This window comes from Engraulis encrasicolus, unplaced genomic scaffold (genome assembly GCF_034702125.1).
Source record: "Engraulis encrasicolus isolate BLACKSEA-1 unplaced genomic scaffold, IST_EnEncr_1.0 scaffold_45_np1212, whole genome shotgun sequence".
Classification (NCBI taxonomy): Eukaryota; Metazoa; Chordata; class Actinopteri; order Clupeiformes; family Engraulidae; genus Engraulis; species Engraulis encrasicolus.
The window spans coordinates 352305-557304 of NW_026945764.1; the positions used below are offsets into that span (position 1 = coordinate 352305).

General features: G+C 40.6%; 1 protein-coding gene, 1 long non-coding RNA gene and 1 pseudogene across 2 annotated transcripts; all 3 read right to left on the reverse strand.

Moving 5' to 3' along the window:
* Window positions 1-8551: 8551 nt before the first annotated feature.
* Window positions 8552-23905, reverse strand: LOC134444113 (NLR family CARD domain-containing protein 3-like). The gene is made up of 6 exons (XM_063193566.1): window positions 23852-23905; window positions 23517-23712; window positions 21567-23367; window positions 21247-21420; window positions 12753-12923; window positions 8552-8747 (listed from the first exon to the last, which is right to left on the reverse strand). The coding sequence occupies exons 1-6, from the start codon at window positions 23903-23905 to the stop codon at window positions 8552-8554; spliced, it is 2592 nt and encodes an 863-aa protein (XP_063049636.1).
* A 23973-nt stretch (window positions 23906-47878) lies between these two features.
* On the reverse strand, window positions 47879-163912 carry LOC134444114 (protein NLRC5-like; annotated as a pseudogene).
* Window positions 137725-139547, reverse strand: LOC134444107 (uncharacterized). The gene is made up of 3 exons (XR_010033873.1): window positions 139448-139547; window positions 137903-137992; window positions 137725-137797 (listed from the first exon to the last, which is right to left on the reverse strand). It is a non-coding gene; the product is annotated as an uncharacterized LOC134444107 (long non-coding RNA).
* Window positions 163913-205000: the final 41088 nt, after the last annotated feature.

Below are 205000 nucleotides of genomic sequence, written 5' to 3' on the forward strand. Positions count from 1 at the left end.
TGTCATGAATGCATAATGAGTGCATAATCACACTCTTCACTTCACGCCACTTCTGGAATGAAGCAAAACTCTGCTGACGTTTAACCATAGTTACACACACATGCTATGTATGCAGCTTGACACACACCGTGTACCGCAGACGTGGGCAAACTCTGGCCCGGGGGCCACATGCGGCCCGCTCAGCCATTTCATGTGGCCCTGAGAGCTTTTCCAAGAAAAAAAAACAGACTCATATGCTCACTCTTAAATGGGCTACCTAAAACAATGTTCTTGGAAACCTTACAGTAACCTTAAGTCTAGGAATGGCATAACTGACAATGGTGTAATTATGTTGGCGTACACCATTTCTCATTATTGCCTACGACATACGGCCCTTTGGTCAACTTTCTAAACCCAATGCGAATCCAAAACAATTCCCACCTCTGTAGCGCCTTAATGCAGGCTGTGCCTCCAGTAGCACGCTGTAATAGTCATTGAAAAGTTCATTACCATACAGCAGTAGGCCTACTACACTACTATGACATAAAACAGGGCCTTTAGTAATGCACTACGACTTGGTCATTGCCATTCTGGTAACAACGACTTTATGTTTATTTTATTTTGTATTTTATTATTATCATTTTTACCTTATGTTTTATCTTAATGTTTTAAATGTTCTTTGACTCCCATTTATTTCCTTCTTTCTTCCCTGTAGAATACAGAGAGGGGATGGATCTCATCTACATGTGGGATATAGAGAGGGGATGGAACTCATCTACATGTGGGATATAGAGAGGGGATGGAACTCATCTACATGTGGGATATAGAGAGGGGATGGAACTCATCTACATGTGGGATATAGAGAGGGAATGGAACTCATGTGGGACCCAGAGAGGGAATGGGGTGAGGGCTCTCTATCAGCCACATTGGAGTTGGGTACACCACTCCATGTGTACATGTGCTCTATGGGCAGGTCCACTCACAGCTTTTGCTGGGCCCGGGACAAAGTTATTTGAAGGGCCCCCTCACCTAATGCATGTAATGCAATGAGGACACCCCCCCCCCCCCATGCCTTCCTGGTTGTGTAGCCTTTGTGTTGGAGTATATTCAACTTGTATGTGTACGTGTTGGTTTATGTAATCTAACCTAATGTGTCTCTGTGTTGGAGAATACTCTATCTGTGTATGCGTTACTAATATAATCTAATCTAATATGTCTTGGTGTTGGAGCAAACACTACTGTACTGTATGTGTCTCTGTGTGTGTATTTGATGGGAAAGCAACTGGAGGGGCATGAGAGCAGAGTTCATGTATACAGTACACGAGGGACTGTGTGTGTGTGTGCGTGCGTGCGTGTGTGTGTGTGTGTGTGTGTGTGTGTTGTATTGTTCGTCATACAATGGCTCAACAGAAGAGAAGATCCATCATTGCAGGTGGTCCCAGCGACAGACACACACACACACACACGCAGGCACGCACACACACACGCACGCACGCACACACACACGCAGGCACGCACACACACACACACACACACAACTCTCTGTGCATATACACAATACAGATCATACAGTTAATAAAGCACAAGAATTTACATTTTGCTTGTGGATCTAACAAGGATATACTGTACTAACAAGCATCTAAACTTACAGTACGGCTTGACAATGCAGGACCACGGGACCAAAACAGGACCAAGAGATGACAGGAGGTTCTCTTACTGAAATGTATTGAAATCAACAATTGAACTAAAGTTAAAACGTGCGCGTGTGCGTCGTCACACAGTTTATAAATACATCAAATTAAGTGAAGAAGGAAAAATTTAATTATATCGTTGTATGTAGCCTAAATGTTTCAATAAAAGAGACAGACAGACTAAATGATGACTGTAACAGAAGCATACTGTACATAGGCTACACAATCACAACCCACCTGCACATACAGAGGAAGCGTTCGCAGGGAAGCATATGTTGCTGCAGTCAACATCATGACCGATGTGTGGGAAGCTAATGTTCCTCCAATCAGCATCATGACCGATGTGGAAAGCTAATGTTCCTCCAATCAGCATCATGACCGATGTGTGGAAAGCTAATGTTCCTCCAATCAGCATCATGACCGATGTGTGGAAAGCTAATGTTCCTCCAACCAGCATCATGACCGATGTGTAGAAAGCCGCTATAGAGTGATATTCGATCTCTGACTTTTAGGTAGGGTGACCAGACATTTGTAGTCTGAAACCGGGACACTTTGTGTGTGACTTGGCGGGCGGGTCTGGGGGGCTTCCCCCAGAAAATGTTGTATTTTTTAGATGCAATTTCCTGCATTCAAAGCAATTTTAGAGGTCAGAATGACAAATTGCAACTAACTCCTTCGACTTTCTATACAAGCGCTGCCTGCCATTAATTGTGGCAGGTAGACTTTAGGTAATCAGGTAATCTTTTCCATATATTTACCCTGATAGACATGGCGTAATGTAGTGGGTGGCCAAAACCGGGACATATTTGTGTCCCGAGAGAGTTTGCTCGGGACATGGGACACACAACTCCAAACCGGGACTGTCCCGGTCAAACCGGGACGTCTGGTCACCCTACTTTTAGGGAGTGAGGATTTTGAAGTGCCAGTGAAAGAGTCTGTAGTTTGGTATGTTGCTCTCACATATTTATGCTTTCTGTGCAGGCCTGTAAATAAAAGCCATATTTTTTTTGACTGTGATAATGTTTCCTATAACGCTTACCTCCAAGTGAGATAATTCTCTCTCTCTCTCTCTCTCTCTCTCTCTCTCACACACACACACACACACACACAAACAACTTCTAACCAGAATGCATTAAATGACAAAGTGCCCATTCTCATGCAGCATGTCTCTCATATGACTTGTGTGGTGAGAGAAGGCCCCCTGCTGGAGATGGACTGTAATGACTGATTAGAGATCAAGCAGCATTGCCTACCTTGTGACAATATCTTCGCATGCACGCACATACAGATAGAGTGAGAGAGAGAGAGAGAGAGAGAGAGAGAGAGAGAGAGAGAGAGAGAGAGAGAGAGAGAAAGCGAGAGATAGAGAGAGAGAGAGAGATGAAAGATGGGAAAGATGAGAGAGAGAGATATGAGAGAGAGAGAGAGAGAGAGAGAGAGATGGGGGGGCAGAGGGGTGTGACAGCCATGTCTGACAGAAAATCCTGGGAAAATCTGTCAGATCACCGGCGCTAGGCATACAGGCAGACAAGGCAGTCACCTAAGATGACAAAAGTCTCAGGGGCCCCAGAAATGCCCACATCACATTGGCCAGAACTTACTAGAGAATTCCAATTCAACACAACAATTCAACACAAAAGTCCTTATATCCTCTATAGTTTCATTGTAATAAAAGTTCTCATTTTGAGTATTACAATAAAGCAGTTTTTGTAAGATGTGCGTGTCTGTTTTCCCACCCTCTTCATACAGTATGTCTGATGGGTAAAATATTAGCATTAAAAGTTTAAAAAAAATATAATAGACTAATGCCCCCCTCAGCTGTCTTTGTAACTCCCCAACACCCCCGGGGGGCAGTAGGCTCTGTTTGCACTATTGTAATGCCAATAACGGAATACCACATATATCAACAAGCATGTTGTGTTTAATAATGTTTTAATGATATTTACACTCCATATTTAAACACAACACAGTCTGTGCCAGGGCCAGTTATAAGCATAGGCCGGCTAGGCGGTCTCCTAGAGCGCAATGTGAAGAAAGAGCGCCGAAATGGCGCTCTCCGATGCATAATTTTGCGATATGGAGGTTTTTTTTATGAAGTCGCAATCAACAAAGCGTGGCGAAAGCGCTCCTCACGGCAAAGCGCCCCTCAGCCAATAGTAATATCGCTTTCAACTGTCTCTGGGAAGTCTGTGAACCAATAAACAGACAGTCCTAAGAAAGGGGGCGGGACATGTGACAGCGTGCGATCTATTTTGAATTTGGAGACTCATTCGAGAGACAGAGGGCAAGCGTGAACAGCAATGCTGCTCTGCTGGGTGGAGAATTGTTATGTTCTCATTAAACCAGTCATTGCATGATGCAGGAGTTGCAGAGGGTGTTTTGGAAGTATGTGATTTAATCAGCAACCGTTTGTGATAATGTAAAGCCTAATAGTTATGAGGCTACTGTTTGGAATTAGAGGGAAAAAGAGCTTTGCTTTTGATCTGAGAAATCGCTAGTTAGCATGCTAACTTTAGCCAAGTATGCCAAGCAATGAAATCCAGTAAAGTAGCTGTTAGTAGCCTACTCACTAACACCCACCTGACATCATAATACTTGCTTAGGTTGACCAGCAATGTAAAGTAAGACTGGTGCCGTGTTTAAAACAAGTTTAGCTGCCATATCTCCTTCCATCCACTTGAATGAATTACCTGCTTGTTGTAAGCTTAAAAAAAATGTTTCCAGACCAGAATGACATATAGGCCTACATTAATCATGTAATAGAACCATGCACAGCATGTTTTCATGCTGAGTGATGTAGGCCTAGTATTGCAGACAAGTGAGGCTATTTACTATATTTTGTATATTATGAAATTCAAAAACGTGACAGCTTTTCTCCCTTTCTCTCACCCTGTCCCTCCAGTTCAAACACATAGATAGCCCCCTTCTCATTCTCCTACTCACAAATGCACCACTATTTCCAGTACAGAAATGAAATTGGTTTGGAATCATAGACAGCACAAATGTGTAGCTTATTAAAATTGTTATGCTGCCATGCTTTGTGATGCTGTAGGTAGTGTAGATAGGCTATCAATGCAGACCTCCTTGGTAGGCCTATTGTCTACACATGCATTTGACATGCAAATGTACTGTACCACTCTCCTGGCATTTCAATTCCATTTTACAATTCAAACACATTGATAACCTCCCTCTCATCTGGGGTTGGGGGCACCACCACCATTACATCCAAGACACCACACAGTGAAGGTACTTTCATGCGACTCAATCTGATGTGTTGGTCGGCTGTCCAAAAGAACCAGAAATCCATTTGATGCAAAACAGTTATTGTTCTTGATACTATTTAGTTAAGCTTAGGCTACTACCGGTATTACTCTTGTGTTCTGTAAGGTATAAAAAAGGCGCCAGAACTCAAACTCGCCTAGGGCGCCAAATAAGCCAGAACCGGCCCTGGTCTGTGCTTACAGCAAAGTCATCTACAATCTGGATACACGACCACTAAAACTCTTCTCATAATAGACATTCACACAGATGTTACACATATTAAAATCGTATTTGTTGTAATGTAATTATAAATGCTCTGCATACATTACAATGAATACAGTATAAAGGAGACATACACAATAAGGATATAAGAGCAATAAAAACTAGATTGCATTTCCTCGCAGAAAATGCTGGAGTATGCTTGCCCGTCTTGCATTCGTTGCCCTTCATGCATGCCTTGCCTTTCATGCATGATTTGCCCTTAATGCACATGCTGCCCTCCATGCAAACACAACATACAGTTAACCATCTAAATATGAACTAACTTCCTGTTTGGCATTCCCCCTATTGGCAAAAACACATTTTCGCTAACTGTAGCGCCCCCCAGTGGCCTTATTGCACCGAATTCGGTACGTAGCCTCTGGGTGTACTGGAGATCATGTATGAGAAATTTCGTTAAGATCTGTCAAGGCGTTGCAGAGATTTGAGCTAACTTCCTGTTTGGATGGTGTGTTTACCTTTGTTGTCAACTTTGATTGTCTGCTGTTCGCCGATTCTTTTAGCTATTGCTCTGTAAATTTCAGCATAGGTGCAAAATAGTCCAATGGTGGTCTGATAAAAATTGTAGGACAAAGAGACAATAATTTTGGGCGGAGCCTCATTTTAATTGATTTTTCAATATGTCAAAATGGCGGAAAATTCATGATTGTAAATATGACATCATAGTATGCATTAAATTCGGCTTGACCCAAGGATTTCAGCAATACCAAGCGTTTGATGAATTAAAGTAAATACGGGCTAATATCGTCAAAAACACATTTTTGCTTATTGTAGCGCCCCCTAGTGGCGCATTTACAAGAAAATCGTTACGTGTCCTCTGAAGATAGTGTTGATTATGTGTATGAAATTGGGTTGTGATACAAGTAGCCGTTGCCGAGATATGAGCTCACTTCCTGTTTGGCGTCTTCGCCGCCAACTTTGATTGGCTCCTGTTTGAAGACGGTTTGATCAATTGTTCCAGGACCTTTAGGGCAGATGTATCTCAGTCCAAAGATGCCCTCCTGGAATTTTCGTGACGATCAGTCAAAAATTGTGGTCGGGGCGTCATTTTTATTGATTTTTACAAAATTCAAAATGGCTGAAAATGACGTCATAGATTGGATTCGGCTTGGCCCAAGGATTCCAGGGATGCCAAGTTTTCGAAATTCTGACCAATGGTTCAAAAGTTACAGCATGTTACAATTTGAAATTTTGACCTGATGGTGGCGCTACAGAGTTCGAGCTACCCCCGTGAAAAATACAAGTCCTGGTCGTCTGACCGAGCCGAACGTTTCGGTCTTTGAACGGATTTTCTATCTTGAGCGGTTCTTCAAAACGAACCCTTCGTAGAAGAAAGAAGAAAATTAACTAGATTGCATTTCCTCACAGAAAATGCTGGAGTATGCTTGCCCTCCATGCATTCGGTGCCCCTCATGCATGCGTTGCCCTTTATGCATGTTGCCCTTCGTGGAGGTTGCCCTTCATGCATTGCTCTTCATCCATGTTCAGCACACACGCACGCACGCACGCACACACACACACACAATCTAACACAAACACCCCATAACAGAAAAGTGAAAAACATGTTTTTTTGGTGTACCACCCCCTGGACACCATATTGTACACTTGCATATCTTTGTTGTGCACCCTTTGGGCTAAGGTAATAGCACCAAATAGCTTTTAATTACTTGGCTGAAGTTCCTGGGCCAATACATTGAGGCCATTGGCCCATAGTGTAAATGGGGCTGGTATTGACCTAAAACAATTTCGCTAATTGTGGCGCCCCCCAGGGGCCAATTTTCACAAAAATTGGTATGTAGCCTTTGGCTATAGTGAAGATAATGTGTACTCATTTTTGTTGTGATACTAGTAGGCGTTGCCGAGATATGAGCTAACTTCCTGTTTGGCGTCTTCGCCGCTAAATTTGATTGGCTCCTGTTGAAAGACGGTTCAAGAAATCAGTCCGTAACTTTCAGGGTAGCTGTATCTCAGTCTGAACATGATCTGATAAAATTTTCGAAACACTCTCACAAAAAATGTGGGAGGGGCGTCATTTTTATTGATTTTTACAACATTCAAAATTGCGGGAAAACTTTCCAAGGTCCAAAATTTTGTCAAAGGGTGCGTTGGATTCGGCTTGGTCCAAGGATAATGTGAATACCATTTTGGTTGTAATACATATGGGCGTTGCCGAAATATAAGCTAACTTCCTGTTTTGCCTCTTCAATATGGCCAAAACACAGTTTCGTCAATTGTGGCGCCCCCCAGTGGCCAATTATCCTCCAATTTGTCATTTGAACTCTAGGGGTGATGTCAGTCATGTGTATCCAATTAAGTTGTGATCTGACATGTCGTTTCCGAGATATGAGCTAACTTCCTGTTTGGCGGCTTCAATATGAGCTATTAACACATTTTCACTAATTGTGGCGCCCCCCAGTGTCCAATTTGCACAAAAATCGGTATGTAGCCTCTGGCTATAAGGCAGATATTGTGTATCAAGTTTCGTTGTGATACGAGAAGGCGTTCTTGAGATATGAGCTTACTTCCTGTTTGGCGTCTTCGCCGCATAATTCGATTGGCTCCTGTTCAAAGATGGTTCAATCAGTCGTTCCGCAACTTTCGGAGTAGATGTATCTCAGTCTGGCAATCCCGTGTGTAAAATTTCGGGACGATCCGACAAAAATTGTGGGCGGGGAACCATTTTTATTGATTTTTACAAAATTCAAAATGGCGGGAAAACTATCCAGGCGGAAAATGACGTCATAGGGTGCGTTGGATTCGTCTTGGCCCAAGGATTCCAGGGATACCAAGTTTTTGAAATTTGGACCTACGGTTCAAAAGTTACCGTTTTCCTGTTGGTGGCGCTAGAGAGTTCGAGGTACCCCCGTGAAAAATACAAAATCTGTGCGTCTGACCGAGCCGAACGTTTCGGTCTTTGAACGGATTTTCTATCTTGAGCGGTTCTTCAAAACGAATGGTTCGTAGACGGAATAATAAAATTAAAAATAAAAAGAAACGGTACAATAACAATAGTATGCTTGCCGCATGGCAAGCATACTAATAAGCCGTAAACGGGGGAATAACAATAGTATGCTTGCCGCATGGCAAGCATACTAATAAATAAAGTAGCATTTGAGTGAAAAGGGCTGTTCAGAGGGCTGAGTCTTGATATGGGATGTTAGAACTAAAATTAGGGATGGGACTGGAGTGGACACGCACGCACGCACGCACGCACGCACGCACGCACACACACACACACACACACACACACACACACACACACACACACACACACACACACACAATGCAGTGCACACCACCTCCACCATCTCCACATCCACTCCTGTCACATTCGCTAAACGCTACACTGTTTCTGTTCGGTAGTATATCTTTAGTTTACAGCCTGGTTTGCTGAGTAGAGCTCTGATCTGCTGCACGCCTGAGTCTCCTAGATTATTACCCCACAGACTCAGCCATGTCAGGTGTGATGAGGGGTTTGATGATAGAGCTGAGACCAGAGCAGCACAGCCCTCTGCTTTTATACTGCAGTTACCAAGCCTGGGGGGAGAGAGAGAGAGAGAGAGAGAGAGAGAGAGAGAGAGAGAGAGAGAGAGAGAGAGAGAGAGAGAAGAGAGAGAGATGGGCGGGGAGGGGGGGGGGGGTGTAGATAGAGAGATGGGGGGGGCAGAGAGGGGGGGGGCGAGGACTGAGTAATGCAGAAGAGCAATTGCTCATCACACACACACACACACACACACACACACACACACACACACACACACACACACACACACGCATACTCCTGCTGCAGTTTACAAAGTGGATGTGTCACAGCCCTCATACACACACACACAGATACAGACACAGACACAGACACACGCACACGCACACACACATAGACACACACACTCACACACACACACATGGGCATACCCCTGCTGCATTTTACAAAGTGGATGTGTCACAGCCCTCATACACACACAGACACACACAGACACAGAAACATACACAAACACACACACACACACACACACAGACACACACAGACACAGAAACATACACAAACACACACACACACACACACACCAGAATCCTCATTAGCTTCAACACACACTGTCACACGTGTCCAGTGTAATATAAAGACCCCCCTCTCATACACATTTCACGTCCAAGCAGATATTGGCGCACACACACACATCTCTGGCCGTACTCAACAAGTGGATGTCTCACACACACACACACACGCACACACACACACACACACACGCACACACACACACACACACACACACACACACACACACACACACACACACACACACACACACACACACACACACACACGTGCTGCATCACACCCTCTTTGTCTCTTTACTCACCACAGTGTCTGTAGTTATATCCCCGAAACGCGGAGCGTCGGGGATGTAATGGTTTTGCGTGCACCGCCGCCGCCGCCGCCGCCGCCGCGTCCGCGTCCGCCGCCGCCGCGTCACGTTTTTCGTGTTAACGCGATAACTTTTGAACGGATGTTTGGATTTGTCCCAGATTTGGTGTGTTAATGCTCTAGGGCAGGTTCATGAACTGATTCGAGTTTGGAGGTCAACACTTTCAAGATGGCTGAATTCAAGATGGCCGAATTTTTGTGTGGCCCATAACTTCTGACTGGGTGGATGGATTTCTCCCAGATTTGGGGCCTGATTTATAACGGGTGTGTACGCACAAAAGACTGCGCACGCCAAGTTCACCGCAAGATTTGGTATTTATAGAAAAAGAACTTGGCGGTAAACATGCGCAGCTCCACGCAAAGTTTGACCCATGCGTAGGCACTAAACAAAAGACCAAACGCGGAAAGCGCGACCTCGGGAGGTAGCTGGAAGAACGACCCGAAATTGGTTGAAGAAAAAAAAATCAAAGGTCACCTGTCACGATAGCCACAAAACATTAGTTAATCCAGTTCGCAACGAAAACGCGGTTGTTTGTTGTTTGGTAATGGTGGAAAATAATAAGTAGCTCTACCTGGCCTATCCATAGCCACATGCATGTTTTGTAAGGAAGTAATAGACGCTTCCAATTGTACGTTTAGGGTAGGCCTACATTACATTTGGAAATACCCTACATTGTATTAACAATAACCACGGACCTTTCCAGTATCAGGCTATGATCGTATCGGTAGGCTATAAAGTGTTCAGTCTGCAAGGAATTACGTCAACATTTAAGCCAGTTGCAGAATCATCTGCTCTAGTCCCAAGTGCATCTGTAATGGTTGATTTTCTCAGACATACAGGCAAGCGCAAGTGCCTGGACAGCTTCGTTTCTCTTGTTGCATGTCATTTCTTTTCCATGCGGTTATTCGTCATCGAAGAAGCAGAGATGTGCATTTGACAGCTGGCCTTATACACTGATAATGCACGTTTATAATACACACATTTAATAAATACAGACTAGAAAATGTCCATATGTCATGCTGTCTGTGGATATGTCGATCCACAGTTGGGGCGTCGCTTTGAGCTGAAAGCAGACAGCTGCGCGCAGTGACCAACGGCAATTGTTGAAAAAAGTTTAAACCCGGTGCATATGAGGTGCGATGAAACACCGAATAGATTTTCTACCGGTGAATTTCACATGGGGACATGCCATGTGAGATGTTTCCTTGACGCAGCTATTTTTCCCTTTGCTCACAACTCAATTAATAGGCCTACTACATGTCCATGACTTGGCAGGTTCATGTCCATGCCATCCTTATTTTATTTATTTTTTACTTCTGGTATGGCATGATTTTTGCGAACATAACCATCCACATGCTGCAATTCGAGGGATTATTTTTGTACGACTTCCCAAACTTAACCGCTCCACTTTGCCCAACGTTCTCTAGGCCTATCTAATAAAACTGCTTGCTCCACATGTGGTAAATGGGCTATCTCGTCTGCTTTCCACACGCCGTCCACAGATATAAATATTCATTTTGGGCGTTTCACTGAATATTCATAGATAATTATGGGTGTGTCCACAGGTGCGCACATTTGCCGCAACTTCAGAGTCAGTTGGGATTTATAAAGGGAAATCGACGTGGAACGTGCGTGCGCCATGCTTTATAAATCTGAATATTTTCTTGCGCACGCACATCCTGAGTTTCGTGCGTGCGCCATCTTTTGGCGCATTTCTTCCGCAAAGTTTTATAAATGAGGCCCCTGGTTTGTGTTAATGCTCTAGGGCAGGTTCATGAACTGATTCGAGTTTGGAGGTCAACACTTTCAAGATGGCTGAATTCAAGATGGCCGAATTTTTGTCTGGCCCATAACTTCTGACCGGGTGGATGGATTTCTCCCAGATTTGGTGTGTTAATGCTCTAGGGCAGGTTCATGAACTGATTCAAGTTTGGAGGTCAACACTTTCAAGATGGCTGAATTCAAGATGGCCGAATTTTTGTCTGGCCCATAACTTCTGACCGGGTGGATGGATTTCTCCCAGATTTGGTGTGTTCATGCTCTAGGGCAGGTTCATGAACTGATTCGAGTTTGGAGGTCAACACTTTCAAGATGGCTGAATTCAAGATGGCCGATTTTTTGTCTGGCCCATAACTTCTGACTGGGTGGATGGATTTCTCCCAGATTTGGTGTGTTCATGCTCTAGGGCAGGTTCATGAACTGATTCGAGTTTGGAGGTCAACACTTTCAAGATGGCTGAATTCAAGATGGCCGAATTTTTGTCTGGCCCATAACTTCTGACTGGGTGGATGGATTTCTCCCAGATTTGGTGTGTTAATGCTCTAGGGTAGGTTCATGAACTTATTCGAGTTTGGAGGCCAACACTTTCAAGATGGCTGAATTCAAGATGGCCGAATTTTTGTTTGACTCATAACTTTTGACCAGTCGGATGGATTTGTCCCAGATTTGGTGTGTTAATGCTCTAGGGTAGGTTCATTAACTGATTTGAGTTTGGAGCTCAACAGTTTCAAAATGGCGGCATTTTTATTTGGCCATTAACTTCTGACTGGGTGGATTGATTTGCCCTGTACTACCTTATTTTAACAGTTCAACATTTCAGTGAATCTACCATATTAGGTACAGTGTAACAATATTTGATACCATGTAATACTAGTGTAATACCAGTGTAACAATATGCAATACCAGGTACAGTGTAATAACCAGTGTACAATATTTAATACCATGTAATACTAGTGTAATACCAGTGTAACAATATGCAATACCAAGTAATACCACTTACACAAAAATACATGATGTAGTACAAAATTGGTACATGGTGTTACACTGATATTATATTGTTACAATGGTTATTACACTGTACCTAATGTGGTATATTCACTGTAAACCATTAAAACAGTGTTACCATTTGCCCCATTTTTTTTCTTCATTTTCACAATAGTCATTTGGTTTTAAGCCTATGCACGTCATTGATCTATGCATAGATATTAAATATATTTCTTTAATATTTTGTATTTATCATATACGTTTATGAAAAGGTGGACGGGAGTGGTAGGAATGATGGGGGACTGGAAGCGTTGCGTTTCGGGGATATACCTTAAGCAGTCGAAGGCGACTGCACAGGCAGTCTAGTTTACAGTCTGGATTCCTGAGTAGAGTAGAGATCTGCTTCACACCAGAGTCTCCTAGTTTATTACTATACAGAAACAGCTCTGTCAGGTGTGATGGGTTTGATGATAGAGCTGAGACCAGCGCAGCACAGCCCTCTGCTGTTATACTGCAGGACTGAAGCCTGGAGAGAGAGAGAGAGAGAGAGAGAGAGAGAGAGAAGAGAGAGAGAGAGAGAGAGAGAGAGAGAGAGAGAGAGAGAGAGAGAGAAGAGAGAGAGAGAGAGAGAGTAATGTGCAGTCTGGAATCCACAAACAGACACACACATGCACGCGCGCACACACACACACACACACACACACACACACACACACACACACACACACACACACACACACACACACACACACACACACACACACACACACAAACACACACACCTGGGCATACTCCTACAGTTTACAAAGTGGATGTGTCACAGCCCTCACACATATAGACCATAGACCCTGGGGTCCCCAAACATTTTTCTCTGGTAATCACATTATTTTTTCCTGACTGTGATCAGGGGCTGGGATCAATCATGTGGGATTTATACTATGCCACTGCCTGTTATAACCATAATCTCTAGAACAAAATAGTTCATCATTACAAGTGATTTGCAAAAGAAGTGAGTGCTTCACATGTTGTTCAATTTGAAATACCACCGGTATTGCTTTTCATTTCTGATAATCATGTAAAAATAGCAAGGAAAGGTTAGACAAATATGGTGATTGACAGTTTACAAGTGATACAATAGAAATGGTAGGCCTGTTTATAGTGAGATGAGAAACTATCAAGACAAGAAACGTCTGGTTATTCACACTAGGGTTATTGAAAACTAAACTGTAGGAAGGCCTTTTGATGAACAAAAAAATATTTAAAAAATATATTTTTTATCTTTTTTTCCCTGTCAGGATTGCTTCTTCGGGCCAGTTCAAATGGTGAGATGCAGAGAAGTGGAGGGCCGGTCGAAGGGGCATGGCAGGCCGCATCCGGCCGCCGGGCCTTAGTTTGGGGACCCCTGGCCTAGAGCATAGACCCTAACCCAATTTAAACCCTAACCTGTCATTATTGCATAGACCCTAACCCAACTTAAACCCTAACCCTAACCTGTCATTATTGCATAGACCCTAAACCAACTTAAACCCTAACCCTAACCCTAATTATTGCATAGTCCAAACCCCATCCCTAACCCTAACCTGTCATTATTGCGTAGTCCAAACCCCATCCCTAACCCTACCCTGTCATTATTATAGTCCAAACCCCATCCCTAACCTGTCATTATTGCATAGTTCAAACGTCATCTCTAACCCTAACCCTGTCGTTATTGCATAGTCCAAACCCATCCCTAACCCTAACCTGTCATTATTGCATAGTCCAAACCCCATCCCTAACCCTAACCTGTCATTATTGCATAGACCAAACCCCATCCCTAACCCTAATCCAAACGTGATAATAGTGCCATCAATTGTAAACCCTTGTTGCCAGTGCCTTAAAGGCCTTATGGCCATTCAAGAAAGATGACTTATAAAGCAAAAAACCTAACCTGTCATTATTGCATAGACCAAACCCCATCCCTAACCCTAACCTGTCATTATTGCATAGACCAAACCCCATCCCTAACCCTAACCTGTCATTATTGCATAGTCCAAACCCCATCCCTAACCCTAACCTAAGAACACAGGAGCCGGGGAGGATAGGGGGCCAGCTACCATAACAAATAGGCTGAGTGCTTACTGTACACCAAGGCCAACTACCATGCCAAATACATGCTGTACACCAAGGCCAACTTCTATGCCAAATACATGCTGTACACCAAGGCCAGCTACCATGCCAAATACATGATTGGCTACCATGCCAAATACATGCTTTACTGTACAATGTACACCAAGGCCAGATACCATGCCAAACACATGCTGTACACCAAGGCCAACTACCATGCCAAATACATGCTGTTCACCAAGGCCAGATACCATGCCAAATACATGCTGTACACCAAGGCCAGTTACCATGCCAAATACATGCTGTTCACCAAGGCCAGCTACCATGCCAAATACATGTTGTACACCAAGGCCAGCTATCATGCCAAACACATGCATACTGTACACTTACAACAGCTACCATGCCAAATACACTGTGTGCAGAATTATTGGGCAAACAAGTTTTTTGACAATATCGTCCATTTTATTCATATTGTCCGCCACCACCCTTTATGGATATGAGCACCTATTGGATTTAAGCATTCCAGGTCATGCATATTGGTATAATAAGAGACTGTGTGATCAAATGAGTCCAATTCCCTGTATCAGGGCAAAATTAGTGTGCATATACTGAATATTAGGCAACTTTGTTTTCCTCTGGAAAAATGAGCCACAAAAGAGATCTAACAAACTCTGAAAAGACTATAAACAATTTTGAAGTCTTCTAGAGGGGTGTGTGGCTGTCTTGAAATATTGGTCACATCCATCTAATGCACCGTTACAAGCCATCAGTGTCACATGACGTGCTCACAAAGTAACTGCCAGATTGAGAAGAATTGAAGATGAAACTATCACAAAACTATTACCCTGCAGTGCCGTTATATTCCAGAACTGAAACCTACATCAAGTGTCCACAGGAACATTGTATTCAGCACTCAGAGACATGGTCAAGGTAAAACAGGCTGAAACCTGAAGACCACTCAACAAGAAACGTAAGTCAAGACTGGTAGGCGAGTACATTTAGGGTTTAACCCCAAAAAAATTGATACAAAAGGTTTTTGTATGGATTCTATTACTATTGGACCTGCTAAATGACATACTAAAAATCTAGTAAAATCTGACTTTGGGAAATGAGTTTTTTTCAACATGGCTGCCATAGGCTTATTATAAGGGTCAAGAGACACTCCAGGTGAATAGGCCAAAAAATTTAGCTTGCCGATATCACCATGAAACTTAATCCGGTGATTACTCACATATTTGTGAGAAAAAAATGTATTGCAAGTTTTCTGAAATGTTATGTTTTAATATGGTAATTGGACTATATCTAATTAAATATGCATTAAATTTCAAAATGCAAAACCTCAAAATCTGAAAAAGCCAAGCTCAAAATTACTCTTTTATTTTGTTTCTAGTAAGCCAGAAGGTATCTTCAGAAGAGATTATGGACATCTCTTTTTGTTTCGTAGTAAATCTAAAAATCTTTGTGCAGACACACCAGCTAGCATTTTTTTCCCAAAACATGATTATTTATTTATTTATTATTATTTATGATTATTTATTTATTTATATATTAACATTATTATTATCTTAGATAAATAATTGAGTTTTATGTGTCTCAAGTTCTTCCAGACATTCTTTGAGTCTGGTGGTATCATTCTTAGCATGTATCAAGGGCAATGCCGGGGTGGCCATTATAACTATCGGGACATTTCCCGGCCCAAAATTTGGGTGTGGCCCGTTGGACCATGAGGAAATATTTTTAAATTCAGTATTTTTCTCACTTGGGTTATTCTAAATGCAATGATCACTTGTAGTCTGCATATAGTCACCATGACAGCGCAGCCACCGGCAGCACCACAGCAGATTATTAAGGTGCAACCATCTAGGCGCCAAAGAGTCCCTGGGCGAAATGCGCGAAGAAAGGTGCAGTTTATGTAAATCTGCGTAAATCTGCATCCCTTTCTACTACCTCTACCACAACAGAAGTCAGCAAAAATGAGGAGTCAGAAAGGAACAGGACATTGTATGGGTTATAATTCAAGTCATCTTTACTTTCTTAAAATAATATTTTAAGTTCGTGGCAATTGGCGTTATTTGGAAGCGACTTGAGAGCCCAGACATGGCGCGAGCAGTGGAGAACCGCCGTGGCGTGTGCTTAACCCGATTTGTATTCTTGAATAACAGCAAATGAGCGATTAAAAGGGGAAAGAGAGCGAGCGAGAGAGAGAGACGAAATGATGAAGCAAAACGCAGGTGGGATAAAATAAAGCAAAGGTGAAGTGACAGCTCATGCCATTACTCCCTCCCAAGCATTGCATGGAAATGCCTCGCGATAAACAATCTGAATGGTTTGTAATGGACATTTTGAAAGCTTCAGTTAGTTTGCAAACTTCGGAGGTAATTAGGATGTTACTTGACGCAACTCACAATCAGCTCGGAAATGTTGGGTTTACAGAGAAAGAGGTCCACGCTTTCTTGCAGTCCAAAACTAAAAACCAATGTGCGTATACCTTGGAGCCATGACGCGTCGACAAGTTTGGAATCAATAATGGCCACATTTAGTAGTATGACAGCAGCGCACAGGTGAATAGTCTCAATAAGAAGTCCAGTAACACAAGTAATAGGATGAGGATCAACGACAATCTTGGCATGCGTGTTTGCAAATGAAATGTGAACATAACGTTTGGTGATGTGACAGTTGCGACTAGAATGTGAGAGGGGGGATAAATTGATATATCTCAGCGGGCGTTACTACTAACTTCACGGCTCTGTGTGCGTCCAAAAATATGCTCAATCAAGGCTACAAGTGCAGGGTGGCTTCTTGCTGCTATCGGTCTTTTGTAGGCAACCCGACATCGAACAGCTTTGCGCATCAAAGGTGTGTCGTCATTTCTTTTTTTTCCAAGTCAACAGTAATGTTGTCAACTGTTCTTGGCAACGAAGCAATGATTTGGATAGGCCTTCTGTTCATATTACTGTAAAAGTAGCATTCATTAAAATGGCCATATTATGGGTAGCCTATTTTAAAAGAAATACAATTTAATAAGAATGAAAAAAACATGTATTGGGGATATCAATTGTCATTGAATCTGAAATTAATTTTGCTTCCCTGAACAACAAGACTGGTTTAGACAAGACATAGAATACACGTGGGCCTAACACCACAGGACTATTGCACATTAGTACCATGCATGTGGAGAATCAGACAAACAGAACATGGAGCCTGACTCCACAGTAAACCACACTCACATCCACAGATACATGCAAGTTGTTGAGAACTTTTTGTGATGGCAAATGCAGTTTGATTGGTCAAATAACTCGTGTCATAGCTTAGGCCTATTTGTTTCTATTTGAATTAGCCTACACTTTGTGAAGTTAAAGTTTTCTGTTAACTTGACAACATACTCTACTTTACCATGAGTCCAATAAAATGCATTGTGAGCGATTTTCCATATCAAAGTGGCCTAGATGTGAATTAAAATCCCGGCCTGATTACAGGGCCCACTCCGGGCCTGATCAAGGGCAAGGTCAGCTGTCCTCAAATCATAGCCTCTCCACAGAGGTGTCCTAAGGGCTGGTGCTGGGACTCCTATTTGCCATGTACACCACATCACTGGGCCATGTTATCTGTTCTCACAGCTTCTCATACTACTGTTACACCGATGAAGCACAGTTACTTTGTGCCAGATGACTCCACGGTCACACACATCTCCGCTTGCCTCTCTGAACTATCCACAAGTATGAAGGAATGCAACCTTCAGTTGAGCCTCGCCCAAATGCACTGCTGGTGATCCCAGCCAAAGATTTAGGTTGCCATGATATCGAGCTCAATATGGATTCTGCTACTGTTGCCTCAAATAAGGCCACAAGAAATCTAGGTGTCATTGTTAATGACCATCTATCATTCTCTGACCACATAGCCTCAGTTTCCCAGTCATGTCCTCTTTCTCATGCCCTAATTGAATACAAGGCCCTGACCCTTGCCTATGACGCTACAACAGGCCCTACTCTGGCTTACCTGAAAGCTATGCTAAAGCCCTATGTCCTTTCAGGACATTGTCTGTCTCCAGTACCAACCGTTTCACCTTGCCCTCTACTTACACATGTAGTGGCTCCTGTCTATTCAGTTCAGCTGCTGAAAGACCCAAAATACCTAGTGACACCATGATTCATCACTGATGATGTGCCCTGACAAAACAGCACATGGATATTATCATAGGAGTAGTGTCTTTATCCACCCAAACAGCACTCCAAACAAACAGATCCTGAAAACATGTTAGTTCATGCCAATGTAATTATCATGTAGTAACCTTTATTTTTAAAAACTTTGATCTTGAAAATGACACCTTTCCGGAAGTCAGATTTTCCTAGATTTTTAGTATGTTATTAAGGACACTTAGAGGTAACAAAATCAGTTGAAAAACCTTTTGTATCAATTTTTTTGGGGTTAGGTCTTTTTTTTGCATAGATGCACTCGCCTATGGGTCAAGAAATGTCTTTAGACAGTTTTTTTCAATGGTTTTATGAACTAGTGAAAGTGACTGTTAATGGACCAGGGCCTCGTTTCCGAAAGGGCCTTAAGTACTACTTAACGCTACGTGCTACTTAAGTTCACACGTAACACCATCGTAGAGCTCACGGAGCGTTTCCCAAAGCCAACTTAGTAAAGAACCATCGCAGGTTGACACGTAACTCTAAGAGAAATCCATGAGTGTTCTGGAGTAGTCTTAACGCGCTAAGATTGATCGTAACGGCATGGCACAGTGGAGACACCCACAGGATATGAAGGGAAAAGAGGAAACTTGCGCATAAGATTGGTGTTTTAAGACGCGAGTGGCATGGCACAGTGGAGACACCCACAGGAAAAGAGGAAACTTGCGCTTCAAGTTGATGTTTTAAGACGGGAGTGTAAATATCATGGCACCACAGTTGACACTGTAACGAAAATAAGAAGGTAACATTAATTGTGTAAGTGTATAAAATAAAAGCAATGTGTTTGGAAAATATTTTACAGGCAGTAAAATAGTTCAGCTGTGTTTGATAAATCAGGGCATTATTAAACTGTGATCAATCATAATTTGTGTGGGTAAATAGGGGGCTTCGGCGACCAGAGACAAGAGTGGTGATGTCGGAAGGGAAGGCCACTACCGAAACATAAAAAAAAGAAAAACGGTCAGCGAGTCGTTGCGCCCTCTTTCATTTTCAAGTACCCTAAGAAAAGACACGATAGTTGTAGATGTAGGCTAAGGGTAAACTATGACATAAAAAAGGCAGCGATTGGGATTCGTGTAGATTTTTTGTTTTAATAACAGCAGACTGCCGTGCAAAATGTCCCCCACAGTTGTTAAAGCCTTGAGTGCAAGGTACTTTGCACGCCGCTCCCCAAATGCGCATCCCAATTTGGAACTCCTAGGCCTATTTGTCTTCTTAAATATTAAGCACGGTAGCCAACTGCACGCGCTTTGTCTGGTTTAACGGCGTATCTCATGGTTTTGCATGCTTTCATTGTGTGTGTGTGTGCATTTTATTTCATTTGCCAACAATATCTCCTGTCGATAGTTGTAAACTGCTACAAATGTAGTCCCACCCTTATAGAAAACAACTTTTGATACTGACACACGCCTTACATTTTGTAAATGGTTTAGAAGCATGACGGCGCAGTTCACTCTGAGGACACTTCAGCACCACATATGTGGACAGCGATCCTTAAGAGCGACGCTACGAATGATCTTAGAGGCTGTGCACGCGCGTTCATGTACGAGTGTCTTTGGGAAACAGTCGTAGGAAATCTAAGAACATTCGTAGGATCACTGGTTAACGACACACGTAAGGCTAAGAACCATCGTTATTGGGAAACGAGGCCCAGGTTGATGAGCCTATGGCTAGATCAGTAATGTGCACACTCAGATCAGTTCCTCAGATCAAGTGCCAGCAGATTTCTGCATAAATACCATTGTCTTCCTAAAAGATGCAATTTTCTCCCTCTAAAAGATCCAGTCATGGGTTCATCCACCCTGTCTGTCAAGAGTCACTTTCCCAAGTCCATGATACTTTTGAAAATGCTGTCCCCAGGTATTTTTGACCCAGTCTTGACTTAATTAACTTGTTGAATGGTTTTCTGGTGTCATCCCTTCTTACCTTGGCCATGTCTCTGAGCGCTCAATACCCTGTTCTTCTGGACACTCTGTGTTGGTTTCTGTTCAGGAATATGATAGGACTGCAGGGTAATAATTTTGTTGTAGTTTCACGTTAAATTCTTCTCAATGTTTGGCAGTGACATTTCTTAAGAGACTGATGACTTTGTAACGGTGCATCTGATAGTTATAATATGTTCCTAATATAGTAGTGGTGTGCATTGGCACTGCCCTCACGATTCGATTCGATTACGATTCGGGAGGTAGCGATTTGATTCAATTCTACGATGCATTGCAATGCATTACATTTCTACTGAAAGCAAAGCAAATGTTTCATCAGTCATGATGAGGCAATACAAGTAGTCACATTTTATTGGCTGTTTTCTGTATCAGTCTTGCAGTTTTCAATGCTTTGAAGTTCTTTTATTTAATTTAACATTCATTTGCTCCCGAAATATCAACGGAAGTAATTGAAACGTAAAAAAATTGGAAAAAAGAAAAAAAGATTCTGGAACTTGTCGCATTTAATTGAATTGTCCATGCTCCGCATTGCCAAATCGATTATTGTTGACACCACTATACTACAGTGGCCGGTGAGTGTGTATATTATAATGAAAATGTGTTTGGCATTTACCTCAGAGTTCCAAGAACACAGTTTGGGCTCTGCAGTCCATCACACAGCTTCTTGACTCCAGCATCACCAATATGGTTGCCACTGAAATCCAAATATCTGAGCTTTGATGATTCTTTGCAGAGGATGGATGCTAGTGTTGTACAGCTCTCCTCAGTGAGCCCACAGCTATCAACCCTGAAGGAGAAACCAACAATCAATGACTATAAGTTCTTGTCTCAAGAATATTGTTGCTGTGAGCTCCAACAATAAGTTTGTTTTTTTGTTTGTTTTTTAAAGTGAAATACAATACATAGCCAATATTGTGTCACCAATAAACTTACAGTGTCGTGTGTGATTCCTCCACTACTGGCTTCAGCCTCAGGAGAGCTTCATCAGATCTGATGAACTTCTTCAAGTCAAACACATCCAGATTCTGGTCTGATGTCAGCAGCACAAACACTAGAGCTGACCACTGGCCAGGTGAGAGTTTGGCCTTTGAAAGTTTTCCTGCACTAAGGAAGCTCTGGATCTGCTCCACTAAGGAGTGGTCATTGAGTTCATTCAGACAGTGGAAGAGGTTGATCATCTTTTCTGATGAAGGGGCCTCCCTGATTTTGTCCTTAATGTACTTGATTGTTTTATCATTGCCAGCAAGGCCAAGAACTGTCCTGATCTTGTCCATAAAGCCTCCTTGTCTTCTACTCACCAAACCATGCAGGAGAGTCTGATTTGACTCCAGGGAGAGGCCCAGAAGGAATCGAAGGAAGAGGTCAAAGCGTCCATCGTCATGGGCCAAAGCTTTGTCCACAGAACTCTTATGCAAGATGATCATGGACTCTGCTTTTTGATGGGCATGTTGTGTGGATATTATGTCATTACCTTCATTCGCCATCATCAGAAATGCATACAGAGCGGCAAGATACTCCTGGATACTGAGATGCACAAAGCAGAACACTGTTCCTAGAAAGATGCCTGATTCTTCTCGGAAAATCTGGGTGCACATCCCAGAGTACACTGCAGCTTCTTTGACATCAAGACAACACTCTCTGAGGTCTTCTTCATAAAAGATCAGGTTGCCCTTTTCTAACTGTTGATAGGCAAGCCTGCCAAGATTTAGGATTAGCTTTTGATTCCATTGTGGGTCAAGATCATTCACACTGTCAAATTTAATGCTTCTCTGTTTAGTTTGGAAAAGGAGAAAATATGTGTACATCTCTGTCAAAGTCTTTGGTATTTGTTTGTGTCCTGTGGAATAAATCATCTGAAGAACCATTGCAACAATCCAGCAGAACACAGGTATGTGGCACATGATGTGGAGGCTCCTGGATGATTTAATGTGTGAAATGATTTTGCCTGCACACCTTTCATCACTGATCCTCTTCCTGAAGTACTCTTCCTTTTGGGAGTCATTGAACCCTTGCACTTCTGTCACCAGGTCAACACACTCAGCAGGGATTGTGCCGGCTGCTGCTGGTCGAGAGGTTATCCACAGTAGAGCAGAGGGGAACAGATTACCCTTGATGAGATTTGTCAAGATGCCATCCAATGATTTGACAGCTCTCATGTCAGTCAAACTCTCATTACACTGAAAGTCAAGTTGAAGTCGACACTCATCCAGACCATCAAGGACAAACAGCACTTTATACTTTTTCTTGCAGACAAATTTGAATTCCTTTAGCTCTGGAAAGAAGTGATGAAGAACATCCATTAAAGAGTACTCGTTTTCTTTCATGATGTTGAGCTCCCGAAAGCACAGTGGGAGGATGAAATTGATCTCTTGGTTGTCCTTTCCTTCAGCCCAGTCCAGGACGTACTTTTGCACAGATATAGTTTTGCCAATGCCAGCCACCCCCTTTGTGAGAACTCTTCTGATTGGTTTGTCATGAATTGATGAAGGCTTGAAGATGTCAACACATTTGATTGGTCTGTCCTGTCCAGCTGGTTTCTTGGATCTGTACTCAATCTGCCTGACCTCATGCTCCTCATTGACTTTCCCACTTTCTCCCTCAGTGATGTAGAGATCTGTGTAGATTTTCTCCAGCAGAACAGAACTTCCCTGTTTGGCTATCCCTTCGAACACACTCTGGTACTTGTTCTTGAGATTTCTTTTTAAATCCTTCTGACAACCCACATTCATCTCATCTATTGTAAAAACAAACAAAGAACACACAAAGAATGAAGTATTTCAAACTAGAAAAAAGAATACAAAAGGACATTCAATAAATAAAGAAATAACAATTCATTTGACCTCTCTGTAATGCAATCGCCAGAAAAGACAAAATCATTCTTACTGTCATTCAGTTCATCGGCAAGGTCCTGGTGCTCCATCTTACAGAGGAAGTGCAGTGCCATCTGGAGAACTCCTTCTCTGGCATCACTCTCTTCCTCTGATTTCATCTCATTGCTTTCTTGGTAGTCTGGACTAAGAATCTGCTTCAATCTCAGCAGCTCCTTCTTTAAAAAGAGGATGATCTTCTCCTCGAGCACCTAAATTGCATATGGCATTTCAGATGTATTTACTCTTATGATCATGTTATAGGTCTTTCATTGAACAATCTTGCTGCATTTCAGATCAGTAAAGTCAAAGTCGTTCTGCCAAAGAGTGATTGAGCATCAATGACCTGACTGTGTGACCTGGTTCTGTAACCTGAACAACTTTCCGTTCCCAACATTGCAACATGTCTCTTTACTCTTCCCAGCCTGATAGTTGTCTGGGTTTCGTCCCAGGGAATAACAATCATCAAATTGCACAGTAAGTAAGGGTTAACGTTCGGCGAGAAGGTCGCTACCGTGGAATAGCAGCACGACAGAGAGAATCTTTAGACCCCGACGCGGAGCGGAGGGGTCTTGTTCTCTCTGAAGTGCTGCTATTCCACAAAGCGACCGACTCGCCGAAAGTTAACCCGCTTATTATATGGATATACTTAAATGATTCACACATGGCGGGGACATTTCTTTAGACCTATTTAATGTTAAGATTGTTGCTGCGCAAAACAAAACAGTGCCGTTGTGGAACACCGCTAGGCAACAGCTAGGTAGCCAGGACAACAGGTGTTGTCTATCACAGCAGCTGATTAGAGTGACAAAAGACCGGACCCCCTGCGGAGTGATATGAAACATTCGCTTTAGCCACTGACTTGTATACAAGCCAGTGGCTTTAGCAGTGAACGTCTTATTGCCATTGACAGCGGTAGCCAGGACAACGGGTGCTGTCTATCACAGCAGCTGATTAGAGTCTTGTTGAAAAGTCGCTTTAGCAGTGAAAAGTCTTGTTGCCATTGACAGCGGTATGTTATAGACCAACCCGTCCGTTATCGAAAAATAACAGACGTCCGAACGTTGGGGAGCCCCGTTGAAATGAATGGAGCATTCGACAGATGACGTCACAACCATATAATAACTACAGAATAATTAACCTTTGGACAAGTTAATACCTCGCATTCCACATTATTATTAGCCTAGAAATCTAGACGCCCCTAGTGGCCCGGCACAGCTTTGCTGTAGGGGTTTTTGGCGCGGCCAGGCTACATTATTATGCGAATTACATTCCCCCAAATAATCAATATGTATGACAGTCATCATAATTTTCAAGTCATCAGCCATTACAGTACAATTAAAACGTCTTTGAAAGAACCTTCCAATGATAACAGTATTTTTTAAAATAATAAAAAAAATTAAAATGCCCAAAATGCTCCGTTCCAAATTAATACGCTAAACAGTTTTGCAGTGTTGTAATCCAAATTTCTTTCTTTTTTCCCCATTTACATCAATACCGTTGGCATTTGGTACCTTCTAAATTACTTTTCAATGTTCACAACTTGGTTATAAGCTGTAACAGGAATGCTGCATTTAACATTGAAGTCAGTGGCAGGGCATTGCGTGGGAGTTATGGAAGCCCAGATATCCTTGCTGCATCAAGGATATGTGGGCTTCCATGCCATTGAATTCATCTGCGTAATAATGTGGAATGCGGTGTAAATGCTAAGTACATATCATAGCAATATTTCAAATTATGGAGAAGTTTTCTCAGACTAAACAGTGTGCCCATATTTTCTGATATTTCAAATTAACACATCCATTCCTGTAATAGTCAGCACGTATCTTTTGTTATATTGTTCCATACAAACCACTGTTGATTAAGTTTTAAGTTCAGTTGGTCAATGCAATTTTGAAAACATTAGCATGAATATTGAATAAAAACCTGTATACGAGTTTACTACCCAGAATTCCTTACCTCAAAAATATGAGGTAAATCCTGCTGCTTGTCCTGACCACTGGTGTCTTGTTTACAGCTCCTCTCTTGCTCTCTGGTGATAAAGGATGAAATACAAGCTGTTAAAATTGTAACCTGCCGCACAACTGTCACACTGTGATCTCTTTCACCATCACTATGACAAATTAACAATGGTATTTGTTTTTTTTTTTACCAAGACTTGAGAATTTGAACATCAGCTTTTTTACGCTACACTCACTTCATCTGAAATACAGTAAGGTATAAGATTCCCAGTGTTGCCTGTAAATGGGAAGTGACCTGGGTAATGGGGATGATTGGAAAGATGGCTGTAGAGTTAGTTATATCTGTCTCTATAATACTATGTATCTCATATCACCCCTGTTATTTTACATCAAATTGGCAAGTCATTCTCATTTTTAGTTCACACCAGACATATCACTAGATTGTGATGGCGTATTCAGACGCAGTCATGCACAACACAATAATTCTGCTTAGGAAATTCAAACCAGAATGCATGGAAATAGCAAAGTGTTCATGCACTTTGTGTCACAATCGAGTCCATGGTCTGGGGTCTTACACACTAGGGTGGTAAAGCGTTGCGGAACGGCCACGATTTTTACCGCCGTCTGTGAAAATACTTTGACACATATCTGTCCTTACACACCAACCGGCGGTAGTCGGGCGTCAGCGGCGCAGGAGCCGGCTCCGTGCAGCATTTGGAAAATAAAACTCGAGCGTATTTTTCACGCCGGCGACCGCCGGTGTCTCATTCAAATGAATGCCAAAGTAGCACGCTAGCTTTGGCTGTGCGGGGGTTTTGAACAGGACTGGCCGCGCACGCCGACGCTGAGAGACAGAGAGAAACACACTGGCCGAAACTAAGCAGAAAGACTGAGTTCGTTCCGCGGCCGTTCCGCGGCCGTTCCGTTCGGCTTTGGTATGTTTGACCCCTCAGCCTACAGCCAATTATGCCAGTTGTATTCCAACAAACTGCATGCATCCATTGGTCAAGTAATATGTCATCCTCTTTCTACCCCTCCCCGCTGTCAGAGTGGTTACCTACTTTCAGGGTTGTACCCGAACGCGTTCGCGTTCATATTTTGAGGGAACGTGAACTGAACGTAGAGTATTTACAAGATGAACGAACTATGAACGCGTTCATTCTGGAGCCCGTGAACGACACGTTCATTCCATAGTTACCAGATTTCATTAATATTCCTGCAGAAACCGCGACTAAACACAGTGTCAGAGAGTCTAGGAGTAGGCCTCGGTCTTACCCATTCTCTCTGACATCGTTTCAGACTGTCTTTCGTCTCGTGCAAAGAGGCAGGACCAAGCAAACAGCAGGCATACTTAAAATCAGAGCGGCCAGCAACCAACCAGCAGTGTTATAGGCTACAGCGAGTTTTCTGACTTCCCGGTGACTTTTTACATAAACGCTTCTAACGACCGTCTTCTGGGCGTTTGGAATAAGTGTGGAGTGCTCTCACTTCACTATTTAAGTTAAAATGTGCCACGCAGCAGCACCAACAACAAGAGAAAGCTGTCTGCTGGCACGTTGCAGGATGGCAAATTTTGGGTATGAGACAGAGAACAACAGTGCTGGAAAATGTTACAGAATCCACACGCCCATGTTATGCCCAGTCTAATGATAAACCACTCCTCTTAATGCAAAACAAAAATGCAGTAGCCTAATATTCAACAACTAATTAAATATAGGCTTTGTCAATTACACTATTATATATGCTAACTTGGAGGTAGGCTTGTGTTGCCAGACTCAGGCTGAAATTACAGGAGAGCGTACATCTCAATCATTTAACTCAAGGGGAGGTCTAAAATAAACTAATTTCCATAACTGATGCGGTTCCGAAATTCTGATAAATGGTGCATGATAAGATATTCATGCATTTTGTAGAAATAAAAAACAAATTACTGTCCCTGACTATTATGTGTTTTACAAACCCTTGGTCAGAAGGAGGCTCTGCTTCTTTGAAGTCAGGTGGGTGGACCTTGGACCAGTCACTCCTCATGGACACACAGCTCTGTGTAGGAGACCCTGGTCTCTTCTCCATGGTACTAAGAGACAGATGGAACAAGGACAGACTCACAGTTCGGTATGCTGGTGGGCTCACAAACACAAACATCATTGACTGTCACACACTGTCCATTTCTCAATGTCAAGTGTTTTAGCCTTGCTAGGACGAGTAACGCCCAGTTTTCGGGGGTTTCATATCATCACAACTCGCTTTTTTAGGTGTGAGAAAGCCATGCATGTTTAAGCACAATATAGTATGGCATGTTGTTGTAAGATGTGAATAGCTTCAAATAACTCAACACAACTTGGTCATTGTTTGTTCTCATTGAGTTTCACAGCTTTTGGCTACGTAAAATGTGAGAACTCTGATGAATTGATATCAACATTCTCGTAGTTTTGTTGTGCTTTTCAAATATCCCCACAAGATACAGTGAGTCCAATATGTATTTGATCCCTTGCTGATTTTGTTGGTTTGCCTACTAAAAAATACATAATCAGTCAATAAATGTTATGATAATATGTATTCTAATATGGAGAGACAGAATATCAAAAAGAAAATCCAGAAATTAACTGAAGAGAATATATATTAATTTATTTCCATTTCATCGAGCAAAATAAGTATTTGATCCCCTGCCAACTGATTACAGTTCCGGGCCCACAGACCAGATGGGCACTTCCAATCAACTTGTCATCTGAATTAAAGACACCTGTACATACTAACATGCATAAAAGACACATTGAATCAGCAGAATCAGTCCATAGTATGAGTGAATCAGTCACACTCCAACCTCACCAGCATGGGAAAGACCAAAGAGTGGTCAAATGATATCAGGGACACGATTTTAGACCTGAACAAAGATTAAATGGGCTGCAAAGCCACAAGAAAGAGACTGAGTATTAATGACCCAGCTGTTGATGCATTTCTTACAAAATGTGAGGAATACAAATGACTATCCATCAGCCTGTCTGGGGTTCTATACAAGATTTGACCTTTTGTAGGGATTTGATAATCATGAGAACAGAAAGAAATCACCCTAGAGCTGTACAGGATGAACTAGGCAATGACATCAAAGCTACTGGGACCAAAATCACTGAGAAAACTACTGGTAGCACTTAATGCCACAGAGGTTTAAAATCCTGTAGTGCACACATGGTACCTCTACTTCAGAAGGAACCTGTGCAGTCCCACTTGAGGTTTGCCGACGGACATCAGACTGGTTTAGGATATGATAAGGAGGTGCTGTAGTCAGATGAAACCAAAATCAAGCTGTTTGGCATTATCACAATTCAATGTGTTTTGAGAAAGAGTACTGCTGTCTACGATCCCAAGAACACCCTCCTCACCATCATGCATGAAAGTGGTATCATTATGGTTTGAGGGTGTTTGTCTGGCCAAGGCACAGGACAACTTCACAACGTCAACGAATGGATGGAGGGAGACATGTAATGTGCAATCCCGAGTGCAAACGCCCGTCCCTCCACCACTACACTGAAGGGTGGGCCATTTTTGGATCTCCCAACATGACAATAATACACAACATACAGTCAAAGCAACGAAGGAGTGGCTCAATAAGAAGCATATTAAAGTCGTGAAGTGGCCTAGACAGTCTCCAAATATTAACCCTATGGAGAGAACTGAACCTCCCATTTGCCAAGCTACAGCCACAAACTATTAATGTTTTAGAGATAATGTGCAAAGAAAAATGGGCAAAAATATTTTCTACTATATGCACAGACATTGTCATCAACTAAAAGAAACATCTGACCTCAGTGCTAGACAACCAGGACTTTGCCACAAAGCACTTTATCTTCTTTAGCTAGAGGGGTCAAATACTTATTTGCCTAAATTAAATACAAATAAATTAAAATATATTATTTTAAGTTATTCTCTGGAATTTCTTTTTGATATTCTGTCTCTCCATGTTTGAATACATATTATCATAAAATTCTAGACTGATCATGTCTTTATTAGTGAGCAAACCAGCAAAATCAGCAAGGGATCAAATACAAACCCCAACTCCGATGAAGTTGGGACGTTTGGTAAACAGTGAATAAAATCAAAATGCTATCATTTTCAAAACATTCAATCTATTCATTAGATGGAGAATAGTGAAAAGACAACATATTAAGTGTTAAAACTGAGAAAAGATATTGTTTTGGGGGACATATGTACTCATTTCTAATTTGATAAATCCAACACGTCTCAAAAGAGTTGGGACGGGGACAATAAATGGCAGCAAATGTCGAGGAAGACTAAAAACAAAACAAAAGACAACACTTAACAGTTAAATACATTAACCGATGAGATGATTTTATATAAAAAACAGTGTTAATTCCTATCTTGGACATGATTTCACCAGCTTAAATGGTGGGTGTATTCCTTGTCATGTTTTGCAATGTTTTCCTTTCTGTAGTGCTTACAGTGTGACAGGTCTTGACCAAAAACCCACCATTTTATCACCTGCTGGTCCTTATGATGGAGCCAAACTGTTAAAACATAGTAGAGAATGCAATTTGACCTTACTATGTGGCAGTAATCGAAGATCTCCCTTCAAAATATAATGCATGAGTGGCTTTTCATGCTGTTTAAAACCCATTTATACCATTCAGCACTGTATTTAACTCTACAGATGAGTGAGAACATCTTAACCAATGCACTACTGCACCCGCATGCCATCATGGAGGCTGACTTTTGAAGCTAGCACTAACACAAGTTGGATGGTCCATTTTTACTGTAGCACAGGATGTGCAATGCTCTATTATTGTCAAAAAGAATGGACTTCTACAACTTCTGCTGACTTCTGTAAGCAAAGGACAGTTTCCCATGTCTTCTGGGTCTATTTCAAGTGAGCTCAGGTGCTTAGGAGAATGTTACACCCCTGTATCATTTTCATGCATTAAGCATTCTTAATATGGTAAATTTTCAATAGCTCTAGCACTCCAGGAATTAGAGTGAGACTACAGCCAATATATATTTCATGATGTCATGAACCTGTACAATGATTTTATTAACAAAAATATGTCTTATATACACTCAATCGTGGTAAATCAAAGGGAATTCAAAAATGTATGTAATAACTACGGTAATTATTCCCTTTGCATCTTTAATTCTGAGTGACTCAGCCTCTCTGTGATGATCTTATACCTGGACACCTATATTGTCCGTCAGTACAATTCATTTTGAAATGTTCTTCTTTGTTGTTTTATCTTATTTGGATGTTTACTAAATTTCACTGATCCCCGTCCCAACTCTTTTGAGACGTGTTGGATTTATCAAATTAGAAATGAGTACATATGTCCCCCAATACAATATTTTTTCTCGGTTTTAACACTTAATATGTTGTCTTTTCACTATTCTCCATCTAATGAATAGATTGAATGTTTTGAAAATGATAGCATTTAGATTTTATTCACTGTTTACCAAACGTCCCAACTTCATCGGAGTTGGGGTTTGTACATATTGGACTCACTGTAAATACAGCCAAGTCAGGTGTGTAACCCTTGGACCTGTCACTTCTCATGGACACACAGCTCCCTGTAGGAGACCCTGGTCTCTTCTCCATGACACTGAAGGACAAAATGAACATGAACACACTGTATGCTGGTAGGGTCACAAACAAACAGAAATCACCCATATTGACTTTCACAGTTTGTCCTGTTAGAAGTACATTTACTTGAAGGAGGTGCTTGACAAACCTTGTTTCAGGGGGAGGTGGTGCCTCTTTGAAGTTGGGTGGTTCGTCCTTTGACCAGTCACTCCTCATAGACACACAGCTCTGTGTAGGAGACCCTGGTCTCTTGTCCATCTGACTAAAGGACAAAAGTAACACAGGCAACCTCACAGTATGCTGGTAGGCTCACAAACACCAACATTGTCACAGACTGTTCTGGTAGAAGTACTTGAAGGAGGTGCTTGACAAACCTTGTTTCAGGGGAAGGGGCTGCCTCTTTGAAGTTGGGCGGGTCACCCTTTGACCTGTCACTCCTCATAGACACACAGCTCTGTGTAGGAGACCCTGGTCTCTTGTCCATGGCACTAAGGCATGTTGGTAGGTCCACAAACAAATACACAAGTCAGTCACATCCACTATTAACCACTTGAAGTAAATTTGCTTAAAAAACAATTGAAGTATGCTTGAGACAACAAAAAGTCACATGAAAAAAAGTATTTTTAGGCCTTGATTTTGTCCTCGGCACTGTAGCCTCTTTGCGCAGATGGGCCCACTCAATTATAGCTGAAAAGACTAGAGCTGGGCAATATGACGATATATGTCGTTATCGTGATACATTTTTTTTAATATCGTGCCCTTTCCCCTCTATCTTTTATATCGTGATAAACTAATTTTATGAATTTTAAACTATTTAATATCCTTTAATTACATTTCATGTCACTATACAGTACATGCTCCAAGTTCATATAAATATAAAAATAAGACAAGTGGTTTTGCAACACGACAAAATAAAGAGAATAATTGAAAACATACATAATTGTGCTATATCGTGATATATACAGTGGTGCTCATATGTTTACATACCCCAGCAGAATAAACGCTTTCTCTGCGATTTCTCACAAAATATGAAGGATTACACAAAACCTTTTTTTCACTCATGGCTAGTGACTGGCTTAAGATATTTATTAGCAATATTCTGTGTTTACTCTTTCAAAAGCATGATCACAACCCAAACTACCCAAATGACCCTGTTCAAAAGTTTACATACCCTAGTTTCTGATGCTGAATATGGCCCTGTTTAACATCAGGGACCGCTCTAAATTGTTTGTGGTAGTTGTGGATAAGGCTCTTAATGTTCTCAGATGACAAAACAGCACATTCTTCCTGGCAGAATGGTTGCTTCCTATAATATCTTTGGGTGTCTTGCTGGAACCTCACATTTGAGGTTTCCCCTGAGTGGCTCAATGATGTTGAGATCAGGAGAGTGAGATGGTCGCTCAAAAACCTTCATTTTATTCTTTCTGAAGCTAATGACGGGTTGATTTGGCTTTCTGTGTCGAAATATTGTCATGTTGGCACCGTTGGAATTTCAATTCAGAAATGCAATATGAGGAGTTTGGTTGGAATCAAGCCAATGGGCAAGGGAATCATTGCATTGCAATGATCATTGCAAGGGAAATTGTTCAGGAGGCATAGGACAACCAAAAAATAACTTCAGGTGAAATATAGGACAACATAAAAAAATGTTGGCACTTGAGGAAAGATGGGCTGTTGGGGGTTGCCAGGAGAAAGCCATGTTATTTTGCATATGATACACCAAATAGCACAGTGAGAAGCATCAAAATGCCTGTGACAAAGTCATTTGGAAAAATGAGATCAATATGGAGCTTTTTTAGGCCACTATTAACAGTACCATTTGGAGAACAGTCAATGGAGCCTATGATGAAAGTTACACCATACCCTTCTGTGAAACATGGTCATGGACCACTGATTTCATGGGGACATTTGAGTTACAAATGCATTATACTTTTGATCCATACTCGCAGAATGATGAATACATTGCCCTGTGAAAAATACTGGAGGAAACTTGACACACATCAGCCTTGAAACTGCACATGGTCCATTGTTTGGACATGCCAACATGACAATATTTCAACACAGAAAGCCAAATCAACCCGTCACTAGCTTCACAAAAGAATAAAATGAAGTTTTTGAGCGACCGTCTCACTCTCCTGATCTCAACATCATTGAGCCATTCAGGGGAAACCTCAAATGTGAGGTTCCAGCAAGACACCCAAAAATATTATAGGAAACAACCATTCTGCCAGGAAGAATGTGCTGTTCTGTCATCTGAGAACATTAAGAGCCTTATCCACAACTACCACAAACAATTTAGAGCGGTCCCTGATGTTAAACAGGGCCATATTCAGCATTAGCAACTAGGGTATGTAAACTTTTGAACAGGGTCATTTGGGTAGTTTGGGTTGTGATCATGCTTTTGAAAGAGTAAACACGGAATATTGCTCATACATATCTTAAGCCAGTCACTAGCAATGAGTGAAAAAAAAGGTTTTGTGCAATCCTTCATATTTTGTGAGAAATCGCGTAGAAAGCGTTTATTCTGCTGGGGTATGTAAATATATGAGCACAACTGTATATCATTATCGTGATATAAAGTAATTCATATCACGATATAGGGTTTTTTCCATATCGCCCAGCCCTAAAAAAGACATGAACTATGTTGGGGCAGCCGTGGCCTAATGGTTAGGAAAGTGGACTTCGGATCAGAAGGTTGGAAGTTCAAAATCAAATCCTACCCTTACCTCTCCCTACAACCTCCCATCCATGGCTGAAGTACCCTTGAGCAAGGCACCGAAGCATACATTGCTACATGGACTGTAACCAATACCCTGTAAGATAACTGTAAGTAACTTTGGATACAAGTGTCAGCTACAAGTGCAATGTAGTAATAACAACATTGCTATGGCATTACCGAGAGCCTTAAATAACAGATTCAAACTTGGTCATTACCATTTTGGTGACAGTGGTCAATATTTTAAGCAGACTGGTAGATTTACGCTAACATCAAGGACAAGGGCCTTAGACAGAGGGAGCATGAACAGACTCCCAAGTGATGATACACAGGAAAACCTCTGAGCAATTTTATTGGGCAACAACATGTATGGACTGGTAATCTGGCTTTCAGGGCATTTTCTAGGTGGGCCAACAGTCCTCAGGGGCCGATGCTGTTGTTGTTGTTGTTGTTGTTGTTTTCCATTAGAGACTGGCCCACCATTTAGAGGGGGCAGCCCATTGGTCCATCTTTAATATAAACAAAGGACTGAGCCAATCATATTAAAGCAAAAAATAGGGACTGTGTGTGGGGCTGGTCTACGCCAAACAAAAAGCCAATCTGTCCTTCGGTCCCAAGGCAAGGTAAGGCTATTTTATATGTATGGCGCATTTCACACATGTGTAAGCCACAGTGTGAAAGCCCATTGGTAAACTCCAACTCCCATAGTCATTGTGACACAGCACTCCACAGCACACAAGTATTCACTGCACAAAACTATGCCTTACCCGTGCAAGGGGGGATCCCTCAATGGCGCCCCTAGGGAGCAGTGCGGCGGGGTACCTCAGTCATGGAGGAGGATGGGGGAGAGCACTGGTTGATTACTCCCCCCACCAACCTGGCGGGTCGGGAGTCGAACCGGCAACCTTTGGGCTGACACTCTAACCGCTTACACATGACTGCAATTCAATGTGCTTTACAAAAAGGATAGATACAATAAAATGAAGGTGAAAAAGTGGATCGCACTCGGGTTCTTCTTTTCTTCTTTTTTATTTGTTTATTTACCTAGCAGCAGAAGTGTAGACAAACGTTTCGGCTGTTGCCTTCGTCGGCAACAGCCGAAACGTTTGTCTACACGTCTGCTGCTATGTAAATAAAAAAATAAAAAAGAAGAAAAGAAGAACCCGAGTGCGATCCACTTTTTCACCTTCAAAGTTATTCAACTGGAGACACACCACACGGAAGAGCGCGGTGTATGAACTACTACTAGATAAAATAAAATAAAATGAAATAAAATAAAAATAAAAATAAAATCACAAGGCAGAACCAGCCAGGGCCTCGTTTCCGAAAGTGCCTTAAGTGCTACTTAACGCTACGTGCTATAAGTTCACATGTATCACCATCGTAGAGTTCACGGAGCGTTTCCTAAAGCCACCTTAGTTAAGAACGATTGACACGTAAATCTAAGAGAAATCCATGAGTGGTCTGAAGTAGTCGTAACACGCTAAGATTGATCGTAGCGGCATGGCACAGTGGAGACACCCACAGGATATGAAGGGAAAAGAGGAAACCTGCGCTTGAGATTGCTGTTTTAAGACGCGAGCGGCATGGCACAGTGGAGACACCCATAGGAAAAGAGGAAACTTGCGCTTCAAGTTGATGTTTTAAGACGGGAGTGTAAATATCATGGCACCACAGTTGACACTGCAACAAAAATAAGAAGGTAACATTAATTGTGGATGTGTATAAAATAAAAGCAATGTGTTTGGAAATATTTTACAGGCAGTAAAATAGTTCGGCTGTGTTTGATAAACCTGGGCATAATTAACTTGTGATCAATCATAATTTGTGTGGGTGCTTCATGAACAAGAACAAGGCAAAATGAATAAGGGGCCTCGGCAAATAGAGACAAGAGTGTTGATGTCGGAAGGCCACTTCCGAAACTTTATTTATTTTTATATGGTCAGCAAGTCACTGCACCCTCTTTAATTTTCAAGTAGCCTAAGAAAGGGAAGGCAACGCAGAAAATGCATGATAGTTGTAGGCGAAGGGTAAGCTAGGCCCTATGACAAAAAAAGGCAGTGATGGGGATTCGTGTAGATTTTTTGTTTTAATAACAGCAGACTGCCGTGCAAAAGTTTCCTCACAGTTGTGAAAGCCTTGAGCGCGCAGTACTTTGCGCGCCGCTCGCCACATGTGCCAAGTTCTGCTCTCCCTATTCCGATTCTAGGCTAAGCAATAACAAAAAGGCAGAGGGGATGTGTCCATTTTGATGGACATTGTTTATCATAACAGCAGGCTGACGTGCTCGACAAGCCTTGAACGCCTTGAGGTTGTAACTTTGCGCATCCCAATTTGGAACTCCAACTAGGCCTACTTGTCTTCTTAAATAGCCAACTGCACACGCTTTATCTGCCTCTTAACGGCGTAGCTCATGGTTATTGCAGTCAGTTGGGAGTTTTGCATGATTTCATTGTTTGTGTGCATTTTATTTCATTTGCCAACAATAACTCCTGTCAATAGTTGCAAACTGCTACAAATGTAGTCCACCTCATAGAGAGCAACTTTTGACCCTTACACACGCCTTACTTTTTGTGAATGGTTTAGCAGCAGATGACGGCGCAGTTCACTCCGAGGACACTTCAGCACCACATGCATGGACAGCGATCCTTAAGAGCGACACTACAATCTTATGTGCACGTGCTGTGCACGCGCGTTCATGTACGAGTGTCTTTGGGAAACAAACCTAGAAAATCTGAGAACATTCGTAAAATCACTGGTTAACGTCACACTTAAGGCTACGAACCATCGTTATCCGGAAACGAGGCCCAGTCCAGTCCAGTCCAGTCCAGCTCTGGTGACAAAATTAGTTTTAAGGGCTCTGATGACATGATTGAGTAAATTACTTCTTGTTCCAAGTTGTTCCATGGTTAAAGTGTTGAAGTGATACACTGTCCAACATAAAATCTAACAGTATCATTTCCCAAAAGTATTTGTGTGTATCATTATCTAGTGTATCATAACATTCAGTGTCACACACACACACACACACACACAGACGCGCGCACAGGGCCGCTGCTAAGCATAACCCCCCCCTCCTTGTAAATAAATAATAATAATAATAATAATAATAATAATAATAATAACAATAGTAATAATAGTAATAACCTACTAATAATAATTCAATAGGCTGTTTTCTGTTTCCTAATCACTGTCCCGATTCAGCCGATGGTTATTTGAGTCAAGTAAGTGAACGCGACCACTTTCATGGTCCGCTGTCAGAGAACCCTGAATTTTTTCCAGAGCAACCCGAATGAGTGTCGTGGGAAACACTTCTCATAAAAAAATGAAAATGAGCGCACGCACACACACACACACACACACACAGAGAGAGAGAGAGAGAGAGAGAGAGAGAGAGAGAGAGAGAGAGAGAGAGAGAGAGAAGTGGCATGATCCCCACATTTAACATGATACCCACTGTATTATAGAACTACATTTTGTTTTCAAAATTAAGAATCAAATTCACCAGGTATGACCAACGTAGACTATTGCTGGATCTCAAATGGTGCACTTGTGCACTTCAGTGTTTATGTTTCAGTGCATATGGCGTAGGGCGTTAGTTAGGTAAGGCTACACACTAAAACATAGTGCCCGAAGTGCACAAGTGCGCCTCCATTTGAGCATGATTTACAGCTGTCCATGAGAAACAACAAAGAGTTCAGAAGAGTCAACAAAATATGGCCGATATTCCATCATCACGTGAGTAGCCAAGCGTAGGCCTGTCTGTCACCCTCCAAACAGATCCTCAAGATGTTTATGAAATGACCCCTGCCTTAAAGCTATATGTAAATAATCCAAATGTCCACACAAGGATTCCTCAAAGGATTATTATATTATAAATGATTTCAGAGGGAACACAAACAAATACAGCTTACTTCTTGTAGCTTAACTTTTCTAACTGCCAGTTATTGACATGCACACTGGCTGTACTCGCGCAGTGGCCATAACCTCTTAAAGGTACAGAACACCATTACTGTTCACTATTATAATCACATTATGACACTATAGCCTAGTGCCCAAAACAATAGTTATGTGCTGTGATTTAGGACTAGGCAACAGTTGGATTTTAAAGACGACAGTTATAGGCTAGCCTACTTAAAATGTAGCATAGCCAAGCCATTCTTATTTGATGAGTGTTGAGAAAACCAACAGAGATTGTCATCCGATTTTTAAAAAAGGTTTTCCCCCTCTATCTAGGCCTACTCCATGACCTCGTGAAAAAAACGCATTTTTGTAGCCTACATTGATCACATTTATTGTTATTTGTAATAGGCCTGGCAGATTTAGACCAATATGATATTGTTTGACATTTGAAATGACTGACGGCAAGGACCGATGCATGCGCATAATTTCACTTGGCTATGGACACAGCCGACACTTGGGCTACCAAATCTGCAAAATCGGCGATGTTACATCGCACTTGTTCCAAAAGAAAAAAACACTTATAGACCATAAGCAGGCCTGCCAAAACTTATAGCCACTAATAGGACGATTTTTACTTTTCAAACGCGCGTCGAGAACACCTGCGCAAATTGGGGGAAAGGGATCTCGCACATGCAGTGACTAAAAAGCAGTAGGCCTAACACCGCATAATCATACAGTCTCTGGAATAACAACAGAGATTTCTCATGGACCTACTTACCAAATATGCTCTATTCAGATGCACGTATTGCAAAAATACTTGATTCTTCTTTTCAGACCGCACTGCATTGCTTCCGCAAAGGCTGTCGTTAATACTTTCGATTTTGTACAGTTCCTGTTCGAACTTGAACACGATGACATCGGCATCCTGGTTTGACTGCAACAGGTAAAGGAGCGTCTGTTTTATGAAACTTTATTTGCAATTATGGACGCTTTTCACCCCTTTTTTTATTTTGCACAATCATAATCTAGGTCTGTAAGTTCCCCACTAGGATAGGTCTATATAAAATAATAACACAGACAGTAGTATTGTTCGGAGATGCAGTATTTTACAGGCTAATAATGCAGTTCTTAACAAAAGGGGAAATGTTTAGCTTTTTTGTTTGTTTTGGTGTACTAAGTTCTTCCATTTATGCAATTATTTATTCTTTTCTTTAACCGCTAGGTCATAAGGAATCGTTTGTGTCATTAGTTTGGCAGACTGTCATAGCCCCGACCTAGGCCCTATAACAGGGCTATTCAATTAACCCTATCGCGCCGGATGCATCATATATGTCTCATCAAATTCAAAGCCCTCTCCACGCTGACACACAAAAAAATCGATCTGAAAAACATCCTGCGTGTCATTTCCAAACGTCCTGCAGTACACGGAAACCGCCACAAGAGAGCAGCGGTCGACAACAAGTTGACCACAGCTCGGCGAAAAACAGGAAAATGGGGTAGAAGCGGTTTCCCTGACCGAGGCTGAGATTTCGTCAAATTGCATAAGGTTTGTGTACAAATTTCCGAAATATAACTCTACATCCTTTAATTTGAACACTTGCTTTGTGCAATTAAGCAAGGAAGAGTTTATATTTTTACACCGTGTTGGAGAGAGATCGTGCTAAAACTGATGAGACATATAAGCACCATCCGGCGGTGGCAGGAAGTCAGCCATCAATGCATTTGCTCCATAGGGAAACTTACAAAGCATATCACGACGATCGTTTAACAAAACACACAAGTTGTTTTACTTCAAGACAAAGATATTGCCTTAAGAAACAGGTTTTACTTGCAATTTTGAAAATGCAATGCAAAATGTTGAAATTATGATCTCGTAAAAAATGCATTGAAGTGAATGGAGAAATGGTCCAATTGTAGTAATGGACCCATATATTCAAATTACACATCAAAAATGAACAATGATCTATATTACACTCATAAATAGGTTGTTGAGCATTCGATCAGCTATGTTTTTACATAGATTTAAAAAAATTACCCAACCAGGCTGTGGGAAATGTAAAATATGGTCCTGCTAAAACAAGGATAGGCTTTAAAAAATGGCAGGATCTCACTAAATATTTAAAGATAATCCTCAAATTAAATTGTCTGACAACTTTTTTAAATTAAAAAAAAGTTGTAAATGCATTAAAAGTCATTTTTCAATGGTCATGAAATTGGAATTTTCATTCATTAAAAGCCTGATGCATCATATATGATGCATTAAATATCTCAGCGACCTTAACAAAATTTTGAATTTTTTTTTTACATTTCTTATAAGGGACCAATATTGAAGCAAATTCCAAAAAATTAGAATTTTCTCTCATTGCTTTCATGGTTCAGGTTTCATAGGGTTAAATGTCACTGAGGGCCAGTTTTTCAAATTCCTCCCAATAAAGGGGCAGAACATGGCCTATGTATTTAGGATTGCCAACTGCCAACCACATGCAGCACGATGTCCATATGAGGGTGCAAAATAAGCAGATAGCTTTCCAGACAAAACAGATATTAACTTCTCTATTTAGCAGCCTTATGATGGTCTATCATGACTGTTTCAAATATCACTCTCATGTGCATAGGAGAAATATCCCTAACCTGAAGTCTTAACGGACACTGATTGTAAGCTATTTGATTTCATTTTGTTCTGACCTCGTGGGGGGCTAGAATCTTGCCCTCCAAGGGCTGCATCTGGCCCTAGGGCCGCCATTTGAATGGCCCTTCCCTTTGATTATTTATAGGCCTACCTCATATAGGCCTAACAAAAGGTTATCATGTTATGTGATTTCTAGGCCAACTGGCTTTATTCTTTGTTTGCGTTTTGTATTAGCTATTTAACCCTTGGCGTGTGTCGGTTCATTCAACAGTTTAAGAGAAACAAAATGCTGTGGATTTCTCAAATGTATGAAATGTATGAAATGTATGAAACATTAATGTTTCTACATAGTTTTATGAAGTAGTATCTATATGAGTAGGCCTACTTGTACTTCAACTGTGTATTTCTATATGATATGTTATAGATATAGGCCTACTTCACTGTCTTTTCAGAGCAATGTACGGTTGCCCTTGTGTTGCCCTGTGTTGCCTTGTGTTGCCCTCTGTGGTGCACTTATGACACCTAGAGGTAAATTATAAATACTGCAACATATACTCGCTCGTGCACACACACACACACAGACACAGACACAGACACAGACACAGACACAGACACAGACACAGACACACACACACACAAACACACACACACAAACACACAAACACACAGACACAGACACACACACACACACACACACACACACAGACACACACACAGACACACACACACACACACACACAAACACTCACACGCGCCCACACACGCACACACCCACACACCCACACACACACACACACACACACACACACACACACACACACATACACACACACACACACACACACGCACACACACACACGCACACACACACACACACACAGACACACACACACACACAGACACACACACAGACACACACACACACACAGACACACACACACACACACACACACACGCGCAGGGCTGGACTGGGATCTGAAAAGGGCCCGGGCACTTTTTGACGCCTGAGGGCCCGACACCGATGCCTATCGGTATTTATGACATCGTATATAATATAGCCTATTAAAAATCTCACACGAAAAAATGCTTCATCACTACTCACAATAACCTTCTTGGGGAGATGGTCACAGTGTACCCTCATGTTCCCTTCATCCTGCATGTGAAGTTCTGAGTATGTTTGAGGGTAGGAGATAGAGAGAGGACAACTCTATTTTCGTGATTATTTTCCTGGCCAGTGAATCTCAATATAAAAGTATTCATACCATTTCCCTTAAGAATCAAAAACTGAAAACAGGTCCTACAGACACAAACACCTTAACATTGATAAGCAAAGCCATATTTCTCTCTCTCACACACACACACACACACACACACACACACACACACACACACACACACACACACACACACACACACACACACACACACACACACACACACACACACACACACACACACACACACACACACACACACACACACACACACACACCACCCCTCCCCTTTCCCAACGCACACCAAACCTTTCTGGTTTAGTTGTTGTCTGGGCATAAACTGTATGCAGCTTGACACTGATCAAAAGAGCCTAAGACTGTCATTATATCAGTGGGGTTTTTCTTCCCTACACTCGTCATTTTTTTTATTTTCTTCCAACAGAGGTTGATGACGTTACGTACAACAGGCATACGCATTGAAGCGTCCAAACCGCGTCGCCTCACACGTCAAGATATTAAAACATCCATCCAATGATTAAATGCTTTCCAGAATAAGACAATTACACCCCCACATGAGCCAAAAAGGCCAGATCTCCCCAACCCCTACAGCCTAATAAATATTGCACAGCAACCCTTAACACAATAGCATAAATTACAGGACACGGCAAGCGCACAAAGGAACACTGCACACGTTGGCTAGACTACACTTTTAAACCGCACGGCAAACAAGGGGCTACAGTAGGCTAGGGTGATCCGCGCACTGGACGGGCCCAATAGTGTGGAGTGAACAGAAAAGACAAACGAAACAAAACAATAAACACAGACTGAAAATAAAAGACAGAGAACTCTCACTTTCTCCTGGACACACATTTAAACATCAAAGCAAATGAAAAACGTCATGCACACGCACACACACAAACACTAATTCTTTACGGCAACTACAGGGCGAAGCAGCAGCCCGCGGACAGCTAGTGAGGCAAGATTTTTCAAGATGGCCGCCTCATTAAAGGTGAAAAAAGCTGTTTTTTTCTTAGAATGCCAATTAATCAAGAAATCAAGACACACACACACACACACACACACACACACACACACACACACACACACACACACACACACACACACACACACACACACACACACACACACACACACAAACATGCACACACATGTTGCTGCTGCTTCATGCCTGTTATTTGAATTACTTTACTGGAAAACTAGCTACCAACTAGTGGTAAATATTGCATATTACAATTGCTTACTTTGTATTTATTATTATTTCACAATGCTACTATCACCATGTCAGAATCGTCACAATAGGACAACTGAAAATGCACAATAATACCTTTTCTTAATACATGTTCTATGTCTGTCTGCTGTTGCCCAGTATTGCACTTTATATGTATGTAAGGATATTGTATGGTATGGTACTCAAGGTGTATAGTATGTGTACTGTCTATGTCTAATTGTCTATGTCCACACCAAGTCTATGTCTATGTCTGCATTGGGAAAGTAAGAAACACAATTTCAGTTCTTTGTATGACCAGTGCATGTAAAGAAATTGACAATAAAACCGACTTGACTTGACTACTAAAACAGACTGGAAGAAGTGCTGCCTCTGTCAGAAAGAGGAGTTGAAGTCTCCCCCTACCCATTACAGCTGTAGTTCTGATGGCTATTCCATGCTAGCCACAAACATACCACAATTTCAAGAGATCAACCTGCTGCCTATCAGGTTAGATATATAAAGATTGGGTGGAGGAGGTGGCATTGCAGTGTTGCAGTCAGCAATTTTGCAATTCTCCAGGATGCAGGATTAGAGATGATGTGGATCGAATTCGGCCATGGTCATTCCATCAGGTGGCTGCCAATTAATGACATGGTGTTGAATCTTGGGCCAGAGAAATCCAAAAGCATGATGTCCTTCCATTCTTTCACTGGCTGTGATGTTGTATCAGCTTTCCATAGCAAAGGCAAGAAAACAGCATGGCAAACATGGGACGTCTGCCCTGAAGTGACTGCCCTGACCGGATGTTATGTCTTCAAAAAGCTCAGTTCATACCCAGCAGTAATTGAAGATACTGACCTGAACCTTCTTGAGAGGTTTTTCATCAATATGTATGACAAGAACAGCACTGCAGACAAGGTTGATGAAGTCAGACTGGACTTGTTTGCTCGGAAACAAAGATCCTATGATGCCATTCCACCGACAAGTGCATCCCTTGTCCAGCATGTTAAACGGTCCGCCTTCCAAACTGCCTATATATGGGGCCAGGCTACTGTGTGCAAAATGCAAATTGAAAGCCCTGCCAACTGGGGGTGGCAAAAAGATGGTGAGGCCTGGAAAGTTCTCTGGTCAAAGCTTCCTGCAATTGCGGAGGGTTGCCATCAACTGACAAAATATGGATGCAAGACTATGCTATTGCTTTGGCCTGAACTGTACACAGTTATGTTCCTGCAAATGTGAGGACTAAAAAGAACTAATCCAACATGTGAATCTGAGAGTTTTCCTACCCGAACAACAAACATGTAATCATTATAAGCCTACTTCTGTTTTTGTAATATTTAGAATCATTCAGTGAGCGATATTTATTTACATGTAATTATGAAAATACTTACTATATTTTAGTTTTTTTGAGTGTATCATTGAATTGTCCATGCTCAACATAATATATTTCCATACATAGATATTCAAAATATGATCAGTCAATCAAAATATACATAAAAGCCATTTTAAAGCAGTTCAATTGGTGGCCATCTTGGAAAATGGCCGCCATTTTGTTTTTTCACCTGGATAGCGACCTTTTCTAAAAGGGTAGGGTCTGAAGCACCTCTGAACCAAATTTGATGCTTGTATCACCAAGTGAAAGATTGTTTGAGGTATTTGCTGCACTAAGCCCCAAGTGGAGACCCACGGCACCTGCGCAAAGTTACCATAGGGTACATATTATAAGCATGTTCATTTCATAATTAATCATCATTGGTTAAAAAGGGAAAGTGTGACGGCCTACCAAGACTGAGGGGCACGTTCACGCACGGGCAGGAGGGGAAGTCATTCACGAGACCCACACAATTTCCTAATAAAGGCAAGGCAAGGCAAGGCAAGTTTATTTATATAGCGCATTTCATACACAGGTGCAACTCAATGTGCTTCACAAAGTTAACAAATGTAAATGAAAGGAAAACAGGGAAATGAATTAGAGTCAAAAAACATTTAAGACATTAAGATAAAACATAAGGTAAAAATAATAATAAAATAAAACATAAATAAACATAAAACCTTGAAAAACAATTCTTATTTTACTAATTTACTTCTCTTATTTTACCGTCTTTTCATTCAATAATTTAAGAAAGCATCTGAGAACAGCTTTGTCTTGAGTCTAGATTTAAAGCTATCAATAGTGGGTGCATTTTTTACGTCATCTGGAAGCTGGTTCCAAAGCTTTGAAGCATAGAAGCTAAAGGCTGCCTCTCCACATTTTGTTTTGACTTTTGGAATCACCAGCAAATTCTTCTCCGTTGACCTTAGTGACCTGGCCGGTGCATACAGCTGAAACATATCCAGTAGATATGTGGGTCCCATTCCATTTAATGATTTAAATACAAGTAGCATTGCCTTAAAATCAATTCTGTAGCTTACTGGGAGCCAATGCAGCTTAAAATTGGAGTAATGTGGTCAAACTTCCTTGTCTTTGTAAGAACCCTTGCAGCTGCATTTTGTACCAGTTGAAGCTGTTTAATGGTCTTATTTGGGAGGCCAGTAAACAGACTGTTACAGTAATCGACTTTACTAGAAATGAAGGCATGTATTAGCTTCTCCAGATCATGTTTAGACATCAGGCCCCTAAATTTAGAGATGTTTTTTATGTGATAAAATGCAGACTTATAAATACAGATAAAGTGATGAATGACAACCAGTGAGTTACACATGCATGGTTAATATGCGATGTGGAATAAAGGGACAAGTGATCAGACCTACCATGACAAAGGACAGGGGATAGCCAGCGCTTGAAAGGACGCACAACCACAACGTATTTTACGAGTCACACCACGGTGACCAATGCGCACCACGCGCAAATTGCCATATTAAATGAGAAGTCCACTTTTTTGAACATTAAGGCCATTTTCTGAGTGGTCTGCAATGTTTTAGAGTCCCCCTCACCTTACCCCTCTGAGGTCTAAGGCTTTTCAGAGGCTTTTAGGCTGCTTGCACCACCCTAACATTTTCAAGTATTTTCATTTCATATATATATTTGGGACCTGGAAGGTCTGAGGTTTCTAATGGTGTGACTTATATGTTTCAATGACAAAAACTCACAGAGTTACAGATTTGTTTTTGGAGACACATTGCCCTCTGAAGGGCACTCGGACCTCAGAGGGTTAAGGCGAAGTGCCAAGTCCTATGGTTGACTAAAGCTGGCAAACAACCAGGGCCTCGTTTCCGAAAGGGCCTTAAGTACAACTTAACGCTACGTGCTACTTAAGTTCACACGTAGAGCTCACGGAGCGTTTTCCAAAACCAACTTAGCAAAGAACCATCGCAGGTTGACACGTAACTCTAAGAGAAATCCAAGAGTGATCTGGAATAGTCTTAACGCGCTAAGATTGATCGTAACGGCAGGATATGAACAACAGGATATGAAGGGAAAAGAAGAAACTTTGCGCATAAGATTGCTGTTTTAAGACGCGAGTGTCATGGCACAGTGGAGACACCCATAGGATAAGAGGAAACTTGCGCTTCAAGTTGATGTTTTAAGACGGGAGTGTAAATATCATGGCACCACAGTTGACACTGTAACGAAAATAAGAAGGTAACATTAATTGTGTAAGTGTATAAAATAAAAGCAATGTGTTTGGAAAATATTTTACCGGCAGTAAAATAGTTCAGCTGTGTTTGATAAATCAGGGCATTATTAAACTCAATCATAATTTGTGTGGGTGCTTCGTGAACAAGAACAAGGCATCCACATGAAAAATCAATAGGGGGCTTCGGCGACCAGAGACAAGAGTGGTGATGTCGGAAGGTCACTACCGAAACATTAAAAAAAAAAAAAAAAAACGGTCAGCGAGTCGTTGCGCCCTCTTTCATTTTCAAGTAGGCCTACCCTAAGAAAGGGAAGGCGACGCAGAAAAGACACGATAGTTGTAGGCTAAGGGTAAACTATGACATAAAAAGGCAGCGATGGGGATTCGTGTAGATTTTTTGTTTTAATAACAGCAGACTGCCGTGCAAAATGTTCCTCACAGTTAAAGCCTTGAGTGCGCTGTACTTTGCGCGTCGCTCCCCAAATGCGCATCCCAATTTGGAACTCCTAGGCCTAGCCTACGTGTCTTCTTAAATATTAAGCACGGTAGCCAACTGCACGCGCTTTGTCTGGACGGCGTAGTTCATGGTTTTGCATGATTTCATTGTGTGTGTGTGCATTTTATTTCATTTGCCAACAATAACTCCTGTCGATAGTTGCAAACTGCTACAAATGTAGTCCCACCATTAGCCTAAAGAAAACAACTTTTGATACTGACACACACGCCTTACATTTTGTAAATGGTTTAGCAGCATGACGGCGCAGTTCACTCCGAGGACACTTCAGCACCACATATGTGGACAGCGATCCTTAAGAGCGACGCTACGAATGATCTTAGAGGCTGTGCACGCGCGTTCATGTACGAGTGTCTTTGGGAAACAGTCGTAGGAAATCTAAGAACATTCGTAGGATAACGACACACGTAAGGCTAAGAACCATCGTTATCGGGAAACGAGGCCCATCTTAACTAAAACCGCCACAAGCCGTGACATGCCTCCTGCCTCCAGCAACAGGTGCTAACTTTTAAAACAGAGCACAATGGGCAATTGGTGCCGGACATTCACCTGACGTCAACGCCCCCAGTTAAAGTTTAAAGCTGCAGTATCCATTATGTTACATCAGTTCTGGGAACTTAGGCCTAGGCTATATTGTCAATGTCATTTCAATGAAATGGCTACAGATCTCAGTCTGGGCTCTTTCAGTTAAAGATTTTAAAGGAATTACATGTTTTGCCCCTCTTCCAAACTGACACCCAGACAAAAACATTAACAGGAGTCATAGACATGTTCAAATAGAACCGAAAACAGTTGCAGAGACTGTTTCCTATTTGATCAAGTAGGCAGACATGGAGAAAGACAGCCATTGTGCCAGTTCAAAATTACATTGAAAAATACTTAGGACTTTTACTTAAGTATATTTTTGGTGTACTACTTTTACTTTCAATTGAGTTTTTTTTTCGCAGGGTACTGTTGAGAAATTGAAGTAGTTGGAATCCCTTTTGTGAATTGTTTAATGGGGTGACGCTGAATTATTATTAAACAGTTGTGATTTGTCTGAATACTAACACTCTCAAATGACAGGCTTGTGTGCCTCATGCTCTAAAACCACAAAGGAGGAAGTGCGAGCAAGAGCCACAGGCAGCCATGTCACTACAAGTCTCAGAGCTGTCTGAGACAGTGAAACCAAAATGGGGGCCAGGCAGAAACATCACTAAGAGCCACGTCACAAAGAGCCACGTCACAAAGAAACGTCACAGGGGCCTTGGCTGCCAGCGTGAATTGACAGCCTGATCTCCAAAAAATCCATGCTCCTGGACACGAAATCCGTGTCCAGGAGCACGGATTTTGCCAAAATGCCGTGCTCCTGGACACGGAATTGTTTTCCGTGCTCCTGGACACGGAATTGTTTTCCGTGATGGGCACACGGAAGTGCTTTCTATAGGCTATTACCACAGCACTGTGTTAACTCTATCATTAGAAAATACATACCAAATGCTAATCCTAAACAAAATAATGCTATAGCAATTTAAGTTGTGCCCTGACCAAAACATTCCCTAACCTCAACCTGTCATTAAAGACATATTTTTGATAAATGCCTTTTCGAGTTGGTTGATAGGCTATCGAACTCATATAATGAATGAAAGAAAACTAGCTGTGCCCAGACCAAAACAATCCCTAACCCTAACCTGTCAGTAAGAAATGTTTTTTTTTAGACAAAATATTTGAAATTAGAAAAATCCTGAGAAAACACAAGACTGTGGAAATAGCCTATAGAAAGCACTTCAAGCAATTCCGTGTCCAGGAGCACGGAAAACAATTCCGTGTCCAGGAGCACGGAATTTTGGCAAAATCCGTGCTCCTGGACACAGATTTTGTGTCCTTACCATCCGTGTCCAGGAGCACGGAATTTTTGGAGATCATGTTGGAACTGAGGACAAGCTGAACTCACTGTACTGGGCTCTCTGGTAACCCTCTAGAACAGTGTTTCTCATCCTTTTTTTAGTTGAGGCACCCTTTTAATTCATGAAAAATTTCAAGGCACCCCAAACCAAAATTGTCTTTATTGTGCGTAAATGGCAGGTGAAAGATTCCACTGACTAAGCATTGATTTATTAATTTAGATAAATATGTACTATATTACATAATTGATTTATCAGCCACGTTTCCGCGGCACCCCTGTGGGAGGCCTGCTTTACCCTGGTTGAGAAACACTGCTCTAGAATACCAGCAAAGATGACAAAGCCACAAGTCACGTCCCGACCACAAACCAACCACAAGAGCCCATTGGTAGGCCCGACATTACTTCACCTCCGTCTGGGTTGGACCTCCACCACAGCGCCAAGAGCTGAGAAACACACACACACACAGAGGAAGCTGCAGCTCACATGTGAGAAGAGATCTGTATCTCTTTATTTCAGAAAATAGGGCATTGTCCGTTTTTAGCTTACTGTGAAGGTTTGTAGGAGACCTTTCTCTCTCTCCAGGTCTAGACTCTGTAACCTTATAATTTACGTAAGGGATAATTGACGACACGGTGTGCGTATAACAGGAAAAATAATGCACACCAGGTGGTGATGCGGCCACGACGCGAAGCGGAGTGGCCGTTACACCTCGGTGTGCATTATTTTTCCTGTTATACGCACACCGTGAAGTCAATTATCCCGCTTATACCACGGTTGCCACACTGTCTGAAATTTATTTGAGGCATTATTTCGATGCTTTAATGGCTAAAACAAAGGTTTTCTGTAGAACTAATTCCTTCCGCCACAAGAAGCTTCTTTTCATAACTTTCTGGCGAACTGCCGTTGCTAATTCTAAATTGAAGGTTGCTACGGCCAAGACACCGTTGATAGTTCTATCGCATTCGGTTGTCAAGTCAAGAGCCAGTCATTAATTCTATCGCATTTGGTTGACAAGTCAGTCGCCTCAAATGTTCTACCCATTCGATATATGGGCGCGTCTGACTTGCCCACTAGACCATGCTACAGTTGGCATGATTCCTACACATGTACAGATCTCAATAGATTAAAAAAATACCCCGCGCATCTTGGCGACATTCTAACTGCCTCACCTCGCCATTAACTTCATCAAAACAGGCACCTCGTCAATGTGCTCTCCTCCCATAGGAAACTCCCCTTGATTTATTTTCCACTGCGTTCCCATAGTTCTCACAAGTTACGCTACTCTCTCAACTGATAAACGCTACAACCGCAGGAAACATCTCCTCTCGTGGGGAAGAAACGCCCACGTGAAACGGGCGTCCCTTTGCGCAGGGAATCTCTCTCTCTCTCTCTCTCTCTCTCTCTCTCTCTCTCTCTCTCTCTCTCTCTCTCTCTCTCTCTCTCTCTCACACACAAAGTTGAGTGATGGTCAGTTGGGAGAAATAAACATGTTTCAAATTTGATTAGGCCTACTAAGATTTGCTCCAGATTCACTATACATTGCTGGTGTTTCCAGACGCGCGGTGCCACATGTGTCACTTCAGCGCGTAATGCTTGCAACTTTTTTGTGTGTAATTTATGAACGTGCGTGCCTTGGCGCATTGATACACTGGAGTTATGCGGTCAGAAAAGTGACCTAATAGTGGGACTACTTCAGGTGTGCATATATAGACAGTTAATCAATACCAAATTTAGCGCGTCACAATGGGAGATTCCAGACTGCCGTGGTATAATCTTTAATAAAAGACATACCTATTATGCCTCTCACCAGTGCTGGGAGTAACGGCGTTAGAGTATATCGCGTTAGGCTACTAACGGAGCCTCATTTTCAGTAACGGAATACTTACTTAATTACTTTATCCATAACTGTAACGCCGTTATTAATTTTATGAATTGCAGCCATGGCCGTAGCCAGCCATGTGAATTAGGCGAGGTCCATGATGCGCGCGGAGCACGCGCCAAAATTGTATTATTAATATAAAATATAAATTAAAAATGTATTCATAAAATAAATAAATATAGGCTACACAGGCCTATATATAGGACCCTCCTCTATGAATGTATAGGCCTAATGTGAAATAGTAAATATGTAGACATGTATAATAATAAATATGTTGTAGTTTTCAGCCAACTCAGCCTATTCCCTTTGAATGGCTATGCTTTGGTATCATGCCTCTTTTATTATAAACAGCATCCTCCCAGTAAAGCCCTTTGTAAGGAAACTAAAGCTTGACCCTGAAGTTGCACAATAAGCTATATCCTCAGATGGCAAGTTGCTCAGCCATTCATATTTTTCTCCCAATGAAATTACACTTCAGCTGTTTTCCTCCAAAGATACAGGGATAGCTCTGTAGTGCAAACCACCTATTTTGGAGTAAACTTTTTTCTTCCTAGAGTCGCATCAAACGTTTTGTTTTTATTTACTTGTTATAGTTCTTCACAAGCGCAGAGGACAAAAGTATTTCAACGAGAAAGAAAAGTAGCCTATCCTCCGCGCTCCTGAGCCATCTGATGCGTCACGGCTATGCAGACACAGTAGTCACGGGAGCCTCTTCAGGTGTGGATATTTTACTGCGATTGACTCTGACGAAGACGTGGCAACGTCGATAGTCTTGGCACTTGTCCAAATTAACAGGAAAATATCCACACCTGAAGATGTTCCGGTGACCTCCTCTGTCAGTGTTTATCACATATGCTTTCCAATTTACAATCAATTAGCCTACCTTCACAGATATCCTGCTTTTACCTTTATGCAGCAGCTGATGCAGCAGCCGGCCTTCTTAAAATAATGACTCAAATGGCTTTTTAAGACACCATAGCCTACTTGTTACGCATGAGCTTTATGTAGGCTATACAACGGTTGGCTTTCTGTCAGCGGAGATCTCATCAAGCGCGGGCTTTCTGAAAGCGGAGATCTCACCAAGCGCGTGCTTAATGGGCGCGTTCGTGACGGCACATTACTGCGCAGGCTGCACACACACACTTTGCCATTTCAATGTATGTTTCCAACCAGAAAGCATGGTAATTTTGCGTTTCGCAATGCGCTGTCACGAACGCGACCAAACACTTGCGATGTCGGCTGAGTTGCGTTCTCTCCCACGAGTCGCACCTCTTGCGATATTAATCAATCTTGTTTACTCTCAAAAACAGAACACAAAGGCAAAACTAGAACACATAGGCCTAGCACATGGATGTTAACCACAGTTTGCAAAGGACGCTTCCCAAAGGTTTATAGATGTTTTTGTGTGTTTCAGTTGGTCATATTTGCCGTTAAAATAATAATAATAAAAAAACCTCTGGCGATAGGCGAGGTCCGGACCTCGGTAGCCTCAAATGTAACTACGGCCATGATTGCAGCGCCAGTGTGCACTGGCTGCTGACAAAATCAAAGAGCAAATGGCAACGCCGCATAAATACCAAGCCGGCTTTTAGTATGCTCACATTTGCCCTTTGCATGCATGAGAACAAAATAGCTGAACGTGTCGGCTATCTTGATCCAAGCGTGTAAACACAAGTCATTCACAGACTTCACAGGAAGCGCATAGAGAATAGAAGAGACAACGGCAGTAAAGCCGCGAGGTTGCATGTTCGAAAGGTGAATACCGGAATCATTTCACGTATCATGTCTGTAACGAGCAAGTAATTTCACTAAGCACCTCTCAACATCGCATGGTAGCACGCCCCGTGCAGGTAGTTTCAGCTTTATCGAAGAGGGAGACAGAGACAAGCCAAACCTGATTTCTCAGGACACGAGTGAACTCAACAAAATAATCGCCAGGTATGTGGTTGAAAACACGTTTCCCCTATCAACTGTGGGGTCGGAGTTGTTAAGGGCTCTTGTTGCAAAAAAAAAATCCATCTCGTGGAAGAGAAATGAGCACATCCCTAAAAATGTTGTGAACTGGATTAACATTCACCATTGATAATAGGTCATGAAGATATTTGATAGCATTTTAAGCAAAAATAATATCACAGCCAAAATATCACAGATCAAGGATGAATATCCCATTTAACTCTTTCTTTGACATTATAAGCAAAAAAAAAAAAAAAAAAGTAACGCAAAAAATACTTTTCCTATAATGAAGTTACACAGTTACTAACACAATTACTTTTTTGGAGAAGTAATTGGTACTTGTAATTAGTTAGGCCTACTTATTCAAAGTAACATTCCCAGCACTGCCTATCACTATATAATAGGCTACTGAACATACCTCATATGCTAAGCCATACCGAAAATACCTAGTATGCTAACGATTAAGACATAGGCCTACTGAACATAGCCTACCTGGTGTGCATACATAAACTAAAGACATACCGAACATAACTGGTGTGCTAATTAAACCAAGACATACCGAACATACCTGGAGTGCTTATTACGGTGTAGGGAAAGACTTAACAACTTCTCCACTACATAGGCACGAGATGAGCGTGGTTTACTCCCCAAATAACAGTAGGGCTCCATCAGAGACAGGAGACGATGCGCCTTAGGCACAGTTCCCAAAAAGGTTCCAAATAGTAGATGAAAATGTGACCCTTATAATATGGCTCTGTTCTGTTGCTGCCTATCAGCATGATAAAATCCAAAATCAATCCCAGGCCCTAAGGCAGGCCTATGGATTAATACCGGCTAACAGCCAAGGACATTACGTGGTTGCCCCTCTGTTTGGTAACGGGATATTCAAATAGGTTTCTACACTGATATATCAGTGTGTGAATTCCGAAAAATGACTCGCACCTGGGCACAGCAGCGATTCTTTGTTGTAGTAAATAGCGACGCAGATCCTGGGGCAATCCGGCGTGGTGCCTGGGGGTCTGGGTGGCGGTCTTTCAGCGGCCGTATACCCAGCTCCTTCAGCACCGCCTGCTGGCCTGGTTGATGCACATAAGGACCCCCCACCAAGTGTGTCTCTGACCATGGCGGGAGGTGAAACTAGAATCAGGCAGTCACAGAAAACCAGGAGAGGGAAAACCCCCTGGAACGAAAATAAATAATTCTGGGTACAGGAGTGCTGCATGTATATCCCGATTCTCCAGACAAGGTGGTAAACACGTCAAAAGAGCAACAATTTGGGAAAGTACTTCTCCTCCCATTTGCCCTGCTGCGTGAGGGTGGTTCAATGTCCAGCTTGATAATCGCTCCCATTTTTGGGGTAGAGTAAGTTTAGAACGGGCTATTTGTAATGAAGAAGCTAATACAGGCAGATTCGTACCCTCTTGCCTACTGCTCCAAGGCCCAAATGGGCTCCAAAATTCTTATAATAACGTACTAATATGGCCACTCCCACACCAACTAACACAGAAAAAGGAAACTGAAAGAAAAATCTAAAACCCTCGCAGACCAGCAAACGCAGGAGGAAAACAAACAATGGTGGTGTGTAGACGGTGCCCCTCCAAGGCCCCCAATGCCCTGTAAATAATGGGCCAATGCAACCCAAGAAGGAAGAAAAAAGTTAAGAGAGGAAGCCTCAGAGTGGGACTGGAAGTACGCTCCAGAATAGGAGAAAATACAAAGATGGAAGAAAACACGATCTAAGCAATGTACTTGACAGTTAAAAATACTGCGAAAAAATAAATAAATAATATAATAAATAAATAAGAGATAAAATAAAACAAACTCGATACGAATATGCAATTGTTGAGATGGTAATACTAATGAAAAGATAATACAAGAGCATGAACAGTGTCAAGTAAAGTCCATCTGTTTCCTGACAGTACACAATCACAAGAGAGCAGAAAATGCCCTGACAGATAGGTGGGTTAGGCGTATGACGGAGTCCATTAATCTGAGTCGTAAACTTCCTCAATCGAATGAATGAGCGTAACCTTATTATATTCTTATTGCTATTTGCATGCTATTTCACATTATAATTTAGTTAGGCCTGTGATCAAACCAGCCCCGACTGCCTGATCGAACCTGCCCCGGCACAATTTCTCAGTGACAATTACATTACTTATTACTCGAAACAAGGGATCGTTTGTTGACATTATATGCATGAATCATATAGAGGAGACATGACTCTTTCAGTTAATCACCATTTGACAGCTGTAAAGCTTTGTAAAGGCAGAGAGAATTAAAGAATTTAAAGAAATAAATGAGAATGAAAATTGATCGAACCAGCCCCGGTCTCCCCTATACTCAAACTCAGTTACTAACTGAACGTGAAAGTCATTGAGTGTCTGTCTCTGATTAGCGTAACTGCCTCGATTCCTCTTTTTTGAGCAGAGCTTAACGTAAGCCTACATTCATTCTCTCCATTGTCTTTTGTTAGGGTTGTGTGTGAGAATATACACGAACCAGGTTTGAGCATGCATCTTATTCTACAGGAGACGCAGCTAGCCAGACATCAATAACACTGCAAGGTGTCATAGTAGAATGCAATTTCACTGATCTGAACAGACGCAACAGTTGGTTTTACTTCAATTCTTCTAATACATGGTATGATTATTATGAGTAAAAATACAATAAAAAGTAGAATTATAATAAGTAATTACAATACAGCTTGATAATTTAATAAAGGCATGTCGTTTTACCATGGTTTCTTTGAAAGATCACCTTGAATGCAAATATAGAAATGTTCAATTGGCTAATGATTAAATAATCATAAAAATATCACTAAACTTGTTAAAAACCTAATCTGTTGAACATATTACTGGCAAAAAAGGTCAAACAACATGTCACATTCAACATTTAACCTAATTTGGCTATTTTCAGTTCAATTCCATATTCCTTTCATGTTTCTGAAAAATTACATAGACTCCCATTGTAGTGCCATATAATGGAAGTCAATGGAATCCATTGATTGAACCTGCCCCGACATTAGTGATCCAACCTACCCCGCCCAATTGAGGCGCAGATGTTTTTTTTCACAAAAGCTGTTACCCTGCTAGAATCAATCCTCTGAGGATCTCAAACTTTATTTAGATTTATAGCTGAGTCCCTTAACAATAAATCAAAATGTGTTTCATCCTTATCTTTAGCTGACACTGTTCTGGGATGTGTTGAGTGGAATGCGTAAAATCTAGGAAATTAAATTAAAAGTTTCTCTCACCTGAGGAGTTAATGCCTTTCAGAGCTCCAATGTAGGTTGACTTATTCTTGTCCAAATGTGCATCATTTTGGTGTTGGAATTATGTCTCAGCACCCCATAGTGTAGTGGTAATCAACACTGATCCTACCTGCCCCTGATCCAACCAGCCCCGGTCTCCCCTACGTATCTACGAATTATAACTCACCAGATATGGACCCGTGGCACATTTATGTCACAACACAAAAAACACTAGAACATGAACAATGAAAAGCAATAAATCCGCCAAAAACAGGATGTAAAGTGTTTGCCTGAAACAATGTGATAACAGCGGAAGGGAGTCGCAGAAGAGACTATAGCAAAGTCACTAAAAAATGAGTGTTTAACCACCCCAGAAAAAGGGAGAAACGCAGCACTAAATGAAAACCCACAACTAATGAAATTCTTACACAAAGACCAAGTAGGCCTACATGGCAGTGTGGAATAACTCACAAGAATGCCTCAACAGAGAAAGAAGCGATCACGTTGTGGGTGTGCTGAAGGGGGAAGGGCATGACCAGCTCCGCTGCCAGGCATGCATTGCATCTAAAACTGAAGGAAGCCTAAACTACCTTGGTAGGCCTATGGATGGACTTCCCGTTTGCAAACATTAGACAACATTATAAACATTATTTACTGTAGATCCCTTCCAATAACTGTAAAAAGGAACCTGGGAACTTTTGTCTCTTAAGGTAAATTATGGTTAGAAATGTTTCGGTGTTGGGGTGCGCTCTTCCCCGACCTGGGACAAGGGGTGTGCTTTGTTGTTGGACCTGGAGTACTGTTCCTTTAAAAAGGGAGTAGACTGTTCTTATGCAATACCTCAAAAATACCTCAAAATCTTATAAAATAAAATAATATATGCTGCAGGTGAGGACCTAAAAAAACACCTAGGAAATTAACAAATCAAAAGCCACGACATCCGTGTCAATCCCCCAAGGAATTATAAGCAGAACTATGCCTCACCAGAACGTTACGGGTTACTTAAAATAGGAACCATTTGAGCCCGGTTCTTTACTCTGTGTTAATTAACATTAGGCCTATATTATATGATTATATTATAAGGAAGCGATATTACAAAATCTTAGATAAATACATGTTTTTTTTACTTTCCATCCTATGAAATAGCAAGTCTGAGATATTATGGACAATACCTCATATATCTCAAATAAAATCTGGATAGTCCAGGTTTGGAGCAGAATCTTGCCTTGGACCCCGTTTCCACGGCCAATCCCCTATATAGCTAATGTTTCCTTACCATAAAAGTCATACCCCTCTCTACATAAATATCTAATAATTTGTCTTGTCATTGTGGTTTGTTATATAACAAAACACAATGACAAGACGAATGATTAAAAGTATACAGTGCTGCCCTGTCTTTAACACATCTCCTTCAGTTAAGGAATTGTTTCAAAACAACTGTAGTAGCAGCTACTGTACTGGACCTGCTCTTCTGTCAGTCTGGTACAGGATTGCTGGTATGGATCCTGTAAGCAGGAAACCACAAAGCAGTGGAACTGACGAAGACAATAAAGATGTTATGAAAAAGCAGAATTTGAAACAGTTCAACAGATGCAGCTGCGATCTGAAAAACCACAAGAAGGGACTAACTTGATTTGACCTAAAGAGCCCCCTGAGTCTCTGGAAAAGGTGGTGGAGTTAAGTGCAAATAACAGAATAAAGGCATAAGATATCTCAAGAGCAACATAGACACCCACTCCTCTACGACACAAGAAGAATAAGCAGCACTGCTCATTGAAACTGGGTTGCCTATTGCCAAATTTGATCTTTTCATGAAAGTTTAACTAAGTAATATTTCCTAGTATGGCCTAAGTACAGGCATTCTTGCAGCTAAAAAAATATATTTTGGAAGATCCCCCTTTTCATATTTGAAAAGTGCAATTTTAACTGAAAAAAAGAACCTGAGAATTTCTGCCTCTTAGGGTGATTTGCGCTTAGAAATGTTTCGGTGTTGGGGTGCTCTCTTCCTCGGCCTGGGACAAGGGGTGTGCTTTGCTGTTGGAACTGGAGTACTGTTCCTTTAAAAAGGGAGTAGACTGTTCTTATGCAATACCTCAAAAATACCTCAAAAATCTTATAAAATAAAATAATGTATACTCCAGGTGACGACCTACTGTAGAAAAACACCTAGAAAATTAACAAATTAAAAGCCACGACATCCGTGTCAATCCCCCAAGGAATTATAGGCAGAACTATGCCTCACCAGAACGTTACGGGTTACTTAAAATAGGAACCATTTGAGCCCGGTTCTTTACTCTGTGTTAATTAACATTAGGCCTATATTATATGATTATATTATAAGGAAGCAATATTACAAAATCTTAGATAAACACATGTTTTTTTTTACTTTCCATCCTATGAAAGAGGAAGTCTGAATTATTATGGACAATACCTCATATATCTCAAATAAAATCTGGATAGTCCAGGTTTGGAGCAGAATCTTGCCTTGGACCCCGTTTCCACGGCCAATCCCCTATATAGCTAATGTTTCCTTACCATAAAAGTCATACCCCTCTCTACATGAATATTTAATAATTTGTCTTGTCATTGTGGTTTGTTATATAACAAAACACAATGACAAGACGAATGATTAAAAGTATACAGTGCTGCCCTGTCTTTAATACATCTCCTTCTGTTAAGGAATTGTTTCAAAGCAACTGTAGTAGCAGCTACTTAGACAGGTCATCAGCTGGGAAAATTAGGCCTTTCGTCCTACCGCACTTTTCTCTGTGGATTACTGACCAGGAGCCCTATTGGAAGAAATTAAAACATGGGGCCACGTCAATTTTTGCTCAGAATTCAGTATGGCCGCCATTTTCCAAAATGACTTGTTTTCATGCATTATTACATTGTACTATATGGTGATATTCATGAACGATTAACTACTTTCAGCACTATTCTGTCCTTTTTCCTTACATACATGTTTACAAAGGTTGACTAAACTAAAAGAAATGTAAATTAAGTTGGCCACCTTGCAATATCCAAAGGAAAGTGCTGAAAATAATGATTGAAATGCACATACAGAGTCTATGGCTGAGAAAATTAGGCCTATGTCAGGGTTTTCACAGTGGATTACAGACCAGAAGGCCTATTGAAAAAGATTCAAAAGCTGGTTTCCATCTCAAATGTGCTCCAAAATTCAAAATGTTCTCTGTTTTACAGAATGGCAGACTTTCAACATTTTTCTCAATACTGTAAGACCATAATTATCAATAAAGATAACCTATTTTCAGTGAAATTCTGTCCTACCTCCTATCTACAGACGTGAGTACAAAGGTTGGCAACAGAAAGATGTAAATTTCCTATAGACAATATCCTAAGGATTGTTGTCAGAAAATGATTGAATTACACATACACAGTTGACTGCTGAAAAAAGGCTATTGATCTGCCAAACTTTTCACATTAGATTTCTGACAAAAAGTTTTTCAGGCCTACATTTTTTTGCATAGAGCAAGGGTGAGCGTGCGTGCGTATCCCCCGCTCATCTTTCCCCTGCTCTACAGTGTCTTTCCCCCACACACTATTCTGCCTCCTCCACCCCTTCACACACTATTCTGCCCCCCACCCCCTCACTCATCCTTCCCATGCTACTCTGCCCCTCCACCCCTCACTCACCCCCCACTATTCTGCCCCCCACGCTCACCCCCCTGACTCATTCTCCCCCCACCCCCCCACAAAATACTCGCCCACCCCCCATCCAATGTGAAAAGTTTGACAGGTCAACCCCCCCCCCGACTCAACTTACCACCCCCCCCGCACACACACACACACATTATTCTGCCCCCCCGAACCCCCCCACTATTCCCCCCCACTATTCCCCCCCACCACCTCACTCATCCCCCACACAATATTCTGCCCCCCCATCTCCTAATTCAACCCCGACTCATTCCCCCCCAACCCCACTCTGCCCCCTACCCCCGCTCCTCCACATTGTTCGGTCCCCCCTACCCCCCCACCTTAATGGCACATTGCACCAGTAAAGTGAAGTGTGAAGGTTCAATTAGCAGGGTAAGAGCACAGTTTTGCTCAAAATTTTGCAATGCACACAACATTGTGGGTGACATGTCAGAGTTCAAAAATTCTGACCGAGACAGCAAGTCTTTGTGATGTATCAACTCCAACTACATCAACTCGGTCACCCGGACCTGTCGAATCCAGATGTCCAAAGTACGGAATATCAGACCTGTGCTGACACAATATTCTACACAGCGACTGGTCCAGGCCACGGTCCTGTGGCGCGTTGACTACTGCAACTCACTCATGACAGGTCTACCTGCTTGTGCGATAAAGCCTCTGCAGATGATCCAGAATGCGGCGGCACGGTTGATATTCAATCAACCCAAAAGGACCCATGTTACTCCTCTATTTATTGAGTTGCACTGATTACCGATCGCCGCCCGGATCAAGCACAAGGCATTGACCCTTGCCTACAAAACCATCACAGGAACGGCCCCAGCTTATCTGAAGGACCTACTAACGCCTTATGTTACTGGAAGAGATCTGCGCTCATCCAGCACAAGCCGTCTGGCTCTGCCATCCAGTCGCTCTAGGTACTCCCAGTCAAGATTGTTCTCCGTTGTGGTTCCCAAGTGGTGGAACAGTCTCCCAGAGGCAGCAAGACTAAGCACCTCTCTTGCAGCCTTCAAGAAACAACTTAAGACATTCCTCTTTCGAGAGAATCTACTAGACTAATGATTGAACTGGCCTTGCCCCAGGGCAGAATCCTGACATTATGTTTAGTTTAGTTTAGTTTGTGAGTGTGTGTTTGTGTGTGTGTGTTCTCATTATTTCCTCTTTATTATAAAAAAAAAAAAAAAAAAACTAACCCCTCTTTGTAATTGCACTTGTTGTTCTGTATATCTCCTGTGCACTTTGTATTGCTTGTGATGTTGGCTTGATTATGTCCTCTTCTGAAAGTCGCTTTGGTTATAAAGCGTCTGCCAAATGCAATGTAATGTAATGTAATGTAATGTAAAGTATCAAGAGCCACAGTATCCAAGTTAATGTCTGCATACCACCAAGAAGAATGAACCACATCCAACAGGATTAACTGTGAATGCAAGAGGAACTAAATGACACTAAAATGACAGGTGTCTCAGTTATTTTGTCCACCCCCTATATTCATGCCTTTTTCTAGACAACCTTTATACTCACGTCTGTAAGGAGATAGGACAATTTAACTGAAAAAATAGGTCATCTTTATTGGTAATTATGGCCTTACAGTATTGAGAAAAATGTGTGAAAGTCTGCCATTCTGAAAAACAGAGAACATTTTGAATTTTGGAGCACATTTGAGATGGCAACCAGCTGTTGAATCTTTTTCAATAGGCCTTCTGGTCTGTAATCCACTGTGAAAACCCTGACATAGGCCTAATTTTCTCAGCCATAGACTCTGTATGTGCATTTCAATCATTATTTTCAGCACTTTCCTTTGGATATTGCAAGGTGGCCAACTTTATTTTCATTTCTTTTAGTTTAGTCAACCTTTGTAAACATGTATGTAAGGAAATAGGACAGAATAGTGCTGAAAGTAGTTAATCGTTCATGAATATCACCTTATAGTACAATGTAATAATGCATGAAAACAAGTCATTTTGGAAAATGGCGGCCATATTGAATTCTGAGCAAAAATTGACGTGGCCCCATGTTTTAATTTCTTCCAATAGGGCTTCTGGTCAGTAATCCACAGAGAGAAGTGCGGTAGGACGAAAGGTCTAATTTTACCAGCTGATGGCCTGTCTAACTGTAATGGTAGGACCTGCTCTTCTGTCAGTCTGGTACAGGATTGCTGGTATGGATCCTGTAAGCAGGAAACCACAAAGCAGTGGAACTGACGAAGACAATAAAGATGTTATGAAAAAGCAGAATTTGAAACAGTTCAACAGATGCAGCTGCGATCTGAAAAACCACAAGAAGGGACTAACTTGATTTGACCTAAAGGGCCCCCTGAGTCTCTGGAAAAGGTGATGGAGTTAAGTGAGTGCAAATGACAGAATAAAGGCATAAGATATCTCAAGAGCAACATAGACACCCACTCCTCTACGACACAACAAGAATAAGCATATGCTGCTCATTGAAACTGGGGTGCCTATTGACAAATTTGATCTTTTCATTAAAGTTTTCTAAGTAATAAAGTAATATTTTCTAGTATGGCCTAAGTAAAGTCATTCTTGCAGCTTAAAAAAATATATTTCTGGACATTCAAAATGGCGGACCATCCCCCTTTTCTTGTTTGAAAAGTGCCATTTTCCCAGACATAATGGATACTTAGATTTTGATGGTGGTGGTAAGTATTCATGAAAAAGGTAACATTAGTGAATGGGTACATGAATTCTGGAAATAGACTACAAATCTTACACCTTTTAATTATGTTATGTAAGGGATGGTGTGGAGCAATCAAGGGAAATGTTTGTCATTGGTTAAGTGACTGATGTTTGTTAATTGAAGGATGTATACCCAACCCATTGTTGCGGGTGGGCAGCTGTAGTAAGCAGCTGTTCTTGAGCTGGCTTGAAATCCAAATTTTCTGCTGAATCAGAGTAGAGCATTGAGCTCACTATTGCCATTAAATATTTGTGTTTTCAGTGTTTTACTTTGCCAGTAAGTGTGTCAGCTTATGTTCAGTTGCCCTCATGCAAGTTTATCTTTATATTTGGGGAAATTAAATCGCTACATATTTTTGATACATCTTGGAGGTCTGAAGCAACTTCATCCTTCAACCTCTGAACCCCAACCGTTTAAGCCATCCTTGACGAGTGAGACCAATGCGCTCTATCACAACGTTGTCGTTTCCGAGATGTGAATAGCTTCAAATAATTCAACACAACTTGGTCATTGTTTGTGCCCATTGTGTTTCACAGCTTTTGGCTAAGGACATTTTCTGCACTGTGATGAATTGATATCAACATTCTCATAGTTTTGTTGTGCTTATCATCCCCACTTCAGAAATACAGCCAACTTATCATATTTACAGTTTAAACTCACTTGCAAACAACTGTTCAGAGGCCAAAACGGAACTGCTATGACATTCACTTCCAAGCTTTCAAGCATGTTCCATTCATAATCGTTTGAGATGCTTGTCAAGATTTGAGCCTCGTCTTGCGAGTGTACGACTTCAAGGCTCAAACACTACCAAGGCAAGCACACTAGACTTTGAGGATCACTCACCATTTCCCAAGGTCAAGTGTTCTAGCCTTGGTAGTGCGTGAAACGCCTAGTGATTGGATACTCCCTGGAGTTCACCAAAGAGTATCCAATCACTGGGCGATTCAGGAACTACCAAGGCTAGAACACTTGACATTGGGAAATAATCACTGAATGTAGTGGTAAAATTACATTTACTTGAAGAAGCTGCTTGACAAACCTTATTTCAGGGGGAGGGACTGCCTCCTTGAAGTTGGGTGGGTTGTCCTTTGACCTGTCACTCCTCATGGACACACAGCTCTCTGTAGGAGACCCTGGTCTCTTCTCCATGGCACTAAGGAAAGCATGTTGATGTGTTCACAAATAAATATGCAGGTTAGTCACATCATCTGTCACTCACTACACATTCAGCTCTGTCAGCCGAAATTTTGATTACATTACATTACACTAAGCTGATACTTTTGTAAAAAGTAGCTTACAGTTACATTTACAGTTACAGTTAAAGTCCCTGGAGCAGTATGTGAAGTCAAGTCAAAGTTTATTTGTAATGCACTTTTAACACAACAGAAGCAGCTGACCAAAGTGCTAACAGGAAGGCCTAAATAAAAAAGACTTGAAACAGCATGAAGCAACACAGACAAAAGACTTGGAGACACCCATAAAACATTTATATTTTCTATTGAGAAAATAAAGCTAAAAGAAATGTTGGAAAAAATCCATCCACCCATTCAGAAGTTATGGGCCAAACAATTCAGCCATCTTGAAAGTGTTGTAGCTCTGCATTTTGGGGATATACTAAATGACTGACATACATGCTATTTTAAGCTGGCTAAGGAACACTGCGTATGATATAATTTAGAAAATCAACATGGGTCTTAGTGGGATTTGAACACACAACCTCCATATCTCTAATCCAGCACATTTGCCGTTGATACTAAATGACATACGTGGTATTTTAAGTTGGCTAAGGAACACTGCATATGATATAACTTTGAAAATCAACATGGGTCAGAGTGGGATTCGAACTCACAAACTCCATATCTGTAATCCAGCACTTTTGCCATTGATACTAAATGACATACATGGTATTTGAAGTTGGCTAAGGAACACTGCATATGACATAATTTTGAAAATCAACATGGGTCCGAGTGAGACTTGAACTCCCAACCTCCATATCTCTAATCCAGCAATATTACCATGGAGCCAAGCAACTGCCTGCCAAAAGCATTCCAGCTAGACAATATCAGATTGTACTGAAGAGCTGAACAATAGACTTCTAGAACTGTTGTGCAGCTGTTCGTTAAGAATAGAATGTTGAGAGAAAGTGACAGTTGAGATGGAACCCTTTATTGGCAGCAACTGTTGTGATTGTCTGTATAGCAGTTGGTATGGTGCTCTAAGGCAGACTGCAGAATCAATAATAGTTTCTAGGTCTTAAAAAAAGCTAAAAGGAATTGGCACATGTCCTGTGCACAGATTGAAGTCATGAATGTGATCTCTCTAACAGTCTTTGAATGAAGTTTATAGGTTAAACGGTTCAGTCACAAATGGACCTCTTGTGGGACATGCGCTGACCTCTTGTAAAAGGCACTTCAAGACTCAATGGGAAAAGCAATGGGGCCAGCCCTGTCGTTTTTACACACCTGCCATTTAAAAAGTAATGGGAGGTCGGACATAAAACTTTCACAGTTTGGGGACATCTCATAGAGCTCGCTAACAACGCATCAACTAATCTTCTAGGTGAAAGTGTTGATGTTTTATGACCGAAAAAGCCTCCTACACTCTGATCTGTAGAGTGGCGTAACCTTGGTTCATGAAGGCTCTACCATTGTTTTCAATGGGGACCCAAACTTGCACGAAATTGCTAAAAACGGGAAAACGACAAGAGACACGGACACGCTATAGCACAACAAACGGTCGTTTTAGTGTTTGAATGGTGTCTCTATCTAGAAAGGCCTAGGAGGAGATACATTATCTATTTTTACTGCCCTGCACAAGAGAAGCAACTAAACAGGACTTGCTCTACAAGTCCGCTTAATAATAATATTAAACAGTACTTAGAGATTACTAGAATCGGCCTTGCTGTGCAAGCCCGCTTAATAATAAACGGACTTGAAGATTACTAGAATCTGGCCTATTCTACTCTACCCTACTTCTACAAGGTGCTCTCTTTCTAGCAACAGGAACAAACTCACCAAAATCACACACAGCATCCAAAATTACACACACAGCATCCAAAACCCTACCTAACTGACCTCAGGCTTTGCACATTCAATAAGCAGAGATCACACTCACACTCTTCACCCACACTTCACACCGCTTCCATCCACCCACAGTTGTACATGAGTTTACATGTATTTGTTTAATATCTAAATGTTCAATCGTGATGATATCACCATGCATGCATTGTATACTGAATGTCTTCATGTTGGCTGTGACAAGTTGTGATGGTGGTGAAAACGAATTTCCCTTGGGGAGCAATAAAGGCGATCCATCAATCTGTAAGTGCAATGCTTCACAGTGTTCACAGGAGGGGTTGGCCTCCAGAAATTGTCATCCGATGTTAAATGTTTTGCCCTGTGACACCTCTATGGGAAAAAAACAACGATTGTCGATTGTTTGATTCGTTGGAATATACTCAGATGTAGGCCCAATAACTACGATATTGTTCGATGAATATTTTGTTCTGAAATGCTCATGACGGTCATAGGACAATTATATGTACACGCTGCAGACACCCCAAGTCCCACTAAATCAGCAACATCTCATTTGTTCCTAAAGAAACAACATATACACGTATCCTAATATTGGCCTGACCAAACTCACCAAGGCAGGCTAATATCTTAACACAATTTTACATCTTAAATTTGTGTCAGGACACTTGCTCAGATTAAGGCATCTGCGGAAAGAGATATATAGTAGGCCTATTGACTTGATTAAGCCTTCAGGAGCCAAATTTGATACGGGCCACCATAATATGTTTTGTTTTTTGGTCTTTTTGACTTTATTTATTATATTACAGTAGGAGAGAGACAGGAAATGAGTGGTGAGAGAGAGATGGGGACGCCTTGACGCGATCCCCACACATCTGCTAAAAAACATACTTGGTTGCTTAGCAGCACCTTTACTGCAAATTGTTAACACCTCTATGCTTACAGGCATTTTTCCAAGCTCATTCAAAACAGCCATGGTAAAGCCACTCCTAAAAAAGACAAATTTAGATCAGAATTCTTTAAACAACTACAGACCTATATCAAACCTCCCCTTTATAAGCAAGGTACTAGAAAAAGTTGTATTTAAACAGCTTAATTAACATCTGGCTGGGAATGATATCTTGGAAAAATTCCAATCAGGCTTTAGAGCCAACCATAGCACCGAAACAGCACTAACCAAAATAATAAGTGATCTTAGGCTCAGCACTGCCGCAAACAAAGTTTCAGCACTTATCCTCCTCGACCTCAGTGCCGCCTTTGACACGATAGACCACAACATACTAATTGACCGCCTTGAATCTTGGGTAGGCTTGTCCGGTCACGTCTTAGAGTGGTTCAAAACATATATTACAGGAAGGCAGTTTTTTGTCACCATCGGAGAACACGTCTCCAACAAGTATGATGTGCCTTTTGGAGTTGCTCAGGGTAGTTGCTTGGGCCCTCTCCTCTTCTCTCTCTATATGTTGCCCCTGGGCTCCATCATCAGAGAGCACAATGTTGATTTTCATAGCTATGCCGATGACACTCAACTATATATCTCTGTCGAGCCTAGCCAAACCACTGCCATTCATGCCTTGACTAAATGCATGTCTGCCATCACAGATTGGATGAACAGTAACTTCCTAAAATTAAATGAGGATAAAACTGAAGTGTTGCTCATTGGGCCTAAGGAAAAACGTGCAAAACTCCACTCAAGCCTAGGTGACCTAAGCATGCACATTAAAGATAAGGTTACTAGCTTTGAGCCTCACATCAACAAGATAACAAAATCTGCTTTTTTCCATCTTAGAAATGTCAACAAAGTGCGCGGCTTGGCCCCCCGACAAGACGCTGAGAAACTTATTCATGCCTTTGTCACCAGTAGGATAGACTACTGCAATGCTCTCTTCTCTGGTCTCCCAAAAAAATTAATTGACAAATTGCAACTCATTCAAAATTCTGTGGCAAGAATCCTAACAAGAACCAGAATGAGAGAGCACATCTCTCCTGTCTTGGCAGACCTGCACTGGTTACCTGTCTCACACAGAATCGACTTTAAGATTCTGCTCACAGTATTTAAAGCATTAAATGGACTTGCCCCTAGTTATATCTCAGACATGCTCTCTTTTTATGCCCCTGCTCGAGCTCTCAGGTCCACTGATGCCAAGCTGCTAAGGACCCCCACCCCCCCGCAGAAGAAGATCGGCGACGCCGCATTTGCCTGCTATGTGCCCAAGAGATGGAACGCCCTCCCCATCGAGATCCGATCAGCCACCTCCGTCGACTCCTTCAAGAAGCAGCTGAAGACCCACCTCTTCATCCTTGCCAACTCCTAGCTGCCAAGGCGTCATAGTGTCCCAGCTGCCGCAGCGCCCTTACTGTCCCCTAGGTGGCCGCTGGTCTCTGCCTGAGGTTTCTTCCTGACTATAGGGGGTCTTTTTTTCTCAGACTTCACTGAGCTTTTTTTCCCCCTTACAAACTATGAATCAAGCGAAAGGGAGTTTTTCCTCACCCCTGATGCCACCAGGGGCCGCACCTGAGCGCCCAATCTCTGTGTGACTATCTATGACTTATGATAGGCCCAGCCACTATGGACCTTACACATCTAAGAATCCTGGTCCTATCCTACGTTGACCTTATGACTCTACATTCTCTGTCTATCTCTTCTTCCTCTGCCTTCCTGCTTTTTCTGCCTCTCCTCTATACCTCTCCTTTTAAATCTATCTCTAACAATGTTTTTTTTTCCATTTGTTAAGCACTTTGAGTTACATGCCTTGTATGACACAGTGCTATACAAATACAATTATTATTATTTATTATTATTATTAAGGGCCCCGGCGCAGCAGCCCAGTGCCCCACCATTAGAGCCACAGGAGGCCCGGACGGACACCCGTCAACCCAAGTTTTTATTTCCCCTTGATATATTCTTGTCTTTTAAATCTCATCTGGGCCCTATTGACTTACTGATTTATTTATTTATTTATTGTTTTAACCCACCTTCTTTTTTTTAACCCTCTTATTTATTGACACTCTTGTGTGATTTTCATTCATTTATATAGGTCTATTTGTTCTTATTGATACTGACTTCAGTACATTTTTCAGTCTTGTCGTATCCACTAAAACTTGTGTTTTTTGTGTGTTTTATGGATGTCTTTTGTCAATTGCTGCTTTATGTTGTTTCAAGTCTTTTTTTTTAACTTAGGCCCTTCTGTTAGCACTTTGGTCAGCTGTTTTTGTTGTGTTAAAAGTGCATTACAAATAAACTTTGACTTGACTTGACTTGAATGTTTTAAAAGAGAAATTGTAATTGTAGCACAGAGGCTTGGGCGATTTCTGTCCACAGAAAATGGAAGAAGCCAAGAGAATTGTTTGTCAGTTATTGAACTGTTAAAATAATTATAAACTTTGCTAACGTATTATCATTAATTTAACATGTGCTTAAGCGTACTAGATCATGTGTTATTTTGCAACTTGCTGAGTCTGACGAAGTGATTTTTCAGTCTTGTGATACTTACTTCTCCTTTTTGTCTGACTGACCAGAGAGAAGTGAAATTCTTTTTGTCTCCTAATAAAAGCTAACGGGGCCTTGCAGCCAGGGAGTAACACAACTTACACAAGGGTGACACAAAATGCTGTGTTGTTAGACATTATGTATTTAAATGTTCTGATTCAGAACAGTTGAATTCTTTACATGGATACACCGTTGATACATTTTGTAAAATGTACTCTAGCAATTAGTAGGATAATCTTAAACAAAAAACATTAAGCAAGCTCTTCTCTCTCTTTGAACAATAGTTAAAATGAAACGTTTCCGGAAGTATTTGTTAAGAAAATCACTGCCCTTATTGTTTGATTTATCTAAAATACTCAAATGTACAGATCATGATACTTCTTTGTCAACCATTGACCTTTACAATGAACATATAAACGACTAAGCATGCAAACTGTGCATAAATAAAATAAGTATCTGCATCATTATTCTCTGAGAAACAACTTTAAAAACCGAATCACACTTACCAAGTAGAGCTATATACATCAAATTCAGATGATGTTCTATTATATAAACCCTTTCTCCTCACTGCATTGCTTCCACCGTCGATGAAAGCCTCTTACTTTTGGTTTTTATCCTTCCTGATTTGAGCTTCGAGTTACTGTGATGATGCAATTTTTGTTTGGGGCGTGTACTAATGTGTATGGATGTACGTCACCACATTATTCTCTGAGTAACAACTTTGGAAATGGTATCAGACTTAGCAATTAGAGCTATCTCAAATTCAGATGTGGACTGTGTAAACCCTTGCAGCTCACTGAATTGCTTCCACCGTTGATGAAAGCCTCTTACTTTCCACTATATCAAATTCATTCCTCTGACTGGAAATGTTATCTTGTTAGCATTTTAAGATTGGGGGGGGGGGTGGGGGGGGTGGGGTGGGTGGGGTATTTATGTCCAGTCATAAGTGCAGTGGATCCTTGTCTGCCCACATTGCAATGTAGCCTGTCATATTTATTCTAAAGCTGGTAACAACCTAAAAATACAAGGTTTGTGATACAAAATGTCATGTTTGGGTACATTATGCAATGTGTTTTAGGTTTTGACTGTAAAGCACAACCATTTTGAAAAGTCTAAATGCCTGAAAATTTAACTGAAGTTGTGCATGATATTCTTGATCATAAACATTGAGAAATGTCATGAAATATTGTGGCAGTGGTGATTGTATGCAATTGCGCAAAACATTGAAAAAGTGATTTTTTTTTTGGCTGATGTATGGAACATGTAGACATGGTACTGCAAAGAGTGTGGAACTTGGTGGCAAAACTGTAAATGTATCTCATGCGAGTTGGCAAAGACAAATAGCACCACATGGCCACTAGGTGGCAGACAGACCCTAAAGGCAGAGAGTGTTTATGGGTAGTACGAGAGAGGAATCTCGCAACTTTTTCCGGGTGGTACTGTCCACTAAGTGGCGCCATCCAGACAGCGCAGAGGAGCGCCAAGGAGCGCAGAGGCTGTTAAAATGAATGGGGTCCCATGGAGCTCAACCACGATGCTGCCATTGCTTTGGGAGAGAATTGGTATCATCGTTTCATCTTATTTTTCCAAAAGGCAGGATAGATTATCCTTTCAAACAGCACTTAGTTTGAATGTTTAAACTCGCTGGATCTTTGTAAAATACGTCTTTATTGTCAATATGACGTCACGAGTGGCTTCACACACTGCGTTTGGATTGGTCGGCCGGCTGCTTTGCTGTGATCACGACGGCCGTAAAGCAATTTTGTTAGCAAGATGCTAGTGGAGCCTGACTCATAAATGCCAAAGCTGTAGGAAATCAGAAGGGCATAACTCCCAGGTTATTGTACATTTCATTGAAATCCACATTGGTTTCTCAGAACTTACAGTAATATTGTCAAGTTTCAGCCGACAGTGAGCACAATTGTCAGTTATTAGCGCCAGCCTTATGAGCTCTGCTGTCTCGACAGCGCTCCCTAGGTGAACTGCAGGCACAGGTTGGAGGGCGAGATTCAACACTGTATGTAAACCCACTGTGCTATAGGCCTCTGAGGTGAGGACAAGGCCATACATAAACAGAGTACACAGTACACACAGTGAGCTAATAGACATAGTGTACACAAATAGATGCATACAGTACACACAGTGAGCTAATAGACATAGTGTACACAAATAGATGCATACAGTACACACAGTGGACCCGATTGACATGTTTACTCAAATAGATGCATACAGTACACACAGTGGGCCTGATTGGCATGTTGTACACAAATAGATGCATACAGTACACATAGTGGGACCGATTTACATAATGTAAACAAATACAGGCATACAGTACACGTCTACGTAATCAGACAGATGTTTGCGAGGTTAGTGAAGGCAAAGATGTGACATCTCCATTTAGTAGTACACGTATGTATGAACACAGCTCCACAATTACACTCAGTCGTTTTACTTGCCATGGCCTTGTTGTCAATATAGGCCTAAACTATGTGTAGGAAAAAAAGATCCACTTGCAATTCATCCATCAGTTGTCAAACATTGTAATGTAGCTGTACCTGATACTTAGACGCTGCACTGGCTCTTTATGACATGTTGAGATGTGAGGGAGGGCAATAGAGAAGTAACCTGAAGCTCACTGGACTCAACACAACACAAACTAGTGTTCATGACATGTCATGGCATTTTGAACAGGCCTAGATGGGTCTTCAATGCACTTTTGAATTTGGAAACATTTGACTCCTGGGTGCATTTGACATGGACGAGAGTTCCATATAAGGTACAGTAGACCCAGTTTCAATAGGCCTAGTGTTGTGCAGTTTGTGATGGAAAATATATTTTTTAACGGCTCCTAATCGTGAATAATGGGAACAGAATCACATCTGGGGAGCCAGATCCTTTCCTTTTTTCCTGTTTGTTTTCAGCATGTGATTTTCATGTGATACTTCACATCTCTACCTTAGACAGTTAGAAGGAAGAGGATGGTCAGTTGTTGTTTGGACTAAACGAGCGAAATGTGGCGTTTTAGATGCTGTCTCCTTTTGACAGGACAATATGGGATGAGGGCAAGAAGTGAGTAGGAGAGATAGATGAGGAAGGATTGGGAAATGAACTCCGGTCAGAATCAAACCCGGATCTCTGGCATAATAGTCAATGCCTCAACAATTTGAGCTGGTTACACCCAGGGCCAAATGTTATATTTTTAAACAAAATACTGTATATTTAAAAGAGCCACTAGTGGCTGCTGCCTTCAATTCATCAGCTCTATAAGAGGAGGCAAATCAGTTTTAAGTCAGCTGAAGTGTTTGTAATAAACAAAGAGGCTAACATAGATAGGGTTCTTTCCAATATCCCAACTCCCGTCCTCACCTAGTGCTCGTGAGCTTAATTCAATATCTCGCAAAAGCGCAATTGAAATACACATACATACACTGTGTGTGTTCATACAGGGGTTGGACAAAATAACGGAAACACCTGTCATTTTAGTGTGGGAAGTTTCATAGCTGAAGTCGACCAACCCGTTGGCCAATCTTCATTAATTGCACATTGCACCAGTAAGGTTAAGTGTGTAAGTTAAATTAGTGGGGTAAGAGCAGTCTTGCTCAAACTTTTGCAATGCACACAACATTACGGGTGACATATCAGAGTTCAAAAAGGAGAAATTATTGGTGCACGTGTAACTGTTGCATCTTTGACCGAGACAGCAAGTCTTTGTGATTTATTAGGAGCCACGGTATCCAAGGTAATGTCTGCATACCGTCAGGAAGGATGAACCACATCCAACAGGATTAACTTTGTATGCAAAAAGAAGCTGTCTGAATTCTCTGAAAGGGATGTTTGGGTGCTAACCCGGGCTGTATCCAAAAAACAAAAAGCTGGGTAACAGTTTTAGAAAGGCTCTGAGCTTTGGTAATCCCTAGAAATAGGACAAAGTCCCTCCCATTGACTTTTATTCTGATTTTCAGCCTGGGACATTTGTCACAGAAAAGCTTGATCCTGAAAATCGCGAGCTTGCCTTTTTCGGACCCAAAAATGAATGGGAGTCAATGGGGGCTCTGGAGTCTCGGTGGCAGGGCATGTTTTGACACCTTTCCTGTGTACCCCTCAGGGGTCCGTTTCTCAAAAGTGTCTTTGCTTTCGTCGTTAGCGAAGTCCTTTGTACGAGCGACTCAACTCTGTCAACCATTAAATCCACCAAGGGAATGGTAAGACGGTCTTAAGACGGTTAGCAACAACAATAATCGAGAAACGGACCCCTGCCAAGTAGACTAAAATGTTGTAGTAAACAATGCAAATGTGAACAGTGTGCGTGAGTTTTCTTTTCTTTAACGTTGGTGACCCAGGGGTTTCACTCCGATGCACCTGACCAAAGGAGGTGTTCTACAGTAGAATTCTACACTATCCAAACCACTCTGCCCATTCAAGTCAACGGGGGTGGCAGGGAACCTGGTGGCAGTGCACGTTTTGACACGTTTTCAGTGGATATCAAGTGGCTCCTTTGAGTTTCCCAAAGACCTGACCCAAGTTTTATGTTGTGTTTCCTCAGGAGAATTGCTTTCACAGTGGGTTACATTATTTATTTAGATTCACATTCAGTTTCTCCATTTTTATAGTCTAAGTATCGTAGTATTTTATCCTAAGTATTCTTGTGACAATACATTAGATTGCTCTCATGACTATTGACATACCCCAGAGTCTTAGCTTTCTAACAAGACCATGCATGTTAGTTTACGACAAACCGAGGAAGAGCTGTAAATCCTGGAGCTGATGCAGTGCAACAGATGCCAAAAAAATGTATACAATTGTACTGACTGTTATGTGGTTAATTAAAGAATGGGCATATGAGATTACAATACTTTAATTGCCAAATTTTGCTGGTACAACATAAATGGTAAGATATACAGCTGCAATTACAAAAAACGTCAAGTGAAACACAGGCAGGAACATTGTGGGCATGTGAAGGGAGCAATATAGTGTACATTGTTTCTGTCACTCACAATCAGCGGCAGCACTACAGCAACAAATGTCTTGTGGGTGCCAGTGATACCAACAACTCCCACAAAATAAGAACTTAAAGCAAAAAAAAAAAAACAACTTCACATTAACAATGAATATTCATGCTCACTCAGTGTAAATGTAGGTGCCAAAGCAGATGTACCATGTTATGTTTACAGATGCCAATTTGCAAAAACTGCACAAAAAGGTGCTTGCCTAGGGCACCAAACTGACTAGAACCGGTCCTGCACACAACGATCATAGTCTTTAATATATACATTTAATTCAGCACAAATATCACATATTCAGTTCATCCATGTACAGTAACACAGATGCTTTGGATTTAATCAATGCCAACAGGAAATTAGAGCACAAAAAACATTCCTTTAAAATAATACTACTGTAATATCCATTATAGAGAGAAAAGCCAGTCTCCAGGTTCTCCATGTGTCTATTAACAATATTTACAGTATTTGCATGCAGTATTCAGTTAAATGAATAGCGTTCACAAACATCTAACAACTAAAATGGATTGGTCACAGAGAAAAATAATGTCCAGTAGCTAAGTACACGCACCAAAAAATTGAAAAGCATGATTACAGAATGACAATAATGACATACAAATGAGGCATCTGTAACATAAAACCAATCTTCTTTTATTACTTGAATAACTAAAATGTCCCCCTGTTTTCCTGAATAGCTAAACATATCTACAGCATGCCCTGAATCTAATTCTAAACTGGCTTCTGAAGACACGGTAGAAGTCATGAATGGAAACAACAAAAATAATTGTGGAAGGAAGAAATTGTGATGAAAAGTTTGATCATCAACCATGTGAGCTTTAAGACACTCTGCATGTAAAATCAGCTTGAGACCTGTCTGATCACACTCACAAATACCACTTTTCTCTGTGACATTCTCATCACACACACTGCACCCACACGGCTCAGTGAAGGCACTCTCACCCAGCTCACTCTGTGTAATGGATGCCAACTAGCATAGTTTGGTGGTATAACATTACTGAACCTCCCTCCCGAAGCCTCATACAGTAGCCGTAGCACTGAGGTATCAGCCTGGTCCTTCAGCTATGAGATATTGTGCTATCGGGAGCGTGTCTATGTTCCCACAGCCCATTGGTCCCACAGCCCATTGGTCCCACATCACTAAGATTTTAAACAATATTTTTAGGCCTATTGGTTCTCTTGGTTTATGTGGGAACATGGAGTTGTAGAGCATAGGGCTTATATTTGAATAAGTTTGTAAAACTGTGGGAACATGGAGCAGCAGGAATAAGCTGGGACCATTTGGGCTGTGGGACCAATGGGCCGTGGGACCAATGGGCTGTGGGAACATAGAGCTGACCCCGTGCTATCCCTCCCATGCCCGAACTGGAGCGTTGACTGGTACAGTGGGTTGTGGGCTCAAGCCCCATGAGGCAAACTTGCACAGTTACATCAGCACACATCCCCTCCCAGTCACTTCCAGCTACATAACCTGTCTCAGTTTTACACTTCACCTCTCTCTGGTCACACACTGCTACCACCCTCTGTTGCACTCTCTTCCACTTCTTGGTAACACATACTGACATTATTTCCTTTTCGTTTTTTGCTGACCCCTTGACATCTGGGGAGATTGGCAGGCACCCGCGCCCCTACCAGCACCCCTATGGGAAGTAGCATCACTGCCACCAGCAGTTGCATGAGAACCACCACGAGTATATAGTGCGCCATCAACATCACTACCAGTAGGGACAGTATCAGTACCACTACCAGCAGTGGGGGTAGTTTTATCACCACCGCCACCCATAACATGACTACCAACAGCAGTGTCGACATGAACTCCACCAGCAGCAGTGTCGACATTAACTCCACCACCAGCAGCAGTGTAGCGAGGACCATCAACATCACTACCAGCGTCGACATTAACTCCACCACCAGCAGCAGTGTAGCGAGGACCATCAACATCACTACCAGTGTCGACATGAACTCCACCACCAGCAGCAGGGTAGCGAGGACCATCAACATCACTACCAGTGTCGACATGAACTCCACCAGCAGCAGCAGCAGGCTGCTGGGTAACTTCACCACCCTCAGAGTGCACAGGACCGTCTACATTACTACCAGCAGTGTGCATACTACCACTTTTAGCCTCTTCATCCCTTGGTGTGCTGTGCTGTGCTTGGGGGTCAGACTTCCCACCTCTGCTGAAGAAACTTTTTTTCGGTGCATCATATCTGTAAGAGAAGAAAACATAGGACCATGTGGATGTTAACCATCATGTGCTCTTTCACGTGAGAGAGAGAGAGAGAGAGAGAGAGAGAGAGAGAGAGAGAGAGAGAGAGAGAGAGAGAGAGAGAGAGAGAGAGAGAGATATTCAGATAGGATTTCCACACACTGTTTTTTCTATTATGGGAAAATGTCTCTACTCACTCTATTTTTGTTTTTCCCATCAGATTAGAGATATGATTCACTCCTGAGTCTCCTAAATTGTTTCCCCTCAGATCCAGATATTCCAAATGTAATGGGTTTGATGTCAGAGCTGTTGTCAGGGCAACACAGCCCTTATCTTTTATACTGCATGTGTTCAGCCTGTGGGGAGCAAAACACACATTGAATAAATATTACAGTCCAATTAACAGTCTAATGACATTCCTTTGTTTCCTATAGGATAATGTTGACACAAGATGCAGCTATGCTAACGTCATAGCTGCACCTAAGGTACTATACATGCAGGTTTCTTAAGAAAATTTAAAAATCAATTGTTTTGTTCAATATATAAATACCTACCTCACTGTCTGTAGTTTGCATGCTTCCTTCTTGAGTAGATGAGAAATCTGCTCTGCTCCCAAGTCTCCTAGATCATTATTACTCAGGTCCAGTTTTATCAGGTGTGAAGGGTTTGTAGTCAGAGCCTGGACTAAAGATGCACAGCCATCTTTCTTTATATGGTTGTCATTTAGCCTGTAAAGAGAGGAAGACAAATGAGGTTACAGTTAAAGTGCTCAATTAGCTCTGTAGCACAGGCATACTGTACATCTGCTCACATTCATCCATTCACACTACAAACATTATTTGTCATACAATTTCAGGAAAATTACCATTAAAATGTTGGTTTGGAAATGTTCAAATTTGAGAGTTCAGGGAATGAACTGAAAAGTTCCTATGTACTTTACGTTTAACATAGAGTAGCAATTTCCCTCTAAGGAAGTAATGGCACATTTACCACATAGAAAACATGATGAGCCAGCATCTTCAATGAAATGGTGTTAATCTAATTTACCACCACACTTAACTACCTGTCACAAACACACCAAGCATGAGTTTGTATTCTTCCATTCGTATTGGAAATGAGCACATTACACATTGAACATTGATTAGTTGCACAAGTGTCATACATTAGTTTCATGGATATCACCCAACATCACAAGACCCAATATCTTTGGGAGTGCTCTAAATGCTCAAGGCTACCACAGCGTGTATTTTTTTTGCTGATTAGTGTACATTCATGAAGCGAGATAAATTGACACAAAATGCAGCTATCCTATTATCATAGCTGCACCTATGGTACTATACATGCAGAGTTCTTAAGAAAAAAAAAAGCTATTGTTTGTCCAATATATAAATACCTACATCACTGTCTGTAGTTTGCATGCTTCCTTCTTCAGTAGATTAGAAATCTGCTCTACTCCCGAGTCTCCTAGATCATTATTACTCAGGTCCAGTTTTATCAGGTGTGAAGGGTTTTTTATAAGAGCCTCGACTAAAGATGCACAGCCATCTTTCTTTATATGGTTGTTATTGAGCCTGTAAAGAGAGGAAGGCAAATTAGGTGGTTACAGTTGAAGTGCTCTGTAGCACAGGCATACTGTACATCTGCACACATGCATCAATTCAAACTACAAACATTGTTTGTCATACAATTTCAGGAAAATTACCATTACAATGTTGGTTTGAAAATTTTCAAATTTGAGAGTTCATGGAATGAACTGAAAAGTTCCTATGTAGTTTACATTTAACATAAAGTCGCAATTTCCCTTTAAGGAAGAAATGGCACATTTACCACATAGAAAACATGATGAGACAACGTCTTCAATGAAATGGCGTTATTCTAATTTACCAGTTGACCTTATTTACCTTTCACAAACACACCAAGCACGGATTTATATTTTTCCATTCATATTGGAAATGAGCACATTACACATTGAACATTGATTAGTTGCACAAGGCGCAATGTGGGTTGTCTGACAGTCTGCTCTGAGCAAATCAAGAGGAAAACATATTCAACAAAGCAGAACAATGGAAAAGAAAGCATTTGTCCAGACAATGACGATTACAACATTAAGAGGACTAAGGCAGACTTTTCAAACTTATAGGAAAATAAGTTGTTTGAACTGGAGCAATCCTGAAGATATTCGACTTGGTGATACTGGGTGATATCCATACGCCATATGCAAGTGTAGTTTTTAATTCATTAATTATGATACAGTTGCACTAATAATGTGTAGTGAATGGTTTTGGCTTGACACGTACGTGCCGTGAATTCTTGTGATTGTCCTGAAGGCCAATACTTACAGTAGGACATCAATGAGCCACAACACAAAATTTCCATTTAAGAAATTATGAAAAGTTCATCATCATGAGATCATAGAAGCATGCACACATGAAGTCGTAGAAGGGATTTCCTCTTGAAGTTTCACCCTTGCTTTTCCTTTCACTAATGGTTGTTAAACACAGACACCCCCCACCCCACAGATTTACTTCTTTAAATCTACTACAGTGTTGCCGTTTCTTAAGTAAATGCAGGCACTAAATGTGTTATTTTCAGTGTATCAATGTGTCAATTATGATGCAGTGTAGTAAACGTTTTTGGTAACACTTTATTTTAGGGATACATCTATTAGCACTAATACATACAATATTAATGTCTGTGTAAGTAATGTGTAAGGCGTGTACTAAGCAAAATCAGACAGTTGTTAGACATTTATTCGCAAATGTCTTGTTCATGCCCAATTAGGGATTTGCAGAATACAATGTTGCAGAATACAATGTGTATAAGCTACCGACACACTGTGTGAACGAACCCTGAACAGTGTGAAAACAGATGTGGAAAAAGGGTCCCTATTCTAAAGTGAAGGATTGCTCAGCCCTGATGGCTTAGGGCCCTCACACTACCGAGGTCCCCCTCATTGCCTAGGGCCCTCATACCAACTAGGCCCTCACTACCTAGACGGCCCCCGCCAATCCCCGATCAACAAAGTGTAAGTAAGATGTCAATATTCTAATCAGAGCAGTTCTCTATTATTCTCTCGTTCACATTAAAGCAAGTGGGGTAATAGGAGCCTTTATATTGCAAGGATCGAACGTACACTTGTCAATGACGATGGGTTGGTGAGATGTAATTTTTTTCATGTACCACTGAGTTTTAATTGTAAAAAAACCCAAATAAATGCAGAACATTAGAATAATAGTTTTGAAGTGAAACTAGACTATTATTGTGTGATAATTAATGTAATGTTTGAGAACATTAGCTCCAAGAAGTGCAATGCATGATGGGTACGCAATCTAGGCCAACAGACAACCTACCCGGCTCTGAGTCTACCTACGTCCTTAGCTCCTCCCCTCACTCGTGCAATTTAGTTGTTATCCAAACAATTTGCCATGTACGTAACAACAGAAATATTATCATTGCTGCATTGGCCATGCATTGCATTTCTGACAAAGGGCGTACCCATCATGCACTGCACTTCTTGGAGCTAAGTTTAGTTTAGTTTAGTTTAGTTTAGTTTATTTGATAGGGACAGATACATAACATGTAGGTTGCATAACAACCAAAACAGCAAGCATCATAGCATTTATAGCCAAAAGCTAATTTCCAATGCTCGTCCCTAGAAGGGCTTTTAAAACAATACAATAGCAGCAATAACAAAATAAAACAGTATTATCATAAGAACAGCCTATACACTCATTCAGTCCAATCATTCATTTTTGAAACTTTCAATCATACTTAAAATTGGTGTATAATCTTCCATCCATCTCATGCATTCACTAAACATCAGTCACATTTCCTACCAATCCTACATCTGTCCTGTACTTACTGTTATGTATTTTTACACATTGTCACCCACACAATACATACACACACACACACACACACACACACACACACACACACACACACACACACACACACACACACACACACACACACACACACACACACACACACACACACACACACACACACACACAAAATCACCCCCCCTCCCCCCCACTCACACATAACATATCAATTGCCCCCCCCCCTCACTCTCACACACACATGCACGCACCAATTCCCCCCCTCCCCCCCAAGAATCTGCAATCTCTACCCAATAAGCACACTCACACATGACTACATACCTGGTTGCTTTTTAGGAACTCCTTCAGCTGAGTTTTAAACTGCTCATGATTGTGAATAGCCTTGATATCAGATGGCAAGCTATTCCATTGATTAGTTCCTTTAATCAGGAATGAAGACTGGCCAAGGACCGTTTTGCGGTGTGGTACCCTGCAGTTGCCCAATACAGCGTTCCTGGTGGACCTCCCAGCAACCTGTATAGGTTGGATGTTATCACAAAGCAACTGAGGGGCTTTACCATGCAGACACTTATGAACTAGGATGACATTAGATAAGGCTATGTAGTTATGAAAGCTTAGCATGTTCAGGTCCCGCTGGACGTTACAGTGATGTGTTCTTATGGACCGCTTACCTAGGATTTTTAATGCTCGATTGTAGAGTCTCTCCAGAGGTTTAACTGCTGTGAGACTTGCCTGTGACCATGCTGTAGTACAATATCCTATGTGGGAGAGTTTCTCAAACATTCACTTATTTATCACAAAGGGATAGCTTCATTTCGCTTCCAAACTATTACTCATCGTTATATTCTGCATTTATTGTAGAATTAAAACTAATTGGTGTATGAAAAAATGACATCTCACCACCCCACCGTCATTGAGAAGTTTACGTCCAATCCTTGCTATATAATGCTTCCTGTTACTCATTAAAACATTGAGTAGGAGAAATTAGAATTATATTTCAACATTAGCTGATGCAGATTAGGATAAGTTTTTACACTTTGCTTCCCAAGGGGGGCTGGGTAGAGTGGGGGCCCTAGGTAGTGTGGGGGCCCTAAGCCATGTGGGCTGAGCAATGCCTCACTTTAGAATAGGGACCCTTATTCCACATCTGTTTTCACACTGTTCAGGGTTTGTTCACACAGTGTACCAGGAGCTTATACACATTGTATTCTGGCCCTTACTGCTTACTCATAAATAGAAATCTAGGCCTACTAGGTCCTTACTAAGGTTGTATTGGTAATAAATCCCTTATTGTGCATGAACAAGACATTTGCGAATAAATGTCTAACAACTGTCTGATTTTGCTTAGTACATGCCTTACAAGTTACTTACACAGGCATTAATATTGTATGTATTAGTGCTAATAGATGTATCCCTAAAATAAAGTGTTACCACGTTTTTCATTTGAAATATCCAGATATGGGGATTTTTTTTTGTTGCAAGTTTCCTGAAGGCCAGTTCTCATAGGGCCGAGTACCAATCAGAAGTTTTCGGTTTCAGTTCCGGTTCCAGAACCTTTGTTTCGATGCTGGTTCCTGACGGTGCCATTTTCGGTTCCTATTTTATAAACACTCGGGATGATGAAAATAAAAAAATAAAAAACATAACCGACCACAGAGCCTCCCTCATTATCCGGTTCAAGTCTCCGTGAAGTTCAAACATGGTTTTAAATCGAGAACCATATGATCTACAATCTAAACCCAACCCTATCCATTTCGTGCTGCATGTCTTTGTCTCCGGTGAAAGATGTTCTCCCAGCGATGGGAAGCTACATGAGAAATCAGACTAATGTGCGATATCTGAATCTCTGCCTCACAGAACTGGTAGCTAAAACAAGAGTCAGTAATACTCTGTTCTATCCCATTCGCTCCCCTTCACGGCACAGGAGGGACACGGCAAGAAAAAACAAGTCAGGTGCATTGCAATAACAATTCGCCCGGCTACAATGTAATTCTAAAACAGCTGTAACTTTTCACATGGCTTTGTCCATTTACACTTATAGCAGCAGCGTTGGTCCATAAATTATGCCCACGGCTGTCAGTTACCCTGACGAGCCTGCCACACCCCCTCAGTCATTCCATGAGCTCAGAGCCGTATGGCTCTGAAACAGCTAGAGGGTCTTGCTTATCAAACTACCTACCTACTATCAAACGACTATCAAAACAACAAGGAGACATAGCCTACGCGCTTCTTTTAAAACATGTGCTGCGGGGGGGTTTTGGTCTCGCGCTCGGGCTATCAGTGTTACTGTCTGACCTGTCACTGCTGTCCTATCGACTGTAGGGATTTGGCCTGTTGAAAATTTTCAGATTTTTGGATTAAAATCAGGGAATATTGCCGTTTTTTGTAGCTTGAAGTTGACAGGTAGGCCTAGCCTATGCTGTTCTGGCAAAAGGTTATTTTAAACACTGGAAGCTTGTTACGCAAGCAGTGAAGCACTGGGTGCGCACCATTACAATTATACAGTACATTCCTTCCAAAAAAATGTCAGAATGTCCCAAAAATCAGTTCTTTGCACTGTCTGTAATTAGGTCTGTATCAAACGAAATACTGTTTGATGCAGATGATGAAGTGAGAGTCTGAAACGTGCAATTCAATTTTTGGGAGCATCAAGCAGATTTGAGAACCTTTACTTTACCTTTATCCAGATATGGGGACTTTTTTTTTTTTGCAAGTTTCCTGAAGGCCAGTTCTCATGACGTCATTGGTCCACGACAGGGCTGCTGTTCATTCGTTCAGCTTAGTAAGACTAATACAATATTTTGCCAAAATAACCCAAATGATTCAAAGCAAAATATTCATGACAAGCTAATATTGCTTAAGTGTCATACATTAGTTTCATGGATAGCACCCAACATCACAAGACCCAATATATTTGGGGGTGCTCTAAATGCTCTAGGCTACTTAATAATAAATAAACCCAGGTTTCCTGCAATTGGTGACTGATAACTCTGGTGCTGTAACAACTGAGCTGCAAGTGTGCTGTGTGCTGCTCCCACAACTGAGAGCAAGACAGCATGGTGGAGAGAGAGAGAGAGAGAGAGAGAGAGAGAGAGAGAGAGAGAGAGAGAGAGAGAGAGAGAGAGAGAGAGAGGGAAAGAGAGAGGGAGAGATAGCATCCTCTCTTGATGCAGAAATTAAAAAATGAGACGAACCCTAATTGACCTTATGGCCCTGCCGAGGCTCAAGTGGTAGGGCACTGCACTGCTATGCTGGCTACCTGGGTTTGATTCCAGCCTGTGTCAATTGCAGATCCTTTCCCATTGCTCTCTCTCATTTCCGGTACTGTCCTAATAAGCAAAAAGCCCCCAACAAATACTATCTAAAAAAAATTAGCGACCTCATGAAATCAAGTCAGGAGCAATTGGTCAGTCTGAGCAATTCAATTTGAGTGTGCTACGTTCTCAGAATGTGCTATTGGCTTGCACACAGCATGAGACTATCACTCCGGCGCATCCCTTGGTGAGTGTCTGTGGAGGTTCAAGGTTTGTTTAACAAAAAAAAAAATCAAGAACATAAAGGGACAGCCCATACAGAACAAAATGGTTCAGAACCAGTGGCGTAACTATAGCAGGTGCAGCAGGTGCAGTCGCACCAGGGCCCGCGAACGGGCCCTCCGAAATGGTTCGCGGGCGCCTCCTGTATATTCGTTGATTGCGAGTCAAGAATGGATACGCAATGCAACCATTGTATTCTCATTACTTGTCCAGGCACTATTTATAGACCATGGCACACTCCCACAAGACAGTGGGAATTTAGCAGCCATCAAATCAATTGCAAATGGGCCCTTTTAGTTACTATATTGCTACAGGTCATTACATGGGCAGTCAAATTATTCAGACAAATGTTTCAAATAGCAATAAAGGTAACACATGAACGCTATATTTGTGCATTTTATTTTTTACATTGCAGCCAGGAATTGTGGGATATATATTTTCATACACTATCATTGGCTGTATGTAAACAGGGAGCGCGAGTCGCCAGTGGTAACGTTCTGTTTGGAATTACCACATGATTGATTCCCTTACCAATTCAAATTAAGTGCATGCTGGTCAGTCGAACGTGGCCTTTTGTCCTCATCTCATCTAATGCCTATGTTGTAGTAGTATGCGTTGTTGGCTTTCTTGAAGGCGGAATATAGGCTAAAATGAGTTTAGTCACTTCATTCGCCAACAATAGAGATGACTACTGGCTAGCAAGAACATCCTATGGATATTAGACCTCCTTGGATATTATCTAATATTTCGAAGATGCTACGAAGAAGCTAAGAGCAGGTTTCCCTATAATAATGTCCGCCGTGACATTACCGGTATATTGATTTCATATCACTCATCTTCTTCAGGTATTCTCCAATTGTTGTCACATTTATAGTCCAGGGTCTGGCTAAACAAAAGAGGCACATTTTTAACGGTGTCCATTCTAGTTTGTAATCTGTGACAGCGGTATTGCTGTAGTTATTCCCAGCGTTATAACTTAGTTGTGTGTTCTCCAATTGACAACTAGCGTAAGCAATGGGTGTTAAATACTGGAAGAATCGCTCACAAGGTGATACAAGCATGAAACTAGGCACAAGTGTTCATTAGGACATGCTTATCAATGTCAGGGGTGGAGGCACTCAGAATTCCATGTTGCCTAGCAACGGTTGCTAGGTAAAGCACTTTCCCTAGCAACCAGTATCAATTATGCCATTTCTGATTGATTTTGTGGTATGAAGGCATCTGTGTCCTGAGACATTGTCCTAAAATCACTGTAGCAATGCTTCAAGAAGTTATATGGCACATATGTACCATAATGACCCCTTATGTCATTTTATCCACCCAAAATCATTGTCATTGTGCTATCTTTATATACATGTACCAAATACTGCCAACTGACCAGGCAAAAAAAAAAATCAGGAAGAAAGAATGCATACAGTATAGTACATGATACATACGTGCTGTGTTGAGAAGTGTCATCTGACAGTGATCCTCATGCTTACCCCAGTATTATTCATTATTATATCCAAAACTAAATGGACTAATATATTTAGGATGACTGTAAAATTCTTTCAACCTAAAGGGCCTAATTATATGTCAAGTTAAAGATAAGTTACATTCAAAACAACAGATATTATTTGGAATGCAAAGACATGTGTTTCTCTATATACTGGTCAGGTTAATAATATCACACCCCTATACTGAGTGTATATTGTATTTACAAAGTTAAAAGTACCAAACCTTTCATTTCTATATAACACTAGGCTATAATATTTCTACTATCGATTACTATCGACTATAGCTAGACAGAATTTAAACATTTTCAATTGGCAGAATTTCACTGCCAAAGGCATTGTTTTCTTACAGTCAGCTTTGTGTAGTCAGTGCATTTGAGATGCGCATAAACACATAGTCTTGACATCTGCTCTATCAAGAACACTTCAGCAACTCTGGACAATTTGCACTGGTTTTAGGCAAATTTGACCAAAGAACCTTCCACCATGCTGAGCCAGTCCATCCCCACTCAGCCAGAGAGGACAACTGCTGATACAACACTACATGCCTGCATAGCAATAGCCAACTGCCCTCTTGATATGCTGTGGCAGGATAGCCTTGGTGAGTGGGAGTCATTGGATCGCAACTGTTTAGAGAAGCCTTCTTGAGATAGAATCACAGAACTCACACCTTGACCATCTCTTAGGGAGGTGTGACATTAACAACTGTAGATATATATATATGAATCCTCACTATACCCTACCTCAAGACCTGAAGATGATACTTAAGCATTATGAATGTGTATTCCCTATATGTTTGTCTAGTAATTGATACAATAAAGATGTTTGTGTCACAAGTCTTATTTTCTCTCGCTGACCCATGGGCACCGGAGGAGGTGCGACAGGCAGCAATGCCCAGCAGGTATTAACAGCTACCTGTACAATCCTGATGAGGAGTGAAATGTTCCTTGAGCATTGTTCAAGAGTAACCCAGTCATAGATGAAGGTGTTTAAAGACCACACACATTCTTCCCAAAACCCTCACCATTTTGCCAGATTCACAAACATCAGCTATGGCAAAAGACTGAAATTGGTTTCCATAGTGTTCACAGTCTGAGTTCCACAGCTAATAGTCTGAATGTATTGTGAGTAAGTTTGCATGCATGATGAGATATGCTTATGCTATATGCTTATGCTATAATTACAGTAATATCAATGGTACACCACACTGACCGCTCAGCACCACATAGACTAGCCTAGTTTGAAATGAATATTCTTCCCCAAAGCTGTCACTAAAGTGAACTTACACTTACTGGAATGTATTCATCTACAGTATAAAGGACTGTGCACCTCGTAGGGAAGCTCAAATCTCAGTATACTTTGTATAATGACAATAAAGGCTTTCTGTTCTATTCTATTCTATTCCATTCTATTCTATTCTATTCTATTCTATTCTATTCTATTCTATTCTATTCTATTCTATTCTATTCTATTCTATTCTATTCTATTCTATTCTATTCTATTCTAATACCATTGCTCTCAATGCGACACCACACAGGATGCCCAGAACCAGAATATGAACTTGTTATATTTCCAAGTAGCAGAATTTCAATGGGCCCCAACCTGGCCACCACATGGTCAAAACTGTCCTGATGTAGAGGAACCAACTTGGATTGCTTTCCTTTCAGCTTTCCTCTCTTAAACTAGCTGTGCTGACTTGCTAACAGCATCTCCACTCCATGTTGCTTTTATCATCTACCGTTTCTCCTGTTAGCATAATATAAGTTAAGTTCTTCTGTTAGCTTGGCTATGTTACGAAGTGGACTCGAGTCGTCAGCTAGGGGAGGGGAGAAATACATCTAAATAAGTGGGCGATTCTGTGTGCGTGTGTAGAGCTCTATCTGTGTATGTTTTACTGGTGGGCTGTCACCAATGTGTTGTCATGGTTGTCTTGGATGTTGTGTTTCCATTCATGCACCGTCTCCATCTTTTCCCATGTTTATGGTAGCCGGGACCGTCTTCCATAACCAGCATTGCATATTGTGCCGTTATTTGATGATGCCAAAGGACGCAAAACTACTTTGCAATGGCACCTTGTGTATGTGGGGTAGTGGAAGGTTGAAATCATTATGAAGGCATATCCTGTTGATTGTGCTATCTATCTTTTAAGTCCTTAGTGTTATTTTTTATGAAGTTTAAAGTAAACTGGGGTGCTTAAGATCAGCAGGGTTGTCTCCCTTGTCTGTGTAGCCTGATGTCAGCAGGCACCATGCGCTCGCAAGCACACACGCACATACTGCTACTGTCTCCAGTCCCCTGCCCCTGTCTCAACCGGTCTCTAGACACATTCCGAAAGCCTTTCTTTGCGTTTGTCCTGTTTTTTTTGGGACAGATAACTTAAATACTCTATGATGTAAATGTGCACATCGTTGCAGCATTCACTATGCTATTGCAATTGCAAAGAATATAGCCCCCCCTTTCACCGGTAATGGCAAGATAAATTATCCTAAATAAAATTAGGACAACCTCCGAGGGGCCCGTGCTGGATACTCGCACCGGGGCCCGTGACCGAGTTGTTACGCCACTGTTCAGATCGTATACAAATTATTGATATAAAATATAAACAATATTTCATAAATAATTTACTCCTAAAAATGGCCCCTTTTGGTGTTATTATGTGAACAAAACATTATATGAAGCATATAAGGAAAGTAATTGTATCATACCCATTATCTGTAAATGCTGTGTAAAATTTGTACTTTGTTCATACTAGTTTCAACTAATAATTCTATATGAGAAAAGGGCCTACTTTCAGGATTAAATTGACCAAAAAATGAACATCTGTTTTTGCTGTCCTATACAAATCTTGAAAAAAACAACTTGTGTATGATTTTTCAATACAATACAATTTACAATATCCTTTCCATATGGGAGACAACTACTTGAAGGCTGGTGCAAGTCTGCTCCAGTCTGTGTGATGTGTAGTCACCCTTGTGTTTCCACACAAAACGTTATTAACAATATCTGCATGTTTCATGATTCTCATTCAGCAATTGACTTCTTTATTCAGCAATATTGCCACAGAATGTACTGTCCAACAGAATAATTACACAGTCATCTTGCTACGTATATGTAACATACTGTATTACTTACAGAAGTTCTTGTAGTTTACAGTCTTGATGACTGAGTAGATCAGTCATGGATTTCACTTCATCGTCTCCTAGATATGTTTTAATTTTCAGCATAGATGTTGTCCATGATGGCATCCATGATGGTGTCTCTATTTGAACATAGTCCAGGTCCAGCTCTCTCAGGTGTGAGGGGTTTGATGACAGGGCCCGGACAATAGTATTAAAGTCATCTTTCTTTATTTTAGTGTTACTGAGCCTGAAGTGAGACAAAGGCACATTAGATGGTTGCTGGTTGCAGAACACAATCAATGCAAAACAAATACACACGCACACACACACACACACACACACACACACACACACACACACACACACACACACACACACACACACACACACACACACACACACACACACAAACATACACGCACACACACACACACACACACAGACTATTGTATTCAATAATTTTGAGATATGTCAACAGCAAGATTCATCAGTGATCATACAGAACTCTCTAAGACAGTGTTTCCCAACTTTTTTTGTGCCAAGGCACACTTTTTCCCATGGAAAAATCTTGCGGCACACCACCAACCAAAAATGATGAAATAATGAAAACAAATTATTCTCTGATAAGAATGACTATATTGTTAATATAGGCGGCTACAAAGTGTCTTGAATAGCAATCAAATAAACACAAAACTGTATTTTTTTAGTCATATTTTATATTTCCTCTTTCAAATAAAAAGTGCACTTAATGTTCACTTCTTAACCCTATCCAGACCAGGCTTTTCTGGCATTCCTGGGACCGGGGGGGGCGGGCTCTTTTGACACCCCCCCCCCTCATAACTTAGGAATCGAATGGCGTATGACCACCAAACTTGGAGGGGATGATCTTCAGCCAAAGAACTATGAATGACATCAGTTTGGTGTCATTATTGGATATTATGACATCATTATGATGTCATTTCCTGATTTTATTGCCCAAAATGTCACCTTAATGTATTTTCCATCTAACTTGGGTAATGCACATCAATTTTGGTTATTATGTGCATCAGACCACTTCAAATGTTCATAAGGGTGTCTGATGCTAATGAAAATTTAAAAAAAATATGGAAAGTGATGATGATGAGACTTAGATCAGTGATTTTTGGTCAGGCGTACCTGTCAGAAAACCGTTGCCATGGCAACAACAAAAATGATAAACCTAATCTTTTGGCATCACATTGTAGCCAACTTCATTTTAGGAAAAGTCACAAAGTTTCGTAGTCATAGCTTTAGTCATTCAGGAGTTATACGACATCAAAGTTGGTGCGGGCACTTTTAGCCCCCCCCCCCCGGTCTGAATAGGGTTAAAGAAGCTATAAACTTCAAAGTAGGCCTACAATTTACAAATTGTTATTCTGTCCAAAAGCATTCTATTAGCAGCAATACAGATAATAATGCTTATTCTGACAGTAGCAACATTTGGGAAATATTTCACTGAAGATGCATACAAATATCAATCTCTGTATATTTTACTCACTTAATCTTAATGTGAAACCTATGCGTCTTTCACCTTTGGCTAAGGCCCGCCCTAAAATGCTGTTTGACCACAATCACAGCGCTGCAAAAGGACGAGGTCGGTCAGAAGAAGTCGGACAGTTTGACAGCGCTCCATGAGCTCAAAGCGGAAATCTCATGTTTTCAAATGCAAGATATTATGGTCAATCATGCCACCACCTCACTCGTTTAACTTTTCAGTAAGTTTGTAAGTAAAACACAAATCTGTTTCAGGGTAGGATTTTGGTTTTCTGACCTAATTAATGAAGAAACAGCGCTAGCAAAGTTAACTATCAGTCACGCCAGGAGGATTGTTTTAGCAGCTGATGGACGTTTTTTGTTGGGGCTACTGAATATACATCAATGCAATTCGCCTGCTGCCACCTAGTGATAAGGAATTATTTCATGCTTAGGACGCCAGTCAACAGCAGACACTAGGCTACTAGAAAATGACATAGGCATTATTTGCTGATAATAACGATGAATTCACACACAAAAAAAATCCCCAAGAATTTTCCACAGCACACCTGACGATCTCTCACGGCACACTAGTGTGCCGCGGCACAGTGGTTGGGAAACACTGCTCTATGCAGCAGATCATCCAGGTCACATCATGCAAACAGGTCGTCTAGAACTAGCCTGGTTTTACCACATTAATCACTTCTCCCGTCCCACCTGTGTCACCTTTCTGGTCTACACTCAGATAACTTTGGCTAAGTTAATATGATAAAGCAACCCAATCTGTCTGTGAATATAACAAAGTGCTAATAATGTAAATCATCATACACTGGTAATTGTGTTGATTTATAAATTATAAATGGCCATTGAATTGTCCTACACCACTTGTACATCATAAATCTGGGAAAAAAAACCCATCAAATCACTGACTTCAGCCTCTTGAATCTGCAGTGACAATCCTCCAGTAGAGCACTGATTTGCTTCATTCTTGAGTCGTCCAGTTTAAATTTCTTCTCACTGAGGTCCAGCTCTGTCAAGAGTAAGGGGTTTCTACCCAGAACTTGTTTCAGATGCTCATAGGCTTGATCTGCTTCATCACTCTTCAACAACCTACATAGAGGGGTAGAGAAGTGTGCCAGAAGTGTCAGCATTCCAAAACATTTCCCAGAAGGTCAAATAGACAGTACACGTACACCGGTACAAATATTAGTGCAAAATATATGATATATCAATACAATATATTAGGCAGTTCAATAACAAACAAATATTTATGGCCCCTTCATACATTATTGAAACTAAAATATTGTCATTTTCCAAATGTTGTTCACTATATACTCACATCAGTTTGCATTCTGTACATACTCACATCAGTTTGCATTCTGTATGACATGCTGAAGTGAGGAGCTCCACTCCAGAGTCTCCAGGGTCATTTCCTGTCAGGTCCAGCTCCTCCAGGTGTGAGGGGTTCGATTTGAGAGCTGCAGCCAGAGCACCATATCCTTTTCCTGTTACCCCACAGTCTGACAGGCTGTAGAAAGAGAATTACACATTTTGCAAAGAGATCCTATTACCACTAAACAGGAACATGTTCAAATAATATTATATGATCATTATACCACTGCAGTTTGGAATCTCCCATTGTGATGCGCTAAATGGTGTGTTGACTAACTGTCAATAGACGCACACCTATGAAGTAGTCCCACTATTAGGTCACTTTTCTGACCGCATAACTCTAGTGTATCAATGCGCAAAGGCACGTTCATACATGTTGCACAACAAATTTGCAAGCATTACGTGTAATTGACACGTCACATCGCACGTCTGGAAACACCAGCCATGGATAGTGAATGTGGTGCAAATCATAGTACAAAGGCCTAATCAAATTTGAAACATGTTTAGTTCTCCCTGCTGACCATCACTCTGTCAACTTTGTGCGAGAGAGAGAGAGAGAGAGTGTGAGAGAGAGAGAGAGAGAGAGAGAGAGAGAGAGAGATTTCCTGTTGATTTTTCCCCGTTTATTAAAAAAAATAAATTCACCCACTTCACGTTTGCGTTTCTTCCCCACATGAGGAGAGTAGTTTTCTGTGGTGTAGCGTTTATCAGTTGGGAGAGTAGCCTAATTTATATGAAAAGTAAGGGATGTTTTCGGACCAATAACTAAGGGAACACAGTGGAAAATAAATCAAAGGGTTTCCCATGGGAGGAGAGCAGATTGATGAGGTGCCTGTTTGGATGAAGTTAATGGCGAGGCATTTAGAATTTCGGCAAGATGCGCAGGGTGTGCTTATAACAGGAAAAATAATGCACACAGAGGTGTAACGGCATCACCACCTAAGTGTGCATTATTTATAGGCACACCGTTTCGTCAATTCTCCCTTACTTATATCATGTATTGCACTGTCAAAATCAGAGTATCCTGACAACTCTTAAGTTTAAGATTCTAATTGTTCAACCACTACGGTAATTGTACAGAAGTGTTATCTAACTACGCACTGTAATGGTCATGGTTATTACATGCTGTCTAATCTGATCATCTCCATTCTCTTTCCCCTCAGGATATTGTTTCTGTGTGTAGCCTTTGGGTATTGTAAAATAATTATATCTATTCAAGCACCATCAAATTATTGTGATCACAAACACACTGCTCTCAAACATATAGATCGATAAAATATTCTGTTAATGGAAATGGTGTTTATTAATGTTGTGATTTATCCAATTAATGAAGAAATCAAGTCTACTGTAGGGAGGTAATTACATTCCACCTTCTTTCTACAACAAGACCCTGACAGCTTCAGTCATGGTGACCCTGGTGTTGAGTTTCAGAAAGATTTTAAGTTCCCTACATTACCACTATTTACCAGCTGCACCAGAGAGTGGAGTATCTCTTTAGCAAAGTGATCCTACCATACGTTCTCCTATTATTGATGAAGGCTACAAAGGACGCATTATACAAACACTTATCAAAACAAATCACATCACTAACTTGATTTTCTTGAATCTGCAGTGTGAATCTTTCAGTAAAGCACAGATATGCTCCACCCCAGAGTCTCCCAATTCCGGTTTCAAGTTAAAGTTCAACTCTGTCAGGAATAAGGGGTTTTCATGTAATAGTTCAGTCAGATATGCGCAGGCGTCTTCTGCTGCTTGACTGTTCAAAAACCTGCAGACAGAGGGAGACAATAATATTTATGTCAAGCACATTCCTTAACATTTTACAGGAGGGCAGATGGACATGTAGGACAGGTAATACTATCACACAGCAGTGTCAAACCTTTGTATACATTTATTTCTGGCGTTTTAAACAAAACAAAGCAATTTCATTTTATATTTGCTTAACAAACCCGACTCACCTCAGTTTGAATGTATTATTAACTGCTGAGGTAACATTCTTCACTCCAGAGTCTCCAGGGTCATTTCCTCTCAGGTCCAGCTCCTCCAGGTGTGAAGGGTTTGATTTGAGAGCTGCAGCCAGAGCAGCATATCCTGTCCCAGTTATACCACAGTGTGACAACCTGGGGTGGGGGGGTCATTGTTGTCATGATTTTTCATCTATGTACTGTAATCATTAGTACTGAATTGCAAAATGCCAATGACAATATCTTGCAAAAGAGACATTATGAACTAGTTGCTTCAATCCAGAGGATTTAATGACCACCAGGGTCACATGCTATATGAAACAAATATCTCAAATAAGAAATTACTAACTTGAGTGTCTTGAATCTGCAGTATGACTCCTCCAGTAGAGCACAGACCTGCTTTACTCCTTCATTCCCAGGTATCTTCCTGCTCAGGTCCAACTCTGTCAGTTGTAAAGGGTTTCTACCCAGGACATCAGTCAGATAGCCAAATGCCATGTCTGCTGCCTCAGTCTTTAACAACCTAAACAGAAATGTTGTAAAATGATGATGTATTCTGCATGTACAAGGTCCTTTCAATATAGGTCCTTTCCAACATACTGTGTTTCACAGAAGGATGATACAAACTCTGACACAAAATAGCATCTTATACAAACCAAACCACCATGAACCATTGCCCAAATTATACTGCCCATATGTGTTTTTCAATTAAAAAAACATACTTGCAGCTTGTGGCCATTTTAATCCATCTTAACTCTCTAACCTCAGTTTGCACGTCTTATTTTTCAGTGCTGAAATGAGTAGCTCCACTTCAGATTCTCTGGGATCATTTCCTCTTAGGTTTAGTTCCATCAGTGTTGAAGGGTTTGATTCCAGGGCTTTGGCCAAATCAGCAAATCCTTCTCCAGTTATGCCACAGTCTGACAGACTACAGAGAGAAGAGTGCATTGTTTATTTTTTTACTCAATTAATATAATTACTAGAAGTAAATCTTTACTTGTGGAAAGCCAACTGGTCCACTTCAAAAAGGATTAGGCCAAGAAAGACTGGAGCACTCAGATACTTTTAAGTTATTTTATTGTGGTCCAAGCATAATGAATGACGTTTCAATCACTGACCAGAAAATAAAGACATTATTCCCTCCATCTTATACTAACATTGGTTAGTAGTGAGGGGTGGGATAAAAGCAATTAGCAGGTAAGGGGAATCTTGAAATTCAGTCAGATCAGTGATGTCAGTATGGCTTGACTCTGAAGAAGGCACGCACTACGTCGAAACGTCAGTCATTATGTTTTTCACCACAATAAAATATCTAAAAGTATCCGAGTACTCCAGTCATCCCTGGCCTAGTCTTTCTGAAGTGGAGCAGTTTGCTTTACATTGTCTACCATCCTGGACTGCAGCACCAAGAAGGTTGGAGCCCAAGTGACTTCCCTTTCCTAAATCTTTGCTTTATTTTGATGTTTTTAAATACTTTATTGTGTGAAACAATGTATTCATTTAGCTATTTCTGTTGTTACATCTCACAGATATCATACACATTTTCCCCTTTTTATATTTCTGACCCTGTGTGTGGAAACATAATAATAATAAAAAGAAACACATGCATGTAGCCTATGTCTCACCCTATGTGTAGAAAATAATAACAGTAATTTAAAAAAGCACAATAACAGAAAAAAACACAAGAACTTTAAGTCACTGTCAACCAAAGAAATGATACAAGAGAATGATTCATAGTATTCTGCAATATACAGTATCTTGGTTCCAACCATATTTTCCAAGTTGTTATTGTACTTGTATATATTTATGCCTCAAGCAGCATGTACTACATGTACACTTCTTTACCACACTTCTGTTCCTAAAGATAAGTTAAATAATAAATGAATAAATAAACAAATAGTGAAAGTTATTGATTAAATAAATACATAGTTTAAAAAGAAGGATGATTCAATAATACAAAAAATACACATGAAGAAAACCCCTTGCTGTTGGTTTCCATACCTATTCTTATATTGACTTTGTTAACCCCCCCCCCCCCCCCCCCCCCCCCCCCCCCCCCCCCATGCACACCCACACTTACCCGCACACTTCATCACCCCATTCCCCAATGGCTTCACTCAACTTTCCCAAATACATCATGTTTATTTAACAGGCAAAGTTCAATCTTTGCTTACTCTAGTGTCTGTAGTTTGCAGTTTTCATTACTGAGGAGATGAGAGATCTCCTTCACTGCAGAGTTACATAGTTCATTTCCACTTAGCTTCAGATGAATTAGGTGTGAGGGGTTGGATGTCAGAGCTCTAGTTAAAGCAACACAGGCTTCTCCTGTCACTTTGCTCTTAATAAACCTGTAGGGAAACATCAAGTGAGATATTTTAGCTTTTCTATTAACACATTGAGTACCAAGCATGTAAAAGTACGCACCTATTTGCCGCTCATGCGTTGCATACCACATGATAAAGATACATTTTTGTGTTTAAAGATTACATTTTGAATCTACACCCATCAATGCATAATACACTCACTGGCCACTTCATTAGGAACACAGCTCTAGTGCTGGGTCGGACCCCCCTTTTGCTTTCAGAACTGCCTGCAACAATACTCCGGTAGGCTGTGGCATTCCAACAAAGATAAATTGGTACTAACTGGTCCAAATTGTGCTAAGAAATATCCACATGCCATTATACCTCCAGCCAATGTTGATATAAGTCAGGGCTGACCCATGTTTTTTGACGTCAAAGTCTGACCATTCCACCTGAGTGTTGCAGTAGATATCCAGACTCAAAAGACCAGGCAACATTTTTCTGATCTTCTAGTGTCGTTTATGGTGATCCTGGACAAATTGTTGCCTCGTTTTCCTGTTCTTAGCTGATAGGAGTTGCACCAAATGTGTTTTTCTACTTCTGCTTTGCCTCAAGATTTGATGTGCTGTGTAATCAGAGATGATTCTATTGTGCATGTCTTGGTTGTAATGAGTGGTTATTTGACTCAATGTTGCCTTTGTATCAGCTCAAACCAGTCTGGCCATTCTCCTCTGAACTCTGTCATCAACAAGGCATTTTTGCCAACAGAATCGCTGCTCACCGTATTTTTGTTCTTTTCCGGACCATTCTTTGTAAACCCCGAAAGATGATTGTGTGTGAATATCCAAGTAGATCAGTCTTTCCTGAAATACTCAAATCAAGCCCTTTCGGTACCAACAGCCATGCCATGTTCAAAGTAATTTAAATAGCCTTTCTGCTATTGCATGGAATGCCTTGAATGCATTGTGTTGCCACTTGCCACCATTTGATTAGCTGATCAGAAATGTACCTCAAGGAACAGTTGTAACTGGTGTTCCTAATAAAGTGGCCGGTGAGTGGGTATAGGCTGTGCGATTTTGGGATGCCTATGATGAATACAAGTGACACAAATTGTAGTCAAAAGCTTGTGTCATGATTTGGACATCTGATTTTACTCACAACACTGATGTCTTGGCGCCAACCCAAGAACCTACACCAACCCGTAACCTGCATTGACCTTGCGTAATGATCACCCTGTATTGACTATTAATGTTTTAACCCTTTAATGCATAAACCATTGGACTCACACTAATGCATAACATGGGTCTAAATAGACCCGCATTCATTTCCAATGTATTTCTGAGCATTAATCATGTATTCTCTCACACAACTTCTAAAACCAATACATTTTATCCCATAATTCTTCTAAAAGTAATTACATAGGTGGTCCTTAATTCAAAAAAGTATTTTTTTTTAAATGTTCTTATATTTTTATTTTACAAATAAACATGAATTTGGAATTAAATCACTAATTTCTAGACGTGGACCGAAAATGGCCCGCATTCATTTCTAATGGAAGTCTAAATCTTTCACTATAATAACTTCCAAAATTAATGTATTTTAATAGCTAAAGGAGTCAAAGTTGTGATTTAGGCTGTTTTTAATGCACAAAATGGGTGTTATTTTTTGTATCTTATATAAATAAACACACAAATAATTTCCCCCATTATTGCAGACATAGCCTAAGTCTGAAGTGTTTCACGTTAGAAACTAAAATATATTTAAAAGGATTCCAGTCAGGAACAAATACTGTTTTTGACCACTGTTGACCACTGCTGACCTATTGGATTTAAGCATTCCAAGTCATGCATATTTGTGTAATAAGAGACAGTGTGATCGGAGGAGCCCAATAGCCTATATCAGGGCATAATTAATGTGCATAATTATTAGGCAACTTTGCTTTCCTATGGGAAAATATGCCACAAAAGACATCTAACAAACTCCAAAAATACTATAAACAATTTTGATGTCTTCCAGAGGGGTGTGGCTGTCTTGAAATATTGGTCACATCCGTCTAAAGTACTGTTACAAAGCCATCAGTGTCACATGACATGAGCTCACAAAGTCACTACCAGATTTTGAAGAATACAAAACTATTACCTGCAGTGCTGTTATATTCCAGAACTGAAACCTACATTGAGTGTCCACAAGAACATTGTATTCAGCACTCAGAGACATGGCCAAGGTAAAACAGGCTGAAACCTGAAGACCACTCAACAAGAAACTTAAGTCAAGACTGGGTCAAGAAATGTCTTTAGACAGTTTTTTTTCAATGGTTTTATGAACTAGTGAAGGTGACTGTTAATGGACCAGGTAGATGAGTCTATGGCTAGATCAGCAATGTGCACACTTACATGAGTTCCTGAGTTCCACTCAAATGCCAGCAAAGTACAGCATAAATACCATGGTCTTCAAAAGATGCAAATGCCTTCCTCTCAATGATCCAGCCATGGGCTCATCCACCCTGTCTGTCAAGAGTCACTTTCCCAAGGCCTAACTTTGAAAACTCTGTCCCCATTTTTGACCCAGTCTTGACTTAATTATCTTGTCTAGTGTCATCCCTTCTTACCTTGGCCATATCTATGAGTGCTCAATGCCCTGTTCTTCTGGACACTTGGTGTAGGTTTCTGTTGTGTTGTGTTGGCAGTGACATTTCTTACGAGACTGATGACTTTGTAATGATGCATTTCATAATTCTGTGGTAAAGTGACCCAACGTCTTGCCAATTTCACGACAGCCACATCCCTCTAGAAGACTTCAAAATTGTTAATCGACTTTTCAGAGTTTTTTAGATCTATTTTGTGGCCCATTTTCCAAGAAGACAACAAAGTTGCCTAATAATTATGCACACCTGATATAAGGTGTTGGGCACCTTCGACCACAGCCCCATATTTTTATACAAATATGCATGGCCTGGAATGCTTAAATCCGATAGATTTTCAAGTTCATATAGATTCCTGTTGGAAAATAAGCATAAAAAAGACAATATGGTCAAAAAAACATGTTTGCCTAATAATTCTGTATATAAAAAATGAATGCGCATCATTTTTGACCGATGTGTGTAAATATCATATAATTGTATAAAAAGATGTCTATTTCAAAGAATAACCATAAAGTATTTGAATTAAGTATTAATGTTGGGAGTTAATACTCCATAAATGACAAAAAGTTGAATTTTTAGTAAAAGAATCAAAATCCTTTCTCAAATTGGCTAAGAGACATTACGCTTGTGATGAAATTACATAGGAAATGAATGCGGGTCTATTTAGACCCATGTGTCTAAATATCATATAGTTATATAAAATGACTTCTATATCAAAGAATAACCATCAAGTATTTAAAATAAGTATTTATGTTGGGAGTTAATACTCCATAAATGATAAAAAGTTGGACTTTTAGTAAAAGAATCAAAATCCTTTTTCAATATGGCTAAGAGACATTAAGCTTGTGATGAAATTACATAGGAAATGAATGCGGGTCTATTTAGACCCATGTGTCTAAATATCATATAGTTATATAAAATGACTTCTATATCAAAGAATAACCATCAAGAATTTAAAATAAGTATTGATGTTGGGAGTTAATACTCCATAAATGATAAAAAGTTGGACTTTTAGTAAAAGAATCAAAATCCTTTTTCAATATGGCTAAGAGACATTAAGCTTGTGATGAAATTACATAGGAAATGAATGCGGGTCTATTTAGACCCATGTTATGCGTTAAAGGGGTAGTAACCAAAAAAGTGTTTTCACGCAAAAAGTTATGATGCATAAAAATAAATTAAGTCATCTAAGGGACAAAAACAAGTCAATTGAGGAATTCATGGAGTGCTGAGTAAGAAAATTGTATCCTTACAAAGATATAGAAATTTTAAACTCAGCCGGGTCTATTTAGACCCATGTTATGCGTTAAAGGGTTAACACAGGAATGGAATTTTATCACAGCCTTCGATCAGAGCTTGAAGTCCAACAATGTATTTTATTCCTAAAATTTTACACAAGATTTAAAGCCACATTTTAAGCCAGTGTTACAATTGTTTCAAATACAGCCCATACCCTTATTTATACTTTTAGATGAAATGAAATGGGTTCAAATCGGAATGTCACAAAACTAATGACCACATTTCCCAGATGCAATTTTATTTACATTCATAGCATTAAGAATGACTTTACACCCTATTGTTTTCAAAAGCAGATAAAACTACAATATATTTGAAATCTATGGATAAGATGCAATTGGCACTAAAATTACTAAAATCACCCGATGACATTTTGTGCAACTGGGCCCTTATTTATTGTGTAAAAGCTGTTTTCTACTCAACCATGACAGTTTTGGAGTTCTCACAAAGATATGGGGTTTGGTGATGTTGGGTGATATCCATTAAATAGCATCCACACAGACACAGAAAAGTAAATACAGGCACCAAATATGTTTTAATGTATTAATTTTGATACGGTAGCACTAATAAAGCGTAGTGAATGTTTTTGGTTTTATACACACTTGCTGTGTGGGAAATCATGTTTCCTGAAGACTGGTCCTCATGATGGCATTGATCCACAATGATGCTGCCATTCATTCATTCAGCTCGCCAGCTTAGACTTGCATATAATGTTGAAGTAACATATTAACATATCTTGTAACTGTATGTATCTCCCCACATGAATAATGTTTCAAGCATATCACCCAATATCTTTGGGAGTGCTTCAAATGATGCAAAACCACCATAGGTGAGTAGAACACAGTGTTTTTAAACTATAAATAATGGCTTGCTTGCAGAAAACATTCTTATCCTTTAAGATGTCTGGGAATGATTCTTCATCTTAACCCATTGACACCTAAGGAACCTGCAAAAAAGGCTGCTGAATGCCTGAGCCCTTTTTAAGAAAAGCTGCCCTCAGACTATAAAAAACGAAATATATCAGCTTCTGAAGCACACAAAAATATGCACTAAGTTGCATTTAAACACTAAGATCCTCATCTTTCAATCGAATGTGTATATTCATCTCAAACAAACAGAGATTTTTTAAAAAGTTGTCTCAAATCTCATGAGCCTGAATGTTGCGTAATGCAACTCCAGGCACCAGGGCCAATGTTGCGCAACGCAACATCAGGCATCAATGGGTTAAAGATGGACTGTGTAATATTTGAAGTACTTTATTTCCACAACTCATGCGACCCATTCACAAATGTTACCTTTATCATGAATACTCACACCACCATCAAATTCTAAGTATTCATTATGACTGGGAAAATTGCACTTTTCATACATGAAATTGGGGATATTCTCCATTCTGAATTTCCATACAGATCTTTTTTTTAGCTGTAACATTTACTGTACTTGGTCATACTTGTAAATATCAGCTCATTTAGAATATATTAACGAAAAGATCAAATTTGGCAATAAATAGCACATTTTCAGTGAACAGCATAGTTGCAATACCCACTCTGGCCACCATCCTAAACATTGCACCAACAAACCTCTTCTTAACAGTTTTCCCATGTAATTTTTCATCATAATGGTGAATCACATTAAATAAACAAATAAAATGACTGACTTGAGCGTTCGCGGTCTGCAGTGTGAATCCTCCAGTAGAGCACAGAGCTGCTTCACTCCAAAGTCTCCTGGTATCTTCCCAGTCAGGTCCAGCTCTGTCAGGAGTAAGGGGTTTCCACCCAGAACTGAAGTCAGATACTCACAGGCTCTCTCTGCTTCATCAGACAGTAACCTACATAAGGAGGAGAGAGAACAGCAACAACAACAGAATATTTATCATCTTTACCGCTACTCCAAAAGAGTACAAAATGGAGGAAAAATATGATGACACATGAAGCTGTTTAGTGAAAGTATACTGTTTACAATACATTGACTTCTCAATCTAACTTCACTCTTTCACCTCAGTTTGCATTTTTGATCTGTAAATACTGATGTAAGGAGCTCCACTCCAGAGTGTCCAGGGTCGTTTCCTCTCAGGTCCAGCTCCTTCAGGTGTGAGGGGTTTGATTTGAGAGCTGAGGCCAGAGCAGCATATCCTTCTCCTGTTATACCACAGTCTGATAGCCTGAAGAGAAAAAAGAGTTTATTAATGGTTTGATACAAAAGTAGCATTTGGAGTGCGTGCACATTCAAATAAATAGGTGCTTGATTAAACGTGATCAAGTAAAGAAACTTCCACACACTGTTGTTGCTCCTGGTTTCCAGGTTTGTCTGACACAGCAGCAGTGTGTGGATCTTTTTTCTTTCTTCATTATTCTAATATATTTAATCAGAAAAAGATAATATTCAGATACAACATTGCAACTGATGTGTCTTGTAATGCCTGATGTCTACCTAATACAAAAAAGAATATCCAAGTAAAGATATTTAAACATATCAGTATGTTTCAGAAGCACACGAATGATTGTTTTTCAGCTCTATATCTACATATTGATGTATCCTAGATATGTCTAAACCTTAACACCGGTACATTTTCTTACAATGCACATTTAACTGCACATCTAATGCAGATCTGACCAACTTCAATTCAAATCAGAAATGGCAGCTGATACTGCATAGACAAGGAGTGTGTTACAATATGCGGCCTTGCCTCCTCCACTAGTGCTTGTCTCCTCGTCCCGCCTCCTGGCCCCTCCTCCGTGGAGAAAACTATAAAGTTTCCCAGCTGTCAGCCTAGCCACAACAACTTTTGAGGGACTATTTTTCATTCACCATCCCAATTGCAAATGAGAAAAAGACTCTACAATTGAGCTTTTGCAAGATATTGAAATATAATGCTGTTGTCAGTGATGTTATCATGACATATTACTTCCTGGTACGAGGAGACAAGCACAAGTGGAGGAGGCAAGGTCGCATATTGTAACACACTCAAGTTGTTCCCAGTTGTAACTTGCCCCCTCCTAGCCCTTTCTGCTAGGGGTGCGTGGGTAATACCAGGAAGCCATGAACAGTGTACATGAACGCTGCTTTTCGCTTGTGCCTAAACCTGATACTGCCTTGAAAATCATCATCTGACAGAAAATACCCTGTAAAGCACTATCTTGATATGAACACAAAATAGCAAAAAAAAATTTGAAGATGACATTATTTGCATCAAACAAATTGGAACTCTTTCACCATGGTGAGCTTGAACGTTGAATTGGCTTGGTAGAAGCACAGCCGGCTACAAGTTCAGATTATTTATTTAGTAATAACAAACAAATTGGATCACTAACTTGAGTTTCTTGACTCTGCAGTGTGAATCTCCCAGTAGAGCACAGAACTGTTTCACTCCTGCATCTCCTGGATTCTTCTCCGTCAGGTCCAGCTCAGTGAGGAGTAAGGGGTTTTTACCCAGAAGTCCATTCAGATACTCAAAGGCTTTCTGTGCATCACTATTCAGGAACCTGGGGGGGGGGGGGGGGGGGGTCAATGATGTTTGCATCAATGGTGGGAATACAATACAATATAAAATGTCCTTATTTCCATAGTATGAGATAACATTTTGATGCCTCAATCCAACTTCGTTCTTTCACCTCAGCTTGCATTTTTTATCTGTAAATACTGAAGTGAGGAGCTCCACTCCAGAGTCTCCAGGATCGTTTCCAATCAGGTCCAGCTCCTCCAGGTGTGAGGGGTTTGATTTGAGAGCTGCAGCAAGAGCAGCATATCCTTCTTCTGTTACACCACAGTCAGATAGCCTGAAGAGAAAGATGTGTGTTGCTGATGTTTATTTGTGTAAATGTACGTGCCATTAGAAAGAAACACAACTGAATACATATCCTGTATTTTAATGTCATTTCTACCTTTTTAAGGTACCTCATCTAATGTACGTATAATAACTGTGCTTTTACCAACTCCAACTAGTAGCAACTCGAGAATCAACTTAATCAACTTTTTTTTTGTAAAATACAGTGTCCTAATCATGGTGATGCACAGCATTACATGTCCTCTCCCAGCATGTGGCTGTAGTCAACAGTGGGACTCTTTTCCACGGGTAAACATATACAAGGAAAGGTATACCCATTCATGTACAAATGTCATAGTCAACATTATCAACTACTTTAATCATTGCAACCCTAAAGATGAGACATTATTTTCACAGATCAGTCATTTCTTTAGCACCGCATTTCTTCGTAATAACTGTTGTTTTTTTAAATGTGGGCTTTGGATGGACCTTTACTGCAATGATAGTTTACAAAACAGTAGACAAACACAAATACAATTTAAATCACGAACGTGAGTTTCTTGATTCTGCAGTGTGAATCCTCCAGTAGAGCACAAAAATCCTTAACGTCTGGGTCTCCTTGTATCTTTTTCCTCAGGTCCAGCTCTGTGAGAAGTAGTGGGTTTTTTCGTAAGAGCCTCTCCAGATACAGATATGCGCTCTCTGCAGCATCACTCTTCAAAAACCTATAGAAAGAAAATAATTATGTCCAGGCTATGCCTCATTATTTCAGAAAAAGGTAAAACAAACCTAAATGGCTCACCTCAGTTTGCATTTCTGATTGGTCAGTGCTGAAGTGAGAAGCTTTACTCCAGAGTCTCCAGGGTCGTTTCCTCTCAGGTCCAACTCCTCCAGGAGTGATGGGTTTGATTTGAGCGCTGAGGCCAGAGCAGCATATCCTTCTCCTGTTATGTTAGAGTATGAAAGCCTGGAAAGAGTGTACATCATTATTCTTAAATATCTAAGTTAATGTGTGTGGCAGCCGTGGTGAAATGGTTAGGACGTTAGCCCTGTAGATCACAGGGTTGCAAGTTTAATACCCAGCCCCCTCCCTACATGGCTGAAGTGCTCTTGAGCAAGGCACGTATCTCCACACTGCTCCAGGGACTATAGTTACTTTGGATAAAAGTGTCAGCTAAGTGTAATGCCATGTAATGTAAAGTACCTAGCCCTGTGCAGAAACAAGTACAAGATGCAAAATGCTTTATTGTCTGATACTCTGATATTTTCTACAAATCTCATGAGCAATTGAATGTTAAAAAAGGCAAAAATACACGAAAGTAAAACAAAATACTTTGATAAAAAAGACAGATTAGAAAGAAGTTGATTTACCCCAATGACCTGAGGGAAGAAGCTTATAATGGTGTGGCACACATAAACCTGTATCTGTGGCCAGATGGTAGTAAGGTGAAGTGTGTGACTCGGGTCGTGTTAAACATATACGTATAGTACACTTACCCCTCATTACACAACGCTAGTTATAAATGGATGCTGGCTGGGTCAGTTTTTATGATGCGCTGAGCAGACATGAATGCATTTCCTGTATGTCAGTGCAATTAATGTCTTTTTCTATACTCTGGAGCCAACAGTCTTATGACATGGCTGCACATCAAATCTTAACACCAATACAGTAGCTGTCTGACCTGTGTCATTGGTAGCAGTCTAACAGATTAATCGCTATTAGTGCATTATTTCACTTACATGAGTTTCTTGAATCTGCAGTGTGAATCTCTCAGTAGAGCACAGAACTGTTTCACTCCTGAGTCTCCTGGTTTCTTCTCACTCAGGTCCAGCTCTGTTAGGAGTAAGGGATTTCCACCCAGAACTTCATGAAGATAATCATAGGCTTTCTGTGCTTCATCGCTCTTCAAAAACCTGTAGAGAAGAGAGGAAATTACATATTTGATGTATAATATGAAGGTAGAATATCTTTATAACGCCGCCTGTATTATATTTGATACGTAAACGTAAAACCTGTTGGCTGTAATTGTACGGGGCTGGAAAACATGTTAATTTCTACAAGGGGGCAGCAGTCAACAACAATCTCACAGTAGCTCGTTTAAAAATGGCTGAACAGGAAGGGAGACTTTCTCCATGAGTGGAGAAGAAAGATCATCAAATCTGGTGTACACATTCCCTAAATTATGTTGTGTACACTTTGATTTGAAGATTTACTTTGTAATTAATCAGGGATGAGTTAACATTTTTGCACCATGTTGCAGATAGATGATGTTTAAAATGATGTATTCTGTTCAAGATTGCCCGCACATGAATACTCTCTGTATGGGGGCTGCCAGAAGCTAATAGCATAGGTGGCTACATCTCACGTATGGCTTGGCTAGGCTACACTGAAGCGGCGTACACACACAAAGCTAGCTTTTCGCTTGCTCGCCTACTCGCCACTCTTTCATGGAATGTTCGCTGAAAGTTCCCGCGGCTTTAGCTGCCAATGAACAGGCGAGAAGTACCGAACTCTGCATTCCAAATGGTTACTCGCTTACTCGTCTCGCTCGAAGATAAAATATTTTCAACTCGGGATCCGCCCACATCGCATCGCTTGTACAGTACTCACCTACTCACCAGCGAGGCTCGCTGGAACACGTCGCCATTCTATTGACTTCATTCTCTGAGCAAGTAACTAGTAGCGACGTGTGTGTATGGCCCTTAAGTATCAGATTATTGGGATTTTATGTCATGGTTGGGCTAGGCTATATTACTTTTTCGAGATGTTCCTCCTTCTGCGTGTGTGCAAAAGCGTAGGCTTACTGTGCTGCTGGGGCAGAGTCAGAGTGAGCTTCGAAGTGTGACGTTCTGGATATGGATGTAAATGATGCTTTCGATTGGCCGAGGTAGGACAGAGGAGGAGGTGTCAGATCAGAATAAAAGCACCACACAACAGAGGAGCTAAATGTCTGTACCAATTTCTTATCATTAAACTAACTGGTCCCCATTTAAACTTGTGACATTCGGAAACGGTGCCTGTTTCACAAAAACCTCAATATTCTCTGTTTCTTGCGGATTTCGGTAGATACCCTCCTTGGTTTAACTTGGGTTTGCTTGGCAATAAAAGCTTGTAGAGACACACAGTTTTCACCCAATAAGAACAAGCCATAATATGTTTCAGTGGCCCCATCGCATAATATGCCGTGACTCTACAAAAAAAAGTCCAAAAAAAGTATTTAGAGCATCTGTATTCTACGACATAATTCCATAAGCACTGCCAGTATTCAATGTGTTAATTGGCAGTTCTGTGATTAATCACCTCAAGATGATTTGGCCATTTTAAAGGGACACCGTGTGAGATTGTGTAAAATACCTTTAGTTGTTTATTTCCAGATTTCATGCTACCCATTCACCAATGTTACCTTTTTCATGAATACTTACCACCACCATCAAATTCTAAGTATTCATTATAACTGTGAAAATTGCACTTTTCATACATGAAAAGGGGGATCTTCTCCATGGTCCGCCATTTTATCAATGAGCAGCATAGTTACAGTACCTTTTTGACCATTTCCTGCACAGTGTCCCTTTAACTAAGTGTATCAGGTGAGACTGTCACTGTTAAAACAAGATTGTCCCTTGATGGCTTCCATAGCCGGTGATGTCATAGAACTCAGCTTGCCGCTGATTGGCTAGCCAGTTAGTGGTGGCTAGGGCATCAGTTTTATAAAAACAGCCACAATGGGTAGACTCGCTGGAACTCTCCCGGGATTTGTTTGTGTTTTGCGCTGTGCGTGTGTGATTGCTGGGTAGGCTGAGGTCCGACTGTTTTCAGCCTACTGCATGTCCCCTCTGTGAAGGTTTAAGGTATGTGTGTGTAAACAGTGTATGTGTGTAAACATTCTAGGTGCCATATGTCTCATCTGCACATCTAAACTTGTATATTCACTACTGTTTTATTGTTGATCGCCAGGGTAGCCAGGTGATCCCCCTTGGCACACGGAGTCTGTTGTGCGCCGTATCCACTTGTGCTGAGATGGTGCCATCGAGGGTCATAGGCACTTTTCGCCGCTGTTTAGCCCATAGTGATTTTAGCATTCTGTTTGTTGTTTTGTTTTTGTTTTGTCCGACCGCCTACTCTCAGTGTTTTGTTTCTGTTGCAGACTGGTTCATGCTGGCAGGGCAGGCCCCAGTGGTAGAGAGCTCTAGTATGAATTACTGTTTGTAGCCTAGTTGTGTGAATGTGTGAACGTGAATTCTCACCTGTGTAGTGGGTAACCATACTGATTGAATCACTTGCTTAGTGTGGGTAGCCAAACTGTTTGAATCACTTGCTTAGCTAGTACGCCTATGTGTGTGTATGTGCCATGTGTGCTGTGTGCTCCAACATAGGCCATTTGTTTCTGAGCACAAGAGGTGGCCACACATAGAGCTTTATCCTTAACTGGCAGCCCGCCCTGTTGGCCTGGCATTTGGCACCATGTCTAGTAGGCTGCCTCTCTGGTCTGTCTTTTATTTTATGTTGGCGGTCTGATATTGAATGTGTGTTGTATTAATAAAGAAAAGGAATTTTATTTTTGCTCAAGAAATCCACGTCTCTGTCCCAGTCTGTCTTGCGTTATCCTTAAATCCATATATATTTCTAGGGGCGGAATTTAGTGGCGTAGTTGTGTAATTGCAGGTATTCCAACTTTATTCTTTTGGGTCATCCCCTAAAGGTCCACTTGGTTACATAAGTGTTACTAATAATTTATAAGTGATTTATAGTCGCCTGTTACTCTTAAGTGTTACCAGTCCATGTTATGGATAAAGAGTAGAGATGTTGTGTATGTACACAATCTCCTAGAAAGGTGTTTCACCAATTGCACAGTTACCAACAGGACCAAATATGGGTGGCATTCGGAATGCAAAGATAGGTGCAAATTCAAATTCTATCAATATGGTCTTACCTGCAGCAGGCTATATGCCATAGCTGCATGTGTGAGGCTTTGGACACCAAGGTTATCTAAATTGATCGAAGTGATAATAGTGGTCATGTGTAAGGAGTACCAAGTTTGATACTTGTATCACAATTTGCACAATTATTTGTTATCTTCTCAAGTAAGTGGCAATTGTGGAGACTGAGTGGTCATCTTGAATTTCAAACTAATTTACATTTACAACAGAGTGACCCCATAGGTCACATTTTAGGTGTATTCTCCATTTATTTGATTGACTGAAAAGTCTACCTACACAAAATGAAGGCTGCGCTTGCCGTTTTCCAGCGATGTTGTAAATTGCTCTACTTGTCCACCAAAGCAGCTATGATATCTACATGCAAGTGGGTGTTAATGAGAAGTGAGTAACAGCCACTCTAATAGTTCTAGTAACAACATTGCTTAGCTTATTTAGTTTGTGTTAGCATGCTAACTAGCGATTTCTTAGATCAGAAACAAAGCTATTTCTCTTCATAACTACTTGGCTTTCCATAATCACAAACGGTTGCTGATTAAAGCACATAGTTCCAAAACACCCTCAGCAACTCCAGCATCATGCAATGGCTGGTTTAATGATTGAATTCCTCATGTATATCCACCATTAGGATGAAACAACTCCCCTCCCCTGCCCAGCTGTGAGTGCACTGACACAGAAGGTGCGATCGAGTTCACGTCAACGCATACATGTGCATGTAGACAGCAATGCACCCTGGATGAATATGCTGCATGACGGTTAGATTTCCTGTCAAACTTCGAAATTTCGTCGATGTTGCGTTGACGAGGTGACATGTCACATGGTGTCAAACTATCGCGGGATGCATGCCACTGCAGTCAGATCTTACAACCTCTGCAGTTGCTTATCCCCTTCAACGCTCGTCGGCGGACTGCCTCCGAGGTCACGCGCCCATGAACTGGTTGGTCAACAACTCACTCACGTGTGTATATGGGTCTTGTCTCACACCTCTACACAAGTTTGCACAGGTCCCCACTTCAGCTCCTCCTCACTGCCTGTCCCCCCACTCCTCACACGTGGTGTGTTAGTAGAGCAAACCGGTGCGAGCTCATCGTCTCGTTCATATTTGTGGCCGACTGTAAATGCGCTGTATTTAATAACACCCACATCGTAACAACAAGTTCTCGCTCACATGCCTTTCGCAACATCGACGCTCGCAACAAAATCGTACGCGCCTAGAGATTCCCATCTTGAGTCCTTGCCAAAATGCTGCCGCCCGCCCTCTCTCAGCACTGTCTGCTTATTGGTTGACAGACTTATCCTCCACCCAGAGACAGTTGACAACAATATTACTATTGGCTGAAATTTCTTTGTGCTGTGAACGTGCGAGCAGTGCGCAAGTCTACAGGTGCGCAGCTTAGATGGAACATTGGATTTCCCCCTATAAAATCGCAATTTTCATTTTTTATTATAGTCGCGGCCAAAATCGCGATTTTTATTAAAATTCTATTAATTGTACAGCCCTAATCAATTGTATCAGTTGCCCATTCATATCTGTTGGGCAGTCATCTTAGGAAATGGGGAGTCATCTTGAATTTCAAGTGGCCTGCATACCTTTTTTAAATGGTAATGTTGTATCTGTAGAAATATAAAGACGCATTCTGTGCCAATTTTGGTGCAAACTAAACGATTGTTTCACTAAGCTACCTCCCACCAGTGCTGGGAATAACATTAGCATTAGAACATAACGGCGTTACTAACAGAGCTACATTATGGGTAAAGGAATAATTACTTCATTATTCTATCCATAACTGTATCGATGTTGCACTACTGTTGCACCAGATTGCCCCAGATGCTGACAAAATCTAGACGCAAATAGCAACACTGTGCCACATAACAAGGCGGCTTTTAATATGGTCATTCACCCTTTGCATGCAGGACAACAAAATCGCTGATCATGATTACTAAAAAGTTAGGTGGGTGGAGTGTATATTGATTGATTGATTGATTGCTTTATTACAGACTGACTCTCTTACAGTAAACACTTATACCAGTGCTTCCAATACTGGGATGTGCAGCGAGTGTCACTGTATGAAATGTTTATCATTGCCACAACCAGCCCCGCCGACAGGGGGGGACAAAAGGGCTTTTTGTCCCGGGCCCTGGACTAGGGGGGCCCATAACTGGGCCCCCATGACGTTGGGATTAATTATTATATGGTCACTTCAAAAATGTGTTGATTTAGGGATTAAAGGTGCTTTATTTGCATTCAAACAATGACTTATACATGTTTGCCTTCATTGCCCATGAAAAAACGGCCAATAACCCCCTATCACCCCTATTCCAAAATGGTTTGGTCTTTCTAGAAAAAAAGACGACATCATTCGATAAGTGGTCAGTGCGCGAGCCAATTAGTCAACAACATGCACAAGTCAGGAGCGCTGAAAAGGAAAGAAAGGCGAAAAAGAGATGAAGAAGCCAAAAGCCTGAGGGGTTCTCTACATAAATATTTCAGAAAAGACTCGGGTGATGCAGCAGGCACCAGTAAAAGCAGCTGTGCAGCAGATCCAGGTAAGACACGGGGCAACTTTTTCCAGTCCCGTCGTCAAGTAGCCTAACTGACACAGGAGGCCGTGAGCAAGACACACGGAGATCAATCAGACAGAGAGGGGGCACTGAATAATTTGATTACAACGGCTTAATTATACTGTGTTGCTTACGCCTATATCTAATAGAATCTATGAATATGCGCATTAGCCTACTCCGCAAATCAAATGTTTCAGGCAGGGACGCGCACATGGATGAGCACAATAGAAAACGGACATTGTATTATTTCCTAACCAGAACAGCAGCTTAATAACATTGTGCTTCAAATCTGACTGTCAGTTAAGAATAAAATGCATATGAGCCCACACAATCATAGAGATTATAATAGGCTACTATTATAATCTCTGGTTGTGTGGGATAATGCCTCGGGCGCACGTTTGCCAGGAGAAGGACAACCAACTTTTTAAACAGCGCTATGCAACGCTATTGCTAAATCTCCGCTTAGCACAGATGCTAACAAATTATCAACCTGTTAACTTTGTGAGGAGAAATACAGTGTAGATTCGTTGTGCATAGTTTTCTGTAAATTGACATATTCCTGTGTTAGGGTACTCCTGCTGTGGGAGGCTTTGATGAGGGAGGGAGCACAGCAGAACACTCTGTGTGTTCCTGTTCACTTGCTCTCTGTCACGTCACTTGAGGTCAGTTTGGCAAACGGTGACTCCTTCTCAGTCATAGCCTAGTTTTGATGTGCAAGCCTTCAAATTGCCAAATTACACTCAGGCTACACTTCTGTTATTAATAGGAATGAGAATCCTATCTATGTTGTTTCTTTAAAAATGGATAGAACAATGTTATGTTTTCAGAATGGTAAAATTGTTTAGGTTTTTATTGGCGGGGTGGGGGTGGGGGGGGGGGGGGGGTGGGGGGATGTGTCGGTCGCGGTGGAAGGGGGGCCCAATCAGAGATTTTTGTCCCGGGCCCAGCCAAAGCTGTCAGCGGCCCTGGCCACAACATTATGGTTTTTAGAGTCATTCAGCCTACAGATGAATCTATACATTATATTTCTCAATAATGCAGACAGTGTATTGACTCCATGGCTCACACACAACTCACTTGCACTAGTCCATCTAGGTCTTCTTAGAAGTATCCTCAAAGTATGGTGTTTTTGTAAACAAAAGTATAAATTCTAGCTGTTTTCCAACAGCAATGTCAGCTGACTATCCACCCGACATCAACACGGCACAATTGATGGCCCGACACTAGAGTTCTCAACGGGTTGGGTCAGCCCGACAAACCCGACGGGACCCTTGGGTTCGGGCCGGGTTCGGGTCGAAAATATAAGCATATGGCTCGGGTCGGTTCGGTCCGCGGGCTCAATCTTTTCTGCCCATTGAAAAAAAATATATATCAGTTCTGCTGTTTACCGTGAATCATGGCGAATTTCCCCTTGATGGGTCAGTAAAGCTAGACCTATCTATCTAAATATATGTAGGCCTGCGTAACGAAGGTCTGGCAGGCTGCTGCATGCAACGTTGCGCGCAGTGCTTAATTTGTAAATCACAAGGTACCGGAACGCAAAACAAACATGACATCACAGCGATGATGAGTTGGACAGAGGTCCCGGAACGCACAGAAAAACTACATTGGCTACAATTACGCAAACGAATAAAAACGGGAAAAAAAAATCTTAGATGCAATTTTAACGATATTGAGTCCCATGTCAGCTCATGGAACCATACTTTTGTTTCTTAATAAGGGACGGTTGGCAATCCAATGGCTATTTTAAACAACAGCCATAGCCTATTAAATGCTGTAATGACAACAACCAATATTTTTAGTTTGATCGCTAACTTTATGCTTAGTAGTCTCAGCAAATGCAGTGCATGCAAATTATGTTTTCCCCGTGAGGTGAAACGAAACCGAAGCGGTCTTCTACTACATATGGAAAGGACAATGGCTTTCCAATTAGGCTATCCTTTCCCCGTATTCACACAGCGTTGGCATATGCGTATTAAACGTTAAATCCACGCTTTGTTGGCGACTTTGTTGCATATAATTTGGCTAATCCGCATGTGCTGTTGCGATATGCCACTTCACTATTTAAATGGCTCGTGCACCGATGGTAAGCGAGCGGCAGCGAAGACGGCGATTTTTCCGGTAGACTTGGCTTTTCACACTGACTGTCTGCTCACGCTGCAGTCTGGTTGAAAATCCCCCTAGCCAATGTTTTATTTGGAGCGTGTAGGCCCTGTTTGAATGAAATATCACCTTGTCTTTGCTGCTTTCGTGCTCAAATTGACTTGTAAGCAACTGTCGGGTCTTGGGAGGGAAGGAAACGCCGCACACACATGCGGAGCGCTCGCCAGCCGAGGAAGATCTCATCCTCTCACCTATCTGTCTTTTTTGCTACATGGCTGATCAATGCACCAACCGTAGCCCAGGTGCCACTAGAAATTAGTATGTCCAAAACCTTGTATGCCGACCAAAATTTTATGAAACTGTTAAACAATGTTTGGCACAGCCAGGCTTTCCATGTCATCCGCGCATATGAACAAACAAGGAGGGAGGGGCAACTTCACGTAGCCTACATTTAATCAGGCTAGGGATGGAAATATAGTAAGCCTACATTTAGAAGTCAAAACAAAAGGTGGATAGATTGTTTTTGCCGTGAAGCATGAGGCGGTTATTGAAATCGCGCTGTGGATGATTCTGCTTAAATAGCAAGAACGTAAGTTTCCCCATTTCATATTATGTTTCTATTGTGGAAAATATCTTTTCACTAGGTTTTTAAGTGGGTTATGCAATTTACTGCACATAAGTGCCCTGAAAGACCCACCACAACCCGTCATTCTCCATAGGATAACGTGCGGAAACTCGACCCCCGACTTCGGGCCTCGGGCCGGGTTCAGTTAGATAATTCCAAGTGATGTGTCGGGTAACATCGGGCTCGGACTTTAAAAGCCACGGGCTGGGTAGGGTCGGGTTGACATTTTCAGGCCCGTTGAGAACTCTACCCGACACATTTCAATAAGCTTATTTTTTGTCCATTTTCAAGTGAAAACGCACGGTCAATCGTGTTAATCTTAATTGAATGTATAATTCCCCCAATAACTCACTAGAATTGTAGAATTCGCATTTTGAGACCTAAAACCTAGTTTTACGCACTTGCCAATACAAGAATTTTACAGACATTTTCTTGATCTGATATTGCGTTACAGCCAGTTACATGGAGAGGTCAAACCTGTATTGGAGGGAATCTGTGGGTTTTTTACCTTTACTTTTACTTTTAATACCACTGTTCCACCTAGATAACCACCTATGCTAGATCAAGAAAATCTTGCTTGTATTGCAGTATCAATTAAGATCGACTTGACTGACTGGGCGTTTTTACTTGAAAATTGTTGAATCGTGTGTGGCCTATGAGTTTTGGTGTGTTGGCGTTGCTATTTTTTAAATAATTGTTTTTACTTGTTATATATTTTCATTTCTTTGTTAAGCACAGTTTTGATGCCCTCTGTGAAAATGTACGAGATTCTGCAAATAGCCATGAAAATAAAGACAATTAATTAAATGAGAAGGTGTGTCCACCCTTTTGACCAGTACTGTATGTGGTTGAAAACGTGTTGCCCCTATCCACTGTGTAGTCGTTTACGGCTCTTGTTGCAAAAAATCCATCTCGTGGAAGAGAAAAGAGCACACGTCTTTGCCGAAAAACTTTGTGAACTGCATTAACATTCACCATTGATAATAGGATATGAAGATCTTTGATAGTAGCACCTTAGGCTCTTACTGCAACCGGGGTCCCCGGCGACCCTATTCACTTGCTGAAAGTGCTTAACTACATCATAACTACATTTCTATTACATTACAGAGAGCCATAGTGCTGAGCTAAGGGGCTAAGCAAAAATAACAGCCAAAATGACATCACAGAACAAGGATGAATACCCCGCTTAACTGTTCTTTTGTTTCTTTGACATTGTTAAGCAAGAAAACAAACAAAAAGTAATGCAATAAATTCTGTTCCTAGTAACTTCTTTTCTAGTTAAATGACACAGTTACTAATGCAATTACTTTTTTGGAGAAGTACCTAGTAATTGAAATTAGTTACAACTAACGTTCCTAGCACTGCTACTGCTACTTACCTCAATTTGCATTTCTGATCCTGATTCTGATTCAATGCTTTAATGAGGAGTTGCACTCCAGAGTCTCCGGGGTAATTTCCTCTCAGGTCCAGCTCCTCCAGCTGTGAGAGGTTTGATTCGAGAGCTGTGGCCAGAGCCACATATCCTTCTCCTGTTACACCACAATCTGACAAGCTGGGGAATAAAGAATTGTGTTTTTTAATTCTAGCTGTCAGTATTGTAATTGTGACTGAGTGTTATAGCTGCAGGCCTGGACTGGGAGAACAAAACGGCCCGGGCATTTTTTGGCTCAGACCGGCCCCACATACCGGTAATTAGCGGAGCACCATTAAAATGACGTAACTAATGTCTTCTGACGGGAAAAAATCCTCTCTTTCAGGTACCAAAAAACCCCACCATACGTGCAGTGACTTCACGTTCAATTGTTTATTTAAAATGAATCTATGATTGGTCATGTAAGCTGGCAGAAAACCTGGAAGTTGAGAGAAGAGAGCCCCTAGCAGCTGGAGATGAACTGGCCTTATCTGCACTTATCCAATCAACTCCTTGGACACACACAAAGAGAGGCACATACCTATTCTAATGTTAGGCATATAGACCTTCACTATTGGGTTTGGAGCATCTTGCTTCAGAAGTAGTTCACTTATGCCTCAACAGTCTGGCTTGACTAGACAAGAACAGAGGGATACATTATTAACTACAAATAATACAATACTTAATCTCAATATCCAAATTTATATTTATTGGTAATCAGGTGTAAAGAAATCCTGCCCACTGTCCATTCCACCAACACACTTTTTCTGAAGAAGGTCGGATGACCGAAATGTTGAATTAAAGTTTGTTGGTGGAATGGACGGTGTGCAGGATTTCTTTACACTTGAATCACAACCCCACCAGCCCAACCACAGAGGTGTGCAACAGCATCTTCTTGAAATATTTTATTGGTAGTAACAATAATGTGCTTAGTGGCTACTCACTGGCTACTCTACAGAATCACCAACAGCACCATTCCACCACAAAGACAGCAATTATCACATGCCAGTGAATATTTTGGCCTTAAAATTGAGCAGAATTTACAGGAGGAATAAAATTAAGTCTCTAATTAACCATAAAGTTAAACATTAATCTCCATGTAGCCTATCAAAACAAATCTATATATTTATCACATGGACTATAGCCTAGAGCATAGGCATATACTTACAAATCTCCATTGGTACACATTCAACTTGGAAAAGGAAAACCAAATGAATGAAATACAGTGCACTTTCTCTGAGACTTTGTCTTCCTCAGGATATAAAAGCACACCTCTGCTTCTATATATCATTGTTGTCGTAATATGCAACTGAATATCATGCATACCATTGGAAAGAGGAGAATGTAAGCTTTCAAATGGTACCCCACATGTCCCAGTTCACAGCCATTATTTCTATACAAACATGCATCAAAGAGTGTGTGGGGGAAAAAACGATGTTTTGTTGAACCGCTATTTGCGATTTCATGGACACGCTACGCGTTTTTTGCAGGGCTATAGTCTATTATATCTGAGGGGACACCTGGGCTGGCATATCATATTTCTGGCAAATGCCACCCCCTGCCACCCCTTAGAACCACCCTGGCAGAGGGCCGTCAACATGACATCGTGGGCCACCGTTCTCTTTTGTAAAGAAAAAAAAAATCATTTTTATTATTATTGGGAAAATGCCCGGTATGCCAGATGACCAGTCCAGCCCTGTATAGTTGTATTAACACTGCTAAGGTTGTTGTGGGGATATATATTGGAGTTTAAGAGAATCACATAGAGCAGAAAATGATAAAATACAGAACATATTTTATATACAACACTTCATAACAATGGTACACGCGCACACACACACACACACACACACACACACACACACACACACACACACACACACACACACACACACACACACACACACACACACACACACACACACACACACACACACACACACACACACACACACACTCCCCACCAAACTCGTCCAGCAGGAGCTGATTCTCGCTTCTCTGTGCAGCCATAGCTTGATTTACTTTTAATTATGTATTCATTATTATTATTGTTATTATTATTTTCAAATGTACCAATATTAACACAATTTCTAAATGTTTCTTTATGCTTTGTTTATAGTCAGTTCTATATGTAGTAAATATTGATAGAGCTTCTTCCAGTACCATATGTACTTTTCAAAGTTATGTATAGCCTACCGTTAACAAGAATGAATAAACAGAACTACAAAACAAACATAGCCTCATATTGCCATAGTACTCCACCACAATGTCACTACACAGGGCCTTTAGTAATACATGATGACTTAGTCATTGCCATACTGATAACAGCTAACTTATAACAGGGGAAGTGTTTTACTGGCATACAGGTATGTAATTTGAATGTCATTCTATTAAAAAAATCATGACATACTTCAGCTTTTTCAACTGGAAACGTGTACTTGAAGTTGATGTCAGATCCTCTTCTGAGTCTTCTGGATTACTCTTCACTTCTGAGTCTTTGGAGATGCTATTCACGCACAGGATTTAAAGGAAAGTCTATTATAACAGCTGATTAAATTATAATTAACAAAATTGTTGTGGTAATTGTGATACATAACTCACTCAGAATTGTCCACTTTATTGTTCAGTAAGTCTGAAATGTGCTTCACCCCAGAGTTCAGTAGTCTATTCCCACTAAGGTCCAATTCCATCAGGTGTGAGGGGTTTGATGTTAGAGCTTTAGTTAGAGCAATGCAGTGCTTTTCTGTTACACTGCAGTTACTCAGGCTGCAGAGAGTGGGAGGTAAAGGTGATACACATGTTTTAGTAAAGAATTGTTTTCAAAATTTTGCCACAGCTTAACCTGAATGTTGCACCAAAATACACAAGTTCATATTATTGGGCTCAAAACTACTGAACATTTTACTTGTGATACCATACTGGGTATAGACAACACAATTCCCATTGAAGTTCATACATGTATCTAAACAATATTAACAATATTAACAACCATACTGCTTAGACAATTACAACACTAACCAGAGTCTCTTTAGTCTGCAGTGTGAGTCCCCCAGTAGAGCACAGACCTGCGCCACTCCTGAGGCCCCAGTTCTCCACTTACTCAGGTCCAACTCAGTGAGGAGTAAGGGATTTTCATTCAGAACTTCCGTCAGGTACTTACATGCCTCCTCTGCTTCAACACTCTTTAACAACCTACAGAGAAAGGAGATGGTTCAAGAGTTTCTGCCCAACAGTGTCTTCACAGACATACATGCCACTATTTCCATTAAATTAATCTAAATAATACAAGCTAATTTCCATGGCAAACTTGGTAATACTAACTTTACTCTCACCTCAGTTTGCAGTTTTGATCTTTCAGTGCTGAACTAAGTCGCTTTACACCAGAGTCTCCAGGGTCGTTTCCCCTCAGGTCCAGCTCCTTCAGGTGTGTGGGATTTTGTTCAAGAGCTGAGGCCAGAGTAGCATATCCCTCTCCTGTTATACCACAGTCTGACAATCTGGAGAGAAGGCAGATAGATCACTACCATTTTCCTTCTGAACAGAGAACATGTGAACTGCAAGTCACTCATTGTTTTGACATTATTGTTTTGTCATGGAGAGGGCTCTTGTTTCCATGAAGGAATAACGAGTACGGCAGTTTTGAAAAGTAACATTTTCAACAATATTTCAATAAGAAATAGACTAATGTGTAGCGCTTCATTCAAGCCTAGGTGACTTACGCATGCACATTAAAGATAAAATAACTAGCCTAGGAGCGGTCCTCAACTCTGATTTGAGCTTTGAGTCTCACATTAACAGGATAATAAAATGTGCTTTTTTCCATCATAGAAACATTCTTAAGAATCTTAACAAGGACCAGAAGGAGAGAGCACTCCTGTCTTGGCAGGTTTTCACTGGATGCCTGTCTCCTATAGAATGAACTTTAAGATTCTGCTGACAGTATTTAACGCATCAAAAGGACTTGCCCCCAATTAAATCTCTGACATGCCCTCTTTGTATGCCCCTGCTCGAGCTCTCAGATCCACTGATGCCAAGCTGCTAAGGATTGTTTATCACTTATCCTTGGCCTAACTCTAGTGGACCTTTTACCTCTATAATCTCTACTTATGTCCTCTTTAAACTTATTTCATTTTCTCTACATGTACTGACTTACCTATCTACTTATTTTCTCTATTCCTTCTAGTGTTCTTGCAATTCTTTCTTGTTTCTGTCTCTCTTTTCTACTTAACGTTTTATTTTCATTTTGAAAATTGATGTTTATCCATTTGTTAAGCACTTGGGCTGCATGCCTTGTATGATATTGTGCTGTACTTATTATGGGTTATTAGGGCCCAAGCAGCGAAGTGCAAGGGCCACGCGGACACTTACGCCACTTGGTACACCAATCGGAGATAGCCACCGCTACTCAGACGCCGAATATTAACCCCTGATGGAACAGGGGGATGAGGCCACGCCCCCAAACGCGTTTAGATGCGGGGTCAACATATACTTTCAGTTAGAGACTCGGGAGATTTTTTAAACTGTGTATCTCACAAAGGCACATAATAAAGTCCATACAATGATATGGCCACGCCCAATAGGACATTTAGGGGCGTGGCCAACATCTACTTTGAGCTACAGACTCGGGAGTTTTTTTAAGTTGTGTATCTCACTAAGGCGCACAATAAAGTCCATACAACGATATGGCCACGCCCAACAGGAAGTGAGATATTTTGACTTTTTTGGCATTTTAAAACAGGAAGTTGGCCACCATTTCAGTTTGCAGTGTTTTGCCGTTTGCGGCTTTACTTATTATTATTATTATTTATTTTTTTTATTATTATTATTTTTTTTTATTATTATTATTATTATTATTGTTATTATTTGTATTATTATTATTAAGGATATGGATTTCTGGAATCATGTCCTGTGGTCTGATGACAATAACATAAACACATTTGTTTTAGATGGTGTCTAGCCTGTCATGTGGTGGTAAACAAATAAGCGTTACAAAGAAGTGTGACGTGCTTACAGTAAAGCATGGTAGTGGGATTGACATGGTTTGGGGTTGCCTGAAGGCCATCAACATTAGCAGGATGAATTTCACCAATAGAAACATGCACTGTGATAACTCAAGCAGATCATGATCCTCTGTATGGAATTTTAACATACAACTCGCTTTTGCAGCACCATCATTTCCCAGGAATGGTAAAATACAGTATATCACGAAAGTGAATACACCCCTCACAGTTTTGCAGATTTTTGAGTATATCTTTTCATAGGAAAGCATTACAGAAATGTAACTTTGACACAATAATTAGTGACCTTTTAACAACATATTTAACCGCTTAAATTTCTTGTTCACTCAGAAAAAAAAAATACAGCCATTAATGTTTGAACATGTACTCACAAAAGTGAGTACACCCCAGATTAAAATCCGGTAGAGAAGGGGCTATGTTGGCTCGAATCGTCTCGAAATGAAACGAAATGACAAGGGAGGTCATCAGTGTGTGTTTCAACCTTTCTTTGCATTGAACTTTTAAATTTTGAGTCTGCATCTGGTTTAAATAGATTGGTGTGAGATTTGAATGCAATCCTATGGAGAATATCATGATCTGCTTCAGTAGTCACAGTGCATGTTGACATGCATGTTTCTTTTAGGTGTATTTCAGATTGCCAATGTTGACAGCATTCATGCATCCCCAAACCATGTTAGTCCCACTACCATGCTTGGCTTATGAGAGGATACACCTTTTTTTTAAAACTCACTTGTTTACCACCACACATGCTTGACACCATCTAAAGCAAATTTGTTTATCTTGGTCTCTTCAGATCACACAACATGGTTCCAGTGATCCATATCCTTGGTCTGTTCATCTCTCTTGAGACCAAGATAAGCACATTTGCTTTAGATGGTGTCACGCATGTGTGGTGGTAAACAAGTGAGTTTTACAAAAAAGGTGTATCCTCTCATAAGCCAAGCATGGTAGTGGGACTGACATGGTTTGGGGATGCATGAATGCTGTCAACATTGGCAATCTGAAATACACCTAAAAGAAACATAAATGTTAACATGCACTGTGACTACTGAAGCAGATCATGATATTCTCCATAGGATTGCATTCAAATCTCACACCAATCTATTTAAGCCAGATGCAGACTCAAAATTTAAAAGTTCAATGCAAAGAAAGGTTGAAACACACACTGATGACCTCCCTTGTCATCCCTTTTCATTTCGTTTCATTTCGAGACGATTCGAGCCAACATAGCCCCTTCTCTACCGGATTTTAATCTGGGGTGTACTCACTTTTGTGAGTACATGTTCAAACATTAATGGCTGTATTTGTTTCTGAGTGAACAAGAAATTTAAGCGGTTAAATATGTTGTTAAAAGGTCACTAATCATTGTGTCAAAGTTATATTTCTGTAATGCTTTCCTATGAAAAGATATACTCAAAAATCTGCAAAACTGTGAGGGGTGTATTCACTTTCGTGATATACTGTATATTTCATTTACATTATTTTTTTCTGCTTTAAGCTCAACAGATGCTGTATTAAACCTACTCTACGCAAATTTCGGAAATAATATGTGCTTATTGAAATAATGTTAAAAATGTTGACATATTTTTTGTTTTACTGGTAATCAAATGTAAAACATACAGTATATCACGAAAGTGAATACACTCCTCACAGTTTTGCAGATTTTTGAGTATATCTTTTCACAGGAAAGCATTACAGAAATGTCACTTTGACACAATGATTAGTGACCTTTTAACAACATATTTAACCGCTTAAATTTCTTGTTCACTCAGAAAAAAACTAAATACAGCCATTAATGTTTGAACATGTACTCACAAAAGTGAGTACACCCCAGATTAAAATCCGGTAGAGAAGGGGCCGATTTGGCTCGAATCGTCTCGAAATGAAAAGGGATGACAAGGGAGGTCATCAGTGTGCGTTTCAACCTTTCTTTGCATTGAACTTTTACATTTTGAGTCTGCATCTGGCTTAAATAGATTGGTGTGAGATTTGAATGCAATCCTATGGAGAATATCATGATCTGCTTCAGTAGTCACAGTGCATGTTGACATGTATGTTTCTTTTAGGTGTATTTCAGATTGCCAATGTTGACAGCATTCATGCATCCTCAAACCATGTCAGTCCCACTACCATGCTTGGCTTATGAGAGGATACACCTTTTTTGTAAAACTCACTTGTTTGCCACCACACATGCTTGACACCATCTAAAGCAAATTTGTTTATCTTGGTCTCAAGAGAGATGAACAGACCAAGGATATGGATCACTGGAACCATGTCATGTGATCTGAAGAGACCAAGATAAACAAATTTGCTTTAGATTGTGTCAAGCATGTGTGGTGGTAAACAAGTGAGTTTTACAAAAAAGGTGTATCCTCTCATAAGCCAAGCATGATAGTGGGACTGACATGGTTTGGGGATGCATGAATGCTGTCAACATTGGCAATCTGAAATACACCTAAAAGAAACATGCATGTCAACATGCACTGTGACTACTGAAGCAGATCATGATATTCTCCATAGGATTGCATTCAAATCTCACACCAATCTATTTAAGCCAGATGCAGACTCAAAATTTAAAAGTTCAATGCAAAGAAAGGTTGAAACGCACACTGATGACCTCCCTTTGTAGCGGACCACCCCTCTGACTTGGCCAGTCAGGGGACTGCGCTACCTTTTCACTACACTTCCCAGCGAACACCACGGCGCTCCGAGTCATGCGGGGAGTGGCCTCTTGTTAAATAGCCCAAGTTCAAGCTCAATGGCGTGTGAGACTGTTCTGCAATTACAGCGCGTGCAGACAAGCAGAGCGAGAGAGAAGAAGAGGAAAAGTGTGCGCCGTGAAGAGAAGTTTCGCACAACCGTCGCACGTTTCCAGTTCCATTCCTTGTGCCGGATGAACGGAGTAAAAGTCAAGTTATGAAGAGGATTCTCGTGTGCTGTTCGGCAAGGTGAAACCCACGCAGACCTGGGCGACTCCGACAACGCTGGAGTCGTTGTTCTCGTGCACCTGTGTCGGCGTGCAGACCTGGAGGCATCCTCAGATCACATTCGCTGTCAGGAAGAATCCTGGATCAGGACGAACAGAACACTTGAACATAACGGACGGTAAACCTTCATCTTTGTGCACCTGGCTCTTCCTCCACTCTCAAACTCGTTGCTGCTCTTACAGCTCTCATCCCAGCCATCTCTCCACACACACACACGCACACGCACACGCACACCCAACACGCACATAATTATGGACCTTTACAGACTATATTTATGTTTGTGTTTATTATTTTCGAAACCTTGAATGCCTTGTTTGAATTATGAACTCGTGATCACTTTAAGGAACAAAAAGAGAATTCTTGTGTTGACTGATTTATTTGTGTTTGGTAAATATTTTGTATTAAATGCTGACGTGGCATTCCTTAACTTTAACTTTGGTAGTTTGTTAAACTACCTGGCGCCTGAACCAGACATTTAAAATACATTTTTCATATTCACCCTCAGTAGGCTAGGGGGCGTCACGTTACAGAATGGCGCCTGAACAGGGACTGAACTAAATTGACAGACTCTGATGTGATCATGATTCATGCATGGACAATTCACTTGAGCATTGAATATTTCGTCTTGCTGAATACAAACTGTTTTCATGTGGAGCTGAGTAATTGTCTATTTCTGTGGCTTCAATTAACCATGGACTATTGAAACTGAACTGAAGTGTTGCATTGCATTGAATGGACAATTATATTGAAAAGGACTGAACTTGGACTGCTTTCAGTGGCTTATATAGCCTAAGTGGGTTTAAAACAATTTCTAAGAAAAATAATCACTGAAAAAATGGCACATTGACAAAAAAAGGGGCCTTGGAGAAAAAAAATGTCTCTTTAAAGAAAATGCATAGTGATTTTGTAACCTGTTAAAAATATTGGATGTGCTTAAATGTGAACAAAACAGTTATGTTGATGGTGCATTGAGTTAATGATTTGGGAGATTATTCATATGCATTATTGCTGTAATTCCCATTCGTTTGTATACACTCACAACAGCACATATCTACAACTGATTCACATACACACACATCCTTGCTTTGACCTGCTTGGCACTACAGCCACTATGTCCATCAACGTTCTCTCTGTTCCACCACGGAACGCCCTTTTCATACCAATCCAACCTCCTCTCCCTCTGGTCTGTTTTGGACTATCGAGCACCAGAACCCGAGTAGAGTGGGACATGGATTTTAATGCAACACAAAAGAACATTGAAACATTAGGAAATAACATAAAAACAGAACTCTCTGCAATGCTGGATAACATGCGAACATTCTTTGTGGATTTTAAGCAGCAACTGCGACAGCTGACTGAAATTCGGGGCTGGGTGGATCAGCTCAGACATGACCTCCAGGTTCATCATGTCAACCTGCAGGGTGACCACCAGGTGGCCTCGGGACTCAGCGAATCCCCAGGTAGAGCACCTGCAACTTGCTGTGCTCCAGAAGCATCTCCAGCTGCAGGTCGAGGTGGTGCTTGTCTCTTCACCTCTGTGCAACCGGAGTCGGACATGCAGCCTACTTCTCCAGTTCGCCTCCCAGTCTCCATGTCTACAGTGCATGCAGAGCAGCAGAGGTGCCCTGTGATCCAGCGCATCCTGCACTCCATCGGCGAAGGCTGTGAAGACACAAGCCGGAAGTATGCTGTGTCTGCAGGTGTGGTGTATAGGAAGACCCAATCTGGTCAGTACAGACTTTACATTCCCTCTACACTGGTGGAAGCTGTCCTGCGTGCTTACACACAACCCGAGCACCAGGGGCTGTTTAAGACTTTCTATCGTTTGCACAGTGCTGTTTTTTGGCCTAACCTGTGGAGTTCATTAAAGAGCTTCATGAGGGCCTCTCCAAAGACTGACACTGGAAGTAGAGGACAGCCTTCAACTGCAGCTCCATGTGAACCTGCTGTTACAGACTGTGGTGCAGTTCAGGACATTAATGTTTGCAATCCAACAGCAGCCTTAGTCCAGAGTTCTGACAAAGCAGAAGAACTGTATTCACTTTCTGTATTTAAAATGTTTCACACACTTGTTCCTCATACCAGGACCAGTAGCAGTGATGACGGACCCTTCTCCACTGACTCTTCAGAAGATGAGGCTGACATTATGTGCTACCCTGGGTGGTGAGTTTCATCCAACCTACGGTTGTCTTTCCAAGGGGGGGAGAGTGTAGCGGACCGCCCCTCTGACTTGGCCAGTCAGGGGACTGCGCTACCTTTTCTTCACTACACTTCCCAGCGAACACCACGGCGCTCCGAGTCATGCGGGGAGTGGCCTCTTGTTAAATAGCCCAAGTTCAAGCTCAATGGCGGGTGAGACTGTTCTGCAATTACAGCGCGTGCAGAGAAGCAGAGCGAGAGAGAAGAAGAGGAAAAGTGTGCGCCGTGAAGAGAAGTTTCGCACAACCGTCGCACGTTTCCAGTTCCATTCCTTGTGCCGGATGAACGGAGTAAAAGTCAAGTTATGAAGAGGATTCTCGTGTGCTGTTCGGCAAGGTGAAACCCACGCAGACCTGGGCGACTCCGACAACGCTGGAGTCGTTGTTCTCGTGCACCTGTGTCGGCGTGCAGACCTGGAGGCATCCTCAGATCACATTCGCTGTCAGGAAGAATCCTGGATCAGGACGAACAGAACACTTGAACATAACGGACGGTAAACCTTCATCTTTGTGCACCTGGCTCTTCCTCCACTCTCAAACTCGTTGCTGCTCTTACAGCTCTCATCCCAGCCATCTCTCCACACACACACACACACACGCCCAACACGCACATAATTATGGACATTTACGGACTACATTTATGTTTGCGTTTATTATTTTGAAACCTTGAATGCCTTGTTTTGACTTATGAACTCGTGATCACTAAAAGAAAAGAAAAGAGAATTCTTGTGTTGAACTGATTTATTTGTGTTTGGTAAATATTTTGTATTAAATGCTGACGTGGCATTCCTTAACTTTAACTTTGGTAGTTTGTTAAACTACCTGGCGCCTGAACCAGACATTTAAAATACATTTTTCATATTCACCCTCAGTAGGCTAGGGGGCGTCACGTTACACCTTGTCATCCCTTTTCATTTCGTTTCATTTTGAGACGATTCGAGCCAACATAGCCCCTTCTCTACCAGATTTTAATCTGGGGTGTACTCACTTTTGTGAGTACATGTTCAAACATTAATGGCTGTATTTTGTTTTTTTCTGAGTGAACAAGAAATTTAAGTGGTTAAATATGTTGTTAAAAGGTCACTAATCATTGTGTCAAAGTGAAATTTCTGTAATGCTTTCCTATGAAAAGATAAACTCAAAAATCTGCAAAACTGTGAGGGGTGTATTCACTTTCGTGATATACTGTACACACATGCTAGCACACACCCCACACACACACTGTGTTGCAAAAGCACATTATCTGCACAGCACAACAATTTAACAACAATTTCATTTCTGTCTTGACATCTGGACCCTCAAAACAGTGATAACAGTAAACACTTTTTTCCCCTTTTTTCCTTTTTTTTTAAGGATGAAAGTGAAAGTTTACAAACTCATTGTAGTGCGAATTCATATGGATGTTTACCAAATGTAGCGTACATCATCTGAGACTAAAGATGGTGAATCACATTACATGAACAAATAAAATGACTGACTTGAGTGACTGCGGTCTGCAGTGTGAATCCTCCAGCAGAGCACATATCTGATTCACTCCAAAGTCCCCTTGGATTTTTCCACTCAGATCCAGTTCTGTGGGGAGTAAGGGGTTTTCCCCCAGAACTGAACTCAGATATGTATAAGCTTCCTGTGCAGCATCACTCTTCAACAACCTGCAAAGAGAAACAAGAGAACAACACTTAATATTTAGTATCTTTATCAGGATTCAACAAGAGTACAAAGAGTCATGACAAATATGAGACTGCAATGCGACACATGCATTCAACTCCTGTTCTATCATAAAATGTTTAGCAAAGTAATAGAATACAGAAACTATTCATTGAAAGGTAGGCTACTGTTTAGAGTACAATGACTCCTCAATCCATTTTCATTCTTTCACCTCAGGTTGCATTTTTGATTTGTAAATACAGCAGTAAGGAGCTTCACTCCAGAGTCTCCAGGGTCATTTCCTCTCAGGTCCAGCTCCTCCAGGTGTGAAGGGTTTGATTTGAGAGCTGCAGCAAGAGCAGCATATCCTTCTCCTGTTACACCACAGTCAGATAGCCTGAAGAGAAAGATTGCTGATGTTTATTTTTGTTAATTCACATGCCACTATAAAGGTTTGTCTGACAAAGCAACAGTGCAGGGCTCTTTCTTTCTCGTCATTATTCTGATACATTTAATCAGAGAATAAGAATATTCAGATACAACATTTTCACTGATGTATCTGCTAATGTCTGATGTCAACTAAACACTAAAAATATAAATAAAGATATTGAAACGTATCAGCAGGTTTCAGAGGCATGTGAAATATAGTTTTTCAGCTCTACATTTACATAATGATGTATCTTAGATGTGTCTAAACCTTAACACTGGTTTATTATTTTATCATCGAAACGCGGAGCGTAGGGGATGTAATGGTTTTGCGTATGCCGCCGCGTAAGGTCTTTCGTGTTGACGCAATAACTTTTGAACAGATGGTTGGATTCGTCCCAGATTCGGTGAGTTAATGATCTAGGGTAGGTTCATAAACTGATTAGATGTTGGAAGCCAACACTTTCAAGATGGCAGAATTTTCATTTGGCCCATAACTTCTGACTGGGTGGATTGGTTCACTATTACAGTGGATCCACCACATTAGGCACAGTGTAATAACCAGTGTAACAATATTTAATACCATGTAATACTAGTGTAACAATGTGTAATACCATGTAATACAGTTACACACAAATACATGATTTAAGTACAAAATTGGTACATGATGTTACAGTACACTATTGGATATTGTTACACTGTTTATTACACTGTACCTAAGGTGGTAGATCCACTGTAATAGTGAACCATTAAAATTAAGTGTTACCATTTGCCCCATTTGTTGCCTCTTTTTCACAACAGTCATTTGGTTTTAAGCCTATGCACATCACTGACTATTAAAGAGATATTACATATATTTCTCTTACATTTCGTATTTAACATTTAAGTTTATAAATAGGTGGAATGATGGGGACTGGAAGTGACACGTTTGGAGAATATACCTTTAGCAGTCGGAGGCATTTGGAGTGTGCGCACATTCAAATAAATAGGTGCTTGATTAAACGTGATCAAGGACAGAAACATCCACACACTGTTTTTGCTCCTGGTTTCCAGGTTTGTCTGACACAGCAGCAGTGTGTGGATATTTCTTCTTTTTTCATTATTCTAATACTAGGCGAGTGCATTTATGACTTAACCCCAAAAAAATTCTAACAAAAGGTTTCTCAGTGGTTTACAGTAATATCAGATGTACTTAACAACATACTAAAAATCTGCCAAAATCTGACTTCAGGAAAGGCCTCATTTTCAAGATGGCCGCCGCCGGGCCCTGAAATTGACTCGGGCTTTAAAATTGCATTGAAATGACCAGGAATAGTGGTGTTTGATGCATGTTTCAACCTTGTAATGTTGTAATTAGACTATGTCCTTGATATATATATGGTTATTAGTGCAGTTTGCTGTTAAAAAATCAATTTACAACTGTATGGTACTGTAATATTAGACAAATTTGGCCTAGCGGTTAGGCATAATAGTGCTAACCTCTTCTTTGTGTGCATTTTTTTCAATTATGATTATGTTTTACATTAATATTCATGTTGTGCATGTGCATGTTTTAAAATGTCTTTGTTTATTTCATTTTGACAGTAATGATCAATGGTAAAAAGCAAGGAATCCATACATAGGATTGAAAATTTCACTTTTCACTGCCTCCCGTGTAGACAAGACATGACAAACATTAAAAGTGCATGACATTATAACATCTATGTGCACAGGCAAAACCAAAAATACACTTTAACTTATCTTAACCTATCCTAAGTACACAGCCACAACACACAAAACATTACAGTAACTATAAATAAATGAATCAAATTACACATATGCGTACAGTAGTCAGATCAGGTACCTGTAAAAAATAAGAGATTGTGAGCACAAGACAGTTTATTATGTTCAAACAAAAGGGTAGTTCCTCGCGCTTCTGCTTTATCATCTGGTGCATCGACGGGAGAGAGGCAGGAAATCTTCACTTGAAGGACAACACCGGAGCAGCACAGATGTATTTCTTTGTGTTTTTTATTCAAGTGCACAACATGACTAACGTTTCGATGGTTAGACCATCTTCATCAGAGTCCATGAGTGGAATGGAGAGAAGAGCCTAATTTTGTTTACAGTTTATTATGTATTTGTTTAGCACAACAGGTATACATAGTACAGTTGTATGTGGGAAAAGTCTTTTCTGGGGGGTCTGAGAGCAATTGTTCTTTGGAAAGATGCAGATTTTTCCGGCAGCCTGTTGGGTGCAGAGAAGAACTCAGCATCCTTACAGTCTGTTTGAGACTCTGGTGGTGCTAGAAGAGAAGCTTGTTGAGTGGCTTGCATCACTATTGTGATCACTTTGTGGGTGGTGTATCCAAACCCATTCAATATGGTTGTGACGAAGGGGAATAGAGTTGTCCAGCCGAGAATCGAAACTGGACCTTCTGGGGTACCAAACTGGGGCTCTGACCGCTAGACCAAGGAGCCAGGCTCCTGAGTGTGACTATCAGAACACACCCACAGCCCTAGTGATGCTCACTCCATCACACTGCCTTCCCCTTCAGGAAGCGTACTCGTGCACTTCACACACTTCATGGTGTCCCTCACGCAACTGCCCGTCATAATTCCCCCATCCAGTGTGCCCCATCATCAGTGCTTCACCCATCACTGGGGTCCCTCACCACGGGGTTACCAATCCTGGGTGTCCCTCACTTGGAATTACGGCTCACACACAATGCGTACGCTTCTGATGGCATCACACCATCCCACTTCTGACACCATTTGTAGCGAAGGGGAGTAGAGTTGCCCAGCCTAGAACAAAACCCAGACCTTCTGGGCTTGTAAACTGGGGCCCTGACCCCCAAAGAGCCAATCTCGTTGGTGTGACAGTCAGAACACACCCACAACCCTAGTGATGGTCACTCCATCACAATAGTAGCCAAGCTAAACCATACACTGTGCCACCAATGCAAAAAAGTGGGATCAAGTACAGTTTCCTAAATGGGCGAGAATTCCCTTTTAACTCCATTCATTCTCCTTGTCTCCTAAAGGGGCATGATACAGGTACACAAATGTGGTCTTAGAAATGTGGTCATGATGGCAAAGCACTTGCCTCGATTGTTCAGGAAGTTGAGACACTTCTTGACATGCAGTGTTGGTCCAGAATAGGTCATCATTGATGTCCAAACCGAGCCAGGCCGTGCCCTTCTGATGACACAACACCTTCAGTGTTGCTTCTAGTCAGGCCAGGAGGAATACTCTTATATACTAATATTTCTGAGCTTCGGAAAAAATGGGCACTCCTCCCACTTTGTTAGAAAGCATGCAACCATTAGCAAACCAAGGGGGTGGGTCGACCATGCCGTTTGGAAAATGTTGATTGTTGTGCTCTTGGTCAGACCAAGTCTTGAAGACATTTGAAAGTCAATGATAATCAGGCCAAACCCACATCTCATCTTTGTGCTGCTCAAATGGTGCTGCCTCTTTCCTGTAGTGTGCCTTGTCCCTCTTGATCGTCTGTGAACTTAACAAGATTGGAGTGGTACTGTAGGTTGACGTCCAGTCATTTATTAGCAGGGTGAAAAGCAGAAGGCTGAGCATGATTGTGCAAGCTGTGACTCCTGCCCTGCCTGTATCCCAGGGCAAGCAAGGGGCATGGACCAGGTGGGAGTACTGCATCCAAAGGGTAATTTATTGGTTGGACATCTTGCAAGGCCACTCCACTTGCGCCGTTTGGATAGCTACAGCAGCAGCAGCTCCTTTTACTTTGTGATCTCTGGCTCCATCAACTCTAAAACCAGCCGGGCCTTCTCTTGCTTGTATCCAAGTCCTACAGACTTAACTGGAAGATGAAGCAGATTCTTGCCAAAGAGTTATACATGCATTGGTAGCATCATAGCTTGAGTGCACTGGGAGAATGACATAACTAGCAATTCAAGGTACTTCATAATGATGGCCACAGGTCACATTCATTTCAGCAGGATGGGGAATTCTCGGGCATCATGTTTAGCCAGCTACTATGATTTAGCCTGTTACTATGATGCTGCACAATATTTCAAGATCAAGTCAATCTGGTCAAACTGCTCATATCTGTGCTATTTCAGCGCTGCCCAAATTTTGGAAACTCAATGCACTTTGCTTGACACACACCATTAAGAATATGGCTCACACTTCAGCTTGGCCAGAGTCACGATGGAAGTCATGGATGAATTTCCTGTTTAATGTTTATTATATTTGAATTAAAAAAATAACACATTTTGTTCCAAATTCAAATTCTTCAGCACGAGTCCAGAGTTTAATATTATTGGGATCAGTATGATGTGGATAATTCTAAGTTAATTCCCAAAATATTATTTTAATTTACTTGGTCAAAACAAACATGAACCACCACTTTTCCTGGTCATTTCAAGGTCTATATAAGATCACCGGGCCAACATACAGTATAAATAAATATATATAATAAATAAATAAAATGTAAAAACATACATATATTTAAAGTAAAGTGAAAATAATCACAAACAAAGGGGATAGCAGTACTTAGCTTACATACAGTATGCCAGAGCAGATTTGGCTAATATCACAGTAGGCTGCCATCAATCAAAACAAAATCAAAATGCATTTATAACCATTCATAATATCAGGGAAATATTCAAACAACATTACATGGTGAAAAAAAAACCATATCAAACACCTCTATTCCTGGTCATTTCAATGTCATTTTATGTCCACATTCATCTCTTGTCTATCCATACAGGAAGCAGTGAAAAGTTAAATTTTGAATCCTTCGTATGGATTCCTTGCTTTTTACCATTGATCATTACTGTCAAAATAAAATAAACAAATACATTTTAAAACATGCACATGCAACACATGTATATTAATGTAAAACATAATCATAATTGGGAAAAAAAACCTAAAATGCACAAAAGGAAGAGGTTAGCGGTATTTAGCCTAACCGCTAGGCCAAATTTGTGTAATATTACAATACCATACAGTTGGAAATTGATTTTTTAACAGCAAACTGCACTAATAACCATATATATATCACGAACATAGTCTAATGACAACATTACAAGGTTGAAACATGCATCAAACACCACTATTCCTGGTCATTTCAATGCAATTTTAAGGCCAGAGTCAATTTAAGGGCCCGGCGGCGGCCATCTTGAAAATGAGGCCTTTCCTGAAGTCAGATTTTGGCAGATTTTTAGTATGTTGTTAAGTACATCTGATAGTACTGTAAACCACTGAGAAACCTTTTGTTAGAATTTTTTTGGGGTTAGGTGTATTTTTCTCATAAATGCACTCGCCTATACATTTAATCAGAAAACGATAATATTCAGATACAACATTGCAACTGATGTGTCTAGTAATGCCTGATGTCTACCTAATACAAAAAAAAAATCCAAGAAAAGATATTTAAACATATCAGTATGTTTCAGAAGCACATGAATGATTCTTTTTCAGCTCTACATCTACATATTGATGTATCCTAGATATGTCTAAACCTTAACACAGGGAAACATTTTATTACAATGCACATTTAACTGCACATCTTATGCATATCTGATCAACTTCAATTCAAACCAGAAATGGCAGCTGATACTGCTCAGGTGGTCTGGTGGTAGCTACCGCTAAGCATAGACAAGGAGTGTGTTACAATATGCGGCCTTGCCTCCTCCACTAGTGCTTGTCTCCTCGTCCCGCCTCCTGGCCCCTCCTCCGTAGAGAAAACTATAAAGTTTCCCAGCTGTCAGCCTAGCCACAACAACTTTTGAGGGACTATTTTTCATTCACCATCCCAATTGCAAAAGAGAAAAAGACTCTACAATTGAGCTTTTGCAAGATATTGAAATATAATGCTGTTGTCTGATGTTATCATGACATATTACTTCCTGGTACGAGGAGACAAGCACAAGTGGAGGAAGCAAGGTCGCATATTGTAACGCATTCAAGTTGTCCCCAGTTGTAACTTGCCCCCTCCTAGCCCTTTTTGCTAGGGGTGCGTGGGTAATATTAGGAAGCCATGAACAGTGTACATGAACGCTGCTTTTCGCCTGTGCCTAGACCTGATACTGCCTTGAAAATCATCATCTGACAGAATATACCCTGTAAAGCACTAACTTGATATAAACACAAATTAGCAAAAGAGGTAGGCTACATTTTTTGAAGATGAGATTATTTGCATCAAACAAATTGAAACTTTTTCACCATGGTGTACTTGAAAGTTGAATTGGCTTGTAAGAAGCACAGCTGACTACAAGTTTATTTATTTACTAATCATAAACATATTAAATCACTAACTTGAGTTTCTTGACTCTGCAGTGTGAATCCCCCAGTAGAGCACAGAATTTCTTCACTCCTGAGTCTCCTGGTTTCTTCTCACTCAGGTCCAGGTCTGTCAGAAGTAAGGGGTTTTTACCCAGAAGTCCATTCAGATACTCAAATGCTTTCTCTGCATTATTCCCCAGGAACCTACGGGGGTGGGGGTGGGGGTGGGGGGTGGAGGGGCAATGATGTTTGCATCAACGGTCTCTACCAAATACAATATAAAATGTCCTTATTTCCATCGTATGAGATAACATTTTGATGCCTCAATCCAACTTCGTTCTTTCACCTCAGGCTGCATTTTTTATCTGTAAATACTGAAGTGAGGAGCTCCACTCCGGAGTCTCCAGGATCGTTTCCTCTCAGGTCCAGCTCCTCCAGGTGTGAGGGGTTTGATTTGAGAGCTGAGGCCAGAGCAGCATATCCTTCTCCTGTTACACCACAGTCAGATAGCCTGAAGAGAAAGATGTGTATTGCTGATGTTTTTTTGTGTTAATGTACGTGCCATTAGAAAGAAACACATCTGAATAATACATATCCTGTATTTCAATGTCATTTCTACCTTTTTAACGTACATCATCTAATGTACGTATAATAACTGTGCTTTTACCAACTCCAACTAGTAGCAACTCGAGAATCAACTTAATCAACTTTTTTTTTGTAAAATACAGTGTCCTAATCATGGTGATGTACAGCATTACATGTCCTCTCCCACCATGTGGCTGTAGTCAACAGTGGGACTCTTTTCCACGGGTAAACATATACAAGGAAAGGCATAACCCATTTGCAAATGTCATAGTCAACCTTATCAACTACTGTAATCAATGCAGCCCTAAAGATGAGACAATATTTTCACAGATCAGTCATTTATTTAGCGCAGCATTTCTTCGTAATAACTGCTGTGTTTTTAAAATGTGGGCTTTGGATGGACCTTTACTGCAATGATAGTTTACAAAACAATAGAGAAACACAAATACAATTTAAATCACAAACGTGAGCTTCTTGATTCTGCAGTGTGAATCCTCCAGTAGAGCACAGAAATCCTTAACGTCTGGGTCTCCTTGTATCTTTTTCCTCAGGTCCAGCTCTGTGAGAAGTAGTGGATTTTTTTGTAAGAGCCTCTCCAGATACAGATATGCGCTCTCTGCAGCATCACTCTTCAAAAACCTATAGAAAGAAAATAATTATGTCCAGACTATGCCCCATTATTTCAGAAAAAGGTAAAACAAACCTAAATGGCTCACCTCAGTCTGCATTTCTGATTAGTCAGTGCTGAAGTGAGGAGCTTTACTCCAGAGTCTCCAGGGTCGTTTCCTCTCAGGTCCAGCTCCTCCAGGTGTGAAGGGTTTGATTTGAGAGCTGAGGCCAGAGCAGCATATCCTTCTCCTGTTATGTTAGAGTACGAAAGCCTGGAAAGAGTGTACGTCATTATTCTTAAATATCTAAGTTAATGTGTGTGGCAGCCGTGGTGAAATGGTTAGGACGTTAGCCCTGTAGATCACAGGGTTGCAAGTTTAATCCCCAGCCCCCTCCCTACATGGCTGATGTGCACTTGAGCAAGGCACGTATCCCCACACTGCTCCAGGGACTGTAACCAACACCCTGTAATTATCTGTAAGTCTCTTTGGATAAAAGTGTCAGCTAAGTGTAATGCCATGTAATGTAAAGTACTTAACCCTGTGCAGAAACAAGTACAAGATGCAACATGTTTTATTGTCTGATACTCTGATATTATCTACAAATTTCATGAGCAATTGATTTTGTTGTGCTCAAAAAATGTAAGAAATGTTAAAAAAGGCAAAAATACAGGAAAGTGAAAAAATATATTTTCGTTAAAAAAACAGATTAGAAAGAGGTTGAATTACCCCAATGACCTGAGGGAAGAAGCTTATTGTGCTGGTGTGGGCACACATAAACCTGTATCTGTGGCCAGATGGTAGTAAGGTGAAGTGTGACTCGGGTCGTGTATGCGTATAGTACACTTACCCCTCATTACCCAACGTTAGTTATAAATGGATGCTGGCTGGGTCAGTTTTTATGATGCGCTGAGCAGACATGAATGCATTTCCTGTATGTCAGTGCAATTCATGTCTTTTTCTATACTCTGGAGCCAACAGTCTTATGGCATGGCTGCACATCAAATCTTAACACCAATACAGTAGCTGTCTGACCTGTGTCATTGGTAGCAGTCTAACAGATGAATCGCTATTTGTGCATTATTTCACTTACATGAGTTTCTTGAATCTGCAGTGTGAATCACTCAGTAGAGCACAGAACTGCTTCACTCCTGAGTCTCCTGGTTTCTTCTCACTCAGGTCCAGCTCTGTTAGGAGTAAGGGATTTCCACCCAGAACTTCACAAAGATAATCATAGGCTGTCTGTGCTTCATCGCTCTTCAAAAACCTGTAAAGAAGAGAGGAAATTACATATTTCATCATAACTAAAACCCCTTCCTGTCACCATATTACCCCTGCACTCCAACATCTCCACTGGCTCCCTATCAAATTTAGAATTCACTTTAAAATACTTCTCCACACCTTCAAGGCTATCCACAATCTTGCCCCTCCTTATTTATCTAATCTTATTCACATTGCTATTCCCTCCCGCCCCCTCCGTTCCTCTTCCTCCATTCTCCTCTCTGTCCCTTCTGCACATCTCAGCACCATGGGGAACAGAGCTTTCAGTTGCTCTGCTCCTCAGCTCTGGAATGTGCTTCCCCCTGACATCCGCAATACCCCTGTTCAAATCCAGACCTAAAACTCATCTATTTCTGCAAACCTACTCAAACTCAACAACGACAAAATAGAGATCATTGCAGTGTACCCCCCATCCCAGGCCAAGGAGGTTGCTGATCTGTCCCTGGATGTGGATGGCTATACCATCAGGCCATCCTCAGAGGTGCGAAACCTAGGTGTCGTCCTTGACCCTTCCCTCTCATTCCAGTCTCACATCAAAAACATCACCAAATCTGCCTTCTTCCATCTCAAGAACATCTCCAGACTCCGGCCCTCACTCTCTGACTCTGTGACCGAAACACTTATCCATGCTTTCATTACTTCCCGCCTGGACTACTGCAATGGGGTACTGTATGGCCTACCCAAGAAAGCCACAGCACGAAAAGGGGGATTTGTGACAATGAGCTCGTCCCAAATCGCCCACGGACTTGCCTAACTTTCGTCTGATTTTGAGCGCTGAGAGAATGCGAAATTAACAGTTTTGGTGTCACGTAAATCGCCCGGAAGCGAATCAGAGCCGTGGAGAGGTCTCACAGCAGGGTGTTAATGGCCCAACGATTAACATGAAAGGCAATGACAGCCAGCCCGGAACGCGGACTAGCCTTGCTCTTATTGGACGAAAAAGACACGTGACTCAAAGTAAAAGAGCTGCGCTGTTGGTTAGCATGGTCGGCAGCTACGACCTTCTATTGGTCACGTTGGATTAATTTATGCATACCGTAGGCCTATACGGTAGGTCCGTATAATTATGCAAAAATTATTATTACTAATATACCTAGGTTGATTTTACTTTGTGTATTCACATCATTATGTTCACATCATTATAGACTGCACTGTGATGGGGCTTCAGCATGCATGATGTGAATTTATTGCTAAAATGAAAATGAATGAAATGAAAATGATTTTTTTAAATGCTTTTAATATCACACCAAACAATGTACACACACTTAGACAGGAACCGTGCATTTCATAAATATACATAATTTAAAACTACATACATACCCTGCAAACAATATACTCTAGGCTATATGCAGTGATGTATAGGCTACAGTAGCCTACTCAGGTCACAAATGTACAACTCAGAAACAAACACGCATCTCTCTCCCAAGCGGCGTTTCCGATTGTCTCCCACGTCCTAACACTGGCCGTCAGAGCAATGAAGAAATCTTAATACTCAACAGCACTCAAATTTTGCCTAGTAGAACAGGTGAGGTCAGGCATAAACGCGTTGTCCTGACCGTCTGTTAAGACAATGCGATGCGACACAGAAAAGACGGGCGGCTCTCCGTGCATAGTGACTAAAAGTTAGCATCAACTTTGAAAAAGGGTCAAGTCACCATCAGAAGAAAACGGCCGTCTTGTAAAACATGTGTTTGAGTGAAACGGTAGACGGTAGGGACTTTGCGAGGCTATTTATTTAATGCCTACATATAACGTGACCCAAAATGTCTCTAAGCTGCACGTTGCAATATAGCCAAGTATTCGAGAAAACCTGATGCAGCCAGAGTCCAACAACTTCAGTGCACCAGAAGTGAATTCGCCTTCTAGTTGGGTGCGTGCGTCACGTGTATTTAATAGAATATATGCGCATGTACAATACAGCTACCTTATTACCTGGAATATTTTTGAGGGCTGATATTACAAAAAGCTAGTAGGTAATTTTACTTTTCTTTTCTCTACCTACCATTCAACCATGAGTGGTTGGCTCTGTCCACCCACCAGTTTGAACTAAATAACTAAGATTTTTTTGTATTTTATTTTTTATTTTATTTTTTTTTGGGGGGGGGGGGGTGAAAGGGGAAAATAAGTTCAAAAATGTAAATAATAATAATTAAAAAAAACGGATTTCATAGGCCCCTACGACAGGTTAGGTTTGGGAAGGGCACAATTCATAAAACTCAGAAACATACAATGCTTTTTCAAAAAAAGGGTTCTATGTTCCCCGCTGCATCCAAGTAGACTGCTGCCACATTGCTAAGAGCAGGTTGTTATTACACCTCTGACAGGTTAGGTTAGGCATTTCACCCTGCCAAGACACTGGACCTTCTATGATCAGGGCGTCCTCGTCATACTGCAGCAGGCACCCTGTTGTTTCTACAGCTCCTAGAAGAGAGACAAATAAATTAAATACTTCGCCATGCATCTCATATTGACATAGCTAATGTATCAATGAGCAAGTCATATTGGTCACAAAGAAGTTAATCTTACATTCTTTCAGTCTTCTATGGCAAGACTGCTCCTCATAAGAGCTGTTAGGCCTTCAAGTGACTCGTCTTCGCCATATTATGAGACAGCAGCCTGTGAAAACATGGTAAACAGAATAACCCATTAACCTTGGGTCCTAATATAATACATGGACATAAACTAGCCTACATTATTTAGACAATGTCAGTAGACCTCCACGTGAAACAATAAGAAAAAGTGACCATGCATAATTTCAATTTCTTGAAGAGGCCAGCTACACTTATTTGTGCAACAAGTGCTGTTTTGAGGACCCATACGTTTTAAGGACATGCTGCCTACTGTTGCAAATGCCAGGGTATTTCACATTGATTTCGGGGTGGCGTGCTCTATGCCAGTGTTTCCCAACCTTTTTTTGTCTTAAGTACCCCCTAAGCCTTTTCTCATACCACAAGTACCCCCTGACTCATGCTTTATATCCCAATGTGACTATGCTCCATACATGTTTTCATTTTTCCAAGTACCCCCTGCAGGGTGCTCGCGTACCCCTAGTGGTACACGTACCCCTGGTTGGGAAAGACTGCTCTATGCAACACTTATTTGTGCAACAAGTGCTGTTTTGAGGGCCCATACTTTTTAAGGACAGGTTGCCTACTGTTGCAAATGCCAGGGTATTTCACATTGATTTCCAAACTATTTATTTCCTAACTACAGGGACGTTAGTCGATACATAGTAATGACGCTACGACCAAGCTACTAGGGAATGTAATTAAACTAGTCGCTTCGCTACTGCCCAGCACTGAAAACCAACATACCCAGACGGCACACCAATCTTGCCAACGTCGCCTAGATGCATTTTTGCCGCTGTAAAATACATTGGCAAGACGTCCAAGCATTAGTTCATCAGCGAAATGCCGGGCAGACGTGAAAAATGAGCAGTGCCCAGCAACTAGTTGATGAGCTAACGCAATAGCATGCTAACGGTAGCCTTTGTCAATCTTAAGCGCTGGGAGATGGTCACTCCCATGTAAGATCACTCCCGGACGTGTAGTCCCAGGTGACCCTATCAATCCCAGGCGTTCTATCCCACCCGATTACATTTCTCGTATTATCATACACTACCACATACAAGCAATTTAGGGTTAGGTTTAGGATTAAGGTAAGGGTTAGGTTTAGGGTACGTAACAAAAAACTAACATCAAAAAGATAACTAGCTCGGTGGGCTCGATAGTCTGGCTAGTGGGAGCGAACCGACTGGGGATCGAACCGCGCTGGGAGCGACAAACTGGGAATCATCTTTAGGCAGGGGAAAGGCAATTGAGAACGAGCAATGTCAAACAACTTACCATCAACAAGTATACTTAACATATTCACCGTTTCACTACTGCATTTTGTCATTACGATGCTCGCAAGTTATCAGAATTGAGTAGCGTACAGCAGCAACAAGAGTAGTCACATTCATTGAGGGGACTTGTGCTACAACTTAGCAATGGCGGATCTGTGTTCAGAGGAGCTATTCAATTGCTCTTGAGTACTGAAACTTTAAACCACAGTTGAGTAAAATTTACTTACATGTATGTGAAGCCCATTTTCCGTTGGTATGTGAGGAACTTTCCCCCATGTCGCCAAGAAACTTGTAACAGTGAAACCACACAGACAGCGCGTGGTTCTGTTCAGATAGGTCTGTGTAGTGATGGGGAACTTGAAGCGAGGCTTCGAAGCCTGCTTCGAGCAAAAGTGGGCGTAACATATGAAGCCTTGCTTCGAGGCTTGTGTCCGCAACGTAAAAACCACGTGACAATGCCAGATGAGGCTTCACATTTTGCGATGCGCGTCGAGGTTTCATTGCGCGCCGCTACCCAAACGAGCTTTCTGCGCCTCAGAGCACTTCTCAAGTTTTCAAGATTTGTTGTTGAGACTGGATATGTAGGCTAGTGGCTTTGATTTGGTTCCACTCTGCAATAAATTCAGCTCATGCCGTAGATTGACCCAAATGTCAAAATGATCTATGCACCTCCAATTCCCTTTTGAAGTAGTTTTTATAAAGTGAGACGCTTCCGAAGACGAGGTGGGAAATTGTTTTAGTTCTACCGCTAAGCAACCATAAACGAGACAGCAGTTCTGTCAGCAATTATTAATACTTAACTAGGCCTACAGCTAAATAAGAGAACAGACCTATTTTATTTATTATAGGTTTTGTGCGGGTTTTAACAGTCTTTACAAGTTGATTCATGTTGACTAGGCCTACAACAAGGAAACTCTGCTAAGTTGTGCAGAGTCAAGCGGCTAGCGCAGTGGTTAAAGTGTCCGAGCTGGGTTTTCAGGATCATCAGATCAAATCCCTGTAGTAGTGACATGATGATAATCCAACTAGTTCTTGCTTTCGCAGGGTAGCTTTCTAATAAACTTGACCAAGTAAACCATGACATCATTCTGCCAGGCGACTGAGTGCTACCTTTATAATTGTGAGTTCGAATATAAGTAGTGGATAGCTGATATTTGTTGGTATCCCTTGAATTACATTTAATTCATATAGAATTATAGTAGGCTAATATTTCTTTCTGGTTATTTTAATTGGCTGCTTATTGTGTTGCGTTTATGGCCGATCACTCCCAGTTGCGCGCCGACCTCCACACAATGATGCTCTCTCACTTCCACGATAACACAGGGTCAGCGTTAACCTTGATTTTAGTGTCCCACAATCACGAGTAATTAATTCCATACACACACACCATCACATTTATTGAAACAGAACGGATACAAATAAGACGCGAGAAATCAAATCCAATGCCTGCGGTGTCAATTCATTGCACACCAGATGGCGCCAGTGAGAACTGAGGCTTCGAGAAAGGCTTCGAAAGCTCGAACCTTTTTGCATGAAAGCCTCATTGGTTCAGGAAGCCTCATTTCGCCATCACTAGGTCTGTGTTGTTGACCGCGGTAGATGGCTTCTTTGTGGCTTGTGTGTGGAATTCGCATTGTGCGAATTAGTTGTACTGCCACCTAAAGGCTTGGTGTAGAACTAATTTAACCAGAGACAGTCTGTTTTGAACTTCCTTGAACAATCCTTGCTTTAGTTCAGAATAATTTAAAAACCAGAGTGGCCAAGCACATTGATGTTTTTCCTCAAAAGCAGGGGTGAGGAACCTTTTTAATTCAAAGGGTCACTTCAAAATGTAGGCTATGTCCAAGAAAGATCATTCAGATGTTTCTATTCTGATTTCTATTCGGTTCATTTAAATGTTTATAGCACCGATCGAATTGTTCGATCAACTTCATTTCTGAGCTTATAGTATCATAATAAAATGTACTGACAGCAGAGCTGTGGCTAGAAGAAAGGTTTAATGCAGGGGTGGGGAACCTTTTTCATTCGAAGGGCCACTTCAAATTCCTACCATGGTCATAAAATCCTCCGGGGGCCGTACTATGAACACAAATCAGGATTTCCCCATGAAATTTAGGCATATATAGACACCTTTAGGCCTATATAGACATATAGACACCTTTAAAGGTAGACACATTTAAAACAGTCCCCACCTTTTCTAGGTCCCCTGAATATAGGCCTAACTTAATTGCATTGGAAATGTAATTTCTAAGATTCCTTTAGGCCTGCAAAATATGTCATAGGCCTATTTCATGTGAAGTTGCAAAACATTATAATGATATCAGGGGCCGGATAAAACGGCCTCAAGGGCCCTCGAGACATAGGTTCACTACCCCTGGTTTAATGGTTAGTGATTCTGAAAAACACCACTGGGCAGCGTGAACAAACATACATACAGACACACACACACACACACACACACACACACACACACACACACACACACACACACACACACACACACACACACACACACACACACACACACACACACACACACACACATTTTAGTAAAAGGCCAAAAAATGCCCTAGGGCCCCCAACAATCCCGTTGCCTAGGGACCCCAAAATCCTAGAAACAGGCCTGCCGACCCCCCACTCCCTCCCACCCACCTGACCTCACCCCACCCCACCCCACTTGAAATTCACTGTAGCAGCTCCCGACCTGATCACTGGCATTTACATATTAAAGGCTCTCCTAAGAAGGGGATGGGAGGGGGGCATGGGGGAGCCGCAAATGCTGTGGCTTGAGGTATGAGGCAGTTTAAGGTGCAAAACTCATCCACATATTCCTCTTTTCATGCAGTGAGCCTTGGAACGACTACAGTACGTTCAAAATTCAGCAGCCAGAATTATGTCTCGCACGAAGCGGTGGCAACACATCACTCCCACACTCAGACAGCTTCACTGGCTCCCAGTGAAGTCCCGCATTCAGTATAAAATTCTCCTGCTGACATACAAATCACTTCACTCTCTTGCTCCTCAGTATCTCTCTGAACTCCTCCAACCCCACTCCCAGTCCAGGTCTCTGCGGTCTTCTGAAAAGGACAATCTCATCATCCCCCGAGCCAGACTCCGTACTGTTGGTGACAGAGCTTTTTGTGTTGCTGCCCCCACGCTCTGGAACAGTCTACCTCCCAACATACGCCAGGCCCCCACACTGGCTACGTTCAAGAAGCACCTGAAATCACATCTATTCACAGAGGCATATGGACTTTAACTTCACTGGCCCATCCTCTGCCCCTTCAACCTCAACCACCCACCCCCCCCGCGCCCCCACCCACCCAATGTAAAGCGACCTTGGGCTCCTTGAAAGGCGGTATAGAAAACCAAGTCATTATTATTATTATTATTATTATTATTATTATTATTATTATTACCATTATTATTATTATTATTATTTCAGTTAGCCTATTCTTTATGACTATTTAACTCTATTTTGTTTTATTTTGTTTTTTTATTTATTTTCTATATATCTATATTTTGTTTACAATCTGTTTATCTGTCTTGTTTTATTTTGCCTCTCTCTGTACAGTGTCCTTGAGTTTTTTGAAAGGCGCTTTTAAATAAAATGCATTCTTATTATTATTATATTTGATGTATAATATGAAGGTAGAATATCTTTATAACGCCGCCTGTATTATATTTCATGAGTAAACTTCCGAGACCTCTCCCCACTGACATGAAATAAAAAAATTCTCAAAAAAATGTTGTACTGTAAAAATGTTGTCTGTAATTGTACTGGGCTGGAAAACATGCTAATTTCTACAAGGGGGCAGCAGTCAACAACAATCTCACAGTAGCTGAACAGGAAGGGAGACTTTCTCCATGAGTGGAGAAGAAAGATCATCAAATCTGGTGTACACATTTCCTAAATATTGTTGTGTACACTTTGATTTGAACATTTACTTTGTGTAATTAATCAGGGATGAGTTAAAGGGGTATGCCACTATTTTGGGGCTTAATACAGTTAAAATTGTTGGCTGGGGTTTATAAAGGTGGTAAAGTGTCTTATTTTTCATGTTAAGCGTTGTCTTGCTTTAAGACAAGTTAAAAGAGGGAATATGTCGTTAAGCTAGTGAAAGTCAATGGATCCGTGTAGCATTGTAGCATGCTACACGGATCCATTGACTTTCACTAGCTTAGCGACATGCTCCCTCTTTTAACTTGTCTTAAAGCAAGACAACGGTTTTCGTGGACACACACAAAATGGCAAATTTCATGTATAATGGAAAGGACAGTGGTGTTTCTGACAGTTTTGTCATATTGTGATGATTACTGTGAATCAACATTTGCAATCGTCTTGGGCAAAACAAGTTTCTTTACATGCTAATATGAAGACTGAATCTGACATTTGGAAAACAGGACGGCATGAAAACGCCCCAAACCAGTATTAAATATTCATTCTTGCTGAGGGAAATAATGCTATGTCTACACTTTCTGTATTATATGAAAGATAAATGTTTTCTAATGTCCAAAACATCATTGGATGCAGTTAATAGTTAGTGGAATTGACAAATAAAATCCACGGACTTAAAAGTGTAGGCGAATTAGAGAATCACTCCTACACAAAATGAAGGCTGCGCTTGCCGTTTTCCAGCGGTGTTGTAAATTGCTCTACTTGTCCACCAAAGCAGCTATGATATCTACATGCAAGTGGGTGTTAATGAAAAGTGAGTAACAGCCACTCTAATAGTGGTAGTAACATCATTGCTTAGCTTATTTAGTTTGTGTTAGCATGCTAACTAGCGATTTCTTAGATCAGAATTCCATAATCACAAACGGTTGCTGATTAAAGCACATAGTTCCAAAACACGCTCAGCAACTCCAGCATCATGCAATGGCTGGTTTCATATGATTGAATTCCTCATGTATATCCACCATTAGGATGAAACAATTCCCCTCCTCTGTCCAGCTGTGAGTGCACTGACACAGAGATTCCCATCTTGAGTCCTTGCCAAAATGCTGCCGCCCACCCCCTCTCAGCACTGTCTGCTTATTGGTTCACAGACTTATCCTCCGACCAGAGACAGTTGACAACAATATTACTATTGGCCGAAATTTCTTTGTGCTGTGAACTACGAGCAGTGCACAAGTCTACAGGTGCGCAGCTTATATGGAACTTTGGATTTCCCCCCATAAAATCGCAATTTTCATTTTTTTAAATCACGATTTTTATTAAAATTCTATTAATTGTACAGCCCTAATCAATTGTATCAGTTGCCTATTCATATCTGTTGGGCAGTCATCTTAGGAAAAGGGGAGTCATCTTGAATTTCAAGCGGCCTGCATACCTTTTTAAAATAGTAATGTTGTATCTGTAGAAATATAAAGACATTGGTAAACGAATAATTACTTCATTATTCTATCCATAACTGTATCGATGTTGCACGACTCGGGAAGTAACGTGACCCGTTACAATTTGATGAATTGCACCAGATTGCCCCGGATGCTGACAAAATCTAGACGCAAATAGCAACACAGTGCCACATAAATCTGTAACAAGACGGCTTTTAATATGGTCATTCACCCTCTGTATGCATGACAACAAAATCGCTGATCATGATTACTAAAACGTTAGGTGGGTGGAGTGTATAGTGTTTTTGTGAACAAAAATATAAATTATATTTATTAATTTTCCAACAGCAATGTCAGCTGTCTATCCACCCGACGTCAACACAGCACAAATGATGGCCCCACACATTTCAATAACCTTATTTTTTGTCATTTTCAAGTACAAACGCCTGGTCAATCGTGTTAATCTTAATTGAATGTTTAAGTCCACCACTAACTCAATAGAATTGTAGAACTAGCATTTTGAGACCTAAAACCTAGTTTCATGCACTTGCCAATACAAGCATTTTACAGACATTTTCTTGATCTGATATTGTGTTACAGCCAGTTACTTGGAGAGGTCAAACCTGTATTGGAGGGAATCTGTGGGTTTTTCACCTTTACTTTTACTTTTAATACTACTGTTCCACCTAGATAACCACCTAAGCTAGACCAACTCACCCATCTTGCTTGTATTGCATTATCAATTAAGATCGACTTGACTGACTGGGTGTTTTTACTTGAAAATTGTTGAAATGTGTGGGGCCTATGAGTTTTGGTGTGTTGACGTTGCTATTTTTTAAATAATTGTTTTTATTTGTTATATATTTTCATTTCTTTGTTAAGCACAGTGTTGATGCCCTCAGTGAAAATGTACAACATTCTGCAAATAGCCATGAAAATAAAGAGAATTAATTAAATGAGAAGGTGTGTCCACACTTTTGACCAGTACAGTATGTGGTTGAAAACGTGTTGCCCCTATCCACTGTGTAGTCGTTTACGGCTCTTGTTGCAAAAAATCCATCTCGTGGAAGAGAAAAGAGCACACGTTTTTGCCGAAAAACTTTGTGAACTGCATTAACATTCACCATTTATAATAGGTCATGAAGATCTTTATAGTAGCACCTTAAACAAAAATAACAGCCAAAATGACATCACAGAACAAGGATGAATACCCCGCTTGAAGTGGCGGCTAGTCAAACAAATATTTAGTCGCCAAGTGGCTGATATTGGGGAGAGTTGCTCGACTCGCTAGATTTGCAATAAGCTCCAGGATGCATCACTTTCGGTTTTGTTGGCTTTATTTACTTATCTTCTTCTTCAGGGTTAAAAGGGTTCACAGTATTTCATCCATCTGTAAAATCCACAAAATAGCAAGCCAGTTGTGCAAAGGTGCTGGAAAGTGCCAAAGCGCTGTGCAACTGAAGCTATAAAGTGCAAGGTGTTATATTGTAAGGCATAATCAATACGGTCGGCAAAAGTAGGCCATCCCCAAATCACCCACTTTCCTACTAACTTCTCTGCCATATACCCAGCGCCAGGTGATATACTAAAACTAATCACCACGTGACCCAATCATGCACGTCACCACCCAAACCTGTCAATCACAGTCAAAAAGGTAAAATCTGTCCGCAACACTGCTTAACTGTTCTTTTGTGTCTTTGACATTTTTAAGCAAGAAAACAGACAAAAAGAAATGCAATAAATTATGTTCCTGGTAACTTCTTTTCTAGTTAAATGACGCAGTTACTAACGCAATTACTTTTTTGGAGAAGTACCTAGTAATTGTAATTAATTACAACTAACGTTCCTATCACTGCTACTGCTACTTACCTCAGTTTGCATTTCTGATTCTGATTCCGATTCAGTGCTTTAATGAGGAGTTGCACTCCAGAGTCTCCGGGGTGATTTCCTCTCAGGTCCAGCTCCTCCAGGTGTGAGAGGTTTGATTCGAGAGCTGTGGCAAGGGCAGCATATCCATCACCTGTTATACCACAGTCTGCCAAGCTGAAGAATGAAGAATTGTGTTTTTAAATGCTAGCTGTGCCGGAGTATTTTAATTGAGTCTTGTAGTTGTATTAAAACATTGATGCCTGATGGTGCATTGCGCGTTGAACACATTCTAATGAAAGATGAGGGTCTTAGTGTTTAAATGCAACTCAGTGCATATTTTATGTGCTTCAGAGGCTGAGATATAAAGTTTTTTATAGGTTGAGGACAGCTTTTCTTAAAAAGGGCTCAGACATTAAGCCCCCTTTTTTGCAGGTGCCTTAGGCATCAATGGTTTAACTAAGGTTATGGGAATATTGTAGTTAAAGTAAAACACATAGAGCAAAAAATGAAGAAATACAGCAAGCATGTTAACCCTTTATAGCAATGGTACATTGTAAAGGTATGAAAACAGTTATCTCATTTATAAACACACACACACACACACACACACACACACACACACACACACACACACACACACACACACACACACACACACACACACACACACACACACACACACACACTACAAATGAATTAGGAATACTAGGCCAACACAGTAGGCACAGCACAGCCATAGCAGTCCTGGTAGTGTGCCTCCAAAGAGTAAAAGAGATGAAACCACAGGATGTAGAAGGGTCCAGCAGGCATATTCCCACCAGACTCATCCAGCAGGAGCTGATTCTCGCTTCTCTTTGCAGCCATAGCTTGATTTATTTTTGATTATGTATTCATCATTATTATTGTTATTATTAATTTCAAATGTACCAATATTAACATAATTTCCAAATGTTTCTTTATGTTTTGTTTATAGTCTATACTGTATTTCTATATAGGTCTATATGTAGTGAATATCGATAAAGCTTTAAAATGTACCATTATTAATTGTTACGAATGTGTTTCCTCTTCTTGTACCGTATGTACTTTTCAAAATGGAGAAGTTATGTATAGCCTACCGTTAACAAGAATAGATCACATTTGCACACATACAGTATGTAGCATATTTTGTAGCCAGTTACAGTCAACAAAACATACGTATCCTCTTATTGCCATAGTACTCCACCACAATGTCACTACACAGGGTCTTTAGTAATACATTCTGACTTAGTCATTGCCATACAGATAACAGCTAACTTATAACAGGGGTAGTGTTTTACTGGCATATATAACATAAAATCATATCATATCATAAAAAAATCATAACATACTTCAGCTTTTTTAACTGGAAACGTGTACTTGAATTTGTTGTCAGATCCTCTTCTGAGTCTTCTGGATTACTGTTCACTTCTGAGTCTTCGGAGATGCTATTCACGCACAGGATTTAAAGGAAAGTCTATTATAACAGCTGATTAAGTCATAATTAAGAAAATTGTTGTGGTAATTGTGATACATAACTCACTCAGAATTGTCCACTTTATTGTTCAGTAAGTCTGAAATGTGCTTCACCCCCGAGTCCCCTAGGCTATTTTCACTAAGGTCCAGTTCCATCAGGTGTGAGGGGTTTGATATTAGCGCTGTAGTTAGAGCAATGCAGTGCTTTTCTGTTACACTGCAGTTACTCAGGCTGCAGAGAGCGGGAGGTAAAGGTGATTTAGGTTTTAGTAAAGAATTGTTTTCAACATTTTGCCACAGCTTAACCTGAATGTTGCACCAAACTACAGGTTCATATTATTGGGCTCAAAACTACTGAACATTTTACTTGTGGTACCATACTGGGTATAGACAACAAAAAGGACTTTCCCATAGAAGATCATATATGTATTTTATTTCATATCTACAGATAAACAACAATGTTAGCAATATTAACAACCACACTGCTTGGACAATTACAACACTAACCAGAGTCTCTTTAGTCTGAAGTGCGAGTCCTCCAGTAGAGCACAGACATGCTCCACGCCTGAGGCCCCAGTACTCCTCTTACTCAGGTCCAGCTCAGTGAGGAGTAAGGGGTCTTCACCCAGAGCTGAAGTCAGGTACTTACAGGCATCCTCTGCTTCAACACTCTTCAACAACCTACAGAGAAAGGAGATGGTTCAAGAGTTTCTGCCCAACAGACATAAATGTCAATATTTCCATAACAATACATTGAATAATATCAGCTAATTGTCATGGCAAACATGGTAATACTAGGTTGCCTCTTTAATCTAACTTTACTCTCACCTCAGTTTGCAGTTTTGATCTTTCAGAACTGAACTAAGTCGCTTTACACCAGAGTCTCCAGGGTCGTTTCCCCTCAGGTCCAGCTCCTTCAGGTGAGTGGGATTTTGTTCAAGAGCTGAGGCCAGAGCAGCATATCCATTTTCTGTTATACCACAGTCTGACAATCTGGAGAGAAGGCAGATACATCACTAGCATGTTTTAAACGCTTTTAGATACAGTGCACAGTCACAACAATATTTCAATAAGCACATACAGTAAGTTATTTAGAAAAGTGACATATTTTTCTCAAAAAAATAGTGGTGATGCAAATGTGAGTACAGCCCCATGTTAAACTCCCATAGAGAGGATCATGCACATTTCTTTTTACAACAACATATTATTGGCACCAGCTAGAGCCAGTTTGTTTATCATGGTCTCATCAGAGACTAACATGCTAAGGATATGGATTGCTGGAATGATGTCCTGTGGTCTGATGACAATAACATAAACACATTTGTTTTAGATGGTGTCTAGCCTGTCATGTGGTGGTTAACAAGTAAGCATTACAAAGAAGTGTGTCGTGCTTACAGTCAAGCATGGTAGTGGGACTGACATGGTTTGGGGCTGCATGAAGGGCCCCAACATTAGGAAGATGAATTTCACCAATAGAAACATGCATGACACAACATGTACTGTGAAAACTCAAGCAGATCACGATCCTCTGTATGGAATTTTAACATACAACTCACAACATATCAACTCCCTTTTGCACCCCCATAATTTCCCAACAATGGTCTATGTCATTACTAACTTTTTCTGTTTTAAACGCAACAGATGCTGTATTAAACCTATGCTACGTACATTTTGGAAATAAGAGGTATTATCATTGAAATAATGTTGAAAATACTCATAATTGGTGTACTCATAATTGGTATGCAATGTACAGCTAACAATGACAGCTGGCACTTCTTAACTACTGATGTTGAAGGAAGTGTTTATAAAATTACCTCAGAGTCTCAAGTTTGCAAGTTTGCGTCAGTCTGGAGGCAAGAACCTCCACCCCTGAGTCTTTAATGGCATTGCCACTCAGATCCAGCACCTTCAAAGAGGAAGAGCTAAGGACATCTGCTATAATCGAATAGCTCTCGTGTGTCAGGTTGCACTTGTCCAGCCTATGACGTAAAGATAAGACATATGCTTGTATAAGTTATCTGTAGGATCCCTTGTAAAGCTGCTTTCTAATGGGGTTTTCACACTTGGTCCCTTTCAGTCATTTAGGTGAACCTGTGACTCAGCATTTTCTGTGCATGTGTGAATGCTTCGAAATGTACCCAGACCCCTTGGAAGTAAACCGCACTGAGACCTTTATTTACGTGGTCTCAGTACGGTTCACTTATGAGTTCTGACACTACACTAGGTGTAATCACTTAAGGAAGGATCAAAAAGTGGACTGACACACCATAAAAGCCTAACAGGACCAGAAAGATCAGCCGGTCCAATAAAAGAGGACTAGGTGTGAAAATGTCCTTAAATTCATTCCCCCGGTTTATGTTTGTCCTAGACTATAGACTACAGATAATGTACAACATTGATCTCTAGTTAGACTTTGTTGAACTGTAATAGACATTACAAGGTTGTCTGAAATGCTGTTTGATATATTACAAAAGTACAGACATACAATAAAGCCTTATAATATACAGTATACTGCTGGCTATATACCGTAAAGCCTTATAATATACAGTATACTGCCGTAAATTCTCTCATGTGGAAGATTGAGATGTAGATACATAGATTACTTTTTTTAAAATCTAGACTATTCTCACTGTAATTTTTAAATTAATCTAGATTAATCTAACCCAATTTTGACAATAGATTAATGGCGGTATTGTCTTTATTGCCTGATAAGAGTCACACATTATCGCAGCACATTAACACAGATAACGGCCCACCACTAATTATTTGAGTACTTTTTCCATATATTTTATCAGTCTGTCAATATTATTGTGAACCCTGGGTGATCAATAACATGGCAGCTTATACTCACAAAGCTTTTGTGGCCGTTTTCACCACAGGCAGGAGTCTCTTTAGACATTCATCTGACCTTTGAAACTTCTTAAGGTCAAAGTCTTCCATCACCTTATCTGATGTCAGCAGCACAAATACCAGCGCTGACCACTGAGCAGGGGAAAGCTTAGTACTGGAGAGGCTGCCAGACTTCAGTTGTTTTTGGATGTCATCCACCAGAGACTTGTCATTCAACTCATTAAGACAGTAGAAGAGATTAATTGATCTCTCTGCTGAAAGGTTCTCTTTTAACTTGCCTTTGATGTATTTTATTATTTCATCTCTGCTTTGAGAAGTTTTCTCATTGTATGTCAGTAAGCCATGTAAGAGTTTCTGATTGTCTTCCAGTGAGAGACCCAGTAGGAAGCGGAGAAAAAGATCCAAATGTCCAATAGAACTTTTCAAAGTCTTGTCCACTGCATTCTTCAACATTTCAGTCATGTTGCCCTCTGTCTTTGGAGATATGTCCTGATCAGCAAAAACATTAATTTTGTTTTTGCACATGCAGATGTGTGCATATAAAGCTGCCATGAACTCCTGAATGCTGAGATGTACAAAGCTAAATGCTGTGCCAACGAGTATGCCAGAGTCCTTCTTGAAGATCTGAGTGCACATACCAGAGTAGACAGACGCATCATCTACACTAATGCCACTCGTTGTAAGATCACTGTCAGAGAAGATCAGATTGTTGTCCATCAAGTTGTGAAAAGCCAGTTTTCCTAAGGCCTGTGTGGTGTCATCCCACTTGGTGTCAACACTTGCTTTCTCAAAATCAAACTTCTCAGTCTTGCGTTTTGTCTGAAAGATCAAGAAGTATGAGTACATTTGTGTCAGTGTCTTCAGTATGTGTTCTTCAGTTGACTTTGAAGATTCTGCTACATCCATTTGCGTCATCTTTTGCTCTTCCGTTGTCTTTCTGTTGTCTGCATCTGCGTACCTCAGAATTTCTTCAAACACCATGGCACAGATCCAGCAAAAGACTGGAATGTGGCACATGATGTAGAGGCTTCTCGATTCTTTGATGTATCTTATAACCTTTTCAGCCAGTGTCTGGTCTTCAATTTTCTTCTCAAAGTACTTCTTCTTCTGGTCTTCGTTAAACCCTCGTACCTCTGACACCAAGTCTATACATTCAGCAGGAATATGATTGGCAGCGGCTGGTCTGGAGGTTATCCATATGAGAGCAGATGGAAGCAGATTGCCTTTGATCAGATTTGTCAGAAGGACATCTATTGAGGTTTGTGTGGTTAGGTCAGACCAGATCTCGTTTTTCTTGAATTTAAGAGGATGTCTGCATTCATCCAGTCCATCAAAGATGAACAGGACTTTGTAGTCCTTGTTTTTGGTGAACATCAATCCTTTTGTCTCAGGGAAAAACTGGTGAAGGATCTCCATGAAACTGTATTTTTCTTTCTTCAAATTCAGCTCTCTGAAAGGAAGTGGAAAGATCAATTCAATGTCTTGGTTCTCTTTTCCACTTGTCCAATCCAAGATAAACTTCTGCACAGAAATTGATTTTCCAATGCCTGCAACTCCCTTGGTAAGCACCATTCTAATGGGTCTGTCTTCTTCAGACTTAAAAATATTTTTGCAGTCAATAGGTTTCTCTTCTGCCTCTTGAGCCCGAGTCGCTTTCTCCATACAGCCAACTTCGTGTTCTTTATTGATTGCACTATTTCCTCCCTCTGTGATGTACAGGTCTGTGTAAATCTTGTCAAGGAGTTCAGATTTCCCCTGCTCTGTTATGCCCTGTAACACACGTCCATACCTCTTTTTCAGGTTGAATTTTAGCTTTTTCTGGCACAGTTCAATGGGACCTGTTAAATATACCAAAAAAACTTTTTCCAATCAATATATACAGTAGTAGGACTGCTGAACTGTAAAGCAAACATGCTAAACATTTTTTTTACATTTCTCCAGAGAGTCTGCCAGGTCTTTCTGGTTCATCCTCCGAAGGAAATGCACTGTAATGTTGAGAGCCCCCTCTCTGGCATTGTAGTTGTCATCTTCTCCCCTGTCATAGTATGCTGTGTTGTCGTTCCTCAGGAGTTTCTTAAATCTCTCCAGCTCATGCTTCATGAATGCCATCACTTTCTTCTCCAAGTCCTTTAACCAAACATTACAAACGGCAAGCACATGAACAATTTTACTTCAATCATTAAGTCTACAGTATTAGATTCAACACAGCACTGCCACCAGAGGAAATCTCATGATGGCATATTTTAGAGTTTATGAAAATTGCCAAGATTATATCGAATATGATAAGGTTTTGTCTCACCGAGAGGATGTCCTTTAGGATGTTGGTCTTATCATTCACACAGCTGTGTTTCTTCGTCGGCTTTCTGGAGAAAACCGAAAAATACTAGTTGACATTTTTTGGAAATGTTAAAGGAACAGACCACCCTTTTTTGATTTTCACATATTTGCAGTATTTCCCAGCATTGTTTATGAATGTGCATATCATTTTCTTCTCTGTGTTTTCAGTACTTAGATTTATTGGATCAGAATTATTAGCATAGCTTAGCATAATCACTGAAAGTAACTGGTATCTTTAGCATCAAGCCACAAGTGATCACTGGACCGAATTAAATTGCTGTTTTACACTCTGGTGAATGTTACATTCATTTTAAAGTGGTTTAGAAGTACATTTGATGGTGTTTTATTTTGTACCATAGACTTGCATTACTATGCCTAATTTGGGTATACTGTCAAACGGGGCAATGCAAACACATAGACGAAAATTATATGCACGTTCATGAATAATGCTTGGAGATACTGCAATTATGTGAAAATCAAAAAAGGGTGGTCTGTTCCTTTAATAGGTCAACGAAAACTCAATACTTTCACCAGTGTCCATTGTCCACCTGAATCCAAATCAAAAGAAGCTGAAAATACCAGCCTACCTTTCAACAGGCTACATTTCACCTTTAACACATTGAATCCCATCCGAGTAAAATTACATTTTCTACTTCCATGAGTTGACTCCGAAATGGTAAAAATATGTTTTTTTTCAGTGTTATTACAGCAAAGCGTCAAATCATGCACTTCCTGACCAGGCCACGTCAAGGCTCATGGTCTGAGCTGTCTTGCAGTATTTTGCTACTTGTGTACATACAGATTGATGGGTATATTGCTGGTATCAAAATGTAAGTGTGACAATGGAAGATTGGAGCGAAAAATATCACAACACGTGATAGCAGCAGCAGCAGCAGCAAGCCTTGGGTGAGCGTGTCTACTTTTTTATCTATACAAAAAGATGAATACCCGCCAGGAGACATTACTGTAGTAATAAGTACTTCAGGCTGTAAACATTAGAACTTTTATCCATTCAAATACTTAACTTGGAACCGACTGAGCTTCTTATTGGGGCACGAAAATACATTTAGATCCTCAATTTGAATTCGGAGAGTCAAACAGAGCATATTTAACAAGAAACGCGTTATCTCAGTTACTGTATCTCGGCTGTTTTTAGTCCCTTGCTTAGCATGTACTACATTTGGAACGGAAGCACATAGAAACAGAGGGTTTTCACCTATTAGTCCAGGACCAGCCCTGTAGACCCGTTCGCAATTTCGAGTTGGGGGCATTTCTCACTGGAATTGAGTTAGTGGGTTCCTAGACATTAAAAATCACGGAGGTGCTCGTCCACCATAGTGCCAGATTTTTCACAATATGGAAAACTGGGATTCCCAGACTTGATATAAGCCATGTTGTTGGTCTCCACCTCACAGATTATTTACAATGCCCTGTAGTCAACAGGCTTAATTCCAAGGACAGGTATATACTAATATATCCTTATTTTGACCCAGGTTTAAATATCTTCTTGCATTGTGTACATTTGTGAAAATTAACAGTTAGTATCAATTAGTATCGTCAGACCGCATAGAAAAATATGTCTAAGGTCACGTGTTCTATCACCTCTCTGAGCCTCAAACCCAACAAAAAAGTATTTAAGAATAAGTTGTGTTGAGCTTCACACATGTTTGTCTATGTAGTAAACAGGGATTAAAGTTTTTTTAAAAATCCTGAGCCTAAACTTTTTGGTGCGTCCATGCGACCCTATACGATGCACGGTGAAACGAGAATTTCATTGTTTTTAAGCTTAGTATTTACACTAATGTTTATCTTATTTATCTTATTCTTATGTGGGTGCCATGTCAGGGTCAAAATGATGAATGACTTGAATGACTTTTGGAACTCGAATAGGGCCTACCAAAGAGACCAAAAGGGTGTCAATAGCGCTAATCATTATTACATAATTACATACTTATTATGCATAATAATGTAGTTACATAGGCTAGTTCATCACAAAAGCATTAGAAAAGTATGTGTAGAAGAATGTGAGCAACAAAGATGGAAATACCATGACATGTTAGATACATAACAGAGGTAAAAGCATAATCTTTGGTTACTTAGGCCTAAGTGTTTATTGCTGCCTTAAAAAAAAAGAAAATGCAAATGCCTGGACATGGCTGAATAATAATGCAAAAATACTTTTAGTTTTAACGAATTACATATGCAAATCAACTTCATTCATTAATGTCATTTTGGTGGCTACTATGGACTATGTTGTCTGTGTCTGATAGATGGGTTCTAGGTTTCTCAGCTGTACAGTCAGTCTGAATAGAGCCATGGATAGCGCTAGCTCTAGGTCAGAATTTCTCAGAAAAAAGACTGCCTTGCTTCATCATCAAGCTAAAGTTGTTGTCCATCACCAGAGAGAGCAGTGATATGGTTAGCCTTCAATCAATGACTAGAATTCCACTGAAAGCTAAAGCCCATTAACAGATTGTTAAAAGCCATCAACAAGCCATTATGTGACATATCTTATTATTTAACGATCTCACAATCATCATGAAAACGGCACCTTGAGATGTGAATGTAGACTATAATCATGTCAATGACAGGAATTATACACCCAACAACCAAACCTGTATTATACTGCAGCTAGTGGGATGAAACTAGCTGCTGTCTGCATGCAGACCGCCATCTTGCTAGACGCTATTTGAGTCACTGTAAGTTGAACACAGCGCCAATGTCAATACTTTTACATTGTTTTTTTCCATCTGAGATAATATCAGTTACAGTATTTCTTAATTGGTTTTGTACATTTCTCGAATTTCTCTTGCTCTCTTGGAAATATTGTAATTTTGCGTGGAACGTAATTATAAAGGGCACATGAGGCATAGAGTAATGTAATGCAGTGCAGTGCTTATTGTTGTATTGCATGCTTGTTTCCTCTTTCCTTTCTACTGCTTTTGATTAGAGAGAGTCAATATTTACCTGTGAGCAGTTCACCAATTCAGATCACATTTATAGACACAAATCCAATGGAAATTATACAGTGCTTAACTCATTATGGCAGTTTGGTAAATCATTTTGCATGTCAAGACTTATACTATGGCAAACGCCATTACACGCTGAAGAAGGGCTCTGCCCGAAACGTTCGTGGGCGAATAAAAAAAGAAGAAATCTGAGGAGTGCTGTCCTTCGCTTCATTTATTCATTCAAGTTTTTGTGGGATTCAGCACCCAGTTAAGAATTGTTAAGTAGCCTATTTAGGCGATAGTGTGAGCGCGTCTTCTCCACTTTTTGAAGTCTATATACTATGACATAGGGCCTAACTGTTTTGGGGTTTGAGGTAGTTTTGTGTATTCAGTGACAATGCTTTTTGAGTGATATGACAAAAGCAATTGCTAATGTACAAAAAAGCTGAGAATTGTACACAACCATCTGCATGATGATGAAAGCATTTGCTAAATGCTGAAAACTATGAGAAACGTATTTTGCCATGTGCACAGATAACAGCAGGAAGTCACAATTGAACAAGACGTTTTGAGAATGATTATTCTGTTGTGAGAAATGTACAAAACCAATCGAGAAATACTGTAATATGTAGATGGTGTTTATAAGTAACCCGACTCCTCTTAGCTAAAACATTAGCATAAAAGTTCGGTAGAAGTAACGCACAGTGTTCCGTACAGCGCCACCTCGCAGAATGGTGTTTCTGCAATCAAAACAATGCCATTCGATGTGATGGCAACCATCACACGTATTGAATGGCTCCTGTGAAAGAGGAGGTTGTCGTCTTCAAAATAAGACCACATCGACTTACAGTGGAACATTGTGGTTAATGTATGGGTTGATTATTTGTGCTAAGTGCCGGTTAGCCATGAGCGGCTAGCTTCCGTCGGCCTGAACAAATAAGTAACAGTATTCCGTACATCTGATTTACCTTAAAATGCCGCAATAGCAATGGTTTTCATGCAATTATAATGTTGGTGTGTTTGTTTGTTGTCAAACTATCCCTTCAAAACAGAGTTTGAATGACTACAACACGGTAAAGATAACTTTGAAAGCAACATGCATGCTAGCCGGAAGTAGCTTTTTGCAACCTTGTTGCAACAAGCTACATTGCAGCCAAGAACGGCACTTCCACACGCGGTTGCTATGTTATTTTTACCGTGTTATATTCACTTAAACTCTTCATGGAAGGAATAACAATTAGTTTAGCACTTCACAAACACATACACATTAGATCGGGCATGAAAACCGTTGGTAGTGCACCGTTTTAATGTAATGAAGTTGTACGGAGTTACTTATTTGGTCAGATGTGTTCGGAATACTGTTACTTTGATTTAATCAACCAACCCATACATTAACCACCGCAAGTCTAGTTGGTCTTATTTTGAAGACAACCTCCTCTTTGAAATGAGCTATACAATAGGTGTGATGGTTGTCATCACACTGAAAAGTTTGTTTTAATCGCGAAAACGGCATTCTGTGAGGTGGCGGCGTACAGAACACCGTGCGTTGCTTCTAGTTAGTGCGCTAACAAAACTCAGCATGAGTGTGGCATCTGCAACATGCTGAAGTGAAACTAAGCTTAAATTCTAACCAATAACAAAGTATTCTCTTACTCTTGGCGTTCTCAGAGGTAGTTGTAGATTGAAACACATCTTCCTATAACCTCTTCCAACAACCCCAGAAAGTAATCTGGTGATTGATTCATGAATCACGGTATCCAGCCATTATTTTGAATGGAACTACCGGTAGCATAATGCACAGGCAGTGGTTGACATTAGGAGATGAGACACAGATAAACGTTCCGCTCGCCCGCTCCACACTCCGGGAGATGCTGTGACAGCTCTGGGTTAAGTTTTAAGTTGGGTTCAGAAATTATGAAAAGACACAGAGGGATCGAACGTCTGTGGAAAAAACAGAACCTTGTGTGTTGTTGACAGCTAATTATTAGCACTGAGCAGAGAAGCTCCATCAACACTGTAGTGCTTATCGACATTCTGTATGTCCAAACACAATGTCCAGTTTCATTTATGTTTTTGACGACAACGGCATCACCAATCCATAGCATGCAGTTTAGTTATCTTTACACATATTTCTGCTCATAGAGCAGTAAACGGTGCAAGGTGCCTTGCCATGTAGAGCGAGTTGTTGACACTGCTCTGTGACCGCGGCATGAGAGCAGCGAGTCGGCGACTGCGAGTAAACCGGCTGTGGTGGTCCGACTCGAGCAAGATAGCCTACTGAAGTAGCACGCTTTCCGAGTGCACTCCTTTGCTACCAAACGCAGGAGGAATTTCGGTTGTCTTTTTTTTTTTATTTACCGTCAATTCATTTTCGAGTATTTTTTTTTTTTTTTAACCCACGGTCAATCGCTGCAAGCTGGAAATCCGGCCGGAGGCCAGAGAACTTTCATCCCTGAGTAAATGACAAAATAATTGATGAATCAAAACAAAATGCTTCCTTGGCACATTTTTCCATGCTTCCTCTCATTGGAGTAGTCAATGTCGGGCATACAGTGTGCGAGTTTGGACCAATTTAGCCACAATTTGTCAGTTGCACAACTTTTCAGGAATCGGGCCAATTTCTGGCTCAATCAGAGGTCAATCGTAAGTCTTCTACCGTGTAGTGTACACGGGGTAGCAACGATTTCACTCCATGACCAGCTTACGATCAACAATCATATGGTCGTAAGCAGGGCTCTAAATTAACACACGCCAACCCGCCAAACACGGGTGAAAATTCATTTTGGCTAGTAGAAAAAAATACCTACCCGCCAATTTGGCCAGTAGCGCCCGAGTACAGTAAATTATGAACGGTAAACCGCTGCTATGACGAACGTGCGCACGTTAAGTATGCAGAGCCCTTAAGGCGAGATTTCCTACATTACCCATGGACACTAGCGTCACGACGTAGCCTCCCACCGTGGGCTTTCCAGTGCAGCAAGCGGCAACTCCATGCTGTTGCGCGCGCCAGCATTGAAAACATTTCAGACGACCAGCCTTCTGTCAGCTACGCTCACACTATTCTGACAGGCAGCTCTCCTCCTATGCTCTCGTCGATTTCGCTACAACCTTTTTAACGCCACTACTGCTATTACTACTAGGCTGAACCTTGCTGTAACAGGCTGCCTTTTTGAAGCAGCGAGGCCCTGACCGTTTCAATAACATTACTAACGCAGAGTAGCCTATGCCTATGTTTTGTGCGAGTGATGAGAATGTGGCGGTGGTTAGAGCAAAGTTCTGTGTGTTGGTGAATGCTAGTAGTAATTGTAACCGTAATAATAGTGACGTTAAAAAAGGAGTGGTTGTGGAACGAAATAGCGACAAGGGCAGAGGAGGAGAGCTGACTGTCAGAGTAGTGTGAGCGTAGCTGTCAGTTCAGTTGTCTTCTGAAATGTTCCGAGTCCTGGCGCAACTAAGTTGGAAAGCCCACGCCATCGGAAAGAAAAAAGAAAAAAAGGAACTAATGACGAAGCTGGAAGTAACAAAGGAAGCGAATATTCCTGTGATATTATTTACTTTAAGTTAAACTAGGCTTCTGTCATTTTGTTGCGCATGGTAGAGAAGAGCTCCTCCTCTCTCCTCTCTTTTTCCTCTCCTTTCTTCTCCTTCCTTGGAGTGTGCGTATGTGAGGTTTTGGAGAGTTTGGCTGTGTGCTTGGTTACTGTATGTTAAAGGTCTGTTATGTGAGTGGCTTGTGTGATGTGATTCAGCTGTTTTCAGAGGAATTGAACAAAAACTAATCAAATTCATTAGGCCTAAGTAATGAAAGTAAAAAATAAAGCAGAAGTTAAAAAATAATGAAAAAATATATAGCCTATAATAGGCCTATGCTTATTATGTAGGCATAGGCCTATAGTATGCAGGCCTATATATATCTGTGTTGTAGAAATTGTTGAACAAAATTACCATGATTTAAAAAAAAATAACTAGCCTAACGCATAGTTTATTTTGGCGAGATTAAAAAAAAAATGGCTAGTTGAACTTCTGTTTGGCTGGTAAGAAAAAATGTCCACTAGCCAAATTGGCTGGTGGTGGAAAAAGTTAATTTAGAGCCCTGGTCGTAAGATAATCAAAACTGTTTTAAATACTAGTCACCCCTGATGTGTCAATCGCACAGTTGAAGCAGTGCTACGACCAATTTGACACTACATTTCACATTACTCATGCACAAAATCGCCAGGACAGTGTGATTCGCTCCACCTCAAGTGCGCATCTAACTTGGGAGTTTTTTGTCATCTGCAGTTCCTAAAAAACAAGTCTGTCATGTCGTACTGATTTTGCATTCCAAGTGTTAGAGGAATCTAACAGCATCCATGTTAGTCGTGGGGCTGAGTCTGAGATTGGAAGCGATGAGGAGATCTCAGGGGTACAAGCTGACAATCTATAAATTGGGCTATAAACTGGGCTTACACTGTGCGACTTGTGCCCCGATTTGGCACTCGCACGACTTTTTGAGAGTCGGGCAGATTTCTTGCTCAATCGCAGGTCAATCGTGAGTCTCGCATCGTGCAGTGTACATGGGATAACGACAAGCGATTTCGCCTCACGATCGTGCAATCTCAGGGTCGCAAGAAAATCAAAACGGTTTGACATTCTGGTCGTGGCTCGTGCGTAAATTGGCTCAAGGCGCCAGGGCCAATGTTACTCAACGCAACATCAGGCATCAATGGGTTAACTATGATTCAACAATGGTTTGACTATGATTTGCCCATCAGTGTTTCCCACAGAAATTTTGGAAACTACGGGGGCAGCCGTTTTTTTTTTTTCTTTCAGGCATGCTTTTTTTTTGGGGGGGAGGGGGGTATTCACGCGGCGTAAATGGGCAGTCATGGGTGAGCGGTTAGGGCGTCAGACTTGCATCCCAGAGGTTGCCGGTTCGACTCCCAATCAACCAGTGCTCTCCCCCATCCTCCTCCATGACTGAGGTACCCTGAGCATGGTACCGTCCCACCGCACTGCTCCCCATGGGGCGCCACTGAGAGCTGCCCCCTTGCACGGGTGAGGCATAAATGCAATTTCGTTGTGTGCAGTGTTCACTTGTGTGCTGTGGAGTGCTGTGTCACAATGACAATGGGAGTTGGAGTTTCCCAATGGGCTTTCACTTTTCACTAAGCATGCAAAACGGTGAAACAATGAGTAAAGAATGACATTGGCGCATGCGCAAACTATAGGCCAACATTTCAGCCATTTATGTTTTGAGAAATTACATAAGATTTTACCCAGGACATGTACACTAAAGTAGTACATTGTCATTTATATAAAAATGCAGTACAGTGAATAATTTCTGTTTGCAACACACTTTTCATTCGTCCCTTATGCAGTGGTGTATGCAATGAAAAAAAACAAAAACAAAATAGTAGCACAGATAAGAAGGAGCACTGTGAAATTGTTAACGCACAGACAAAAAGGGTCCAAGATAGTAGGCTAAGCCTTTTCCCCCACACACGCCTGCGTACACATTCTACATGAGGAGTGCTGGTCACAGGGCCAGTTTTTCAAAATTCCTCCTAGTACAAGGGCTGAACAACATTTACAAATTTATGTCTATATTCACATTCATTACAGATTCATTTTTATATGCAGCCCGATGTCTCCTCTGCTGAGTCAATGAAGGCCTGTCGCCTAACTCATTATCATACAACTGTAAAACAAAGTCTGGGGAGTGGCAGTAAACTCATCCCAGCCAGAGCCGGCGCGCCCAATACGCTCACTACGCTCTCAGCGTACGGCCTCGCGCGACCCCTTACGTCACTGACGTTGACAGCAAAAAAAAAAAAAAAAAAATTTAAACGCGAACTGATTTCATTGTTTATTAGTGATTCCGTCACACAAAACGTGAAACGTCCAACATTAACGACATTTTCCCTGCGGATCCCCTGCGGATCTCCTGCGGGGATTAACGTTTTACTGTTGTTTTAAAAGGTAGAAGCTGTTGAGAACCACAAGCTGAGTAGCGTTTCGTTTAGCTTCTGCAATTAGTTCAACTGAATCAACAGGTAGCCTAGGCTAGAGAGAATGTGAGAGGACAGGGTGGTGTTGTCAAAGTTTTACTGTTGTTTCGAAAGGTGTACTAGTTGAATCATAATCTGACGAGCCGTTCGTTTAGCCGATGAAACGTCAGTGCAGTCGAAGCAACGAAGGAGGGAGTGTGTGAGAGAAGCGGTGCCCTTTCTGTGTGTGTGTGGTGTGTGTGTGTGAGTTTGCGCGCGCGCTGTTGTATGCGTGGCTGCCTCTCGATTGTTTAGAAACAAATATCAACATACACAGACATTGATTTTGGTTTTGACAGGCGCTTAAGATTTTTGATAAGACGTCCGTGCAGTCTAAGCAATGGAGGAGGAGGGAGTGAGAGAGAGAAGGAGTGCCGTGCGTGTGTGTGTGTGTGTGTGTGTGTGTGTGTGTGTGTGTGTGTGTGTGTGTGTGTGTGTGTGTGTGTGTGTGTGTGTGTGTGTGTGGGTGATAACAATAGCAAGGGGGCGCGGCTTGCTTGGATAGACTAATAAATCCAGACCTTTGGTGAATGACTGAAACTTGTGACGAAGGTGAATCCCAATAAATAGTGAACACAACATTATTCACAATAATGTGTGATAACATTCATAATAACACATGTTATATAGCTAAATAATTTATTTTACATATGAGTTTCTTATCATAGGCCTATTCATTTATTTTTTAAAAAACGTTTTAGACCAGATTACTAAAGGCAAGCTACTAGGGGGCAGGCTACACAATTTGATGGAGCTAAATTAATTGAAGCCTTAGTTATATTTTACCGGTGCTTAAGTTTCTGACCAGCTCAGACTCCAGTCAGTCAGCCAGTGGAGGGCCAGCACAATGTTCAGGTAGTACACAGATGAGCCAGGTACACCTGCAGCTGATGAGGTAGTCGCATGTTCAGTACAGCCACCGTTGTCTACATGTTCACAATCTGTTATGACATTATTGATGTTTTTGTCTCAAGAGCGCACTTTATGGGGGCCTCTTGCCATATTTTTGCCTAGGGCCCCATGGAGGTCAGAACTGGCTCTGATCCCAGCTGTCTCTTCTCTGAAGATTTTTAATTGCTCCCAAACCCAAGTTAAGTACAACAACTTGATTAGACTGTTTTCCCTCTGTTTTTCATGCACTCATGGTTTTCTCTATTAGGATGTATTTACTCCAGGAGGAAAATGCAAAGGAAATCATCTTTCAAATCGTTTAAAAAAAACGGAAATCGTTAAAATATATATATATATTTTTTTAAACATTTTCAGAAACTATGGCGGCCAAATTTAAGCTATGGCGGTGCGCCATAGTTTCCTCAATGTATGGGAAACACTGCCCATAGTTTAACTATGGATGTAACCATGGTTTAACTATAGATTTTCCATCATTTCACTATGCAAAACTTACCATGGTTTTACTATGACAACTATCCATTGTTAATAGTTATTCATTACATTACAGTGAGCTGACGTTTTTTTTTTTTTAATCGGAAGCGACTTACAGGCTATTGGTTACAGTCCCTGGATCAATGTTAGGTGCCTTGCTCAAGGGCAATTCAGCCATGGATGGAGGTCTATGGAAAGGTGAGGGCAGGATTCGAAACTGTGATCTAGAGTCCAACTCCCTAGCCATTACACCACGGTTTTTGTGTTTTCTTGGGTAACTAAGAAGACCATGGTTCGTGACTATGGTTTAACCATGCACCTCTTCACCCCACCATGCTTTTTAAAACCATGGTTTTAAAAAAGGGCTTTTTGGGTGGGCGACCATGGTTAAAATAAAATGCGGTTTGGGCGGAACCATGGTTTATGGCAAAGAGTATACTAGGGTTATACCATAAGTTAAACCATAGTCACAAACCATGGTTGTCATGTTTACACTAAAAACCATGATTAACTATAAACCCTAGTAAATCTATGGTAAACCATGATTAGTTTTCATAGTAAAACCATGGTTAATCTTTGTAAGGGCTACTACTACGACTACTACGGCTACTACTATGACAGCTACTACTAGAACTATGGTTGGTTGATAGTACTTAGAATCACCATGAAATGTGGGAGTAAAACCATGGTTATTGCTTTACAACCATGACCGATTTTCGTAAGGGTAGAGTAATCATGAACATACCATGGTAGAACCATGTTACTAGGCCTACATTTACATCACAAAGTGCATATACATGCAGTTCAGTATCCCGAATATGATCGGGATATTAAGTATCCCGAATTTGCGTTTGAGCATATAAACACTTCAGTATCCCGAATAAGCCCTTATTCGGGATACTGAGAAATCGGGATATGCTAGGTGGAGTATTCCGAAAGAAGCCGGGATACTGACGCATGTAAACACCTTATCCGGAATACAGGGGCTTCCCACAGAACGTTGCTGCTGGTATCCAAGCTACACGCATTTGAAGAGAATTCTATAACGGCCAAGAATGTAGACTGGGATATAACGTTCTGTGCTCATATAAACACCTTATCCCGAATATGATCTTAACCGGGATATGCCTCATATTCGGAATACTGAACTGCATGTATACGCACTCACAGTAATACTATAGTAAGCCATAGTACAATTATGGTAGATTCAGAGTACTTAGAGTAATCATGACATACCATGGTAGAACTATGATAATCATAATAATACCATAATAAACCATGGTCCATTTTCGTAAGGGATAATTTCTGAAGTGTTTTAGAGCGGCTGGCTGGGCCAGCTGCACTTTCATCCAGTTTTACCGGCTTGATGTGACCACTATGCCTCTGGGACACAGGGTTCTGGTATCAGCTATCACAGGCTCGGGTACTGGGAACACTAGCCATGCAGGGGACCTTCTGTGAACGTCCGACTCAAGTGGTTGGTCAGCATGCAATCCGGATGTGATTGCATCGTCCCACAGAGATGGTGAACGAGTCTTACAAATAAGAACATTAGGACATGTACATTATACAGTACAGGCCAAAGGTATGGACTCACCTTCTCATTTATAAATTGTCTTTATTTCCCTGTATTTTCATTGTGTATTTTCTTGCAGGGCATCAAAACTGTGCATGAACACATGGAGAATTACGTACTTACCAAAAAATATCATTCTAGCTGTTGTCCAACAGCAATGACAGCGGTCTATCCACCTGACGTCGACACAGCACAACTGATGGCCCAACACATTTCAATAAGCTTATTTTTGTCTATTTTAAACTAAAAAGGCCCAGGCAGTCATGCCAATCCTAATTGAACATTAAAGTCCTCCAATAACTCACTAGAATTGTGGAACTGGGATTTTGAGACCTAAAACCTAGTTTTAAACCCTTGCCAATACAAGCATTTTACAGACATTTTCTTGATATGATAGAGTCACAGCCAGTTACTTGGAGAGGTCAAACCTGTGTTGGAGGGAATCTCTGGCAGGGTTTTTCACTTTTACTTTTTCTTTTTGTATCACTGTTTCACCTAGATAACCAGCTATACTGACCAAGTGACCCATTATCAGATCAAGAAAATCTTGTATTGCTTGTGTAAATTAAAATTGACTCGAATGACTGGGTATTTTCACTTGAAAATAGACAGAAAAATAAGCTTGTTGAAACATGTGGGGCCCTCAGTTTTGCTGTGTTGATTTTTTAAATGATTGTTTTATTTTTTATACATTTTCATTTTTTTTGGTAAGCAACAAATTATACATGTGTTCATGCACAGAAATAATGCCCTCTCTGAAAATGTATTATGTTCTTTAAAAAGCCACAAAAATGAAGAGAATCAATTAAATGAGAAGGTGAGTCCATACTTTTGGCCTGTACTGTATGTCCCTGGTTTTTAGAGTGAGATGAGTGAGCCATCCCTCTACTTTACCTGAATCACCACAGCCGAAGAAAGCGTATCCATTAAGTTAGTGTTTGCGCCTTCAGTGCCACGTTATATAGCCTCCAGGCGATCTTGCCCTCAGCGCAAATTCCACCTTTCAGGGTTGATTTTACTAAAATCTTCGTCAGGTCGACAGCCAATCAGCTTTACTACCACAGAGATGGTTCACTCATCTCAGTCTTAGAACCGGGGACATAAACATGTCCTATTAAGCGGGCTTGCGGAGCAAGGACCATGCAGAGCATGGCCCTTGCAGAGCAAGGCCCGATTATAGTAATCTCTAAGTCCTGTTTTTTATTATCGTTCTTGTGCAGGGCAGCAGTAAAATAGAAAATGGATCTCCTCCTAGGCCTTTCGAGATAGAGACACCGTTCAAACACTAAAACGACCGGCTCGGCTTGGAGATCGCGTATAGTTATAGGCTTCTCCGTGTCTCTTGTCGTTTTCCCGTTTTTGGCGATTTAGTGAAAGCCTGGGTCCCCATTCAAAACCTTCATGAACGACAGTTCCGCCACTCTAGAGATTAGAGTGTAGGAGGCTTTTTCGGTCATACAACATCAACCTTTAACCTAGAAGTTAGTTTGAGCGTTGTAGCGAGCTCTATGGGATGTCTCTAAATTGTGAAAGTTCATCTCCCAAACTTCCCAATATTTTTAAATGGGCAGGGTTTGTAAACAAAACAGGCCTGGGTCTAGAGAATCCCAGTCTTTCGAAAAGTGAATTTTTAAAGAGAATCAGCGCATGCCCACCCGAGGTCATTGTGCAGGAAAAAGTAATAAACTTCATTCAACGACGTTAGAGAGATCACAAGCATGACTCCGATCTGTGAAAAGGAACGGCCAACTCCTTTTAGTTTTTTGACACGAGTTGTAAAGCAAAAAACTCATTCTCATTTTCTTCCCAGTTTAGCAGGCTCAATAATAACTGGCTTTCAGTCAATCACAACAGGTGCGCCAGTGAAGGGTTCCATTTTTTTCAACGGTCCTGTCTCAAGATTCATATTCGTTAACGAGCAGGTGCGAAAACATTCTAGAAGTCATTTGTTCAGCCTGCAATGCAATGTAAAGATAGTCTGCTGGATTCGGCATGAACAATTAGGCTTGGCTTAGTGGTAATTGCATTGCAGCTGCATTAGAGATATGGAGGTTGAGGGTCAACTCCCACCCAAAGCCATGTTGATTTTCTAAATTATATCATATGCAGCGTTCCTTGGCGGGTCGACTTAAATGCCCATGTAATCAATTAGTAGGGCTGGCAAATGTGCTGAATTACCAGAATATTGAGGTTGGGGTTCGAAACCCCAGTCAAAGCCATGTGATTTCAAATTATATCATATGGCAGTGTTCCTTGGCCAAACTTAAAATGCCAGTTGTCTTTTATTTAGTATGCATGGCAAAAGTGCTGGATTACAGTATGGAGGTTGGGGTTCGAAATCCCAGTCAAAGCCCTGTGATTTGCAAAATAAAATGCAGTGTTCCTTGGCAACTTAAATGCCATGTATGTCATTAGTATTGAATGGCAAATGTGGCTGAATTAGGGATATGGGGGTGGAGGTTCGAACCCCAGTCGAAGCCCTGTTGCTTTTCAAAATGAGATCTATGCAGTGTCCTTAGCCAACTCAAATCATCAGTATTTGTATGTAATTTAATATCAATGGAAGGGGTTGGATTACAGATCTGGAGGTTTGAGTTCTACTCCGCTCCAAGCCATGTGATTGTTCAAATTGCGTGTTCCTAGCCAACTTTAAAACATGTATGTATTTAGTATACCCCAAAACGCAGGGGGCTTCAAACAACTTTCCAAGATGGCTGACATCCACGGATGGCCTGAATTGTTTGGCCCATAAAACTTTGACTGGGTGGATCGGAGTTTTCAAGATTCTTTTAGCTTGTTTTCTAATAGTATTTGTTTCATCTCTGCCCCAAAAGGCAAGCCGGCTTCCAGCATTTTCTGTGAGAATGATTTTAGTGTTTGTCCCATTCCACCCATGCCTGACAAATGACACAAATCTTTCCCCTAGATTGGGCTACTGATTCATAGATGTTTTGAGTTTATATCTTATGTTTTGAAGATAATATTAACTGTAATGTGGTACTCTGTAGGCGGAGATTGATTTTTACATGTTCAAGCTGAATTGATTTTTACATATTCAAGCTCAATTATCTCCTATACTGTAACAGGAATGTTCATGCTGACACTTTAATAGACATCCCATAACTGTGAGCTTTCAGTTGATACCAAGTGTTTGTCCGTGGCCGCCTTTATGGTTGCTGAGATTATCACAATTTTCTGTCTATTCTGTCTTTCTATTACACAAAATAACGGAATTTCTTCGTAAAATAGCTCATAAAAGTCAATCAAAAACGCGTCAGCTTATACCCTGACATGTCTGGACTTTTCAGAATTGCCTCCCAGACTATTGTGTGGAAATGGCCAAAATACCTTGTCTGAAGGGATGATGGATCCTGGTTCATCATCTTCTGAGGCACATTTCTCCGTATCGGTGACGCTGGTCCTTTTTCCATTATTCTACAAATGAGCAAAAAGCACTCATGTAACACAACTACCTGTCAGGGTCACAATTTCATCATTCTCTTTCCATGTAATGTGGAAAGGTAAAAATCACTCCTCCAAATCAGATCCTTTATACACCATGCATAGTGCATATTGTGTGCAGGCTATGTTGTTTGTTGATTTCATTCTTTATCGACATGAAATGCATGTTTCCAGTCAGTGTGTGTACATTGTGTGGTGTGATATTAAAAGCGCTTTTTAAGAAAGCTTTCTTTTTCATTTCCTCACTAAATCAGCATCATTTATGGTATAGCTAGTCACAGTGCAGCTGATAAGAATGACATGAGTATACAAAGTAAAAAAACATCCTATGGTAATAATAACCATAATTGCATAACGATATGGATCCCTATGGTATGCATAAATGAACATAGACGTAGGTGACCAATAGCGGAGACCTTTTACTTTGAATCACGTGCCTTTTTTGTCCAGTAAGACTGAGGCCAGTCAGAGGTCCTGGCACGCTCTCACTGCTTTTCATATGCTAATCACTGGGCCATTGAACTCATTCGGGATGAAGCAGTTCTGCCCACGCTAAGCAGTGTGCATGCCCACAGCATCCCGCGTGAAGCATCCTGGTTAGAATTTCTGTCCAGGACGCGGCATATGACTTCGGCGCCGCATTAATCGCGGTAACAGATTTTCTGCTGAGCAGCGAGGCAGTCACTTCAGAGCAACTGCGCTGACATGGGACCTCCTCTGTGATGTGAGAAATCTGCCCTGATTGGTGTTCATCTAGCTCCTATGATTCACGTGTGTGTTGTTGAACGTGCTTGCCTAATTTCTACATACTGAAATGCACTTCATGCTCAAATGCCCAATACATCCATATGGTCGTACAACCCACTTTTGACAATAAGTCAAGTCAAGTCAAGTCTTTACATGTGATGGTCATACAAGGAATTGAAATTACGTTTCTTACTTTCCAATGCAGACATAGACATAGACTTTAGGTAAAGACATAAACAGTTAGACATCACAGCTGCGGCAGAAATTGAGAGACCACCTTGAAATTAGCAGTTTCATTCTATGAACTACTGACAACATTTCCAACTGTTTAAACTTAGGAAGTTCAGATATCAATGTTTTGTGGAATGACCCTGGATTTTCATCACAGCTTTCATGCAGGTTGCTAAACACACAACGATGGCCTATATGCCCTGCCATAGGCTCGGTACGTCTCTGCTGTCTTGGAAGTATGATGTTATTTTGTATGTGTAGTAAATAAAATAAAAAACATGCAAACGATCCTGGCGTCAGATAATATTTAAATGGTCCACCTTTGCCATTTCTTAAAGGAATGTATCATGTTGATGATTAGTTAATAAAAACCCTGATAATCTGCATACTAATCCAACACTATTCCACTCGGCTACCTGTTGAGTCTCTAATCGTAAAATTTGACGGTCTAAAAGAAAATGTGCTGTCTGGCATATATTCTTTCAAAAGGGACACTATTCACACACATGAGGTAAGACACAGGTCACCAAGAACACCATGGGGATTTGTAACTCCTCCACTTCGAGGAATGAAACAAATGCAGCATACTATGCCGCCACCATGTTTCTTCTATGGCTCAAAAGCTCAAAAGACAAGCCCACTTATGGACTGTCTTATAGCTTTGAGCCGTAGAGGTAAACATTGTGGAAGTGTGAATTTAACAAGAACTGTTTCTGGCAGAAAAACGCTTTAGTTAAAGGCATTTTCCTGCCAGATACAGTTGCGCTTGTTAAACTCACTAAAACAGGACAGCAGGTGTTGCTTACCATTAATGTTGCTGTGAGGAGGCCCTTGGCTGGTGAAGTTAGGTGGCTCAGGTTTGGATCTGTCTGTTTTTGCTGGACACACAACTCTCTGTAGGGACCTGGTCTTATCTCCCATGCCACTAAGCAAACACAGAAAAACATGTGGAGAAACTGCAGTTCCGAGTATGGATTTGGATCTTGGAGTATTCAGTCAGTGAAATGTTGCAATTCCGCTGCGATTTAAAGGGTAAACTCTCCAATCAAAATAGGAGTGAATGAAATAAATATGAAAAAAAGAGACGGTCCGCACACTTGGTGTGCTCCAGGTTTATTAACCACAACGTTCGACATGCAGTCTGGTTTCGTCAGGTGTAGTATATTATGAAAATTAATATGTCAACTCTAGATGCCAGCTGGGCTCATAGGGCTCGCCATTCTCATTGCTAGCTTGAGGTAAATTTGCACTGCCATACTCAGGAAAATGTTGCAAGTAATGAGAAAGGTCATTTCACTACCCGGAAAGGGGTAAAACAAAGCTATTTGGAAAAAGGGACAGAGCATTTACCTGTAAATCTAACTTATTTTCAAAATCAATGTGAATGTGAATATAAATCTACAGATTGTATCTAAATGGAATTTTAGGTAAAATGGTAAATTCCAAATTTTGGGGTCGAACATTAAGTATGTGAGCAGATTCATAATGGAAAAATGAAATCCACTGGGGGAACGGATGCATTATGAACTTCCAGGCTTTGAGGGAGAGCAAAATACTTGTCTTTTTCTGTAAAGGGTGATTTCATGTACTTACTTTTGGAATCCCCTGTGACAGTACAAGTTAGACTAAAATCAGTTGCCACTTTCCACTTTAACCATACGTTGCTGTGAGGAGGTGTGGCTCTTTGAGTTAAAGTGGCTCAGTTTGGATCTGTCTGTCCTTGCTGGACATAAACTCGCTGTAGGGGACCTGGTCCCCTCTCCATGCCACTAAGCAACACAGGAACAATGTGGAGCAACGACAGTTTCGAGTGAGTGAAACTACTGGGCCACTTCAGTCATAAAGTTGCAAACGTATGGGGTGATTCTTGCTTGGCAAGTCAAGTTAATACATCTACTTTACCAAAGAGCAGTGAGTGAGATGCCAACTCCATGCAACTAATGCACAGACAATATGTGGAGAAAAACTTTTTTCACAGTTAGAGTATGGATTTTGGATCTGGGAGTATCAGTTCAGTGAATGTTGCAACTTCCGCGCGGATTACGAGGGTTAAACTCTCAAGCAAAATATGGAGCACTGCTGGATGGCTATAGGGGCATACCGGGAAATGCACCCGGTGGACCTGACGTGTATTTAATTACTTTTTCTTCAGGCCAAACCAGTAAAACACGTTAGCAGGCCCTCTGTCTTCATGCCGGGCACTCTGTAACATGCACTTTGTCCAAGTCCAAAGAGATTCTGATACTTCGATCAATACTTAATGAAGTAGATTCTAATATTACACTTTCGGGAAACTAGTGCCAGGCTGTTTTATTCTGGGGGTATATGTAGCGTTAACTGGACTATGTTATAGTCATTTTTCAAAAAGTCAAATTCCTACAGAAAGTTGAATAGGGACACAGAGTTTGGGCAATTTATGTAAAACAATAGCTCCCGTTTTATTTGGTGTTATTATGAACTGTTATTTTGGGAAGAATTTGCAAACAAAAACGGTGTGTGGCATATTTTAGATTAAGGACGCAGTTTTATTTCCTACTTTCTGCCTTTCCGTTGCTGGGTTTAAGTTAAAAGCGGTTTCTGCCGAATACAGTTGCTTGTTAAACTACTAAAACATTTGACAGACCGGTGTTGCTTACTACCGTTGCTCGTGAGTCAGGCTATGGCTGGGTTGAACTTAGGTGGCTCAGGTTTGGATCTGTGTCCTTGCGTAACACCAAACTCTCTGTAGGTGACCTGGTGTCCTCTCCATGCCACTAAGCAACAAGACAACAATGTGGAGGAAATACGTTCAGAGTATGGATTTTGGATCTTGGAGATTCAGTCAGTGAAATGTTCAAATTCCGCTGCGGATTTAAGAGGGTTAAAACCTTCACTCAAAATATAGATGTGTATGAATAAATATGTCAACTCTAGCGGGAGCTGGTCTCAACGGGCTCCATGTCCCGAAATTGCTAGCTTGGAGGTAAAAATTGACACTGTAATTCAGGGAAATGGTTGAAAGAATGAGAAAGGTAAAACACATCATTTCACTCAAGGGGGGGGGGGGGGGTTGGGGGGGGGGGGGCTGTTCCCTTCCCTCTCCCTTTCTTTCTTCTTGGGGTGGGGGGGGGGGGGGGGGGGGGGGAAAGGGGTAAACAAAGCTTATTGAAAAATGAGCAGTAGCACTTTAAAGGTAAAACTAAATTATTTTCCAATCACATGTAAAACTTGAATATGCATCTAAAGATGTAGATACATGGAATTTCAATTGTAAATGGTAAATTCCCATTTTGGGTCGAAATTAAGTATTGAGGCAAGATTCCTAAGAGAATGAAAGCCACTGGAGTACATAGCATTATGAACTCTACATGCTATGAGGAGAGCACACTAACTTATCTTTTTTTCTGTAATGGGTGATCATGTACTAATTGTGGACTACCATGACAGTACAAGTTATGACTAAAATCAAGTTGCCAACTTCACTTTAACATACGTTGCTCGTGAGGAGGCTCCTTGGCTCTTTGAAGTTCGGTGGGTCAGGTTTGGATCTGTCGTCCTTGTTGACACACACTCTCTGTCGGTGACCGGCTCTTCTCTCCATGCCACTAAGCACCACAGACAACAATGTGGAGAAAACTGCAGGTCGGCGTGAGGAAACTAACTTGACCACTGTACAATCAATAAATGTTGCGAATCTGGGGTGAATTTCTTGCTTGGGCAAGTCCATTTAATAAATATACTTTACCAAGAGCAGTGAACAGTGAGACTCACTAGGCAAGCCACTCAACCTTAATCGCCAGGTAACACTACATGTTTTTGAGCTAATACAGAATTGTCCAAGTTTTAACAAATAAAAGAATAATGAGTTTTCGAGGTAAAAACCAAACCAATTTTTGTGAATCTTGTTTTTTATTGAACATATACAATATTAGACAGAAAAACATTTCCTTATCATGAAAAATTGATAAGGGACACTGCCTTATTGTGATTATAAATATATTTTATTTTAAATGCACTAAAACAGGACCAGGCAGGGTTGCTTAAACATACCGTGCTCGTAAGGAGCTCTGGCGGGTTGACGTTAGTGGCTCAGGTTTGGATCTGTCTGGCTGCTGACACACAACTCTCTGTAGGTGACCCTGTGGTCCTCTCATGCACTAAGCAACACAGGCAAACATGTGGAGGAAACTGCAGTTCAGAGTATGGTTTTGGATCTTGGAGTTTCAGTCAGTGGACATGTTGCAATCCGTGGCGTATTTTAAGAGGGTTAAACTCTCAATCAAAATATGAGTGTAATGAAATTAACTATGTCAACTCTAAGCTGACAGCTGGTCTCCTAGGGCTCCCTGTCAATTGCTAGGCTTGGAGGTAAAATTTGCATTGCCATACTCAGGGAATGATTTGAAAGTACATGAGAAAGGAAAAAACAACAACCATTAGTCACTCAAGGAAAGGCTAAACAAAGTTATTTGACAAATGGAGAGTAAGCACTTTAAAATTTGTAAAACCTAAAATGTATTTCAAATCACATGTGAAATGTTGAATATGAATCTAAAGATTGTATCTAACAGGATTTTAATGTAAATGGTAAATTTCCGCGTAATTTTGGGTCGAAATTAAGTATGAGGCACGATTCGGTAATGAAACTGAAAGATCACTGGAAGTACCGGAAGACATATGAAACTCCTACAGCTGAGGAGGCAAAATAACTTATCTTTTTTCTGTATTGGGTTATTTCATGTACTACTTTTGGAATCATGACAGGACAAGATGACTAAAATCAAGTTGCCAATTTCCACTTTAACATACGTTGCTCGTTTGGGAGGACTGTGGCTCTTGAAGTTAGGGCGCTCAGGTTGGATCTGTCGTCTTGCTGAGAATAACTCTCTGTAGGTGACCCTGTCCCATCCAGCCACTAAAGGCAACAACCAGAGCAACAATGTGGAGAAACTACAGTTGAGTGAGTGAAATACTGGACCCACTGTACAGTCAAAAATGTTGCAAATTTTAAATGTTGAATTTCTTGCTTGGGCCAAGTTCAATTTAATAATATACTTTACCAAGAGAAGGAGTGAGAGTGCCAATCCATGCCACTAAGCAAAAGACAACAATGTGTAGAAACTACAATTCAGAGTATGGATTTTTGGATCTTGCGAGTATCAGTCAGTGGCCAGTTGCAATTCCGTGCGGATTTAAAGGGTTAAACTCTCAATCCAAAATATGAGCACTGCGGAACTGCCATAGGGCCTTACGGCAAATGCCCCCCCCCGGTGGCCTGGTGTATTTATTACTTTTTTATCAGGCCAAAAACCCCGTACAAAACGTTAAGCAGGTGGGGGGGACACCACTCTGTCTTCCCTGCAGGCCACTTTCAGTAACATTCACGTTGTCCAAGTACAAAGAAGAGGTTCTGATACTTCAATACAACGGTTCAAAGGAGTAGATTCTTATTATATACCCTTAACTAGTGGCAGGCAGTTTTATTCTGGTGGGTACATGTATGCGTATACTGGACTATGTATAGTCATTTTTCAAAAAGTAAAATTCCTACAAGAAAGTTAAAATATGACAGAGGTGCAATTTAAGTAAAAAACAATATGATCCAGTTTTATTTGGTGTATTTATTGAACATGTTTATGAAGAATTTGCAAACAAAAACGGTGTGGTGCATGATGGTAGATGTAAGGACGCACCCCTTTTATTTCCTACTTTCTGCCGCTCAGTTGCAGTGTTTAAGTTAAAGCGTTTTCTGCCAGAATACAGTTGCTTGTGTTAAATTCACTAAAACAGGGCCAGGCAGCTGGCGCTTAACATACCGTTGCTCATGGGGAGGCTCCGCCTCTTTGAAGTCAGGTGGTTCAGGTTTGGATCTGTCTGTCCTTGCTGACACACAGCTCTCTGTAGGTGACCCTGATCTCAGCTCCATGCCACTAAGCAACAGACAACAATGTGGAGAAACTACAATTCAGAGTATGAAGTATTGGATCTTGGAGTATTCAGTCAGTGAAATGTTGCAATTCCGCTGCGGATTTAAGAGGGTTAAACTCTCAATCAAAATATGAGTGTAATGAAATAAATATGTCAACTCTAGCTGCCAGCTGGTCTCATAGGACTCCATGTCAATTGCTATCTTAAAGGTAAAATTTGCACTGCCATACTTGAAAGTACATGAGAAAGGTAAAACGCAATCATTTCACTCAAGGAAAGCTTATTTGAAAAATGGGACAGTAGCACTTTAAATGTAAATCTAAATTATTTTCAAATCAAATGTGAAATGTTGAATATAAATCTAAAGATTGTATCTAAAATGGAATTTTAATGTAAATGGTAAATTCCAATTTTGGGGTGAAATTAAGTATTGAGGCAAGATTCATAATGGAAATGAAAGATCAATGGAGTACCGAAATGCATTACGAACTCTACAGGCTTTGAGGAGAGCAAAATAACTTGTCTTTTTTCTGTAATGGGTGATTTCATGTACTACTTCTGGAATCCCATGACAGTACAAGTTATGACTGAAATCAAGTTGGCAACTTCCACTTTAACATACCGTTGCTCGTGAGGAGGCTCTGGCTCTTTGAAGTCAGGTGGCTCAGGTTTGGATCTGTCTGTCCTTGCTGACACACAACTCTCTGTAGGTGACCCTGATCTCCTCTCCATGCCACTAAGCAACACAGACAACAATGTGGAGAAACTGCAGTTCAGAGTGAGTGAAACTACTTGACCACTGTACAGTCAATAAATGTTGCAAATCTGGGGTGAATTTCTTGCTTGGGCAAGTCCATTTAATAAATATACTTTACCAAGAGCAGTGAGTGAGACTTACCTAGGCAAGTCCACAAAGTAATTAGCCAATACAACAATACATTAGTTTTGCAGCTAATACAGAATTGCCCAATGTTTTTTTTTGTTTTTTTTTAAATAATGAGTTTTGAAGGTAAAACCAACCATTTCTATGAATCATTGTTTTTTAATTGAACGTATACATACATTTAGACATGAAACATTTGATTGTCATGAACACATGATAGTAACACTTCATTATTATGATTATAAATATAATTATATTTTAAATTCACTAAAACAGGACCAGGCAGCTGGCGCTTAACATACCGTTGCTCGTGAGGAGGCTCTGGCTCTTTGAAGTCAGGTGGCTCAGGTTTGGATCTGTCTGTCCTTGCTGACACACAACTCTCTGTAGGTGACCCTGATCTCCTCTCCATGCCACTAAGCAACACAGACAACAATGTGGAGAAACTGCAGTTCAGAGTATGGATTTTTGGATCATGGAGCTTTATATATTCAGTCATTGAAACTACTAGAAAGCTGTTAATAGAGGTTGCAATTCAGCTGTGGATTTAAGAGGGTTAAACTCTCAATCGAAATATGAAAGTGTAACAAATATGTCAACTCTAATAGCAAAATGTTAATTTTCAATCGAAATGTTAATGAATATAAAAGTTGAATATCAATTTACGATGTCATTGATTTTTTACGCAAAATGCAATTTCTACTGTTAATACGCGGACCATGACCGGATCCAAATCTGACTTTGGTAGTTTTTTGCTGCTAAGATCAGTAGAGGTCCGAAAATTTGAATTTTGCTCAATATATCCCTAAGCCTACATATGAACTGAAAAAGGTATATATTTAGATTTAATATATAGGTTTATATTACATTAGATGACATTAACCCTCTGAGGTCTAAGGCCTTTCAGAGGCTTTTAGGCTGCTTGCACCACCCTGACATTTTCAAGTATTTTCAACTAACAGTAAGCATCCATACAACAGTGGAATATATGGTTGTATTCTGAAAAGCCTGACAAGAAATAATCTGAAAGAAAATTGGATGTCATACAAACATGTTTTATTTAAATTGAGTATAAACACAACTGTACAAAAAAACAGGTTTCAGAGGTCTTCAAAAAGTGCAAGAAAACACACAATAAATATATCTAGCCAAGACTTTTGAAGTTTGAATCTTGTAAACAAATGTGTTGGCTACATAAAAGTAAAAAGGGCATTTAGAAATGTTTTGTTGTTTTCATACAAAATGCAAAAAAGAAAGACTATGCCACTGCCACTGCCTGTCTCATTTGAATACTAATGAGATAGGTGTGAAAAACCTCTAATGGCCCACACCCCCCTGTCAATCTCCATGTGCTCTGATAGCACACCCAACTGTCACTCTCTTTGTCCTGTGGCAGGACACTGTGTTTTGCCTAGCTGAAAGGGGCGTGTTGTCACCTCTGAATAGCCACTCAAGCACCGGTACTTTACATGTGAATAGCTATAGGTGTGGCTGCTACAGGCAGAGAGTACAGAATATGCAAAGATTTATTTTCACTTTCTTTAAATTGGGCCAGCTATATAATTTATTTAATATATATATATAAATATTTGTCTGAGGTTTCTAATGGTGTGACTTATATGTTTCAATGACAAAAACTCACAGAGTTACAGATTTGTTTTTGGAGACATGTCAAATTGCCCTCTGAAGGGCATTCAGTCCTCTGTGTGTTAAACATGTACATTTACATAGTAGTAGTGCTCTACCATTTCAACAGCAAACATCAGCCAAGGAGGTTGGGCTTAAGATACCTTGTGCCAGGTGGAGGCCCTGACCCTTTCAACCTTAGTGTCTCATCCTCAGATTGGTCACTCCTCATGGACACACAGCTGTCAGTAGGAGACCCTGGTCTCTCCTCTGTGCCACTAAGGAACAGATAGAAAAACAATTACAAACCAAGATGAAGAATGTAAGATGTTTGGATTGGCTATAGTTTTGGTTACATTCAGTCCATTGCACTACTAAATATCTGCAAATGGTCAATATAAATGTTGAAGATAAGCATTAAATCCACACCAACAAGAAAATATATGTGAACCTTTTGGGGTTACTTGGATTTCTGTGTGAGTTATTTATGAAAAAGTGAATTTTGGGGTAAACTTTAACATTTTCTACATTGCTTAACATGAGATTGTATTGAGTCAAAGTTACTTGTGAGATTGACCCAACTGGGACTCTTGGTTGACAGGGGAACTCATCCTGAGGAGCCCGCACTGACCCTTTCCTCCACCAGATGGCAGCACCTCACCTCATTACCTGATCAGGAGACACACATAGGAAATACCATAGTCAGTAGAGTGTACGTGTATATCCAAGAGAATAGCAAAGCTGGGATGTAATTACTTTCTACTGTATCTAAAAATAAAAAAAACAGTCTGCATATTAGCACGTTTTGTGTGCAACACTCTACCTTTCCAGGACTTTTACCCTGTGTGTGTGTGTGTGTGTGTGTGTGTGTGTGTGTGTGTGTGTGTGTGTGTGTGTGTGTGTGTGTGTGTGTGTGTGTGTGTGTGTGTGTGTGTGTGTGTGTGTGTGTGTGTGTGTGTGTGTGTGTGTGTGTGTGTGTGTGTGTGTGTGTGTTTGTGTGTGTGTGTGTGTGTGTGTGTGTGTAAGGCTGGAAGATTGTAAGGCTGTAAGGCTGATAGTTATATTAGGTCTTTTGTACTTTTTGTGTTTGTTTATTTTTGTTTATGTATGACACCTTAATTTCCTTTGGGATTGATGAAAGTAGGCTACTCAACTCTACTGTACTATACCCTACTCTCTAAGAATATTGTGAATATCTTTTAAGCATATTGCACCGCATATCAAAATATATCAAAACGTTCAGCAGACAGATTAAAAACCATCTTATTGCTTTCTACAGTTTGTGCTATTTTAGTCCATGTCCTTTTCCCTTGAACTGTGTCATATTCCCCCACACATAGCAGAATACTGCCTCAACATGTATCCTTCCTTTCACCAGATGTAATAGATAAATATATAAATACATAAATAAATAAAAGCAATAAAGGATATTAGTAGCAACATTTAGATAATAGACAAATACATCTAGGCACAGTGTACAGTTGCAACACTGACAGTATAGGCCTATTGTCCAACACATGGTAAGAAAGATGAAGGATAAAATAATATGATACCTAAAAAAGTATTGAAAAACAATTTAGGTAGGCCTACATGAGGTGCTAAAACTAAAAGCATTGGCTTCAAGGAAAGAAAAGCTAAAAACTAAGAGGCAAAAACTAACAAATAAAATTAGGCTATGTTTTTAGCCTAGATTTAAAAGTGGTGATAGAGGAAGCGAGTCTGACGTCTGGCGGCATATCATTCCAAAGCCACTTATTTACAAGACGGGACCGGGGAGTATGGACGGGACCTTGGTGAATGGATCTGAGGAACCTAGGTGCGGAATGGTGGTGCAGAATTAAAAAAAAAAAAAAAAAAGGCCTGGCCATGCAAAGACTTAAAAACTAAAATAAGTATTTTCAATTCGATTCTAAAATGTATGGGGAGCTAATGTTGAGAGGAAAGGACAGGTATGATGTGATCATGCTTCCTAGGCTACCAGTTAAAAGTCTAGCATCTGCATGCTGAACCAGATTTAAACACTATCTGCGATTAGTAGAGGCAGGACGTTACAAGGACATGGTATGATGGTTTCTAAATCCTGCAATGTTGGCTTAAGGTGGGTGAGGACTGAGTTGGTGTATAGCTGTTTTTAATGACTGAGTTGACATAATGACATAATACTAGTAAGTGTGAGTTCTGTCCTGTCTTAAAGTTCAACTCGCACCGTCATTTCATTAATAGGCTATGTTCACTATTGTTATTGTTATTGTTATTGAATGTGTTATGTTTTTTTTTTTTTTTCTCAGACCTCACTGAGCTTTTTTCCCCCCCTACAAACTATGATTCAAGCGAAAGGGAGTTTTTCCTCACCCCTGATGCCACCAGGGGCCGCACCTGAGCGCCCAATATCTGTGTGACTATCTATGACAGGGGTGCTTAACTGGCGGACCCAGGTCCGGATGCGGACCCATACGCAATGTCATCCGGACCAAGACAAAATCCATCTGTATTTAATATGAGATTTCGCTGCCATGTGATCTCTAGGTGTATTTCTGCGAAACCAATATGACAAATAAAAGTAGGCCCATCATCACTATGACAACTCAGTGAGTGAGCAAGAGGCCTGTGCGGCCAGCGAGTGAGGCTATTTTCTGCATCGGTCCGTAGCGACTTTTTTGGACCCTGGAAACATACGAGTGGCGAGTGGACCTTTTCAGTTTCTAGTTGAGCACCCCTGATCTATGACTTATGCTAGGCCCAGCCACTATAGACCTTACGCATCTAAGAATCCTGGTCCTAACCTACGTTGACCTTATGACTCTACAATCTCTATCTATCTCTTCTTCCTCTGCCTTCCTGCTATTTCTGCCTCTCCTCTATTCCTCTCCTTTTAAATCCATCTCTAACAATTATGTTTTTTTCCCATTTGTTAAGCACTTTGAGTTACATGCCTTGTATGACACAGTGCTATACAAATACAATTATTATTATTATTATTATTATTATTATTATTATTATTATTATTATTATTATTATTATTATGTGTCGGTTTTGTTTAAAAAATGTTTTGGTTGCTTTGTTTCAAGTCATCTTTGTAGGCTGGTAGGCTTGTGGACAAACGGCAGGGTTGTCTTTCTCATGGATATTATATCTGTGGCATGGAAATGAGGTGTCTCTGTTTGGCTCCCTCCTCCTGCTCTGTTTGTATCTGAGAGTAGGCCTAGCAACCAGCTGATAGCTATGCTAAGCTAGGTTTCATGCCACCAACCAGGAGCGATTAAAAGTGTTTTTTATTGGAAGTTGATCTTTAAAGGATAGACCTCTGGGTAACACTTTACTTAAAGCCTATATCTATAGCGCATTATAAGCGCATTTATAACAAATTATAATGCACAATATAATTACTTACAACGTATTATGACTACACTCATAATGCTTCATGATGCATTACATTGACAGTTATGAATAATCATGAATTTAGCTTATAATGCTTTATAAATCCAAGGGTGCCATGAGTGCTCATGACTGGCTCTAAACTACAGGCTGCCTGATGGGGCTTATAGTACATTATGACCCCTCTATGCACAGACCTGGATGATAAACTGTCATAAGGGCTCATAAGATGCTATAATGTTCCATGTGAGATCATAAGTCGTCAATGTGTGCTCTAAGTAAAGTAAAGTTCATATGGAGGCATCTATAATGCACTGTATTATATGATGCCCATCTATGATGCATCATAATGCACTGTAAGCCCCATCAGGCAGTCTGTAGTTTATATCCAGTCACGAGGACTCATAACACCCTTGCATTCATAAAGCATTATAAGCTAGATTCATGGTTATTAATTACTGTTACTGTAACATAAAACATCATGAAACATCATGGGTGTAGTCGTAATGCATTGTAAGTAGAGATGTACAGGATCCAAGATCCGGTTCTGGATCCGGCAGGATAATAGGGTTTTTCAGACTATCCGGATCCGGCAGGATCTTAAGCAGTGTATCCGACAGTTACCTATAAAAAACAGGATCTGGGGCATCTCTACTTTTTACATAGCCTAGGCATTTCAGTCAGTCTTTCACAACCCCAATCACTGCATGGAGTGAAAGCCCTTTGGAAGCGGCTGTTGAAGGCAGTGTGGCAGTAAGCCAATGAGTCCTAAAAATAGTTTACGCCAACGTAATAAAAAGGGCCCATGTGTGCGAGTTGGCTATGTGTTTCAACCCTTTCGTAGGATCCGGTATCCGGTTACGGATCCGGCAGGATCTTAAAACTGAAGAAATAATGTTTGTTTCTTAGACAGAGGTCGGTAACACTTTCTATGAAGCCCATATCTATAGTGCATTATGAGCGCATTTATAACAAATTATAATGCACATTATAATTACTTACAATTAGAGATGCACCGCTTAAGGCACCGTCATAATTGTGATGCCACATAGGCCTACTCTGTGTGGAACAGCACTAAGAATGTGTTTTTTCCCCACAGAAGATTGAATTGACCAGTCGTTAGGGCCAATCTGAACTAATAAGTAGACTTATTAAGACTATAAGACTTATATATTAAGTAGGCCTTAGTAAGTAAGTAAGTAATTAGTAGTAGTAATAATAATAATAATAATAATAATAATAATAATAATAATAATAATAATAATAATAATAATAATAACAATAATAAATAATAATAATAATAATAGGCTACAAGATACCCAAGGACACTTGTGGTATGACAATAACAAAACATAACTAGTCCAAGTAATACATGTTTAAAAGCATAGCAGCAAGTCAAGGTAATGGTTAAAAGCCACTGTCGCATCAGACTAGGTCTGCTGCTGATTTTATTTTAGGTTCACGCGCAGCGCAGCTGATCCTGAGTTTTGATGGCATATTTATATTGAGCATTTTTGCACATTACATATGCACTTTACACAATGCACTGCTCTTTTACTGCTTACTAATTTGTCATTTTCTCTTTCTGCTATATCTCCCTTCAGGTTTTTTTTTACCTGTCTAGCAAATGGACTAAAAGCACTAAAGACCTGCTCTGTTTCCTCATGATTGTGATGAACTTGTGCTTTGAACTCTAAATAAAAAGAAAAAAAAGGAAAAAGGAGAAACTAAAACGGAACAAAGTTGTCCTGTCCATGCTTGAGTGAATTCTAGTGCCTTCAGGTCCACCAGTGTGTCCTTTTCAAGTTTGGGGAAAATGCACAGAGGATAAACCAAACAAACAAACCAAACAGAACTGAAAAACAAACAAACAAAAATCAAAACTAAACCGACAACTTGACAATCATACAGGCCAATCATACAGGACAACAACAAGGCAAAATAAAACTATTGTACAAATAAATGGAACAATAAAATAAAGAATAAGGGAAGGCAAGGTTGGGAAAACAAGGGTGAAAAGGTGTGTTTTCAGCATAGATTTGAAGGTGGATAGGGAGGTGCATTGGTGGAGTGGGAGCGGGGGGGAGTTCCAAAGTTTGGGGCCAGCCACACTAAATGACCTGTCATTGTGCAAAGGTGTGCAGTGGGGATGTTGAGGAGGTGTGTCTGTAGAGTGTATACTGCGTGTGGACTGATAAGGGGAGAGGAGATTGCTGAGATTGTGCTAAGTTGTAATGCGCCTTAAAGACTGAACAGGAAGCCAGTGTAGTTAATGAATGACAGGTGTGATGTGTTGATGCAGAGTTCTGGATTTGTTGTATTCTGTTAATTGATTTGTCTGGGAGACCAGTGAGGAGGGCATTGCAGTGACACAACTGCAAGACGTGATACAACTGCACTAAACTGCCTATTTATGTGGTATTCCACCATGCCCTGGGTGATGCCCTCATAATGTGTGTAGTGTACTCTCACACACGACTGTGGAGTCCCTCAGTCACCATGTCTGTGCCTGTCATCTGGAATTAAATGCCACCAAACCAGAAAGTCAACAGCCTTTGTTCTCCATCTAGTCAGTCTTTAGCAGCCATGTTACCAAGACACCATTTTGTCAGAGCTTCAAGCTACCAACATACAAAGTTGAGCTTTGTCCAAGGTCTTTGATCGTGAAGTTTCTTCACAGTTTTATGACACCGCTATCCTCATGCACATACCACATGCCCGCTGTGTGGAGCCAGCCTGATATATGAGGCTATTAACCAGAACAATAAAACTAGCTCACCATATAATCACAGTCTGTCAAGAGCAGGGATGTCAGAGTGCAGGTAATTCAGGAAAACTTTGCAGACCACTAATATCTATAGTAATTTCAGGGGAAGAAAGGAGTCACCGGAGCATCTTCAGATGTGGAAAATAACTTGTTTTATTGGGCAAGCGCCAAGACTAACGTTTCGACGTTCACACGTCTTCTTCAGAGTCAATATGGCAAACCTGGGTAGGTGGTGCTTCAAAAAAACTTTCAGAAGCACCTGACAGGTGCGTGCGGGGGCGGTGACTGCAATCACCCAAGGGTGCCAATGACAGAGGCTGCACTCCAAAAACAAAAAACAAAGATAAAGAAACAAATTCAAAATCAAAATTAAGCCAAACACAAGAAAAGAAAAATGGGGGGAAAGGATGTACATACATATTGCACCAAAATAATATCCCAAAGAAAAATCACATCATGTTAATTCATCAACACCCAACGGGTGCGTCATACAATGACTCAATTATCTCGGGAGGGGGCAGTCTTGGCGCTTGCCCAATAAAACAAGTTATTTTCCACATCTGAAGATGCTCTGGTGACTCCTTTCTTCCCCTGCATTTACCAAGTCCTTTCCCGAGACGCACCAGATTGTGAAGTGCAGGAGCGCGGATGATATCTCTCTTTGCTATCTATAGTAATTTATTAGTAAAATCTTCACTTTAACCATTTTGGAGCAGCCATGGCCTAATGGTTTGGGAAGTGGTCAAAGGGTTGCAGGTTTGACTCTCACCCTCACCTCTACACCTCCTCTACGTCCCACTCCTCCATCCATATATTTAGTGCCCCTAACCACACATAGCTCCAGGGACTGTAACCCATACCCTGTAAATAACTGTTAGTCACTTTGTATAAAAGCATCAGCTTAGTGTAGTGTAATATAATGTAATGTCACCACATCCCAATGTAGTTCGGACAATTAGTCCTGCTGGGGAAGTGCTGTCAATCTGATGCAGTTGAAGGAAAGGATTGTGCACATCCCAGGGAAAGGTGCAGGACGAAGGCCAACTGTAGTTTTCAGAGTGAGAAGTCCGCTACTTAAAATCCTTTTTGTTGTATTTTATTATTTCTCTCTGAAGAAGACTGTTGAGGTCTAAACGTTATCCTGCCATGAAATAATAAAATACAACAAAAAGGATTCTAAGTGTGTGGACTTCTCACTCTGTCAATCTGATGCAAACAGATTTTATTTAATTAAAGATGCACTGTGTTGAATGTGGCCAGAATGGGTACTGCAACTATTCTGCTCATTGAAATTGGGCAGCCTATTGTCAATTTTTGATCTTTTCATGAATACTGACTAATAAACTAATATTTACTATTATGACCAAAGTACAGCAAGTTCTGCAGCTAAATAATGTCTATTTCTGGAAAATCAAAAAGGCAAACCATGGAGAAGGTCCCCTTTTTCATGTATGAAAAGTGTCATTTTCCCAGACCAGTCATATTGAATACTTCGAATTTTATGGTGGTGGTAAATATTTGTTAAAAAAGGTAATATTTGTGAGTGGCCAGCATGAATTCTTGAAATGAACAAGTAAAATGTTCACACGGTACACCTTTAATGTGCAAAAAAATAGTTATTATTTGTAATAAACATGTTGTTGCTGATATTTCATCACTCTCAAGTTAGATTCATTTGTAGGTGATTACATGGAAGTAAGGGAGTTTGTATTGTCTGCAGAACATTTTTCGCAACATTACTAACAGCACCTTGACAGAGAGTTTACATGGTTCATTTGTAGGCCAAGGTAAAAAGATAACGTGTGGTTGAAGGAGAGGATTGTACACACCACAGGGAAAGGTGCAGGATGAAGGTCAACTGTAGTTTCCAGAGTGAGAAGTCCACACAATTAGAATCCTTTTTGTTGTGCTTTATTTTTTCATGGCAGGATAACGTTTCTCGACCTCAACAGTCTTCTTCAGATTCTCCACCGCTGAGGTCAAAACGTTATCCTGGCATGAAAAAATAAAACACAGCAAAAAGGATTCTAAGTGTGCGGACTCCTCACTCTGAAAAAGATAACGTGTACCAGATTGTATCTAAAATCTGAATTCCATCTACAACGGCTGGGCTAGACTTACAAGAAATAACAATGGTAAAAGTAAAATAGAACAACAGAAATGCACAGATTCAGGCAGAAGAGAAGTGCAGTTCCCTAGGCCTGAAATAGGCCACTGCATACAATATCAACAGCACATGACTTCACATGAGGTCTACAATGACCCCTTCAGATCACTACAGTGTGTATCTGCATACAATATCCTATCAACATGAGAATAAGAATTTACTCTGCTGTAAAGTACACACCACATTCACACTGTAAGCAGTGAAAATACACAGCACTTTACCATATCAGAACGTATCTCCCGACAGGACTAACAGCACCCCTACAGGGACTTTGTACAGGGTTCGTTCCTAGTGTAAGAAGATCACTTGTAACAGATTGTATCTAAAAGATAATTTCCCTCTACAACCACTTGGCTGACAATACATTAAAGGGATGAAAAGAAAGAACAACAGAAATGCACACAAAGTCAGTGAGAATTCAGGCAGAATAACTTTTCAAGCAACTCTGCCATGCAGCCCACTATCAGTGCTCTGCCCTTCAGATCACATACTCTACATACAATATGCCAGTGCCAGTAAATTAACTGGAACAAACAATTTGATGGAACAAGGTGACAGGGCTTTAAAATACACTATTCCATCTTCCAACTTACTTAGATACACAAGATATTATTTTGATATTTAAGATACTATACATTATCAGCAGCACTCCTCAAAGTTGCCGTGTTACCAATAATTCTTGAATACATGTAAGAAATGGGAAACTGTATTGTTCGCAGGTCAGAACATATCAGAACATATTTCCCGACTAACACCACCCTGAAAGGTAGGCCTACAAGGTTCATTCCCAGGGTAAGAAGATAACGTGTTCCAGACTTTATCTAAAAGATAATTTCCATCTACAACCCCTTGGCTGACAACACATAAAAGGGATGAAAAAAGAACAACAGAAATGCACACAAAGTCAGTGAGAATTCAGGCAGAAAAACATTTTCAAGCAACTCTGCCATGCAGCCCACTATCAGTGCTGTGCCCTTCAGATCACATACTCTACATACAATATCCTATCAACATGAGAAGGAGAGTTAGCTCTGCTGTAAAACACACATCACATTTATAAGCGGTGCAAGCACACAGCACTTTGATACACTTACATGACACACTTACAGATAAAATCAGTCTACAGAGATGTCTTGGTTCACTCTTCAACATAAACTAAACATTAATACCCATATACCTACATTTCTTAGGTATTCAAACTTATAGTCCTACCCCAAACTACAATCAGCTTAAAATCACTTAAAGTATGCCTTATGGCTTTCTGTATGTCTCTGTGCAAAACTCAGACAAGATAGACCAGTTTTCATTCATTTATCAAACACTGTAGATGTTAAGTCAGCCATACCTGAAAATGCTGCATTGGCTTCTTATGGCAAGTTTAGATGTGAGAGGACAACCAAGAAATAACCTGAAGCTCACTAGACCCCTCCTACGAACAACAACCACGCAAAGGACGCCAGAGATAATCTCCCATGTGAGAAGCACACCCTGTGACCTGTAATATGGGTTTGGGGTTAATGTTTTACCACACTGTATTCCACAACAGTACTATGAACTAGAAAAGTTTACGCTGTAGTATTCAATATTGCAAAAATGTCCAGATGACATACACATTTTAGTGTATGACATACACAACAGGTTTTCAGGTACCAATAAATTAACTCTGGTTGGCATTGTGTTTTTAAGTACAACTGACATCCCGACACAATGTCTTTGAGTTCGTAAATTGGAACTCTATCTGGCATATCACTGGTTATATGTCATGACAACAGCTGAGGCAACCATGGAGTAGTGGTTAAACAGCTGGTCTTTCACCTCGAAGGTTGCAAGTTCAATCCCCAACATGGAGATCATCTTACCTATTTTCATACTTCCTGGAACATGGTATGAAAATGTTCAGATTGCCACCAGACCCATGACTCCAGCTTTAATTAGCAATATTTTTCACATTTAATTTCGAGCAAAATTACAAAAGAAAAATGCTTAGGTAAAGCAAGACAATGTTTGAGCTGCTGTGGTCTGGATAGGGGAATGGCCACAAGATCAGAGGATTGCAGGTTTGAATCCTGTATTACCAATAAAAAAACACTCAAGTAGATATTCATTGTTTATTTTTCGCGAAAATGTGAAAGTTACAAATTCTTTAAATCATGTCAATTGGAACTATATCTGACATATGAGACTATGGATGTCAGCATGTTGTGTTTGAGCAGTCATGGACTAATAGTTAAGCAGGTGGCCTTGAAACATGATGGTTTCAAGTTCAATTCCCAGCACTGGATGTTAATTTAAAAAATCACATTCAAACATTATTGTTTTGGTATGATGTCACTTGGCCGGATTTGAAGTGGAAAGTATGTGTGAACACATTTGACTGTTAATTATGAGTAAGTCCAATACTTTCTAACAAACATCACAACGTGCAGTTGAGTGGTGTATGGGGTAGTCCTCTGCATGTAGCCATATTGGCATGTCCTTATCTTGAGATTGAGAGTTTGAATCATAAGGCTGGGTCACTCACGTTTTTGGTTGTTTAAGTTGGTTTTTTTTTGTTTTTTTTTGTTTTACTTTACTTTTACTTTACTTTACTTTATTTCTTCAGGACATTGCACATCAATGAACATATACATACATGTACATATATGTAAATATGCCAGATTGTAGCCCAAGGGCTAATTTCCATCTGGTGTCCAAAATAGGCAGGCTAGATGTTTACAAGCAATAGAATTTAAAATAAAACCGACTGTTAGTAACAAAAGTAATAAAACCCACTACAGAAGCAAAAGGCATGCATGTAAATAAAAGGAAAAGAGAAAAGAAAAAGGTCCCAAAATAGGGCCATGTGTTATGTGAGTGTGTGTGTGTGTGTGTGTGTGTGTGTGTGTGTGTGTGTGTGTGTGTGTGTGTGTGTGTGTGTGTGTGTGTGTGTGTGTGTGTGTGTGTGTGTGTGTGTGTGTGTGTGTGTGTGTGTGTGTGTGTGTGTGTGTGTGTGTGTGTGTGTGTGTGTGCGTGTACACTGTGTAGAGGCTCAGACCATCAGTGTGAACATGTTTGTTGGGCTCGAAGCCACTTTTTATACTACATCTTAAAGGTGTCTAAAGAGGGACATTCCCTTATATGCAGTGGAATAGAGTTCCATAATGTGCCGCATTTAGACATTGACATTGTAAACGAGAAACATCAAATCCTCTCATATAAACAGTTAAAAGACAGGTATGGGGAGGTATGTACAACTCAACAATACAATCAGTTGACTTCTTCTCTATCATCAAGGTGGAAGCAAAAAAATAAAACGAGCAGTGACAGTAATTTAGTGTGTAGACCAAATATAAAGCAGAACAAATGGCTAAATCAAACAAAAATAAACAAGGAAATATATAAGTTTTATTTACATACAGATAAATTGGTTGAGATCCCATGTAATATTTTTGATAGCTGGGAAAAAATGATTGATTCTCCTCTCTTATGGAAGCAAATCTTCAATAATTTGTATGAAATATCATTAGATATAAAAATACGTTTTTTTCAATACAAATTAATTTTTAAATACTTAAACACCAAGAAAATGCTTTACATTTGGGGTATAGAAACAAATCCATTGTGTCGCTTCTGTTTAGAAGAAGAGGAAACTCCAGAACACTTATTTTGGTATTGTCCTTTAACTGTTACACTTTGGTTTGAAATAGAACGTTGGCTGTTAAAATACAACATCAGTCTATGCTTGGATCTCCCTACAGTGCTCCTGGGCGATGTGGCAAATGAAATCCAAGCAATACAAATTATAATTATTTTGTTGGGTAAAGAATTTATACATAAACCGATGGATTATAAAAAGTTGAAATTAAGAGTCTTTAAAAATTATGTCAGATATTATTGTAAAATAGAGTGTATAATGGCTTGTGAAACAGGTAAAACAATGCATGCAGATAGGTGGTCTAAGACAAAACATGGAGAAGGATGGCTTTAGGTACCTTCCTTCTTTTTTTATTTTTTTTCTTCCTTTCTTCTTTTTTTCCCTTTCTGTTTAGTTCATAAATGTCTAAGGTATCATTTCTAAGCATATCAGCGCAAAAGTAAATTATAATTCCTTCCTGGGATGGGGGCAGGGGTTTTGGGGGGAAGGGGGGGGAGGGGGGTTGTAGTAGTGTTGCTTAATTAATATATAGTTTGACGTGTTGGGGGACACTTATGTTTGGTTTGTTTTTTTTTTTTGTTTTTTTTCCTGTCTTTATCCTTTTATTATCCTTTATTGTATATTACATTTTGCTTTTAAAAGAAAAAAATGAAGAGAAATTAAAAAAAAAAAAAAAAAGGAAGAAAATATAGGTCCCCCATAAGGGGGGGTGGTGGATGGGTTTAGAAAAAAAAAAAAAATGTGCCGCATTTAGTAGTGACTGAAAGAGGTTTGAAAGGAATCTCTCTACATCTTTATTGACCACTGCTCGAGTTACTCGTGTTTGACAATATTTTATAAAATCTTGTAAACAAGGTGGCGCCAAAGTTTTATAAAAAAGTCAGCTATAGGAGAATTTACAGAAATTGTCAAAACTCAATAGGTTGTACTTATCTAAAATGTTACAATGGTGGTATGAAAGAGTTTTTTTTTATCTAAAATTTTAAGTGCTTTTTTAAATAAACTCTCCAATGGTTTGAGAGTAGTGGATCCCACCATGTTCCAGCTAGTAATGCAATAGCCTAGGTGAGAAAATATCATTGCATGCAAGTATGTTAGAGCAGTACTATTTGACATAGCACCTCTTATGTGCCTGAAGTTGTAGAGATTAAATTTTATTTTTTTGTTATCATTTTAATATGTTTTTTAAAGAAAGATTGGAGTCTAGAATGACTCTTAGATATTTAAAATCTGTGACCACTTCTAGCTGTTCACTACCAAGAGTGACCCCAGGCTGAGACAGTCCAGGGGAAGGTTGCTTAGAAAAATACAAACAAACCGTTTTCTTTGCATTCAGAATAAGAGATGATTTCTCTAGCCATGTTCGTATGTGTGTAAGAGCTGTAGAGAGTCGTGCTGCTTCAACAGGGGTTTTAGCTTGGGTCAAGATGACTGTGTCGTCAGCATAGAGCTGAATATTAACATGTGGACCATTTTGGTCCGACACCATTTTATACCACCAGAGTCTCAAGCCACCACCTGAAGTTCCCATTTGAGCTCTGTCCCAGACAGTACTGGACTGTAAAGGAGTTCTTTATAGTTTTATGGCACCTCTATTATGATGGAGACAGGCTACCACAAGCCTGATAACATGAGGTTAGTGTGAACACTAAAAGTAGCTAAACACACTCACAACAAGGCCACAATGATGTTACTGGCATCAAAGTACATACACTATGTACATACACATAGTCACTATGTGACTAAACAGCAAAAAGGCTTTTTCAATATATCGCCCTATAGTCCCTCACTACAAGTCCCTCACGCAGGTGAGAGGCCTACATTATGTCATTGCTGTTGTTATCACTGCTGATCACACTGTTCATATATGATGAAAACTGGCAGCACTTCAAAACATTTAAAACTTTGCAAATAATTCAAACATGACATGATGATTCATCACATTAGTAAAATGGCATGAATACAGTAATTGTTATAATCATCCTCTTATGCACCTTGAAAACATGACGGCCACGTTTCAGTCAGCAGTAAATTCAAAATATATATTCAAGGTCGTTGAGTCTATGTGCCGAGTGGACATTTACGTAGGCCGGGCTTGCAACACGACACGCAGATAAAACAATAACACAGAACAATTTCTGTACAACATAATATAGTGCATTCAAATAGACAACATTTGACAGTTACAATTCCGGAGCCACACACAATATCAACAACACAACATTTAACGGAGCCCTGGCTTGCAACAACAACACATTTAGATGACAATCACTCAGTGAACCCAATACACTCATACTGAAAACATATGACAATGAAAATGCTACTGATTTCAACCTGCTGTAAATTGATCCTCACACGGCAAGCGGATAACAAAATAATACACAGAGCGATTTCTGTACAAAACCATACACTCATACTAGAACAATATGACAATTAAGAAATACAGTTGGTTGTGCAGTGGCACTGTAAGGGCCCTAAGAATTCAAAACCACGTGCCAAAAGTTATCGTGCAAAAGCATTTCAAAATCTAACCTCCACTCCTTTTAAAAAACACAAGGCGAGTAGTGGAGGTGAGATAATGAGATATAAATGCCTGTTCCATTCGCGGGAACTCAGCTCAGCGTTTTGGTGCACAGCAACAGGTATTGAAATAATAAACATGAGATGTTTTGTTAAAAATGGAGTGTGTTGCCTAGACAATTCCTGAGATTAAAAACTGATTTAAAATGCTGATCATTGTCTCTTAATTCCCACAGTAAGAAACACATTGTTTTTGCTGACTTTTAAAAGCGCTTCTCCGCTGCTCTGTACAGTAACAACGTGACATTCATATCATTGGAAATATGTGGATCTCAGCTGTCCGTCAGCATATGACACTTGCATGCGTAGCAGGTGTAATTGCTCAAGTTGCGAGACTGGCTAGGGGCACCCCTCAGATTGGCGGAGCGGGCCGTCACTCCATGATTTAAGGGCAGGTGAGCGTGCGTAATTTCCGCTCTTCGCCCGGGGTGCCTGTGTTTGTTTGAAGGCGCGTGCCGTGAGCTGACTGCTGTGTCTGCGTTTGGATGTTTGTGCGTGAACTTGGTGAGTAAAGTCATCCTACGAGTAGATGATTTGTGAATTTGTTAGTCCGGTGTGTATGTATTTCATCCGCGCCCTCTTGTTGTAGTGGTGTCTCCATGGTCGGTTCCGGTTGTCTGGTATGTGTTGGCGCTGTGAGCTGGATGAGCTGCGCTTCCCCCTCCCCGTGTCTGATTGAATGCCATTCTACTGGTAGGTGCGTCTTCACGTCAAGTGAAGTGTCATGTGACTCTTGGATGTCTAATCATGTGTAAATAACAGTAGCCTAATTTTAGTCGTATGCTCTTGTCTGCAGGTGACGTGGTCCTGCCAGGCCGCGCGCCCGTGCCATAGGTCCTAGGCTGCTGTTTTGTTTAATGTGTGCTACTACTGGAACATCTCGAGGTCGCTTCAGTCGTCCTCACGTCAGAGCAGCTTTCAGCAAATTGCTGCTTCACGAACTGAACGAGTGTGCATGTTTGAGGATCGCCTACCTGTTCCACTTGTGACCCAGTTTATCCCACCTGCATTGCGCGTGTATTAAGGCATAGGCCTATACCAAATTACTTTGTTTATTTTCCTTTGTTTGTTGAACCATTTACCCTGCATGGAATGAGTTTGAATTGCATGGAGTGTTCCTCTTTATAATTCGAGTGCTGAGTCTTTTGATTGCAGTGTCATTGCATGCTTTTGTCTTTTTATTTCTATTTTTATTTTCGTATTGGAATTGCCTGACTGCACAGCATTTCATGTATGTATGGGACAAGAGGACAGGGTGTGAATATGGTCAAGTGCATTGTTTTAATTGAAACGGAATCCTTTTGAAAATATTGTGATACGAGAAAATAAATCATATTTGTAACTCACGTTTCCTGCCTTCTGAGTGTACGAACCTGTGTTGCCCTAGTTACTAAGTTCTCAATATTCTGGAGGTGCAATTCCCCAGTGGCGTAGTCGTGCAGCTACAACTTAATTCTGGTGTTTATGAAGTTTGATTAGTAAACATCTTAACTTCCACTCTGCTACACATGCATGCTGATGAATGAACAAGGAAATCAATCTTCATGAAAAACTGGAGACTTAATATTCTGTCGCAGACATGGGCATGCAATGCCAATCCAGGACGTAGCCTCTTACTGCAGATGGGGTCGCCGGCGACCCTATTCACTTGCTGAAAATGCTTAACTACATCATAACAACATTGCTATGGCATTACAGAGAGCCATAGTGCTGCGCTAAGAGGTTAAACATGCAGCTGATGGGGTGTAACAGAGACCAGAAGCGAAATGCCAAAGGCATGCTCTGATATGTAGACCTACCTTTAGCTGTAATGAGATTCAGGACATATTTTGTGTCTTACAAAAACAGATAGGACAACCTGTAGCCTACCTCAATACGAAGGTTGATGGTGGCTTTGTATGTCGGACATCAGTGCCGAAAAGTTTAATAGGCTCAGGGCTCTCAAGTCTCACTCTTTGAGAGTGTGACACACTCATCTGAGCGAGTTCACACTCTCACACTCCACACATGGTATTTCACACTCTGAAGTTTTGATAACTTATCCAATCGGCGCACATTAATTCATCCAACCACAGACGCGTCAGAAATAGGTAACAGCGCTTCTGTGTTCAGACTAGTTACCACGCTATTCAGCCAATCAGAAAATAGATTGTTCAGTTGTCGGGCAGATTAGAGCAGTGGATCAGAGTTTCATCCAATAGCGCGCGCAGCAGAGTTCAGAGAGAACTGTAAAATTTACGAATTGCAAGTAGGCGAACTGGAGACGCAGGAGCCAGGACCATTAGGTGATAACTTCATACAGGTGAAAATATGAGACTTGTATTAGTTAGGCTACTGTTTTTACTCCTTATACCAATATTTCCAGCCCATGTAGCCTTGACAGGGACGTTAAAAGAGAGCAACAACGCTAGCTAGGCTATAACCCCAGCTGATTGTTTGATGATCATCCCTCCCAAACATGATTGAACGTGGAGACAAGAGGAGTGACAGGTGGTCAAATATTAGACAGACTGATGAGAATGGAGGAATGCAGAGGTAGTGGTAGAAGAGAGGGCAAGTAGGCTAAAGAAGTCAGGGGCAACCAATAGTGCTGGAGATATCATGGTATTGAATGAAAAAGGGTATTATTTGGGTCTGATGCCTAAAAAAAGTGATTGGACTGTTTTCATTTGGGCTGATAATGTCAATGCACAATAAAGAACATATGCCTACAGGTAGCCTATTTTAGGCTATCCCCCCACAATGAACATTGTCTAAAATCATCCCCCTCAATGAAAATGGTCAAAAATCACCTCCCTATAAAATATACATCCCTTCTTCACATTGTGTTAACCCTCTGAGGTCTAAGGCCTTTCAGAGGCTTTTAGGCTGCTTGCACCACCCTGACATTTTCAAGTATTTTCAGCTAACAGTAAGCATCTATGCAAAAGTGGAATATATGGTTGTATTGTGAAAAGCGTGACAAGAAATATTCTGGAAAAAATTTGATGTCATACAAACATGTTTTATTTAAATTGAGTATAAACACAACTGTACAAAAAAACAGGGTTCAGACGTCTTCAAAAGGTTCAAGAAAACACACAATAAATATATCTAGCCAAGACTTTTGAAGTTTGAATCTTGTAAACAAATGTGTTGGCAGCATAAAAGTGAAAAGGGCATTTAGAAATGTTTTGTTGTTTTCATACAAAATGCAAAAAAGAATGACTATGTCACTGCCACTGCCTGTCTCATTTGAATACTAATGAGATAGGTGTGAAAAACCTCTAATGGCCCACACCCCCCTGTCAATCCCCATGTGCTCTGATAGCCCCAACCCCCCTGTCACTCTACGTCTGCTGTGTTTACCCTACCTGAAAGGGGCGTGTTGTCACCTCTGAATAGCCACTCAAGCACTGGTACTTTACATGTGAATAGCTATAGGTGTGGCTGCTACAGGCAGAGAGTACAGAATATGCGAAGATTTCTTTTCACTTTCTTTAAATTGGGCCAGCTATATAATTTATTTAATATATATATATATGAAATCTGGAAGGTCTGAGGTTTCTAATGGTGTAACTTATGTGTTTCAATGACAAAAACTCACAGAGTTACAGATTTGTTTTTAGAGACATGTCAAATTGCCCTCTCAAGGGCACTTAGACCTCAATGGGTTAAAATTGCACTTTCAACAACTACATTTTCACATTTTTCTTGGGGGAGAAGCCCCCAAACCACCAATAATTAGAATCAATCTCTGACCATCCCCAGCTGTTTATAGGCTATTTTACAACTCGAGCACTGGTTAGGATTAAGCATATTGAATACATAGTGTATTTGGTCTAATCAAACTTTTTAACTAGCTGGGTTGAAGGGAAACCTAGTGTCGATAGGTCGATGGGTGATGATGGGTCGATGCCCCCCCCCCCCATTTATTTATTTATTTATCTAAATCTCACTCCAAACAATCTTCAAAACTTGAGAGCCCTGATAGGTTACATGCACATATGCACATTGCACAAGTTCCAGTAAATCACAAAAGTGGAGGAGTTGCAATAACTCCTTTTCTTAACGTGACTACAACATAGTAAAAATAGTGAAGGTTGTTTTTGAATAAGTTTACATTGGGTGGCTGTTCAGGCGACTGACTTGACATTTTTACTTACGCGGGTGGGAGAATAAAGCCCATAGTGAATAGGTCCGCTGGCGCTGACGACCCCATCTGCAGTAAGAGACTACGCCCAAACTACAACAAGCAATCATATTTGATGTTTATTTATTTATTTATTTATTTATTGTTTATTTGACAGGGACAGTGCTCAAAATACAATTGAGCCAGATTATAGCCCTAAGGCTAATTTCCATGTGTAGTCCCTGGACAGGAATTGGTGTTAAGCTAAAAAATAGAATTAAAATAAATAATAATACAAGAATATGACAACAATACAATTAAAAGGTGCACAATGTGCAAATAGGCCCACAATATTACATGGCCAAGAGGGCATATCTAGTTAAAAGAATACACCAAGGAAACAAAAAACAACATTTATGATAAAGTAGACATAAAACACCAAACATAAGATCAATGACTAAAATGTTCACAGTGAGGCCTTGTTTTTAGCCATTTCTTGAGACCTGATTTAAAACTACTGAGTGTGTTGCTTTGTCTGATACCTACAGGAATACTACTCCATATCCCTGTTGTTTTTACAGAAAAGGCACTTTGACCAAAAATGGTACTTCTAAACACACTTGAAGAGTCCCCTCTAGACGATGCTCTTGTATTGTTTTCTACTCTACTCAGACTCACAAATTTCTTACGGGGAGGGGAAGCAAGATCATTTACAATTTTAAAAAATAAACAGCAGTTTGAAAAAGAAATAAAATTGTCCAGACAAAATAAACCATACTTCTGTATGATGGGACAGTAATGGTATTAATAAGATTTTTTGTCCAGAATTTTAAGAGCCTTTTTATTGGATTTGCGTATCAGTGACAGTTCAGTTGTATTTGCTTGGGACCAGGTGGTCAAGCAATATGAGATATGAGTTAAAATCATTGAGTGGAAGTAAAGTTTCGCTGCCTCTGTGGTCAACTGATTCCTTATTATCTTAAAATGTAGGAGGTTCCTTTTAACTCTACCATTAATGACCTTCTTAATGTTTTTTAAAACTTAAATGGGAGTCAACAATGACCCCTAAGTACTTAAAATCATCTACTACCTGTAGCCTTTCGACCTTAACAAATATGTTCGGCTCTTGAGTTGTCTTTTTACTCATAGTGAAATACATGCAAATTGTTTTTGACGTATTAAGTGTCAAACAGGAGTTATCTAACCAGTCCGCTATCTTACTCAATGCTGCATTGAGTTTGTGTGCTGCTTGTTGTTTTGTTTTTGCATGGGCGTATATCACTGTATCATCAGCATACATTTGAATGTTCACATCAGGACAAACTGAGGGAAGATCATTGTTTGGCCTTGGCTAACTATAGGCCTCAGAAAAGGTCCACATACTGTATTCTATTCATCATTTATCAAACATACTGATGTTTTAAGGCCAGCCGCTCTTACCTGAACTAATCCAGACGCTGCTCTGGCTCCTTACGACAAGTTCAGTTTTGAGAAAAGTTGATCAAGAATTAACCTGAAGTGTACCAGGAAACTGAACCCCTCGTGCCATACAATGTGACTGTTTATGATATGATCACGCTGTAACCTGTAATATGGGCCCAGGTTTAATGTTTCACTATGAACTGAACAATTGTTGTTGCATGTTTGTTAGTATGCCACTAAAGGCACGCCAGAAAATATTGTAGGTGTAGTTTATGGAAAGATATGAAGAACCTTCCACCTATTTGTTTCGAAAAAATAATACCAATATTAACTAACTGACAGGCTTCTTCATTGGTTTGATTCGACCGCATGTTGACGGTTTCTCCACAGACAGGTGATTATAATACACACACTTACGGAGGTTGAAAGTATTTAGATACTGCATGATTATAATTTATGGAAATATATGAACCATTTGTTTGTTGTAAATGAACACCACACCACTACAGTACTGAGTCAGGCCTTTTCATTGGTCTGACTCGACCGCATGCTGCTGTTTACTCCACTAGATGGCACTCTATCACACACAGATGTATGCATGCGCACGTGGGTGCATGCGTGCTTGTTGCCATATATAATATTCATGTTCAGCATTACATTACATTACATAATACTTATGTTCAGCATTACATTACATTGCATTACATTACATTACATTACATTACATTGCATTTGATTTTTGTTTTGTTTTGTTTTTCAAGTAAAGTCCAGTCAAGTAGATTTATTTGTCCAAGCTTGGGCAACCGTTCTGCTGCAGGAGTAGCACACACACATACACTCACACACTTCCACAATTAATTGAAAGAAAGTCATAAAAGATAAATGATTGAAATAATAAATAGTGCATAAATACATTTTGGATTAGAGTAAGATTTAAAAAGATAAATGTGCTATGGAGAAGTGAGGTGTACAGTATAAAGGATTGACCTGCCTAAAACTGAATACATAAACACACACCTGACCTATGGCTATCTGCATTTCTTTAAATGAGATATTAAGCAGCTGAACAGCTGAGGTTATACAAGAGTTCTTGTATCTAAAGATTTTTTTTATTATCTTTTACAACTTTATTGATGATAGGACAGTGTGAGAGGTGAACAGGAAGCGAATGGGGAGAGAGATGGGGAGGGGTCTGCAAATGACCCGGATCGGGAATCGAACCCGGGTCGGCTGCATGGCAGACGAGTGCCCTACCGGTTGGTCACGGCAGGGCCAAGAGTTTTTGTATCTGTTTGTCCAGGCTGGTGGATAATTAAAAAAGGGAACCAGAGGGTAGAAGCTGAAATGCATTGTCCAGAGGAAGGGTGTAGTTGTCCAGAATGGACTGTGCTGGAGGAGCAGAGTTCCCTTCATGCAACATAGGTCCTTAGTATGTCCTTCAGATAAGGCTGGAGCTGTGGTTTTGTAGACGAGGGTCAAGGCCTTGTGCTTGATCCGGGCCGTGATCAGTAGCCAGTGCAACTGGATGAATAGAGGAGTGACATGGGTCCTTTTGGGTCGAGTGAACACCAAACGTGTCGCCGCATTTCACACTCTGGTGTGTTTATACTGGCAGCATAGCTACCTTTTCAAAACCTATTCAGGCATTTGGTTTAGGTTTGATTCATATACAGGTCCTTCTCAAATAATTAGCATATTGTGTTAAAGTTCATTTTTTCCCCATAATGTAATGATAAAAAAATAAACTTTCATATGTTTTACATTCATTGCACACCAACTGAAATATTTCAGGTCTTGTTTTGTTTTAATATTGATGATTTTGGCATACAACTCATGAAAACCCAAAATTCCCATCTCAATAAATTAGCATATCATGAAAATGTCTATTTTTAAGAAAAACCAATTCTAATTTGCCAGAAATGAAACCCCCATTGAAAGTCAATGGAATGTTCTGTCTGGTAAATTAGAATTAGACTATTCTTAAAAATAGAAAAACTTGGTATTGGAAATCTATGGAGTATAATGAAGAGGGAAGTGTGGGTCACCAGATCAAAGAACAAAAAACAGCTGACAGCTAAGCATCAATGATATCTGGGCTTTCATAACCCTCATGCAATGCCACTGCCATTGACTTCAATGTTAAACACAGTCAGGTCAGCAGTCTAACCCATGACCGCGGTTTTGAGTAATGAACAAGGCTGAGACTTTTTAAAGCCTCAGGAAGCTTTTACCAGTGTTTAGAGTTAATTGGTTAATTCAGGTGATTAGGTTAATAGCTTGTTTAGACAACCTTTTCATGATATGCTAATTTTTTGAGATGGGAATTTTGGGTTTTCATGAGCTGTATGCCAAAATCATCAACATTAAAACAAAACAAGACCTGAAATATTTCAGTTGGTGTGCAATGAATGTAAAACATATGAAAGTTTATTTTTTATCATTACATTATGACGAAAAAAATGAACTTTAACACAATATGCTAATTATTTGAGAAGGACCTGTACGTACACATGGAAATGTCAACATGTTGCAATGCATAATCAGTGGTGCTGCAGTAGGCCTACACAGTATCTACAGCAGTATAGACAATCTGTTGCTTTGGGGCTCTTCTTGCTAGAGATGGGATTTATGGCTCTTTTTCGGGATCCGGATCTTAGTGGCTCGTTCCTTTCAAAGAGCCGTTCAAAAAACTGGCTCTTTTGGCTCTTTTGTAAATTATTTAGTCAGTGTTAAGAATGAAATCCCCCAGCTGTGATCCGGTTCCCATCGTTCACTTCAGGGAGCCTTTCAAAAGAACCGTCCGAAATGTCAACATGTTGCAATGCATAATCAGTGGAGCTGCAGTAGGCCTACACAGTATCTACAGCAGTATAGACAATCTGTTGCTTTGGGGCTCTTCTTGCCTTTATTGATGGGACAGTGGGGCACGGTGACAGAAGAGTAGTGAGAGAGAACTGAGAAATGATCAGGAAATGACCTTGGGATAGACTTGAACCCAGTCACCATATTCATGGTATGGCCCCTTAGCCTACTGAGCGACGGAGCCCCTCCAGTGTACTCAGCTTTGAATTGCTGGATCTGGCCTGCTCCCTCCACGGCCATTTCCACATTACGCAACACCAGATGGAAAGACCAGAAACAAAACAAAACAAAACAAAAAACCTTTGAATTGCATGAATTGCAGTAGGCCCGTTCACTACTGAACAGACTCCACCACATCATAACAACATTGTGTCATAATGACGTTGACAAGAGCCTTAAATAATATTAACACTATGTCTGATTGAGATGTGTATTGCAAAAATACTCAATTATTTTTCTCAAATGGCACTGCATTGCTTCTACAAAGGTTGTTATACTCCTACTTTCTATTTTGATTTTGAACTTTTCCTGTCTGAACAACACCGTGACGACGTCGGCATCGTGTTTGGACTGCAACAGGTAAACAGGAGCGTTTTTGTTCTGTGAAACTTTATATTTGAAATTGTGGGGTGTTATGTCTGTACCCAATATAGTGCATTTGCTGTAAACAAAGGTTATAATAAAATGCACATCCTTTTTGCTACTCGGCAAAGATTTGGAAGACCAATTATTTTTGTCTGTGTTGTTATTCATTTGTCAAAATGCCATAGCCTATGTAGGCCTACAGTACACCTCTACTCCTACATTATACAACTCTGTATTTCTATATAACAATATAGATAGCCTACATCTCACCGACTGTAGCCCATACGACTCTGTGTCCTCTGGTGAACTTCTGACCACTATTGGCAAATTATACGGCAACATACAGTCTTGAATGAGGGAAGAGGAAATGTTACGCACTGAGCCTTTAACCACTGACCTGCACACTATGTCCCTTTGGCCTAGCCCAGTGGTTCTCAACTTCTGGTTCGGGACCCCTTGGGCTAGTACAGTGGTTCTCAACGTGTGGTTCGGGACGACTGGTGGTCTGTGAGATCTTGACTTGTTCTATCTCATAAAATATATGTATATTTATACACACTATATACTGTATATATATAATGTATATTCCACTACAATAATCTGGGTAACATATTTTACACTAGCAGGCTATATTTACAACACACAAGTCTAACCCAGGGGTGTCAAACTGTTTTCAGATCAGGAGTCAATTTGATCTCAAGTTGGCCGGATCGGGACCAGTAATGTAATAGCAAAATATTGCAAAGTTGCTAAATCTATTTTTGTTGTTAGTGAAGGATGTTAAGTCAATATTCCATAAGAATCTTTCACTTGGTGATACAAGCACCAAATTTGGTTCACAGGTGCTTCAGGAGCTACTTTCCCAGAAAAGGTCGCTATCCAGGTGGAAAAACAAGATGGCGGCCATTTTTCAAGATGGCCGCAATACAGATATAATACAGATACCGTTACGGAAGTGACAAAAGCACCAAACTTTGCATGGTGTTTCTGTGGGTATATGCTGTAATTCTAGCCTCGGAGCCCTCGGAAAAAGAAAAACATTCTACCATGTCATATACAATATGTCATGCATTACCTTGTTATTACATGACATTTTACTTAGCTGACGATGTTAATATAATCCCGAACTCAGCAGAGATGAAGCAAGGGCAGGGGTAGCCTGCTTGACCAGATTGCTGCAACTACAAAAATGTTCATAGTGTGAAAGTATGGGTGAGTCTGTGCTTACATGTTTGACAGCAAATGTAACATTGTGAAAATGTTGAGAAGATTCTTGGTCTGAATTAAAATGAGCATTTCCCACACTAAAACTATGGTGAGAATAGACTGCTGCTAATGCTCGCTCAGCTGCATCTGAATTGGGAAGTGTCAAGATGATGTCCAAGGTAGAAGGTTCTCCATCCTCTAATTTCCATAACAGATATTTTTTATGTGTATGAGAGAGGGTAAAGGACAATACCTCTACATGTATATGAAGAACCCATAAGATCACCTAATTCTAAATTTTCACAAGTAGCATTATGTCTATAGTGACTGCATTTCAGTCTTTAAGAATGGCATCACAGATCACTCAATATTATACAGTACATGTAGGCTATATCTTCAGTTCAAATCAAATGGGAATGATTTCTAAGTAGGTGTTGAGTAAGTAGGCAGAGGTGTGCACATTGTTTTTTTCCTCCTGAATTTGCAAACAAGTCCTCACCTAGTACTTGTGTCACAAGTTGCATTACAATAAACTCAGTAATCATTGAGTATTTCAATTGCTACTTCAAAAATGACAGCTGATGGACAACATGTTACCTACCGTAGGTCTTTGCCACCTTTAAGAGAAATATCTATGTTAAAAAACAATTCCCATATGGTATATAGTATATATATACACACACACACACAAAATGCCATATGGACTTTTTTAACCTTCAAGATTTTGAGTGGTAACAGTAACATAACTCATTCCCACTACATCTTTTTGCATCATATTGTACATGACCTCAGAATGCTCTAAATGTTTCAGTTCTGTGTAGTTGTACTGTACTACACTGTACAGTACAGTACAGTACAGTACAGTTAAGTACAGTAGCATACAGTATGGTGCCGTATAGTAAAGTACAGTACAGTAGAGTATAATACAGTAGAGTATAGTACACTACAGCACAGTACAGTGGCATACAGTACGGTACAGTACAGTAAAGTTAGGTAGCATACAGTACGGTACAGTACAGTAACATACAGTATGGTGCAGTACAGTAAAGTACAGTAGCATACAGTACAGTACAGTGTAGTACAGTACATTGCAGTACAGTACAGTAGCATACAGTACGGAGCAGTATAGTAAAGTACATTACAGTACAGTAGAGTATAGTACAGTACAGTACACTACAGTACAGCACAGTACAGTAGCATACAGTACGGTGCAGTACAGTACAGTACAGTACAGTAGCATACAACAGTAGCCTACGGTGCAGTATAGTAAAGTAAAAGTACAGTAGCATATAGTACGGTGCAGTACAGTACAGTGTGGTATATCACATTACAGTACAGTACAGTATAGTACAGTACAATACAGGACAGTACAGTACAGTACAGTATAGCAGAGTACACTACGCCACAGTACAGTACAGTATAGTCTTGATGACTTGTAGGCTACTTTGACAGCTGTATCCCTCCAAAGCCAATGGCATTTCCACATGCTGTTGTTTAAAGTTTTTGAAAGACTTGAGTGTGTGAGAGAGGGAAGGCAGGCAGATATGTTTTAAACAAAGGACCACACACACAAATAAAAAATAACAAGCAATCAATACATTAAGTGGTTAGGTAGCCAACATGTCATCTAAGTTTAAGCACAAAGTAGACCAGAAAACCATTTTGCTAATACATACAATACATAAAGTATTTGTCAATATACTGTATGGTGTATTGCACATTGATTATTCATAATTTCCCAAGCATAAAGGCCCCTATCACTCCACAGTACACTTAGGACTTGAGATATACATATCTGAACACAAATCAATATATATTTTATTTTGTAATGACCTTATAGAGGTAGATAATCCAAGCTGACATATGATATGTACATGTATTATTCACTTGATTGATATGAAAATTGAGCATTTCACTTGGGCTCCTAGGCTTAAATCATTGAGGGGGTCCTAAGGAAGCATCGTGCAAAGTTTCACGCTTTTGTCAGCTCCGTAACAGTAGTGCCCTTTTTGTCCCATAACCGATTCCAATAATATGTATTGTGGCCATCTAGGAAAATGGACGGCCATCTTGGATTTCAAGTGGCCTGCATGCCTTTTCAAAAGAAGTGTGTCTAAGGAGTATCTATGACAATTCCAGTACTTGTATCACCATTTGAACAGTTGTTTCAGTTGCTAATTCATATCTGCATGGCGGCCATCTTGGAAAATGGCCACCATTTTGTTTTTTTCACCTGGATAGCGACCTTTTCTAAAAGAGTAGGGTCTGAAGCACCTCTGAACCAAATTTGATGCTTGTATCACCAAGTGAAAGATTGTTTGAGGTAATTGCTGTACTATGGGCGTGCGCACTTGCTCCCATTGGGCTCCCATTAGGAATATATGGGGTGGCT

What these genes read in the sequence shown, in the direction of transcription:
- LOC134444113 (XM_063193566.1), bottom strand. Translation starts at nt 23,905, where the DNA reads ATGTTGCAATGTTGGGAACGGAAAGTTGTTCAGGTTACAGAACCAGGT. An exon ending in TTACAGAACCAGGTCACACA is followed by an intron (nt 23,713 to 23,851) that starts GTCAGGTCATTG and finishes TATGCAATTTAG; the next exon opens with GTGCTCGAGGAGAAGATCAT. An exon ending in TGTGTTCTTGGAACTCTGAG is followed by an intron (nt 12,924 to 21,246) that starts GTAAATGCCAAA and finishes CTCTCTCTCCAG; the next exon opens with GCTTCAGTCCTGCAGTATAA.